General features: G+C 41.2%; 6 protein-coding genes across 9 annotated transcripts; 5 read left to right on the plus strand and 1 right to left on the minus strand.

Moving 5' to 3' along the window:
* The first annotated feature begins 52,117 nt into the window (after positions 1 to 52,117).
* Positions 52,118 to 91,098, plus strand: slc4a1b (solute carrier family 4 member 1b (Diego blood group)). 2 transcript variants are annotated; one of them, XM_042305218.1, is made up of 19 exons: positions 52,118 to 52,233; positions 59,171 to 59,217; positions 59,985 to 60,075; positions 61,619 to 61,799; positions 64,943 to 65,078; positions 68,062 to 68,131; positions 68,289 to 68,331; positions 68,700 to 68,884; positions 69,260 to 69,470; positions 71,458 to 71,661; positions 71,968 to 72,116; positions 73,204 to 73,398; positions 73,636 to 73,884; positions 74,225 to 74,314; positions 74,660 to 74,826; positions 75,249 to 75,490; positions 87,063 to 87,232; positions 87,801 to 87,974; positions 88,409 to 91,098. In XM_042305218.1, the coding sequence occupies exons 4-19, from the start codon at positions 61,643 to 61,645 to the stop codon at positions 88,487 to 88,489; spliced, it is 2,523 nt and encodes an 840-aa protein (XP_042161152.1). In that variant the 5' UTR covers positions 52,118 to 52,233; positions 59,171 to 59,217; positions 59,985 to 60,075; positions 61,619 to 61,642; the 3' UTR covers positions 88,490 to 91,098. The 2 variants fall into 2 exon arrangements, with proteins under 2 accessions (XP_042161152.1, XP_024242849.1); XM_024387081.2 differs by lacking the exon at positions 59,985 to 60,075.
* Positions 91,099 to 93,106: 2,008 nt separating this feature from the next.
* On the plus strand, positions 93,107 to 109,429 carry LOC112223830 (nucleolar transcription factor 1). The gene is made up of 16 exons (XM_024387080.2): positions 93,107 to 93,542; positions 93,986 to 94,158; positions 94,610 to 94,693; positions 97,628 to 97,783; positions 97,959 to 98,023; positions 98,127 to 98,250; positions 98,586 to 98,705; positions 100,059 to 100,180; positions 102,652 to 102,799; positions 102,965 to 103,006; positions 105,849 to 105,967; positions 106,216 to 106,411; positions 106,646 to 106,693; positions 107,520 to 107,579; positions 109,128 to 109,181; positions 109,269 to 109,429. The coding sequence occupies exons 1-16, from the start codon at positions 93,494 to 93,496 to the stop codon at positions 109,353 to 109,355; spliced, it is 1,647 nt and encodes a 548-aa protein (XP_024242848.1). The 5' UTR covers positions 93,107 to 93,493; the 3' UTR covers positions 109,356 to 109,429.
* A 6,256-nt stretch (positions 109,430 to 115,685) lies between these two features.
* On the plus strand, positions 115,686 to 126,909 carry LOC112223829 (ataxin-7-like protein 3). Of its 2 annotated transcripts, none has more exons than XM_024387079.2 (8): positions 115,686 to 115,806; positions 116,549 to 116,672; positions 116,953 to 117,085; positions 117,291 to 117,462; positions 119,707 to 119,807; positions 124,873 to 124,895; positions 125,367 to 125,412; positions 125,882 to 126,909. In XM_024387079.2, exons 2-8 carry the CDS (start codon positions 116,622 to 116,624, stop codon positions 125,959 to 125,961), a joined length of 606 nt encoding a protein of 201 aa, XP_024242847.1. In that variant the 5' UTR covers positions 115,686 to 115,806; positions 116,549 to 116,621; the 3' UTR covers positions 125,962 to 126,909. The 2 variants fall into 2 exon arrangements, with proteins under 2 accessions (XP_024242847.1, XP_042161155.1); XM_042305221.1 differs by lacking the exon at positions 115,686 to 115,806 and adding an exon at positions 115,842 to 116,201.
* A 734-nt stretch (positions 126,910 to 127,643) lies between these two features.
* On the plus strand, positions 127,644 to 146,445 carry smarcd2 (SWI/SNF related, matrix associated, actin dependent regulator of chromatin, subfamily d, member 2). The gene is made up of 13 exons (XM_024387075.2): positions 127,644 to 128,215; positions 129,443 to 129,621; positions 131,428 to 131,467; positions 131,613 to 131,735; positions 132,050 to 132,169; positions 136,658 to 136,753; positions 137,150 to 137,251; positions 141,501 to 141,662; positions 143,622 to 143,719; positions 144,105 to 144,240; positions 144,743 to 144,865; positions 145,189 to 145,290; positions 146,012 to 146,445. The coding sequence occupies exons 1-13, from the start codon at positions 128,066 to 128,068 to the stop codon at positions 146,063 to 146,065; spliced, it is 1,485 nt and encodes a 494-aa protein (XP_024242843.1). The 5' UTR covers positions 127,644 to 128,065; the 3' UTR covers positions 146,066 to 146,445.
* A 5,727-nt stretch (positions 146,446 to 152,172) lies between these two features.
* LOC112223827 (26S proteasome regulatory subunit 8) lies at positions 152,173 to 173,951 on the plus strand. Its single transcript, XM_024387074.2, has 12 exons — positions 152,173 to 152,267; positions 152,940 to 153,011; positions 153,131 to 153,200; positions 153,418 to 153,515; positions 153,636 to 153,692; positions 154,017 to 154,247; positions 154,642 to 154,768; positions 155,037 to 155,227; positions 162,880 to 162,978; positions 163,777 to 163,887; positions 168,420 to 168,506; positions 173,759 to 173,951. The coding sequence occupies exons 1-12, from the start codon at positions 152,241 to 152,243 to the stop codon at positions 173,810 to 173,812; spliced, it is 1,224 nt and encodes a 407-aa protein (XP_024242842.1). The 5' UTR covers positions 152,173 to 152,240; the 3' UTR covers positions 173,813 to 173,951.
* Positions 173,952 to 178,750: 4,799 nt separating this feature from the next.
* On the minus strand, positions 178,751 to 217,010 carry LOC112223826 (MAGUK p55 subfamily member 3-like). 2 transcript variants are annotated; one of them, XM_042305223.1, is made up of 20 exons: positions 216,771 to 217,010; positions 216,034 to 216,103; positions 194,189 to 194,349; positions 193,051 to 193,169; positions 192,641 to 192,718; positions 192,360 to 192,440; positions 191,557 to 191,694; positions 190,646 to 190,727; positions 188,634 to 188,719; positions 188,419 to 188,493; positions 187,612 to 187,808; positions 187,213 to 187,277; positions 186,761 to 186,778; positions 186,494 to 186,535; positions 184,828 to 184,989; positions 181,716 to 181,796; positions 181,291 to 181,384; positions 180,861 to 180,969; positions 180,389 to 180,508; positions 178,751 to 179,998 (listed from the first exon to the last, which is right to left on the minus strand). In XM_042305223.1, the coding sequence occupies exons 3-20, from the start codon at positions 194,223 to 194,225 to the stop codon at positions 179,816 to 179,818; spliced, it is 1,767 nt and encodes a 588-aa protein (XP_042161157.1). In that variant the 5' UTR covers positions 194,226 to 194,349; positions 216,034 to 216,103; positions 216,771 to 217,010; the 3' UTR covers positions 178,751 to 179,815. The 2 variants fall into 2 exon arrangements, with proteins under 2 accessions (XP_042161157.1, XP_024242841.1); XM_024387073.2 differs by lacking the exon at positions 186,761 to 186,778.
* Positions 217,011 to 221,358: the final 4,348 nt, after the last annotated feature.

Below are 221,358 nucleotides of genomic sequence, written 5' to 3' on the forward strand. Positions count from 1 at the left end.
GGGAAGTTATTTCTGATTTCGGGTTTCATTTAGAGTTTTAAATGTGGCAGAAGCAATCGGGTCTTGGTAGGTTAGGGCCTAAATGTCACAGGCAAGGGTAGGATTTGGGCTTAAAATTCCTGCCCGTGCAGGCCTCTGCAATACAACTAATGTACAATGCATTTGACACAATGGATATTTTTGTGATACATCTGAGTTTGTCTGGATAAAGAATTTGACACAACCACCACTACGGAAAAACTTTGTTGTATAACAACAGTTGCATCAAATGGGTTGTGTAACCCAAGTGTGTACAGGGCCGTTGTTACACTATTGGCCATTCATGTAATTTTAGCCATGTTCTGCATTAAAAGGATAGAAGGCTTTTTAACTTCTCAGCTGAAATGGGACATGTGGAATGGCGTGATCAACACATACTGTATATCACGTAGTCACATTTCCTAAGCATTAAGTTGCCTCGCTGTCTTTCCATCTTGCATACTCTGACTCATATGTGTGTATCATGTTATGCAGCTTCTGATCTTGTACTTCAATTCAATAATAGCCATACTCAGTTGTAGAATTGTGATGATACTGTAAGGTTGATCCGTAAGGAAGTACCATTTAGTATTAGTATAACCCCTAACTGCAGTGATGTGACCAAAACATATAAATGTGCTACAGGGTTACAGACTGTGCTATACTAGCCAACTATACAGGACATGTATTTTTACTTCACTCTTTTTGTCAATCCTTCATTTACATATTTTTTTTAACTTTATTTACAGATTTTCAGATATAACAACAAAAATAACACAACCCAAACCTCTCATTCTCCCCTCCCTCCCTTCACTCCCTCCAAGGCATCTATAAAAGTAAGTTAAAAGGAAAGAAAAACATAAACAAACAGTATTAGAAACAAAAACAATGGTTAAAAAAAGTTTTATATAGAAATTATTATCAGAATAAATGGCCACTAGAACAGACATCACTGCTTACCAAACTATGCAAGTTACACTAAGTAAAAGACAGGCTCTCCACTTATTGTATTAATGGGAGACCAGGTTAAGTTAAACCTTTGTCGGGACCCATGCAGTGTACCTAACCTTCTCCAGAGGCAGAGATGACATCACCTCCTTAACCCACTGCATAAAGGAGGGCGGCTTTGCAGACTTCCAGTGAAAGAGGACAAGGTGGCGAGCAAGCAGCGAGGTAGCATTCTGGTCTAGGGGATGTACCCCAAAAATGGCAGTGACCGCGTTGGGGCTAACAGTTGTATTACACATATGTGAGAGTGCCTCAAAAATGGGGTCCCAGAGGCCACTCAAAGATTGGCATGACCAAAACATGTGTCCCACAGTCACTGAACTCTGGTGGCATCTCAAACACTTGACATCAACATTTAGGTATATTTTTACCAATCCGTCATTTGAGTAATGGAGTCGGTGCAAAATTATAATGTGTGGATATGCTCAATACTTTGTTGCCATATATCATCGGGTAGCTCGCCACCTATGTCTTGCTTACCTTCAATGAATGACAGCTCTTCCTCTGGCCCTATGTTTCTGTGTGTGTGCGTGCGTCCGTGTGTGTGTGTCCAGGCTGCATGGTAGGTGTCAGGTTACGAGCTGTTGTAAAGTAAATAAATAAAACATAATAAAAAGTACATTTGAATGACACTAAGTGGCAGTGTTTTTACAACTAATGCCGGTTTGCCTGAGGCTGATGCCGTGCATGTGTTTGTACACATGCATACACTGCCTTGCGAAAGTATTCTGGTCAGGTCAGATGAAACCAAAATTGAACTTTTTGGCAACAATGCAAAACGTTATGTTTGGCGTAAAAGCAACACAGCTCATCACCCTGAACACACCATCCCCACTGTCAAACATGGTGGTGGCAGCATCATGGTTTGGGCCTGCTTTTCTTCAGCAGGGACAGGGAAGATGGTTAAAATTGATGGGAAGATGGATGGAGCCAAATACAGGACCATTCTGGAAGAAAACCTGATAGAGTCTGCAAAAGACCTGAGACTGGGACGGAGATTTGTCTTCCAACAAGACAATAATCCAAAACATAAAGCAAAATCTACAATGGAATGGTTCAAAAATAAACATATCCAGGTGTTAGAATGGCCAAGTCAAAGTCCAGACCTGAATCCAATCAAGAATCTGTGGCAAGAACTGAAAACTGCTGTTCACAAATGCTCTCCATCCAACCTCACTGAGCTCGAGCTGTTTTGCAAGGAGGAATGGGGAAAAAATGTCAGTCTCTCGATGTGCAAAACTGATTGAGACATACCCCAAGCGACTTACAGCTGTAATCGCAGCAAAAGGTGGCGCTACAAAGTATTAACTTAAGGGGGCTGAATAATTTTGCACGCCCAATTTTTCAGTTTTTGATTTGTTAAAAAAGTTTGAAATATCCAATAAAGGTCGTTCCACTTCATGATTGTGTCCCACTTGTTGTTGATTCTTCACAAAAAAATACAGTTTTATATCTTTATGTTTGAAGCCTGAAATGTGGCAAAAGGTCGCAAAGTTCAAGGGGGCCGAATACTTTCGCAAGGCACTGTATACACACACTCTCATTCAAATAAACACATACAAGAACACACACATACATGTAATAGTGCCTGATATGCACACAAACATATACAGTTGTGTGCATGTCTGGCATTGCCGTTATGATTTTAGTTGTCCTTGATGTCCTTTGTTTTAAATGTATTCATATTATTTTTTTATTTTTTTTTACTTGCATTGTTGTTTGCTGTTTTCTTCTGTCTTTTCCTTTTTTCTCTTTAGTTCATTATTTTGGTTGTTGGTGCATTGGGGTGTTCTTGGTGGTGGGGAATGGAATAAAAAAAAAATCTTCCTGGGGGGACTGTGGGAGGGGTCTCGAATGGTTGAGGGACAAGTATTGGGGAACTGTGGGGGGATCTTGGGTTCATGTTTTTTGGCCTGGTGGTAGATCGGTCAACATGCCCTTGAGCAGGGCATTGACCCTGGATGCTTCTATGTGTCGCTCTGAATGGGAGTCTGTTGGATGACTGGTATGATGTAGTTGTTGAGCGGCTTCCCTGTAAGTATATTGTATGTTTCGAATATTCAATAAAAATTAAAAATAAAGAAAAGGTTACGAGCTGTGGGTTGACACACAGAGAGAATCCTGATCAAGGAGCAAAATGCCTCATTTTATATGAATACAGTAAAAAATATATATATATACAATATACAGTGGGGCAAAAAAGTCAGCCACCAATTGTGCAAGTTACCCCACTTAAAAAGATGAGGCCTGTAATTTTCATCATAGGTACACTTCAACTATGACAGACAAAATAAGGGGGAAAATCACATTGTAGGATTTTTTATGAATTTACTTGCAAATTATGGAAAATAAGTTCACTCATGACTGCACGGCCAGGCATGACTCCAACACCAAATTTGCCAATGACACAACAGTGGTAGGCCTGATCACTGAAAACGATGAGCTATAGGGAGCAGGTCAGAGACCTGACCGTGTGGTGCAAGGGCAACAACATCTCCCTCAACGTGATCAAAACAAAAGAGATGATTGTGGACTACAGGAAAAAGAGGACAGAGCATTCTCATCAATGGGGCTGCAGTGGAGCAGGTTGAGAGCTTCAAGTTCCTTGGTGTCCACATCACCAACAAACTAACATGGTCCAAGCACACCAAGACAGTCGTGAAGAGGGCACAACAAAACCTATTCCCCCTCAGGAGACTGAAAGGATTTGACATGGGTCCTCAGATTCTCAACAGGTTCTACAGGCACCATCGAGAGCATCCTGACTTGTTGCATCACTGCCTGGTAATGGCAACTGCTTGGCCTCAAGGCACTACAGAGAGTATTGTGAATGGCCCAGTACATCACTGGACCAAGCTTCCTGCCATCCAGGACCTCTATACCAGGCGGTGTCAGAAGAAGGCCCTAAAAATTGTCAAAGATTCCAGCCACCCTAGTCATAGACTGTCCTCTCTGCTACCGCATGGCAAGCGGTAACAGAGTGCCAAGTCTAGGTCCAAGAGGCTTCTAAACACCCAATCTGTAAGACTCCTGAACATTTAATCAAATGGCTACCCAGAAGATTTGCATTGAGTACTGTAATTGCAGTTGTCGTAGTGACATCATGCACATTCTATTGTCGTTATGAAAAAGTATAAACACAAAAATGACAGGGTGCATAACATCAGCAGCCTGGTGGTCCAAAATAGCATGAGTGCTGTGTTTTTAAACCAATAATCCCATCAGTTAAACATTTTTGGGGGGCCTAACGTATCCTAATTTGAATTTGATGCAGGTCATGTTGTTCTTCAAATTACCGTCTCTGGTACACTATATCAAATAAAATCAACATTTATTTGTCACATGCACAGGATCTAGAAATTGTAAATTGTACAGTGAAATGGTTACTTGCATCGTGGAGTCTTTTGTTTAGACAAGTAGCTAGCTAGCTACAGTGTCATTCATATTCCATTCACACAGTGAAGTTTAAGATGAATAGGTTTAGGCTACTTAATACACATTTTTACTACAAATTTTCCATATTTCCATATCCATATTTTCCATAAAATCTTGAGGTTTTCTACCACCTAGCCTATGAATAAAAATGTATGACGTAGGTGCACAGGTCGAGAGAAAATTGAGTAATCTAGGTGACAGACATTGACACATTCAATACCACCTTGCACATTCTTTCCTGCGTCTAGCTGATCTAGGTGTAATCATGAGTCAAACACTCGCAAACGAGAGTTTCTATTGGACAAATTCAGGTATGCTTATCCCCGTTTCGTTCTGTTTAAGAAACGTTTTTTCAAGAGAATCGGCATAATGACTACACATGAAGCACAAACACAGTTCACTTTCATAGCAGCCAGATCATTGTATAATTCCTTTTTGCATCTACTCACTCTCTTCCGCTCACCTTTTCCCTTTAAGTGTAATTACTATTGTCATGACTGTCCTGTGAGGATCCAGATGGGTCGAATCAACTTTGCAGTGGATGATTTCGGCCAGACCCCCTCTCAACCACAGAAGGGAGGAGAAGGGAGCTGCTGGGGGATTGAGTGCTCACACCCTGTTGTAAATCAAGATCATCTCCCTCTCCAAATTCACACAGGAATGTGTCTTTGTTTCACAGACATTTTCCCACCGGACACGTCGCGTGCGCGAGCGTTGCAAAATAAATTTAGAAGTCCATGTTATTCAATTATTGCACCCACACTGCTCGCGCGCGCAAGGGCTAAAATAGAACTCATTCCTATTTCTGACGCAGATCCCGCTGCAAGTCCTGCCTCTCCCATCTCCTCATTGGTTATACCCACGTGGGTGATTGAAAGATTAAATGTTTTGCCGGTAGTCGTGGTAATACAATGAAAGTTTAGATACGATCACCATATAAATTAAACGATGAAAAAGCCTGGAAGGAGGAGAGATGACTAGAAACGATTTGGGTGGCCGTTTTATGTGTGGACTAATTGTCGGAGTAGAGGACCTTGTGCATTTCAGGTAAAATAACAACTCGATGTTTATATCCCAGGACAAATTAGCTAGCAACAGCAAGCTAGCTAAATAGGACAAATTAACGTTAGCTAGCAAGTGCAAGCTAAATTGCCATACATGTATAATGCTTTTCGACCTTGTCCCCAAATTAATGTCATTTGGTTCAGAGTTTGTTTTGATATTTTAACCTGCGTGTTGTGTTTAATTGAATTAATTTATGCATGATAGCACATGATGGCGCACGCGCGCAGCCGGTTTGGGTTCCGTGTAAAGCAAATACTGGAACAATATTTCTAACATAGAATGTGGGGAACGGTCTGAGGTGACCCAATGACCACTAATGTCATTTGGTTGTTATTTTGTGATGTCATTTTGAAGGAAATACTGTAACTTGTAAAGTATACCAACTATATGTACAAAGTTTCCATCCTCTATGTTGTGTATGAAATATGAAAAATTATTAAACTGTTTTTGTTGAGAGTGATGTGATCATAGAAACTATAATAGGAAATTGTTTCCATAACTTTGTACAAGTAAGTAGTCACCGCCCCTTTGAGTGAGGTTAGAGAGTGTGTCAGCCTCATGAACCGGCCCTTTTGAAGAACTGCATAAAATGGTTTAAGAATTAACATATCAGACAAGAAATGTGTCGACCTGCAGCTCATGTCCAAAGTGGTTTGAATTCTGAAATCTCAATGAGGTAGAGACTATAGTCACCTCCCGGACAATCACTGATGAGCTCCGTAGTTCTGTTCAGGACTACAGAACGGGTAGCAGGATTACTATTGCAACAACTCATCATCAGTAGGGTAAAACTAACCTGTCTCACGACGGTCTAAACCCAGCTCACGTTCCCTATTAGTGGGTGAACAATCCAACGCTTGGTGAATTCTGCTTCACAATGATTAGGAAGAAGCCGGATGCCGGGCGACGGCAGAGGAGAGCAAAAAGGCCCAACACCCTTTCCAAGAAGGACTGGTTCTGACAGAAATACACACGAAGAACCAAGACATTTACACAAAAACATTAATGATTTCGTACTCCAAACGGGCAGCAGTTTGTGTGCAAAGTATCTGATTACTGTGAGAGTAGTTTCTAAATGTACCAAAGTATTATTCTCTGTCCCTCTCTCTTTTGCCCTCTCCATGTCTTTTGTAACAAGCCGCCATATTGTGTCAGTCCTCTAGAGACCTGTTTCTAATTTGTTAAGTGATTGTCGTATTTTACCATTTAGTTAGCTAGTAAGTAAATAATTAAACCAATTTGTGTAGTAATGAATCATAGGTTGTTGTTTTTTTGCAGATTTATTTATTTTATTTTTATTTATTTTACCAGGTAAGTTGACTGAGAACACATTTTCATTTGCAGCAACGACCTGGGGAATAGTTACAGGGAAGAATGAGCCAATTGTAAACTGGGGATTATTAGGTGACCGTGATGGTTTGAGGGGCAGATTGGGAATTTAGCCAGGACACCAGAATTAACATCCCTACTCTTACGATAGTGCCATGGGATCTTTAATGACCTCAGAGAGTCAGGACACCCGTTTAACGTCACATCCGAAAGGCGGCACCCTACACAGGGCAGTGTCCCCAATCACTGCCCTGGGGCATTGGGATATTGTTTTAGACCAGAGGAAAGAGTGCCTCCTACTGGCCCTCCAACACCACTTCCAGCAGCATCTGGTCTCCAATCCAGGGACTGACCAGGACCATCCCTGCTTAGCTTCAGAAGCAAGTCAGCAGTGAGATGCAAAGTGGTATGTTGCTGGCTTTTTGTTAGTGTACAATGAATATACATGCCAAATGACAGCTTGACTGTGCTATAGATTGCCTTCAAAACATTTAAAAGCGTCTTCAATGAAATCATTATTTAAAATGTATGCAGTGTTGTGACACATACAGTTGAAGACGGAAGTTTAAATACAACTAAGCCAAATACATTTAAACTCAGTATTTCACAATTCCTAGTAAAATTTCCCTGTCTTAGTTAAGTTAGGATCACCACTTTATTTTAAGAATACGAAATGTCAGACTAGTAGTAGAGAGTGATTTATTTCAGCTTTTATTTATTTCATCACATTGCCAGTGGGTCAGAAGTTAAACTCAATTAGTATTTGGTAGCATTGCCTTTAAATTGTTTAACTTGGGTCAAACGGTTATCCTTCCACAAGCTTCCCACAATAATTTGGGTGAATTTTGGCCCATTCCTCCTGACAGAGCTGGAGAAACTGAGTCAGGTTTGTAGGCCTCCTTGTTCGCACACGCTTTTTCAGTTCTGTCCACAAATTTTCTATAGGATTGAGGTCAGGGGTTTGTGATGGCCACTCCCAATACCTTGATTTTGTTGTCCTTAAGCCATTTTGCCACAACTTTGGAAGTGTGCTTGGGGTCATTTGGAAGACCCATTTGCGACCAAGCTTTAACTTCCTGACTGATGTCTAGAGATGTTGCTTCAATATATCCACATGATTTTCCTTTTCTCATGATGCCATCTATTTTGTGAAGTGCACCAGTCCTTCCTGCAGCAAAAAGCACCCCCACAACATGATGCTGCCACCCCCATGCTTCACGGTTGGGATGGTGTTCTTCGGCTTGCAAGCCTCCCCTTTTTCCACCAAACATAACGATGGTTATTATGGCCAAACAATTCTATTTTTGTTTAATCAGACCAGAGGACATTTCTCCAAAAAGTATGATATTTTTCCTCATGTACAGTTGCAAACCGTAGTCTGGCTGTTTTGGCGGTTTTGGAGCAGTGGCTTCTTCCTTGCTGAGCGGCCTTTCAGGTTATGTCGATATAGGACTTGTTTAACTGTGGATATAGAAACTGTTGTAACTGTTTCCTCCAGCATCTTCACAGGGTCCTTTGCTGTTGTTCTGGGATTGATTTGCACTTTTCGCACCAAAGTACGTTCATCTCTGGGAGACAGAGTGTGTCTCCTTCCTGAGCGGTATGATGGCTGCGTGTTCCCATGGTGTTTATATTTGCGTACTATTGTTTGTGCAGATGAACGTGGTACCTTCAGGCATTTGGAAATTGCTCCCAAGGATGAACCAGACTTGTGGAGGGACTACAATTTTTTTTCTGAGGTCTAGGCTGATTTCTTTCGATTCTTTCGATATCAAGCAAAGAGGCACCGAGTTTGAACGTAGGCCTTGAAATACATCCACAGGTACACCTCCAATTGACTCAAATGATGTCAATGAGCCTATTTTAAGCTTCTAAAGCCATGACATAATTTTCTGGAATTTTGCAAGCCTTTTAAAGGCACAGTCAACTTAGTGTATGTAAACTTCTGACCCACTGGAATTGTGATACAGTGAATTATAAGTGAAATAATCTGTCTATAAACAATTGTTGGAAAAATTACTTGTGTCATGCACAAAGTAGATGTCCTAACCAATTTGCCAAAACTGTAGTTTGTTAACAAGAAATTTGTGGATTGGTTGAAAAAGAGTTGGGTTGGAGTTTTAATAACTTCCGACTTCAACCATACATGTGATCTTTGATCAGCTTCATTATTGGAATAATTAAATCGATATTTAAGTATGACTGTTTGAAGAAATAATAGTCTCTCTCACTGGGTTTGAATTTCCACCCACATTAGAGACAAAGCTCTTAGAGTCGAACTTGTAGCTATCATTACTTTCATCATCCTAATTACTATCGGGGACGGCAGGTAGCCTAGTGTTTTACGCGTTAGGCCAGTATTTCAAAAGGTTGCTGGATCGAATCCCCTGGCTGATAAGGTAAAAATGTGATGTTCTGCCCCTGAACAAGGCAGTTAACCCATTGTTCCCCGGTATGGTGTCATTGTAAATAAGAATTTATTCTTAACTGACTTTCCTAGTTAAATAGAGGTTACATTTAAATCCCTCTGATTGTGTGTGAAATTTCTCGGCCCCTTACTTTAAAACAAAACTTTAAAGATGCCAATAAAGAATGCAAATAAACTTACCGATAGAAAAGAGCAGGACTTGGTAATAGGGAGAGAGTCTGACCCCCATGTCCTACAGTAAAGGGAGAAATAAAGAGAACATTCAGCCTAATGTCAGCCAACAGATGATTCGTTAAAGTCATTATCAGTGACAGTCTGTGATATAAGCCTCTTTTTAACATTATTTAAAAAATATATATTTTTATTTTTTGAATGATGTATTACAAAAAAGACAGGAAAAGGGTAACATTAAAGTATTAGAACATGAACAACAAACAATACAGCATCAAGACACTTAAACATGTATCAGTTTTTCCGCAACAGAGCCATCCGTATGTGTGAGGGTGCGTGTGCATGATAGTGATATAAAGTATGTCACAGTTTCCTTTTTTAAAACAAAGGAAATCAAGGACAACTGAAATCATAACAGCAATGCCTACTTTATATGTTTGTGTGCATGTCTGGCACTATTACATGTATGTGTGTGTTCTTGTATTCGTTTATTTGAATGAGAGTATGTACAAACGGCATCAGCCTCAGGCAAACCAGCATTAGTTGTAGTTGTAGTGTCATTCAAATGTACTTTTATTATGTTTTATTTTGACTTTTTTTTCCTTTATCTTTTGACCATCATTCTCTCTCTCAACACAGCAACTCCACTCCAACTTGTCTCCAATTCCACATACTAACCCTCAGCCCATACCATCTATCTCTGCTGGCCATCCACTTCGTGTTTCTACGCAACACTTATCTTTCAACTACGCTATGATGTCTAACGTACAATTTCAATCTATATAATCGAATAGAATCTATAGATTGCATGTTGAAGATAAATACTCTCACTAAGAGTATTAGCATATTATTAATTGACTGACCCATCTCTCCAGATCTCCTAACAATACTATTTCTAGGGTACATTTTTAGATCAATGCTATGCATTTTCAGCCATACCTGAACCTGAGACCAGAAACGGGCTACCTGAGGGCAATACCAAAATAAATGGCCTATTGATTCTGTATCCTCACAACAAAATCTGCAGAGATTCGATGACTTCATTCCCCAAATATTCAACATTTTGTTGGTTGCAAGAATTCTATATAATAATTTTAGCTGAAAAGCACAAAGTCTTGAATCTTGCGTTGTATAATATATCAACTCATACACCCTGTACCATTGAATCGGTACATCAAACATCTCTTCCCAACCATTTTTCAATCTGTATGGCACAGTTGTCAACATCCTGGTCCTCAAATGAAACTAGTATACTTTCCTATTTATGCTATTTTTATTCCTCTGCCAGTTTTGATCCCATATTGGGCAGACAGACCAGTTCCCTACCTCCGCCCACTGCCACCCGCCTTCTCCATTTTTGGGGCAATGCTGTAATATCAATTGGTTGTACTCTTGGATTGAACAGATCTTCCCGTACAGTTCTGATAACACCATGAAAGGACATAAACTCTACCATTACAATGAACAATGTAATTTAAAAACAAAATACCCTTTTCAAACATCTTTCCCATAAAAACAGGTATTTTATCAACCAGCACATTTGAGTTCAGCCATAATATTTATTGAAAATGTATTCTATCTTTTCAGGAGGAAGAAATTGAAATTGTAGCCAGCTCTGCAATGCTTGTTTGATAAAGACAGATACTTTGAAAAAAGTATCATTTTGAGACATGGCAATCTGCACAGAGGCAAAAAGGCCATTTTTAAACAATGGATGAGCTTTTCTTATTAATCTACTTGAAACATTTAGGGTTCAATTAAAACTTTTGAATGAGTGAATCTTTTAGAGAGAGGTTTAGTTCTTTTATATTTAATAATCTCAACCCACCCAACTCCTATTCATTATATAGATAGGCTTGTTTTATTGTGCCTGGTTTTAGCTGTGACAATACAGAGGCGGATGCAAGATGCAAGCAACGATGGTTTAATGAATACAGTTTACAGCAGCAACAGGACAGACAGACTGTACTCAGACGGAATCCGACCCAGGGACTAGGGCGCATCTTCCTATGATAGCGTGCTGAGAAATCCAGGGGAGTGTGTCCGGATGGGTAGGAGGAAGCACAGCAGATAATCCACACAAGGGCGGTGAGAGATGAGCACAGACACACGACACAACCTCAGAGAAGTAACAACGATCTGACAACAAGAAACACTGGTTACAGAACATATAAAGGGAAGATAAGTGATTCCAGCTGGCACAGACAATCAGGCGGAGATTGGGAACCACGCCCACACAAACACGGGAGAGAGAGAGAGAGAGAGAGAGAGAGAGAGAGAGAGAGAAAAAAGAGAGAGAGAGAGGGAGGCAGTGGATTCATGAACCGTGACAATACCCCCCTAGGAACGCCTCTTGGCGTTCCCAGGCGAATTTACCTGTCGATTGAAATCATCGATAAGGGAGTGATCCAGAATGTCCCTAGCAGGTACCCAACTTCTCTCCTCCGGGCCGTAACCCTCCCAGTCCACCAGGTACTGGAATCCGCGTCCCCTCCTTCTAGAGTCCAAAATACGATTGACAGAAAAGGTGGGTTCCCCATCAACAAGTCGTGGCGGCGGGGGAACCGGGACCGGCGGGTTAATACGTGCCTGAAACACAGGTTTTATTTTAGACACATGAAAGGTAGGATGAATTCTCCTATACGCCGGAGGAAGCTTGAGCCGGACCGCCACCGGACTAATGATCCTGGTGACTTTGAACGGGCCGATAAATTTGGGGGCAAGCTTGTTCGAAACGGATCGGAGTGGAATGTTCTTAGTACTTAGCCACACTCTTTGGCCAACGACGTATACCGGAGGCTTCGACCGGTGGCGATCGGCCTTAGCCTTGGTGCGCGCCCCCACCCGGAGAAGAGTCTCACGGGCTCTGCTCCATGCGTGACAGCACCTCTGGATGAAAGCGTGAGCGGAGGGAACAGTGACCTCGGACTCCGTACTGGGAAAGATAGGTGGCTGGTAACCTAAACTACACTCAAACGGAGAGAGACCCGTGGCTGCCACTGGCAACGAATTGTGAGCGTACTCAACCATAGAGAGTTGTTGACTCCAGGAAGAGGGATTCTTAGAAACCAAACATCGCAACACTCTCTCCAAATCTTGGTTGGCCCTCTCCGTTTGACCGTTGCTCTGGGGATGAAACCCTGAAGACAGGCTGACACTCGCTCCCAGTAACCTACAAAACTCTTGCCAAAACTTGGACACAAATTGGGGCCCCCTGTCAGAAACTACGTCCATCGGCAGGCCATGTAAGCGAAAGACGTGATCCACGACAGTTACCGCTGTCTCCTTGGCAGATGGTAATTTAGGCAAGGGAATAAAATGAGCCGCCTTCGAGAACCGGTCCACCACGGTCAAAACAACCGTCTTGCCCTGGGAGGGCGGGAGGGCGGTAACAAAATCTAGCGCGATGTGGGACCAGGGTCTCGAAGGGACCGACAGCGGTTGGAGTAACCCATCTGGGGGTCGATTAGAAGTCTTCCCAGTGGCACAAACCGAGCAAGCCAAGACAAAACTGTGAATGTCACGAGCCATCAGTGGCCACCAAAAGCGTTGCTTAACCAAAAGCTAGTGCGGCTGACTCCTGGATGACACGCTACGTTGGAGCAATGCCCCCACCGAATAACATCGGACCGACACCCCTCCGGCACAAACAACCTATTAGGCGGGCAACCGGGCGGAGGCGTTACCCCTTCTAAGGCCGTTTTGACCCTCGATTCAACCTCCCATGTGAGTGTGGAGACCACTAGGGTCCCGGGTAGGATGCACTCGGGAGTGGATGGGCGTTCGGAATGGTCAAAAATGCGAGAAAGGGAATCGGGTTTGACATTCTTGGAACCCGGGCGATACGAGAGAGAGAAGTCAAAACGTCCGAAAAAGAGTGCCCACCGCGCCTGCCTGGAGTTGAGTCGCTTGGCGGTTCTGATATATTCTAAATTTTTGTGATCGGTCCAAACTATAAAAGGTACCCCGAACCCTCTAACCAATGGCGCCACTCCTCCAGTGCTAACTTCACTGCCAACAACTCTCTGTTGCCAATGTCGTAGTTGCGTTCCGCAGGTGATAACCGATGGGAAAGGAACGCGCAAGGGTGCATCTTGTCGTCAGAAGAGGAACGTTGGGAAAGTACCGCACCTACCCCCACCTCTGAAGCGTCCACCTCCACCACGAACTGACGCGAGGGATCGGGAGCTATGAGGATGGGAGCCGAAACAAAGCGGCTCTTGAGTTTGGCGAATGCAGCCTCGGCTGTATCGGACCACCTGAACGTCACTCTGGGGAGGTTAAGGCGGTAAGAGGAGCGACTATCTGGCTAAAGTTGCGAACGAAACGCCGGTAGAAATTGGCGAATCCCAGAAACCTCTGTAGGGCCTTACGGGAATCTGGGCTTGGCCAATCCACCACAGCCTTAACCTTGTCAGGATCCATGCGAATACCTTCAGTCGAGACGATGTAACCTAGGAATGGAACGGATTGTGCATGAAAATGCATTTCTCCGCCTTGACAAAAAGTCCATTCTCCAACAACCTCTGAAGTACTCGTCTGACGTGCTGAACGTGTTCCTGGAGAGAAGAAGAAAAATCAGTATGTCATCCAGGTAAACATATATGAACTGATCAATCAGCTCTCAGCACGTCATTGACGAGTGCCTGGAAAACCGCTGGGGAGTTGGATAGCCCAAAAGGCATGACCAAATATTCGAAGTGCCCTCTGGGGGTGTTAAACGCGGTCTTCCATTCGTCCCCCCCCCTTATGCGAACCAAATGATATGCATTCCGTAAATCCAACTTAGTGAACACGGATGCTCCCTGTAACCTTTCAAAGGCTGAGGACATCAACGGTAAGGGATAGGTATTCTTCACTGTGATGTTATTCAACCCACGGTAATCAATGCAAGGACGCAGAGAACCGTCCTTCTTCCCCACAAAGAAGAACCCCGCCCCCGCTGGAGAAGAGGAAGGATGAATGAATCCAGATGCCAGAGAACCAGAGATGTATCTCTCCATAGCCTCCCTCTCAGGAACAGAGAGTGATTATAACTTGCCTTTAGGCGGAGACTCACCTGGCAATAATTCTATTGCACAGTCATAGGGACGATACGGAGGAAGAGAAGCAGCACGGGACTTACTGAACACCTCCTTCAGGTCGAGGTATTCAACGGGCACGTTAGACAAATCCACTGCCTCCTCTAGAAACACAGAATCAGACACAGACGAACAAGCAGACACCAAACAGGACTCAAGGCACTTGTTACTCCACATGGATATAGAGTTATGACCCCAGTCAACTCTGGGGTTGTGTTGGGTGAGCCAAGGGTGGCCGAGAACTAATGGTGCAAGGGGTGAGTCCATGAGTAGAAATGATAGTGTCTCAGTGTGATTGCCAGAAGTGATGAGTGTGATAGGTTCAGTGGTGTGAGAAATGTTGGGGAGTTCTTGACCATTGAGAGCGTTGACGGATATCTTGTGCGAGAGTGAGGTGATAGGAATCTGGAGTTTGTGAGCGAGCTTGAAGTCCATGAAATTACCCTCTGCTCCTGAGTCCAGTAAGGCTTGGGTGTCGTGCGTGTGGGTGGCCCATCTTAGTCTTACCGGGAGGAGAGTAGATGATGAGGTCTTCTCTGTGGTGACACCACCCGATAGTAGCCTCATGCTTACTACCGGGCCTGATCTTTTACCGGGCAGGAGTGGATAAAGTGGCCCGCTCTACCACAGTAGAGACAGAGTCCTTGGGATCTCCGCCTCTCCCTCTCTTCCCGGGAGAGGCGAGCTCTCCCAGCTGCATGGGTTCGTGAGCGGAGGCTGAACTGGCCGTGTTCCCGCCGTTGGCATGCCAGCCCTCCGTGTCGTTATACGGTCTGTTAGGGCATGCTCGGCGGCCAATACAACTCAGACGAGCGTCGACCCTCAAGGCTAGTTCCACTAGTCCATTTAAATTCCTGGGAAGGTCCAGAACATAAATCTCCTTCTGGATCCGGTCCTCCAGCCCATGCAGGAACATGTCCCACTGCGCCTCCTCGTTCCACTGACACTCTGCGGCCAGAGTGCGGAATTGGATGGAGTATTCCGATACTGAACGGTCTCCTTGGCGAAGGTCAGCGAGTAGTCTGGCCGCCTCCCTACCCGCCACGGCCCGATCGAAGACCCTTCTCATCTCCTCGGAGAGTGTCTGGAAAGAGGTGCAGCATGGGTCCTGGTTCGCCCACACCGCCGTTCCCCAAAGAGCCGCTTTGCCTGATAGCAGTGTGAGTACGAATGCCACCTTAGACTGTTCACGGTTGAAGGTCCGTGGCTGCAACGTGAATTGCATGGAACATCTCGTAAGAAAAGCTCTGCAATAGTCAGGATCACCTGAATAACCCTCTGGTGTCGGTAGCCGTGGCTCTAGCTGGGAATCCGGCTCTGGCGGGGCGGGTTGAACTGCCGGTGTAGGTGGCGCAGCGAGACCCCTCAGATGTCGTAATTGTTGGGTCAGCTGGGATACCTGCGTCACAAGGGCTTGTACTGCCCGACCTGTGCTGGAGATGTTCTCCTCTTGTTGATCCATTCTCGTGATACTGCGGGAAATGAATTCGGTCAGACTCGTTGAACTCGCTGCATCCATGGTCTGGTCAGATCGTTCTGTGACAATACAGAGGCGGATGCAAGATGCAAGCAACGATGGTTTAATGAATACAGTTTACAGCAGCAACAGGACAGACAGACTGTACTCAGACGGAATCCGACCCAGGGACTAGGGCGCATCTTCCTATGATAGCGTGCTGAGAAATCCAGGGAGTGTGTCCGGATGGGTAGGAGGAAGCACAGCAGATAATCCACACAAGGGCGGTGAGAGATGAGCACAGACACACGACACAACCTCAGAGAAGTAACAACGATCTGACAACAAGAAACACTGGTTACAGAACATATAAAGGGAAGATAAGTGATTCCAGCTGGCACAGACAATCAGGCCGAGATTGGGAACCACGCCCACACAAACACGAGAGAGAGAGAGAGAGAGAGAAAAGAGAGAGAGATTTACATTACCTTAAGTTGTTTATTTTTCAACTGGATTTTATAAAGGTGCATGACATGCAGGCGCTAAAAAGTTGTCAGGAGTGGGTTTCAAACCATGCCTATAGGGGAGTCTGCGACCTGAATGACTTAATGGTTATTTTCAATGCAATCGTGTTTTTTTCTATTTCTTTTAGGGTTTAACAAGGTTTCTCACCTATTACCTGTGGCTTGACGTTAGATGTGGCCAGTTCGATTACCCTGCAGACTTTAAGAGTGTCTTCAGAATATGGCCATTTTGACATGAATTTAAATATGCCTCAGATAGGACCAAAAAAGTGTCTGGAGCTATCCGTCAGGGTAAGAGTGACAACAGGTTTCCACATGTCAAAACGGGGGAAATCTTAGCAAATGGCTTAATGGTTATGGATTTCTAGTCCATCACCTTAACCACTCGGCCACGACAACGTTGGCAAAAGAAAACAGGCTTTAGGAGTTAAATGGGCCACCAGGCATAGCCTACAGAAAGTGATAATTTTGCAACTGAAAGATAATGCAGTAACTCATTATAATGCAATAACATGAAATGTTCCCCTCATCCATTTGTTAAGTACAGCTGTTTTCTTATTTTCCTTGATCTTTGCTCAGCTCCAGAAGGTTTGCATTTGAGAGTGCAATTGGCATGCTGACTGCAGGAATGTCCACCAGAGCTGTGGCCAGAGAATTTAATGTTTATTTTTTTTACCATAAAGCCGCCTTCAAATGTCGTTTTAGAGAATTTGGCAGTATGTCCAACCGGCCTCACAACCACAGACCACGTATGGCATCGTGTTGGCTGTAGGGTTATGGTGTGGGCAGGCATAAGCTATGGACAACGAACACAATTGCATTTTATCAATGGCAATTTGAATGCACAGAAGATATACCGTCACGAGAGCCTTAGCCCATTGTCGTGCCATTCATTCGCCGCCCTCACCTCATGTTTCAGCATGATAATGCATGGCCCCATGTCGAAAGGCCTGCATACTCACCAGACATGTCAACCATTTAGCATGTTCGTGTACAACAGCGTGTTCCAGTTCCCACCAATATTCAACAACTTCGCACAGCTATTGAAGAGGAGTGGGACAACATTCCATAATCAACAGCCTGATCAACTCTATGCGAAGGAGAAGTATCACGCATGAGGCAAATGGTGATCACACCAGATGCTGACTGGTTTTCTGATCCACGCCCCTACCTTTTTTTAAGGTATCTGTGACGAACAGATGCATATCTGTACTCGCAGAGTCATTGTGAAATCCATAGATAAGGGCCTAATGAACGTATTTAAATTGACCGATTTCCATATATGAACTCAATAAAATCTTTGAAATTGTTGCATGTTGCGTTTATATTTTTGTTTGAACACATTTGAGTGTATTGACTTACCTGTTTCACTGTCTGGTTCTGGGAAGGTGTTGGAGTGCAGTGGTTTTTCTTGTTGACCTTCTTTGTACTCTGGGTAACAAACAGTCATTTATACAGTAGGGTAAATTGCACACAAAAGGTATCAGTGTTTACCATCATACTTTACGTAAATGAATAAAAACAATCTTTATCATTTGTATTTTGATGACATAATGTACCTTTGGGTTGAGTCCACAGAGAGCGCTCCTCTCTGCTTTTCCTTTCTACCAGTTGTTGGAAGCTCAGAATTACCTACCTCGTCACTGCCAAGTGCATTGTGTGATGACAACTGGGTCATGGAGGGAGGTGAAGAGCTAGCCTCATTGCATTTAGTTAGTAGTTCCCTCGTTAATGATTTGACCAGGGCATCGTCAAATGCATAATCCGTTGACTTCATTGCAGCCTGGAGCATCTCTTCTCTGACCCAAATTCTTGAAGAAGCCCCTTGCAGACATCTTTGAAAATCTTTTTGATTTTCAGATTCTGGGGGTAGGCTTCAGTTGGTTCAAGGCCCGAGGTGCCACAGAACTCAGACAGAATCCTCATTGTGAGAACTCTTGATGTTTCACCAATGTCAGAGGATTCCAGTAATGTGATAGGGGTGATCGGGGTGATAGGGGTGATACACCATGAAGAAAACAAACTTTTGCGACTGCTCGACTTAAGAAATCCCAGTCAACCAACAGCCTATCGACCAAACTGTCGACCAAATGGGGTCAGCCCTAGACTTACTATTACCTTCCTCGGAACAACATGCTGTTGGGCAGGTTATAGATATGAAAGATATCACAAATATCCACATCTCTGCTCAATCTATTCCTTTACCTTGACTTTATTTCTCTTCACAGCATCCTGCTCCATCTGAGGTCAGGGGATCCTTCTTCACCTCTTCCTCATCTTCATCATTCATATCACATCATATCAACAAAATCTCTCTCAGCTGCATCAATATCAGTGCTCTGTTCAACTGTGGACCTGTTGGCACGGGTCCTCCTCTTGGTCTAAAAAGACAATACAGTCAATGTCATACTGTATATGTTGCCGTTGCTATACAAGCCTTTGAGAAGAGCTATAGTAAACAATTGGTGATTGAATATTAAGAGATGGAAGTCTATTGTAAGGACAATTCACCCTCCAACCTCACAACAACATGTTATATGGCATAATTGGACAGGTTTAAAGTGTGGACAGGTAAGACCCCAGATTTCCCTTTCTCTCCTCGGTCTATTCTCTCACCTTAACTTTTCTCCTTGTCCACAGCCTTCAGCTCGATCAGAGGCAAGGGATCCTTCACTTCACTATCTTCTGGATAGTTTAAACCCAGGATATCATTCTTCATTTTCTGGACTTGACCTTCCAAACTTTGATAATCATGTGGATTATCTTCATTTAAACTCTGATTGGAAGAAATTAGACCATTCTTTAAATGCTTGTGGATATGGACAATAGCTAAGCTATTGTTTATGGAAAAAAAGATGTTTCTGTATTTCAATGTTGCAACTTGCTGAAAACTGTCCACAATGTTCATTTCATCTCAAATAGACAGCACAGCAAAAATTGGACATCCAGAGTGCATCAAACATGATTTAGAACTTGTTTATGGAAAAAAAGATGTTTCTGTATTTCAATGTTGCAACTTGCTGAAAACTGTCCACAATGTTCATTTCATCTCAAATAGACAGCACAGCAAAAATTGGACATTCAGAGTGCATCAAACATGATTAAGAGCTTGTTTATGGAAAAAAAGTGATTTCTGTTTTTCAATGTACCAACTTGCTGAAAACTGTCCACAATGTTCATTTCATCTCTCTCAAATAGACAGCACAGCAAAAACTGGACATCCCGGAGTGCGTCAAACATGATTTTAAGAGCTTGTTCATGGAACAAAAAGTGTTTTCTGTATTTCAATGTTGCAACTTGCTGAAATCTGTCCACAATGTCATTTCATCTCAAATAGACAGCACAAGCAAAAATTGGACATCCGGAGTGCATCAAACATGATTTAGAACTTGTTTATGGAAAAAAAGATGTTTCTGTATTTCAATGTTGCAACTTGCTGAAAACTGTCCACAATGTTCATTTCATCTCAAATAGACAGCACAGCAAAAATTGGACATCAGAGTGCATCAAACATGATTTAGAGCTTGTTTATGGAAAAAAAGGTTTCTGTATTTCAATATTGCAACTTGCTGAAAACTGTCCACAATGTTCATTTCATCTCAAATAGACAGCACAGCAAAAACTGGACATCCGGAGTGCATCAAACATGATTTAGAGCTTGTTTATGGAAAAAAAGTGTTTTCTGTATTTCAATGTTGCAACTTGCTGAAAACTGTCCACAATGTTCATTTCATCTCAAATAGACAGCACAGCAAAAACTGGACATCCCGGAGTGCGTCAAACATGATTTTAAGAGCTTGTTTATGGAACAAAAAGTGTTTTCTGTATTTCAATGTTGCAACTTGCTGAAAACTGTCCACAATGTTCATTTCATCTCAAATAGACAGCACAGCAAAAATTGGACATCCAGAGTGCATCAAACATGATTTAGAGCTTGTTTATGGAAAAAAAGTGTTTTCTGTATTTTTCAATGTTGCAACTTGCTGAAAACTGTCCACAATGTTCATTTCATCTCAAATAGACAGCACAGCAAAAATTGGACATTCAGAGTGCATCAAACATGATTTAGAGCTTGTTTATGGAAAAAAAGTTGTTTCTGTATTTCAATGTTGCAACTTGCTGAAAACTGTCCACAATGTTCATTTCATCTCAAATAGACAGCACAGCAAAAATTGGACATCCAGAGTGCATCAAACATGATTTAGAACTTGTTTATGGAAAAAAAGTGATTTCTGTTTTTCAATGTACCAACTTGCTGAAAACTGTCCACAATGTTCATTTCATCTCAAATAGACAGCACAGCAAAAATTGGACATCCAGAGTGCATCAAACATGATTTAGAACTTGTTTATGGAAAAAAAGATGTTTCTGTATTTCAATATTGCAACTTGCTGAAAACTGTCCACAATGTTCATTTCATCTCAAATAGACAGCACAGCAAAAACTGGACATCCAGAGTGCATCAAACATGATTAAGAGCTTGTTCATGGAAAAAAAGTGTTTTCTGTATTTCAATGTTGCAACTTGCTGAAAACTGTCCACAATGTCATTTCATCTCAAATAGACAGCACAGCAAAAACTGGACATCCAGAGTGCATCAAACATGATTTAGAGCTTGTTTATGGAAAAAAAGTGTGTTTTTCTGTATTTCAATGTTGCAACTTGCTGAAAACTGTCCACAATGTTAATTTCATCTCAAATAGACAGCACAGCAAAAACTGGACATCCAGAGTGCATCAAACATGATTTAGAGCTTGTTTATGGAAAAAACGTTTTTTCTGTATTTCAATGTTGCAACTTGCTGAAAACGGTCCACAGTGTTCATTTCATCTCAAATAGACAGCACAGCATAAATTGGACATCCAGAGTGCATCAAACATGATTTAGAGCTTGTTTATGGAAAAAAAGTGTTTTATGTATTTCAATGTTGCAACTTGCTGAAAACTGTCCACAATGTTCATTTCATCTCAAATAGCCAGCACAGCAAAAACTGGACATCCACAGTGCATCAAAACATGATTTTAGAGCTTGTTTATGGAAAAAACGTTTTTATTCTGTATTTCAATGTTGCAACTTGCTGAAAACTGTCCACAATGTTCATTTCATCTCAAATAGACAGCACAGCAAAAAATTGGACATCCAGAGTGCATCAAACATGATTTAGAGCTTGTTTATGGAAAAAAAGTGTTTTATGTATTTCAATGTTGCAACTTGCTGAAAACTGTCCACAATGTTCATTTCATCTCAAATAGCCAGCACAGCAAAAACTGGACATCCACAGTGCATCAAAACATGATTTTAGAGCTTGTTTATGGAAAAAACGTTTTTATTCTGTATTTCAATGTTGCAACTTGCTGAAAACTGTCCACAATGTTCATTTCATCTCACATAGACAGCACAGCAAAAGGTGGACATCCACAAGTGCATCAAAACATGATTTTAGAGCTTGTTTATGGAAAAAACGTTTTTATTCTGTATTTCAATGTTGCAACTTGCTGAAAACTGTCCACAATGTTCATTTCATCTCACATAGACAGCACAGCAAAAATTGGACATCCACAGTGCATCAAACATGATTTAGAGCTTGTTTATGGAAAAAAAGTGTTTTATGTATTTCAATGTTGCAACTTGCTGAAAACTGTCCACAATGTTCATTTCATCTCAAATAGACAGCACAGCAAAAATTGGACATCCAGAGTGCATCAAACATGATTTAGAGCTTGTTTATGGAAAAAAATTTCTGTTTTTCAATGTGATTTCTGTTTTTCAATGTTGCAACTTGCTGAAAACTGTCCACAATGTTCATTTCATTTCATCTCAAATCAGCACAGCAAATAGACAGCACAGCAAAAACTGGACATCCAGACAGAGTGCATCAAAACATGATTTAGAGCTTGTTTATGGAAAAAAAAGTGTTTTCTGTATTTCAATGTTGCAACTTGCTGAAAACTGTCCACAATGTTCATTTCATCTCAAATAGACAGCACAGCAAAAATTGACATCCAGAGTGCATCAAACATGATTTAGAGCTTGTTTATGGAAAAAAAGTGTTTTATGTTTTTTCAATGTTGCAACTTGCTGAAAACTGTCCACAATGTTCATTTCATCTCAAAATAGACAGCACAGCAAAAACTGGACATCCAGAGTGCATCAAACATGATTTAGAGCTTGTTTATGGAAAAAAAGTGTTTTCTGTATTTCAATGTTGCAACTTGCTGAAAACTGTCCACAATGTTCATTTCATCTCAAATAGACAGCACAGCAAAAAAAATTGGACATCCAGAGTGCATCAAACATGATTTAGAGCTTGTTTATGGAAAAAAAGTGTTTTCTGTATTTCAATGTTGCAACTTGCTGAAAACTGTCCACAATGTTCATTTCATCTCAAATAGACAGCACAGCAAAAACATTGGACATCCAGAGTGCATCAAACATGATTTAGAGCTTGTTTATGGAAAAAAACATTTTTATTCTGTATTTCAATGTTGCAACTTGCTGAAAACTGTCCACAATGTTCATTTCATCTCAAATAGACAGCACAGCAAAAATTGGACATCCAGAGTGCATCAAACATGATTTAGAGCTTGTTTATGGAAAAAAAGTGTTTTATGTATTTCAATGTTGCAACTTGCTGAAAACTGTCCACAATGTTCATTTCATCTCAAATAGACAGCACAGCAAAAATTGGACATACAGAGTGCATCAAACATGATTTAGAGCTTGTTTATGGAAAAAAAGTGTTTTATGTATTTCAATGTTGCAACTTGCTGAAAACTGTCCACAATGTTCATTTCATCTCACATAGACAGCACAGCAAAAAGTGGACATCCACAGTGCATCAAACATGATTTAGAGCTTGTTTATGGAAAAAAAGTGTTTTCTGTATTTCAATGTTGCAACTTGCTGAAAACTGTCCACAATGTTCATTTCATCTCAAATAGACAGCACAGCAAAAAAAAAACTGGACATCCAGAGTGCATCAAACATGATTTAGAGCTTGTTTATGGAAAAAAAGTGTTTTCTGTATTTCAATGTTGCAACTTGCTGAAAACTGTCCACAATGTTCATTTCATCTCAAATAGACAGCACAGCAAAAACTGGACATCCAGAGTGCATCAAACATGATTTAGAGCTTGTTTATGGAAAAAAAGTGTTTTCTGTATTTCAATGTTGCAACTTGCTGAAAACTGTCCACAATGTTCATTTCATCTCAAATAGACAGCACAGCAAAAAAAAATTGGACATCCAGAGTGCATCAAACATGATTTAGAGCTTGTTTATGGAAAAAAAAGTGTTTCTGTATTTCAATGTTGCAACTTGCTGAAAACTGTCCACAATGTTCATTTCATCTCAAATAGACAGCACAGCAAAAATTGGACATCCAGAGTGCATCAAACATGATTTAGAGCTTGTTTATGGAAAAAAAGTGTTTTATGTATTTCAATGTTGCAACTTGCTGAAAACTGTCCACAATGTTCATTTCATCTCAAATAGACAGCACAGCAAAAATTGGACATCCAGAGTGCATCAAAATTTAGAGCTTGTTTATGGAAAAAAAGTGATTTCTGTTTTCAATGTTGCAACTTGCTGAAAACTGTCCACAATGTTCATTTCATCTCAAATAGACAGCACAGCAAAAACTGGACATCCACAGTGCATCAAACATGATTTAGAGCTTGTTTATGGAAAAAAAGTGTTTATTCTGTATTTCAATGTTGCAACTTGCTGAAAACTGTCCACAATGTTCATTTCATCTCAAATAGACAGCACAGCAAAAATTGGACATCCAGAGTGCATCAAACATGATTTAGAGCTTGTTTATGGAAAAAAAGTGTTTTATGTATTTCAATGTTGCAACTTGCTGAAAACTGTCCACAATGTTCATTTCAAAATAGACAGCACAGCAAAAACTGGACATCCAGAGTGCATCAAACATGATTTAGAGCTTGTTTATGGAAAAAAAGTGTTTTCTGTATTTCAATGTTGCAACTTGCTGAAAACTGTCCACAATGTTCATCATCTCAAATAGACAGCACAGCAAAAATTGGACATCCAGAGTGCATCAAACATGATTTAGAGCTTGTTTATGGAAAAAAAGTGTTTTATGTATTTCAATGTTGCAACTTGCTGAAAACTGTCCACAATGTTCATTTCATCTCAAATAGACAGCACAGCAAAAAAAAAGTGGACATCCAGAGTGCATCAAACATGATTTAGAGCTTGTTTATGGAAAAAAAGTGTTTTCTGTATTTCAATGTTGCAACTTGCTGAAAACTGTCCACAATGTTCATTTCATCTCAAATAGACAGCACAGCAAAAAAAACTGGACATCCAGAGTGCATCAAACATGATTTTAGAGCTTGTTTATGGAAAAAAAGTGTTTTCTGTATTTCAATGTTGCAACTTGCTGAAAACTGTCCACAATGTTCATTTCATCTCAAATAGACAGCACAGCAAAAATTGGACATCCAGAGTGCATCAAACATGATTTAGAACTTGTTTATGGAAAAAATGTTTCTGTATTTCAATTGTTGCAACTTGCTGAAAACTGTCCACAATGTTCATTTCATCTCAAATAGACAGCACAGCAAAAAATGGACATCCAGAGTGCATCAAACATGATTTAGAGCTTGTTTATGGAAAAAAAGTGTTTCTGTATTTCAATGTTGCAACTTGCTGAAAACTGTCCACAATGTTCATTTCATCTCAAAATAGACAGCACAGCAAAAACTGGACATCCAGAGTGCATCAAACATGATTTAGAGCTTGTTCATGGAAAAAAAGTGTTTTCTGTATTTCAATGTTGCAACTTGCTGAAAACTGTCCACAATGTTCATTTCATCTCAAATAGACAGCACAGCAAAAATTGGACATCCAGAGTGCATCAAACATGATTTAGAGCTTGTTTATGGAAAAAAAGTGTTTTATGTTTTTCAATGTTGCAACTTGCTGAAAACTGTCCACAATGTTCATTTCATCTCAAATAGACAGCACAGCAAAAACTGGACATCCACAGTGCATCAAACATGATTTAGAGCTTGTTTATGGAAAAAAAGTGTTTTATGTATTTCAATGTTGCAACTTGCTGAAAACTGTCCACGATGTTCATTTCATGTCATATAGACAGCACAGCAAAAATTGGACATCCAGAGTGCATCAAACATGATTTTAGAGCTTGTTCATGGAAAAAAAAGTGTTTTATGTATTTCAATGTTGCAACTTGCTGACAAACTGTCCACAAATGTTCATTTCATCTCACATAGACAGCACAGCAAAAAGTGGACATCCACAGTGCATCAAAACATGATTTAGAGCTTGTTTATGGAAAAAAAGTGTTTTATGTTTTTCAATGTTGCAACTTGCTGAAAACTGTCCACAATGTTCATTTCATCTCAAATAGACAGCACAGCAAAAACTGGACATCCACAGTGCATCAAACATGATTTAGAGCTTGTTTATGGAAAAAACGTTTTTATTCTGTATTTCAATGTTGCAACTTGCTGAAAACTGTCCACAATGTTCATTTCATCTCAAATAGACAGCACAGCAAAAAGTGGACATCCACAGTGCATCAAACATGATTTAGAGCTTGTTTATGGAAAAAAAGAACCTTTTTCTGTATTTCAATGTTGCAACTTGCTGAAAACTGTCCACAATGTTCATTTCATCTCAAATAGACAGCACAGCAAAAATTGGACATCCAGAGTGCATCAAACATGATTTAGAGCTTGTTTTATGGAAAAAAAAGTTTTTTCAGCATTTCAATGTTGTAACTTGCTGAAAACCGTCCACAATGTTCATTTCATCTCAAATAGACAGCACAGCAAAAACTGGACATCCAGAGTGCAACAAACATGATTTAGAGCTTGTTTATGGAAAAGTGCTTAATTCTGTATTTTCATGTTGCAACTTGCTGAAAACTGTCCACAATGTCCATTTAATCTCAAATAGACAGCACAGCAAAAACTGGACATCCAGAGTGCCTCCAAACATGATTAAGAGCTTGTTCATGGAAAAAAAAGTGTTTTCTGTATTTCAATATTGCAACTTGCTGAAATCTGCCCACAATATCATTTCATCTCAAATAGACAGCACAGCAAAAATTGGACATTCAGAGTGCATCAAACATGATTAAGAGCTTGTTTATGGAAAAAAAGTGTTTTCTGTATTTCAATGTTGCAACTTGCTGAAAACTGTCCACAATGTTCATTTCATCTCAAATAGACAGCACAGCAAAAACTGGACATCCAGAGTGCATCAAACATGATTAAGAGCTTGTTTATGGAAAAAAAGCGTTTTCTGTATTTCAATGTTGCAACTTGCTGAAAACTGTCCACAATGTTCATTTAATCTCAAATAGACAGCACAGCAAAAATTGGACATTCAGAGTGCATCAAACATGATTAAGAGCTTGTTTAAGGAAAAAAAGTGTTTTCTGTATTTCAATGTTGCAACTTGCTGAAAACTGTCCACAATGTTCATTTCATCTCAAATAGACAGCACAGCAAAAATTGGACATTCAGAGTGCATCAAACATGATTAAGAGCTTGTTTATGGAAAAAAAGTGATTTCTGTTTTTCAATGTACCAACTTGCTGAAAACTGTCCACAATGTTCATTTCATCTCAAATAGACAGCACAGCAAAAACTGGACATCCAGAGTGCATCCAAACATGATTAAGAGCTTGTTCATGGAAAAAAAAGTGTTTTCTGTATTTCAATATTGCAACTTGCTGAAAACTGTCCACAATGTTCATTTAATCTCAAATAGACAGCACAGCAAAAATTGGACATCCGGAGTGCATCAAACATGATTTAGAACTTGTTTATGGAAAAAAAGTGTTTTTAGATGTATTTCAATGTTGCAACTTGCTGAAAACTGTCCACAATGTTCATTTCATCTCAAATAGACAGCACAGCAAAAATTGGACATCCAGAGTGCATCAAACATGATTTAGAGCTTGTTTATGGAAAAAAAGTGTTTCTGTATTTCAATGTTGCAACTTGCTGAAAACTGTCCACAATGTTCATTTCATCTCAAATAGACAGCACAGCAAAAACTGGACATCCAGAGTGCATCAAACATGATTTAGAGCTTGTTTGGAAAAAAAGTGTTTTCTGTATTTCAATGTTGCAACTTGCTGAAAACTGTCCACAATGTTCATTTCATCTCAAATAGACAGCACAGCAAAAAAAACTGGACATCCAGAGTGCATCAAACATGATTTAGAGCTTGTTTATGGAAAAAAAGTGTTTTCTGTATTTCAATGTTGCAACTTGCTGAAAACTGTCCACAATGTTCATCATCTCAAATAGACAGCACAGCAAAAATTGGACATCCAGAGTGCATCAAACATGATTTAGAGCTTGTTTATGGAAAAAAAGTGTTTTTCTGTATTTCAATGTTGCAACTTGCTGAAAACTGTCCACAATGTTCATTTCATCTCAAATAGATAGCACAGCAAAAATTGGACATCCAGAGTGCATCAAACATGATTTAGAGCTTGTTTATGGAAAAAAAGTTTTTTCTGCATTTCAATGTTGCAACTTGCTGAAAACTGTCCACAATGTTCATTTCATCTCAAATAGATAGCACAGCACAAATTGGACATCCAGAGTGCATCAAACATGATTTAGAGCTTGTTTATGGAAAAAAGTTCTGTATTTCAATGTTGCAACTTGCTGAAAACTGTCCACAATGTTCATTTCATCTCAAATAGATAGCACAGCACAAATTGGACATCCAGAGTGCATCAAACATGATTTAGAGCTTGTTTATGGAAAAAAAGTTTTTTCCTGCATTTCAATGTTGCAACTTGCTGAAAACTGTCCACAATGTTCATTTCATCTCAAATAGATAGCACAGCACAAATTGGACATCCAGAGTGCATCAAACATGATTTAGAGCTTGTTTATGGAAAAAAAAAGTGTTTTCTGTATTTCAATGTTGCAACTTGCTGAAAACTGTCCACAATGTTCATTTCATCTCAAATAGACAGCACAGCAAAAAAAAGTGTTTTCTGGACATCCAGAGTGCATCAAACATGATTTAGAGCTTGTTTATGGAAAAAAAGTGTTTTTGGAAAAAAGTATTTCAATGTTGCAACTTGCTGAAAACTGTCCACAATGTTCATTTCATCTCAAATAGACAGCACAGCAAAAACTGGACATCCAGAGTGCATCAAACATGATTTAGAACTTGTTTATGGAAAAAAAGATGTTTCTGTATTTCAATATTGCAACTTGCTGAAAACTGTCCACAATGTCCATTTCATCTCAAATAGACAGCACAGCAAAAATTGGACATCCAGAGTGCATCAAACATGATTTAGAACTTGTTTATGGAAAAAAAGATGTTTCTGTATTTCAATATTGCAACTTGCTGAAAACTGTCCACAATGTCCATTTAATCTCAAATAGACAGCACAGCAAAAACTGGACATCCAGAGTGCATCCAAACATGATTAAGAGCTTGTTCATGGAAAAAAAGTGATTTCTGTTTTTCAATGTACCAACTTGCTGAAAACTGTCCACAATGTTCATTTCATCTCAAATAGACAGCACAGCAAAAACTGGACATCCAGAGTGCATCCAAACATGATTAAGAGCTTGTTCATGGAAAAAAGAGTGTTTTCTGTATTTCAATGTTGCAACTTGCTGAAAACTGTCCACAATGTTCATTTCATCTCAAATAGACAGCACAGCAAAAATTGGACATCCAGAGTGCATCAAACATGATTTAGAACTTGTTTATGGAAAAAAAGATGTTTCTGTATTTCAATATTGCAACTTGCTGAAAACTGTCCACAATGTTCATTTCATCTCAAATAGACAGCACAGCAAAAATTGGACATCCAGAGTGCATCAAACATGATTTAGAACTTGTTTATGGAAAAAAAGATGTTTCTGTATTTCAATATTGCAACTTGCTGAAAACTGTCCACAATGTCCATTTAATCTCAAATAGACAGCACAGCAAAAACTGGACATCCAGAGTGCATCCAAACATGATTAAGAGCTTGTTCATGGAAAAAAAAGTGTTTTCTGTATTTCAATATTGCAACTTGCTGAAAACTGTCCACAATGTTCATTTCATCTCAAATAGACAGCACAGCAAAAACTGGACATCCTGGAGTGCATCAAACATGATTTAGAACTTGTTTATGGAATAAAAGGATGTTTCTGTATTTCAATATTGCAACTTGCTGAAAACTGTCCACAATGTCCATTTAATCTCAAATAGACAGCACAGCAAAAACTGGACATCCAGAGTGCGTCAAACATGATTTTAAGAGCTTGTTCATGGAAAAAAAAGTGTTTTCTGTATTTCAATATTGCAACTTGCTGAAAACTGTCCACAATGTTAATTTCATCTCAAATAGGCAGCACAGCAAAAATTGGACATCCAGAGTGCATCAAACATGATTTAGAACTTGTTTATGGAAAAAAATATGTTTCTGTATTTCAATATTGCAACTTGCTGAAAACTGTCCACAATGTCCATTTAATCTCAAATAGACAGCACAGCAAAAACTGGACATCCAGAGTGCATCCAAACATGATTAAGAGCTTGTTCATGGAAAAAAAGTGATTTCTGTTTTTCAATGTACCAACTTGCTGAAAACTGTCCACAATGTTCATTTCATCTCTCTCAAATAGACAGCACAGCAAAAAAAAGACATCCAGAGTGCATCAAACATGATTTAGAGCTTGTTTATGGAAAAAAAGTGTTTTCTGTATTTCAATGTTGCAACTTGCTGAAAACTGTCCACAATGTTCATTTCATCTCAAATAGACAGCACAGCAAAAACTGGACATCCAGAGTGCATCAAATGATTTAGAGCTTGTTTATGGAAAAAAAGTGTTTTCTGTATTTCAATGTTGCAACTTGCTGAAAACTGTCCACAATGTTCATTTAATCTCAAATAGACAGCACAGCAAAAAAAAAAAGTGGACATCCAGAGTGCAAACATGATTTTAAGAGCTTGTTTAGAACTTGTTTATGGAAAAAAAGGATGTTTTCTGTATTTCAATATTGCAACTTGCTGAAATCTGCCCACAATATCATTTCATCTCAAGTAGACAGCACAGCAAAAATTGGACATTCAGAGTGCATCAAACATGATTAAGAGCTTGTTCATGGAAAAAAAAGTGTTTTCTGTATTTCAATATTGCAACTTGCTGAAAACTGTCCACAATGTTAATTTCATCTCAAATAGGCAGCACAGCAAAAATTGGACATTCAGAGTGCATCAAACATGATTAAGAGCTTGTTTATGGAAAAAAAGTGATTTCTGTTTTTCAATGTACCAACTTGCTGAAAACTGTCTGTCCACAATGTCATTTCATCTCAAATAGACAACACAAGCAAAAACTGGACATCCTGGAGTGCATCAAACATGATTTAGAACTTGTTTATGGAAAAAAAAGATGTTTCTGTATTTCAATATTGCAACTTGCTGAAATCTGCCCACAATATCATTTCATCTCAAGTAGACAGCACAGCAAAAATTGGACATTCAGAGTGCATCAAACATGATTAAGAGCTTGTTCATGGAAAAAAAAGTGTTTTCTGTATTTCAATATTGCAACTTGCTGAAAACTGTCCACAATGTTAATTTCATCTCAAATAGGCAGCACAGCAAAAATTGGACATCCAGAGTGCATCAAACATGATTTAGAACTTGTTTATGGAAAAAAAGAGCTTGTTTTCATGGAAAAAAAATGTGTTTTCTGTATTTCAATGTTGCAACTTGCTGAAAACTGTCCACAATGTTCATTTCATCTCAAATAGACAGCACAGCAAAAATTGGACATCCAGAGTGCATCAAACATGATTTAGAGCTTGTTTATGGAAAAAAAGTGTTTTCTGTATTTCAATGTTGCAACTTGCTGAAAACTGTCCACAATGTTCATTTCATCTCAAAATAATAGCAAAAATGGACATCCAGAGTGCATCAGCACAGCAAAAATGGACATCCAGAGTGCATCAAACATGATTTTAGAGCTTGTTTATGGAAAAAAAAGTTTTCTGTATTTCAATGTTGCAACTTGATGAAAACTGTCCACAATGTTCATTTCATCTCAAATAGACAGCACAGCAAAAAATTGGACATCCAGAGTGCATCAAACATGATTTAGAGCTTGTTTATGGAAAAAAACGTTTTCTGTATTTCAATGTTGCAACTTGATGAAAACTGTCCACAATGTTCATTTCATCTCAAATAGACAGCACAGCAAAAATTGGACATCCAGAGTGCATCAAACATGATTTAGAGCTTGTTTATGGAAAAAAAGTGTTTCTGTATTTCAATGTTGCAACTTGATGAAAACTGTCCACAATGTTCATTTCATCTCAAATAGACAGCACAGCAAAAAAATTGGACATCCAGAGTGCATCAAACATGATTTAGAGCTTGTTTATGGAAAAAAAGTGTTTCTGTATTTCAATGTTGCAACTTGCTGAAAACTGTCCACAATGTTCATTTCATCTCAAATAGACAGCACAGCAAAAAAACTGGACATCCAGAGTGCATCAAACATGATTTAGAGCTTGTTTATGGAAAAAAAGTGTTTTCTGTATTTCAATGTTGCAACTTGCTGAAAACTGTCCACAATGTTCATTTCATCTCAAATAGACAGCACAGCAAAAACTGGACATCCAGAGTGCATCAAACATGATTTAGAGCTTGTTTATGGAAAAAAAGTGTTTTCTGTATTTCAATGTTGCAACTTGCTGAAAACTGTCCACAATGTTCATTTCATCTCAAATAGACAGCACAGCAAAAAAATTGGACATCCAGAGTGCATCAAACATGATTTAGAGCTTGTTTATGGAAAAAAGTTGTTTCTGTATTTCAATGTTGCAACTTGCTGAAAACTGTCCACAATGTTCATTTCATCTCAAATAGACAGCACAGCAAAAATTGGACATAGAGTGCATCAAACATGATTTAGAGCTTGTTTATGGAAAAAAAGTGATTTCTGTTTTTCAATGTTGCAACTTGCTGAAAACTGTCCACAATGTTCATTTCATCTCAAATAGACAGCACAGCAAAAAAAACTGACATCCAGAGTGCATCAAACATGATTTAGAGCTTGTTTATGGAAAAAAAGTGTTTTCTGTATTTCAATGTTGCAACTTGCTGAAAACTGTCCACAATGTTCATTTCATCTCAAATAGACAGCACAGCAAAAATTGGACATCCTGGAGTGCATCAAACATGATTTAGAACTTGTTTATGGAAAAAAAAGATGTTTCTGTATTTCAATGTTGCAACTTGCTGAAAACTGTCCACAATGTTCATTTCATCTCAAATAGACAGCACAGCAAAAATTGGACATCCAGAGTGCATCAAACATGATTTAGAGCTTGTTTATGGAAAAAAAGTGATTTCTGTATTTCAATGTTGCAACTTGCTGAAAACTGTCCACAATGTCCATTTCATCTCAAAAGACAGCACAGCAAAAACTGGACATCCTGGAGTGCATCAAACATGATTTAGAACTTGTTTATGGAAAAAAAGTGATTTCTGTATTTCAATGTTGCAACTTGCTGAAAACTGTCCACAATGTTCATTTCATCTCAAATAGACAGCACAGCAAAAACTGGACATCCAGAGTGCATCAAACATGATTTAGAGCTTGTTTATGGAAAAAAAGTGTTTTCTGTATTTCAATGTTGCAACTTGCTGAAAACTGTCCACAATGTTCATTTCATCTCAAATAGACAGCACAGCAAAAATTGGACATCCAGAGTGCATCAAACATGATTTAGAGCTTGTTTAAGGAAAAAGTTCTGTATTTCAATGTTGCAACTTGCTGAAAACTTTCCACTATGTTCATTTCATCTCAAATAGACAGCACAGCAAAAATTGGACATCAGAGTGCATCAAACATGATTTAGAGCTTGTTTATGGAAAAAAGTGTTTTCTGTTTTCAATGTTGCAACTTGCTGAAAACTGTCCACAATGTTCATTTCATCTCAAATAGACAGCACAGCAAAAACTGGACATCCAGAGTGCATCAAACATGATTTAGAGAGCTTGTTTATGGAAAAAAAGTGTTTTCTGTATTTCAATGTTGCAACTTGCTGAAAACTGTCCACAATGTTCATTTCATCTCAAATAGACAGCACAGCAAAAATTGGACATCCAGAGTGCATCAAACATGATTTAGAGCTTGTTTATGGAAAAAAGTGTTTTCTGTATTTCAATGTTGCAACTTGCTGAAAACTGTCCACAATGTTCATTTCATCTCAAATAGACAGCACAGCAAAAAAATTGGACATCCAGAGTGCATCAAACATGATTTAGAGCTTGTTTATGGAAAAAAAGTTTTTCTGTATTTCAATGTTGCAACTTGCTGAAAACTGTCCACAATGTTCATTTCATCTCAAATAGACACAGCAAAAGCACATCCAGAGTGCATCAAACATGATTTAGAGCTTGTTTATGGAAAAAAAGTGTTTTCTGTATTTCAATGTTGCAACTTGCTGAAAACTGTCCACAATGTTCATTTCATCTCAAATAGACAGCACAGCAAAAACTGGACATCCAGAGTGCATCAAACATGATTTAGAGCTTGTTTATGGAAAAAAAGTGTTTTCTGTTTTTCTGTAAATGTTGCAACTTGCTGAAAACTGTCCAAAACTGTCAAATGTTCATTTAATCTCAAATAGACAGCACAGCAAAAACTGGACATCCAGAGTGCATCAAACATGATTTAGAGCTTGTTTATGGAAAAAAAGTGTTTTCTGTATTTCAATGTTGCAACTTGCTGAAAACTGTCCACAATGTCATTTCATCTCAAATAGACAACACAAGCAAAAATTGGACATCCTGGAGTGCATCAAACATGATTTAGAACTTGTTTATGGAAAAAAAAGATGTTTCTGTATTTCAATGTTGCAACTTGCTGAAATCTGCCCACAATGTCATTTCATCTCAAATAGACAGCACAGGAAAAAATTGGACATCCAGAGTGCATCAAACATGATTTAGAGCTTGTTTATGGAAAAAAAGTGATTTCTGTTTTTCAATGTACCAACTTGCTGAAAACTGTCCACAATGTTCATTTCATCTCAAATAGACAGCACAGCAAAAATTGGACATCCGGAGTGCATCAAACATGATTTAGAACTTGTTTATGGAAAAAAAGATGTTTCTGTATTTCAATGTTGCAACTTGCTGAAAACTGTCCACAATGTTAATTTCATCTCAAATAGACAGCACAGCAAAAACTGGACATCCAGAGTGCATCAAACATGATTAAGAACTTGTTCATGGAAAAAAAAGTGTTTTCTGTATTTCAATATTGCAACTTGCTGAAAACTGTCCACAATGTTCATTTAATCTCAAATAGACAGCACAGCAAAAACTGGAATTGGACGAGTGCATCAAACATGATTTAAGAGCTTGTTTATGGAAAAAAAGTGTTTTCTGTATTTCAATGTTGCAACTTGCTGAAAACTGTCCACAATGTTAATTTCATCTCAAATAGACAGCACAGCAAAAATTGGACATCCAGAGTGCATCAAACATGATTTAGAGCTTGTTTATGGAAAAAAAGTGTTTCCTGCATTGCATTTCAATGTTGCACTTGCTGAAAACTGTCCACAATGTTCATTTCATCTCAAATTAGATAGCACAGCACAAATTGGACATCCAGAGTGCATCAAACATGATTTAGAGCTTGTTTATGGAAAAAAAGTGTTTTTCTGTATTTCAATGTTGCAACTTGATGAAAACTGTCCACAATGTTCATTTCATCTCAAATAGACAGCACAGCAAAAATTGGACATCCAGAGTGCATCAAACATGATTTAGAGCTTGTTTATGGAAAAAAAAGTTGTTTCTGTATTTCAATGTTGCAACTTGATGAAAACTGTCCACAATGTTCATTTCATCTCAAATAGACAGCACAGCAAAAAAATTGGACATCCAGAGTGCATCAAACATGATTTAGAGCTTGTTTATGGAAAAAAACGTTTTCTGTATTTCAATGTTGCAACTTGATGAAAACTGTCCACAATGTTCATTTCATCTCAAATAGACAGCACAGCAAAAATTGGACATCCAGTGCATCAAACATGATTTAGAGCTTGTTTATGGAAAAAAAGTGTGTTTCTGTATTTCAATGTTGCAACTTGCTGAAAACTGTCCACAATGTTCATTTCATCTCATCTCAATAGACAGCACAGCAAAAATTGGACATCCAGAGTGCATCAAACATGATTTAGAGCTTGTTTATGGAAAAAAAGTTTTTCTGTATTTCAATGTTGCAACTTGCTGAAAACTGTCCACAATGTTCATTTCATCTCAAATCAAATAGACAGCACAGCAAAAACTGGACATCCCGGAGTGCGTCAAAACATGATTTAAGAGCTTGTTCATGGAACAAAAAGTGTTTTCTGTATTTCAATGTTGCAACTTGCTGAAAACTGTCCACAATGTCCATTTAATCTCAAATAGACAGCACAGCAAAAACTGGACATCCATAGTGCATCCAAACATGATTAAGAGCTTGTTCATGGAAAAAAAAGTGTTTTCTGTATTTCAATATTGCAACTTGCTGAAAACTGTCCACAATGTTCATTTAATCTCAAATAGACAGCACAGCAAAAACTGGACATCCAGAGTGCATCAAACATGATTTAGAGCTTGTTTATGGAAAAAAAGTGTTTTCTGTATTTCAATGTTGCAACTTGCTGAAATCTGCCCACAATGTCATTTCATCTCAAATAGACAGCACAAGCAAAAATTGGACATCCTGGAGTGCGTCAAACATGATTTTAAGAGCTTGTTCATGGAAAAAAAAGTGTTTCTGTATTTCAATGTTGCAACTTGCTGAAAACTGTCCACAATATCATTTCATCTCAAATAGACAGCACAGCAAAAATTGGACATTCAGAGTGCATCAAACATGATTAAGAGCTTGTTTATGGAAAAAAAAGTGATTTCTGTATTTCAATATTGCAACTTGCTGAAAACTGTCAACAATGTTCATTTAATCTCAAATAGACAGCACAGCAAATACTGGACATCCCCGAGTGCGTCAAACATGATTTTAAGAGCTTGTTCATGGAAAAAAAAGTGTTTTCTGTATTTCAATATTGCAACTTGCTGAAAACTGTCCACAATGTTAATTTCATCTCAAATAGGCAGCACAGCAAAAATTGGACATCCAGAGTGCATCAAACATGATTTAGAACTTGTTTATGGAAAAAAAGTGTTTTATGTATTTCAATGTTGCAACTTGCTGAAAACTGTCCACAATGTTCATTTCATCTCAAATAGACAGCACAGCAAAAAAAATGGACATCCAGAGTGCATCAAACATGATTTAGAGCTTGTTTATGGAAAAAGTGATTTCTGTTTTTCAATGTTGCAACTTGCTGAAAACTGTCCACAATGTTCATTTCATCTCAAATAGACAGCACAGCAAAAACTGGACATCCAGAGTGCAAAACATGATTTAGAGCTTGTTTATGGAAAAAAAGTGTTTTCTGTATTTCAATGTTGCAACTTGCTGAAAACTGTCCACAATGTTCATTTCATCTCAAATAGACAGCACAGCAAAAATTGGACATCCAGAGTGCATCAAACATGATTTAGAGCTTGTTTATGGAAAAAAAGTGTTTCTGTTTTTCAATGTTTTCAATGTTGCAACTTGCTGAAAACTGTCCACAATGTTCATTTCATCTCAAATAGACAGCACAGACAAAAAAACTGGACATCCAGAGTGCATCAAACATGATTTTAAGAGCTTGTTTATGGAAAAAAAGTGTTTTCTGTATTTCAATGTTGCAACTTGCTGAAAACTGTCCACAATGTTCATTTCATCTCAAATAGACAGCACAGCAAAAATTGGACATCCAGAGTGCATCAAACATGATTTAGAACTTGTTTATGGAAAAAAAGATGTTTCTGTATTTCAATATTGCAACTTGCTGAAAACTGTCCACAATGTTCATTTCATCTCAAATAGACAGCACAGCAAAAATTGGACATCCAGAGTGCATCAAACATGATTAAGAGCTTGTTTATGGAAAAAAAGTGATTTCTGTATTTCAATGTACCAACTTGCTGAAAACTGTCCACAATGTTCATTTCATCTCAAATAGACAGCACAGCAAAAACTGGACATCCAGAGTGCATCAAACATGATTAAGAGCTTGTTTATGGAAAAAAAGTGATTTCTGTATTTCAATGTTGCAACTTGCTGAAAACTGTCCACAATGTTCATTTAATCTCAAATAGACAGCACAGCAAAAAAAAGTGGACATCCAGAGTGCATCAAACATGATTTTTAGAGCTTGTTTATGGAAAAAAAGTGTTTTGTGTATTTCAATGTTGCAACTTGCTGAAAACTGTCCACAATGTTCATTTCATCTCAAATAGACAGCACAGCAAAAATTGGACATCCAGAGTGCATCAAACATGATTTAGAGCTTGTTTATGGAAAAAAAGTGTTTTTCTGTATTTCAATGTTGCAACTTGCTGAAAACTGTCCACAATGTTCATTTCATCTCAAATAGACAGCACAGCAAAAAAAATGGACATCCAGAGTGCATCAAACATGATTTAGAGCTTGTTTATGGAAAAAAAGTGTTTTCTGTATTTCAATGTTGCAACTTGCTGAAAACTGTCCACAATGTTCATTTCATCTCAAATAGACAGCACAGCAAAAACTGGACATCCAGAGTGCATCAAACATGATTTAGAGCTTGTTTATGGAAAAAAAGTGTTTTCTGTATTTCAATGTTGCAACTTGCTGAAATCTGTCCACAATGTCATTTCATCTCAAATAGACAACACAAGCAAAAATTGGACATCCAGGAGTGCATCAAACATGATTTAGAACTTGTTTATGGAAAAAAAAGATGTTTCTGTATTTCAATATTGCAACTTGCTGAAATCTGCCCACAATATCATTTCATCTCAAATAGACAGCACAGCAAAAATTGGACATTCAGAGTGCATCAAACATGATTAAGAGCTTGTTTATGGAAAAAAAGTGTTTTCTGTATTTCAATGTTGCAACTTGCTGAAAACTGTCCACAATGTTCATTTCATCTCAAATAGACAGCACAGCAAAAATTGGACATCCAGAGTGCATCAAACATGATTAAGAGCTTGTTTATGGAAAAAAAGTGATTTCTGTTTTTCAATGTACCAACTTGCTGAAAACTGTCCACAATGTTCATTTCATCTCTCTCAAATAGACAGCACAGCAAAAACTGGACATCCTGGAGTGCATCAAACATGATTTAGAACTTGTTTATGGAAAAAAAGTGTTTTCTGTATTTCAATGTTGCAACTTGCTGAAAACTGTCCACAATGTTCATTTCATCTCAAATAGACAGCACAGCAAAAATTGGACATCCAGAGTGCATCAAACATGATTTAGAACTTGTTTATGGAAAAAAAGTGATTTCTGTTTTTCAATGTACCAACTTGCTGAAAACTGTCCACAATGTTCATTTCATCTCAAATAGACAGCACAGCAAAAATTGGACATTCAGAGTGCATCAAACATGATTAAGAGCTTGTTTATGGAAAAAAAGTGATTTCTGTTTTTCAATGTACCAACTTGCTGAAAACTGTCCACAATGTTCATTTCATCTCAAATAGACAGCACAGCAAAAACTGGACATCCAGAGTGCGTCAAACATGATTTTAAGAGCTTGTTCATGGAACAAAAAGTGTTTTCTGTATTTCAATGTTGCAACTTGCTGAAAACTGTCCACAATGTTAATTTCATCTCAAATAGACAGCACAGCAAAAATTGGACATCCAGAGTGCATCAAACATGATTTAGAACTTGTTTATGGAAAAAAAGATGTTTCTGTATTTCAATATTGCAACTTGCTGAAAACTGTCCACAATGTCCATTTAATCTCAAATAGACAGCACAGCAAAAATAGGACATCCAGAGTGCATCAAACATGATTAAGAGCTTGTTTATGGAAAAAAAGTGATTTATGTTTTTCAATGTACCAACTTGCTGAAAACTGTCCACAATGTTCATTTCATCTCTCTCAAATAGACAGCACAGCAAAAACTGGACATCCTGGAGTGCATCAAACATGATTTAGAACTTGTTTATGGAATAAAAAGATGTTTCTGTATTTCAATGTTGCAACTTGCTGAAATCTGCCCACAATGTCATTTCATCTCAAATAGACAGCACAGCAAAAACTGGACATCCAGAGTGCATCAAACATGATTTAGAACTTGTTTATGGAAAAAAAGTGTTTTCTGTATTTCAATATTGCAACTTGCTGAAAACTGTCCACAATGTTCATTTCATCTCAAATAGACAGCACAGCAAAAACTGGACATCCAGAGTGCATCAAACATGATTAAGAGCTTGTTTATGGAAAAAAAGTGTTTTCTGTATTTCAATGTACCAAACTTGCTGAAATCTGTCCACAATGTTCATTTCATCTCAAATAGACAGCACAGCAAAAATTGGACATCCAGAGTGCATCAAACATGATTTAGAGCTTGTTTATGGAAAAAAAGTGTTTCTGTATTTCAATGTTGCAACTTGCTGAAAACTGTCCACAATGTTAATTTCATCTCAAATAGACAGCACAGCAAAAATTGGACATCCAGAGTGCATCAAACATGATTTAGAACTTGTTTATGGAAAAAAAGATGTTTCTGTATTTCAATGTTGCAACTTGCTGAAAACTGTCCACAATGTTCATTTCATCTCAAATAGACAGCACAGCAAAAACTGGACATCCTGGAGTGCATCAAACATGATTTAGAACTTGTTTATGGAAAAAAAAGATGTTTCTGTATTTCAATATTGCAACTTGCTGAAATCTGCCCACAATATCATTTCATCTCAAGTAGACAGCACAGCAAAAATTGGACATTCAGAGTGCATCAAACATGATTAAGAGCTTGTTTATGGAAAAAAAGTGTTTTCTGTATTTCAATGTTGCAACTTGCTGAAATCTGTCCACAATGTCATTTCATCTCAAATAGACAGCACAAGCAAAAATTGGACATTCAGAGTGCATCAAACACGATTTAGAACTTGTTATGGAAAAAAATATGTTTCTGTATTTCAATGTTGCAACTTGCTGAAAACTGTCCACAATGTTCATTTAATCTCAAATAGACAGCACAGCAAAAACTGGACATCCAGAGTGCATCAAACATGATTTAGAGCTTGTTTATGGAAAAAAAGTGTTTTCTGTATTTCAATGTTGCAACTTGCTGAAAACTGTCCACAATGTTCATTTCATCTCAAATAGACAGCACAGCAAAAAAATTGGACATCCAGAGTGCATCAAACATGATTTAGAGCTTGTTTATGGAAAAAAAGTGTTTCTGTATTTCAATGTTGCAACTTGCTGAAAACTGTCCACAATGTTCATTTCATCTCAAATAGACAGCACAGCAAATAGACAGCACAGCAAAAAAAAGTGGACATCCACAGTGCATCAAACATGATTTTGAGCTTGTTTATGGAAAAAAAAGTTTTTTCTGTATTTCAATGTTGCAACTTGCTGAAAACCCTCCACAATGTTCATTTCATCTCAAATAGATAGCACAACAAAAATTGGACATCCAGAGTGCATCAAACATGATTTTGAGCTTGTTTATGGAAAAATATTTTTTTCTGTATTTCAACTTGGCAACTTGCTGAAAACTGTCCACAATGTTCAGTTAATCTCAAATAGATAGCACCGCAAATATTGACATCCAGAGTGCATCAAACATGATTTAGAGCTTGTTAATGGAAAAAAACGTTTTTTCTGCATTTCAATGTTGCAACTTGAAAACTGTCCACAATGTTCATTTCATCTCTCTCAAATAGACAGCACAGCAAAAACTGGACATCCTGGAGTGCATCAAACATGATTTAGAACTTGTTTATGGAATAAAAAGTGGTTTCTGTATTTCAATGTTGCAACTTGCTGAAAACTGTCCACAATGTCCATTTAATCTCAAATAGACAGCACAGCAAAAACTGGACATCCTGGAGTGCATCAAACATGATTTAGAACTTGTTTATGGAAAAAAAGATGTTTCTGTATTTCAATATTGCAACTTGCTGAAAACTGTCCACAATGTCCATTTAATCTCAAATAGACAGCACAGCAAAAACTGGACATCCAGAGTGCCTCCAAACATGATTAAGAGCTTGTTCATGGAAAAAAAAGTGTTTCTGTATTTCAATGTTGCAACTTGCTGAAAACTGTCCACAATGTTCATTTCATCTCAAATAGACAGCACAGCAAAAAGTGGACATCCAGAGTGCATCAAACATGATTTAGAGCTTGTTTATGGAAAAAAAGTGTTTTATGTATTTCAATGTTGCAACTTGCTGAAAACTGTCCACAATGTTCATTTCATCTCAAATAGACAGCACAGCAAAAAGTGGACATCCACAGTGCATCAAACATGATTTAGAGCTTGTTTATGGAAAAAACGTTTTTATTCTGTATTTCAATGTTGCAACTTGCTGAAAACTGTCCACAATGTTCATTTCATCTCAAATAGACAGCACAGCAAAAATTGGACATCCAGAGTGCATCAAACATGATTTAGAGCTTGTTTATGGAAAAAAAGTGTTTTTTCTGTATTTCAATGTTGCAACTTGCTGAAAACTGTCCACAATGTTCATTTCATCTCAAATAGACAGCACAGCAAAAAAAAATGGACATCCAGAGTGCATCAAACATGATTTAGAGCTTGTTTATGGAAAAAAAGTTGTTTTATGTATTTCAATGTTGCAACTTGCTGAAAACTGTCCACAATGTTCATATCTCAAATAGACAGCACAGCAAAAATTGGACATCCAGAGTGCATCAAACATGATTTAGAGCTTGTTTATGGAAAAAAAGTTTTTTTGTATTTCAATGTTGCAACTTGCTGAAAACTGTCCACAATGTTCATTTCATCTCAAAATAGACAGCACAGCAAAAACTGGACATCCACAGTGCATCAAACATGATTTAGAGCTTGTTTATGGAAAAAACGTTTTTATTCTGTATTTCAATGTTGCAACTTGCTGAAAACTGTCCACAATGTTCATTTCATCTCACATAGACAGCACAGCAAAACGTGGACATCCACAGTGCATCAAACATGATTTAGAGCTTGTTTATGGAAAAAAAGTGTTTTATGTATTTCAATGTTGCAACTTGCTGAAAACTGTCCACAATGTTCATTTCATCTCATATAGACAGCACAGCAAAAAGTGGACATACAGAGTGCATCAAACATGATTTAGAGCTTGTTCATGGAAAAAACGTTTTTATTCTGTATTTCAATGTTGCAACTTGCTGAAAACTGTCCACAAATGTTCATTTCATCTCACATAGACAGCACAGCAAAAAGTGGACATCCAGAGTGCATCAAACATGATTTAGAGCTTGTTTATGGAAAAAAAGTGTTTTATGTATTTCAATGTTGCAACTTGCTGAAAACTGTCCACAATGTTCATTTCATCTCACATAGACAGCACAGCAAAAAGTGGACATCCACAGTGCATCAAACATGATTTAGAGCTTGTTTATGGAAAAAACGTTTTTATTCTGTATTTCAATGTTGCAACTTGCTGAAAACTGTCCACAATGTTCATTTCATCTCAAATAGACAGCACAGCAAAAATTGGACATCCAGAGTGCATCAAACATGATTTAGAGCTTGTTTATGGAAAAAAAGTGTTTCTGTATTTCAATGTTGCAACTTGCTGAAAACTGTCCACAATGTTCATTTCATCTCAAATAGACAGCAAAAAAAAACTGGACATCCACAGTGCATCAAACATGATTTAGAGCTTGTTTATGGAAAAAAAAGTGTTTTCTGTATTTCAATGTTGCAACTTGCTGAAAACTGTCCACAATGTTCATTTCATCTCAAATAGACAGCACAGCAAAAACATCCAGAGTGCATCAAACATGGACATCCAGAGTGCATCAAACATGATTTAGAACTTGTTTATGGAAAAAAATGAGATTGTTTCTGTATTTCAATATTGCAACTTGCTGAAAACTGTCCACAATGTTCATTTCATCTCAAATAGACAGCACAGCAAAAATTGGACATCCAGAGTGCATCAAACATGATTTAGAGCTTGTTCATGGAAAAAAAGTGTTTTCTGTATTTCAATGTTGCAACTTGCTGAAAACTGTCCACAATGTTAATTTCATCTCAAATAGGCAGCACAGCAAAAATTGGACATCCAGAGTGCATCAAACATGATTTAGAGCTTGTTTATGGAAAAAAAGTGTTTTCTGTATTCAATGTTGCAATGTTGCAACTTGCTGAAAACTGTCCACAATGTTCATTTCATCTCAAATAGACAGCACAGCAAAAATTGGACATCCAGAGTGCATCAAACATGATTTAGAGCTTGTTTATGGAAAAAAAGTTTTTCTGTATTTCAATGTTGCAACTTGCTGAAAACTGTCCACAATGTTCATTTCATCTCAAATAGACAGCACAGCAAAAATTGGACATTCAGAGTGCATCAAACATGATTTAGAGTTTGTTTATGGAAAAGTGCTTTCTGCATTTCAATGTTTCAAATTGCTGAAAACTGTCCACAGTGTTCATTTCATCTCAAATAGACAGCACAGCAAAAAATGGACATCCCAGAGTGCATCAAACATGATTTAGAGCTTGTTTATTGAAAAAAAGTAATTTCTGTGTGTTGCAACTTGCTGAAAACTGTGCAAAATGTTCATTTCATCTCAAATAGACAGCACAGCAAAAATTGGACATCCAGAGTGCATCAAACATGATTTAGAGCTTGTTTATGGAAAAAAAGTTGTTTCTGTATTTCAATGTTGCAACTTGCTGAAAACTGTCCACAATGTTCATTTCATCTCAAATAGACAGCACAGCAAAAACTGGACATACAGAGTGCATCAAACATGATTTAGAGCTTGTTCATGGAAAAAACGTTTTTATTCTGTATTTCAATGTTGCAACTTGCTGAAAACTGTCCACAAATGTTCATTTCATCTCACATAGACAGCACAGCAAAAAGTGGACATCCAGAGTGCATCAAACATGATTTAGAGCTTGTTTATGGAAAAAAAAGTGTTTTATGTATTTCAATGTTGCAACTTGCTGAAAACTGTCCACAATGTTCATTTCATCTCACATAGACAGCACAGCAAAAAGTGGACATCCACAGTGCATCAAACATGATTTAGAGCTTGTTTATGGAAAAAAAAGTGTTTTATGTATTTCAATGTTGCAACTTGCTGAAAACTGTCCACAGTTCATTTCATCTCAAATAGACAGCACAGCAAAAACTGGACATCCAGAGTGCATCAAACATGATTTAGAGCTTGTTTATGGAAAAAAAAGTGTTTTATGTATTTCAATGTTGCAACTTGCTGAAAACTGTCCACAATGTTCATTTCATCTCAAATAGACAGCACAGCAAAAAATTGGACATACAGAGTGCATCAAACATGATTTAGAGCTTGTTTATGGAAAAAAAGTGTTTTATGTATTTCAATGTTGCAACTTGCTGAAAACTGTCCACAAATGTTCATTTCATCTCAAATAGACAGCACAGCAAAAAATTGGACATACAGAGTGCATCAAACATGATTTAGAGCTTGTTTATGGAAAAAAAGTGTTTTATGTATTTCAATGTTGCAACTTGCTGAAAACTGTCCACAAATGTTCATTTCATCTCAACAGCACAGCAAAAATGATGGACATCCAGAGTGCATCAAACATGATTTTAAGAGCTTGTTCCAGAGTGCATCAAACATGATTTAGAGCTTGTTTATGGAAAAAAAGTGTTTTCTGTATTTCAATGTTGCAACTTGCTGAAAACTGTCCACAATGTCATTTCATCTCAAATAGACAGCACAGCAAAAATGGACATCCAGAGTGCATCAAACATGATTTAGAGCTTGTTTATGGAAAAAAAGTGTTTTATGTATTTCAATGTTGCAACTTGCTGAAAACTGTCCACAATGTTCATTTCATCTCAAATAGACAGCACAGCAAAAACTGGACATCCAGAGTGCATCAAACATGATTTAGAGCTTGTTTATGGAAAAAAAGTGTTTTCTGTATTTCAATGTTGCAACTTGCTGAAAACTGTCCACAATGTTCATTTCATCTCAAATAGACAGCACAGCAAAAAAAACTGGACATCCAGAGTGCATCAAACATGATTTAGAGCTTGTTTATGGAAAAAAAGTGTTTTTTGTATTTCAATGTTGCAACTTGCTGAAAACTGTCCACAATGTTCATTTCATCTCAAATAGACAGCACAGCAAAAATTGGACATCCAGAGTGCATCAAACATGATTTAGAGCTTGTTTATGGAAAAAAATTTCAATGTTGTTTTTTTCTGTATTTCAATGTTGCAACTTGCTGAAAACTGTCCACAAATGTTCATTTCATCTCAAATAGACAGCACAGCAAAAAGTGAACATGCACAGTGCATTAAACATGATTTAAAGCTTGTTTATGGAAAAAAAGAGTTTTATGTATTTCAATGTTGCAACTTGCTGAAAACTGTCCACAATGTTCATTTCATCTCAAATAGACAGCACAGCAAAAACTGGACATCCACAGTGCATCAAACATGATTTAGAGCTTGTTTATGGAAAAAACGTTTTTATTCTGTATTTCAATGTTGCAACTTGCTGAAAACTGTCCACAATGTTCATTTCATCTCAAATAGACAGCACAGCAAAAATTGGACATCCAGAGTGCATCAAACATGATTTAGAGCTTGTTTATGGAAAAAAGTGTTTCTGTATTTCAATGTTGCAACTTGCTGAAAACTGTCCACAATGTTCATTTCATCTCAAATAGACAGCACAGCAAAAATTGGACATCCAGAGTGCATCAAACATGATTTAGAGCTTGTTTATGGAAAAAAAGTGTTTTCTGTATTTCAATGTTGCAACTTGCTGAAAACTGTCCACAATGTTCATTTCATCTCAAATAGACAGCACAGCAAAAACTGGACATCCACAGTGCATCAAACATGATTTAGAGCTTGTTTATGGAAAAAAAGTGTTTATTCTGTATTTCAATGTTGCAACTTGCTGAAAACTGTCCACAATGTTCATTTCATCTCAAATAGACAGCACAGCAAAAATTGGACATCCAGAGTGCATCAAACATGATTTAGAGCTTGTTTATGGAAAAAAAGTGTTTCCTGCATTGCATTTCAATGTTGCTCTTGCTGAAAACTGTCCACAATGTTAATTTCATCTCAAATTAGATAGCACAGCACAAATTGGACATCCAGAGTGCATCAAACATGATTTAGAGCTTGTTTATGGAAAAAAAGTGTTTTGTGTTTTCAATGTTGCAACTTGCTGAAAACTGTCCACAATGTTCATTTCATCTCTCTCAAATAGACAGCACAGCAAAAACTGGACATCCTGGAGTGCATCAAACATGATTTAGAACTTGTTTATGGAAAAAAAGATGTTTCTGTATTTCAATGTTGCAACTTGCTGAAAACTGTCCACAATGTTCATTTCATCTCAAATAGACAGCACAGCAAAAACTGGACATCCAGAGTGCCTCCAAACATGATTAAGAGCTTGTTCATGGAAAAAAAAAGTGTTTTCTGTATTTCAATATTGCAACTTGCTGAAAACTGTCCACAATGTTCATTTCATCTCAAATAGACAGCACAGCAAAAATTGGACATCCAGAGTGCATCAAACATGATTTAGAGCTTGTTTATGGAAAAAAAGTGTTTTATGTATTTCAATGTTGCAACTTGCTGAAAACTGTCCACAATGTTCATTTCATCTCACATAGACAGCACAGCAAAAAGTGGACATCCACAGTGCATCAAACATGATTTAGAGCTTGTTTATGGAAAAAAAGTGTTTTATGTATTTCAATGTTGCAACTTGCTGAAAACTGTCCACAATGTTCATTTCATCTCAAATAGACAGCACAGCAAAAACTGGACATCCACAGTGCATCAAACATGATTTAGAGCTTGTTTATGGAAAAAAAAGTGTTTTCTGTATTTCAATGTTGCAACTTGCTGAAAACTGTCCACAATGTTCATTTCATCTCAAATAGACAGCACAGCAAAAATGGACATCCAGAGTGCATCAAACATGATTAAGAGCTTGTTTATGGAAAAAAAGTTTTTATGTATTTCAATGTTGCAACTTGCTGAAAACTGTCCACAATGTTCATTTCATCTCAAATAGACAGCACAGCAAAAAAATGGACATCCAGTGTAAAACATGATTTAGAGCTTGTTTATGGAAAAAAAGTGTTTTATGTATTTCAATGTTGCAACTTGCTGAAAACTGTCCACAATGTTCATTTCATCTCAAATAGACAGCACAGCAAAAACTGGACATCCAGAGTGCATCAAACATGATTTAGAGCTTGTTTATGGAAAAAAAGTTTTTCTTATTTCAGAGCTTGTTCATGGAAATAAAAGTGTTTTCTGTATTTCAATATTGCAATTTGCTGAAAACTGTCCACAATGTTCATTTAATCTCAAATAGACAGCACAGCAAAAACTGGACATCCTGGAGTGCGTCAAACATGATTTTAAGAGCTTGTTCATGGAAAAAAAGATGTTTCTGTATTTCAATATTGCAACTTGCTGAAAACTGTCCACAATGTCCATTTAATCTCAAATAGACAGCACAGCAAAAACTGGACATCCAGAGTGCCTCCAAACATGATTAAGAGCTTGTTCATGGAAAAAAAAGTGTTTCTGTATTTCAATGTTGCAACTTGCTGAAAACTGTCCACAATGTTCATTTCATCTCAAATAGACAGCACAGCAAAAATTGGACATCCAGAGTGCATCAAACATGATTTAGAACTTGTTTATGGAAAAAAAAAGTGTTTTCTGTATTTCAATGTTGCAACTTGCTGAAAACTGTCCACAATGTTCATTTCATCTCAAATAGACAGCACAGCAAAAATGGACATCCAGAGTGCATCAAACATGATTTAGAGCTTGTTTATGGAAAAAAAGTGTTTTCTGTATTTCAATGTTGCAACTTGCTGAAAACTGTCCACAATGTTCATTTCATCTCAAATAGACAGCACAGCAAAAACTGGACATCCAGAGTGCATCAAACATGATTTAGAGCTTGTTTGGAAAAAAAGTGTTTTATGTATTTCAATGTTGCAACTTGCTGAAAACTGTCCACAATGTTCATTTCATCTCAAATAGACAGCACAGCAAAAAAGTGGACATCCAGAGTGCATCAAACATTTAGAGCTTGTTTATGGAAAAAAAGTGTTTTTCTGTATTTCAATGTTGCAACTTGCTGAAAACTGTCCACAATGTTCATTTCATCTCAAATAGACAGCACAGCAAAAATGGACATCCAGAGTGCATCAAACATGATTTAGAGCTTGTTTATGGAAAAAAAGTGTTTTATGTATTTCAATGCAACTTGCTGAAAACTGTCCACAATGTTCATTTCATCTCAAATAGACAGCACAGCAAAAAAACTGGACATCCAGTGCATCAAACATGATTTAGAGCTTGTTTATGGAAAAAAAGTGTTTTCTGTATTTCAATGTTGCAACTTGCTGAAAACTGTCCACAATGTTCATTTCATCTCAAATAGACAGCACAGCAAAAATGGACATCCACAGTGCATCAAACATGATTTAGAGCTTGTTTATGGAAAAAACGTTTTTATTCTGTATTTCAATGTTGCAACTTGCTGAAAACTGTCCACAAATATTCATTTCATCTCACATAGACAGCACAGCAAAAAGTGGACATCCACAGTGCATCAAACATGATTTAGAGCTTGTTTATGGAAAAAAAGTGTTTTATGTATTTCAATGTTGCAACTTGCTGAAAACTGTCCACAATGTTCATTTCATCTCAAATAGACAGCACAGCAAAAACTGGACATCCACAGTGCATCAAACATGATTTAGAGCTTGTTTATGGAAAAAACGTTTTTATTCTGTATTTCAATGTTGCAACTTGCTGAAAACTGTCCACGATGTTCATTTCATGTCATATAGACAGCACAGCAAAAATTGGACATACAGAGTGCATCAAACATGATTTAGAGCTTGTTCATGGAAAATATATTTTTATTCTGTTAATTTCAATGTTGCAACTTGCTGAAAACTGTCCACGATGTTCATTTCATGTCATATAGACAGCACAGCAAAAATTGGACATACAGAGTGCATCAAACATGATTTAGAGCTTGTTCATGGAAAATATATTTTTATTCTGTATTTCAATGTTGCAACTTGCTGAAAACTGTCCACAATGTTCATTTCATCTCACATAGACAGCACAGCAAAAAGTGGACATCCAGAGTGCATCAAACATGATTTAGAGCTTGTTCATGGAAAAAACGTTTTTATTCTGTATTTCAATGTTGCAACTTGCTGAAAACTGTCCACAATGTTCATTTCATCTCACATAGACAGCACAGCAAAAAGTGGACATCCACAGTGCATCAAAACATGATTTAGAGCTTGTTTATGGAAAAAAAGTGTTTTATGTATTTCAATGTTGCAACTTGCTGAAAACTGTCCACAATGTTCATTTCATCTCAAATAGACAGCACAGCAAAAACTGGACATCCACAGTGCATCAAACATGATTTAGAGCTTGTTTATGGAAAAAACGTTTTTATTCTGTATTTCAATGTTGCAACTTGCTGAAAACTGTCCACAATGTTCATTTCATCTCACATAGACAGCACAGCAAAAAGTGGACATCCACAGTGCATCAAACATGATTTAGAGCTTGTTTATGGAAAAAAAGTGTTTTATGTATTTCAATGTTGCAACTTGCTGAAAACTGTCCACAATGTTCATTTCATCTCACATAGACAGCACAGCAAAAACATCCAGGTGCATCAAACATGATTTAGTTGCAAACATGATTTAGAGCTTGTTCATGGAAAAAAAAAGTGTTTTCTGTATTTCAATGTTGCAACTTGCTGAAAACTGTCCACAATGTTCATTTCATCTCAAATAGACAGCACAGCAAAAACTGGACATCCAGAGTGCATCAAACATGATTTAGAGCTTGTTTATGGAAAAAAAAGTGTTTCCTGCATTGTATTTCAATGTTGCACTTGCTGAAAACTGTCCACAATGTTAATTTCATCTCAAATAGACAGCACAGCAAAAATTGGACATCCAGAGTGCATCAAACATGATTTTAGAGCTTGTTTATGGAAAAAAAGTTTTTATTCTGTATTTCAATGTTGCAACTTGCTGAAAACTGTCCACAATGTTCATTTCATCTCACATAGACAGCACAGCAAAAAGTGGACATCCAGAGTGCATCAAACATGATTTAGAGCTTGTTTATGGAAAAAAAGTGTTTTATGTATTTCAATGTTGCAACTTGCTGAAAACTGTCCACAATGTTCATTTCATCTCACATAGACAGCACAGCAAAAAGTGGACATCCACAGTGCATCAAACATGATTTAGAGCTTGTTTATGGAAAAAAAGTGTTTTATGTATTTCAATGTTGCAACTTGCTGAAAACTGTCCACAATGTTCATTTCATCTCAAATAGACAGCACAGCAAAAAGTGGACATCCAGAGTGCATCAAACATGATTTAGAGCTTGTTTATGGAAAAAAAGTGTTTTATGTATTTCAATGTTGCAACTTGCTGAAAACTGTCCACAAATGTTCATTTCATCTCACATAGACAGCACAGCAAAAAGTGGACATCCACAGTGCATCAAACATGATTTAGAGCTTGTTTATGGAAAAAAAGTGTTTTATGTATTTCAATGTTGCAACTTGCTGAAAACTGTCCACAATGTTCATTTCATCTCAAATAGACAGCACAGCAAAAAATTGGACATACAGAGTGCATCAAACATGATTTAGAGCTTGTTTATGGAAAAAAAGTGTTTTATGTATTTCAATGTTGCAACTTGCTGAACACTGTCCACAAATGTTCATTTCATCTCACATAGACAGCACAGCAAAAAGTGGACATCCAGAGTGCATCAAACATGATTTAGAGCTTGTTTATGGAAAAACAATTCGCTACCTTGCCAGCTACATCAGACAAATAAAGAGTAGCCAATTTCTGCTCTGCTTGCTTTTTCAACTCTGAGAAAAAGCACAACACACACAGACAACAGCTGCCTCCGTTCGCCTCGCTCTGTGGTGGTCATGTGGTCCTAAATCCAGCCGTCTGAAACTTCCAAACAGCCTATCTGACCGCTCTGAAGCGTGTGCATGGTCATAAAGCACACCGATAACACTTTTTGCATGACATTGCAATGATAAAACTGGGGGGGGAGGGTTAAATGCAATTTAAGAGTGTGTGTGGGGGGGTCAGGTCTCCCCCTCCCCAGTGAAAGTTGCGCCCCTGGCCCAGCGTAATCCGGTGGTTATTCCAAACATAGCCAATAAATATGTGTAATCCTATCCTTTGTTTATTCCAAACATAGCCAATAAATATGATGATAAGATGACGGTCGGGATAGTGAGACAGTCAGACTGGTCCGAGGTTATCAAGTGACAGTATTTACTATCAATATTATGGGTGACATTGGGAACACACTGGCTCAGAGTCTGAGTGGAGTGTGTGTGTGTGTGTGTGTGTGTATGTGTGTGTGTGTGTCCCATTCTAAGGCCACAGTCACAGACATTATAAAGAGGTGGTGTTTATAAAGTCACACTTTTTTTGCATTGAGGGGGCCAGTCGCTAGTCAAAGTGGTCGGGTTGGCTGGTTTGTGGTGCAGGTACGTTTAAGCTTTTCCATCAACGTTACTCTTATAAATACTATTTTAAGTTATTGTGATAATATTGTGCAAGATGAAAAATTATTATTCTGCATGTTGGCCGGAAATGATCAACAATGCAAATGTTTTAACTCAATTGAAAATATTTGGTTCATAATATGGATAATTAACGGTTCATTTTTGTATTATAACTCTGGTTGTTATCTTATTTATCATTGCCATCCTGCAACATTTTTACCGCCACATACAATTTCACAGAGTTATATGAATGAACCCACAGGAAAGCTCTCAGGGTGTAACAGAGGGATAGGAACAATGCATTTACTATTTACATTATATAAATTGAATTGTCACTTTGTTAGTTATAAAAACTGTCCAAAATAAGTTTGATAGTTGTGCAAATATCAATTTCAGTGGCAATCATTGTATTTGTACTGTGTTTGGAAGTTGAGATCTGAGATGCTAGTCGTTTTCCACCTCATTTGCACTGTGTATATTTTCATTGGTTATCCATACAAAACTCATGCTGGATCAATTTGTATACATCTACACAGACACCCACCCACCCACCCACACCCACACCCACACACACACACACACACACACACACACACACACACACACACCAAGGTTATTATAGTTTAGTGTTTTAATATTCATTATAATTTCTATTCGTTTTGAGAATGTTATTTGACATTTGGTTTATTTTCAGTTCGTTTTCAGGTCCACTTTAATAGTTTTTATTTATTTACAGTTTTTTAAAACTTTTATGTGTTTTTGGGGATGTCAGTTCTTGCCACTGTGTAATGCATAAGATGATCGGTCAGGTCAAAGGTTAGGTTAGGTTTAAAGGTAGACTCAGCGAGATGACGTAGATGCACGAAGTAAACAGTAGTGGTACTGCAAAAACCAGGAGCGTTTTGGTCCCGTATCTACCACATTGTAGCAGTGTGAAGCACACCCATGTACATTCGTAGATACTCCGTATGACTGTATGAGAGCAAAGTTTTACATCGTGCTCATGTCATTGCGCTCGTTCAAGCAGATACATTTTGTCAAGTCATTCAAAGTGTGTTGTTCTAGGGCAAAAAATTGTCAAAAACCATGTGATCAATGGTCATGAAGTTTTGACTGCAGTCGACCGCAAGTTTCTGTAGTTGCTCTTCATCAACTTCATCCTGCAGTTGTCACTTGCATATTGGGAGCCTCCATTGTCAACAATCATAAGGGGGGGGTTGGCTGCTGTTTTATGGGCTCTTAACCAACCATGCTTCTTTTTTTTTGCTAAGTTCATAACTTGTTTTGTACATAATGTTACTGCTACCGTCTCTTATGACCGAAAAGAACTTCTGGACATCAGAACTGCGATTACTCACTTCAGATTAGACAAAGAGTTTTTCTTCAATGAGTCGGACGGGAGGGATATACTACAGACAACTGACCAGGTCCAGATCCCCATCATTCGGTGGAGAAGGAAACTGAGATTTGGAGGAAAACGTTCAGGGTGCCTTGTTAGGATCAGGTGACGAGTGGCTAATTTGCCTTTGCCTTCAGTCCTGATAGCTAACGTTCAATTGCTGGAAAATAAATCGGACAAACTGAAAGCATGTAAATCCTACCAACGGTACATTAAAAACTGTAATATCTTGTTGTGGCTGAACGACGACATTAAGAACATATAGCTGACAGGTTATACTCTCTATCCGCAGGATAGAACAGCAGCCTCTGGTAAGACAAGGGGCGGAGGTCTATACATATATGTAAACAACAGCTGGTGCACGATATATAAGGTAGTCTCAAAGTTTTGCTTGCCTGAGGTAGAGTATCTCATGATAAGCTGTAGACCACACTATCTACCTAGAGAGTTTTCATCTGTATTTTTCGTAGCTGTCTACATACCACCACAGACCGATGCTGGCACTAAAACTGCACTCAATGAGCTGTATACAGGAAAACACTCATCCAGAGGCGGCGCTCCTAGTGGGAAAACAATTCAGAGGGAAAACAATTCAGGACCACCTTTACTCCACACACAGAGACGCCTACAAAGCTCTCCCTCGCCCTCTACTTGGCAAATCTGACCATAATTCTATCCTCCTGATTCCCGTTTACAAGCAAAAATTAAAGCAGGAAGTACCAGTGATTCGGTCTGTAAAAAAAAGTGATCAAATGAAGCAGATGCTAAACTACAGGACTGTTTTGCTAGCACAGACTGAAATATGTTCCGGGATTCTTCCGATGGCATTGAGGAGTACACCACATCAGTCACTGGCTTCATCAATAAGTGCATCGATGACGTTGTCCCCACAGTGACTGTACGTACATACCCCAACCAGAAGCTCACTCATTGCAACATCCCCACTGAACTAAAAGGTAGAGCTGCCTCTTTCAAGGAGCGTGACTCTAACCCGGAAGCTTATAAGAAATCCCGCTATGCCCTCCGACGAACCATCAAACAGGCAAAGCGTCAATACAGGACTAAGATCACATTGTCCTACACCTGTTCCGATGCTCGTGGGATGTTGCAGGGCTTGCAAACTATCACAGACTACAAAGGGAAGCACAGCTGAGAGCTGCCCAGTGACATTAGCCTACCAGACAAGCAAAATAACTTTTATGCTAGCTTCGAGGTAAGTAACATTGAAACATGCATGAGAGCATCAGCTGTTCCAGACAACTGTGTGATCACGCTCTCTGCAGCCAATGTGAGTTAAACCTTTAAACAGCTCAACATTCACAAGGCCAGACGGATTACCAAGATGTGTACTCCGAGGGTGCGCTGACCAACTGGCAAGTATCGTCACTGACATTTTCAACTTCTCCCTGTCTGAGTCTGTCATACCAACATGTTTCAAGCAGACCACCATAGTCCCTGTGCCCAAGAACACTAAGGTAACATGCATAAAATTACTATTGACCCGTAGTAGCACTCACATCTGTAGCCCTGAAATGCTTTGAAAGGTGGGTCATGGCTCACATCAACACCATTATCCCAGAAACCCTAGACCCACTCCAATTTGCATACCACCCCAACAGATCCATAGATGATGCAATTTCTATTGCACTCCACACTACCCTTTCACACCTGGACAAAAGGAACACCTATGTGAGAATGCTATTCATTGACTACAGCTCAGTGTTCAACACCATAGTGCCCTCAAAGCTCATCACTAAGAAAAAGCCCCCGGGACTAAACACCTCCCTCTGCAACTGGATCCTGGCCTTCATGATGGGCCGCCCCCAGGTGGTAAGGATAGGTAACAACACACCCGCCACTGTGATCCTCAACACAGGGGCCCCTCAGGGGTACGTGCTCAGACCCCTCCCGTACTCCCTGTTCACTCATGTCTGCACGACCAGGCATGACTCTAACACCATCATTAAGTTTGCTTATGACACAACAGTGGTAGGCCTGATCACCGACAATGATGAGACAGCCTTTAGGGAGGAGGTCAGAGACCTGGCCGTGTGGTGCAAGGACAACAACCTCTTCCATAACGTGATCAAGACAAAGGAGATGATTGTGGACTACAGGAAAAGGAGGACAGAGCACACCCCCATTCTCAGCGACAGGTTGGAGCAGGTTGAGAGCTTCAAGTTCCTTGGTGTGCACATCACCAACAAACTAACATGGTCCAAGCATGCCAAGACAGTTGTGAAGAGTGCACGACAAAACCTATTCCCCCTCAGGAGACTGAAAAGATTTGGCATGGGTCCTCAGATCCTCAAAAGTTTTACAGCTGCACCATCGAGAACACTGGTTGCATCACTACCTGGTAATGGCAACTGCAAATAGCCCCACTATTGTTATTTACTGCTAATCTGTAATTATTTGTTTTTTTATCTCTGACTTTTTAAAAACGTATTTTCATAAAACAGCGTTGTTGGTTCAGGGCTTGTAAGTAAGCATTTCACTGTAAGGTCTACATCTGTTGTATTCGGTGCATGTGGCAAATAACATTTGATTTGATTTGATTTGACCCATGCGAACTCGACCAAAGATATGACTGAAATGGGAACCAATTTGCTACGATTTATGGGTACAGTGGATATAGACAAATTAATGTGATATTTGAGGCTCTATCTCACTAAGAGATTGTACAATGTACACACAAAATATTGTATTATGAGTTTTTGAGTGTGTGATATGGGAGTAAGATACATGATTATTTCAACATTATAAAGAAAACCTTTTATAAACAATGGCAACACTGCCATGTTGATCTGAGCCTTGCTGTTGGAAATCCACATTAGTGTGCGACTTTCAGCTGTCTCAGATGCACCTCCCGCGACTTCACTCCTCCACTTTCGTCTACAGTCGTTTGCTTTAGCCTTACCACTCAAACGAGCCCAATATCTGCGGTGCTGCTCATGGCAACGTCCTCTCACTGAGTCTACCTTTAAATGATGCTTTAAAACCCCATTGGAAAATAAAAAAGAATGGGCATAGATGTCAATTCAATGTCCATTCCACATTGGTTCAACATAATTTCATTGAAATGATGTAGAAACAACGTTGATTCAACCAGTGATTTTTGCCCCCCCCCCCCATAATTCATATGGTTTTTATTTTATTTTAGTTCGTTTTGGAGTCAAAGATAATAGTTTCAGTGTAATTTAGTTTTTTTCAATCGGGTTTATTAATTATTTACTGAATCGTTTTTTCATGATTCGTTTTCATTTTAGTTTCAGTTTTAGTGTACGATAATAACCTTGACACACACACCTGTCTAGTCTGCCTAATCTGACTCTCTACTACCCTTTACTACCTCTGTTTTGGAAATAATCCATGCTGTTATCACAGACAACTTCTATCCTCAGCTCCCGTCAGAGATTTGTGGATGCTGTGACAGGCCACAACAGACTTTATGTAACAAGGAAGACAGGACCACAGGAACACATGTAGACATGCACTCATACGTTCATGAGCAGGAATAAAGAGCTCCTTGACCACGCACACCAGTGGTAACATGAACTTTACCCAGTACCAGGACATTTCTGCTCAAAACCTGTTTACTTGACCACAAGTGGTTCTTCCAGCAAGCCATCAAAATCTATAAAGAAATGTTTAATTGTTTAATTGGCCACAAAATCAACATTTTGCAATAGCCATCTCGGTCTCCGGACTTGAAAACCTGTGGTTTGAATTGAAGAGGGCAGTCCCCTCCATAAGCGCAGACGAAGGATATCAAGGATCTGGAAGGATTCTGTATGGAGGAATGGTCTCGATCCCTCCCAATGTGTTCTACAACTCATAAAACATTTTAGAGGAAGACTCAGGGCCATTTTCCTCACAAGGTGAGGTATTGAAAGGTATTGAAAAAGGGGTGTCAATCATTTTTACCCTTAGCTTTTTGAGAACAAATGATATTACTTGGTAAACAAAATATTTTTATCTGAGAAATTGTATTAGTACTACAGAAAATAATTTCCAAAGTGTTTAAGAGCATACAATATAGCTCAGTACTTGATTTTTTTTATTTTTACAGTTATTTTTGCTCATCTTTATCAAGGGTGTAAATAATTTCGGACTCCACTGTGTACCCACTCATTCAATCAATAAGGGCAGAATCCTAACATTAATTCACATTTTTGTGCAAATCTGTTAAATACACTGAACAAAAATATAGAAGCAACGTGTAGTGTTGGTCCCATGTTTCATGAGCTGAAATAAAAGATCCCAGAAATGTTCCATACATACAAAAAGCTTATTTCTCTCAAATGTTGTGAACAATTTTTTTTTACATCCCTGTTAGTGAGCATTTCTCCTTTGCCAAGGTAATCCACCCACCTGACAGATGTGGCATATCAAGAAGCAGATTAAACAGCATGATCATTACACAGGTGCACCTTGTGCTGGGGACAGTAAAAGGACACTCTAAATGCATAGTTTTGTTACACAACACAATGCCACAGATGTCTCAAGTTTTGAGGGAACACACAATTGTAGTACTGACTGCAGGAATGTCCATCAGAGCTGTGTCCAGAGAATTTAATGTTCATTTCTCTACCATAAGCCGCCTCCAAAGTAATTTTAGAGAATTTGGCATTACCTCCAACCAGCCTCACAACCGCAGATGCTGATGCTCCAGATACTCAACTCGTCTAAAGAAGGTTTATTGCTTCTTTAATCAGAACAACAGTTTTCAGCTGTGCTAACATAATTGCAAAAGGGTTTTCTAATGATCAATTAGCCTTTTAAAATTATAAACTTGGATTAGCTAACATAACGTGCCATTGGATCACGGGAGTGATGGTTGCTAATAATGGGCCTCTGTACGCCTATGTAGATATTCCATAAAAAATCTGCCGTTTCCAGCTACAATAGTCATTTACAACATTAACAATGTCTACACTGTATTTCTGATCAATTTTATATTATTTTAATGGACAAAAAAATTGCTTTTCTTTCAAAAACAAGGACATTTCTAAATGTATGTTAATAGATTATTTAATTTATTAGAGGTGCAAATAATTCAACAAACCTGTTTTCACTTTGTCTATGATGTATTGTGTATATATTGATGAGAGATTTATATATTTTAGAATAGGGCTGTAATGTAACAAAATGTGGAAAAAAAACGTATTTCTGAATTCTCTGTAGATTCACTTTCATTCAGTTGCACAGTACAGAATAAACTGTATAGCAGGGGTGGCAAATTTACAGCCCACAATCCAAATCTGGCCAGCAAGCCTGCAGTGGATTTGGGGAAATTATAATTATGGTTGAAAAACAACTTCTGCCAATGTCTTCAACCAAAATGCATTTAGGCATTTAGGCAGGGATCTAGTCGTTAGAGGATACTGTTGAGAATGTTCATATTCATGTGTAAAGTGTATCAATCAGACAACGATGATCGGACAACGATGTATTGTATAGACAGAAATAGGAACGGTTATGTACAATGCTTATCAGAGCCTCCTTTCTATGTTCCAGCTGCATTGAACGTTAACACCAACGCCAACCCCAGGGGAGACTGCCAGGTAAGTGGTCCCGCCAACACGTTTCTACAGTATATACTTTATTCTGTATATATATACTGATATATACTTTATACTGATTTCGAAGTGTGTTAATACTGTGTTTTGTGCTGCCCGTGCTGTCCACCCCTGGGAAAATAGAGTTCTCCATTCAATCTACTATGTCCCCCTTTTTGCTACAATACATTTCAGAAATGGTTTCCCGGAAACAGAAGCCTGGCCTTGGACTAAGAACCACTTTTAAATGGAGAATCTCCATTGAACATTTATTTTAGTCTTGGACTAGGCTGAATCAGTGTCTGGAAACTGTCTCTCTGTGTTTTAAGGCTAGGACCTTGTGCCGCAGCATTAAGACACCTGCAACATGCTGAGCAATCTGATGGAGATATTCTGTTTCCGATACAGTTGATGTGATAGACTCAGCCGTCGGTGGGAAGAGTTAAAAGCCATTGAAGTGCAGCTTATCAACAGTGCAGTTCATACATGCATTCAGACCCTCAATTAGAGGCAGAACAGCACACACACATACACCAGTGGGGATTTACACATACATAACCTTTCCTATAGCCAATACTAAGCCACATGCTTTGACATTGAGGTTAAAGAAAGTGTGATTTCTCAATTTACCTCGTTTAGCTTACCGTTACATTAGACAAATCAGGACGACAATATTATTGTAATGGTTTTTTGTATAAAAAATCTTACATTACAGCTCACTTTGAGCAAATTTGGAATTTATGTATGTTCACAATTAAACGTCTCCGTTTCAGCTACACCATGGTATCCGCTCCTGTCCTTCCATGGCCTACCAGCCTGTACAACCATTAGTGGATACCCTGAAATGCACTTAATTAAATTGAGGTACACCTGTGACTGGCAGGGGTAGGAGGGTTCATTCAAGAACCAAAACAAACTTCAACCCCGTTGCACACACACCCTCCCCCCTCACACATACATTATATCATAGCTGCCACCACTATGTCATAGCTGCCACCGTTGTCACCAAACTGATTGTCACCATTGATAATGTATTCATACATAGGAAAGACATACACACAAACAAACACACACTACTGTCCTTTGAAACTCTTGTACCCACACACACTCTGCCACACGCCATTTATTGACACTCCAAACACAGCCAGCAGTTAATCTGTCACCTCCACACTGACACCGAAAACAACCAGTGGACACAAACACTGCAGACGGGGGCTACCGCCACCATGTTTACGCTGTAGACACCAGCTTCACCCGGCCTCCCTCGTTGTGGCAACCAGCCGAGCATGTCGGTGCCTTGGCGACCAATATCACCCCACCCTCACTACATGCCTTGTAGATCTGTATGTGTGCAGTGTGCAGGAGTGACAATGCAAAAGTTGATAAAGAGGTCATTGCTTCTAATGTCAATCATGAACACACCTGAATCAGCCTTTTGGTGAAACTGCTAAATCATGTTCAAGTGCACCTGCTTGCTTGAATAAGGTGAAAGCACAATGATCAAATCAAAATCAAATCAAATGTATTTATATAGCCCTTTGTACATCAGCTGATATCTCAAAGTGCTGTACAGAAACCCAGCCTAAAACCCAAAACAGCAAGCATGGTCAAATAATAATAATCACAGGCAGAACAGTTGAAACTGGAGCAGCAGCACGGCCAGGTGGACTGGGGACAGCAAGGAGTCATAATGTCAGGTAGTCCTGAGGCATGGTCCTAGGGCTCAGGTCCTCCGAGAGAGAGAAAGGAAGAGAGAAAGAGAGAATTAGAGAGAGCATACTTACATTCACACAGGACACCAGATAGGACAGGAGAAGTACTCCAGATATAACAAACTGACCCTAGCCCCCCGACACATAAACTACTGCAGCATAAATACTGGAGGCTGAGACAGGAGGGGTCAGGAGATCCGATGGCACCCCCGGACAGGGCCAAACAGGAAGGATATAACCCACCCACTTTGCCAAAGCACAGCCCCCACACCACTAGAGGGATATCTTCAACCACCAACTTACCATCCTGAGACAAGGCCGAGTATAGCCCACAAAGATCTCCGCCACGGCACAACCCAAGGGGGGGCGCCAACCCAACCCAATGATGAATGGCTGTGGGTGTTTGAACCACCTGCATTAGTGTAGCCACATTTTTTCAGATGCACCGGTATTGCCACAAGGGTTACAACGATATCGGGCATTATGGATTATTTCAAATGAGTTTGGCTGCATCAGGGTCCTGTGTCTTACTGATATATTACTTCATCTATCCATATATATTTACATTGATACATGCTGGAGAATTAAGCAAAAAAAATTGGGAGACAAAATGTGTGTTACTTTGGGAACTAATTTAGTCCCCATGCGATCCCTCTCAATTCCACACTGCCAGTATCTTGTGTCTCCCCATGCAGGCCTACGTGGAGCTGACCGAGCTGATGAATGACCAGCAGAACCAGCAGGGCTGGCAGGAGACGGGCCGATGGGTGGGCTATGAGGAGAGCTACGACCCCGAGGCCGGGGGTTGGGGACCCTCACATATCTCCTACCTCACCTTCAAGAGCCTCATCCAGCTGCGCCGCACCATGAACACAGGTCAGAACAGGGCCGTGTTTATTAGGGTACACAGTGGGAAATGTTTTGAAACGCTTTGCAATGGAAATCGAAAATGAACATTTCTTAGTCCAGGTAGAACCTCGTGTTTTGTCCCATGGTTGTGTTCATTAAGGCACCAAACTGAAGAAAATGTACTGAAACAGGGAGGAACTACTTGGGCTTGTCCAATGAGAAATGCTAATTGTCATTTTAAGTTCTGAAATGTTTTAAGACGTTTTCCGTTGCATGCCCTAATGCAGTGTTTACAAACTAGGGGTTTGCAACCCTATGTAGGTTGCTTGATTTGAAAATAGGGTCACAAGACAAACTCTGGAGAAAAATTGCTGCTTGGTTCATAGAACCATTGTGATTGAGTAACGTTCGATATCCGCTGAACAGGTCGTGACAAACAAAGTGGTTTCCGTTTACTTCCTACAAATGTCGCTCTAACTTGTGAACGGTTAAAGCTATAAGCTATTACAATGCTCACAAGCCACACAGACTCGGGGGGGAAAAGAACATCATAATTGAAAGCGATGATGGTGTTCTTTTCTACACAGAATGTCATGCACAATTATTGCCTGATAATCTTCTGAACTTCCTAATACCTTTCTGATGCATTTCAGTCACTTCAAACCATACTTCCATCAGATTGAAGTACTGTCAGACTGATTTGTAACAGCTGTCATAGCGGCCAAATAAAACATGAAACATTAGCTATTGATTACATCACTTTCTTTACATGGTGAGGTTGTAAAAAATACATATATATTTATACATATCAAAATGGGGTCACTGGCCAAAAACATTTGGGAACACGACCGAGTATAGAGTTGAATGGAGGAAATGGTCCAATTCCAATAGTTTTCAAATGCGTTCTTCCTCCTTCTCTCATAGAAGTATTACTTATCTGAATGGAATTTATTTGAATTTGAATGGAATAGAATAGAATAGAATAGAATGGACTGAAAAGCCTGCCAACTGGGCACGCCCCGTCATTTCAAAGTGGACGTTTGGGTAATATTTGGCTGAGATGTTGATCACTGAGATTTCAACCATTATTCACCGACTCAAAAAGACAGCCAGAAGTTTTGTAAATTCCCAATATGTTATCAATATGCTTTCAAACATCTAAAAGCACAACTAAATTCCAATGGAAAAACAATATCTGCTTTTTAGTTTAGGTGTCATCTAAATGTCTTATCTGCGCTTTCAACCATTTAAAAGCACAACAAAGTTCAAATGGCAATACAATGTCAGATATGTTATATTTATACAACAACTTAATGAGTTATCACTCTGTTTCATCAAATAGCACAGCCAAATAACCTGGATTGCAGTTGAAATTACATTAAAAGTACATATTGCAGCGTCTCCCGAGTGGCGCAGCGGTCTAAGGCATCACTACAGACCCGGGTTTGATCCCAGGCTGTTTCGCAGACGGTCGCGACCGGGAGACCCGCCTCTCCCGAGTCCGTACGTGAGTTGCAGCAATGGGACAAAACTTGAATATTAATGCTTTCTATGATTAATTAGGAAGAGATTTATACTAGTTACAGTAAACTAAACTCAAAATGTAGCCATGGATGTGTTACACATTTTAAGGTTGAAAAAATACAGTTACATTCATTTGTAAGATAGCCTTAACTTTATGCTGTTTACTGTAATACAAAAATACAGTGTCAAGAAAAAGTATGTGAACCTTTTGGAATTACCTGGATTTCTGGGTCATACAATTTGATCTGATCTTCATCTAAGTCACAACAATAAATATTGAATATTGCTGAACTGAAACAGTTATGCAAAAGAGGAATGGTCCAAAATTCCTCCTGACAGTTGTGCAGGTCTGATCCGCAACTGCAGAAAACGTTTGGTTGAGGTTGTTGCTGTCAAATGATGGTCAACCAATTATTAAATTTGGTTCACAATGTGAATGTTTACACGGTGTGTTCAATAAAGACATGAAAACATGTAATTGTTTGTGTGTTAGTTTAATCAGAGTGTGTTTGTCTACTGTTGTGACCTAGATGAAGATAAGTACAAATTTGATGACCAATTTATGCAGAAATCGAGGTAAATCCAAAGGGTTCCCATACTTTTTCTTGCCACTGCATTGTTGAATTGTGTTTGGTTGACAACGCAGGAGAGTTTCATCTGAGCCACTGGCTTTATCCTATTCTTTAACTTTTATTTTTTGTTGAGATGAAGATGTGAATACAACATACTAATTATTCATTTGTAGACAAACTGGAATGAAATCCAGACTAAGTCAGTGGCACAGATGGATCTATGCAAACAGAAGACACATCTCCTTCAAATGTTGATGCTTGGTTTCGTTGACAACCAAGCACAATTCAATATCCAGTTTGTCTCAAAATGAATAATTCGATACTGTATGTTCGATTCACATCTCCAACTCAACCAAAAATCTAAGTCAAAGAATAGGGCAAAATCTTATCAAACTTGTAATTCACTTTAAATCAAGTTGGATTTCATTTACCCTTTTCTTTAACTTAGATGTTTGGTTGAGATGGTGACATCCAACGTATTAATGAAGCAATGTTAAATCCATTAGTTTGTGCCCAGTGGGTAGTTCCTTCTTCTTTTAGTGAGGTAATCAGTGATCTGGCATGACTGGATTAGCAAAAGCTATGTTGTAACTCTGTCTTTGTTGCAGTAGCTACCTTGTAAAGGGAAAGGAAGCATTTATTGAAAAGTGTTTGAACAGGTTTGAAGATGAGTGAATATCATCAAGATAAGATCTTGAGAGAAATTATCAGATTTTGACCTTGAAGCTCGAGTGAGCTCCGTCAACTGCCCTCTAACTATAGAACCCGTCCGAACCTGTATTTCTAGATTGTGTTGCAATATAAGAGGAAATTACCTATAGGGGTACTGCACCTGCATATTCCTTCCCATACAACCAGTCTACATCAATGTCCTGATTCAGAGGGGTTGGGTTAAATGCGGAAGACACATTTCAGTTTAATGTATTCAGTTGTGCAACTGACTCGGTATCCCCTTTCCGTTTCCCTTCCTTCGCAGTTACTCTCTCTCTTCCACCCCTCTACATCCTTCATTCTTATTTTAACCCTGGCCCTGTTCAACCTCTCAACCTGTGATGTTTCCTGTGGATTGTTCAGGTGTGGTGATGCTAGACCGGGTGGAGCGCAGTCTCTCTGGCATCGCTGAGAAGATAGTGGATGACTTGATCAGCAAGAAAGAGATCAGGCCCAGCGATCGGGATGGAGTGCTCCGTTCCCTGCTCCAAAACCGCAGGTGAAGTTCACTAAGTGTTCACTAAGCTACGCTTGTATGATTAGTCAGCTTGCCTAAGACCTGAAGACTTGTGTTTGCTGTCTATGTAAAAGTCTAGGCTTTAGCGCAATGGGTTCAGATGGTCTGTCACAGTAAAGTCCTACTCAGGTCTTTGTATCGGAGGTGGTTCAAAGCCAAGCCATACCACTGTCCATAAAAATACTAACTAAGGGACCAGTGAGGAGGAAGGGGAGGAGCATCCCACTCAGAGGAGGAAGGGGAGGAGCATACCACTCAGTGATTTTTTATTTATTTTAATTTTATTATTTTTAGATAAAATTATACTAAATACAATCACAACATCAAATAACTGATTAAAACACACGGTTTTGCAGTGAAGATCTACAGTAGCCTCAAAAGCACCCTCTAGGGTAGCACCATGGTGTAGCCTGAGAACAGGCTTTCTGTCCTCCTCTGGGTACATTGACTTCAATACAAAACCTAGGAGGCTCATGGTTCTCACCCCCTTTATAGACTTACACAGTAATCATGGCGACTTCTGAAGGACATCCTCCAACCTATCAGAGCTCTTGCAGCATGAACTGACATGTTGCCCATCCAATCACAGAATCAGAGAATCTACTGAAAGCTACAGCTACCTAGTACTACAGTGCATAAAGTGTGGTGAGTAGTTGTGTCAAAGAGAGAGAAAAACAATAGTTGAACAGTTTTGGGAAAATACATTTCTTCACAAATGAAGGAGAAGCAGCAGAGAGAGAGAGAGAGAAAGCTAGCTATATTTTGTTGTACTCATTTCTTCCTTGTTAACCTATCACTTACTTAGCTAATGCAGCTAATTTAGCCTACTCAATAAGCTGACTCAGAGAGAAATGCTATGTATGTTAGCTAGCAGACTAAGGCTTTCCAACACTGCAACTCTTCCAAGTCAAGGTAAACTTGAGGTTTTATTCATTTATTTCCACCGGGGCCCGCCGGTGTAAATGCTAAACTGCTTGCTGTACGCTGTACTGCATGATTGTACACGTGGATTGGATTGTGAGTTTACGAACATGTTAATTTGAGTTTGTTGACAATAATATTAATATGGTGAAAATTATGTAGGCTGTGTAGCAGCTAACAGTTATGATATGAAGGTTTGGCTTGGAGAGGGTTTTGCGCCTGGTCACAGACAGCTGTTTTGTTGTGCACTGAAGTCCACAAGCGAAGGGAAAAGGTGAGAGGAGGAGTGCGTGTAGATTCGAAAAGGAATTATACAACGTGCAAAGTAATGATGCTATATATGGCTGCTATGAAAGTGAACTCTATACGCAGGTGATTAGGGTGTATTCATTCTGCCAATTCTGTTGCAAAATGTTCCTTAAATGGAAGCAAACGGAATGAAATGGGGAGGGACATACCTGAATTTGTTCAATAGAAACTCTCGTTTTAGTTTTTTGCAACAGTTTGGACTAATGATTACTCCCCAGATCAGCTAGATGCAGGCAAGAATGTGCAAGGTGGTATTGAATGTGTCACTGTCTGTCACCTTGATTACTCCAATTTGTCTCTCGACCGATGTACCCATATTATAAACTTTAATTTGAAGGCTAGGTTGTAGCAACCTCATGATGGTTATAGGGAAAATTTGAGTATCATGTAGTAGCCTAAACCTGTTGATGTTACATTGAGTTAAGTGAACAGAATATGAATGACAGTCATCCAATATGCAGGAGTAGAAATAAGGCCATGCTGTAAGGATCGGCGCTGGAGACGAGAAGCAGGTACAGGGAGTGAACCATGGACAGGAACAGAATACAGACAGCGTCTGGACAGGGGAAACAGAAATGACAATAATGCTGACACGGGGATGAAACAGACAGATTTAGAGAAGGCAATCAAAATGTGAAGGAGTCCAGGTGAGTCCAATGAGTGCTGATGCACATAACGAGGGTGACAGGTGTGCGTAATGAAAGGCTGCCTGGCACCCTCGAGCGCCAGAGAGGGAGAGTGGAAGCAGGCATGACAGCACCCCACCCTCTAGGGACGCCACCCGGCGTCCCACCTGGGCAAGCCTGATGGGCCGGCCGAGGCATGGGCGCTGGACAAGCTGGCTGGGGGCGTAGACGCCCGACGAGCCAGCAGAGGCATGGGAGCCTTGTGAGCCGGCTGAGGCGTGAAAGCCTGATAATCCTGCTGAGGCATGGGGGCCCAACGAGATGGCTGAGGCTCTAGGAGCCTGACAATCCGGCTAAAGAGTGAAAGCCTGACGATCCCGCTGAGGTGTGAAAGCCTGACAATCCCGCTGCGGCGGGGGAGCCCGACGATCCGACTGAGGCGTGGGAGCCTGATGAGCCGGCTGAGGCATGATGTGGGGTGGGAGCCTGCCGACCCAGCCGGGGCAAGGAAACCTCTCAAGCTAGCTAAGGCATGGAAGCCCGAAAAGCCAGCTTAGTCACCCCTGGTTCCATTGGCAGCGGCACCCAGACCCGATGTCACCAGCAAAACAAAAAACAAAAACCTCCCTGAGGCTTTATATAGGGGTGTCAGCATTCTGTAAGGATCGACGTTGGAGACGAGAAGCAGGTACATGGAGTGAACATTTAAGAACCACGGACAGGAACAGAAAACGGACAGCATCTGGACAGGGGAAACGGAAACGACAATAATGCTGACACTGGGATGAAACAGACAGAAGGCAATCAAAATGTGAAGGAGTCCAGGTGGATCCAATGAGCGCTGATGTGCGTAATGATGGTGACAGGTGCCTGGCGCCCTCCAGCGCCAGAGAGGGATAGTGGGAGCAGGCGTGACACATACTCATAAAGAAAATGCCACCGATCACCGCTGTTAGGGGCAGACCAGGGGCCAGTTAAACCAGTTGAGTGTATGTCTGGTCGTAACTCTACAACTTACATAGAATGGGGACCTGTTAAATTACCTAGGCATAAGCCTTTCTATGAGCTTACGTACAGTACATGAATATAAGGTGTGATTCTCTCCCCAGCCAAATTGCAGTAGAGGGCCAACCCTTGGTCGGGGGGGCGGAGATGCAGACCTTTTCTGTCAAAGAGAGGGTACGTGTAATGTGTCATTCAGTCAGCAGTCACCCTAAACAGTAATAGATCAACAATACCAACATTTAAAAACACACAAATCCAATGTCCAATGTCAACAGCCATTTTAGATAATTGATTTGACTAAATACTATACACATTACTTTTCTTTCCTCAGAGAGATGCAACTGACACTGTAGAGGCCTCTATGGTGCTTGTTGGTAAGTGCAAATCTGAATTTGAGTCAGTACAGTGTGTGTGCGTGTGTGTGTGTGTGTGTGTGTGTGTATGTGTGTGTGTGTGCACGCATATTCATGCCTGTCTATGTGTATGTATACTCATACCTCACAGGAAGTTGGTGGCACCTTAATTGGGGAGGATGGCTCATAATAATGGCTGGAATGGAGGGAATGGAATGGTATAAAACACATGGAAACCATACTGTATGTTTGATGAGTTCGATACCATTCCATTGATTCCATTCCAGCCATTACTATGAGCCAGTCCTCCCCAATTACGGTGCCACCAACATCCTGTGTCATACCTATGTATGCTTATGTATGCTTGTTTGTATGTGTATGTGTACCAGGAGCTCTGGACTTCCTGGAGAGGCCCACGGTGGCATTTGTGCGTCTGAAGGAGGCTCTGGTTCTGGATTCGGCCCTGGAGGCCCCAGTGCCAGTCCGCTTCGTCTTTATCCTGGTGGGCCCCACCAAGAGTGACATGGACTACCACGAAACCGGCCGCGCAATGGCAGCACTCATGGCCGACAAAGTGAGTTAGCAAATTAAAAGGTCCAATGAAAGAGCAGGAAGTGGAGATGAGCGAAACTGTACAGGAAATGAGAGCAGGTTAACAGGAAATGGTCATCATCAAAAACGGGATTCATGACACATTGTTTAACCAACATCAGTACATGTCTGTAAAATATGGGGGTTTCTAGGACTACAACCATGATACACTCTGCATTTAGGAGAAATGCAAAACAATTTCTCCATTGACTATGTTAATTATTCCAGGACTGGGCTGTGTCTGGGAAACCGGCCCAAATATATAACTTCACAACAATAAAAAAAGACACTAGACATCATCCTCATACTTTCTCACATCATCATTTCGTTCCCCTCTCTTCTTTTCCCTCTATCCCAGGTGTTCAACCAGGCAGCGTTCCAAGCGCAGGGCGAAAGGGAGCTGATGGACGCCGTGGCTGACTTCATGGACTGCAGCATCGTGATCCCTCCCACGGAGATCCAGGACGGGGCGATGCTCCAGTCCATCATCGGCTTCCAGAAGAAACTGTTGCAGGAAAGGCTCCGTCCCTCCGACCCCGTGTTGCGTCTGGACTTGAAGCCCCGCAAATGTGGGTGGAGGCTTATTAACATATTCTACAATAATACAATAGATTAGAATGAATTAAAATAGCATCAATACATGAGCATACACATACATAAGTGTTGCAAAAACCCACTTGCATCCATAGAACCTGTTTTGTAGTTGGTTAATGGAGGTCTCCCTCTGTTAAAAAAAATAAATAAATACTTGTTTTTCAACCACTCCACAAATTTCTTGTTAACAAACTATAGTTTTAGCAAGTCGGTTAGGACATCTACTTTGTGCATGACACAAGTAATTTTTACAACAATTGTTTACAGACAGATTATTTCACTTATAATTCACTCTCTATCACAATTCCAGTGGGTCAGAAGTTTACATACACTAAGTTGACTGTGCCTTTAAACAGCTTGGAAATTTCCAGAAAATAATGTCATGGCTTTAGAAGCTTCTGATAAGCTAATTGACATCATTTGAGTTATTTGGAGGTGTTCCTGTGGATGTATTTCAAGGCCTACCTTCAAACTCAGTGCCTAAGCTTGGACACACCAACTCATTCCAGGGTTTTTCTTTATTTTTACTATTTTCTATATTGTAGAATAATGACATCAAAACTATGAAATAACATATATGGAATCATGTGGTAACCAACAATGTGCTGAACAAATCAAAATATATTTTATATTTCAAAGTAGCCACCCTTTTCCTTGATGACAGCATTCCACACTCTTGGCATTCTCTCAACCAGCTTCATGAGGTAGTCACCTGGAATGCATTTCAATTAACAGGTGTGCCTTGTTAATTTGTGGAATTTCTTTCCTTCTTAATGTGTTTGAGCCAATCAGTTGTCCTGTGACAAGGTAGGGGTGGTATACAGAAGATTGCCCTATTTGGTAAAAGACCAAATTCATATTATGGCAAGAACAGCTCAAATAAGCAAAGAGAAATGACAGTCCATCATTTCTTTAATACACAATGGTCAGTCAATGTTTCCTTAAGTGCAGTCGTGAAAACCATCAAGCGCTATGATTAAACTGGCTCTCATGACCACCATAGGAAAGGAACACCCAAAGTTACCTCTGCTGCAGAGGACAAGTTCATTAGAGTTCACTGCACCTCAGATTGCAACCAAAATAAATGCTTCACAGAGTTCAAGTAACAGACACTTCTCAACATCAACTTTTCATGAGAGACTGCATAAATCAGGCCTTCATGGTCGAATTGCTGAAAAGAAATCACGACTAAAGGACACCAATAAGACGAAGAGACTTGCTTGGTCCAAGAAACACGAGCAATGGACATTAGAGTGGTGGAAATGTGTCCTTTGGTCTGATGAGTCTAAATTTGAGATTTTTGGTTCCAACTGCCATGTCTTTGTGAGACGCAGAGTAGGTGAACGGATGATCTCCGCATGTGTGGTTCCCACTGTGAAGCATGAAAGAGCAGGTGTGGGGTGCTTTGCGGGTGTCACTGTCTGTGATTTTATGTAGTATTCAAGGCACACTTAACCAGCATGGTTACCATAGCATTCTGCAGCAATACGCCATCCCATCTGGTTTGTGCTTAGTGGGACTATCATTTGTTTTTCAACAGGACAATGACCCAAAGCACACCTCCAGACTGTGCAAGGGCTAATTGACCTCAACCAATTGAGAGGGTTTGGGATGAGTTGGACCACAAAGTGTAGGAAAAGCAGCCAACAAGTGCTCAGCATATGTGGGAACTCCTTCAAGACTGTTGGAAAAGCATTCCTCGTGAAGCTGGTTGAGAGAATGCCAAGAGTGTGCAATGCTGTTATCAACGCAAATGGTGGCTACTTTGAAGAATCTAAAATCTAAAATATATTTGATTACATATTTGTTATCCCATAGTTTTTGATGTCTCACTATTATTCTATAGTGTAGAAAATAGTACAGATGTAGAGAAACCCTTGAATGAGTAGGTGTGTCCAAACCTTTGACTGGTACTGTATATTCCAAACCTTCCCAGCTTAGCTATACCTAATATTTTCCTAGCTTCCAAACCATCTGGGCATGCTCCTGAGGATCCTCTGGTTCGTACGGGTCGGCCATTCGGCGGGATGATACGAGATGCGAAGAGACGCTACCAGCACTATGTGAGTGACTTCACCGATGCCCTCAACGCTCAAGTTCTTGCCGCTATCATCTTCATCTACTTCGCTGCCCTGTCCCCTGCCGTCACCTTCGGAGGATTGCTAGGTAAATATTGTCTGTGTGTGTTTGTGTCGTAAGTGCTTGATTATGTGTTCGAATGTATGTGTGTGTGTGTGTGTGTGTCTGTATATACATGTGTGTTCATGTTTGTCTGTATATACATGTGTGTTCGTGTTATCTATGTGTCAGAGTGAGCCTGTCAGGTGTGCCAGATGGGTGTGATTTGAACTTTGGGGACTATTCCATTGGGTTAGGCAAGCTCAATCAAATGCAACTAAAATATTTGAAAGAAAACAATTACTTTTCACACCCATCTCTGTAACGTCATCCTTTCCCACTTCCCTACTTCAGCTGATAAGGTGGACAACATGATGGGTGTGTCTGAGCTCCTGATCTCCACCTGTGTCCAGGGAGTCATTTTCTGCTGCATCGCAGCCCAGCCCGTCCTGGTCATCGGCTTCTCAGGCCCACTTCTGGTGTTTGAGGAGGCCTTCTTTGCCGTGAGTGACTCCTCTTTTAACGCAACACCTGCAAAATGACTAAAGAGCTATGGCTCTCTACATCTGATCGACATAACACTGATATTCCATCGTGCATGCAACGATGCATCTTATTCAAGTGTTTTTGTTTGTGTGTTTTTTTCTTTCTGTTATGTTTGTGGTGTCATATCTGTTTCATCATATTTAATTAAATATATGATGAATAGTAAATGGTCATATGAGAATGCTAAAGATGTGTATATGGCATATCCTATTAGTCCAGGCAATATGTGCCAAATTTTAGGTGATATATTCACTTTTTAATCAAAGTATGATACTTGGTACACGTGTACAGTTTGGGGCCCTGATTATTTTCAAATATGGAGCCAGGGCCTCCCGGGTGGCGCAGTGGTCTAGGGCACTGCTTCGCAGTGCTAGCTGTGCCACCAGATACTCTGGGTTAGCGCCCAGGCTCTGTCGCAGCTGGCTGCGACCGGGAGGTCCGTGGGGCGACGCACAATTGACTTGGGGCGTCCAGGTTAGGGAGGGTTTGGCCGGTAGGGATATCCTTGTCTCATCGCGCACTAGCGACTCCTGTGTTAACTTGGTTGGGGTGTGTTTCGGAGGACGCATGGCTTTCGACCTTCGTCTCTCCCGAGCCCGTATGGGAGTTGTAGCGATGAGACAAGATAGTAACTACTAACACTTGGATACAACGAAGTTGGGGAGAATTTAAAAAATTAAAAATAAATATGGAGCCAGGTGGTTGTGGCGGAATAGCAAAATGGCCACCATGGCCACCTGGAGTGATTTTTGAAGTTGTAGACAGAACACGTCATTATGTTTGGTTTTGGAGATATGAGGTAAAATACATTATTTGGTTATGTAGGAATGGAAAATGGCCACCACAGCCGTCATGAGTTGTTTTTGCAATGGATCCATATCTGAAAATGTTCAGGGCTCCAAACTGTACAAGTGTACCAAGTTTCATGTTTTTATGAAAAATTTCACAGCATTTTCACATATCGCTTTGTCTACAGTATATGTAGAATACCACTAAATATCACTGACAACTGCCAATAACCTGGAGTTTTTCCATTCCATTCAGTTCTGTAAGTCTCAGGACATTGAGTACATTGTGGGGCGTGTGTGGGTGGGCGTGTGGCTGGTGGTCATCGTGGTGCTCATCGTGGCGTTCGAGGGCAGTTTCTTGGTCCGCTTCATCTCCCGCTTCACCCAGGAGATCTTCTCCATCCTTATCTCCCTCATCTTCATCTACGAGACCTTCGCCAAGCTGGGCAGGGTATACATCACCATCCCACCTCTGTCCATCCTGTTACATGACACTACTCAACTGTCATTAATGTTACATTAAGTCAGTCTACTGTCATTATTTGTCCATTACATTTCTCCACTGTCATTACTGTTACATTACGTTAATCCCCTGTCATTACATTACATTTCTCCACTATCAACACTGTTACATAAATACAGCTTTTTCAAAAAGCACAGTCAACTTTCATCCAATCGCTGTCTGTAGATTTTCAAGGCCCACCCATTGATCCTGAACTACGACCACCTCAACAACACGGTGGAGGACCCATGGCACCCAGTGGTGATCCACAACCACCTGTATGACAACAGCACGGGCAACACCACCACCACAGTCAACATCCTGGACCGGGCCTACCCCAACACGGCCCTGCTCTCCATGTGCCTCATGTTTGGATGCTTCTTCGTTGCCTTCTTCCTGCGCCAGTTCAAGAACGGGACCTTCCTACCTGGAAAGGTAATGATATTAATGAAAACATTTTTATTCAACAATTTAATGTACATTTAAAGTGGCCTCAGCTATGTGAATACAACAATGCACACATTGAGGATAATGTCAACAGACTAATTTCAATTGTAGCATGATTTCCTTTCAACAGGGCTCGTATCTTTAGTTTTAACAACTTTTTTTACATACCCACCCCCTCCCGGATTGAGGATCAATAAAGTTCAACTCAATTAAATTATTCAAGTGCTATAAGCACTTTAAATTATAAGACAGGGGACTGGGCACTAGCCTTGGAACCAGTCAGATACACTTGTCAAGCTTTGTTGTTATGTGTTTGTCTGCCTTTCAGATCCGGCGCTTGATTGGGGACTTTGGGGTGCCCATTGCTATTTTCTTAATGTGTGTTGTGGACATCAACATAGAGGATGCGTACACCCAGGTTAGTCCTTGCTAGCCTGGTCTCAGATATGTTTGTGCTCTTTCCAACTCCATTGCTCTGTCATTGTCGGACCAAACATGTTGGCATGGTGGCACAAACAGACTGGCACTCAAGTCCTTATTTCTATGACTGCAGGTTTTCTGGAAATTTTCAGACTACACAAAATTATAAACCATTTTGTTATAAAGCATTTTCAACCCTACTTTCAACTAAAGTATAAATTAACTTTGTTATAGAATAAACTTGTAGCATGAGTTGAGCATAATAAGCGCATCTTACCTGATGTAGGAATAGAACAAATTAATTAAAAGTTCGCCACCCTAACTGGTGTCTTTCCCTGGTTAGAAACTGGTTGTACCTAAGGGTCTGACGGTGTCAAACCCTGCTGCCAGAGGTTGGCTCATCAACCCGTTTGGCGAACATAAGACTTTCCCTGTGTGGGTCATGTTTGCTTGCTGTGTGCCCGCTTGTCTCGCCTTCATCCTCATCTTCCTAGAGTCCCAGATCACCACGTGAGTGACAGCTGTCAATCAGTAATCAGGCGATTTACAACGTTTACCGTTTAAATTCAGGCTTTTTCACTTGTAATTCAGGCCATTTACAAGTGAAATTGTGTGATTGTGAAATAAGTCATTGGATAGAAATTTCAGTTACAAAAGTAACTGAGATATGGAATAATAATTTATTGTGGAAAACATACTCAGAGAGTAATATGCTTGTATCTCCACCTTGCCCTCAGAAAGGCTACTGTAGGTTGTAGGGGCTAGGTTTTTTTTCTGGACAGGGTTACATTATGATGGCCCTGTCCAAAACCCCTATTCCCCATCTCCTACACATTTGTTTCTAAGGGTTGTTTCTAGACAAGGCCATAGATACACAATCCTTACCCTTAACCTTTACCCCATAACCTAACCTTTATTTTCTTCCTTGTCAGTCTGATTGTAAGTAAGCCGGAGAGGAAGATGGTCAAGGGATCCGGCTTCCATCTGGACCTTCTCATCCTGGTGGGCATGGGCGGGTTTGGTGCCATTTTTGGCGTGCCGTGGCTGAGTGCCACCACCGTGCGTTCGGTTACCCACGCCAACGCCCTCACCGTCATGAGCAAGGGGCCGAAGCCGGAGATCGAGAAGGTTGTGGAGCAGAGGGTCAGTGGGATTCTGGTGGCTCTGCTCGTCGGTGAGTGACCTCACTACTTGATCACAGCGGTGGAAAAAGTACCCAATTGTCATACTTGAGTAAAAGTAAAGATACTGTACCTTAATAGAAAATGACTCAAGTAAAAGTGTAAGTCACCCAGTAAAATACTACTTGAGTAAAAGTCTAAAAATATATGGTTTTAAATATATTTAAGTATCAAAAGTGAATGTAATTGCAAAAATATACTTTAGTATCGAAAGTAAAAGTATAAATCATTTCTAATTCCTTATATTAAGCAAACCAGATGGCACCATTTTCTTTTTTTTATGGATAGCCGGGGGCACACTCTAACACTCAGACTTCACTTACAAACTAAGCATGTGTGTTTAGTGAGTCCGTCAAATCAGAGGCAGTACAGATGACCAGGGATGTTCTCTTGATAAGAACATGAATTGAACAATTTTCCTGTCCTACTAAGCATCCAAAATGTAACGAGCACTTTTGGGTGTCAGGGAAAATGTATGAGGTAAAAAGTACATTATTTTCTTTAGAAATGTAGTGGAAAAAAAGTCAAAGTTGTCAATAATATAAATAGTCAGGTAAAGTACAGAGACTCCTTGTGGTAGTGTTTTAAAGTATTTTGACTTAAGTACTTTATACCACTGCTTGATCGGTCAATTCTTATTCGTACCATATGGTAAAAAAATATTTTCAGATACATGTGAAATATTTAAAATTGTCCAAATAATTAATTTTTTATTATTTAAAAAAAATGTATTAACCTTTTTCTCTCCAATTTCGTGATATCCAATTGCGGTCCAATTACGATCTTGTCTCATCGCTGCAACTCCCTAACGGGCTCGTGAGAGGAGAAGGTCGAGTCATGCGTCCTCCAAAATATGAGCCGCCAAGCTGCGCTTCTTAACACACGCTCGCTTAACATGGAAGCAAGCTGCACCATTGTGTCGGAGGAAACACCGTTCAACTGACGACCATAGGCTGGGCCAATTGTGCGCTGCCCTATGGGACTCCCGGTCACGGCCGTTTGTGACACAGCCTGGGATCAAACCCCTTGCGATGCAGTGCCTTAGACCGCTGCGGCACTTGAGAAGCCTTATTTAATACATTTTAAATACATTCCAACAAATACTGCAGAGATTATATGAAATGTATACATAGATGTATGCAAAATGTATATTAGAATATACAGTGCCTTTTGAAAGTATTCAGACCCCATTACTTTTTCCACATTTTGTGACGTTACAGGCTTATTCTAAAATTGATTAAATTATTTTTATTTGCCTCATCAATCTACACACAATAACCAATAATGACAAAGGACAAACAGTTTTTTGACATTTTTGCTAATTTATAAAATAAAAAAATGGAAATATGACATTTACACAAGTATTCAGACCCTTTACTCAGTAAAAAGCACCTTTCGCAGCAATTACAGCCTCAAGTTTTTGGGTATGACGCTACAAGCTTGGCACACCTGTATTTGGGGAGTTTGTCCCATTCTTCTCTGCAGATCCTTTCAAGCTCTGTCAGGTTGGATGGGGAGTGTTGCTGCAAAGCTATTTTCAGGTCTCTCCAGAGATGTTCGATCGGGTTCAAGTCCGGGCTCTGGCTGGACCACTCAAGGACATTCAGAGACTTGTCCCGAAGCCACTCCTGCGTTGTCTTGTCTGTGTGTTTAGGGTCATTGTCCTGTTAGAAGGTGAACCTTCGCCCCAGTCTGAGGTCCTGAGCACTCTGGAGCAGGATTTCATCAAGGATCTCTCTGTACTTTGCTCCGATCTTGTTTCTCATGGTCTGAGAGTCTTTAGGTGCCTTTTGACAAACTCCAAGTGGGCTGTCATGTGCCTTTTACTGAGGAGTGGCTTCTGTCTGGTCACTCTACCATAAAAGCCTGATTGGTGGAGTGCTGCAGAGATGGTTCTTCTGGAAGGTTCTCCCATCTCCATAGACGAACACTGGAGCTCTGTCAGATTGACCATCAGGTCACCTCCCTAACCAAGGCCCTTCTCCCATAATTCGCATTGCTTCCTTTTTGCTCTGACATGACTGTCAACTGTGGGACCTTATATAGACAGGTGTGTGCCTTTCCAAACCATGTCCAATCAATTGAATTTACACCAGGTGGACTCCAAGTTGTAGAAACATCTCAAGGATGATCAATGGAAACAGGATGAACCTGAGCTCAATTTTGAGTCTCATAGCAAAGGTGCTGAATATTTACATAAATAATATAAATATAAATATTTATGTTATTAATGTTTAATAAATATGCTAAAATTTCTATAACCTGTTTTTGCTTTGTCATTATGGGGTATTTTGTGTAGATTGCTGAGTTTTATATACACTGCTCAAAAAAATAAAGGGAACACTAAAATAACACACCCTAGATCTGAATGAATGAAATATTCTTATTAAATACTTTTTTCTTTACATAGTTGAATGTGCTGACAACAAAATCACACAAAAATTATCAATGGAAATCAAATTTATCAACCCATGGAGGTCTGGATTTGGAGTCACACTCAAAATTAAAGTGGAAAACCACATTACAGGCTGATCCAACTTTGATGTAATGTCCTTAAAACAAGTCAAAATGAGGCTCAGTAGTGTGTGTGGCCTCCACGTGCCAGTATGACCTCCCTACAACGCCTGGGCATGCTCCTGATGAGGTGGCGGATGGTCTCCTGAGGGATCTCCTCACAGACCTGGACTAAAGCATCCGCCAACTCCTGGACAGTCTGTGGTGCAACGTGGCGTTGGTGGATGGAGTGAGATATGATGTCCCAGATGTGCTCAATTGGATTTAGGTCTGGGGAACAGGCGGGCCAGTCCATAGCATCAATGCCTTCCTCTTGCAGGAACTGCTGACACACTCCAGCCACATGAGGTCTAGCATTGTCTTGCATTAGGAGGAACCCAGGGCCAACCGCACCGGCATATGGTCTCACAAGGGGTCTGAGGATCTCATCTCGGTACCTATTGGCAGTCAGGCTACCTCTGTCGAGCACATGGAGGGCTGTGCGGCCCCCCAAAGAAATGCCACCCCACACCATGACTGACCCACCGCCAAACCAGTCATGCTGGAGGATGTTGCAGGCACCAGAACGTTCTCCACAGCTTCTCTAGAATCTGCCATGTCTGTCACATGTGCTCAGTGTGAACCTGCTTTCATCTGTGAAGAGCACAGGGCACAGTGGCGAATTTGCCAATCTTGGTGTTCTCTGGCAAATGCCAAACGTCCTGCACAGTGTTCGGCTGTAAGCACAACCCCCACCTGTGGACGTCGGGCCCTCACACCAGCCTCATGGAGTCTGTTTCTGACCGTTTGAGCAGACACATGCACATTTGTGGTCTGCTGGAGGTCATTTTGCAGGGCTCTGGCAGTGCTCCTCCTGCTCCTCCTTGCACAAAGGCAGAGGTAGCGGTCCTGCTGCTGGGTTGTTGCCCTCCTGCGGCCTCCTCCACGTCTCCGGATGTACTGGCCTGTCTCCTGGTAGCGCCTCCATGCTCTGGACACTACGCTGACAGACACAGCAAACCTTCTTGCCACAGCTCGCATAGATGTGCCATCCTGGATGAGCTGCACTACCTGAGCCACTTGCGTGGGTTGTAGACTCCGTCTCATGCTACCACTAGAGTGAAAGCACCGCCAGCATTCAAAAGTGACCAAAACATCAGCCAGGATGCATAGGAACTGAGAAGTGGTCTGTGGTTATCACCTGCAGAACCACTCCTTTATTGGGGGTGTCTTGCTAATTGCCTATAATTTGCACCTGTTGTCTATTCCATTTGCACAACAGCATGTGAAATTTATTGTCAATCGGTGTTGCTTCCTGAGTGGACAGTTTGATTTCACAGAAGTGTGATTGACTTGGAGTTACATTGTGTTGTTTAAGTGTTCCCTTTATTTTTTTGAGCAGTGTATATACATTTCAGAATAAAGCTATAATGTAACAAAATGTGGAAAAAGACAAGGCACTGTATGTGAAATGCATCGGAAAACGTATTGAATGTAGTTCAAAATACATTCTGAAATACATGAAATGTATTTTAGAATATATTTTTAACGTATTTATCGATCTATTTGGTAAATACAAAAAAATGCATTTAAATGTATTTCTAAGAAATATATTTTGGGATTAAAATGTATGGAAAATATAAAAAATGTGCCAAATCATATTGTAACGAAATGGTGACTGTCCTAACAATGTAACAAGTGACAAAAAGCTCTTATCGGACCAGAGCACAAATAATAATATAATAACAATCAATAATTGTGCTTTTTATTTAGCATAGAAAAACAAAAATTGTGAATAACTTACCACAGGTTAATGAGAAGGGTGTGTTTGAAAGGATGTACATAACTCTGCAATGTTGGGTTGTATTGGGGAGTCTCAGTTTTAAATCATTTTCCACACACAGTTTGTGCCTGTATTTAGTTTTCATGCTAGTGAGGGCCGAGAATCCACTCTAACATAGGTACGTGGTTGCAAAGGGCATCAGTGTCTTAACACCACGATTTGCCAAGGCAAGAAACTCTGAGCGCAGCCCTACCAACATGTTTCAAGCAGACCACCATAGTCCCTGTGCCCAAGAACACTAAGGTAACCTGCCTAAATGACTACCGACCCGTAGCACTCACGTCTGTAGCAATGAAGTGCTTTGAAAGGCTAGTCATGGCTCACACCAACACCATTATCCCAGAAACCCTAGATGCAATCTCTATTGCACTCCACACTGCCCTTTCACACCTGGACAAATGGAACACCTATGTGAGAATGCTATTAATTGACTACAGCTCAGCGTTCAACACCGCAGTGCCCTCAAAGCTCATCAATAAGCTAAGGACCCTGGGACTAAACATCTCCCTCTGCAACTGGATCCTGGACTTCCTGACAGGCCGCCCCCAGATGGTAAGGCTAGGTAACAACACATCCGCCATGCTGAAGGTCAACACAGGGGCCCCTCAGGGTTGAGTGCTCAGTCCCCTCCTGTACTCCCTGTTCACTCATGATTGCACGGCCAGGCACGACTCCAACACCCTCATTAAGTTTGCCAATGACACAACAGTGGTAGGCCTGATCACCAACAATGACGAGACAGCCTTTAGGAAGTTGTCCTGGCACCACATGGCCAGGTCTCTGACCTCCTGGTCAGAGACCTGGCCATGTGGTGCCAGGACAACAACCTCTCCCTCAACGTGATAAAGACAAAGGAGATGATTGTGGACTACAGGAAAAACTGGACCGAGCACGCCTCCATTCTCAGCGACCGGGCTGCAGTGGAGCAGGTTGAGAGCTTCAAGTTCCTTGGTGTCCACATCACCAACAAGCAGACATGGTCCAAGCACACCAAGACAGTCATTAAGAGGGCACGACAAAACCTATTCTCCCTCAGGAGACTGAAAAGATTTTACATGGGTCCTCATATCCTCAAAAGGTTCTACAGCTGCACCATCGAGAGCAACCTCGATACCAGGCGGTGTCAGAGGAAGACCATAAGACTCCAGCCACCCTAGTCATAGACTGTTCTCTCTGCTACCGCATGGCAAACGGTACCAGAGCACCAAGTCTAGGTCCAAGAGGTTTCTAAACAGCTTCTGCCCCCAAGCCATAAGACTCCTGAACACCTAATCAAATGGCTACCCAGACTATTTGTATTTTGCACACAAAAAAATCATACAATGAGGAAAGACCTGTGTGTTGTCCTTGTTAATGCAGACAGAAAAGAGCTCCAACTTCTTAATCATAGCCTCAATTTTGTCCCGCACGATGAATATAGTTGTGGAGAGTTCCTGTAATCCTAGATTCAGATCATTCAGGCAAGAAAAACATCATCCAGATTGGCCAGTCATGTGAGAAACTTGTCATCATGCAAGCGGTCAGACAAGTGAAAATTATGGTCAATAAAGAAAACTTTAAGCTTGTCTATCAATTCAAAAATACGTGTCAATACTTTGCCCCTTGATAACCAGAACACTTCTGTATGTTGTAAAACTGTTACATGGTTGCTGCCCATATCATTGCATAATGCAGAAAATACACGAGAGTTCAGAGGCCTTGCTTTAACAAAGTTAACCATTTTCACTGTAGTGTCCAAAATGCCTTTCAAGCTGTCAGGCATTCCCTTGGCAGCAAGAGCCTCTCGGTGGATGCTGCAGTGTACCCAAGTAGTGTCGGGAGCAAACTGCTTGCACGCGCGTTACCACTCCACTATGTCACCCCTGTCATGGCTTTTGCGCCATCTGCACAGAAAACAACACATCTTGACCACCAAAGTCCATTTGATGTCACAAAACTCTCTAGTACTTTAAACATATCCTCTCATGTTGTCCTGGTTTCCAGTGGTTTGCAGATGAGGATGTCTTCCTTAACTTCTTGCGTCGAGCCATCCCGGATCCGGGATCGTGAATACAGCCTCAAGCTCATTACCATAACGCAACGTTAACTATTCATGAAAATCACAAATGAAATGAAATTAATATGCTAGCTCTCAAGCTTAGCCTTTTGTTAACAACACTGTCATCTCAGATTTTCAAAATATGCTTCTCAACCATAGCAAAACAAGCATTTATGTAACAGTTAGCGCAGCTAGCATAGCATTTAGCGTCACATTTGGCGTTAGCATCAGCAGGCACCATTTTCACAAAAACCAGAAAATCATTCAAATAAAATAATTTACCTTTGAAGAACTTCAGATGTTTTCAATGAGGAGACTCTCAGTTAGATAGCAAATGCTCAGTTTTTCCTGAAAGATTATTTGTTTAGGAGAAATTGCTCCGTTTGGTGCGTCACGTTTGGCTACCAAAAAAAAAAAAAAATTCAGTCTTCAAAACGCCGAACTTTTTTCCAAATTAACTCCATAATATCGACTGAAACATGGTAAATGTTGTTTAGAATCAATCCTCAAGGTGTTTTTCACATATCTCTTCATGATATATCGTTCGTTGAAAGCCTCCTCTCTCCTCTCAATCACTGGATGACTGCGTGCAGCTTGTAGATTTACGCACCAATTTAGACAAAGGACACCAGGCGGACCCCTGGTAAATGTAGTCTCTTATGGCCAATCTTCCAATGATATGCCTACAAATACGTCACAATGCTGCAGACACCTTGGAGTAACGACAGAAAGGGCAGACTCATTCCCGGCGCATTCACAGCCATATAAGGAGACAATGGGAAACAGAGCTTCAAAAATTCTGCCCATTTCCTGGTTGTAGTTTCATCTTGGTTTTGCGCGTAGCATGAGTTCTGTGGCACTCACAGATAATATCTTTGCAGTTTTGGAAACCTTAGAGTGTTTTCTTTCCAAAGCTGCCAATTATATGCATAGTCGAGCATCTTTTCGTGACAAAATATTGCGCTTAAAACGGGCACGTTTTTTTATCCATAAATTAAAAGAGCGCCCCCTATATCCAAGAAGTTAAATGACCCCCAAAATTTTTACAGACATATACGAGGAGCTGTGCCAGGTCTGCCACATCTGTTGACTCATCCAGCTGTAACGCATAGAATTCACTGGCTTGTATGCGAAGCAGTAATTGTTTCTAAACATCTCCTGCTGTGTCACTGATGCATCGTGAAACAGTGTTGTTTGATGGAGGCATTGTCTGTAGAGTTTTTTGGGCCTTTTCCCCCAGCATTGTCCCAGCCAAAGCCGCAGCAGCAGGAAGAATTAATTCCTCCACAATAGTATGGGGCTTGCCTGTCCTAGTCACACGGTAGCTCAACATATAAGACACTTCTAGCCCCTTCTTATTAATGGTATCTGTTGATTTTATACGTCTTACTACTCAAAAGTCGTCTTTATTCTCACTCAAAAAACGCCCATGGCTTATTTTTCAAATTGTAATGTTTTGTTTCTAAATGTCTGCGTAAGAGTGACGGTTTTCCGCAAAAGAGTAATGGTTAATGTGATTGGATGTTAATTGTTTGACTAGGCTAGCTGTATTTGACATTGTGTTGTTATTGGTTTGATTAGATTTTTTCTAGTGAAACGAGAGGCGGGAAAAAGACTCACAAAAATGTATAGCCCTGTTGTAAAATATAAATGTACTGTTTGAAAATCAAATCAAATCAGATGTATTTATATAGCCCTTCTTACATCAGCTGATATATCCAAGTGCTGTACAGAAACTCAGCCTAAAACCCAAAACAGCAAGCAATGCAGGTGTAGAGGTACGGTGGCTAGGGAAAACTCCCTAGAAAGGCCAAAAATTAAGAAGACACCTGGAGAGTAACCAGGCTATGAGGGGTGGCCAGTCCTCTTCTGGCTATGCCAGGTGGAGATTATAAGAGAACATGGCCAAGATGTTCAAATTTTCATAAATGATCAGCATGGTCAAATAATAGTAATCACAGTTAACAGGTCAGGGTTCCATAGCTGCAGGCAGAACAGTTGAAACTGGAGCAGCATCACGGCCAGGTGGACTGGGGACAACAAGGAGTGTTCATGCCAGGTAGTCCTGAGGCATGGTCCTAGGGCTCAGGTCCTCCGAGAGAGAGAGAGAAAGAAAGAAAGAAAGAAAGAAAGAAAGAAAGAAAGAAAGAAAGAAAGAAAGAAAGAAAGAAAGAAAGAAAGAAAGAAAGAAAGAGAAAGAAAGAGAGAATTAGAGAGAACATACTTAAATTCACACAGGACACTGGATAAGACAGGATAAATACTCCAGCTATAACAGACTGACCCTAGCCCCCCGACACATAAACTACTGCAGCATAAATACTGGAGGCTGAGACAGGAGGGGTCAGGTGATACCCCCGGACAGGGCCAAACAGGCAGGATATAACCTCACTTACTTTGCCAAAGCACAGCCCCCACACCACTAGAGGGATATCTTCAACCACCAACTTACCATCCTGAGACAAGGCCGAGTATAGCCCACAAAGATCTCCAACACGGCACAACCCAAGGGGGGGAGCCTACCCAGACAGGAAGACCACGTCACTGACTCAACCCACTCAAGTGACGCACCCCTCCAAGGGACGGCATGAAAGAGCACCAGTAAGCCAGTGACTCAGCCCCTGTAATAGGGTTAGAGGCAGAGAATCCCAGTGGAGAGAGGGGAACCGACCAGGCAGAGACAGCAAGGGCGGGTCGTTGCTCCAGTGCCTTTCCATTCACCTTCACACTCCTGGGCCAGACTATACTCAGTCATAGGACCTACTGAAGAGATGAGTCTTCAATAAAGACTTAAAGGTTGAGACCGAGTCTGCGTCTCTCACATGGGTAGGCAGACCATTCCATAAAAATGGAGCTCTATAGGAGAAAGCCCTGCCTCCAGCTGTTCGCTTAGAAATTCTAGGGACAATTAGGAGGCCTGCGTCTAGTGACCGTAGCGTACGTGTAGGTATGTACGGCAGGACCAAATCGGAGAGATAGGTAGGAGCAAGCCCATGTATTGCTTTGTAGGTTAGCAGTAAAACCTTGAAATCAGTCCTTGCCTTAATAGGAAGCCAGTGTAGGGAGGCTAGCAGGAGTAATATGATAATTTTTTTTGGTTCTAATCAGGATTCTAGCAGCCGTATTTAGCACTAACTGAAGTTTATTTAGCGCTTTGTCTGGGTCGCCGGAAAGTAGAGCATTGCAGTAGTCTAACCTAGAAGTAACAAAAGCATGGATTAATTTTTCGGCATCATTTTTGGAGAGAAAATTTCTGATTTTTGCAATGTTACGTAAATGGAAAAAAGCTGTCCTTGAAACAGTCTTGATATGTTCGTCAAAAGAAAGATCATGGTTGAGAGTAACACCGAGGTCTTTCACCGTTTTATTTGAGACAACTGTACAACCATCAAGATTAATTGTCAGATTCAACAGGGAATCTCTTTGTTTCTTGGGACCTAGAACAAGCATCTCTGTTTTGTCCGAGTTTAAAAGTAGAAAGTTTGCAGCCATCCACTTCCTTTTGTCTGAAACACATGCTTCCAGCGAGAGCAATTTTGGTGCTTCACCATGTTTCATTGAAATCTACAGCTGTGTGTCATCTGCATAGCAGTGAAAGTTAACATTATGTTTTCGAATGACATCCCCAAGAGGTAAAATATATAGTGACGGAACCTTGAGGAACACCGAAATTTACAGTTGATTTGTCAGAGGGCAAACCATTCACAGAGACAAACATTTTTTCTAAATATGAATCACATTTTTATTTGGCGTTACCTCCGACGTCATTGCGCGTACCCCTGTGAATTATAATATTGTCCACAAGCAAAAATATTGTATTTTTAAATGTTTGAAGCTGGTTTACAAAACCCAAAAGTAAAATGTACAAAAACAAAACTTAAGAATGGGAAGCATAGAAATAGAGCTCATGGAAGAGATCTACCGCTTCTTAGACTTCCTTTCAATGAGAATGACAGATCTACACTCAACAAAAAGATAAACACAACGTGCAACAATTCCAACGATTTTACTGAGATACAGTTCATATAAGGAAATCAGTCAATTGAAATAAATTCATTAGGCCCTAATCTATGGATTTCACATGACTGGCAATAAAGATGTGCATCTGTTTGTCACAGATTCCTTTAAAGAAAGGTAGGGGCACAAAGCGAGGTCCATACAGAAATGGTTTGTCGAGATCGGTGTGGATCCCATCAAACAGCTTTGGGATAAATTGGAATGCCAACTGCAAGCCAGGCCTAATCACCCAACATGTGCCCAACCTCACTGATGCTCTTGTGGCTGAATGGAAATAAGTCCCCGCAGCAATATTCCAACATCTAGTGGAAAACCTTCCCATAAGAGCGGAGGCTGTTTTAGCAGCAAAGGGGGGACCAACACCTTGGGAAATACGTAGAAAGCGTAAGCTCGTTGATGGCACATTCACAGCTCAATAGGGACTCATTGGAACACAGCGCTTTCAAAACCTGGGGCACTTCCAGATTGGATTTTTCTCAGGCTTTCGCCTGCAACATCAGTTCTGTTATACTCACAGACAATATCTTTACAGTTTTGGAAAGATTAGAGTGTTTTCTATCCAAAGCTGTAAATTATATGCATTATTATTATAGGACATTATTTTCTTTAGTAATATAGTGGAGTAAAAGTAAAATGTGTCAAAAATATAAATAGTAAAGATACCAAGAAAAAAACTGCTTAAGTAGTGCTTTAAAATATCTTTACTTAAATAGTTTACACCACTGACTAAATACAAAAACCTTGAGAAACATACACATTGGATATTGCCATACACCAGGGGAGGCTGGTGGGGGGAGTTATAGGAGGACGGGCTCATTGTAATGGTATAAATGGAACAGAGTTAAACGCATTGTTTCCATGGGTTTGATGTGTTTAGTACCATTCTATTGATTCCTTTCCAGACATTACAATGAGCCATTCCTCCCTATAACTCCTCCAACCAGTCTCCACTGCCACGCACAATACAGCAACTGTTCACTGTGTCCTTTTTGCAGTATTATTGATAGATAGTGGCCCATTTTATACTGTAGTATAGGTAAAAACAGATCTAGGATCATTTTCACCCCCCCCCAATCCCACCATTAGTGGGGAAATGCTAAACTGACCCCATCAGTGTCTAGGGGAATCTTCATCCTTCACCTGTATTGACGAAGCTAAACCTGTTTGTATCCAGGTCTGTCCATTCTCATGGAGCCCATCCTGAAGATGATTCCGATGACGGCTCTGTTCGGGATCTTCCTCTACATGGGAATCACCTCGCTCAACGGGATCCAGTTGTGGGATCGCATTCTGCTCCTGCTCGTCCCCAAGAAATACCACCCAAACGAGCCCTACGCCACCAGGGTATATTAACAGACAGCAGATCCCTGACACAGTATGCCCACTGTGTCGGGGATCTGGGCAAAATGTGGCATATGATGTGACGTCTTTTTTAAATTTAAATTTTACCTTTATTTAACCAGGCAAGTCAGTTAATAACACATTCTTATTTTCAATGACAGCCTGGGAACAGTGGGTTAACTGCCTGTTCACAGGCAGAACGACTGATTTGTACCTTGTCAGCTCGGGGGGTTTGAACTCACAACCTTCTGGTTACTAGTCCAACACTCTAACCACTAGGCTACCCTGACACCACTTTCTAGTTATAAACTGTTTTTTGGTTGAGAAGATGTAATATAACCAGATTACAACCAACTGGACTAAGTTAAAGACTGTATCAAGACACCATGGGAAAGATGTCATATTTTGGTTATTATGTGTTTGTTTTTGTATGTCAGATTACCAGATTACGACATCACTCTGTATGCCTCCTTATTCTTGTGTATTGGCTAGGACTCCCTCAAAAAGGAGATAGTATTAGTAAATAAATAAGAATCAGAATTCCTTTTCTCCCTATTCACACTTGCACTAGGTGTCAACGGGCAGGATGCACCTATACACAGCCATCCAGGTAGTGTGTCTGGCAGTGCTGTGGATCGTCAAGTCCAGCCCGGCCTCCCTGGCCCTGCCCTTCGTTCTCATCCTCACTATCCCCCTCCGCATGGCCATGACCGGACGCTTCTTCACCGAACTGGAGATGAAATGTGTAAGTAGGCATCAGGGTGTTGTGTGTGTGTGTGTGTGGTCCTATTATTAAAGCTTGGTGCTGGTAATGGTAAAGCTGTGGGTTCAATTCCCAAAGGGGATCAGATACACATACGAAAAAAGGAATGCACCCACTGTACTGCAAGTTGCTTTGAATAAAATGATCTACTAAGTGGCATATTGTTATTATTTGTACAATACAGAACAATACAGTACAATGAAGCATACCTACAGACAACCTCACTCCCTCCCTCATCTATACCATGCTGTTCATCATTGTGGGTTGAATCTTCATTTGAAATCAGTCAATGGAAGGCCTTTGTTTGGTTTGGTCTCATACATAAAAGCAACCAATGAGCACAACGTTTGTTGAGGTTGACGTCGAATGAGATTGTTCCTTACTGTTATGTATTTCTTTGTTCTGTTGTGTTTCAGTTGGACGCCGACGACGCTAAGGTGACATTTGAGGAGGAACCTGGACAGGATGTCTACAATGAAACTCAGATGCCATTGTAGACATCTGGACCTGCCATTTTTATCCAAAAGGCCTTTATTTTATTTATCTGACATCACAAAGTATTTTAGTAGGATTCTTGTTTTTGTCTACTACCGTATGAACTGACATATATATCTTTTGGAGTGTTTTTAAACCAACATGAAGCCCAAATAGTGACCCTTAGATTTCAAATATAAGAAATTGTCAGTTAAGGAAAATGATTTTTTAAAGAGTTGAATATATCTTCTGTATATTTGCCTACTTCTTTCCAGTCAAACATTCCTGCAGCCATATATGTGTGTATTTATGCAGCAAACAGCTCTTGCCGCCATGATAATACTTTGGCCTATGATAGTGTGTTAATTACATATTGCCCTATTGACTTTCCACCTTTGTAAAGCCTTTAAAAAGGTTTTGACTTAGAACTATTATCTTGCAAAGAATTGTACAAGAAGACTTTATTCCATATAAGAATTATGTTTTGCACATCTGTCCGCCATTATGGTAATTTTTTAACAGTTGAGCTGAAAAGCGAGGCCATATCAGTGTCAATATTGTTCACATTTTTAAGGAGTTTTATCCATGAATTACAAACCTACCATACGACTGAAGAAGCAAAATCACTCAAACATGCCTTTCGAATAACTTTAAGGTATTGTTTTACGTATTGATATGAAATACCATGGAGATAAATTCTTAAAATGCTTTTATTTTAATTTAAGCCCCTGGGGATTGTGGAATGTTATGGATTTAAATATTGTATAAGAGAGATTTGAACAATAGAGTTAGCAAGCTTGTAGTCCTAAAAACGGAAACGATTAACCTCTGGTTTGTTAAGCCATTCCAATGGGGAAAATTAATGGGGAAAGAATGGGGTTTTGGGATAAATGTTTTAAAAAAGTCTGAGGAGATCTAATAAGTTTTGTTCTATGAGATAGTATCAGTCAGTTAGCATGACGTTTATGAATTATGAAGCCTTTATGTGCTGTATGTGGTGGTTTTGATTACATAAATGCTTCAACATTCACAAAAAAATACGTTAGCAGATGAAGATTATCTCATAGAACAAAACGTTAAGATCTCCTAAACCTGTGTTTACCACAGACCTTATTTTCAGCGTTTATCCAAAAACTCTTTAAAATAACCATTCATTTTCACATAGACTTTGGCAAACCAAATGTGGTGGTTAGTGCCTACAGAAAGACACCATTACTACTATCTATATGTACATACATCAAGGCTAAAATCATAAATTAAAAGTATATTTGAAGAGAGGATGGAGGGATGCATAGGGTGTGTTTAATTGAACTTTTTATTGATAGGTCTGACAGTGTTTCTTTGTTGTTGTGATCTCTTCTCAACATCAATTAAATGCTTAAAAAAAAAAATATATATATAGTGATTTCACTTTCTTTGTATTCGTCACTAATCGGTTGCCGTCGGTAAACGCACCCTTTCGTCCACCTGATTGGTTACTTTGCACTGACCCGCTCATGCTTTTTACATTTTTTAAACACGGACATATGAGAGAAGGCAACTTACATTGGCGGGGGTACGTTAGATATGGCGTCCCTTAATGAAGCAAGAAAGAGATTTCACAGCGGAAAATTTGAATATTTTCACAAGGATTCGTTTAATTGGATTTCGGAGGAGGAATGGAGGGAAAATTAGAGGTTGAACAGAAAGAGGGAGGCAGAGGTAGAATCTGTTGAAGATGGCAGAAAAGAGGGAGGAGGTGTGTCGTAGAAGATTGGTGTCAAGTGCAAACAGTGAGCCCTACACCAGACCGAGTTCTGGGGGTGAAATGGAAGTGAATGAGGGCGAGTTAAGTGAGGTGGAAAGTGTGGTGAAGACGGAGCCTAATCCATTTGTGGTTTCAGGGAGGATGGGGAAGGAGTTGGTTTGAGTTGAATGAGCGTGGAATTATGATAAACTCGAATTTTTCTTTAAAACAGGTTGTAAAAGCATGCTAGACATTTATAGAATAAATCATACCTAGTTTGATTTTGTGACAAACGGTGAATTAGTTATTGATTTATACAGCTTTAAATGGAATTTTAAAGATTGTGTGTATTTCCATCAACTGGATTTTTTTATTTTTAAATTCAAAACAAAGGTCTAGCATACTTTTACAACACTTATAGAATAAACCATATCAATTTTTATGTTTCTGTGACGATCAATTAAATAGTTATTGATTTTTACCATTTTAAATGGCTTTTGAATGTGTGAATATAAAACCAACTTTCCCTCTTTCTCACTTTTACAATACAGTGGCTAAAAAGGAGTATGCCAGGTGTACTCTCTGCCTGAAAGAGATCAATTATGCCAACAAAGGGTATAATGCTCTGGTGGCACAGATGTCCACTGGCAGAAAGTGTACAATGTAATAATGTTCAGTGTAGCCCAAAGATATTGCTTTTGTTTTGTTGAACTTGACAGTAACACTTGTGAGTGAGGGGGGATTCTTAAATTGTTTTTTAAAACTCAGTGAATGTTATTTCTAAGTGCAATATTTAGGTGTGTGTGTGTGTGGTCACAAGCTTTCTATTATAAAGTCTGTCATGGCTTACTGCAATATTAGGTTATTGTTCTTTCTCGTTTGCAGTAAAGTCTAGGCAACAAATAACATTGGATTGCTTTCTTCACATTTTTTAACTGTGAGTTAGGTTCACATTAACCACTTATTTTACACACAGAGACTGATCATGTAAATCATATTCTTTGTTGTTTAGCATCAGTTAAAACCTGCATTTCCCCCTAGCAGGATTTGTTTGCATGTTTCAGTTAAAAACAAAAAGTGTCACCCATCCCTGCTTTTGTCAGAACTTACTTTTTGTAGCACGTTAGAAACATTTTTGCAGTAGATTAGGATAATTAACATAGCAGGTTAGGGAAAGGGTAGGGGTGGCAGGGTAGCCTAGTGGTTAGAGCGTTAAGACTAGTAACCGAAAGGTTGCAAGTTTGAATCCCAGAGATGACAAGGTACAAATCTGTTGTTCTGCCACTGAACAGGCAGTTAACCCACTGTTCCTTGGCTGTCATTGAAAATAAGAATTTGTTCTTAACTGACTTGACTAGTAAAATAAAGTTTAAAAAAAAAAGGGTTAACTAAAATGCTGAAAAAAATCTACATTGGACAAAAGCTGTATTCCAGGTTTTATGGACACGCCTGGTACCTGAAATTGATGACGGATGTCACGCACCGAGAGTTGAGTGTGGATTCTGGGGACGAACCGTTTTTATTATAGTGTTTCAGACAACTGGAAACACAAAAAAATTAACTAATTAGAATAATGACATGGCACTGAAGTTGGAAGTCAGAGACTTTTCGTGGGAAACGACCAATCGGAGGAGAGAGTGTGACTATGCGCCTGACCAGCGTGCAGGGGCAGACAATTTATTTATTTATATATACACTAGATGACTAATAGAGGGCGCTGTGTTGAAGCCTCCGTGCCTCCCATCTTGACAATCGCACTTCACAATAAATGTGTTTTTGTCACATTTATTCTATTACAGACACCTAAATGCATAGTTTTACAACAAAATACTTAAACATGTAATTTTGTCCTTGAAATATTTTTTATTGAAATAACTGTAGAATTCAATTAATTCCTATGAAGAACTGCTTCTACTGGGGAGTGCCAATATGGCCAACCTGTGACTTCAAATGGTCGTCACTAGTTACGAAAGCCACAAAGTCATAAACCCCACCTATTTCAAAAATTGATATTTTTTATTTTAACTAGGCAATTCAGTTAAGAACAATTTCTCATTTGACACAGACGGCCTACCCCGGCTAAACCCTCCCCCAACCCAGAAGACGCTGGGCCAATTTGGTGCTGCCCTTATGGGACCCCCGATAACGCCCGGTTGTGATAGACCGCTCCGACACTCGGGAGCTCTATCTTCTTAAAATCTTATTTCAAACCTAACTTTAACCACTCTGCTAACCTTATGCATAACCCTAACCTTTAAATTAAGAAAACATCACATTTTTGTATTGATACATTTTTACAATATAGCCTATTTTTATATATACATCTAGTGCTTCTACACCTGCATTGCTTGCTGTTTGGGGGTTTAGGCTGCGTTTCTGTACATCACTTTGTGACATCAGCTGGTGTAAAGAGGGGCTTATTAAAATTATAAATAATTTTGATTGTATTGATATAAATAATTGGGACGAACGGATTCAGTTCTCAGCTGAGTTTTGTCAGTTGTCATAATGAACCCTCTCCAGCTAACCTGTGGCTAGAAACTTCAGCAATAATTTTAAACTTGTCTGCCGAAGTTGGGACTTGGGAGTGTTCAGACTGTGAACTTCAGAGTCATTCCGTTTTTATCGGACTACAAAAACAATACATGTACATTAGCATTATCAACAATACATTAGCTGTCATTTTGGCCAGATTAGCAACACTATCTAGCTACTTCTCGCTTACTTATTACTGAATCTAATTGACTAACGTTAACCTATCTGACAAGACGGCAACTCCGTATGCAACCTGTTTTCAGAAATACATTGGCATGTCAAGGTGACATCCATATTCCAGATGGTTATTTCTCAATTGTTCCCACTTTTATAAGCGTTAACTAGCGCCATGCTGCTGCTGTTAGCATAATAGACCTAGCTGGGGAAAGCTCATCAGGACGACTCGACTGTGAACCGAATTACAATCGTCTCCACTCGACTCCCAGTTTCAACTGCGCAACCTACGTCATCAATTTCGGCACCAGGCGTTTCCGTATAGCCTATCCCAATGAACATTCTCAACTTTAGCTAGCCATATATATAATTTGTTTATGCATTTGAGTATTTAATTTAGCTAAACATTATTGCTTGCACCAGGACCATGAAAGGGGAACGTCTCACGTGCTTACAATGACCACAAGAAAGAATTGTAAATAGCCATGTGGTTCTTTAGCAACTGAGCTAGCAAACGTTACTCACATAGCCGCTAGTTGTGTTTCAGCATTCAAAGGGCTATTAGTCGTGCAAACGTCGCCACTAGTTTGTGATGGACTTTACAGAGGAAGAAGAAATGGAGACAAGTGATAAAGAACAAGGTAAGTAAATGTATGAAGGTTTTTTTCAAGACTTGACTAACTGTCCCCGGGGTGCGAAGTGACTTGACCAGGTGGCTGGGATCATTGAGCTGTGCATTTTGGATAAGAGTTCAAGCAACCATTTTGTATGTAGCTCAATTAGGCATGTTTATCTTTGTTCACTGTAAATTAGCTAGAAATGCAGTAAGGTTTTGCCTGTCACTCTGTCATTGCCCCTTGTCTGTCTCTTCTGTGGACTGTTTGTCTGACTAGTTGGTTCTGTCTGACTGGTCATTGTCTAGTTGTGGTTGTCAGTCTGTCTGTCTATATGGCTGTCTATCACTGTTGTCGATACATGTGTCTCTCTGGTTGGTCGTATGTTTGATTTCTTAGACATCTGTCTGACTGGTTTGCTGTCTGACTGACTGGTTTGTCATCTGTCTATGTCTGTCCTTTGGTTACAGCCTGGGGTAGGGAGGACCTGATAACGCTCCTGCATGGTATCAAAGAAAACATTCCCAAAGGTGACATGAGTATTTACACTAAAGGGGAGAGGACACTGGAGTGGGACAAGGTGGCTTTTGGTCCCTACTCTCCACAGATGTGTCATCAGAAGTGGAAGGAACTATCAAAAAAGGTGGGAGACTTCTGGCCTAGAAACCCTAGCCTGGTCCCAGATCTGTTTGCACTCTATAGCTGAGTTGGCTATACAGCACTAACATATCTGGGACCAGGATAGGCAATTTCTCCTGAGACAGACAGCGTTTCATAAGAGTTGGCCACCTTGCTATACGTTAAGTAAATTAGTTAGACTACTCTTGTACGTTTGTTCTTGGTTGTCATGGGATATGAAATGCCAGTCAAAATATTCATACATTGGTTCACATGAACTTAGTACAGAGATATACAAAGTAATGTCTATCATTTACATTTTAGTCATTTAGCAGACACCTATCCAGAGCGGACATTTTCGTACTGGTCCCTCGTGGAAATCGAACCCACAATCCCGATGTTGCAAGCACCATGCTCTACCAACTGAGCCACACGGGATACTATCAAAACATACTATCCCTGTGTTTCTCTCTAAGATGCGCAAGGTTCGTTCTCTAGCAGAGCTGGTCACTGAAGCTGAGGTTGCCTTTGAAAACCCTTTCCAGGGCCAGAACTGGAAGGTAAGTGAGAACTCTGTCTAACTCCTGTAAATGTCCCTTTTCAACCTATAGAATGCCGCTTAAAGTAATAGAGTAGAACAGGGATCTCCAACCTTTCCTAACATGAGAGCTACTTAAAAAAAATGAAACATAGCAAGCTACTAATTATTCTCTAGCTTTCAAATAGGGACATTGTTCTCTTCCCCCCTGCAACTCTTCCCCGTCCTTAGTGTTCCAAGAGTGCACTAAAGTAGTGCACTATGTTTTCTGTTAATATACAGTACCAGTCAAAAGTTTGGACACCTAATTCAACAGATTTTCTTTATTTTTACTATTTTCTGCATTGTACAATACGTGAATACATCAACACTTTGAAATAACTCATATGGTATCATGTAGTAAGCAAAAAAGTGTTAAACAAATAAAAATGTATTTATATTTTAGATTCTTCAAAGTAGCCACTCTTTGCCTTGATGACAGCTTTGCACAAGCTTGGCATTCTCTCAACCAGCTTCACCTGGAATGCTTTTCCAACAGTCTTGAAGGAGTAACCAAATGCTGAGCACTTTTGGCTGATTTTCCTTCAAATCATCCCAAACCATCTCAATTGGGTTGAGGTCGGGTGATTGTGGAGACCAGGTCATCTGATGCAGCACTCCATTCCTCCCCTTTGTCAAATAGCCCTTAGGGGTGTTGGGTCATTGTCCTGTTGAAAACAAATGATAGTCCCACTAAGCCCAAACCAGATGGGATGATGCATCCCTGCAGAATGCTGTGGTAGCCATGCTGGTTAAGTGTGCCTTGAATTCTAAAAAAATCACAACAGTATCACCAGGAAAGCACCATCATACCTTCTCCATGCTTCTCAGTGGGAACCACACATGCTGAGATCACCCACACCGAGATGGCGGTTCGAACCAAAAATCTCAAATTTGGACTCATCAGACCAGAGGACAGATTTCCACCAGTCTAATGTCCATTGCTCGTGTTTCTTGGCCTAAGCAAGTCTCTTCTTCTTATTGGTATCCTTTAGTAGTGGTTTCTTTGTAGCAATTCGACCATGAAGGCCTGACTCACACAGTCTCCTCTGAACAGTTGATGTTGAGATGACTGTTGAACTCTGAAGGATTTATTTGGGCTGCATTTTCTAAGGCTGGTAACTCTAATGAACTTAACCTCTGCAGCAGAGGTAACTCTGGGTCTTCCTTTCTTGTGGCGGTCCTCATGAGAGACAGTTTCATCATAGAAGTTGTTTTTTTTTGCGACTGCACTTGAAGAACATTTTAAAAGTTCTTGGAATGCTCCACATTGACGGACCTTCATATGCCTTGAAGTAATGGACTGTCATTTTTCTTTGCTTATTTTGAGGTGTTCTTGCTGTAATATGGGCTTTGTCTTTTAGGGCTAGCTTCTGTATACCTTGTCACAACACAACTGATTGGCTCAAACGCATTAAGTAGGAAAGAAATTCCACAAATTAACATTTAACAAGGCATACCTGTTAATTGAAATGCATTCCAGGTGACTACTATTCTGGTTGAGAGAAGCATGTGCAAAGCTGTCACCAACACTTTTTTTGGTTACTACATGATTCCATATGTGTTATTACATAGTTTTGATGTCTTCACTATTTTTCTACAATGTAGAAAATAGTAAAAAAATGAACAAAAACCCTTGAATGAGTAGGTGTGTCCAAACGTTTGACTGGTACTGTACCTGGTAAAATAATGGTTAATAAACAATTAAGGGGGGTCTAGAAGAAAACAAACATTTAGATTTTCTTTAATTGTGCATCTAGTGAGTGAGGAATGTGCATCTAATGTGCTGGACTAGCAATGGTCCTGTGCTGCTGCTCATTTCAATGCAAAATTTGCAAGTAACAGAGAAATTATATACTTTCTCATGATATACTTCTGCCAGGTAAGCCTACTTTGCAGTTAACATTTAATTTAGACGGTTTTGGGGAAAGTATTTCTGTCAACCGATGACGGTTATCACTGGCTACACTGAGAGTGATAGACAAACGCGCGCAATTCACAGACGGGCAATAGTGCTAGAAATTAATTGGCAGATGTTGTGTTTGGCTTTTTAAGCCTTTAGTGGCTAACCAGGGGCGGGATTTTTTTTTTTAAGCCTTTATTTTTTAAGCCTTTATTTAACTAGGAGAGGGGGTGACCTCGACAATTTATTGTTATAACGAGAGGCTGCCTGGATCTTTAATTTAAAGACTCTTGCTCCGTTCGGTCTCAACGTAGACTTTGATCTGAAGCCATTATTGTGATTTTGCTATTCATTGTTAATGTTTGTAGGCCTATGTATCCAAATTGTATCTATGTATGCTATCCATTCATGTTTTTGTATGTTCTTATATCTGAGAATTAACAAATGATATCAGGCCACACCCGGCCATGATTAGACACTGTATAAACTAGTGACCCGCAGTGTTTGTCATTATACCCTGATGAAGACAGCTTGTCTGTCGAAACGTTGGTTATTAGGTTATTCAATTATTGCATCTGAGCTCCTAGAGTGTGCGGCTCTCTTTTTCTTTTCTATAGTCAAGTGGCAAACTGGTATTTTTTTAAAGTTATTTTCAATCGCTAGGATTTGAACTGTTCCTGTTGGAAAAACAATATCTTATGTATAAATACAGTAATGTACAAGGGTGGGAAAAAAAGTGTTTTTTTAGACACAAGCGCAAATTTCATGGAGTAGGCCATTCAAGGAGTTGGTCTAATGGCGCCATCTGGTTTTCATCGACCTCCCCCATGCTTGAAGAACAATAGAGGAGCAATTGAGAGAAAAGAGGAAAGGCCCACCCCCTACACTTGTGCCATGTCAGAGATGTGCCTTTTGTAAAGTGAATTGGGTGGTAAATTAGCTGAAAAGGAGACTGGAGTAGGACTTCAAGAGGATGTTTAACATATTTGAGAAATCTTCTCTGTTCTTTTGCAGATACACCCTGACTTCCCAAAGAGACCTACCCCGTCAAACAGCATCTTCTCCAAAGAGAACTTTAAAAAGTTTGAGAAGCAGTTTCCTGAAATGACACCTCCTGAACTCTTTAAGTTAATGAATGAGAAGTATAGTGAGCTCCCAGAGCACAAGAAGGTGTGTCAGTGTGTGAACTGCTTTTTATAGTCATAATGGCAATGATCTCCCATTTTCAAGTTGCTATAGCACAATTTATTTATCCTCGAATTCTTTGGTTTGAGGTAGACTAAGAAACCTTTGTGACCTATATACGTGACTGACTGGTTGATTACTTCCTATTTCTGGTTTATAGGCAAAATATATTGCGAAGTTCCAGAAAGAGAAGGAAATGTATGAGAAACGCATGAGGAAGTTGAGGTAAAAATGTATTGAGCTGTCTGTTGCTCTCTTGATGTCATAGATGCATGTTTGTTTGTTGTTTTGACTTTCTAAAGTCTCAACTGAACCAATGCTCCTCCAGGAAAGAGTACTCTGGGGGGAAGAAGGTACAGAGAGACTGTTTAAAGAACATAAAAGGGCCCCTCACACCCCACGGGCTCTGGTACCGCCACGAGAGGAGGGAATTCCTTCTAGCCAACCCAGGTGTGAGTGTCATAGCTGTCAACCAATCTAATGTAATCTGTTCAAGGCTTGTTATTTTTTTTTGTTGAAATATTTTACAAGGCTAGCTAGTGGAGGGGTCGGAGATGTTAATCAGCAAAGGCCGATGTGTCTTCAGAGTTCAGCAATCTGATTCTACTAAACAACTTATAATATGTTTTGGCATGACTGATTGACTGATTATCCTGACCTCCCACTGACTGTTCCAATACACAATTAATTTAATTTAACTGCTATTTATACAGGTTAGTCTTGCTGATGAAACATTGCATAAGAAACACATGCACTGCAGGTGATATAGCATCATGTCTCTCCACAGGCCAGAAGAGACTGCATCAGGCAGAGTATTGTGCAGAAGATGCGCTGGTCCAAGCTACCTGACGAGGAGAAACTCAAGTGGATCAATCGCTCTCTGGAGCAGCCGACACCGTATGAGGAGGTGGGTGTTTTGCTGATGTGTTTATGGCCTAGAATACAATATTTTACTGAGTTATAGTTCATATAAGGAAATCAGTCTATTGAAATCAATTCATTAGGCCCTAATCTATAGATTTCACAACTGGACAGGGGTGCATCCATAGGTGGGCCTGGGAGGGCATAGGCCCACCAATTTGGGAGCCAGGCCTACCCAATCAGAATGAGTTTCTCCCCACAAAAGGACTTTATTACAGACAGAAATACTCCTCAGTTTCATTAGCTGTCCGGGTGACTGGTCATACACGATCCCACAGGTAAAGAAGCCAGAAGTGGAGATCCTGGGCTGGCCTGGTTACATGTGGTCTGTGGTTCTGAGGCTGGTTGGACATATTGCCAAAATCTCTAAAACAAAGTTGGTGGTGCCTTATAGTAAAGAAATTAACATTCAATGCTCTGGCAACAGCTCTAGTGGAAATTCCTGCAGTCGGCATGCCAATTGCATGCTCCCTCAACTTGAGACATCTGTGGCGTTGTGTGACAACTGCACAAGTGGCCTTTCATTGTTCCCAGCACAAGGTGCACCTGTGTAATGATCATGCTGTTTAATCTGCTTCTTGATGTGGATTTACTTGGCAAAGGAGAAATGCTCACTAACTGGGATGTAAACAAATTTGTGCACAATTTGAGAAAAAATAAGCTTTTTGTACAAACAGAACATTTCTGGGGTCTTTTTAATTCTGCTCATGATACATGATGGGACCAACACTTTACATGTTGCGTTTATATTTTTGTTCAGTATATTGTTAGACTCGGGGTCAAACTTGGAACATTGTTATACCAGAGACACGATACATCAGGAGTAATACTATAGTATGTGAGGAGTGATGGATACTGGTTTTGACATCAGAAGTTAATGGTTATCTGTAGGAGCCCAGATGGCTTTGGAATGTGTTGGGTAGAGGGGAGGCAGTCACGGGAGTGCTATAGGTGATATGGGTGGAGAGCTATGGATTAAGCATCAAGGGGGTTGAGGTCAGGTCATAAGGGAGGAGGAGCTGTTTATTACCCAGTCACTTCGTCTTCCTGTCGAACCATAAAAGATGTAAGGATTGGAGAGAAGGAGGAGTGCATTTCAATTGGAGTATATATACGAAACCATGTTTTGTCTAATGCAGCTGTATTGATCCTCTGGGAAGAGTAAACTTGGTTAAAGCTTTCATGGTGTCTGTTGAGGTTTTTACTCTGAGAATTAGAAGCTAACAATATGTTCACTATCACAATGTTCCACAATGCAACGTTCCAGGACACATTGATGGTTTGGGTTGTTGATTTTGCATCACATGAATCACTCAACCATGAACAACTCATGTTGCAGGAGGACATGGAGGAGCACCCAGAGAATAAAGGGAGTCGGAAGGCCAAGCATAAGCCACTTCTACGCAAGAGTGAGAGGCTGTTGAAGGACTTGGCAGACGGCAAACCTGACAAACCCCCATCGTAAGTCACTGGGCCTACCTTTTACCATAAGGGCTACCTTTGCCAAAATATTCTATATTTGCCAAAACATTCTCTAAATATGCTCCCAATAATTTAGTGTGTGAACAACGTTTCGGCACATAGTGCCTTCTTCAGGCTAGAGCATTGGTGTTAACCCATACAATTATTATGAGCATATTTACAGTATTTTTAATTTTACAAGTATACTGTTCCGTAAGTCAGCAGCTCTCCAACATTGAGTCCACTCATGCCTTTTACAGAGTTTTTGCATGAGTGCCAATTCATTTTCCAAATATAGATACATTTCAATATGCAGTGCATTCAGAAAGTATTCAGACCCCTTGACTTTTTCCACCTTTTGTTACGTTACTGCCTTCTTATAAAATGTCTACATTTTTTCCCCCCCTTATCAATCTACACAATATCTCATAATGACAAAGTGAAAACGGGCAAATTTATAAATAATAAACAAATACCTTTATTTACATAAGTATTTAGACCATTTTGATATTAGACTCTACATTAAGCTCAGGTGCATCTTGTTTCCATTGATCCTCCTTGAGATGTTTCTACAACTTGATTGGAGTCCACCTGTGGTAAATTCAATTGATTGGACATGATTTGGGAAGGCACATGCCTGTCTATATAAGGTCCCACAATTGACAGTGTATGTCAGAGCTAAAACCAAGCCATGGAGGTCGAAGGAATTGTCCATAGAGCTCCGAGACAGGATTGTTTCGACGCTCAGATCTTGGTACGGTAACCATAACATTTTTGCAGCATTGACGGTCCCCAAGAACACAGTGGCCTCCATCATTTTGAAATGGATGAAGTTTGGAACCACCAAGACTCTTCCTTGAGCTGGCTGAATAATCGGGGGAGAACTGAGAAATCGGGAGAGAAGGGCCTTGGTCAGGGAGGTGACCAAGAACCCGATGGTCACTCTTAGAGAGCTCCAGAGTACATCTATGGAGATGGGAGAACCTTTCAGAAGGACAACCATCTCTGCAGCACTCTGCTCTCAGGTTTTTATGGCAGAGTGGCCAGACGGAAGACACATGACGGCCTGCTTGGAATTTGCCAAACAACACCTTAAGGACTCTGACCATGAGAAACAAGATTCTTTGGTCTGATGAAACCAAGATTGAACTCTTTGGCCTGAATGCCAAGTGTCACATCTGGAGGATACCTGGCACCATCCCTACGGTGAAGCATGGTGGTGGCAGCATCATGCTGGCACCATCCCTACGGTGAAGCATGGTGGTGGCAGCATTGTGCAGATGTTTTTCAGCTGTAGGGACTGGGAGACTAGTCAGGATTGAGGGAAAGATGAACAGAGAGAACATCAGTCTCAAGGTCAACAGGGAAGAGGCGACTCTGCCCAGAAGGCCAGCTTCCCGGAGTCGCCTCATCACTGTTGACGTTGAGAGTGGTGTTTTGCGGGTACAATTTAATGAAGTTGCCAGTTGAAGACTTGCGAGGCGCCTATTTCTCAAACTAGACACTCTAGTGTACTTGTCCTCTTGCTCAGTTGTGCACCGGGGCCTCCCACTCCTCTTACTATTCTGGTTAGTGCAAGTTTGCACTGTTCTATGAAGGGAGTAGTACACAGCATTGTACGAGTTTTTTCTTGGCAATTTCTTGCATGGAATAGCCTTCATTGCTTCTACACCTGCATTGCTTGCTGTTTGGGGTTTTAGGCTGGGTTTCTGTACAGCACTTTGAGATATCAGCTGATGTAAGAATGGCTATATAAATCAATTTGATTTGATTTCTCAGAACAAGAATAGACTGACGAGTTTCAGAAGAATGTTCTTTGTTTCCGGCCATTTTGAGCCTGTAGTGCTTCAGATACTCAACTAGTCTAAAGAAGCCCAGTTTTATTGCTTCTTTAATTAGACCAACAGTTTTCAGCTGTGCTTACATAATTGCAAAAAGGTTTTCTAATGATCAATTAGCCTTTTAAAATCAGAAACTTGGATTAGCTAACACAATGTGCCATTGGAACACAGGAGTGATGGTGGCTAATAATGGGTGCCTGTACGCCTATGTAGATATTCCATTCAAAATCTGCCGTTTCCAGCTACAATAGTCATTTACAACATTAACAATGTCTACAATGTATTTCTGATCAATTTGATGTTATTCTAATGGACCAAAAAATTAGCTTTTCTATCAAAATCAAGGAAATTTCTAAATGACCCCTAACTTTTGAACGGTAGTGTATGTATATGTGATATTTCAGATTTGTATTTTTTTTTTAATGAAGTTGCCAAAATGTCAAACAGTTTGGGGTATTGTTTGTAGATTGTGGGGGGTTTAATACATTTTAGAATAAGGCTGTAATGTAACAAAATCAGGACAAGGTCAAGGGGTCTGAATACTTTCTCAATGCACTGTAAATGTCCATCCGGAGTTTGTGGTCATACCTGCCTTTTTAAGGTTGAGTTAACCATGTGTTTGTTGTTTAGGAAGGGTTACAACCTTTTCTGTAAGGAACAGAAAGCCAACATACAGGGAGAGGGACTCCCTAACACCCAGTATTTGGTGATTTGCTCCCAGCGCTGGAAAAAAATGACAAAGAGTCAAAAGGAAGCCTACCAGAGACGCTGTGACGAGGTTAATTGGAGAAAATGCATGCTCCGTTCAACTCTTTTTGGTATTTCGTATGTATTTTGATGTTTGGGGGCAAGTCTGTTGAGAAGCTGCTCTTTTAATCTCTTATTGTGAAGACTGACATGAAATGTCTGACCTCCAATTCAACTTTCTGTGTTCATTTTTCAGTTAAAGAAAGAATACGAGGTCAACATGAACCAATTTTTGTGTGTAAGTTTTCTCTTAATTTCAAACTGTCTACGTTTGTAATGACTGATTAGCATGTTAGGTGAACACTTAAACTGATACACTAGCAATTTTGAGGCAATATTTCTGAGAAATGTTGCTGGTAACAGAGTGGGGTATGAGATACTGGCACAATAATGAGCCATATGGACATGGAATAATATATATACACTACCGGTCAAAGGTTTTAGAGCACCTACTCATTCAAGGGTTTTCTCTTCTTTTTACTATTTAATACATTGTAGAATAATAGTGACGACATTTAACTATGAAAATAACACATGGAATCATGTACCGTCGTGGCAAAATGTTTTGAGAATGACACAAATATTAATTTCCACAAAGTTTGCTGCTTCAGTGTCTTTAGATATTTTTGTCAGATGTTACTATGGAATACTGAAGTTTAATTACAATTGACAATTACATGAAGTTGATGCAAAGAGTCAATATTTTCAGTTTTGATACTTCTTTTTCAAGACCTCTGCAATCTACCCTGGCATGCTGTCAATTAACTTCTGGGCCACATCCTGACTGATGGCAGCCCATTCTTGCATAATCAATGCTTGGAGTTTGTCAGAATTTGTGGGTTTTTGTTTGTCCACCCGCCTCTTGAGGATTGACCACAAGTTGTCAATGGGATTAAGGTCTGGGAGTTTCCTGGCCATGGACCCAAAATATTGATGTTTTGTTCCCCGGGGCACTTAGTTATCACTTTTTCCTTATGGCAAGGTGCTCCATCATGCTGGAAAAGGCATTGTTCGTCACCAAACTGTTCCTGGATGGTTGGGAGAAGTCGCTTTTGGAGGATGTGTTGGTACAATTCTTTATTCATGGCTGTGTTCTTATGCAAAATTGTGAGTGAACCCACTTCCTTGGCTGAGAAGCAACCCCACACATGAATGGTCTCAGGATGCTTTACTGTTGGCATGACACAGGACTGATGATAGCACTCACCGTGTCTTCTCCGAACAAGCATTTTTCCGGATGCCCCAAACAATTGGAAAGGGGATTCATCAGAGAAAATGACTTTACCCCAGTCCTCAAGCAGTCCAATCCTGATGTTTTTCCTGTGGAGAAGTGGCTTCTTTGCTGCCCTTCTTTTTAAATTTTTTATACATTTTATTTTTGCATTTTCCAATTAAGAACATTCAAAACAAAAGTGAAAAGATATTAGACAACGATAGGACAAAGTGACAGAAACAGAAACAGACGAGCGTTTTGCTGCCCTTCTTGACACCAGGCCATCCTCCAAAAGTCTTCACCTCACTGTGCATGCAGATGCACTCACACCTGACATTCCTGACATTCCTGAGCAAGCTCTACTGGTGGTGCCCTGATCCCGCAACTGAATCAACTTTAGGAGACGGTCCTGGCGCTTGCTGGACTTTCTTGGGCTCCCTGAAGCCTTCACAACAGCTCTCCTTGAAGTTCTTGATGATCCGATAAATGGTTGATTAACGTGCAATCTTACTGGCAGCAATATCCTTGCCTGTGAAGCCCTTGTTGTGCAAAGCAATGATGACAGCACGTGTTTCCTTGCAGGTAACCATATTTGACAGAGGAAGAACAATGAGTCCAAGCACCACCCTCCTTTTGAAGCTTCCAGTCTGTAATTTGAACTCAATCAGCATGACAGAGTGATCTCCAGCCTTGTCCTCGTCAACACTCACACCTGTGTTAACGAGAGAATCACTGACATGTCAGCTGGTCCTTTTTTTGGCAGGGCTGAAATGCAGTGGAAATGTTTTTTGGGGATTCAGGGATGGCAAAGAGGGATTTTGCAATTAATTGCAATTCATCTGATCACTCTTCATAACATTCTGGAGTATATGCAAATTGCCATCATAGAAACTGAGGCAGCAGACTTTGAAAATTATTTTTTTGTGTCATTCTCAAAACTTTTGGCCAAGATTGTATGTAAGGTCCCACAGTTGACAGTGCATGTCAGAGCAAAAACCAAGCAATGGGGCTGAAGGAATTGTTCATAGAGCGCCGAGACAGGATTGTGTCGAGGTACCGATCTGTGGAAGGGTACCAAAACATTTCTGCAGCATTGAAGGTCCCCAAGAACACAGTGGCCTCCATCGTTCTTAAATGGAAGAAGTTTGGAACCACCAAGACTCTTCCTGGGAAGGTTCACCTCCCAACAGGACAATAACCCTAAGCACACAGCCAAGACAACACAGGAGTGACTTCGGGACAAGATAGCTGTGCACCGACTCTTCCCATCCAACCTGACAGAGCTTGAGAGGATCTGCAGAGAAGAATGGGAGAAACTCCCCAAATAGATGCGTGCCAAGCTTGTAGCGTAATACCCAAGAAGACTTGCGGCTGTAATTTCTGCCAAAGGTGCTTCAGCAAAGTACTGAGTAAAGGGTCTGAATACTTATGTAAATGTGATATTTAAGTTTTATTTTTTATTATACATTTGCACAAAAAAAGGTGAATGTTTTGTCATTATGGGTTATCGTGTTTAGATTTGAGGGGGGGATACTTTTTTTCATACATTTTAGAATAATGCTGTAACGTAACAACATTTTGAAAAAGTTAAGGGCTCTAAATACTTTCTGAAATGCACTGTGTGTATTAACGTAAAGATGTGAATGGCCAACATTTCACTTGAGCTCAAACATCTGCTATGTTTTCCAAAACATTTTAATGGGAGATTGAGCACATTGCCAATTTCTACGCTCTGGTTTAAGGATTCCTTAACATTGCGCAGCAATATTGGCCCCCAAAAATGATCATTTGTATCATGACCTTTAGTCATAATGTGGTCATAATGCTGTCAGAAACATGACGTGTGTGTGTGTTTTTGTCCATTCAGACTGTGACAGATAAGGAGCGCATTCTATTGGAGAACAGGAAAAGCATGCAGACCTCAACGTTGGCTGCACAAAAAGGGACGAAAAATAAGTTTCAAGGCGAGCCTAAGAAACCACCTGAGTGAGTATCCCTGGTTGTGGCACAACTGTTCGCTTTATAAGTTATCTGAGTTTGTGGAAATACTTCTGAAAGACTTACTTCTTATAGTGTTGTGCTGTGCAGATGTATCAGAATAAGAGGAAATGATATGCCTTTCAAAAATATTCAGTCATTTTCCCTCCAATTCCCCAGTGATAGCATTGAGTGTGACCCCAACTTCTAGCTTTTGAAAACCTTTCTCCACTTCACTGACCCCCCCCCTCGAACAGGCGGGGTCACGCAGTATTTTACAGCGAGAAGATGGCGGAGCTGAGAGCCAAGTCGAGCCACCTCAGCTTCAGGACGTGCATGACCATGGTCAGCCCACTGTGGAAGAAGCTGGCCCAGAAGGAAAAGGAGCACTACCAGAGAATAGCCCAGGAGAGGGCTAGGGAATACCAAGTAGAGCTACGCAGCTGGTTTAATGTAAAGTCCAGTCACTCTGGTTGTTTCCCACTTGGCACCCTAATCCTTATACAGTGTACTACTTCTGATCAGGGCCCATAGAGCTCTGGTCAGAAGTAGTGCACTTAGGAATAGGATGCCATTTGGGACCAACCCTCTTTCTTTTAGATTTAAATATGACCACTGTTGTGAGTTGTGGTCTATCTGTAAAGTTTCTACTGTTAACTGGTGGTCTTACTATTTAACATTTTTCAGACCTTGTCCACAAAGGAACAGGCAAAGTACTCTGATCAAAACCCAAATGTAAGTAGAGATAAAACCGAGAGGAAATTGAGGTGTGGGTGTGTGGGTGTGTGGATAAGGCCCTATAAAATGTTCGATTTTTTTCTTTTCTTTTTTTTTCTCTCGATTCTGTTTATTTTTCCCCAAATTCCCTTTTCTCCATTTTAGTTTTTTCAGGTTTCCATTTACCCCAGTTGTTCTGGTTTTCCCTCTCAAAAGCACACTTTTTAATTTAAAAGATGAAATTGGATGTTGTAAGTCCACAACAATTCTTAAACCACATCAGGTTACCACTTTTTAGGCCTAGAAGGAATTTAGATTTTTGGGTGTAGTTAGTGAACCTTTCATTCCAGTGCGGACCTAGCAAGAGGCTGTTGTTTAGCTGTGTTTTTGTAGCACATGTGATGGTAGAGTTTGCGAAACAAATACCCTCTTGATTGATGCAAATAATCATGGTATCATTCTGTCTGGTAAGCATAGGCTACTTTGTGGTTTAACATTTTAATTGAGTTTTTTCATTAGCTTCATCACTAACGTCTACACAAAGTGGTAGACGAGCGCACCGGTCATACACAGACGTGGAGTTCTCTTTGCCACTTCAGAAAGTTGCAGGAAATACGAATCACGGAAACATTCTGTTCATGTCTTATAATAAACTTGGGGAAGTTTTAATTTTCAATACATTTAGTTGATTCCCTAGTTCAATAAATTTTAGATTATTCTTGAATTCTGTTTTACTGTCTGGATTCCGCGATTTCCCGGCACCACAGATTTTGTGTGTGTCTCTGGCTGTCTGTCTCGATTGGCGTGAGTTCTCTTTAGGGTTGATGTTGTATCTGTTCTTCAGAAATTGAAAATCCTCGACAACCCAGAGCAGAGATGGATGGCAAAGAAGGGCAGAACATCAGTAAGTTAACACACCACACGTTATCAACACCACAACGTGACAGCAAAAGACATGTTCTGATACAGTGCCTTCAGAAAGTATTCACTCCCCTTGACTTTTTCCACATTTTGTTGTGTTACAGCCCAAATTTAAAACATTAACATTAAATGTACTTTTTGTCACTGGCTATACCCTATACCCCTTAATGTCAAAGTGGAATCACGTTTTTCAAAATTCATAAAAAATGAAAAGCTGAAATGTATGGTATTCAACTCCTTTTGTTATGGCAAGCCTAAATAAGTTTAGTAGTAAAAATGCAAAAAGGTGGGGGGTACCTAGTCAGTTGTACAACTGAATTCATTCAACTGAAATGTGTCTTCCGCATTTAACCCAACCCCTTTGAATCGGAAAGGTGCGGGGGGGGGGGCTGCCTTAATCGACATCCACGTCATACACGCCCGGGGAACATTGGGTTAACTGCCCAGGGGCAGAAGGATAGGTTTTTACCTTGTCAGTTTGGGGATTCGATCCAGCAACCTTTTCGGTTACTGGCACATACATACAGTGCCTTCGGAAAGTATTTAGACCTCTTGACTTTATCTATATTTTATCACGTTACAGCCTTATTCTAAAATGTATTAAAACATTTTTTTTGTCATCAATCTACTCACAATACCCCATAATGTCAAAGCGAAAACAGGTTTTTAGAAATGTTTGCAAAAAAAAACCTTATTTACATACACTACTGTTCAAAAGTTTGTGGTCATTTAGAAAAGAAAAGCTATTTTTTTTGTCTATTAAAATAACATCAAATTGATCAGAAGCACAGTGTAGACATTGTTAATGTTGTAAATGACTATTGTAGCTGGAAACGTCTCGTAGCTGGAAACGTCTCGCTGTAATCCCCGAAGGTGCTTTAACAAAGTACGGAGAAAGGTCTGAATACTTATGTAAATGTAATATTTCAGTAAAAAAAAAAAATATTATACATTTGCAACAAAAATTAACCTGTTTTTGCTTTGTCATTATGGGTTATCGTGTGTAGATTTATGAGGGGGAAAAAACGATTTAATACATTTTAGAGTAAGGCTGTAAGTAAGACAATTTGGAAAAAGTCAAGGGGTCTGAATACTTTCCGAATGCACTGTGTGTGTATATAGTTTCAAACAGTGTATGCACATCAAATTACTTACAGGTGCTGGGTTCAAAAAGTAAAAAGGTTGTAAAGATTGGATACCTGCACGCTGACAAATGCTCTAGTTTCTTTGTACAACATCAGCCTGATGAAGACCTTCGGGTTGACGCATTGCACAATAAAACTCCTGGAGCATTCATTGGGTATTGTTTATTTAATATTTCTGATACATACCAACAGTACTGCAACAAGTGCTCCTATGGGGTGGAATCCTAACTTGACATGGGTTGTGTCCCAAATGGCATCCTGTTCCCTTTAAAGTGCACTACTGTTGACCAGGGCTTATAGGGTTAGGCATAATTTCAATGTAAGGGTTAAATCCCTCACTGATGTCCAATGAGGATTTCAGCCAGTATCCGCATGTTTCTCTCTAGGACTCGGAGGATGACAACATTGACACATCCAGTGATGAAGATGACTCTGATGAGGTTAGATTAGACACCTTTTAAAAAATTTTATTAAGCCTTTATTTTGGGACAATTCGCCATGATAAGTGATCTTATGTACCTTTTCAGGATGCCGAACATATGATGGAAAAGGAGAATTGGTCAGGGTGCTCCAGTATTAGCTCCAGTTCTGAAGAGGACTCCGATACGGAATGATACACTGTCCATAACCTAATGACTGAATTAATGTCATTGACACTTGTCCCAATAAACTCAGGTGTTTATTTTGATCCTTGGCCTTTTTTTTTTTTCCTTTTTATTTATCAAGGCAAGTCAGTTAAGAAAAAAATCTTATTTTCAATGATGGCCTAGGAACAGTGGGTTTAACTGCCTTGTTCAAGGCAGAATGACCTTGTCAGCTCAGAGATTCAATCTTGCAACCTTTCGGTTACTAGTCCAACGCTCTAACCACTAGGCTACCTGCCACCCTGCTCAGATGGCATGAGGAAATGCATCCTTCATTCCTCCCTTCCTTGAAGAAATCATAGATCTCAAATGAGCTCCATTTTTTTTTTTAAAGAGGACTCTGATTCAGAATGATGCACACTGCCTGCCCATAGCCTAATGTCACTGTGCTTGTTGGAGATACCATTGGAATTCAGTGATCGAAGACTAATGGGACTACCTCAATCTCCCTTTCTTCGGGAGGTCTTCATGTCAATATTCTAGTTATTCTAGTTTTTGATATTCAATATATATCACAAGATTCTTAACACAGTTCAATTATGATTTTATTGACTTGTTGCCATTTGTTGACTGTTCAGGATAAAATGCTAATGAGTTGAAATGTTTCCACTGTTTTATGATTTTGATTAGGGGACTATCAATCTGCCTAGACAGTTTTATTGCTTGGACATTGTGTAACAGTGACATAACATTCAGTATCTTGTATCAACAGGCTCCAACTATGTTCACTGTTATTGATAGTTAAATATGAAATGACCATTTATTCATTGATTTATTCATCAGTTTCCATCAAAACAGATCTCTCGTACTCATGATGTAATTTAGTGCTGCAGATTATGACGTTTCATGTAAAGTTTGAGAATCATATTGCTGTTCTATCAGATTCATAAATCACGGGACGAGATGTTAAAAACGGTCCATTGTGCCAATAGATGGTATGCACTCACATGAGATTTGCCGTGATGTTGACAGAGTGGCATGGGAGGTTTATTTATTAGACTGGGTTAAGATTGGGTTAATTTTGGGACACATGGAGTGTGCCTTCGAATCAGTGGGTGTTTCGGCCTGTAATCACTAAACACCCTCATCAAAGGTGGCCAGCTAAAGGGTGATCAAGCCTTAGCTTGTGTCCCATGCCCAATTAAGATGTCCCACGGGACTATGCAAGGCAGGGGTGTCCTCTTCCCTGAGCCAGCCCTACAGCTGATCTCATCTGCCCTCAAGTTCTGGGATCTGAAGGGGATCTGAATTGGGTTCTCAGGTGGGGGGTGGTGGGTCATGAAGTTATAGCCCAGCAAGGGTCCTTCCGTTTGATCCAGATCCACTGGCTGCCTCTTTCAGCTGCTTGAGAAACTGCTCTGACGGTCTGCCGCAGAGCCTGTCCATGGATTCCAAGTTCTTTCAGCAACCTGATGGTGGAAGAAGCCACGAATCCTCTGCATCCCACTTCAACTGGCCAGACTTTTGCATTCCAGCCACGCTGAGTTGTCTGCTGCCAACTCTGTGTAATGTAGTTTCTTATGCTCGTAGGCCTCTTCAACAGAGTTTTCCCATGGGACTGTGAGCTCTATGATGTACGCAGCCTTTTGTGAAGGGGAACAGAGTAACATGTCTGGCCTAAGGTTGGTAGAAGCAATCTCAGGTGGAAAAATGAGTTGCTGGCCAATATCGACAAGCATCTTCCAGTCCCGGGCCATGGCTAGGTGTCTAGTTTCTGGCTTCGTAGGAGGATGCTTGGGCCTTTTCTGTCCCTCCCGGATGAATGTTGTTGTTTTGACGGGATTGCTTGTTTTTGGAGGTAATGAATTGGTTGCACTCCTCTTGGTCTCATATGCTGCAGCCAGGCTCTTGAGGACCCGATTGTACCTCCAGGTGTAGCGGCCTTGTGAGAGGCTGGTCTTGCAACCTGTCATTATATGCCTGAGAGTCGCTGGAGCTGGGCAGAGGGGGCAGGTCGAGTCCTCGCCATACCATTGATGTAGGTTTTTTTGGTGATGGAAGCACATCATAAACAGCTCTTATGATGAAGCTGATGTTGCTTGCCTCCATTTGCTCACTCCAGTTGATCTTTCTCCTCCAGGCCTTCCCATCGCATCCATTGCCCTGGTTTAGCAAGAGAGACAGTCTTTGCACTTCTTGCCTTCTGCTGTCTGCGCACCTCCTCGACCACCAGCTTCCTGCTTTCAGATGTTGTTGCCTTATTGGGAGGTTTATTTGCTTTGGTTTGCTTGCTGCCAGGCCAAAGCCTCCTCTTCCATGCTGGATATTCCCCACAATGTCTTTGTGTCTCAGGGATGATGTTGCACAGATGTTGCTTGCTGCACAGCCTTGGGTGATGTCCAGTTTGTAGGGGAGGTGCAGCCTTGGTCTGGTCTTTGGAGTTTTCAGTATCCTCTATGAACTTGAAGTAGACGAGGTAAGATACATTCATTTGCCAGTCGATATTATTTGATGTAGTCTGACATCCGTTCACAAATTCAAAGGTTTTACCTGCGCCAGGTGAGCCATTTCTTTTATTATTTTAGATTATCTTTGAAGTACCTTTTTGTTTATTCACTATTACACAGAGCTGGGTTATTGTAAGGGCTTACCTGGGCTGAAGCCCCTGGGCCCAGGCCTGTTAGGGGCCCAAGAGGCAGGAAGAAAATTGTACAAATAAAGGAAATCCATACAGTATATATTATATATGTAATATACAGTACCAGTCAAATTTGGACACACCTACAAATTCAAGGAATTTTCTTTATTTGTATTTTCTACATTGTAGAATAATAGTGAAGACATCAAAAACTATGAAATGACACATGTTTGAGATTCTTCAAAGTAGCCACCATTTGCCTTGACAGCTTTGCACACTCTTGGCATTCTGTCACGCAGTCGCCTTGGCATAGATGGTAGATGGGCCTAAACCATGGAAAATGCACCCCACCATAACGTTACTTGTATCCCCCATTTATTCAAGTCTTTCCTTTATTTTGTCAGTAATCGGTTGCCTATAGTCGAAGTCTGCAATTTGGCCAACATGATTGGGGCGGCAGGGTAGCATAGTGGTTAGCGCATTGGGCTAGTAACCGAAAGTTAGCAAGTTCAAATCCCCGAGCTGACAAGGTACAAATCTGTCATTCTGCCTCTGAACAAGGCAACCCAGGCTGTCATTGAAAATAAGAATTTGTTCTTAACTGACTTGCCTGGTAAAATAAATAAATGATTGCCATGTACAGTGCATTTGGAAAGTATTCTGACCCATTGACTTTTTCCACATTTTGTTAGCCTTATTCTAAAATGGATTACATAAATAATCCTCATCGATACCACAATGACAAAGTGAAAGCAGGTTTTTAGAATTTTTTGCACATTAAAATATAAAAACAAATACCTTATTTACATAAGTATTCAGTTCCCATTGATCAACCTTGAGATGTTTCTACAACTTGATTGGAGTCTACCTGTGGTAAATTCTATATAAGGTCCCACAGTTAACAGTGCATATCAGAGCAAAAACCAAGCCATATGAGGTCAAAGGAATTATTTGTAGCGCTCTGAGACAGGATTGTTTCGGGGCACAGATCTGGGGAAGGGTAACAAAACATTTCTGCAGCATTGAAGGTCCCCAAGAATGCAGTGGCCTCCATTCTTAAATGGAAGAAGTTTGGAACCACCTAGACTCTTCCTAGAGCTGTAGTACCCTCCAACACCATAGTACCCTCCACACTCATCATTAAGCTCGAGACCCTGAGTCTCGGCCCCACCCTGTGCAACTGGGTCCTGGACTTTGTGATGGGCCCTCCCCAGGTGGTGGAGGAAACATCTCCACTCCACTGATCCTCAACACTGGGGCCCCACAGGTTTGCTTTCTCAGCCCTCTCCTGTACTCCCTGTTCACCCACGACTGCGTGTCCATGCACGCCTCCAACTCTACGTTCCTCAAGTTCTTGGCTCTTTCCAGAACCGCTACCTTGACCTTGAACCTCAGGAACTTGACCAATGTTGGCCTGGGCCTGTCACCTGGGCCAGTGGTGGGTTTTCCAGTCCTGTGGGCGAACTCCACCTCAATCTTCCTGTGGCCCATCTTCAGTTTCTCCAAGATAATTTCCCTCACTTTGTCCTCAGACTCTGTCCAGGTCTCATGTGGATATTCTGCAATTTCCTCTACAACCATGTTGTTCCGCCTTGATTGTCCCTCGATCTGATTTACCTCTCGTTGTTATCATGGATTCACATACAGAACTTATGTCCTCTCTCAATGACTTACAGATTGCTGCATCTTGCCTGTCTCCAGTTTAAACTCATCGAACTGACCCTGGGAGAACTGACCCTGCAAACTGTTCTTTAGGTCCTGGACCTCTGGTCAGGTCGTCCATTCTTTTATTAGTTGACTCCACCAATATTTGGACAAAACACTTGAATCTATTTTCTTGTTGTTTTAACAACTGCTTGTAGAAATATTGTTGTTTGTTTAAAAGATCCTTCAGCGTAGGTTGCGCTGTTACTCCTAGCAGTTCCAGACAGGGCAGGTCGCAGGGAAAATTGAAAACAACAAGTATCTAGACAGCCACAAGCCCGGGACAATCCGTGGTCCCAGCCACAATGTCTAACCGCGTTGCCGGCTGCGTTCAAGCCCTCAAGAAATCCCTGCTAGCTTGATAGGCAGCTATGCCAAACAGCTCCTCAGACCCCACTAGTTCTTCCAATCTTGTAGCTGGGAAAATATGGGCATTTTATACTTTCAAATGATGAATGATATACTGGTGGCACACGTGAAAAAATGTTTACCATCCATTTTTACTGTGTTCAAATTAAATTCTAACCCCCAAAAATCACTGTAATATACAGTAAACTAGTTTTTTCCAATGTTGTAGCTGGCATATAATGGGCATGTAATGCTTTGCAATGTTAACTCCAATACTGTATCAACCATTGTGTTACATGGCTTTTGTAGCTGGTTATGAATGTCTCAATGACCGATATTAACCTGTGTTATTTATCTGAATTTCCTGACTTTGAGACAATTACATTTCTATTTGAATTTGTTATGAACAAGGTAATGGTATGTTTTTCTTATGTAGTCATTTACTTTTTATTTTTCAGTCAGTCTCGAGGCATGATCATGAACAGCATCTTAAAATCCATCTTTGAAACTTTGAAAATATATTTTATGAAACAGCATTTCATAAATTAATGAACACAAGATTTCTTCAGAATAGATAAACTTTTAAGTCCATTTTTTTTAAGCTTTTACATTGACTTTTCGATGGGCCATGGCTTATAAAATTGAAATTTGTATGCTTTTTCACACACACATTTATTTACAGTATTTATTCTGTTCCTCCTTTCCCTTTACAATTAGAAATGGTAGACTTTTGTGCAGTGATGTACTCTGATTTATTGAGCTGTGATGTCCTCTGGCTGATATAACACTGACTAACTACACTAAGGTGAAACATTTTGGCCATAAAGTCTATCTTGTTCAATATCTTTGTTTCAAAACCTAGGTGGAAAATCTGTGGATGTGACCTTGAGCAAGGCATTTAACCCTAATTGCTCTGGATAAGAATGACTAAAATCTCAAATGTTATTAGTGATACCAGGACCTAGACAATTACGTGGTGCGAACAGGAGGCTGGAGGTAGCCCAAGTTTTTTGTTTTATGACAACACAAAAGCAATTGGGTTGTCAAGCAGGTTCACATATTCTGGATCTGGCTCTACTGAGTATCTGCACATTATTGGATTCGAGGCTGAAGATGAGGCAGTCTATAGCTGCTCTTGTCATACACCTAGTGCTTGGCATACACCTAGTGCCATAATTGCATGAGCAGCCTCTACAAAAACCTAACTCCCTTCAAAGCTGTTGCCCATCACTACTGTCATTTCCACCATTTTCATCAAACTGACCAGACATTTATAATTTGAAATCCACATACAACAATGTGTCATTATGTACATTTATCTAAAATATAATATCGATATGCATCTATATTATAATTCTCAACACCTGCATGCTAAAACAAGGGCCGGGATGATACCAATATTGAGATACTCGGTAGGGAAGTGTTATTTCCTTCATGATGTCTTTTAATTGTATGTGAGGGGACCTCTAATGAGGAATGCTGTGTTGCAATCAGCCTCTATTTGATATTTCAACAACTAAAGCCAATTCTGCCAAGTTTTTAAAGCAGACATTTACCATCAAATCACAAATCATGTTGTATGTAAATCCCGGAGAGAAAGAGAGAGTGTTAAAGACTGGAGTGGGAGAATATGGGTCACTATTACTGTACGTGGACATGCTTAAATCCACTGACAATAGCCGGCTGGGTTCACTGAAGACCGCAATGCTGCTCGTGTTTTGCGTTCTTGTGTAGCGATCGATTGCTACTGCCTGAGTCGTCTGATGTAAAGATGGATGCCTTCCGATATAGGTAAATAAAAAAAAACATTTATGGACTGGCATGTATCTAATTGTTGTGATCGTCAAGGCTAAAGGGAGCTACACCGTGAAGTGATATTTTTCTTGTGACACAATGTATCGAGTTTTTAAAACTAACAGCAGCAGTGCACTAAGCAAACCATAGCGTGCTTCGCAGTAATCTGTTTCTTGAAGTAACATTCAATGTCTTACAATTGCTTCCGATTGCACCATATGTTAGGTTGATGATACATTTATTTCCAGTATTTTTTTTGTTATTTTCTGCTAATCTGAAATCGACACGAATACAATGGTGTCTATCTGCGTTATTTTCAATTGTGCATACTGGACAATGTTATGCCCCATAGTAGGGGCCGAGGACTTTAGTGTGATTTTTTTAAAAAGAATGTAAGGAAAACATTTATTCAATGCTGTTCTGTGAACGATATATGATGCAAAGCAGGACACGTAACATGTCGTTATCTGATTTGTACGACAAACAACGAATAATCAAATTATTTTTTTGTCATAAATGACAGGTTATAAACGTGAATAGCCTAGATTCCACTTTTTTAATATAATTCATTGTGCATTTAGTTGTGTCACCCTTTGTTACAATGTTTCATTGCTTGTTGTTGCTCCTGCTCCCCACACTCCTTACCATGACTCATTGAAATATATTTTACATTGTAAATGTCATGTATGAAGATTAAATTATGTGTTATGATATGTGTCTTCTCTCCTGTCTGGTCTAGCCCCGTCTTGGCCAATGCATGCTGCTTTACAGCATGAACACAGAAGTGTGGGCTCATCTTCTAATTCTGGCAAATGAAAATGGATGAGATTTCGATGTCCAGCCTGGACAACAGCAAGCTGGAGGTAAATATAGTAGTAGGTTTGGTTTAGTCCTGTGTGGACTACACATAAGGGTATAGTTTTTCACCCACACTTTTCATTTTAGTCTTAGACAAAGGCTTAAACATTTGGACTGTGTGTCATTTGGACTGCAGCTATGGCTGATGCGTAAGCTGGCCGGCGCAATTCAGCTTGACTGTTTGGCCCTAGTGTGAATCAGTTCTGTAGCCAACTCTTCTAACAGTATCATTCCATAGAAAGGCTATATCCTGGTTCTATATAATAATGCTGGGGTGGTTGGCAGGGCGTAGCTCAGGACATCCTTTCTGACCTGGTGGAGGATGCTTGTCTGGGCCTGTGCTTTGAGGTCCACCGGGCCGTCAAGCAGGGCTACTTTTTCCTGGAAGACACGGACCAAGAAACCATGAGGGACTTTGGTATGTATTTCTACTTTCTACTCACCTATGTTTTAAATTATTGTTTAACAATGGTTAAGATAAAGACGTGTACAGACGATATCATTCCACAAGTTTTAGCTAACTACACCACCATACAATGATTGCAATATATAATATATACCTTTACTATGTAAAGTGCTTTGAACTACAATTTTTCTTTCTCTTTATTTTTTTGCATGAGTAGAAATTGTGGACCAGCCAGGAGTGGATGTGTTCGGGCAGGTGTACAACCAGTGGAAGAACAAGGAGTGTGTCTGTCCCAACTGCAGCCGGAGCATCGCTGCGTCGCGCTTTGCCCCGCACTTGGAGAAATGCCTGGGCATGGGGCGCAACAGCAGCCGCATAGCCAACCGCAGGTTAGCCCCCCCGCACAACTGAAACAATTGGCATGTTCCAGACTGTCCACAAAGAAGTCAAACTATGCAAATGATCCAATTATTGAATGCTATGTCATCTACATTGCAGTTAGGCAATGCATGTACAGTTGAAGTCGGAAGTTTACATACACTTAGGTTGGAGTCATCAAAACTCGTTTTTCAACCACTCCACAAATGTCTTGTTAGCAAACAATAGTTTTGGCAAGTCGGTTAGGACATCTACTTTGTGCATGACACAAGTCATTTTTCTAACAATGCACTTCACAAAATAGATGGCATCATGAGGAGGAAAATGATGTGGATATATTGAAGCAACATCTCAAGACATCAGTCAGGAAGTTAAAACTTGGTCGCAAATGGGTCTTCCAAATGGACAATGACCCTAAGCATACTTCCAAAGTTGTGGCAAAATGGCTTAAGGACAACAAAGTCAAGGTATTGGAGTGGCCATCACAAAGCCATGACCTCAATCCTATAAACAAATGTGTGGGCAGCACTGAAAAAACATGTGTGAGCAAGGAGGCCTACAATAAACCTGACTCAGTTACACCAGCTCTGTCAGGAGGAATGGGCCAAAATTCACCCAACTTATTGTGGGAAGCTTGTGGAAGGCTACCCAAAACGTTTGACCCAAGTTAAACAATTTTAAAGACCATGCTACCAAATACTAATTGAGTGTATGTAAACTTCTGACCCACTTGGAATGTGATGAAAGAAGTAAAAGCTGAAATAAATAATTCTCTCAACTATTGTTCTACTATTTCACATTCTTAAAATAAAGTGCTGATTCTAACTGACCTAAGACAGGGAATTTTACGAGGATTAAATGTCAGGAATTGTGAAAAACTTAAATGTATTTGGCTAAGGTGTATGTAAACTTCCAACTTCAACTGTATGTCATATTGATGCGGTTACTGACATCTTTAAAGGGGTGGCTAAACTCACTAAATTTGCCTCCCTTTTCCAAATCCTTGTTATGAAATGCTAGAAGCCATGACTGAAGCAACGAGGGTTTGAATGGGGAGTGTTATGTTCGCTAATAGCTGGCGTTGTGTGTTCCTCTTTACTGATCCTAAACAGCAACCATACTTTACGAGATGAATGGCTTAGCAACCACTTGACGCAGCATGACAACGTGAACGTGATTGGTCAAGAATCCTAAACCCTGAGCATTTCCTCCTTTTTAGAATACCTATGATACTTGTGTTTATGATGCTAATGTTATCTCACGAATGTGAGGATGTTTGAGTTGGGGGGAGGGAAAACAAGCCCTTTATAAAGACCAAGTCTCGTTCTTTCAACATAACATTGGCAACTATGTAATGTTTCATGTATACAAGACTGAGGCGCTGTGTGCTAATGGGTATTTCTGTGGTCTGTAAAGAAATGGGCAGGCTGTAGGTTGATTCTGCTGCACTCAGCTCAGCTGCTTCTCCGTGCAGCGTTTACCATCCCCTTTTAGTGGGCAAGACTGGGCATGATTGAAATCAAGAAGAAAATCACAAATATCCAAGGATTTAGGAATTTATGTCATAGTTTTGGAAGATATTGACTTAATGACCAAAATGATCCTATTTGCGCTTTGTATTACATTTTGGCACTAGAATAAATGTTTCTGACTAATGTCGATGCCTCAGGCCATTTTCAACCAGACATGTATTTTTGTTTTGGTTCAGCTAACCTTTAAACACAGCTACCCTAATACCAGTTGACATTGCAGTGCAGACAGCAATGTAATGCCGTTAAGACTGGAGTTGTTGCTTCGAATACCCAAGCCGACAAGGTGAAACATCTGTTGATGTGCCGTTGAATAAGGCACTTAACCCTCATTTGCTTCAGGGGCTATACTATTATGGCCGACCCTGTAAAATAACACACAACTGCATCTCTCTGGTGTATGTGACACTAAAACATTTTCTCACACCACAACAGGGTAGTATTATTTTCTAATCAAATGTAGTTTGCACACTTTTCATTCAACTGTAGCCTTACTTTCTCTAGCAATCCTGAAGGAAGGATTTCAAGTACTTTGCTTTAGCCTGCCCGGAGTAACAGACGGGCGGGGTTTGCCGTTTTTGAGACTATTCTATTGGTCCATTAAACCACACAAGCTCAATTAAGCGCAGATTAAATATTGGAAATGATTTCAAATAGTATTTTGAACCCAGGTCTGGCCATAAATCAATGGATGATGTCACTGACTGTCCTTTCTTCCCCACACAGAATAGTCACCGGCAACAACACTAACAATAAATCAGAGAGCGACCAGGAGGATAATGATGACGTCAATGATAACGACTGGTCCTACGGGGCGGAAAAGAAAGGTAAAGGACTGGCTTTCACCCTCCTTTTCATGGTGATCTGGGTCCTGTTTAGTAGGCAGAAAACGAGCGCAAACGTTGTGAAACAGAAAGGTACCACATGACCTTATCCAATAAGAACAGAGGTTAAATCAAATCCCATTTTTATTTGTCACGTGCTGAATACAATGTCATTGTTAACCAACTATGCAATTTTAAGAAAAAACAAGTGTTAAAGTATTTACTAAATAAACTGAAGTAAACAAAAAATACATTAAAATGATAATGAAAAAAATAAGAAAATATAAAAAATAAATAAAGAGAGACAATAAAATAACAGTAACGAGGCTATATACAGGGGGTACCGGCAGGGTTGGGTAGGTTACATTCTAAATGTAATCCGTTAGTTACTAGTTACCTGTTCAAAATTGTAATCAGTAACATAACTTTTGGATTACCCAAACTCAGTAATGTAATCTGATTATATTCCATTACTATTAGATTACTTTCCCCTTAAAAGGCATTAGAAGGCAAAAATTATTGTTAGCAATTGAACAACTACTATTGCAGGATAAATCAATGTTAAAGTTTACATAGCTGGCCATATATGGATGTAAAATTTTACTTTATGGGTTGGTTATGTAGGCTTCTTCTAACCCATCGCTTTCTACTACATATAATAATACGATTCAATTATATCTTTACATTAAAAACCAAAGTCTATCAGAATTCCAGTCATTCCAATAAGTGTTTTACCCTTTGATCTTCAAGAATAGGATTTGGAAGTATAGATTAGCCAAATTGTTTTACCTGAGCATAACCCCAAAATTAAGGACTTATTAGCCAGCCCTACTCTGTTTCTGATTTTGTTGTCATTGATTGGGCTCAGTGATTGGAGTTGAAAAATAAATGCTGCGCCCATGGAATGGCATGCTTTGAGTGCTGCTGAAAAGTGCTATTTACATGTGAAAAAGGAATGCCATATGCTGCATTTTCTATAGGCCGATTGTTTACCTTTTTGTTGGTGACACTTTGATATCTTGATAATCTAACTATTTAAAAGGTAAATCCACAGATGAAACAATAGCAAAAAGGCTTCCCCACCTCGGTTTTGGTAAAAAGCTGAGGGATGGGCCTGGAGAAATGTAACCACACCCAGATTAATAGAGAGAGCTATGGATGTATGGACTGACCATCCATGTTATCAAAATTATTGTTTTTGAGAATTTTTTTTTAGCAATAAAAACCCCATTTTTACTCCATAGGCTGGGATGCGCACTATGCAGCTGTTGCAAGAGCATTTTTCACTGGCTGTGTGATTCACGTCAATGCGCTATGTAGATGTCAATAATAGGTGATATCCGTGTCACCGTAGACTACACCACTGCTGTCATCTTTACCTCCAAGCGTTTATTCAAGTTGGATAATCTTTCGATGCCGACAGCAGTCGTACCATTGGAAGACATAGTTTGGACTGTAGCCTACAAAAGCCTATTCATGCTCTTGTCCCGAGATCCATCAAACACATTTGGTGTGTCATCATAGTGGTCTCTGACTTGTGGTCAGACTTGCTCATGTGGAACAAATTTAAACTTGCACCTTTTTTCAATACTGATTTGAATGTCATTGAGAAAACAGAAGTGTCAAGGATTTCTTTTCGCAAACATACTTTCTGAATTTAAAAGTAATCCTCGACGTAATCATCTAGTTTTTCAAAAGTAGCTGTAATCTGATTACAATATTTTTTCTGGTATAGTAACAGATTACAGTTAGGTTTTTTGTAATCTGTTACTCCCCAACCCTGGCTACCGGTACAGAGTTGATGTGCGGGGACACAGGTAGCCATTTGATTAGCTGTTCAGGACACTTATGGCTTGGGGGTAGAAGCTGTTAAGAAGCCTTTTGGACCTGGACTTGGCTCTACGGTACCGCTTGCCGTGCGGTAGCAGAGAGAACAGTCTATGACTAGGGTGGCCGGAGTCTTTTGGAAATTTTTAGGGCCTTCTGACACCACCTGGCATAGAGGTCCTGGATGGCAGGAAGCTTTGCCCCAGTGATTTACTGGGCCGTACGCACTACCCTCTAGTGCCAGTTGCCATACCAGGCAGTGATGCTCTTGATGGTGCAGCTGTATAACTTTTTGAGGAATTGAGGACCCATGCCAAATCTTTTCAGTCTCCTGAGTGGGAATAGGTTTTGTTGTGCCCTCTGCCCTCGGTGTGTTTGGACCATGACAGTTGGTTAGTGATGTGGACACCAAGGAACTTGAAACTCCCAACCTGTTCCACTACAGCCCCGTCAATAAGAATGGGGGCATGCTCGGCTCTCCTTTTCCTGTCAATAATAGGTGATATACGTGTCACCGTAGACGACACCACTGCTGTCATCCATCCCATTGTTAATCTCTTTTGTTTTGTATCACGTTGAGGGAGAGGTTGATATTAGAGGTCGACCGATTATGATTTTTCAATGCCGATACCGATTATTGGGGGACCAAAAAAAGCCGATAGTGATTAATCAGAGGATTTTTATACATATATATATGTGTGTGTGTGTGTGTGTGTGTGTGTGTGTGTGTGTGTTTATGTGATAATGATAATTACAAAAATACTGAATGAACAAAGAACACTTATTTTAACTAAATATAATACATAAATAAAATCAATTTAGTCTCAAATAAATAATGAAACATGTTCAATTTGGTTTAAATAATGCAAAAATACAGTGTTGGAGAAGAAAGTAAAATTGCAATCTGTGCCATGTAAAACTAACGTTTAAGTTCCTTGCTCAGAACATGAACATATGAAAGCTGGTGGTTCCTGTTAACATGAGTCTTTAATATTCCCATTTAAGAAGATTTAGGTTGTCATTATTATAGGCATTATGACGCGTCGACTATTTCTTTCTATACCATTTGTATTTCATATACCTTTGACTATTGGATGTTCTTATAGGCACTTTAGTATTGCCAGCCTAATCTCGGGAGTTGATAGGCTTGAAGTCATAAACAGCGCAGTGCCTCAAGTATTGCTAAGAGCTGCTGGCAAATGCAGTAAAGTGCTGTTTGAATAAATGCTTACGAGCCTGCTGCTGACTGAGCGGTGGTAGGTAAACTGCTATATCAAATCATAGACTTAATTATAATATAATAAACACACCGCAATACGAGCCTTTGGTCATTTATATGGTCAAATCCAGAAACTATAATTTCGAAAACAAAGCGTTTATCCTTTCGGTGAAATACAGAACTGTTCCGTATTTTATCGAACGGGTGGCAATCCTAAGTCTAAATATTGCTGTTACATTGCACAACCTTCAATGTTACGTCATAATTATGTAAAATTCTGGCAAATGAATTACGGTCTTTGTTAGGAAGAAATGGTCTTCACACAGCAACGAGCCAGGTGGCCCAAACTGCTGCATATACCCTGACTCTGCTTGCACAGAATGCAAGAGAAGTGACAATTTCTCTAGTTAATATTGCCTGCTAACAGACATTTATTTTAACTAAATATGCAGGTTTTAATTGATTTTAAGAAAGGCATTGATGTTTATGGCTGGGTAATTTTGTGCAACGATTGCGCTTTTGTTAAATCATCACCCGTTTGGCCAAATTGAAGTAGGCTGTGATTCGATGATAAATTAACAGTCACCGCATTCATTATATGCAACACATGACAAGCTAGTTAACCTTGTAAAATCATCAACCATGTGTAGTTCACTAGTGATTATGTTAAGATTGATTGTTTTTTAGAAGATAAGTTTAATGCTAGCTAGCAACTTATCTTGGCCCCTTGCAGCCACAGGCCCTTTTGACGCTGCACTCGTGTAACAGGTGGTCAGCCTGCCACACAGTCTCCTTGTGGATTGCAATGTAATCGTCGTCCAAAAAGGCAGATTCTTCCGAAAACTTGAAATCGGCCCTAATTAATCGGCCATGCCGATTAATCGGTCGACCTCTAGTTGTTATGCTGGAACCACAAGGCCAGGTCTCTGACCTCCTCCCTATAGTCTCATCGTTGTCGGTGAAGTTAATGATGGTGTTGGAGTCGTGCTTGGCCATGCAGTCATGGGTGAACAGGGAGTAAAGGAGGGGACTGAGCATACACCCCTGTGGGGTCCCCGTGTTGAGGATCAGCGTGGCATATGTGTTAATACCTACCCTTACCACCTGAGGACGGCCTGTCCGGAAGTCCAGGATCCAGTTGCAGGATCCAGGTGGTCTGTTTGAAACATGTTGGTATTACAGACTCGGTCAGGGACAGTTTGAAAATGTCAGTGAAGAGACTTGCCAGTTGGTCAGTGCATGCTCGGAGTACACACCCTGGTAATCCGTCTGGCCCTGCAGCCTTGTGAATGTTGACCAGTTTATGGTCTTACTCACATCGGCTATGGAAAGCGTGATCACAGTCGTCCGGAACAGCTGGTGCTCTCCTGCGTGCTTCAGTGTTGCTTGCCCAGATGCGCACATATAATAATTTAGCTCGTCTGGTAGGCTCATATCACTGGGCAGCTCACGGCTGTGCTTCCCTTTTGTAGTCCGTAATAGTTTGCAATCCCTGCCACTTCCGACGAGCATCGGAGCCAGTGTAGTAGGATTCAATGTTAGTCCTGTATTGATGCTTTGCCTGTTTGATGGTTCATAGTTGGGCATCTGCGTCATCTGACAACTTCCGTATTGAGCGAGTCACTGGTACTTCCTTCTTTAGTTTTTGCTTGCTTGTTGTTTTCCATTGCAAAATGTTTTCCTACAGTGTGCCCTACGAAACACAACCCTGGTGACTGACAGTTATATAAAATGTATCTACTCACAAGAGTAGACAAATGGAAATTAGAATCCTATAATGGTGACTACTGGTATTCAATCTCTACATTAATTTGAACTGAAACAGAGTTGACTTCAACTGTGCACATGCATCCAAAATGTAGTTGTATATGTTTGATCTTCACTTGATATCTAGTCGTAAAACAAGTATGCTTTGAAGTGTTATCAATGTGCTTGGTTCTCTTGTGTATTTGTACATTATGATATCTTATAAATCATTGAAATTATGTCCACGTGTCTTATAAAATGCTCTCGTTTTTGCAGCGAAGAAGAGAAAATCAGATAAGGTATTTGCACTTTCTTTGAAACAACAATTAAATATTTTCTGTAATAACATAGTTTTGCCACTAGTTGATCATTCTGCTTTTCTTGATGCTTTATCTGAATAGAATTCAGTGCCACAGCTGAATTTCAAGTGAGAAATCGAAGGGAGAATGTTGATTGGCACTTGGGGTTTGTGTAGTTGTAACCAATCTAATAAAATTACTACAGGAAAGCACAGCCAAAACAAACCATAAAAATAAAGTTATCTTAATATGTTAGTAAAGTTTTCAACAGTATGCAGCATGATCCTGAAAGGCAACGAGACCAAATTTCGATTTCTTCAATTTTAATATTTGTTGTGATTGTCAAGCTTTCTGTTTAACAGAACATATTGTTTTTATTGAATAAGACAATTAAATTACACATTTCTTATAGTTTTGTGTAAACTATTTTGTTTTATATGTACATATATATATATTCCTTTTTTATTGTAGAATCCAAACTCACCCAGGAGATCCAAATCATTTAAACATAAGAGTGGTAAGTTATCATTAGTCTGTAACTACAAAATGCATGGTAATTGTGACAAATGGAGCGATTGCTTTAGGCCTCATTCTTTGGATAGGCCTAATACACACTCTGGCATTAATTCAATAGTATGACAGTGTTATGACAAAGGATATACTGTATGTAACTTGTCCCTGAGACGCTCTACCCTAGTTCTAGGTCATTGAGACTGAGAGATTAAGTAAGGTGTGGACTGTGGCTCATATGAAATATAAGCTATCCTACAGATAATGGGTGGAGTTTTGTTTTGCAGTTGCGCTGTGAATCTAAGAAGATATTGCTATTTTATATTAAGGTGGTTCCAGAGATCATCTGACGAGTGTAACTAAAATAAAAACCTCCTGGACCATCCCCATAATCAGATTTTCACAGCCACAGTATAATTTCCTTGGAGTGGAGAATGGAGGTGACTTTGATAAATAGAGTCAGTCTGTCTCCACAGGTATGATGGGCCCCAGACGGCGTATGGACAACCAGGAGAGCCCACGCATGCTGATGAAAGACGAGGCCTTCCCTCAGTGACAGACACACAGGAAGACCATTCAGAGTCCACCCTGGCTCCTTTTGTTTTTCAATGGACCATGACAGATGTGTAGTAGACTATTGCTAAATGGGTCGTGTTCATTAAGCACCACACTGAACAAAACTGACTGATACATGGAGGTAGTGACTGAACTTCTCCAATAAGAAATGCTTGTTTGTTTTTCCATTGTGAAACGTTTTAAAATGTTTTGTTACTGTGTGCCCTAATGAACACAACACTGCTGAAGCAGTCCAGAGACCCCTCTCTTCCGTTTTTCCCCACCACCCCTTGCACCAATAATCATTATTTTATATCATACATTATTTTATCGATAGGTAGCTCTTGGCTGGCCTCTTTACGAAATATTGTGTTAGAATCTGTCAATGCACAGATAAGGAGTGAGGTCGTACAGTGGCTAGGCAGAGGCAGTCGAGGTCAGAGCAATGGATACTAAGGACCATTTGATTATGCACTGACTTGTTGATGATATTATCAGTCAAGAAGTCTTTTCAACTATCATTTTTTTGACAAGAACATAATTATGGACAAATGGACAGTTAAAATCAGAAGTCGCACAACTTACAGGCAATAATAATTAATGGTTTGTCATTTTCTTACTCCATATTCACAGTGTCAACATCATGATTCTCCTACTGATGAGTATGCTGAAAGGACTCCTGTCACTTGTCATATACCTGTGGAAATAGGTTTTGAAATAAACTGCAAACTCCTTGCAGTAGAACATGGGTTAATCTGTTTCATTGTAGATGAGTAGTTAGTTAGGCTTGTTTTCTAGCATTCAAAACATTCTTTATTATTTGTTTACATTGTAAAGGGTTATATGTGTCCTCAGTGTTGTGATAGTGTAAATATTTAAATAGTTGAAATGCTGCTATCATGGCTTTGTATTTGTTCATCTGTCAAGTAATAAACGATTGTCATCTGTCGATGTGTGATATTTGAACTGCGAGTATAGGAATTAAAATGATGTTTGGCTTGACGTGGGCTGATGCATACATCTGGGGAGGGGGGTTGCAACAAAGCCAATATTTAGTAAACACTTTTCTGTTGAATGAACCTGAACATACCCTAAGCCTTCCCAGCCTGTACTGCACTCAGTCGTGAGCAGGGGAGGCTGTTGATTGCCTGTTGTGGAAATTCAACATTTTGCTGTTTTTTGGTGTGTGCCCAAAGTGATGTAGCTAGTAGGGCTTTTAGCTTGCTATGTGTTTTTGAAAATGTCTTGATTTTAAAGCCTATACACTCAGAATTTGTATTTGGCATGGGGGTTGACAGGGTAGCCTTCAGTCTGAGTAAAGTATCTTTGCTACAGTCAGAACCGTGACAAATAAAACTCATTCTTGCAGAAAGGGAGCTTTCCAAAGTTTCAGCTGTAGAGATAGGACTCATCTTTGTATATGTGCCATTATAGCATCTGTGCCATTGAGGCTATCTCCATTTTGAAGTAGTCCATTTTATTATTCACGATTGGCTGATCCCTTCTGATGACTGGGTTGGACATGACTCCAACAGGGTCATCAGGAGGGATCAACCAATGAAGTTGGAAGTCTCACCCAGTTGACTAAATTAAAATAGTGGAAGCCCTCAATGGCGCTGCCCATGCGAACATGGCCTTTTGACCACTAGAGGTCTCTGTCATTCTCTATGGTTTCAGCCAATCTGGCAACAACTAGCTTAGTAGGAGGCGGCACTGGCAGTTGACACGGCGCACACACTTCTATCTTCAGACATTGGACAGACTCTTCAACATACTCTTGTGACCATTAATATAAATTGGCCTGACAAATTCAACTATTTGGGGGAGGGGATGATACAAATATACCACTTTGTAGGAAGGAGTAAAGCGACCGTCGGTCACCACTTGCAAATAAACACCCCGGAACTGGTTAGCTAGCTAACGTTAGTAACGTTACGCTCAGTTGGCTAGCTTTTTATTGGCAATGTTTACTAGCGTTGGTTGCTAGCTACACAATTGTCAACACGCGTGGAGAATAAACGTTTGGCCTGTGTACTATCAGCAAGACAGCTTGTTCTCAACACCGAAAACTTCACGGCGACCTACCACCACTTCTAGCTCCGAAAATGGCTTCAAGAGGGGGCTTTACGGCTACTCAGATGAACCCCAGTGTTAACCCCATGAACGCTGGACATGCAGGCGGTGGAATGAGAATGCCAGGAATCCAACATAATTCGGGTTTCCGAGCCATGAATGCCACTCCTCAGTACCATCAGGTAACTTGTCGAGAGGTTTCCCCTCGGCTAACTTGTAACTAATTGTATATAATAGAATTTACCGTGATAACGTTGCTTTATTGGCTAAAATATGGCAAGTAATATTACTTAGTGACAAGTTAGGCAACGCTACTGTATAACGTTATCATGTTACAAAAACAGTGTTGGGTTAGGCTAACTACTAGCTAGTAAAATTAGCTAGACACTGCTGTGAATGTCAGACAAGTGGCAATGCAGCTACTGCAGTTAGAAAATTGACGTTTCCTCTTCATCTGTTGTATATTGATTTTTAATTTAATCTGTCAACTTCCGCATTTCAAGAAAGTGAAAAACTGACCGCAGCATGAGTAGTTGATCATACCTATGTGAAGCTAGCCACAATAGTGTCATTTGCTGCTCGCCTTCAAAATAAACGTCCCCCTTTGAAAGTGATTCAAACGGATACAAATAGTGGAATAATGCCGTTGGATGTTGTACCTATGAAATGGGGTGTCAGCCTACTCAGTCATACTCAAATATTAGCGTCTTATCTCTTATTGTGGGACTCTTAACTGCTGTACAGTGCCATATGGATGTCCAATAGACTGACTGGAAGGGTGATTTCCCACAGTTGAAACCCGACAGTAAGACCTAAGAAGCTTATATTTGTGTCAACTCTACAGTTGTGTTGCGTGAAAGTCCATTTAATGGGTCCATAGGTTAGGCTTTAAACTACATGTAAATATGCCCCAAATGCAATTCTAAAGTCTAATACATCCAATGTGATTTCATATTAACTAATTGTCTTTTGTTTAATTTATTTAAAGATATTCTAGCCTTATCTAGTCCAAATATGGCATGATATAAAAATTTTTTGATCCGTTTGAATTACTTTCCATTGGAAACTTATTTTAAAGACCAACTGCAAATTAAACTCTTGTGGCTAATCCTTATTATGGCTAGCTTCATACAGCTAATCATACATCACGTGGTTGCTTCCTGACTACTGTCAGTTGTTGGAAAACAATGTTTGCAAATTAACAGGCAGTCGAAATGCAAGCTTTTTCATCACCGCCATATGTAGCTAGTTCATGCATAATGTGTTAGGCTATGTAATATTGTGTTACTAATACATGGTTCCGCTTTGAAAGATATCAGAACAAACATTGATCACTTCAGCGAGGAAGAATGTTGTCAGTTTGCCATTAATGTAACCCCTTTCTGTCCCCCTGTGCTTTTAATTTCCAGCACCCTGGTATGCCTTCCAACAGAGGGATCCCGATGGGGCCAATTGGGGGCCCTGGACCCTCTTATGGGGGCGGGAACATGCCCTTACGCATAGGAATGGGGCAATCAGCCATGGATGCCTCTCGAAAGCGATTCCTTCAACAACAACCGCAGGGGGGGCTGGGAGGCCCAAGGCGTGGGTGAGTCAGGGGTTGGGTGGACTGTCTGGGGGGCACACAGTCGGTTTTTAAAAGGGGACATCGGGGTGGTGGTGGGGTTTGTGGGACACCATTGTACAGTATATTGATTAACCATGACTGAGGATTATGGCTGTACAAATATATATTTGGTCTTGCCAGACATGGGCCTTGTCTGAAATCTGTCATGCCTACTACTTACTTACTAAAACTACATACTATTTAGAACATACTGCTTAGTAAAAATGAATGCAGTAAGCAACAAATGTCAACATACTAGGCTCACCCATCCTGAATGCATCATCTAATGTGAAATTACGCTGATTCCCGCCATTCGTTCATTTGGGTACAACGTGTGCCCTTATCTCATTATCAACTGTTGTCACACACATGTGAGTCTGGAAATACTCTTTTCTTCCTCAAAAATGTGCAGCTAGATTAAAAGCCTAAAGGAAAAGAACATCCTGGAATTGAAAGCATACTCGCTTTTTGAAATTTCGCAAACCTAAATGGCCTACTATTTAGAAAGCTAGTATGATTATTTGGACACGGCTATTGTCTATACCAGGTTATCGTTCTTGGTGAATTCTCATGTAGTTATTTTTGAATTAATGATGCAGTTTGAATGCTGAATACTTCATGTCATGAAGACATGCAACCTAACTACACTACTGTCAATGATAATGCATCTGGTAACCCCAACCAATAGAGCACCATGTGATCCCCACAAACAAGTACAAGCCCTTTATGACCATTAAGTGTACACCACAGTACTAGAAGTCAGCCATGTGCTAGTACATTAATGACACATAAGACAGACGGTCACAGTCTTTAGTGACCTTCCAGGGTCTTTGATAGTGACGGTGGTATAGGGACACTACTGAAAGACTCTTTTGTACCCCTGTCCTCTCAGTCAGTGGTCAGTCTATTGCTCCACACAGTCTGCTGCACAGAGGAGTTAAAAACAAAGACGACGTCCCATGACCATGCCCCACTGCCAGACAGAGCCACGTGGACAAGGGCATCTTTAAAAAAATTTTTTTTTACCTCAAAATGGAATGAGGTCATCTGCTTGTAAATGTTCGGGAGGATGGATGTCTGGTGGTTATTTCTATCATTTTGATTTACTGCAAGGGTCTTGTGTTTTTGAATGTAGTTTTCAAAATATACTGGACAAAAATGTAAATGCAACATGCAACAATTTCAACGATTCAGAGGAAGAAGCCGGTGTGGAGGTCCTGGGCTGGCGTGGTTACACGTGGTCTGCAGTTGAGGTCGGTTTGGTTGTACTGCCAAATTCTCTAAAATGAAGTTGGAGGCAGCTTATGGTAAAGAAATGAACATTCAATTCTCTGGCAACAGCTCTAGTGTTTAATCAGCTTCTTGATATGCCACACTTGTCCCTGAATAATTGGATTTACTTGTTAAGCAAGGGTGAGCTAGTTTAATTCGATCAAAGAAAACAAAAGCTTTTGTTGATTAAATTGTTGTGTTAGCCTTTGGGTCCAAAGAGTTGTGAGCCTGAACAGGCATCAGGGTCATATTCAGTAGGCACGTAGCGGAAGAAAACATTGAAACGTGGCGGAACCATCTGAAGTCGTCCAATAAGAAACACTCTTTTTCTGTTGCAAAATTTTTGGTACGTTTTACCTGAATGAACACATCCCAATCCCTCTAGCTTTTCCCTGTGTGGAATAGTGTAGCTACCATCATAAAGGTGTTTCTGTTTAAATAGCCAACATTCTAATTGACTTACAATATGCCATTAAAGATTTGTGAAGATCTAACACTTTGTCTCGATTTTTGCAGCAAAAGGCGCAGGATGGCCGACAAGGTGCTACCACAGAGGGTGAGTATAAACGTTGCCCCCTTGAAAAATAATAGTTTGATCTTAAACCATAGATATGCATACATTATGGCTCTGGATCGATCCATTTATTCCCGAGGGGAGGAAGACGTCATATCCCCCACATATTGAATCCTCCTTGTTCCAGATACGAGACCTGGTTCCAGAGTCTGAGGCCTATATGGACCTGCTGGCCTTTGAGAGGAAGCTGGACCAGACCATCGCCCGCAAACGCATGGAGATCCAGGAAGCCATCAAAAAGCCCATTACGGTACAGCTCAAACTCATTTGTATGTATGGTATTGTAAGATAATAATCATACATTGATCAATTAACACAATTTGGTCTTCCAGTGTTTCCCCTTAGATTCCTCTTCAGTCAGTATACAAAGGCTCCCGAAGCAAAATCCAGGGCAACATCCATTTTTTGTCAAATTATTTTACTCTGTCTAGATCTGCAAAAATTATTTTAGGTCTCTCAGGCAAGAGAACTAGGAAGGGTGGCCTCCCCAACATTGGTATAGGTATGGGAAACACTTTCTTTGTAAGGTTGTGATGTGTGCTCTTGTTTACCTCTCCCTCTCAGCAAAAGCGCAAGTTGAGGATCTACATATCCAACACCTACACTCCCGGCAAGCCAGAAGGAGAAGAGGCAGAAAAAGTGTCATCCTGGGAACTAAGGGTGGAGGGAAAACTCCTTGAGGATGTAAGTGAGCCAACGGTGTCTGTTTATCTGACGCCAGTGGTAGCTAGCCTAAAACTTGTGACGTCACCCACCTAAAACCACACAAGACAAGTGAAATCGTATTTCTAGCCAAAGCTTAGTCGTAAGTCACAAGCCAGTAGGTATTGTTCATCATCCACCATATAGGGAAACTTTTTTTTTTAAAGCGGAGGAAATGATACCTGCATAAAACTGCATCCATAGTGCTTGTTTGTCATACTCTTATAACACCATGTTATTTTTGCGATGTACAATCAACACCGTATGTAGTTGGACAGAACCTAAAATTTGGCTCTATGCTCCAGCGTTTTGGGTTTTGAGATGTTTCAAGAGGCGACAGTACAAAATGTCACCTTTTCATTCGAGGGGATTTTCAAGCATACTGTTTTACCGTTTAGAAATTAAAGCAGTGCGTTCGGAAAATATTCAGACCCCTTGACTTTAAATTGTTTTTGTTACGTTACAGCCTTATTCTGAAATTGATTAAATAAAAAATCCTCTGCAATCTACACACAATACCCCAAAATGACAAAGGGATAACAGGCACTGATCTGTGGAAGGGTACCAAAACATTTGTGCAGCATTGAAGTTCCAAAGAACACTGTGCCCTCCATCATTCTTAAATGGAAGAAGTTTGGAACCACCAAGACTCTTCCTAGAGCTGGCTGCCTGGACAAACTGAGAAATCGGGGAGAAGGGCCTTGGTCAGGGAGGAGACCAAGAAACCAATGGTCAGTCTGACAGAGCTCCAGAGTTCCTCTGTGGAGATGGGAGAACTTTCCAGAAGGACAATCATTTCTGCAGCACTCCACCAATCAGGCCTTTATGGTAGAGGGGCCAGATGGAAGCCACTCCTCAGTAAAAGGCACATAACAGCCCACTTGGCGTTTCCTAAAAGGCACCTAAAGACTCTGACATTGAGAAACAAGTCTCTGGTCTGATGATAACAACATTGAACTCTTTGGCATGAATGCCAAGCGTCAAGTCTGGAGGAAACCTGGCACCATCCCTACGGTGAAGTGTGGTGGCAGCATCATGCTGAGGGTATGTTTTTCAGCGGCAGGGACTGGGAGACTTGTCTGGATCAAGGGAAAGCTGAACGGAGCAAAGTCCAGAGAGATTATTGATGAAAACCTCCTGAGGGCTCAGGCTGGGGCGAACGATCACCTTCCAACAGGACAACAACCTTAAGCACACAGCCAAGACAATGCAGGAGTGGCTTTGGGGCAAGTCTCTGAATTTCCTTGAGTGGTCCAGCCAGAGCCTGGACTTGATTTGAATATCTCTGGAAAGACCTGAAATTAGCTGTGCAGCAACGCTCCCCATCCAACCTGACAGAACTTGACAGGATCTGCAAAGAAGAATGGGAGAAACCCCAAATACAGGTGTGCCAAGCTTGTAGCTTCATACCGAAGAAGACTCAAGGCTGTAATGGCTGCCAAAGGTGCTTCGACAAAGTACTGTGTAAAGGGTCTTAATACTTATGCAAGTGTGGTATTGTACGTTTTTTTAAAGAATAAGTTAGCGAACATTTCTTGCCCTGTTTTTCCTTTGTCATTATGGGTTATCGTGTGTAGATACTGTGTAGAAAAACAATGTGATACATTTTAGAATAAGGCTGTAACATAACAAAATGTGCAAAAGGTCTTAATTCCTTCCCAAGTCACTCTATATCTAGTCCCCCCAATTTGACTAAGTCATAATTATTTGGACAAATTCATTTTGTTAGTAAAAATGGTAGTATTTGGACCCATGTTCCTAGCAGGCAAAGAGTACATCAAGCTTCTGACTCGACAAACTCGATTTAGGTTTGTGTTTTGAGTTATGTTTTGCCCAATAGGAGCAGAAAAGTGATTGATTGACCAGAGTGATTTTCTTTCTAAATGAGTAGATAAGATTTTTCTGGACACCTTTTTAAATAAACCTTGATAATTGATAATAATTAAGAAAAGTCATGATGAGTGAGGTTGGCCTACAACAAACCATGCTAACCTCTCACCCTTACCAATAACTGGGGAGGTAAGCATTTTTCAGTGGGTATGGTCTTTGTGCCTCTACATTTCTCACTCCTCATGATTCATGAATGACTTTCCACAATCATGGTAGAATCCACATTAATTTAGGAGTGTCCAGAAACATCTTCTATTCTTACTAACAATAAAAGTGACTCCAAAATGACACTATTTTTCACCATTCTGTTCCTACTGGGCAAAACATTATCCGAAACGCGACCAAAACAAACTATAAAAAAAGGAGTTATTTAACTAGGCAAGTCAGTTAAGAACAAATTATTATTTACAATGACGGCCTACCAAAAGACCTCCTGCGGGGACTGGGGCTGCGACACAACATGGTAGCGACACAACATGGTAGCGACACAACATGGTAGCGACACAACATGGTAGCGACACAACATGGTAGCGACACAACATGGTAGCGACACAAAACATTGTACAAACATTATTGGCCACAGACAACAGCGCAAATGGCAAGAAGGTAGAGACAACAAGACATCACGCGATGCAGTCACAACTGTCAGTTAGTGTCCACGCTTGAGTCTGAGTGAAGAGCTGGAGATAAAACTGTCCAGTTTGAGTGTTTGTTGCAGCTCGTTCCAGTCACTAGCTGCAGCAAACTGAAAAGATGAGCGACCCACGTACGTGTGCACTTTGGAAAACCTTTAGCAGAATGTGAATGGCAGAGCGGGTGTTGTATGTGGAGGATTAGTGCTGCAGTAGATATCTCAGTTTAGGGGTTAGTTGATAGTAATTTAACATTTTGTTGATGGTCTATAGACGCTCAATTAACTATCTACAGATGGACTATCCAAATAGTGTCAATGGAATTTTCTGTTGGAAACATTCCGTATAGGAGGCTGCAGCGATTAGACAGAAATGGAAAATTAGGGGCCACACATTAAAGCTGCAGCCATGATCAAAAACCATTAACTGTTATAACCGTTGTAATGCATACATTTCAGAAAATATGTTCAAGCTTTATTTTGGTGCATATGACCTCTCTCGCTTATATCCGTTACACTCCAAACATAGTGTATGTTGCAACTTTTTATTTGGAGCTGAGCTGAGCTCAAATCTCCACTACAAATGCATCCAACAAGTTTGTAGAGACACAAACCTTATGTAGTCATAACCACATTTCCATACAACCATTTCATGCAGATGATTTGCCTGATGCATAAAATAAAAAGTAGTGGCAGGTCTGGTGGAAATTTGGTAGATAATTGTTGTTGTTGGTGAAATGTATTATGCGACATTTGCGGTGGATATGCTTTTATGCGCAAATATTGATGGTAATTAAAACCATCTCGCTGGGAAGCTTGTAGTCATGAGATTTTAAAATGGGGAGTTGCAGAGTTTATAGGCTGAAATAAGTTTTAAAGTTCATACGTTTATGACTTATGGTGGATAAAGTGCACGATAATGAGCTTTATGCAAATGTACAATACATATCGATACTACGTCATCATGCACAGCTGTTTATCTGTAAAAAGTCAGTTTGATGGAAACCAATTTGCCTATTTTTCTTTACATACAGAATTTAGTGACTTTGACCTAATATTATTACTTATTTTGGGGGGAGACTAAGTACATAATGTGCCTTAATTTCTAAATGGTAATAGGAAACATTTGATCTCAAATCCACAATTCACATAGAGCCAAATTCACAACTGTCCAAATACGTATGGTGTTGAGTGTATGCTCACTGCTCAGAAATATTGTTTTCGCCGCTACCATTTCATCTGAATCTAATGCCCCCTTTTTTTAAAATTTTTTTTTTTACACAATTTACTACCTGAGCCTGTCTCAAAATATTTTAGGCACTTAACTTCAGCATTCTCCAATTCTGTTGGCCTGTGTCCTTGGCTTACACTACCCAGCCAGATGTTTTTTTTCAGTTTCTCTCATGTTCCTCTTTTCTCCGAAACAAGGAATTGAAACCATGGCTCGTTCTTTCTGCTACGTGCCATGAGTCGACATGCACCCTTCATACTTCTCATCTTCCAGCTGACAGTCATTGACTGCATCCCAAACGGCTCCCTATATAGTGAACTACTTTTAACCAGAGCCCTATGGAAGTAGTGCACTACATATGGAATATAGTACCATTTGGAACGCATGCAATGACTGGCTTGGCTGCAGCCACATTAAAAAGGGGGGGATTTATTTCTTGTTTTCCATTGCCTCAGTGGTTAGAGCGTGTGTAGGAAGGCGAGAGGGAAGGGGTGAGAGGGGACATGTTGCGCAAACCGTCATTGGCAGGGGTGAGTTTTGTTGGGGGGGTGTAAAACTTAGCCAACTTCTCCCAGAATGTTAGGTTTTCGCCAGCCACAGCCCCCTGATGTGGTAGGTACCAAACAATGCAGCTGTAGCAAAACACTGTAAAACCCAACAAAAATACCAGTGTGAATGATTTGTTTTCTTCTATTCTTTCCTCACATGCTTTTCTTAGCCTGGGAAACAGAAGAGGAAGTTTTCATCCTTCTTTAAGAGTCTGGTCATTGAGCTCGATAAGGAACTGTATGGACCTGATAACCACTTGGTAGAGGTATGAAGGACACCATTACATACTTTGTCAACGACATTGACACCGTTTTTAGAATAGTACTCCTGAACCAAGCGTTCAAATTGCCATTACTGTTCAATTGGTCAGACATGAACAAAAAAAGCCTGGGTAATGAAAGGCTTACCGTAATGAAACTCCAATGTACAAACGCATGTAGCACACAGCCATTTTGATCCTACGAATGGTGTTGGTCCTTCTGTAGAGAACGGATTGCATGAAGAAAATCTCAATAAAACCCACACTAAAGAAGAATAGGTGTTAGTGTGTGCTTCAATAGGCGCTAAACTTGTCCAATAAATTGTTTTTAATTTTGTTTGCAAAATGTTTTGCACTAATTAAAATGACCCACAGTTCTAAACTCTCTCTGTATTCTCTCAGTGGCACAGGATGCCCACCACCCAGGAGACAGACGGCTTCCAGGTGAAGAGACCAGGGGACGTGAGCGTGAAATGCACCCTGCTCCTAATGCTGGACCACCAGGTATACACACACGCAAGTGTATATTTTTAAATTTGATTTAGTCTAAGTCTTAGTCACATTTGTCATTTGAATAATGATTTAGTCTAGTTATTGTCAAAATGGCAGTTGGCCATTTTAGTCTACTATAAATGCCCTTTCATTTTAGTCACATCACATTTGTATTGCCTCATTAACCAATAGTAAACATAAAACACTGACTTCGATGTGCACAAACATCCATAGCCTTGTCCTACCAACATTTTTCTGCATAACATCCTATTCTCTTCCCAACAACATAAATATGACATATACAGTACCAGTCCAAAGTTTGGACACGCCTACTCATTCAAGGGTTTTTCTTTATTTTGACTATTTTCTACATTGTAGAATAATAGTGAAGACATCAAAACTGAAATTTACACATATGGAATCATGTAGTAACCAAGAAAGTGTTAATCAAATCAAAATATATTTTCGATTCTTCAAAGTAGCCACACTTTGCCTTGATGACAGCTTTGCACGCTCTTGGCATTCTCTCAACCAGCTTCACCTGGGATGCTTTTCCAACAGTCTTGAAGGAGTTACCACATATGCTGAGCACTTGTTGTCTGCTTTTCCTTCACTCTGCGGTCCAACTCATCCCAAACCATCTCAGTTGGGTTGAGGTCGGGTGATTGTGGTCATCTGAAGCAGCATTCCATCACTCTCCTTGGTCAAATAGCCCTTACATAGCCTAGATGTGTGTTGGGTCATTGTCTTATTTCTTTATTTTTTACCTATAGTCCAGGCAGAGGAGGGTCATGTAATTTGATGAAATTTCGATATTTCTCAGTGTTTCAGATTTAGTTGCTCATTAGGCTGTATATTGATGTGCGCTGATGTGCCCCTCATCTCTGATTCTCCACTGGGTGCTCAATATCAAGTGTTCCTATAGGCTAATTAGTGTGGTCTCAATCAACTGATCCGTAGCGTATAGGCTACAGAGTGCATGTTTAGAGGGACAGAGCAAAGTTATATTTCTAAGATTGCTGCTGGGATGGTGTAAATAAAACTAGGCTGCATAATACACGGCAATGGATATTCCAACCTTGAGCCCCAGCCTGCTCTGCTATTGCTGATCCAACACTTTATTTTGTGTGTGTGCTGCTTACCCAATGACTGTGCTGTGTAGGGCTACGGTGGCAGTTCAGGAGGAGAGTCAAAGGTTCCTTCCTAAAATAATTTTTGATTAGGCCAAGTCCAAAAAATTCACTAACAATCTGTTCAGTTTGAGAAGGAGAGCGCGAAGATAAGGGCCCGGAGGTCAACTTTGATAGCGTGCTACTGCTATAATAGATTTTTATTAAAAACAATATGTTATTGACCTCCCAATAAGCTAGTTTATTTGTCGTTCAGAGGCTGACTTTGCTTGGGAAGTAATCTAATTCTGTCACTATGGATTGATTTAAGCTATTCACCCAGACAGCTTTTTGGGAAACACTTGTGACCTCTGATTGGGTTAAGCCACAGAAGAAGAGTAGCCAGCAGTTAAAGCTTACATTTATCTGTGTAGGTAGGCCCACTTTCTGGGGTGGAAAGGTAAGCCTAACTTTTGAAAGTACCATGCTCAGATTCATAATGACGTCTCCGATTAAATTAACTGCGGACGAGACACACACTGATTTGGCATTGGAGAAATATGATAATATGAACACAGGCCTATATCTCTGTCCATTCTTAGCCTGTAATTTAAAAAGATATTCAACTAATATGTGAAGTTACATAGAATTGCATGAAATGTTTATAAAAAGACAAAAAAAATCTCGGGCCTGCAAATATGATGATTGATTCAGGCAATGCTTTTACTATAAAGGAGATCTTTCCTCCCCTACTCTTGTCCACGGTGGTATGTGAACCCACAACCTTTTGGCCCTCAGCCCTGTGCGCTATAAAAATGCTTACAGAACGAAGAACCGTTTGTAAAACGGCATATCCAATTCTCTGGTCTGTCTAAGAAGTGAGGGTATGTTCTCTGCTATCCACTTTGTTTTAATTATTATTTTGGGTATAGGGGAGGGTTTAGGCCAAATATATTTCACATTGTTCGATATAGCATAGTTCTATCTGAATGTTCCAAAACATTGTGTCCTGCTGAACAAGTCCTTGGCTGTTTACACTGCTGCTACTCGCTGTTTTATTATCTATGCGTAGTGACTTTACCCCTACCTACATGTACAAATTTCCTCAACTAACCTTTACCCCCACACATTGACTTGGGTTCCGGTTCCCCCTGTATATAGTCTCATTATTTTGTTACAAAATAAATTTTAAAAAATCTACTTTTAGTTTATATTTTTCATAACTGCATTGTTGGTTAAGGGCTTGTACGTAAGCATTTCACGGTAAGGTTGTATTCCGTGCATGTGACGAATAAAATTCTTTAGAATTATAGTTGGCTAATAAGAACATGACTGAACAAGATGTAGCCTAAACAAATGGTTAACGGTCCAGTCCGCAAGTAGCATAGTCTTTGAACTGTCCCGCGCTATGCTTTATGAATGTATATGCCCAAGCGCCAATGCGCAACCGTATTATTGGTCATACCTTTTTGAGCAGTAAGGGCTAGAATCAGGCGGTTTTCTGAGGAAAAGAGGGAGACTTGGCTACAGAACCTGGCTATGAAATGCAGTGGCGAATGTGGGAGGGTTGAGCGAGACTACACATTCAAAGCCAGCCTACTTTTCTATACTCAAGGGGGAGAAAAACACAGCTAGACTGTTAACTATTAAACTCAATGCTGCTATTGTTTTTATGTCGTAAAGCAGCTTGTTTTCTAACCAGTCAAAGGGTAGCTAAATAAAGGCTGTTGGTGACTGGTTAGCTATGGGGAAGCAAGGGTGTGATCAGAGGCGGCGCCAGAGCAGAGCCTGTCTGCCCACACTCATCTCTTGCTCCCCCGCAGCTCACCAGCTCCAGGCTGTGTGTAGAGTATCCTTCCCACTGTTGGAACAGAGCAGTGCATCTGTGCTGCTAATATTAATGGTGCTTATCACTGAAAAGATCTCAATCTCTCCAAAAACGAAGTTATTACTGACACACAGACGTGTAATACGGCATGGTAACACGTAGACATTACAGTACCAATAAACCAGAGTAGCTATGGTGAAATGTCACGTGTGATGGTAATTTTGTTCATAAAATTGTGATGTATGTTTTGACTGTTATTACTACGTAGTCACTCAGACGTTATCAGGGTCATGTTTGCCCGCAGCATACCACCCTGTATCCCATTACTGGTTCAACTCTGAACCTAAGCAGGGTCGGTCCCTGGATGGGAGACCAGATTCTGCTGGAAGTGGTGTTTTGAAGGGCTTCTGGTCTAAGGAGATCCAAATTGCCCAGGAGAGTGAAGGGGACATTGCCCTACGTAGGGTGCCATCTTTCGGATGGGTCTTTAAATGGGTGTCCTGTCATTAAAAATCCCATGGCACTTACCGTAAGAGTAGGGGTGTTAACCCCGTTGTCATGGCTAAATTCCCAACCTGGCCCCATTCCATCATGGCCACCTAATCATCCCCCCCATTCCTAATTGGCAGATCACTCCTCACCTCTCCAACTGAATGCTGATGTGTGGTGAGCGTTCTGGCACATAAATGGTCGCCGTGCATCACCCAGGTGGGTGCTACACATTGGTGGTGGATGAGGTGAGTTTCCCCCTACTACGTAAAGCACTGAGTACCGCAGTTGGTAGAAAAGTGCTATATAAATCCAATCAATTATTATTATTAATTAGGCACCAAACCAAAGAAAACTGACTGAAACGGGGAGGGACTAACTGTCTAGTAAGAAACGCACATTTTTGTTTTCCGTTGCAAAATGTTTTAAAAGATTTTCCGTTGCTTTCCGTAATGAACATGATCCTGAAAATAGATATGGGGGAAGGTCAACTGAAGGATGCATGGCAGATGTGACTGTCAGCCCTTTCGCAATATGTATTTCATTTTAGGGAAGTGGAGGCGTGCCAATTTTAAAAAGCCAAACTGGCATTACCACATTTTAAGTACTATACTTTCAAACACATGTTTAATATCTGCATGTTGATTTTGAGGGTTGAATAGTGATGTTTAAATTTCCAGTAACCAACAGAGACGATGTGATGGGAAGTGTGTTCATCTCCCTCATCCTTTTTCTCCTCTGCATTTTTCCTTCTCCCTCCTCCTTTTTCTCCTCTGCATTTTTCCTTCTCCCCTCCCTCCTTTACCTCTTCTTTCACCACCTCCTCTTCACACAGCCCCCACAGTACAAGCTGGACCCAAGACTGGCCCGGCTGCTAGGTGTACACACCCAGACACGGGCTAGCATCATGCAGGCGCTGTGGCTCTACATCAAGAACAACAAGCTGCAGGACAGCCACGAGAAGGAGTACATCAACTGCAACCGCTACTTCAGACAGGTGCAAGCCCTTAAATCTTAAAGGGGGGGGTGAACTGTAATTTAAACATTACTTGTCATGTAGCCTTAGAAAGCAATTGTGAAAGCTCTCAACCAATTGTCAACTTGACATAAATACAACACAAACATGCAGAAATACTAGCAAACAAAAGTAACTCCACAATGAATGAAACTCCTACGTAGAGCCAATTTAGGTTGGTAGAATGTGTGTGATAACAGTTGTCCTAAAGCAGGGATTTTCAAACATCTCCTCGGGGGCCTCCAGCCGTTAGCAAGTTGGTTCAACTTGTCATCAATCCCTTGACTCCTGGGAATACAGATATGCATCAGTTTCTCACAGATACCATAAAAATAAATAATAAAAGCGGCGGCCTAAGGCACTGCATCGCTGTGTATGAGGCATCACTACAGACCCAGGTTCGATCCCAGGCTGTGTCACAGACGAACGGGAGACCCATGAGGGACACAATTTGTCGAGCGTCGCCAAGTTAGGAGAGGGTTTTGACAACCGGCATGTCCTAGCGACTCCTTGTGGCGGGCTGGGCGCCTGCAAGTGGACTTTGGTCGCTAGTTGTTCAGTGTTTCCTCCGACACAATGGTGCGGCTGGCTTCCGGGTTAAGCGGGCAGTGTGTCAAAAAGCAGTGTTGCTTGGCAGGTTTGTGTTTCGAGGGACGCATAGCTCTCGACTTTCACCTCTCCCGAGTCCGTACGGGAGTTGCAGCGATGGGACAAGACTAAATACCAAGTGGATATCGTAAAAAATAAAACATTCCGTTACTGGTGTGACCACCATTTTCCTCATGCAGCTCAAGATCTCCTTTGCATTTGATTGTGGAATGTTGTCCCACTCCTATTCAATGGCTTTGCAAAGTTGCTTGATATTGGCGGTAGCTGGAACATGCTGTCTTACACGTCGATCCAGAGCATCACAAACATGCTCAATGGGTGACATGTCTGAGTATGCAGGCATTGGAAGAACTGGGACGTTTTCAGCTTACAGGAATTGTGTACAGATCCTTGCGACATGGGGTCATGCATTATCATGCTGAAACATAAGGTGATGGCTGCGGATGAATGGCATGATAATCTGTTTATTCAAATTAGTATTGATTCAATGCAGTATGTAGCATACTGTTAACAACGTTGACATCAGCAAACTGCTCGCCCACATGACGCCATAGATGTGGTCTGTGGTTGAGGCCAGTTGGACGTACTGCCAAATTCTCTAAAATGACTTTGGAGGTGGCTTATGGTAGAGAAATGTACATTTAATTCTCTGGCAATAGCTCTGGTGGACATTCCTGTAGTCAGCATGGCAATTGCATGCACGCTCAACACTTGAGACATCTGTGGCATTGTTGTATGAGAACTGCACATTTTAGTGGCCTTTATTTTTTAAGGTGCACCGGTGTATTGATCATGCTGTTTAATCAGCTTCTTGATATTCCGTTAACTTGGCAAAGGTGAAATGCTCACAAACAATGTAAACAAATTTGTGTGCAACATTTGAGAGAAATAAGCTTTTTGTTCATATGTACAATTTCTGGCATCTTTTTATTTCAGCTCATGAAACATGGGACCAACACTTTACATGTTGTGTTTATATTTTTGTTCAGTGTAGTTCAGGGCTACAACAAAATTGTGAAGCATCTGGGGGGTCCCAGGGGAGAGATTTTTTAAAAACCACTGTCCTAAAGCACAGGTATCAAACTCTTTCCATGGAGGGCCGAGTGTCTACGGGTTTTCACTCCTGCCTTGTACTTAAATGATCAATTAAGGTCCCTGATCAGTTCGGAACATATAATATAACGCACAAATTAAGAAAATCACAAAACATCAAACTCTGCCTTCCATGGAATGAGTTTGACACCCCTGTCCTAAAGGAATGTTTTTTTGTAAATCGAAAAAATAAGCTTTACTTAAACGGTTCACTACCCCTTTAACTTGTCTGAACTGCAGATTTTAGGCTGCACACGTATGCGGTTCTCTGAGATTCCCATGAAGCTGGCTGGCCTGCTGCAGCATCCTGACCCCATCATCATCAATCACATGATCAGGTGTGTATGAGTGGCTAATAACCAAACCCAAATCGACACCTACCCCTTGTGCTTCTGTAGATCTGAGCGGAATGGATGGGAATATGCCAAGAGATCTCAAACTTGCGGCCCACAATCTGCGTTTTTGTTGTGGCCCCCATACTGATATCTAATACCTATTGGAATCGGGCCCTATTGGAAGTGTTCCTAAAACCCATGTTCATTAGTTTATTACCATAGCTTAGTAATATCATAGTCAGGCTAAAGTCTGGGATATCATTTCTTACATCTGTATTTAATCATTTAATGTATGCAAAAAAAAAATTAAAGGGATTTTTCTGTGTTCGTCCCTTAAAACCGATTACGACTGTCTTAATACGTCTCTGTTCTATTCTCACCACTCTAGCGTGGACCCGAACGACCAGAAGAAGACGGCGTGCTACGACATTGACGTGGAGGTGGACGATCCTCTGAAGGCCCAGATGAATAGTTTCCTGTCCTCCACTACCAATCAACAGGAGATCGCCGCCCTGGAGATGAAGGTCGATTTGAATTGAATAAACTTTATTGATCCTTAAGATGTCTGGAACCCTGACCACTATAATGCCCGACTGTTTCAGACCCTTGCTTTAAGTCAGTGGAATCTTTTGGCAATAACCCTTTCTTTTGAGTGGCTGCAGCCAGCAGTGTCTGCATGTTTTCATTGAGTGACTAATAAAACTTCCATGACAGAACTAGTGAGTAGATATCTTCGTAAATTGGGAGCGCCTCTGTTGCTCAGGTCTTAGTTTGAAGTGCAATGTTTGAGCGTCTGCCCATTTCTCTTATTAGGTGATGGATGACAAAATCATTGAATCAACACGGCTAGTGCTTAGCCTGGTCCCAGATAAGATTGTGCTGTATAGCCAAGACAGTTGGCAAGACGGCATAAACAGATCTGGATACAGGCTTATTAGGGCTGGCCTTTCCAACTATTAAAAACATACAGGTCTTCATGTAATTTCTAGCATCTCATCAGGCATGTCCTCACTCGACTCTTCTCAGATCCACGAGACCATTGAGTCTATTAACCAACTGAAGACCCAGCGAGACTTCATGTTGAGCTTCAGCAACAACCCGCAGGACTTCATTCAGGACTGGCTCAAGTCCCAGAGTCGAGACCTCAAGGTACTGACCAACTGTAAATACCTTGGCATCAAGGGCTGCATTCCATTCCAAAATGATGCTCCTCTCTCTCTCGTTCTCTCTCTCGTTCTCTCTCTCTGGTTCTTTTCCGCACACTTCCATAGCCAAATATTTTCACAATGTAAATCCAAAGACTTGTGCATCTGTCCTACTTAATAGAATGTATGTATAGGAATCCATTGCCTTGAATGTAATGTACACGCATGCATATCCTCTTCTCCTTGTTGTGTAGAGGAGATTTGAGATGGTGGACCAAGTTATTGAAGTATTGTACACTTACCTGTAAATGTATTGTTGTTTCTCAGTTGATGACGGACGTGGCAGGTAACCCAGAGGAGGAGAGGAGGACTGAGTTTTACCAGGCCCCCTGGGTGCCAGAAGCTGTGGGCCGATACGTCTACTCTAAGGTAGGAATCCAGCACCATCGGATGGGTGATGGGTCGCAATATTTTTCATTAGGGCTATATTTGTTGTATCCGTGCAGTACACTCTGTATTGGTCTATTACTAAAAGGGAACAAGGTTGACACACCTGTACGAATACTTTTAGATGTTTTATGTAGGTTGCGCTGGTCGACGTTTATAAAGAAATGCTTACCATGCTGTTTCACTGTTAAAGGAATAGTTCACCCAAATTACACATTGATTTCCTTACCCTGTAAGCGGTCTATGGACAAGGTATGACCGCAGTCCATGGTTTGGTTTTATTTCTCTGGCACTGTTTCAAAAAATGCAAACGTTTCAGCATTTGTGGCACATCCCATTCAAGTCATGGTACCTATATTAGTGTTTTTCATATCCAAATCTTCCAAAAGTATCTAAAATGTAATTATGACTCAAAGTTGCTTAGATGATTTCAAAATGATGCTACCGATATTAGCGTTTTTCGCAATTTGAGACCCTTATGGGTGACTTGGATATTAAAAAAAATGCTAATATCGATACCATGACTTGAATGTGATTTGTGTCACGAATGCTAAAATGTTAGCATTTAGAAACCGTACCAAGGAAACCATGGATTTCTGTCATACCTTGTCCATAGACTGTGAACGGGGTAAGTAAACCAATGCCATTTTTTAAATTTGGGTGAACTATCCCTTTTAAAAATATACACATTTCTGTGTCTTAGGTGCAGCAGAGAAGACAGGAGTTGGAGCAGGTGCTGGGAATTCGACTCACCTGAGTCATTATGGAGCGTAGCTCCCCAATCCACTAAAACAAAACAAGACACATTTTAAGATTGTCTTAAACTCCCAGTTTTACATGAATCATATCCAAAACACAACCACAACTGGAATCCGCTTCTATCAATTCGCATTGCCTTTTTCAACCACTTTGTAATAGCATATGTTTATATATATATATATATATATATAAACATATCTATCTATATCTATTGCAGCTAATGTGTCTTTCAATCACAAAGCCTTGTGTCTTTCAATCACAAAGCCTTATGTCCTTATGGGAATAGTTTGGTGCAATGGTTTCAGCAGGGTAAAGGCTTTTGAGTACTTTGCTGGTATCTGTTAGTAGCATTTTTTTTTTTCAAAGTAATTACTTTGAGACCAAAGTAATGATTTTACATGGTCTTGCTTAGTCTCGTCTTTCTCCACATTACGAGGGATACTGTTTGACAGCCAGCTGATTCAAATATTTGCCTTCTATAATATTGCAAGATGTACAAATGAGTTTGTAGCTTTCTTCCCACATTTTGCTTATGATGTCTTAACTTGAGTCAAAACAACTTGACAGTACCAATGCTTATGTGCCATTTTGTTGTGTGTGTTTTTACCATAGTTTTTCAAAGCTATGGAGATGATTTAGTTCGGGGAAAGTACCTAAAGTCTTAGTAGCCTTTACACAAACAACGCTTGTTAGAAATACAGAATAATATCCTAGAATCCATGTTTGGACAGGACACTCAGGAAATCGTAGTGCTGGTAAAGGGGCTGTTCTATTCGCTAGGAAAGGAGCCCACTTTGTCCAGCTGTTTCAGTCCATTTGGATTTGTGTTTCTCTGTTCACATGCTGTTTTGATTGGTTGTTAGGGTATTTCACTGTCTGAATTCCAAGGGGGTGGAAGATTGGCAGTTTGGGTGGGTGCAAGGGGGTCTCCCTAAAAGGAATACTTTGGGATTTTGGCAATGAAGCCCTCTACTTCCCCAGAGTCAGATGAACTCATTGATTCCGTTTGTCTCTGCATCCAGTATAAGGAACTTAGAGGTAGTATCGTGAGCCACTGATAACTAGCGTTAGCGCAGTGACTGGAAGTCTATGGTATCTACTAGCATGCTAATAGTTTCCATATACTTCCAGAAATTACGCTAACGCTAGTTAGCAACTTCCAAACTGCACGCAGGAACATAACAGGGTATCCACAAGTTCATCTGACTCTGGGGAAGTAGATAAAGGGCTTCATTGCCAAAATCCTGAAGTATCCCTTTAACTTAATTTAGGAAGTCTGAAACTGTTATTTAAATGAATGAGAATCCAAACCATAGTAGTACTTCACAATGTGCATATGGTTGTCCACCATTGTATTTTCATGTAAGTCTTAAAGGGATAATCCAACACAAATTCCTATGATTAACAGTTAAATAACACTATGTAATGAAAAATAATGCCAGTCCATATCAGCATGTGAGGTAGCTTGCTACCTGTAAAATCACCTAGACGGACGTCTGCCAATTTAGGAGTCTTAAACAGAGCTAACATCCAGTTCGTCTCTGCCCAGAGCTTCATACAGTCATTGGCCCACAGCATTGGTACTTGAAGGAGAAACTGGGTTGAATAATTTGGTACATTGTTTAGATTGAGCACATCTAAGCAAAATATTTACTTTGTGATGCCGGTATAAATGGATGGATGTGTTCTAGAGAAGTATGCCCATACCATCTTGGCAGATTTGGCGATCTGGAGTGCAGGTAATTGTTTTAAAAGCGCTATTAAATGTAATGGGGGATAACACTATCTCCAGTGACAAGAACCATGTAGCTATGATATGTTCCTACATGAATTTCAGACTGACCACTTAGGCGTTAAATCATTTATTTTACCCAGTGATAGAACAGGCTTTCCCCAAATTGACAGGCTTTACATGACTTTAATTTCTGGGGTTGGATTATCCCTTTAATCAATTCTGAACAAAAATGTAAACAACGTAATAATAATTTAGTAATTTCAATGGTTTTATTGAGTTACAGTTCATATAAGGAAATTAGTCAATTGAAATAAATAAATGAGGACCTAATCTATGGATTTCACATGACTGGGCAGGGGTGCAGCCATGGGTGGGCCTGGGAAGGCATACTGGGGAGCCAGGGCCAGCCAATCAGAATGAGTTTTTTCCCCACTAAAGGGCTTTATTACAGATGGTCCTGCAGATGAAGAAGCTGGATGTGGTGTTCCTGGGCTGGCATGGTTACACGTGGTTGTGAGGCCGGTTGGATGTACTGCCAAATGATCTAAAAAACAACATTACATTCCTGCACTCAGCACGCTCCCTCAACTTGAGACATCTGTGGCGTTGTGTGACAACTGCACATTTTGGTGTTTTATTGTACCCTACACAAGGTGTACCTGTGTAATGATCATGCTGTTTAATCAGCTTCTTGATTTGCCACACCTGTCAGATGGCTGGATTATCTTGGCAAAGGAAAAATGCTCACCCACTTGGACATGCAGAAACTGAGAGAAATCAGCTTTTTGTTTGTACAGGACTTTTTGTTTCAAGCTCATGAAACACATTCTGTGTTTTTTTTGAGTGTAGCTTGAATGTTTTATATGCAGGTTTTTACTTTAGGAAAATGTCTAAATGCCTATGAACGTTCCAAGAATCTGATTTTTGTCAGTGCCAAAATTGTTCTTGTGAAAGAGAGCAGTTACGTTTCAAGGAATCTCACTGCTGTGCCTGTTCCGCTTGATTTTCTACGATATCTTTGTAGAAGTTTGCATGTTTTTGTATCCTCAATTGAAAGCTTTTATACAATTATACTCGGGTGCCTTTTGGAATATTTCATAAAATAAATATACTTGAAGAAACATTTCTACGTATTTATTTATTTGGACAGTAAACACATTTTTGGTCTCTATTTTCCAGCATTTTGGATTTGAGATGTTTTATGAGGCGATAGTACAGAATGTCACTTTTTTTTATTTGAGTGTGTATTCTTACATATGTTTTAGAAATGAAATAACTCTGTATATAGTCCCCATTTTGAAGGTGTCATAAGTATTTGGACAAATTCACTGAATATATTAAAGTAGTCAAGTGAAGTATTTGGTCCCATATTCCTAGCATGCAATGACATCAAGCTCGTCGAACATCTCATTCCAAAATAATGGGCATTGATATGGAGTTGGTCCTCCCTTTTGCTGCTATAACAGCCTCCACCTCTTCTGGGAAGGCTTTCCACTAGATGTTGGAACATTACAGCAGGGACTTGCTCCCATTCAGCCAGAAGCGCATTCGTGAGGTCATGCACTGATGTTGGGCAATTAGGCCTGGTACGCAGTCGGCGTTCCAATTCATCCCAAAGGTATTCGATGGGATTGAGGTCAGGACTCTGCAGGCCAATCAAGTTCTTCCACACCGATCTCGACAAATCATTTCTGTATGGACCTCGCTTTGTGCACAGGGGTATTGTCATGCTGAAACAGGAAAGGGCCTTGCCCAAACTGTTGCCACAAAGTTGGAAGCAAAGAATCTAGAATGTCATTGCATGCTATTTCATTAAGATCTCCCTTCACTGGAACTAAGGGGTCTAGCCTGAACCTTGAAAAACAGCCCCAGACCATTATTCCTCGTCCACCAAACTTTTGTTGACATTCTGCATTGGGGTAAGTAGTTTCTTTCCTTGCATCCTCCAAACTCCGATTCGTCTGTTAGACTGCCAGATGGTGAAGTGTCATTCATCACTCCAGAGAACGCGTTTCCACTGCTCTAGAGTCGAATGGCGGCAAGCTTTATACCACTCCAGCCGGCACTTCGGCATTGCACACGGTGATCTTAGGCTTGTGTGTGGCTGCTCGGCCATAGAAACCCATTTCATGAAGCTCCCGACAAACCGTTAGTGCTGATAATGCTTTGAGGCAGTTTGGAACTCAGGAGTAAGTGTTGCAACCGAGGACAAACTATTTTTACGCACTTCAGCACTCGGCAGTCCCTTTCTGTGAGCTTGTGTGAGTTACCACTTCATGGCTGAGCCATTGTTGCTCCTCAACATTGCTCTTCACAATAACAGTACTTACAGTTGACCGGGACAGCTCTAGCAGGGCAGACATGTTATGAACTGACTAGTTGGAAAGGTAGCATCCTATGACAGTGCCACGTTAAGTCACTGAGCTCTTCTGTAAAGGCCATTCTACTGTCAATGTTTGTCTATGGAGATTGCATGGCTGTGTGCTCAATTTTATACACCCATCAGCAACGGGTGTGGGCGAAATAGCCTAATCCACTAATTTGAAGACGTGTCCACATACTTTCGTGTGAATATATAGTGTATTTATGCCTCTAGCTTTCTCACTGGTCCTAGATCTGTTTGTACAGCAAACTCTCATATTGTCATTGCCAAACTTTAGCATGGCAATGAACTTTTAAAGAAGTTTACTTTTTTTTTACAACTAAATCTGAATTTTTGATGTGAATGGCATGTTGTAGAAGTACCCAAACATTTATTTTTTTGTTTGTTGCTAGTTCACTTGATTTTACTTAACTTCCCCCAACCAGCGATTTACTTTCTCATTCTGCCATATGAGTGCTCAAATAAAACATTAACGAAAGTAATTTTAGAAATGGAAAGTACAGTGATGCAGGTCTTTCAGATGTTGTACAAGTGAATTGGTCTCATTCCGAACTTTATCCGTAACGTTAAATTCCATTTTGTGCGATTTGCCGATAAAGTTCAGAATAACACAATTTCATGTGTTCCCGCTTCTAAAAGGATGTATTTGGGTGTTTTTAGTGCTTTTGTTTGTTTTATTCAAGCCCCCATACTGTTGAATGAGGATGAGGACGTATGTTGATGGTTGGTGTAAGTTTCTCAAAAACATGTGAAATTGCAAAAAAAAGTGTCTGGACACTTCCATAACATGCCATTTACATCCAAAATACAGATTTGTTTGTAAAAAAAAAAATATATATATATATTTTAAAGGTGTTGGTTATACATCACAAACCGATCTGGGACCAGGCTATATTTTAAGCTATACAGAGGAGGCTTAAGAGCTGGCCTCATGCATGCCCAATGTGTTCGTGTTCAGGCTGGTTAAGAAGCCTGTTGCCGTTTACAGAAAAGGACTGCTTAAACCGGTATGGCTGGTCTTTCCTGTTTATTACTCTCCAATAACGGCCAAACTAACTACACGTGTATGTCCTTGTGTGCTGCTAGGAGTTGGCTTGAATAAACTTGTCTATTCAAACACAAGGTAGTCTGTTTTAACTTATAAGTCCAAGAACATATACTCAATGCCAGTCTCTTTGAAATGCATTCAAAACTTAAATCATTATTTGTCATACACACCGAGTGTACAAAACATTAGGAAAACCTTCCTATTACTGAGTTGCACACCTTTTTGCTCTCAGAATTCAATTCGTCAGGGCATGGACTCTACAAGGTGTTAAAAGCATTCCACAGAGATATTGGCCCTTGACTTGAATGCTTCCCACAGTTGTTTCAAGTTGGCTGGGTGTCCTTTGGGTGGTGGACCATTCTTGATACACGCGGGGAACTGTTGAGTGTGAAAAACCCAGCAGTGTTGCAGTTCTTGACACACTCAAACCGGCCTGGCACCCACTCCATACGCCGTTCAATGGCACTGAAATATTTTTTTCTTGCCAATTCACCCTCTGAATGGTACACATACACAATATATGTCTAAAGGCTTGCAACTCCTTCTTTAACCTGTCTCTTCCCCTTCATCTACACTGATTGAAGTAAATTTTAACAGGTGACGTTAATAAGGGATCATAGCTTTCACCTGGATTGCCTGATCAGTCTGTCATGGAAAGAGCAGGTGTTCCTAATGTTTTGTTCACTCAGTGAATGTAAATTGCACCATATTGATATAGCTAATATGGTACATCAGGACCACTCCAAGGACTATGCAAATTGATTTTAGTCTTCAACATTTTGCCTGGCACAGCTTCTCAAAATAGCTATGGTATTTGCAAAAATGACACAAGATCATAAACTTGCTTTTAGTATTATTACCTTCATTTCAGTTTAGTGTTTGACTGTACTACACCCCCAGTACAGCAGGCGGCAGTAGGCTCCAATTTTAATTGTAAAACATTTACTGAAGAAGAGATTTGTATTTCGGAAGTACGCTTTCGTCCACCGGAAGTTTAGAGTTTTAAGATGGCGCTGGACGGAATGGACCATCATGTAAGTGATTTTTTTTGTCCTTAATTTATTATGATATGTTCACACTTGTGGGAATGTTGTAGATACGACATTGAATAGAGACACTTAATAATGTGTTCTGTGAAGTTGGTACTTGTCAGAAGTTAATGTAACCGTTTTGAAGAGACCAAAACAGTTGTCAAAATAGAGAATCCTGACGGTTTGCTGTCTCATTGTAAACTAGCTAGCTAACGTTAGTTATGTACTTTTAGCAAGCTAGAAAGCTAGCTAACGTTAGCTAAGCCAATTGATCGTTTGCTTCAGTAACATTACTTATATTTGTGGCTGTAAATAACTCAGCATAAGTTAAGTAAAATTAACAAAAGTATTGCTAACTAGCTATTACGCCTAACGTGTTAGCTTCTTTAGTAAAGATACTTTTAAATACTTTACGTTTTGTAGCTAGCTGACGTTAGCTGCGTGTATTAACCATGTCAGTTAACTGGAGTAAATATTTTGCTGGCTATATTTCCAAGAGGAGTATTTGGAAAATGTTAGGTTAGTTTCGGGTTTTGCTATATAATTAGGCCTGTACAGCTAGCTACAACGTTAGCCACCATGATGTTAGCTGATTAGCCAGCAAGCTAACGTTAGCTAGCTACGTTGTTTACTTGACAACAAAGATCTCACTGTTAATGCATGTCTGTTTTGCAGATGGAGATGGAGGACAGTAAAGGTGGTTCTGGTCTCCGGCAATACTACCTGTCTAAAATAGAAGAGTTACAGGTAAGCAAACACAGATTTTCATTAAATTGACTGTTAGCTACACGTTGTCTATTGACACCATTGTGACACTGCTAATATCCTTTGTCAAGATAAGAAGTATCTGGTCTTTCTGCTTCCAGTTGACAGTGAATGACAAAAGTCAGAATCTCAGACGTCTACAGGCTCAGAGGAATGAACTCAATGCAAAAGGTAGGAATGATTGTTAACTATCCAGCACTTTTTAATTGAAAAAAAGAACAGCTGAACTTCTTCAAACAATGTGACTACCTAGTAGTTAATTGTAGCAGTAATTGTGTGGCTTATAAAATAGAAATGTTCTCGGACTAAGTAAATTGATTGTACTCAAACAAAACATGCACTTTATGAATTGGCAGTCAATGTTCAAATCTATTTGCTTTGTCCCTAGTGCGTCTCCTTCGTGAGGAGCTGCAGTTGCTACAGGAGCAAGGTTCATATGTTGGAGAGGTGGTGAGGGCCATGGACAAAAAGAAAGTGCTGGTCAAGGTGTGTAGAGTAGCCTTGTTTTGCTGAAATCTAGACGTAACAAATTTTTACGGTGGTATGCTGTAGCTGCATCTAGATGACACTGACAGTCTACTACTGTACCTACTTAATTGTCTCCAGGTCCATCCAGAGGGGAAATTTGTGGTGGATGTGGATAAGAACATTGACATCAATGATGTAAGTATGGACACGTTGTTGATATTTGACCCCAATGTGATGAGAACTTAATGTTTATATGTATAAAGGTACATGTACATCTGTGTACGTACAGATTAGTAACACAGAACTAATAATTGAACTATAATATTTGTTTTTGTCAAATTGGTTTGACTGTTAAGGGAACAAAATTCAATTGAAAAACAAATATCCCCATCCAAATCAGGTGGCTGGACAGAAAGAAAAGACATGGAAACACAACTGAAATTAAGAATAAATGCAACAAACTTCCTCATGATTCAGGACTGTATCACACTGATTTACCCCGCTGACCATTCCTACCAGGTGACTCCAAATTGCCGTGTGGCGCTGCGCAATGACAGCTACACCCTGCACAAGATCCTGCCCAACAAGGTGGACCCGCTGGTCTCGCTCATGATGGTGGAGAAGGTACCTGACTCCACCTACGAGATGATTGGTGGCCTGGACAAGCAGATCAAGGAGATCAAGGAAGTGATCGAGCTGCCAGTCAAGCACCCAGAGCTCTTCGAGGCTCTCGGCATTGCACAGCCCAAGGTGGGTGGCCCAAAAGGGAAAAGCCCTTTATTGGTTAATTCACAGGTCATATCAACTGTTTGTTACCCAGTACGCACTCTGAGCTTTGAAGGTAAACTCAATTGCTTTTTGCATTTGAGTTGACCTTGTACTGTCTTAAAGGACAGACACAACACTCCCAAAATCCAATGTTTTTCAGACTTTCATATCGTGTTGGTTGTCCTAAGGTCTTGTTCTGTCAATGCCCCACAGCATTTATCACATACTAACCTCAGCAGTCTTGATTCCCAGAAGGAACAGAAAAAAGTGACACCAGCTAATTCTAGCACAATTATACTAAAATACATCATGATGTTTGAGATGCACTCTGTCATGTTTTGGGATGTCTAGCCTCCCTTGTGTTTCTCACCACCAGGGCGTGCTGCTGTACGGACCCCCAGGCACAGGGAAGACCCTGCTGGCCAGAGCCGTGGCCCACCACACCGACTGCACCTTTATCAGGGTTTCTGGCTCGGAGCTGGTGCAGAAGTTTATTGGGGAGGGTGAGTCATCAACGATCAGTCAGCCATTTTGGTAACCATTCGACGGGGTTCCCAAGTGTCTAGTAATTCCTTATGTCAGGGAGATTTTGCTGCTTCTGTTCTCCAAATAGCTGTTGTTTAGCCAGCTCCAGCACGATTAAGCCCATTTCAGTCCATTTTCATGGAGCACTGAGTGAAGCATGGAGCATTGGTGAAATGGATGCTGTTATTTGTTTTTCACTTACATCACACTGCTGGCTATAACGCTGCTTTGTCTTCCCCATCCCAGGTGCCCGCATGGTGCGTGAGCTGTTCGTCATGGCCCGTGAGCATGCGCCCTCTATCATCTTCATGGACGAGATTGACTCGATCGGCTCCTCACGTCTGGAGGGGGGCAGCGGGGGCGACAGCGAGGTGCAGAGGACCATGCTGGAGCTGCTGAACCAGCTGGATGGCTTCGAGGCCACCAAGAACATCAAAGTGGGTGACACGTACATACACACAGATACATCACTGTTGTCTAATGCTTTATAATGTGGCCTAATCTACAATAACACTATCACTCTATACAACACCACACCCTCTCTGCACCTTTACTTAATGTGTATGCTATTCCTCTGCTCTAACACTTGACACCGCTTCTTTCCGCTGATTGATTTCTGTCACTCTCCTGTTGGTACTGTCTGACAACACTTTCTTTCTAATCACACTATAGCTACTCTATTGTCCTCTACTCACTGTCCTCCCACCCACTAACCCTCTGCAACCTATCAATCTGTATTTGCATGTTCTCTGTGATGCTATAAACAGACAGAACCAGTATTTTTTTAAATGACGATTATATAGAAATGAGCAATAAATGCAGATAAAGAAAATATTTAATCTCTAAATAAGAAAGAAAATAGTAAGAGTAGTATACAGGGATGCAAACTCGTACTTTTTCGGCTATATTCGCCGTGTTGATTTCAGAATAGGGGTATAGCCATACCCCTATCAGCCAATGAGCTATATAAGAGGGGCACAAAAAATCTTCTCCCTGTGTGATCACTAACGTTACCTTCTCTGGCGGCTGTGTCATCACACACTCCACGTAACAATATTTGTTCCTGACATGGCAATTTGAGATAAGCAACCTGTGTTCGAAGTAATGCTTCGGTTATAGTTGATCAGAGCACATTATAGTTGCATCTATGTTTCAGTAGCGCAAATTATTACACACCCCGTTATTAACGTTAGCTAAGTTGGCAAGCTAACATTACCACCCGCCGATGAATAATGGTGTATGTTTCTCATATCAAATTTGCGTCCTACAAATAGAATATCAGTTCAGAGCGTGATGTCACATACTGTATGTTGTGGACATGTTATAGTCACGGTAGTGCCACTTACTACTTATTGCATGGCGCCCTCACCTAACATGGACAGACTAAAACAAGTCTTCACTCAACATCCATGACAGTTATGTCAATCTTAACATCAACACTGAAGGTGCTAGTCAATATACTCTGGGGAAGGGGAGAGAACACGTAACGTGACCTTTCAAAAGAAACGGGTCAGGGATGTCTGGTCACACCATCACTTGTCCTGTTGAGCAATTTATTTTCGTTTTGTGTTTTTCCTGTTCAAATGAATACAACTTGAATAACCGAAATGCACAGGCAGTCAGATGCTGCGTTTTTCTTCATTGTCAGCCTGAATAAGACCTTCGGACAGTGCTGAGCGACTAACTGAAATGTTGTGTAAAAATAACCATCTAATTGACCGATGTCAGTTCAATTATTTGAATTCCATTTCGTAGAAAGAAAAATCTGTGAGCTCAATGCGCAGTTCTTTCTAGGAATAAATTCGATCAGGCCCGAACTGTGCGACGTAAACTGAACAAAAATATACTGAGGGACAGTTAGCATAAGGAAATCAGTCAATTGAAATAAATAAATTAGGCCCTAATCTATGGATTTACAGATATGCGTCTGGTCACAGATACCTGAAGGTAGAGGCGTAGATCAGAAAACCAGTCGGTATCTGGTGTGACCATTTGCCTCATGCAGTGTGACACATCTCCTTCACATGAAGTTGATTGTGGAATGTTGTCCCACTCCTCTTCAATGGCTGTGCGAAGTTGCTGTATATTGGTGTGAACTGGACCACGCTGTTGTATATGTCAATCCAGAGCATCCCAAACAGGCTCAATGGGTAACATGTCTGCTGAGTATGCAGGCCATGGAAGAACTGGGACATTTTAAGCTTCCAGGAATTGTGTACAGCCATAGGGCCATGCATTATCACACTGAAACGTGAGGTGATGGTGGCAGATGAATGGCACGACAATTGGCCTTAGGATCTCGTCATGGTAACTGTGCATCCCGCAGGTGAAGAAGCTGGATGTGGAGGTCCTGGCTTGTTTGCGCGTGGTTGTGATTCTCTAAAACAACATTAGTGGTGGCTTATGGTAGAGAAATGAACATACAATTCTCTGGCAACAGCTTTGGTGGACATTGCTGCAGTCAGCATGCCAATTGTTGTGCATTTCGTTTGCTAATTTTGTAGCTGTTCGCTATCTAGCTACGTGGTTAGCTCTTCCAAAATCAAGCATTTGTTTGTTAACAGCAGAGAATCCCCTCCTGGATCAAGAGTCCTGCTGACTAATATTAGTTTTGTGCGTGCAGCAAACTGTGAAGACTATTTTTATTTTTTATTTTTTTTACTGTACTTTTATACTTTTATACTACGCTTGTTAGAGTTTAGTTATTATTCTGGTTATTATTCTGGTTTAGGTATTATTCAAGTTATGTTTTTGTGGGCTTTGATTATTAGTACTTTTTTAAATAATAAACTTGTGCACTAGGTAATAAAAGCAGATCGCGTTCATCATTTCTCCCGCTAGATAATTTTTCATGATGAAGCTTACCGGTACTATATATTTTCTTCAGAGGTTTGAGCCAGCCATGTGTGTTTGTTTACAAAGAAGCACAAAAAGCAAAATAGGAGCTTTGTGAGGTGAGTTCGCTCGGCAGTGCAACTTAAGTGAGGTGATCAAGGTGATATATTGCTGACAAACAGTGTATCTTAGAACTATTAATTTAACCATCTAAGATGTGCCAAATCAATTCTCTCCAGTTTGGTTTTGCTAATATTAGCTAAGTGGCTTGCAAGATCAAGCATCTTCGTAACAGCAGCAGAGACAAACCCCTCCTGAATTGTGTGCTGCAAACTGCATTTTGAGATACTTGCATAACTTTATGAGCTGGGTTGTCTGTCATAGTAGTAAATGTTTGCATGCGCTCATTAGCGTTTACCTGGCATCTGCTATGAGAATTCCTTAGTACGCTATATATACACAGAAGTATGTGGCCATACCTTCAAATTAGTGGATTCGGCTATTTCGGCCACACCCGTTGTTGACAGGTGTATAAAATCGAGCACGCCGCCATGGAATCTCCGTAGGCAAACATTGGCATTAGAATGGCCTTACTGAAGATCCCAGTGACTTTCAATGTGGCACCGTCATAGGATGCCACCTTTCCAACTAGTCAGTTCATAAAATTTCTGCCCTGCTAGACCTACAACGTCAGCACAAGAACTGTTCGTCGTGAGCTTCATGAAATGGGTTTCCATGGCCGAGCAGCCGCACCTAAGCCTAAGATCATCACGCGCAATGCCAAGCATCGGCTGGAGTGGTGTAAAGCTCGCCGCCATTGGACTCTGGAGCAGTGGAAAAGCATTCTCTGGGGTGATTAATCACATTTCACCATTTGGCATTCCGATGGATAAATATGGGTTTGTCGGATGCCAGGAGAACATTATCTGCCCCAATGCATAGTGCCAACTGTAAATTTGGAGGAAGGACAATGGTCTGGGGCTTTTTCATCACTGGAAATCTTAATGGGGCGGCAGCGTAGCCTAGTGGTTAGAGCGTTGGACTAGTAACCGGAAGGTTGCAAGTTCAAACCCCCGAGCTGACAAGGTACAAATCTGTCGTTCTGCCCCTGAACAGGCAGTTAACCCACTGTTCCTAGGCCGTCATTGAAAATAAGAATTTGTTCTTAACTGACTTGCCTAGTTAAATAAGTTTTTTTTTTTAAACGATTCTGTGCTTTCAACTTTGTGGCAACAGTTTGTGGAAGGCCCCTACCTGTTTCCCCATCGAACACCTTGGGATGAATTGGACCGCCGACTGCAAGCCAAGCCTAATCTCCCAACATCAGTGCCCGACCTCACAAATGCTCTTGTGGCCGAATGGAAGCAAGTCCCTGCAGCAATGTTCCAACATCTAGTGGAAAGACTTCCCAGAAGAGTGGAGGCTGTTGAAGCAGCAAAGCTGGACCAACTCCATATTAATGCCCATGATTTTGGAATGAGATGTTTGACCAGCGGGTGTCCACATACTTTTGGTCATGTTGTGTACTTGTTAGAGTTTTGTCATTCTGGTAAGTTACTTTTTTGTCTTTTAAAAATAGCGCCCCTTGTGCACTACCGGTAATACCTGTATATCCTGGGATGGCCCATGCATGGTATGAAGGTATTGAAATCTGGATACCGCCCAACCATACTTTTTAAGAGGTTGGAGCAATAAATAACATGTTCAGCTACTTAAGACGTTGGCTCGAATCTAGGTTGTGCCTTTAGAAATCAAGAAATTTAACAACTAAGGAATTAATAATCTTGTTGATTTCCCAAACCCAGGTCTGGTCTGTCATGTCTGCTTTGCGAAGTGTTCCCGGAAGTTTTGTGATGTTGGACCTCTGGGTTTAGAAACTCTTTGGTATAGTTTTAAACAAAAGTACTGTTCTTAACGTTTTCAAAATGAATATTTTAATGACTGAAAGCAATTGTCCATGTTGAGCACTGTGTTTTTACCTCTTCTGAGGCTGCTGACACACATCTATCTGGGGCAGATAGACGGGGGAGACCTTGAGCGTGAGACACTGTCAGCCAGCTGGTTGCTGGTAAAGGCAGGGCACCATAGCGCCTCCCACAGGCGCTACTTGATCCTGCGCCTCGGACCCGTCTGCGGTGTCCCTCTCTAGGGCGCTGGAGGGTGGGGGTGGACCATATGTACAGTACCAGTCAAAAGTTTGGACACCCACTCATTCAAGGGTCTATTTGTACTATTTTCTATATTGTAGAACTATGAAATGAAACATGGAATCATGTAGTAACCAAAAAAGTCCAAATATATTTGATTCTTTAAATGGCCAGCCTTTGCCTTGATGACAGCTTTGCACCACAATTCAATGCAAAGGGTGGCTACTTAGAATAATCTAAAGTATATTTAGATTCAACACTTCATTTTTTTTGTTACAGGATTCAATATGTTTTAGTTTCGTCACTGATCTACAATGTAGAAAATAGTAATATAAAGAAAAACCCTAGAATGAGTAGGTGTCCAAACTTTTGACTGGTACTGTATGTATGGAGAGTTGTCCAACACCACACGCTATGACAGTCAAGACCCTTAACTCTAGCAAATTGAAAATAGTTTGAGGGGCTCTCTAACAGTACATTTGTTAAGTACATGATGTGACATGACTCTACCTCGGCCATGAGAGGAGTCGTCCAGTTTGGTGAAGAACATGTTTGGAGCTGGCCCTGAAGACGCTCCAACTAGAGGAGCACTCGCCCCTTCCCCCCCCTCACCTTGTCGTCTCCCTGATCAAGAGCAGGTGCCCTCGGCCTGGTGACCATGGGCAATGTGGGACGCCTGGTCTCCACGCTGGGCCTCACAGTGGCAGCGGGGCCGAACTTGTTTGTCACTGTTGTATTTTGACCTGGCAGACCAGTGGCGCAACAGTGGGGTTGACTTCACCCTCTCCATGCTGCTGCGTGGCAATAGGCTGGAGGACCCAGTGGTGCTTTTGTTAACAGGAGCAAGTGAAGAGGGAAGAGACTCCTGGGAGGAAGTGGAGCAAAGCTCTACCTTCTTTCACACTGTTGCTTGGTCAGCTAGCAATGTTTCCCAAGGGAGAGGCGTGCGCCCTTCACACCTCATGCCTGGAGGAGCTACACTACTGAGGCAGTACTTCTCGTTGGTTCCTGAATAATTTAAATGAAGCTGCTCTTAGATTTTAGGATAAATATTTAACTAATTTATATATATTTTTTAATTGAAATTCCATACATTTTGAAGGATACAAATTCAAATGTTACAAATCTATACAGACACCTAAACTTTTTCTACGTTTTGTTACAGCCTTAATCTAACATTGATTAAATGTTTTTATTTAATGAATTTACACAATACCCATAATGAGAGAGTGAAAACAGGGTTTTTAGAAATGTTTCTAATGTATTCAAAATAAAAACAGCTGCCTTGATTATTCAAGTATTCAGACCCTTTACTATTAGACTTGAAATTGAGCTCAGATGCGTCCTGTTTCCATTGATCATCCTTGATGTTTCTACTACTTCATTGGAGTCCAACTGTGGTCAATTCAATTGATTGGACATGATTTGGAAATGCACACACCGGTCTATAAAAGGTCCTGCAGTTGCATGTCAGAGCAAAAACCAAGTCATGATGTTGAAGGAATTGTCAGTCGAGACACAGACCTGGGAATGGGTAACAAAACATTTCTGTAGAATTGAAGGTCCCCAAGAACACAGTGGCCTCCATTCTTAAATGGAAGAAGTTCGGAACCACCAAGACTCTTTCTAGAGCTTTCCACCCAGCCAAACTGCTTAATTGGGGGACAATTGCCTTGGTTAGGGACGTGACCAAGAACCTGTTGGTCACTGACAGGGCTCCAGAGTTTCTCTGCGGAGGTGGGAGAACCTCCCAGAAGGACAACCATCTCTGCAGCACTCAATCAGGCCTTTATGGTAGAGTGGCCAGACGGGAGGCACATGACAGCCTGCTTGGAGTTTACCAAACGACACCTAAAGGACTCCGACCATGAAACAAGATTCTTTGTTCTGATTAAATCAAGATTGAACTCTTTGCCCTGAATGCCAAGCCTCACGTCTGAAGGAAATCTGGCACCATCCCTATGGTGAAGCGTGGTGGTGGCAGCATTATGCCGTGGGGATTTTCTTTTAGTCAGGATCGAGGCAAAGATGAATGGAGATCCTTGATTGAAAACCTGCTCAAGGCCTCTGACTGGTGCGACGGTTCACTCTCCATCAGGATAACAACCCTAAGCACAGAGCCAAGACATCGCAGGAGTGGCTTCGGGACAAGTCTCTGAATGTCCTTGAGTGGCCAGAGCCAGGACTTGAACCCGATCGAGCATCTCTGGAGAGCTGAAAATAGCTGTGCAGCGACGCTCCCTATCCAACCTGACAGAGCTTGAGAGGATCTGCAGAGAAGAATGGAAGAAACTCCGCAAATACAGGTGTGCTAATCTTGTAGCCTCATACCCAAGAAGACTCTAGGCTGCAATCGCTGCCAAAAGTGTTTCAACGAAGTAAACCATGTCTCTAAACCCTTATCAGTGCCTGCCACATGATTGCCTTTCCTTTACACAATACATTCCACCTACAGATAACCATTAACTTCTGGTGTAGAAACTAGACAGGTAATCAATATTCCAATAGGATACCTGATAATTAACAATATTTCAAGTTTAGAACTCATCACTCTGGTACAATACTCATCACATCTCATACTTGTCTCTATTTTTCTGCTGCTTTGAATGATGCCCAAGTCCATTGACTGCTAGCCAGTTACATTGCTAACTATTCTTTTCACTATGCACCTGGATTTCAAAGGTTTCCATTTCTCTAGAAAACCTCTAAACAAAATGCACAAACTTGCACAATTGTAAATGCATGGCTACTCGACTATAGTAATCAGTCATTTTGATTTGAATTTACTAGCCTTTTTTTGTTGTCTGTTAGATTTATAGAACACATTTTTGGTCTAGAGTAGCTGGGAATCATTTCATCACCCAGCCATGTTAATTCCCTAAACCCTTTCTGTCCAATGTTCTTGCAATTTACAACCTACTTTTCTAACACTGCAATATATTTTCTCCCCTTTATGCGAAGTAATGCATTGAACATGTTTTTAAAGGTGATCACATAGGGTTAGCCTAACAGGCTAACATATAGAAAAGTGCAAACCAAAGAAGCCTATATGGAAAAGGCTGAATTATGACCAAAAGGACTAATACTGTGTGTTTGTGCTTTCTCAGGTCATCATGGCCACTAACCGTATTGACATCCTGGACTCTGCCCTGCTCCGGCCCGGCCGCATCGACAGGAAAATAGAGTTCCCTCCTCCCAATGAAGAGGTCGGTACTGTTCCAACATATTTTTTTTTGCCTCTCGAATATTATGATAAATCAAATATGAATAATATACAACTAGTAAAAGCCTGCCTTTGGGCTGGGATTCTATCCGATCATGCTTGTCAGCTATGCACCTTTTTTAAAGGAAATGTTTGTGAACCTCGAAGGTAAATGCTGCATATGTCGTGTCAATCAGAAATTAAATGGCGTGTGATATAACGCAGATTCTTTGCTCATCGGTAAAAAATCGATAGTTACATATCAGGATATAATTTAAGATATCTTATGGTTTTGAAAATAGTGCACTATTTTTACTCTAGTTGGCTGTACCTGCACCGAAACGCCAGTATTTGTCCTTCATGGTTGTTCTCCATCTTCATTTAAATCAGGAGGCAATTTGTTTTCAGCTATTTTACTTCCATTACTGTTCAAAACTCGTTTCTTCATAGCTCTTGTACCTCTGCAGTAGACATTGTGAGCAATATGTTTGGTACATTGAATCGCAAAATCCGTATCTAATCACAATACATAACATATCTTATAGTGAGATCCCTTGTATTTTCCGGCCCCATTAGTTTCATCAGAAATACAAAGTGCTGTATTCTGGCACCATTTTCTATTTATTATTTTTAAATATTTTAAAATAAAGGATTTATACCATTGAGTCTAGTCCAGCATCCTCACTCTCTCCTCACGCTCTGAAATGTGTGTTTGCGTTGACACTCGTTCCGTTTCATGTGAGCAGCTTGCTGCTACAGTGTCGTAATTCTGGCGTTGTCCAATTTTATTTCTGCTCCTCAGGCTCGTTTGGACATCCTGAAGATCCACTCAAGGAAGATGAACCTGACGCGTGGTATTAACCTAAGGAAGATTGCAGAGCTGATGCCAGGAGCCTCCGGGGCTGAGGTTAAGGTGAGACACAGTTTGGCATGTGCCAACCATATGTGAGAAGCACAGCTCTAAGGGGTAGAGGCTAAAAGACTTCCCTACTGGCCCTCATACTCTGAACCCCATTCCAAAGTGTCTCAGACCTGTGGTAGGGTTAGAGCTGTGCTTCTCACTTTTTAGCCTGCTACCCCCCAAAAGGGAGTGATTCGAAGCTCGAGACCCTTCACGCAATCCCTGCCACAATGAAGCCTGTCATTACATGCATAAACGGTGCCGCATTTACAGAAATAAACTGCATTTTACACCTGCATTTTGTGCTCAAGGCCATTCATGTTACAGTGCATGAATGGCTTTGAAAAGTATTCAGACCCTTTGACTTTTTCCACTATTTGTTTAAGTTCCAGCCTTATTCTAAAATGGATGAAAGTAAATTTTCCTCATCAATCTACACACAATACCTCATAAAAACAAAGCAAACATTTAAAAAAAAATTTTTTTTAAATTAGCTCATTTATTGAAAATAGATACCTTAATTACATAAGTATTCAGCCCCTTTGCTATAATATTCTAAATTGAGCTCAGGTGCATCCTGTTTCCATTGATCATCCTTGATGTTTCTACAACTTGATTTGGAAAGGCACACACCTGTCTATGTAAGGTCCCACAGTTGACAGTGCAGGCCAGAGCAAAAACCAAGCCATGAGGTCGAAGGAATTGACCGTAGCGCTCAGACTGGATTGTGTCGAGTACCAAAACATTTCTGCAGCTTTAAAGGTCCCCAAGAACACAATGGCCTCCGTCATTCTTAAATGGAAGAAGTTTGGAACCAAAATTCAAAAGGCACTCGCACATCCGAGCAAACTTTTTGCAGGTGCACTTGATTTAAAAAAATCGGCGTTATGTTCAGTAGTTCTAAAACATGGGATTGTGCAGAGCACCACATCAATTTACAGAAATACTCCTAATAAACATTGAAGATATGACTATTATACATGGAACTTTAGATACACTTCTCCTTAATGCAACTGCTGTGTCAGATTTCAGAAAGCAAACCATGCAATAATCTGAGAATAGCCTTTAGACAACAAAGCAGCCAAAAAGTTACCCGTCATATTGGGTAGTCAACATTACTCAGAAATAGCATTTTAAATATTCACTTACCTTTGATTATCTTCATCAGAATGCACTCCCAGGAATCCCAGTTCCACCATAAATGTTTGAGAATGTCCATCAGTTATGTCCAAATATTTTCTTTTGTTAGGGCGTTTGGTAAACATATCCAAAAGCGCGTTCAGGTCGCGCTGAACGTCGGATGAAAAGTTCAAAACGTTCCGTTACAGCCCGTAGAAATATGCCAAACTAAGTATGGAGTCAATCTTTAGGATGTTTTTAACATAACTTCATTAATGTTCCAACCGGACAATTCCTTTGTCTGTACAAATGAAGTGGAACGTATCTACCTTTCACGTGAGCGCGCCAGACCGAGGCTGTGGCACTCTGCCAGACCACTCACTCAAAGAGCCCTTATGACCCCCTCCTTTAGAGAAGAAACCTCAAAACAGGTTCTAAATACTGTTGACATCTAGTGGAATCCTTGAAGTGCAACATAACTAATATCACCCTGTATCTTCAATGGGGGCTGAGTTGGAAAAACTACTTTTCCACTTCCTGGTTGGATTTTTTTCTCGGGTATTTGCCTGCCATATGAGTTCTATTATACTCAGACATCATTCAAACAGTTTTAGAAACTTCAGTGTTTTCTATCCAATAATAATATGCATATATTAGCATCTGGGACAGCGTTCACTCTGGGCACGCTATTCATCCAAAAGTGAAAATGCTGCCCCCTATCCCAAAAAGGTTAAGCTAACAATGGGTAGACCTATGCTTTTTGCAATTATCTTTAATTAAAGTTAGGCCTAGGCATACCCTCTCATAAACCTCCATTTGAGTCTTGGTTTTAGCTTAATAACCTAATAGCCCGGTTACTGAGGATGCATCAACATTGCCATTTGTTACTATTGTGGAGTAATTACAGAGTGAAAATATGTAAACTTGTACAGAATAAAAATATTCCAGAACATGCATCGTGTTTGCACTAAGGCTTTAAAGTAATGCTGCAAAAATTGTGGCAAAGAAACTGACTTTTTCTCCCGAATACAATGTTTTGTTTTGGGCAAATCAAACACGACAGAGTACAATTCATATATTCAAGATTGATGGTGGCTGCATCATGTTAGGGGTATACTTATCATCGGCAAGGACTAGGGAGTCTATTTAGGATAAAAAATAAATGGAATAGAGCTAAGCACAGGCAATATCCCAGAGGAAAACCTGTCCACTCTCCACCAGACACTAGGAGACAAATTCACCTTTCAGCAGGACAATAACCTAAAAGGCCAAATATACATTAGAGTTGCTTACCAAGACAACATAGAATGTTCCTGAGTGGCCGCGTTAGTTTTAACTCGTCGGATGGAAATCTATTGCAAGCAGTGGTGATTTAGCATGTAAGTCTTGGTGGGGCAAAAGAAAAGTAATGCCAGCTAGCAAAGCCACGACACACAATACTAAACAATACATTAGTTGCACTATAAGAGTGACAAACGGTGCCCATAAACTGTTAGGGCCTACATAAAACTGTCCCAACGTCTTACCACTGCTTCGCCTAGCTATCAGTGGCGCCTTGTCTGGCAGCCCTCATTTACTGCCTTTAAAAAAATAACATGGCTGACTTGCAGCAACAAATGTGGTTTCTAATGACAATTGAGATGTACAAGCTAAGGCATATGGGGACAAAAGGAGGCAATCGGTAATTTCAGTTAAGACCATGATCGAGCTAGGACGGAAGTAACGTTAGTCAATAACTTTGTTTAGCACCCTTTGAAATGTACAGCGACCGAAATCAGAAAAACGTTCTTGGTGTTCTCCCTGTACACCAAGTCAGAACCCTAGGATAATTAAAGGGGGCATATCAGCAGACACTGAAAGCTCTTAGAAAAGTCGATTACATTTCCTTAAAATGGGTTATAGGCTACAGTAGAACAGTAGGTGAAATTAAGAGGGGTAAGTAGACCAAATTATTACGGTGAGGGAAATGGACTATTAACATCTTACTACACTTGGTATTACTTTCTTAGCTACAGTAAACATATCTCCCTGGCATATTACATTTATGAAGCAGCATACAATACATTTTGGACTCACATTATTCATCCTGTGCTCACTTGAACAGGAAGGTGGCGTGGCGGTCCTCTGAGTTAAGTTTTTTTGACCGTGGCACAAATCATGCTTCATGGACAGCATGGCTAAAGTTTAATATTTTTTACTTGGAAAAGAGACCCTTAATCCCAGATTTGGGACCAGACAGCCACTGTCTGATTCCTTCTAAGCCATTCGTTGACCTTGTGATTTCCAACTTGTTGTGAAAAGTTTATGGCCAATGAGCACCGATATGTTTTATCTATCATTTCTCCATTATTTCTCTTAATTTGACAATAATTAAAAAGGATTTGCCAGTAGATTGTAAACTTGATTCATGACTGTTAGCTAAGATTGTGAAAGTATGATGTTGACATGATCAGTCCATTCAAAGCTGCTGTACATATAACGTGATTTTCCGTCATTGTCTGACCAATGACATTGAGCCTTCTTGGATGGGCACTTCTATGGCAGCACCCGAAGGGATAAAATGTTTCTCTTACACTTGGCAGTGGTGCAAAGTCCTCATGAGTGAAAGAACACTGAGCCAATCACGGCGCAACGCTCTGTATTTTCTGCTGGCTAGCCCCACCACCCCAGAAAGCACCGAGCTATGCTGAAACACCTGCATTTTGAAACACCCTTACTCAATAAAACAAAAAAGAGACCACATGTGACTTTATTAACTCAATTATATATATTATTATTTACACATTAATGCTAAAATAACATTAACAGGCAGGCCTTTTTTTGTTCTGCCCTGAATGACGTGTCGCCACTGATTGCAAGACTTAAATGGCTGTCTACCAAAGATCAACAATCAACTTCACAGAGCTTAGCAAATATAAAATCAATATTTTTTTAAATGCATATTTTTATATATATATACACACACACACACACACACACACTGGGGAGAACAAGTATTTGATACACTGCCGATTTTGCAGGTTTTCCTACTTTCAAAGCATGTAGAGGTCTGTAATTTTTATCATAGGTACACTTCAACTGTGAGAGACGGAATCTAAAACAAAAATCCATTTTACATTTTGTAGTGGACACGTCCCACAGGGTTTTACATTTACACGGTATGACTGTAGAATATTATAATAGAACACCCACTTGATACTCCCCAAGTTATAGAATGGGGCCCACCACATTAGGGCTTGCATATGCACAAGGGCAGAATATGTCAAGTTAACCATCTTGAAACCACCTCTAGCCTAGGAATTTGTGACCCTGTTTCTGGAGTGCCTTAGTGTTCGACCACTGTGGGTCTTAATGACTTTTTACCATGGTGTTATTTCACCGTGGTAAAACCTGTATGTGTGTTTCTGTTCCCTCTTACGTCTCAGGGTGTGTGCACAGAGTCCGGGATGTACGCCCTCAGGGAGAGGAGAGTGCACGTCAACCAGGAGGACTTTGAGATGGCTGTTGCCAAGGTTAGTCTTCTGTCCTGTTTGTCTCTCTCTCTGTCCATCACTCTCCAAGAGACCGTTTGTCTGATGTTCCTAGAATCTCTGTTAACCAAGAGTTTTGCAAATGTAACATCAGTAGGGTAGAGGGAGGAAAAAGGGGGGAAGAGGCATTTATGACTGTCATAAACCTACCCCCAGGCCAACGTCATGACACTGTTCTCAGATCTGTGTCTTTCCAACTACTGTGGTCATTGTCATGCCAAAACTGACATGACAACTATATAGGAGTTGACTATATACAGCTCAAACAGATTTGGGTCAGACAAACTTACATCTATCTTGCCATTAAAATGGACAGTCAAATCCTTTTCCCCTTGATTTGTTTAGTTTTGCTTATCACTGATAATAAAATGAAATGTTATTTGTCACATGCTTAATTATGGGCCCTTCCCAACAATGCAAAGAGAAAGAAAATTGAGAAATAATAGTAAATTAAAACGTAATAGATACAGAGTAACGATGACTTTGCTATGTACAAGGGTTAATAGTACCGAGTCGATGTGCAGGGGTAAGAGGTAATTGAGTTAGGCACACAATATATACAAAAGTATGTGCGAAGAGGTAGGCCACACACGTGCACAGAACGGGACCGCCTAGTGCTGAAGTACGTAAAAATCGTCTGTCCTCAATTTGCACTACTGAGTTACAAACGGCCTCTGGAAGCAAGGTTAGCACAAGAACTATTCGTCAGGAGTTTCATGTAATTGGTTTCCATGGCCGAGCAGCCGCACAACAGCTTAAGATCACCATGTGCAATGCCAAGTGTCAGCTGGAGTGATGTAAAGCTCACCGCCATTTCGCTTTGGAGCAGTGGAAACGCGTTCTCTGGTGTGATGTATCACGCTTAACTATCAGGCAGTCCGACTGACGAATATGTGTTTGGCGGATGTCAGAAGAACGCTACCTGCCCCCAATGCATAGTGCCAACATTTGGTGGAGGAGGAATGATGTTCTGGGACTGTCATGGTTCAGGCTAGACCCCTTAGTTCCAGTGAAGGGAGATCTAGATCTACATTCTAGATGATTCTGCGCTTCCAACTTTGGCAACTGTTTGGGCAAGGCCCTTTCCTCTTCCAGCATCACAATGCCCCCGTGTCCAAAGCGAGGTCCATACAGAAAAGGTTTGTCGAAATTGGTGTGGAAGAACTTGACTAGCCTGCACAGAGCCCTGACCTCAACTCCATCAAACACCTTTGGGATAAATTGGAATGACAACTGCGAGCCTAATCGCCCAACATCTGTGCCCGACCTCACTACTGCTCTTGTGGCTGAATCGAAGCAAGTCCCCGCAGCAATTTTCCAACTACTAGTGTGAAGCCTTCCCAGTAGAGTGGAGGCTGTTATAGCAGCAAAGGGGGACCCGCCCCCTATTAATGCCCATTATTTTGGCATGAGATGTTCGGCGAGCAGGTGTCCACATTATTTTGGTTATAGTGTATGTACAGTGCATTCGGGGAAAGTATTCCGAACCTTGACTTTTACCTCATTCTGTTACGTTACAACCTTATTCTACCCCATAATGACAAAGCAAAAACAGGTTTTTAGAGTTATTAAAAATAATAAGCTAAAATATCATTTACTTACAGTTGAAGTCGGAAGTTTACATACACTTAGGCTGGAGTCATTAAAACTCCTTTTTCAACCACTCCACAAACTGTCGGTTAGGACATCTACTTTGTGCATGACACAAGTAATTTTTCCAACAATTGTTTACAGACAGATTATTTCACTTATCATTCACTGTATTACAATTCCAGTGGGTCAGAAGTTAATTTAGTGTATGTAGACTGTGCCTTCAAACAGCTTGGAAAATGCCAGAAAATGTCATGGCTTTAGAAGCTTCTGATAGGCTAATTGACATAATTTGAGTCAATTGGAGGTGTACCTGTGGATGTATTTCAAGGCCTACCGTCAAACTCTGTGCCTCTGCTTTGACATCATGGGAAAATCAAAAGAAATCAGCCAAGACCTCATAAAAAACATGTGTGAACCTCAAAGTCTGGTTCATCCTTGGGAGCAAGTACCACATTCATATGTACAATAGTACACAAGCATACACACCATGGGACCACGCATCCGTCATTCCGCTCAGGAAGGAGATGCGTTCTGTCTCCTACAGATGGTGCGAAAAGTGCAAATCAATTCCAGAACAATAGCAAGATGCTGGAGGAAACGGGTACAGAAGTATCTATATCCACAGTAAAACAAGTCCTATATCGACAACCTGAAAGGCCGCTCGGCAGGGAAGAAGCCACTGCTCCAAAACCGCCATTAAAAAAGCCACACTACGGTTTGCAACTGCACATGGGGACAAAGATCATACTTTTTGGATAAATGTCCTCTGGTCAGAGGAAACCCAAATAGAACTGTTTCGGCATAATGACCATCGTTATGTTTGGAAGAAAAAGGGGGAGGCTTGCAAGCCGTAGAACACCATCCCAACCGTGAAGCACGGGGTTGGCAGCATGTGTAACGGATGTGAAATGGCTAGCTTAGTTAGCGGTGCACGCTAAATAGCGTTTCAATCGGTGACGTCACTTGCTCTGAGACCTTGAAGTAGTAGTTCCCCTTTGCGCTGTAATGGCCGCAGCTTTTGTGGAGCGATGGGTAACAACGCTTCGTTGGTGACTGTTGTTGATGTGTGCAGAGGGTCCCTGGTTCACGCCCGGGTATGGGCGAGGGGACGGTCTAAAGTTATACGGTTTCAGATGTTGTGAGGGTGCTTTGCTGCAGGAGGGATTGGTGCACTTCACAAAATAGATGGCATCATGAGGTAGGAAAATTGTGGATATATTGAAGCAACATCTCAAGTCATCAGTCAGGAAGTTAAAGCTTGGTTGCAAATAGGTCTTCCAAATGGACAATGACCCCAAGCATACTTCCAAAGTTGTGGCAAAATGGCTTAAGGACAACAAAGTCAAGCTATTGGAGTGGCCATCACAAAGCCCTGACCTCAATCCTAATAGAAAAGTTGTGGGCAGAACTGAAAAAGCGTGTGCGAGCAAGGAGGCCTACAAACCTCAGTTACACCAGCTTTGTTAGGAGGAATGGGCCAAAAATCACCCAACTTATTGTGGGAAGCTTGTGGAAGGCTACCTGAAACGCTTGACCCAAGTTAAATCATTTTAGAGGCTATGCTACCAAGTATTAATTGAGTACGTAATCTTCCGACTTCAACTGTAAGTATTCATACCCTTTTTTGAGGCACCTTTGGCAGCGATTACAGCCTTGAGTCGTCTTGGGGAGACGCTGTAAGCTTAGGTAGTTGGGTGGGCTATGTACAGCTTCAGCTGGTCTGATAATCTTGGTTTCATCAGACCAGAGAATCTTGTTTCTCATTGTCTGAATCTTTAGGTGCCTTTTGACAAACTATAAGCGGGCTGTCATATACCTTTTACTGAGGGGCTTCCGTTTGACCACTTGACCATAAAGGCCTGATTTGGTGGAGTGCTACAGAGATGGTTGTCCTTCTGGAGGTTTCTCTACACAGATGAACTTTGGGTGACCTTTGGGTTCTTGGTCACCTCCCTGACCAAGGCCCTTCTCCCCCGATTGCTCAGTTTTGCCAGGCGGCCAGCTATAGGAAGAGCCTTAGTGGTTCCAAACATCTCAAGGATGATCAATGGAAACAGGACGCACCTGAGCTCAATTTCGAGTCTTATAACAAAGGCTCTGAATACTTATGCAAATAATTTATTTGATCATTTTTGCAAAAAAAATATATAAAACCAGTTTTCACTTATTATTGGCTGTTGTGTGTAGATTCAGGAAAAATATTAAATTCATTTTAGAATAAGGCTGTAACGTAACAAAATGTGGGAAAAGTAAAGCGGGCTGAATACATTACGAATATATTACCAGTCAAAAGTTTGAACACCTACTCATTCAAGGATATTCTTTATTTTTACTATTTTCTTTTTGTGGAGTTATAGTGAAGACAAACTATGAAATGTCACATGGAATCATGCAGTAACCAAAAAAGTGTTGAACAAATTTAAATATATTTGAGATTCTTCGTAGTAGCCACCCTTTGCCTTGATGACAGCTTTGCAAACTCAACCAGCTTCATGAGGTAGCCACCTGGATTTTGTTTCAGTTAACAGTTGTGCCTTAAGTTAATTTGGGATTTATTTTGTTGCGTTTGAGCCAATCAGTTTTGTTGTGACAAGGTAGGGGCGGTATACAGAAGATAGCCCTATTTGATAAAATACCAAGTCCATATTAGAACAGCTCAAATAAGCAAAGCGGAACAACAGTCCATCATTACTTTAAGACATGGTCAGTCAATACGGAACATTTAAAGAACTTTGAAAGTTTCTTCAACTGCAGTCGCATAAACCATCAAGCGCTATGATGAAACTGGCTCTCATGAGGACCGCCACAGGAATGGAAGACCCAAAGTTACCTCTGCTGCAGAGGATAAGTTCATTAGTTACCTGCCTCAGAAATTGCAGCCGAAATAAATGCTTCAGAGTTCAAGTAACGGACACATCTCAACATCAACTGTTCAGAGGAGACTGCGTGACTCAGACCTTCATGGTCGAAATGCTGCAAAGAAACCACTACTAAAGGACACCAATAAGAAGAAACTTGCTTTGCCCAAGAAACATGTGCAATTGACATTAGACCAGTAGAAATCTGTCCTTTTTGTTCTGAGTCCAAATGTGAGATTTTTAGTTCCAACTGCTGTGTCTTTCTGAGAGACGTTGTCGTGCCCTCTTCATGACTGTGTTGGGATGTTTGGACCATGATAGATCATTAGTGATGTGGAAATGAGGAACTTGAAGCTCTCGACCTGCTCCATTACAGCCTTGTCGACGTGAATGGGGGCCTGCTTAACGATCCGTTTCCTGTAGTCTACGATCAGTCCCGTTGTCTTGCCAATGTTGAGGGAGAGGTTGTTGTCCTGGCACCGCACTGCCTACCCTCACCACCTGGGGGAGTCCCATCAGGTCCCAGAGTTCTTAGCTTAGTGATGAGCTTGCAGGGCATCATGGTGTTGAACACTGAGCTGTAGTCAATGAACAGCATTCTCATGTAGTGTTCCTTTTGTCCAAGTAGGAAAGGGAAGTGTGGAGTGCTATAGGGATTGTGTTATTTGTGGATCTGTTGGGGGCAGTATGTGAATTGGAGTGTGTCTGGGATGATGGGGTGAGTGTCTCCCTATAAGGTAAATGATCACTGGCTAATGACCCCTGTCCTTTGTGTCTTTCCAGGTTATGCAGAAGGACAGCGAGAAGAACATGTCCATTAAGAAACTCTGGAAGTAGAACTTGGATTTTTTTGGGACCCCAACGCAGATATTTACCCGCAAAGTCACATATGTATATTTTTCTTCTTTTGTTTAGGGTTGGTTTATAATTGTTACCTAGTTCATTCTAAAAAATAAATTGTCTCCCCACTGAGAAACAAGTCCCCCATTTTTTTCTTCTGCTGTAGCCTGGTTCCAGATCTGTTGTGCTGTATACCTAACAAGACCATAGGGGGTTGGCTAAACAGCACAAACTGATCTGGGATTAGGCTACCTCTCCTGAGTCTTGAATATGATAAGCATTGCGTAAGTCAAGACCAGAGGGGTATACTACAAACAGGATCAATGAGTTGGCCAGATGACTTTGATAAAGAACCAGTAACAGTACGTGGGTAAAATAACTGAGGAAGCCAAGCCAGTGAAAAAAGCCATATTATAACCTATGTTCTGATAATTGTGTTGTTTGCTCTATAACCCATTCGTTCATACGCCACCGTGATGTTCAATAAGGCAAAGCCATCAAAAAAGACAAGTCACACATTTGCGGGATAAATTAAACTACACGTTTGTTTCCTCACAAAACCGGAGAACAACACCTGTCCGTTGAAGTCCACAAAGCAAATATTGCATTCAACAATTTATATGACCTGCAACATGGTCAAGCAAGTTAATGTTTTCGACTGTTTACTCCATAAACTGATTTAGAAACACTGAGTTACTTCAAATCAGCACAAAGACGACAAGAGCTCTGCCTCTGCGATTCCAGCACCATTTTAACTTAATGTAAAAATCACATCAAGGCTATATATGCTTAGTTTAATAAACTGAAAAAATTAAGATATCAAAAACAATTTAGTTCAATCAATGTTGCTATGTATTATGTGACTGTCCATGGTATGTTTGTAAGTTAAAAAAGTAGACTAGTTGAACGTCAATGCTATCCTCATGTTGGCAAAACGTGCTGACTTTGTCATACAGTACACTTTTAGTTTTTGTTGTCATAGGTTATCTAACTAAAGTGTTTGCTAGCCTAAATTCCTGGCAACAATGAACCAGCGAAGTTAACATGAGCCTACTTAGCTACATCTAGGCTACTTATTGAATTTCAATCATCTCAGGCCAGTGGCACAACATTAATTTATTGTTAAATCAGAATCGCTGTCATTATCATTGGCCTGTACAGAGAATTAAGTCAACCACACGTCCAAATTGTCCGAAAATGTGTTTTTCTTAGGAAGTGATTTGTTTGGTCTGAAGCCAAATCCAAACTGGCCTCCCTTGGTGTTTTTCTGCACCAGATCAGCTCAATGCTGATTGGCTAATTATTACTTTTTTTAATCAAGGGAGGTCAAATGCTTACAGCGGCAACATCTTATACTCTTTTTGTCCAGACAGCATCAGATACATGGGCTACACATACTGAGACAGAGGCAGTGTCTCCCTTGCTCAGATGATTTCTCCGGTGAGATTCAGCAATGTGCTAATTTAATTGTAGTATACCTTTTAAGGAAGGCCAAGTAAGCCCTGTTTATACCTGGTGCTAACATGTGTCTTGATTTTGCCCACATTTTTAGATGGGTATAGACAAGCTTTTCCTGACCACCAACCGGGGGTGTCAGATCAGGTCTCTGCCAATAAACCTCAGAATTGGGCTGCCTGTGTATACACAGCCATCCTGAGAACCCAATTCTCATTTATTTTCATATCCACATTTCTTTTTCTAACTTTTGTGACCCATATCAGATTTAAGCTTTAACACTCATGGTAGCCTCCAAAGTAACACAGATGCAATGCTCATTTCCTGTCACCGTTTCTTGAAATTTGGCGGTATTTATGCTAATGGCAGGTCATGTAAAAATGAAAACACGTGAGAGCAAGAAAAATGAGTGTCCAGACTGAGGTCCCATATCCAATATCAGAATGGTATCAGGATTAAGATCCACGTATGGATATGGTAATAAATCTGAACTCAAAAGACCAGATTCCATGTGGTGTTTTGCTGTTTAGCCATTAGGTAAAAGCTCAGATTGGCAAAACATCTAATTTGGGAGACATTTTAATACCATGTGTAGACGTGGGAAACCTTGAACAGAAACCCTATTAAAACCATGCACACTTTGTCCTGATCTTATCTATGTTCTGATTCTGACCATATTTTGTCAGATGCTAACATGGAATTGTTGTAAGATGGACATACCAAGGATCATTTAGCTATTTGATTTGGAATTGTAAGACCCCTTAAAGGTTTCTCCCTTCACGGCCAGTGTGGGAGGAACTGGTGCAGCCGGCAAATTAAATACCACAGCAGAGGACTGCTGTGACTGCAGATCCGACAATCCTACAACTAAACAGAATGGGTATAAGGCCTAGATTCAATCAAATCAACCGTTAACCGCCGACACCCGCATAGCTGATGTTTTGCCTGTGACTCTGTTGGATCTGTCAAATCATCGGGTAGCAGCCGCTTTTGATCCTTGTCACGAAGCCACAACCATCCTACTCGTGCTACAAGTACACAACGAGGAAGTGTGGGCTACACAGAAGTAATGACTCAAATTCAAAATCATTAAATGAAATGAGGATTTCTATCAGCCCAATCAAAGTGTAGATTACATCTCACATTCCCTTGTTTAAACTTGTAAACAGGGCTGTGTTAGATTTCTGTTAATGCAACTTTAAGTATAATGCCAGGAGCCGCTTTTGGATTTGACAGCTCTAACACAGTTCCATTTCAGAAGCCACCAAAACGACCGCTATGCTGATGTCGGCTAAAGCGGATGTGATTAAATAGAGGGAGCGTGTGCATGTGTTTAATTGTCAATCACCTTTTGCGGCCAGTGTAGCATAGGCAGACGACTGCAGCTGTGAAGGCTGTGGTTGAGCAAATAGGGGTTTCAGATCTAACATAGAAAGGCACAATTTTCTTACGTTAACATTATTATACAACAAAACAGAGTGAGTGTGTGACAATTACCTGGACCACATCACACTGCGTCAGGTGTACAAGCCTCTGGAAGTTCCAGCGTGCCTCTTCAACAACCACTCCCTCAATGTGAGCAAGACAACGGAGCTGATCGTGGACTACAGAGGGTAATGCGAACGGCCCAGGACATCAATGGGGCCAAGCTTCCTGCCATCAAGGACCTCTATACTAGACGTTCAGAGGAAGGTCCAAAAAATTGTCAAAGACTCCAGTCACCCAAGTCATGGACTGGTCTCTCTGCTACCGCACGGCAAGCAGTACTGGAACTCCAAGTCTTGGTCCAAAAGGCTCCTTAACATCTTCTACCCCCCCGAGCCATAAGAATTCTGAACAATTAATCAAATGGCCACCCAGACTATTTGCATTGACACCCTAGAAACTCCCTAGAAAGACAGGAGCCTAGTAAGAAACCTAGAGAGGAGCCAGGCTCTGAGGGGTGGCCAGTCTACTGGCTGTGCTGGTGGAGATTATAAAATAGTACAGCCATTTACACCAGATTGTTCTTCAAGACATTTCAACATTCATAGATGACCAGCAGGGTCAAATAATAATCACAGTTGTCTCTTCATAGTTGAGCATTTCGAAGTTGAGACAGCAGGTCTGGTAGAGAGAGACAGGATCAAACAGCAGGTCTGGGACAAGGTAGCACTTCCAGGGAGTCTTGAAGCGAGCATAAAAAGGCATTTAGCCCGTCTGGTAGGCTCGCGTCACTGGGCAGCTCACAGCTGGGTTTCGCTTTGTAGTCCGTAATAGTTTGCCCTGCTTACATCAGACGAGCGTCAGAGCCGGTGTAGTAGGATTCATTCTTAGTCCTGTATTGACGCTTTGCCTGTGGGACGACATCATTGATGCACTTATTGATAAAGCCTGAGACTGAGGTGGCATACTCCTCAATGCCATTGGATGAATCCCGGAACATATTCCAGTCTGTGCTAGCAAAACAGTCCTGTAGCGTAGCATCCGCGTCATCTGACCACTTGAGCGAATAGATGGCGAGGGAGATCTTTGTTCGCGTCTCTGTGGGTAGAGTAAAGATGGTCTAGAGGTTTGTTTTCTGGTTACACATGTGACATGCTGGTAGAAATGAGGTAAAACTGATTTAAATTTGCCTGCATTAAAGTCCCCGGACACTAGGAGTGCCGCTTCTGGATGAACATTTACTTGTTTGCTTATGGCCTTATACAGCTCATTGAGTGCGGTCTTAGTGCCAGCATCGGTTTGTCGTAGTTAATACAGCTACGAAAAATATAGATCTCTCTTGGTAGGTAGTGTGGTCTACAGCTTTTCATGAGGTACTCTACCTCAGGCCAACAATACCTCCAGACTTCCTTAAAATTAGACATTGCGCACCAGCTGTTATTGCCAAATAGGCACACACCAACACTCCTCATCTTACCATTTCTGTGACTCTTGCTGGGTGAAGAAATATGCACCTCTTCCAGTTTACAGTGTTCCCTATGTGAATTCAGACTGACTAGCGCCACAAAACCAACCAGTGGCAATAATTATATTACACCCGGTTTTGTTAAGAAACCCCATAGACAATGCATGGGAAATGGCTTAGGGGCCTACCTCCCTGCCAGCCTTGTCTTTGTTTTACGCTCACCTGTAAACTCCACTCACTGACTTGTCACTCTTAGCTCTGCCCACTGAGCTTTCATCAAACCAATACATTTGATCTGCTAGTGCCCTGGGTGCCGATTTGCCCTCAGAACATAACTGAACCAGTTAAATCCCTCTGGGAAGAATTCCAGGGCTCTTTCTCAATTATTCTTTCCTCAATTTCTTGTCCTCTCCTGGCACCATTGAAATGGTGGAAATCTGGTCACATTGGGGACACAGTGGATGCATAAAAGACACATTTTAATACCACGAGGCGACGCAGTAAACTGTGATCAGATCCTCTTTATCAAATCAGAAAAAAAGGGCTAGAAGGACAATGAAGAGGGTGGCCAAATCAACAGGGTCATCTTGTATCTTTAAGGAAGAGATTTTATTGAATTACTTCATCACAAAGCACACAGACCTCAGTATTATTTTGCGTTCAATGAGTAATCATCATTGATCATTCATAATGAAATCACATCTCCATCTTGCCCACATCTGTTATGTATCATTGAAAACCAATATTTGTACTGCATTCTGTTTGATGTTCAGTACTTACTAGACTAATCTACTGTACACATTCTAGATTATTATAGAATGCGTGGCTCTGATAAATAGTATACATTTTCAAGACCATTACTCTCACATGCAAGTATTATATGCTTTTTCATGGTTGTTGCCAATTAGGATTATTATGCTCTACTACAGATCAAGATGGCATAGCCCTACTCACAATACAGGTGAACGCTCAATAGGAGTGTGTGGATGCATTAAGTTATTGAGCTTTATTTTGGCAGATTTCTGTGGAGTCTCTGAGGCTACAATCTGTTACCCTTCCATTTGGGACTTAGTGTCTTAGCTGCCTGATCAACAACATTTTATTACCATGCTTTAGTTCAGCCAGTATCCACAATTCCCCATTGCACATAGCCTCTATTAAAAATGAAGTAAACAGGACACGCTCATGCAATGAGGATGAAGGAATAATACACATGTTTAAACTGTCCACAATTCAGCAATGCAAATTAGACTTGATCTTGAGGTGACGGCAGCCAATACTTCTGATCCAACATGTAAAGGCAACGACAAGTCTCTTATTAAGAGTCTGTCAACCCAAACTGCTCCAAATGATTCCACCGTATTCACTTGAGTCACCACCGATAGCCGTTTCCTTCTCCCCTCATCTCAATGTCAGTTTGCCACCACCAACACCATCACTCTGGCAGTGGTAGTCTCTTGTGACTGTTAGCGTAAGTGCATCTGAGATTTGGTTCTGGCTTGTGAGATTACGGGAGTGGTTGAACACAATGGCAGTAAAACGCGTCAAAGTTCAAATCCATTCCCATTATCTCAATGTCACCCGTTAGTTTCTAATGGCCTGGTTTTTAATTGTATTATATGCAATGGCCCCTCTGTAGCGCCAGGGAGTGTATGCTAGGTGGTTCGGGCCCAGCCAATAGGCACCCAGTGAACCTCTGTCTCAACCCTCTGCAAGATGTCCCGGAGTTCAACGCATGCACTGGCCAAGTCCTCCTTCACTAGTACCCGGTCCACCAGGTGGCCGTAGCGCTCGCCCATCAGCACGGCCGACTGCCTCATTTCCTGAAGGTCCTCCTCCTAACCATGGGGAAGAGAGAGATTCAGGATGATCAGATGTTTTCAAAAGCATTGGTTTTTACTGTTGCTACACACCTATGTATTATCAATAGGATGCGACTGCTATCCATATGAGGTTGTGTGTGTCCATAGGGTGAGTTTGACTTAAAGGTGTGGGTGTCTATAGGATAGGTGGGTTTTCCATAGCATTGCTGTATTGATAGGGTGAATGTGTTTGTTTTTAAATGGATATTATGTCTTCAGTCTGCAGTGTGTCTGGGGAAAAGGTTATGCCTATGTGTATGGCTATGTGTTTGGTTTTTCCTGGTTATGCAACCTGATCAGGAAAAAACTCCTGTCCCTACTGTGTGTGTGTGTGTGTGTGTGTGTGTGTGTGTGTGTGAGACTCACAGTGATGCCTACACTGAGTGACGAAGAGGAGCCGTGACGTTTGCAGTGGCTCTCATGGATACGAGGCTTCACAAATATAACATAAGGCTTAAACTCAGCTGTCCATAGGATCTTCAGTGCCTGATGGAGAGCAGAACACATTACTCGTCATGATCGTCATCCTGGACGGCACAATACACATGGTTCGGGTTAACCTCAAATGGTTTACATAGAAATAGCCTGAGACACATGCACGTTGTGCCATAGTCGCAAACTTTTGTTGCATACGTATAAACACTGCAAGTAGTAGTTTTGTTTTTTATTCAGTCGATTGTGTACACGTCACTGTACTTACAATATTTATGTGAATCTGTTGGTTGAGGTCAGTAGAGGAGGGTGGAGTAAGGAAAAGGGGAGGACCGTTCCATTCCAGCCGTTACAATGTGCCCATCGTCCCCAATTTCTCCCTCCACTGGCTGAGATACATACATACCTCTGGTTGTACATCCACCAAGCAAATCTTATTTCGATCCAGCACACTGCGGATGGCCTCCAGACTGGTGCCATAGAAATGATCCTTGTACTCCCCATACTCTATAAAACTGAACAAACAAAACGTAGCCTAACACAACGCAGTAGAAACAACATTTCTTTATTATTGATAGATACTAAGGGCTCTATTCAATCTGTACCACTGAAGCGTCGCAGATTCCGCAATAGAAATGTTCAGGTCATTTCCGATTGAGGCGGCATATGCAGCGCTTACCGTGAATGCAGTCTCAGCTATTGCGGGAACGTTGCCTTTAAATTTCAATCAGGATTTAACGCTGAACTTCCGCAGATTGAATTGAGCCCACAACCTTCCTTTATTTCTTATTTTTTTAAATGAGCTAATCTATATAATGTTAGAAGCATGAACTAACATGTTGCTCTGAATGTCAGCCTCAAAGGCCTGTTTAGTGATGAAGTTGTACTCCACTCCCTCCCTCTCGTGACTCTTCTTGGCTCTAGTGGTGTCTAGGGTGGAAAGGAAATTCACAGATACAATACCAAGAATAACATGGATACAATGCCACTTACTCTGTGTGTCTGTGTGTGAAATAAAGTCACGTGTGTGTGTGTGTGTGTGTGTGTGTGTGTGTGTGTGTGTGTGTGTGTGTGTGTGTGTGTGTGTGTGTGTGTGTGTGTGTGTGTGTGTGTGTGTGTGTGTGTGTGTGTGTGTGTGTGTGTGTGTGTGTGTGAATGAAATGTAGTCACTTGGGTGTGTGTGAGTGAAATGTAGTCACTTGGGTGTGTGTGAGTGAAATGTAGTCACGTGTGTGCGTGCGTGCGTGCGTGCGTGACTCACGCGGCACAGCCACACCAAAGTGGCAGGGATTCTCAGCGATCACCTTCTGTTTGAGCTCATTAATTCTGGCCCCAAGGGAACCTGTGGCCAGACAGACAATGATAGAACACCTTGTTTACCAACCGTCTGAACACTTGTCGTCAATTCTACATTACATAAACAGACATGTTTACAGTGCAGATCAGTAGAGGCAAGTCCAGGTAGGAAGGACCTCCCTTGTAAATGAGACTCTCATGAAACAGGACTACCTTTCTAAATGTCTCTATAAGGGAGTGTGATAATGTCAGTAGCGGTCGGTGCCGTTGAAGATGAGGTAGGACGATTATTGTTTTATGAGCATGGCTTTATTTCTATTTCAGCATATTGGATAACTGTCATTTATATTCCATTCACCCAGTTCAAAGTAACATCGATAGGTTTAGGCTACTACATGATACTCTAATTTTCCCTATACCCATCCTGAGGTTGCTAAAAACTAGCCTATGAATGAACGTTTACAACGTAGGTGCACAGGTCGAGAGAAAAATGTGAGTAATCAAGGTGACAGAGACACATTCAATACCGCTTTGCACACTCTTGCCTGTATCTAGCTGATCTAGGATGTAAAAATTTGTCCAACAGTTGCAAACGAGAGTTTCTATTGGACCAATTCAGGTATGTTTATCCCTGTTTGATTCTGTTTAAAGAAAGTTTTTCAACAGAATCAGCTGAAGGAATAGACCCCTGATTACACACAAACACCGTTCACTTTCATAGCAGCCACATACAAACAGCATAATCACATAATTCCTTCTCGCATCTATGTGCTCTCCTCCTTTCACCTTTTCCCTTCGCTTGTGGACTTCAGTGCACAACAAATCAGCTGTCTGTGACCAGGCGAAAACACTGTTCCAAGCCAAACCTTCATATCATAACCGCTACACACAGCCTACATCATTGTCACCATATTCACTAACGCCATAGTCAACATAGCTACGAGAACTATCGCGTTAGTAAACCCGCTACCATCATGCAGTACAGTGTACAGTCAAATGCTTACCTTGACTTGGAAAAGTTCCAGTGTTGGATAGCCATAACCAGCTAGCTAACATAGCATCTTTTTCTTCGAGCCGGGTGTTTGAGTAAGCTAAACTAGCTAGCTGCATTCGCAAGCTAAGTGAAAGTGAAAAAACTGTGTGTTTTAATAAATTATTTGTTGACATTTGAACATTTTTAGTATAGTTTTATCTAAAAAGGATAACTTGTGTAATGTAATTGTTTTATTTATATTTATGAAATTCACTGAGGAGGATGGTCCTCCCCTTCTTACTCTGAGGAGCCTCCACTGGGTAATGTACATTTTTGATCAATTGTTGTAGGTATTAATAATGCTTTCAACGACAAGCACACGCAAATCAACCGATCAGCTAAGGTTCCTCAATAAAACAATGGCAGTATATATACAGTACCAGTCAAAAGTTTGGACCCACCTACTCATTCCACGGTTTTTCTTTGTTTTTACTTTTTTTACATTGTAGAATAATAGTGAAGACATCAAAACTATGAAATAACACATGGAATCATGTAGTAACCAAAAAAAGTGTTAAACAAATCAAAATATATTTTATTTTTGAGATTCTTCAAAGTAGCCACTCTTTGCCTTGATGACAGCTTTGGCATTCTCTCAAACAGCTTCATGAGGTAGTCACCTGGAATGCATTTCAATTAACAAGTGTGCTTTGTTAAAAGTTAATTTGTGGAATTTCTTTCCTTAATGTGTTTGAGCCAATCAGTTGTGTTGTGACAAGTTAGCGGGGTATACAGAAGATAGCCCTTTTTGGTTAAAAAAAACATGTTTATATTATGGCAAGAACAGCTCAAATAAGCAAAAAGAATGACAGTCCATCATTACTTTAAGACATGAAGGTCAGTCAATCTTCAAGTGCAGTGGCAAATACCATCAAGTGCTATGATGAAATTGGTTATCATGAGAACCGCCACAGGAAAGGAAGCTCCGAGTTACTTTTGCTGCAAAGGATAAGTTCATTAGAGTTAACTTCACCTTAGATTGCAGGCCAAATAAATGCTTCACAGAGTTCAAGTAACAGACACATATCAACATCAACTGTTCAGAGGAGACTGCGTGAATCAGGCCTTCATGGTCGAATTGCTGCAAAGACACCAATAAGAAGAAAATACTTGCTTGGGCCAAGAAACACGAGCAATTAGACCGGTGGAAATCTGTCCTTTGGTCTGATGAGTCCAAATTTGAGATTTTTTGTTCCAACCGCCATGTCTATGTGAGACGCAGAGTAGGAAAACAGATGATCTCCACATGTGTGGTTCCCACCGTGAAGCACAGAGGAGGAGGTGTGATGCTGCTTTGCTGGTGACACTGTCATGATTTATTTAGAATTCAAGTGTTAACCAGCTTACCACACTTAACCAGCATGGCTACCACAACATTCTGCAGTGATACGCCATCCCATCTGTTTTGCACTTAGTGGGACTATAATTAGTTTTTCAACAGGACAGTGACCCAAAACACACCTTCAGGCTGTGTAAGGGCTACTTGACCAAGAAGGAGAGTGATGGAGTGCTGCATCAGATGACCTGGCCTCCCCAATCACCTGACCTCAACCCAATTGAGATGGTTTGGGATGAGTTGGAGCGCAGAGTGAAGGAAAAGCAGCCAACAAGTGCTCAGCATATGTGGGAACTCCTTCAAGATAGTTGGAAAAGCATTCCTTATGAAGCTGAGAGAATGCCAGGAGTGTGCAAAGCTGTCATCAAGGCAAAGCGTGGCTACTTTGAAGAATATAAAATATATTTTGATTTGTTTAACACTTTTTGATTACTACATGATTCCATTTGTGCTACTTCATAGTTTTGATGTCTTCACTATTATTCTACAAAGTAGAAAACAGTAAAAATAAAGAAAACCCCTTGAATGAGTAGTGTGTCCAAACTTTTGACTGGTACTGTATATATAGAGAGTATATTTTTAACACAACTAGCTAACATTATTGATTGGTAAGTTCAGAAATGCTAAATCTTATACCTGTAGTTCAATATATCCCAAGACCATAGTCCACTTGACACTAATAAACTACAGAGCCCTCATGTCCTTTACCTATCAGCACCACTAGGCGAGGCCTCTCGCTGGGGTGGGGCTGGTAGCGTGTCACTTCCTCATAGATTAGGAAGTCCAGCAGGGCCGAGTCTGGAATGCGAGGCTCTCCTGGGGACCCCTGTCGATCTTTTCTACTCAGACAGAAACTTCTGCGTAGACCAGCTGAGGTAACAAGTCACACGAAAAGACAGACAAATATGAGGGACAGACAGATACAAAACGCAAGAAAGAGCACTTAACACTTTAGTCTGGGTGCCTAAAATGAACACTTCAACCTTTTTGCTGGGTGCCTGACTGTTTTTTAATTAAATAACACAACATTGATGATTCATAACTTGCAAAAGCAGAGACAAACTAACACTCAGGCTAAATTCACAGTATAATTTAGAGAGAAGCTTTTTTCAGAAAAGGCTTCGAATCACAAAACGTTAGTTGTCTGATCAAAGGGCTCCAGATAAAATGATCAAGTCCACTCTCCCCCAAAAAATGTATGGAAGGAAAAAGCAACATAACACAACACTACGACGTGAATAAAAGTCTGTAATGGTACCTGAGTACAAATCCCAGGAAAAAGCATGGCCACAGGAAGCAGGGGTCGCTTTACTCTTATTGGGAAAAACTACAACTAGCGTTAGACCACCACTCAACCAGCCCCCGTGTCTGATATGGTGCAGCAAAAGAGCAGATCAGCTTGGTCGAGTTTGCCATGAGTCCAACGCAAGGCCTCTTTTAAAGACAAGCACCAACAGACAAAAACACAAGAAGGACCTATAGCTTAAAGTATAAAATAACGGAAGCACTCTCTGTACACAATATAGTTTAAAGAAAGCTGCTCCTCTGCACAGTGAGGCGCAAACGCCAAGCACCACAAAAGTTCACAGCAATGGCGCTCAACAAAAGGCCACAGAGCATACTGAAAGTAGACAAGAAGCACACAATGCTAATAGCACTAACACATTGCTAACAGTTTGTTGAATTGGATGTGGATTATTTTCCCCATAGGAGCACAACTTTAATTCAACCAACCACAATTGAAATGGAATTGACCCAACTCTGTTCAAGAAACCAAAAAGGAGGTGGCAAAAGTGTTCAGCAGCATTAAGCCATAGTAAGACCCTTCTAACATAGTATGAAAGGTGGATCCTGTATTAGCAATTAGCAGTAGAGATACTAGCTAGAAAGGTAGATGTGGGTTTGAGGACCGGGGGAGTGCAGCAGAGTTGTCATATAGGCCACGTTTGAGGCCACCCACATTGCAGGTAACCACTTCAATATGATCATGTAATCTGATGCACGACTGCAATGGATATGATGTATTCAATAATCGGTTAATGTGTGCAGTGCGACTGCTTTGCAGGCGGTCTGCAACATGGCCATAGTCACAAGGAAGGGAAAGGTCAAGGTAAAGGAGATGTGGTGTGATGGAGATCTTGTAAACCTTCACTTAAACTCTCAAAAGGGGACTAGAGCTACATAGTAAAGACCTCAGAAGGGTAAATAATGTTGTCATAATGCATTCATTTTAACAAAATTTGTTTCAACAGCCCACATCGACCTTTCAGTGAATGGATTAGTTTAGCCGCGAGGCTAGGTAAAGCTTAGCTTTAGCGTCGGGGATAAAAATGAAGCGTGTTGGCGAGTGGAGCTTAGTCCGTGATGCCCTCACCTATGTCTTGTCCACTCTGAGAGCCCTCACTGTCACAGTCTGCTGTAGGGAGGCAAGCAGGGAGAGAAGACAGGGTGAGAGTGGGAGGGTAAGGAGGGAAGGGGTGTGTGGACTGTGGAGGTTTCTGAAGAGTCCAGGAGGGGGGTTAGGGTGGTAAAGCAAAGCAGGCAGGTGTGTTACAGGTATTGGGTCAAGGAAGGTAGGCAAAGAAAATAACATTCGACAAGTGTCTGTATGTGTGTGTGTGTGTGTGCTCTCTCCACCTACCTCTTTCAGCCGGATCATCTGAGGTGAGCAGTAAGGGGGGTGGGGGTGGGGGGGGAATTAACACAACTCAAACAGGCAGTGCCCACATGATAAGTCATGCATTTTTGTCAAGGTACAGCTAACATTAGTGCATATCAAAATGTAAGACCTCCCAGTCAATACTCAGACAGATAAAGATATGAGAGGACAGTTATATTACCCTTTGTTTGCCCACCTACAGATTTGTTGTCATATTTGCTTCCGAATTGGATAAAAGGATTAACCCTTGGAGGATCATTTTAAAATCCCTCCTCTCTTTTGATATCCTAAACCTTTTTTTTATTTATCTTTCTCTACAAAAAGAATAAGAATTTCTAGAATGCAAATAATACAATGCAGACAAAACTGTTTTTTATTACTAACGGTGTAAAATATAAGTGATCATTGGGAATCAGTGTATTGAGAGAGCTTACATGTGGGTGTTTTCGGTGACACAGGCGCCTGGTAAGTGCCCATCTTTATTCTGTATTTAAGACGCCTGGGAGAGGTGTAGATGGGATAAAAATCCCTCAAAGTTAAAGTAGACTCGGAAATTTGACATAATCATACACAGCGAGGTGACTTCCAGTTTATAGAAAATCAACAATAACAACATTCTAATCTGCCAAGACTAACACGACGGGCTCTTCCCAATATCATTGGCAATTATATCCCAACAGTGTTTGGAAAATGCAGAATACAAATCTATTCCTCAAATTAAAGGTAAATACAGCAATAGGACATCATATACAGCAGGGCCCCTTAAGTAAGTTGTCCATTATTTTGTACTCTTTAAAGTTTAAACCATTCTAAAAAAAATCAGTCTTGCCTACCTCTCCTGAAACTGTGTAGAGGGGATTAGGGCGGCCCTCAGGTTGCTGTCGCCCACTCTCTTGGCCTGCCACCAGGTGGCATCGTCCTGGCTTACCACCTGCAGGATATCCCCCCGCTTGAAAGGAAGTCCCGCCTCCTGGCAGGGCGTGGCCTTGTCCTCAAAGGGGGTGTAGTCAAACAGGGCCCTCAGGTAGACCTAGTACAGGAAGAACAGGGTTCAAATCATGACAGGGGTCATTCTAAAGAGAAGAAGAGGTGCATCTCTCACCACAATTAAAATATGTCTTATTTGAACTTAAATTTAAGGAGGAGATGGGTTTTTTAACCCCTTTTTCGTTTGCCTTTTAAACTCTCATCATATTGTTTTGTATTTTCTTGTGTACCAATAAATAAATAGCATGAGCTGGCACACACCCACAGAAAATGATTTTGTGTAGAGGTGCTGACCATAAACTCCCAGTCATTTATTTATTGGGAAAAGCACCAACGTTTCGGCATCACTGTGCCTTCAAGTTGGTGTTTTACCCAATAAATTACTGGGAGTTTATATATCTTTATTTTTTTATAATTGCCAATAAATAAATAAAAGCGTAGCATTCTGGCCATCAATGGCCTTCATAACTTTTTGAATGTCAACGGACTACAAACATCCCTCAGAATGTTCGTATTACATAGAAGTATGCCTTGTAATTCCGTGGCTGGATACTCTCATAACAAATCCAGGTTGTGTTCAGCAGGGAGAAAACGTTTTCACACTACCTGAACTGGGGGCACTAAGAATGTAAAGTTTTGGTGTCCCTCCTCACTTTGCTCTCCTTCAGCCTATATTCCTCTGCAACGGCAGGGATGATCTTCAAAGTGATGGAGCCTTGTGACTGGGACTGGTTAAATAGAAGTCAGAAGGATAAAAGCATGAGGCTAAAATGACCTTGATAATCAATTACTGCAGTCGTCAATGAAAACAATGATAGCCTGTATAGTAGCTAGATTAGCGAGCATTCGAGCAAAGCTTTACACCTACCAGAATCTGACTGATCTCATCTGGTCTTTTGTGAATGATCAGGTTTCCGTTGACCTCTCGAAGTTCGTCTCCAACATGCACCAGACCTTGAGGCAAGCAGACAGATAGACAGACAGACATGAAACAACACAAGCAGTCAGTCAAACACCAACATGTGTATTTACTTTCTAAAATATATGAGCTAAACAAAACACAGACACAGTCGATAACGTTTCCATGGCAATGGCAGTGACCAGCTTTGACTGCAACCCCTCTCAGTAATAATCTGCAAAATGCAATCTTGAGGCACATGCCTAATCTGAAGGATTTTGATGTCTAGTCCATATAGAGTAGTGACTCGTTTGATTTCTGTGAGGCCATGACATATAATCCCTTCTCCTATCAGCATTTCAATATTTGTTCAACTTCAAATTTGGGTGTAAATCTGAAGGTCTTCCTTCTCTGTCTTCAGAATGTCGTGGTTGAGAGAGATGGACTTGCTGCGTTGAGTCATCCAGTTGACTTAAACCAAGAAGTTTGACTTTTGAGGTGAGGACTTTTTTACCATGAATAACCTTCATTATGTTGTAATAGGTTGAGATGCTGTAGGGTTGAGTTGAGTAAAGTGGAACTGTAGTTCCAGCCAGGCCTCATAGAATAGACCTAAAATAGTCAATTTAAATCCGGCACACTCAAATTAGTATGATATGATGCGTTTGGTATTGTTAGGTTCTAAATGAACCGTGTAAAAACTCACGGACGAGTATTAAAGCTCAAACCAAGTTTATACACCCAAAGGGTCAGACAGCTGACCAGACAAAGACATGTTCCCACCAGTATATAAACCCTAATTTGGGTGAAATCTCCTCCTTCCCTCTAAACATTACATATTTATTTCTAGTCAGGAAGTTAAGTGATGGGGGTAATAAGCTCCCTTAATCTGACCTGACCTCGGCCCCCCAGTAACCGCAACCATTTGATTGCCTTTCCTTAACTCAGAACATTCCAAGCCCATGGCTCATATCCGACCTTAATTGACTCCACCGTACACATTCCTGGGGGTACTAAGAATCGTTTTCTTTTGGTGTCGAAACCAGACTGTGGCCCTTCTCATTTCCATAGGATATCTGATGGTTAACAGTATTTCAAGTTTAGAAGTCAGAACCCATCAGTATGGTTACATAAGACAGAAGGTTGCTTAAGGCTGGTTGGTCAGGATGGGTGGGTGTGTAACGCGAATGTCTAGCAACCCAAAGGTTCCGTGTTTGAATCTCAACACAGACAACTTAAGCATTTTAGCAACTTTGGAACTACTTGCTACTCTTTAGCTACTTTGCAACTACTTAGCATGTTAGCTAACCCTTTAGCCTAACTCCTAATCCTTTAACCTAACTCCTAACCCTAAACTTAACCCTAGCTAACGTTAGCCACCTAGCTAATGTTAGCCACAACAAAATGGAATTAGTAATTTTTTTTTTACAAATTCGTTACAAATTGTACGAATTGCAATTCGTAACATATTGTACGAATTGTAATTCATAACTCATCATAAGATAGACATCCACACATTAATACATACGATACGAAATACTAATACGTATCATGGGGCGGCAGGGTAGCCTGGTGGTTAGAGCGTTGGACTAGTAACCGGAAGGTGACAAGGTACAAATCTGTCGTTCTGCCCCTGACCAGGCAGTTAACCCACTGTTCCTAGGCCGACATTGAAAATAAGAATTTGTTCTTAACTGACTTGCCTAGTTAAATAAAGGTAAAATAAATAAAAATACTAATTGGCGTGTCTCGGATTTATATTTACTATGTTACGTCTACCCCTGAGTCCAGGTTGGTAGTTTATGAGGGTGGGTATGAATGTGGATGAAAAATGGAGGAGGCAGGGTACTTTGGTGGTGTCGGTATGGGGAAGGATCTAAGATATGGTTGGTGCAGTACCATATGAGGGGTAGGGCATTGTTGTGGGAGTGAGGGTTTGTGCTGTGTGTGTGTACACGTGCTTACACATGCTGCTCTCTTACCACTGCGGTCCGCAGCCCCTCCCCTCATGATCCTGGCCACTAATACAGCCCCCGTCACTTCATCCCTGCGGATGGTCGCCCCCTGGAAAATTTCACCAGGTGATGCGCTTAATTATTGCTCCCACTTAACTAGGTCACAGACACTTAACTAGCTCGCAGACACTTAACTAGCTCACAGACACTTAACTAGCTCGCAGACACTTAACTAGCTCACAGACACTTAACTAGGTCACAGACACTTAACTAGCTCGCAGACACTTAACTAGCTCACAGACACTTAACTAGCTCGCAGACACTTAACTAGCTCACAGACACTTAACTAGCTCGCAGACACTTAACTAGCTCACAGACACTTAACTAGCTCACAGACACTTAACTAGCTCACAGACACTTAACTAGCTCACAGACACTTAACTAGCTCAACACTAACTAGCTCACAGACACTTAACTAGCTCACAGACACTTAACTAGCTCAATACACTAACTAGCTCACAGACACTTAACTAGCTCACAGACACTTAACTAGCTCGCAGACACTTAACTAGCTCACAGACACTTAACTAGCTCGCAGACACTTAACTAGCTCGCAGACACTTAACTAGCTCACAGACACTTAACTAGCTCACAGACACTTAACTAGCTCACAGACACTTAACTAGCTCGCAGACACTTAACTAGCTCACAGAAGACAATCGCAAAGCATGACACCTTCCTACTTATAGCCTTTCAAATTCTAAATGGTTGTGCATATTATATTTTAAAATGTACCACTGGCCTCTCAAAATTAATTTCCATGAAATGAGGGTCAGAATCTCATGCTCCCACAATAAAGTATTGTAACGTATATTGTAAGCTAACGTAAATTGTACTGTATATTGTATCATATCACATCATATCCTATCAAGACTCACCAGGGGCTCCTTGTTCTTCACCAACCGGACGATCTTCACAGACTCTTCCTCCAGCTCGTCGTCCACTTCGTCTGGCAGCGGTGGCAGCACGGGGTCAAAGTTCTTCTGGGCCACCGTGTCATGGGCTGCCAGGATAGCCTATAGGTCAAAGAGAGACAGACCATAGTGAGATGGGACACATCCTAAACAATGACGATGATAATAGATATTTTGTTTCCACTAAAACTGAGTGGGACAGACCATCCATCAATTCAATGAGCAAGGCACGGAAAGAGAGAAAGGATGAAAGAGAGGCACAAAGAAATTGAGACTGAAGAACCTTGAGAAGAGATTGAAAGAGAGAGACAAAATCCCCCCATGCTATTGTGCAAACGAGCGGGTATAATGAAGATATTACTATGCTAATGTTAGCTGCTAGCTGTGATTTCTTCCCTTAGCTGTTTGAAATAAAAAGCCATTAAATTGAGCATAATGACCATGATTAATGTGACTGAAGAGGACTGTCTGTGGCTGCGTCTGAAATGGCACCCTAATTCCCTACGTAGTGCACTACCTTTTCACAATATGTAAGGAATAGGGTGCCATTTGGGACTCAGCCTGTGTCGTGGCTGTAAAAAGGCTTAGTGCTTGCTTTTGATGATGTTGAAGAGATAAAAAACATGAGAGGGAGAGAGACGTGTGTGTGTGTGTGTGTGTGTGTGTGTGTGTGTGTGTGTGTGTGTGTGTGTGTGTGTGTGTGTGTGTGTGTGTGTGTGTGTGTGTGTGTGTGTGTGTGTGTGTGTGTGTGTGTGAGACATGTGTACCTTGAGATGAGGAGCACTTAGAAGCAGAAGCAGTTCCCTCTCATCACCTTCCATCGGTCCATTCTGAATCTCCTCGGCCAACTGTCAACCACAGCATTAGGATGTCATCATAAGAAGGCCGAAGACATATTGCTGGTGACTCAACGCAACTGAATCTATCTTCCTCCATCTTCACTGACAATTATTAACTGGGTAAGTGACAGCAAAGTTCCAGGAGGCATCCACCATTTCTTCTTCACCTGCCCTGTGTTTTCAACTCAGTGGGTTGTGGATGTACTTACATCCTCTGCCAGACAGGAGGCGCTGTGGAGAACTGGAGTAGGGCTCTGTCGCTCATACTGCCGCAACTTCTCATGGATCTGTGGTACAACACATCAGAGGCTGGTGGGAGGAGCTATAGGAGGACGGGCTCATAGTAATGGCTGAAATGGTATCAAACACATCAAGCATATGGAAACCACGTTTGACTCTGTTCCGTTAATTCAATTCCAGACATTACAACGAGCCCGTCCTCCTATACCTCCTCCCACCAGCCTTCTCTGCAACATATATAGTATGAAGATCAAATTCAGCCGGACTTGCCTATAAGACCTGAAGACTTAAGTTAGCTCCCAGAGCCTAGGCTACACAGCATTAACACAACTTTGAACCCAGTGGGTTACATAAGGGGGACAAATCTTTAGGGTTGTACCTTCATCAGATACGCCAGGCTCTTCTCGCTGAAGACATCCTTGAGGAACACCAGGTCTTCTTTGTGTTTGGCATCAGGGTGGAGCTGAGAGGTGAGAAGGGCCAGAGTCTCATGCAACCCTACAGTGAGAAAAGCATGATGCCATTACAGGGCAACAGTGGTGGAAAAAGTACCCAATTGTCATGCTTGAGTAAAAGTAAAGATACCTTTAATAGAAAATGACTCAAGTAAAAGTAAAAGTCACCCAGTAAAATACTACTTGAGTTAAAAGTCTAGAAGTATTTGGTTAAAAATATACTTAAGTATCAAAAGTAAAAGTATTAATTTATTCAAATGTCTTATATTATTAAGCAAACCAGACCGTGAAATGTTCTTGTTTTTTAAAAATGTGGTACAACACATCAGCCAGGGCCACACTCCAACATTCAGACATAATTTACAATTGAAGCATGTGTGTTTAGTGAGTCTGCCGGATCAGAGGCATTAGAGGGATGGCCAGGGATGTTCTCTTGATATGTGTGTGAAGTAGACCATTTTTCGTGTCCTGCTAAGCATTCAAAATGTAACGAGTACTTTTGGATGTCAAGGAAAATGTATGGAGTAAAATATAATAATATTTTCTTAAGGAATGTAGTGAAGAAAAGTAGTCAAATGTATAAATAGTAAAGTAAAGTACAGATACCCCCAAAAAACTACTTAAGTCAAAATACTTTAAAGTACTACTTAAGTACTTTACACCACTGCAGGGCAAGCACACTACCTCATCAAGGTGAAAACCTCTTGGCAGAGGCTGTACTACCTTATAGGCCTTTTCATATTGCATGCTGTAGCCCAGTGCTACCCACAATTAATATTCAAATTAGGGGACAACAGAACTCTGTGATTGGCTGGCCCCAAAAAAGCTGGTACTAAGAAGAGCACTCCCAAGTGGCAGGGGGCTCCCGAGTGGTGCAGCGGTCGGTCTAAGGCACTGCATCTCAGTGCAAGAGGCGACACTACAGTCACTGGTTTAAATCCAGGCTGAATCACATCCAGCCGGGGTTTGTTCTTAACTGACTTGCCAAGTTAAATAAAAAATAAAAAATAATGTAGTAACATGAACCATATACATGAGTCTTAGCCATATGTCTGCCCTTACCTGTGCTTCCAGAGAGTTGAGGCATGGCTTCAATCATTTAGAAGCTGGAAGGGCCAGCTAGTGTAGACTCAGGATGGACAGAAAAGGAAGATAGAGTTGCTGGAGCTTCTTTCTCTGCCTCCTTTTTCTTATTATCCAGATTTATACCCCAGCTGTCAATCCTATAGGGAAAAAAACAACAACAAAACAAACTGCTAGCTCTTCTTAAATGTAACTAAATGTAATCGAAAATGTAATCTACGTAAACCCCAAAAGTAATTATTGAGCCATTAACAATAGTTATGTTGCATACTCCAAGAAAGGATAAAATCTCACCTTTCTGGTAAAAAAAAATGTAAAGGAATTGCTGAGGTGTAGTCATTTTTAGGACCCAAGCTCAAGTACAAAGTGCAAATATGAAATATTTTATATGATGTATTTCCTATTCAACAAAACTGTATGAATTATGCTTGAAAATACATTTTTTTTCTAAATATAGTATAATTCATTTCTAAAACGACTAACTATAATATTTCACCTACCTGTAAAATACATAATTTGTATATTTAGTGTTAGAGGAAAATGTGCATACTTTCTAAAGGTCTCTTGATCAAAAAGTCTGCCCCCATCGCTGTGAACTTCTCACAGAACTCAAGCTTGGCATCCTGGCATTCATTTCATATTAATCTTCTCCGTCTATGACAAATGACTGAAACTTATGTAGTTCTGTCCTTGAGCTGTTCTTGTCTATTAATGATCTGTATTATGTCATGTTTTATATGGACCCCAGGAAGAGTAGCTGCTGCTTTCGCAACAGCTAATGGGGATCCTAATAAAATACCTAAAATAACAAATACTAAACAACGTGTTTGTTTAAAATAATTTAATTACTTTAGATTACTGGCTATAAATCGATCCACAGTGCTACAGTGATGAAACCACTCTCTCCTGATGTGTTACGATGTAAGGATTCCAGGCATAAGTGGCGGCAGGTAGCTTAGTGGTTAGAGCGTTGGACCAGTAACCGAAGGTTTGCTAGATCAAATCCCGAAACTGACAAGGTAAAAACCTGTGGTTCTGCTCCTGAACAAGGCAGTTAACCCACTGTTCCTAGGCTGTCATTGTAAATAAGAAATTGTTGTTAGTGGCAATAACGTAGGTTTCAGCTAGGAGTTGATGGACAGTCGGAAGAGCAAATGAAATGGTAGGAGGGACATCCCAGCTTCAAGTGGTGTCAGATTTCACATTCTGCTCCACACAGGCAGAAGATAAATTCTCTTGTGTCCATGAGAATCAGGGCTACTGCTCAACGCACATATCGATTTATAAGCGAAAATGTTGATGAGAACCGGTACTCGACCACGCAGGTTCCCAAAATAGGGGACTTTACTTTGTAAGCAGTTTCTTTTATCTTAATACTAAGAGTTAAAGGTCCAATGCAGTTTTTATTTATTTAAAAAAATCTCAATATCAAAATCATTTCTGGGTAACATATTCTTAAACAAGAATATTCTAGGACTTTCTGGGAGTGGTCTGAGTGGGGAGGGGGAAACTGAAAATTAGATGTTATTGGCAGAGAGGTTTGGAACTCTCTTATTGGTCTAATTTACTGCATGGGGATGTCACCCTTGGAAGGCCAAAATTCCCTCCCACCAAAGCAGGCTGAAATGTCAGGTGGTCTTTGTTAAACAGCTCTTACACTAAAAAGGCATTATCATTATTTTGACCATTTCACAGTGTTATTTCACACCATAAAATCACATTTTTGACTTCACTGGGCCTTTAATGTGCTGTGTTCAGTTTCTTGATGAAGTGGGGCCAGCAGAGCTGATCGGGAATGGGAAATCTTTTACACCTGTGCATCAATATGGCTGACTGTGGAGTCATGGGAAGTGTAGTGTGGGTTTTCTAACAATGAGAGGACATCATTTCCCTAAGGCTGCACCTGTTGACATAGTTATGGACTTATGATTGAAATGGACAACCCAATTAAAATACTGTACAGTACTCACTTCTCATCCCTCACAGGCATAGGCGCACAATAGCTCTGTTTCGATATCCACACTAGCATACTACTTAGAATTAAATAATGTAATGTGCATGGATCCAAAGTAGTATGCTAATATAGACATTGGAGCGTAGTCATTTCCTCACGCGCGATAATGTATTCAACCTGAGAAATATGTGTGGGAGGTCAGGAAACTCCTTACCACCTTCTTTCATGGAAACGTCAGTCCATTCTCCATCATACAGCCTGCAGTGATTGACACTACCTGTGTGTGTGTGTGTGAGAGAGAGACACCACCCCGTGCTGAACCAAAAAAAGCAGTTGGAAACGAGACTAAAAACTGTTACTATTCCCTGTTACGTATATGGTTGACCTTTCTTATCTGTTAATAATATTTTATTTATTTATTTGAACATTAAAAGTACTTTAAGGCTCTGGTTTACTACGGTGTATCTAAAAAAATACATTATTGAGGACAATATACAATAAAGCCCAAAGGCTTATTTCCATAGTGGTCCTCTAAATACCCAATTGCCCCATTAACGTTTTCGGCTGATTTGTATGTGTTATCTATCCTTGGTAATCATGTGTGTAATCCTATAGATGGTGCTGAAAAAATCTGTAGAAAACGACACCATGACATCTTCTCCCACCATGGAAAATGACTCACAGATAACAGAAGGGCGCTCTGTGTGTGTGTGTGTGTGTGTGTGTGTGTGTGTGTGTGTGTGTGTGTGTGTGTGTGTGTGTGTGTGTGTGTGTGTGTGTGTGTGTGTGTGTGTGTGTGTGTGTGTGTGTGTGTGTGTGTGTGTGTGTGTGTGTGTGTGTGTGTGTGTGTGTGTGTGTGTGTGTGTGTGTGTGTGTGTGTGTGTGTGTGTGTGAAGAGGGAGAGAGATTGTGTTTGTGTGTGTGCATGTGTGTGACTGAAGGTGTGTGTGTGTAACCTGCATTACATGATTATCCTGTACTATAACAAAAGCACGCATCAATCTTATCCATTAACTTACAAACCCAAACAACGTAATCATACAAATGAAAAGTTTAATCCAAAGAACATGATGATTGCATGCCTGCACCATACATGTCACGATCCTCTTCCCGTAAATGACTGGACCAAAGCTCAGCGTGATACATGTTCATGATATTTTATTAAATCAGAACACTTGAACAAAAAAAAAACAAATAGGAAAACGAACAGTTCTGTAAGGAAACTAAACTATACAGAAAACAACTAACCACAAAAACCCTGTGGGGAAAAGCTACCTAAGTATGGTTCCCAATCAGAGACAACGATAGACAGCTGTCCCTGATTGAGAACCATACCCGGCCAAAACAAAGAAATACAAAAACATAGAAAAAGGAACATAGAATGCCCACCCAAATCACACCCTGACCAAACCAAAGTAGAGATATAAAAAGCTCTAAGGTCAGGGCATGACAGTACCCCCCCCAAAGGAGCGGACTCCGGCCGCAAAACCTGAACCTATAGGGGAGGGTCTGGGTGGGCATTTCTCCGCGGTGGCGGCTCTGGTGAGGGACATAGACCCCGCTCCACCTCTGGCTTGGCCCACTTAGGTGGCACCTCTAGAGCGAGAACCCTCGCCGCCAACCCCGGACTGGGGACCCTCGTAGCGGGCCCCGGACTGAAGGGCGCCTCTGGAAGCTCCGGACTGAAGGGCGCCTCTGGAAGCTCCGGACTGAAGGGCGCCTCTGGAAGCTCCGGACTGAAGGGCGCCCCTGGAAGCTCCGGACTGAAGGGCGCCTCTGGAAGCTCCGGACTGAAGGGCGCCTCTTAGGAGGCTCCGGACTGAAGGGCGCCTCTGGAAGCTCCGGACTGAAGGGCGCCTCTGGAGGCTCCGGACTGAAGGGCGCCTCTGGAGGCTCCGGACTGAAGGGCGCCTCTGGAGGCTCCGGACTGAAGGGCGCCTCTGGCGGCTCCGGACTGAAGGGCGCCTCTGGAGGCTCCGGACTGAAGGGCGCCTCTGGAAGCTCCGGACTGAAGGGCGCCTCTGGAAGCTCCGGACTGAAGGGCGCCTCTGGACGCTCCGGACTGAAGGGCGCCTCTGGAGGCTCCGGACTGAAGGGCGCCTCTGGAGGCTCCGGACTGAAGGGCGCCTCTGGAGGCTCCGGACTGAAGGGCGCCTCGAAGCTCCGGACTGAAGGGCGCCTCTGGAAGCTCCGGACTGAAGGGCGCCTCTGGAAGCTCCGGACTGGAGGGCGCCTCTGGAAGCTCCGGACTGAAGGGCGCCTCTGGAAGCTCCGGACTGAAGGGCGCCTCTGGAAGCTCCGGACTGAAAGGCGCCTCTGGAGGCTCCGGACTGAAAGGCACCTCTGGAGGGAGGAGACGCAGAGACAGCCTGGTGGGCCCTGTGGCAGCCCCACGCACCAGGCTGTCTCTGCGTCTCCTCCCTCCAGAGGTGCCTTTCAGTCCGGAGCCTCCAGAGACCTGCAAGAGGCCTGGTGCGTAGAGGAGGGACCGGATGAACCGGGCTGTTGGGGAGCACTGGAGCCCTGGTGTGCAGCCTTGGCACCACTAATCCAGGCTGAATGCCCACTTTAGCCCCTCCAGAGTGCAGGCACAGGTCGAACCGGGCTGTGGGGGAGCACTGGAGATCTGGTGCTTAACGCTCGCACCTCTCCATTAGGCTCAATGCCCACATTCGAGCGCGCACTGGAGACACCGTGCGCTTCACTGCATAACACAGTGCCTGACCAGTACCACGCTGCTCCCGGTAAGCACGGGGAGTTGGCTCAGGTCTATCGCCTGACTCCGCCAATCTCCCCGTGTGCCACCCCCCCAAAAATGGGGGGCTGCCTCTCGTGCCTGCTGCACTACCTTGCCTCATATCGCCGCCTCTCATTTTTAGCTGCCTCCATTTCTTCTTGCGGGAGGCGATATTCCCCAGCCTTTCTCCAGGGTCCCTGTCCGTCCAATATCTCCTCCCATGTCCAGGAGTCCTGAACCCTCTGCTCCCTGTTACCACGCTGCTTGGTCCGTTTGTGGTGGGTAGTTCTGTCACGATCCTCTTCCCGTAAATGACTGGACCAAAGCACAGTGATACATGTTCATGATATTTTATTAAATTAGAGCACTTGAACAAAAAAATAACAAATAGGAAAACAAACAGTTCTGTAAGGAAACTAAACTATACAGAAAACAACTAACCACAAAAACCCTGTGGGGAAAAGCTACCTATGTATGGTTCCCAATCAGAGACAACGATAGACAGCTGTCCCTGATTGAGAACCATACCCGGCCAAAACAAAGAAATACAAAAACATAGAAAAAGGAACATAGAATGCCCACCCAAATCACACCCTGACCAAACCAAAATAGAGACATAAAAAACTCTATGGTCAGAGCGTGACAATACACTGCATCTTACTTTATCTTCCCTGGAAAAACTAACTGTGTGTGTGTTACCCATACGTTAGGTAACATGGATTGCATGCGAACATGAAATAAAATAATGAAAGTTTAGAGAATGTTATGGCTAGTGGCTACCAGTTGGGATCAGATTCCTTTTAAATTCAGAAGGTAAACTGGCATTTCTCAATGCTTCTCATTGAGAACATTTGGAATTTGAGTTGAATTCCTGAAATGACTGAATTGAAATGGCATTGACCCTAACCATGTTACCTAATTGTTCACACCGCTCCCACCAAGGAGGAGGATACAGTACAGGTGCATCAAAACTGGGACAGAGAATTTGATAAGCAGCTTATAACTTCAGGCCATCATACTCCGGCCTCTGCCCAGTTCCCTGCCCTGAACCTTAGTAACTTTAACTAGCCGGCTACCACCTTGTAATCTACCCTGCACTTTAGAGACTGCTTTGCGCTGAGTTACAGTTCATAAAAATCAGTCAGTCAATTTAAATCAATAAATGAGATCCTAATCTAAGGATTTCACATGATTTGGCAGGGGTGCAGCCATGGGTGGGCCTGGGAAGTCATAGGCCCCACCCCCCCCTTAGACAATCCCACAGGTGACAAAGCCGGATGTGGTGCTGGCGTGGTTACATGTTGTCTGCGTTTGCGAGGCCAGTTGGATGTACTGCCAAATTCTCTAAAACGACGTTGGAGGTGGCTTATGGTAGAAAAATGTACATAAATTCTCTGGTAACAGCTCTGGTGGGCATTCTATAGTCAACATGCCAATTGCATGTTCCTTTAAAACTTGAGACATCTGTGGCATTGTGTTGTGTGACAAAACTGCACATTTTAAAGTGGCCTTTTATTGTCCCCAGCACGATGTGCACCTGTGTAATGATCATGCTGTTTAATCAGATTCTTGATATGCCACACCTGCCAGGTGGATTATCTTGGCAAATGATAAATGCTCACTAACAGGGATATAAATACATTGATGTACAACATTTGAGAGAAATAAGGTTTCTGTGCGTATGGAACATTTTGGGGATTTTATATTTCAGCTCATGAAACTTGGGACCAACCCTCTACGTGTTGCGTTTATATTTTGTTTTCAGTGTACACTGTATATACACAGATATAAAGTGAATTCAGAAAGTATTCAGACACCTTTACTTTTTCCACATTTTTTTACGTTACAGCCTTATTCTAAAATGAATTACATTGAGGGGGAAAACAATCTGCACACAATACACCATAATGACAAAGCAAAACAATTTTTTTCCAAAATGTTTGCATATTTATACAAATAAATAAACGGAAATATCACATTTGCAAAGTATTCCGACCCTTTACTCAGTACGTTATTTAAGCACCTTTGGCAGCGATTACAGCCCTGAGTCTTCTTGGGTATCATGATAAAAGCTTGGCACACCTGTATTTGTTTCTCCCATTCTTCTCTGAAGATCTTCTCAAGCTCTGTCAGGTTGGATTGGGAGCGTCGCTGTACAACTATTTTCAGGTCTCTCCAGAGATGTTCGATCGGGCTCAAGTCCGGGCTCTGGCTGGGCCACTCAAGGACATTCAGAGACTTGTCCCGAAACCACTCCTGCTTTGTTTTGCATTGGTGCTTATGGTCCTTGTCCTGTTGACAGGTGAACCTTTGACCCAGTTTGAGGTCCTGAGCACGCTTGAGCAGGTTTTCATCAAGGATCTCTTTGTACTTTGCTCCATTCATCTTCCCCTCAATCCTTACTAGTCTCCCAGTCCCTGCCACTGAAAAACATCCCCACAGAATGATGCTGCCACCACCATGCTTCACCTTAGGGACGGTGCCAGGTTTCCTCCAGACGTGATGCTTGGCATTAATGCCAAAGTGTTCAATCTTGGTTTCATCAGACCAGAGAATCTTGTTTCTCCTTTACGTGCCTTTTGGCAAACTGTGTTCTTGGGGACCTTCAATGCTGCAGACAATTTTGGGTACCTTCCCCAGATCTGTGTCAAGACACAATCCTGTCTCGGAACTCTACGGACAATTTATTCGAAATTGTAGAAACATCTCAAATATGGCCGATGGAAACAGGATGCATTTGAGCTATATTTCAAGTCTCATAACAAAGGGTCTGATTACTTACGTAATTTACCTCAGTACTTCCGCCGCTGACAGAGATGGCCGCCTCGCTTCGCGTTCCTAGGAAACTATACAGTATTTAGTTTTTTTATGTGTTATTTCTTACATTGATACCCCAGGAAATCTTAGGTTTTAGTACATACAGTCGGGAGAAACTATTGGATATAAGAGCAACGTCAACTCACCAACATTACGACCAGGAATACGACTTTCCCAAAGCGGTTCCTCTGTTTGGCCCACCACCCAGGACAATGGATTGGATCCCAGCCAGCGACCCAAAACAACGGCGCCGCAGAAGGGGCGGGCACATCGCGCACCGCTCCCGAGCATACTACTTGCCAATGTCCAGTCTCTTGACAACAAGGTAGGTGAAATCCGAGCAAAAGTTGCCTTCCAGAGAGACATCAGAGACTGTAACATTCTTTGTTTCATGGAAACATGGCTCACTCGAGACACGCTATCAGAGTCGGTACAGCCACCTGGTTTCTTCACGCATCAACGCCGACAGAAACAAGCATCTCTCTGGTAAGAAGAACGACGGGGGTGTATGCCTTATGATTAATGAGATGTGGTGTGATCATAACAACATACAGGAACTCAAGTCCTTTTGTTCACCTGACTTAGAATTCCTCACAATCAAATGCCGACCGCATTATCTACCAAGAGAATTCTCTTCGATCACAATCACAGTCGTGTATATTCCCCCCAAGCAGACACATCGACGGCCCTGAAAGTACTTAATTCGACTCTATGTAAATTGGAAACCACATATCCTGAGGCTGCATTTATTGTAGCTCGAGATTTTAACAAGGCTAATCTGAAAACAAGGCTCCCTAAATTCTATCAGCATATCGATTGCGTGACCCGGGCTGGCAAAACCCTAGATCGTTGTTATTCTAACTTCCACAACGCATATAAGGCCCTCCCCCGCCATCCTTTCAGAAAAGCTGACCACGATTCCATTTTGTTGCTCCCAGCCTATAGACAGAAACTAAAACACGAAGAACTTGCGCTCAGGTCTGTTCAACGCTGGTCTGACCAATCGGATTCCACGCTTCAAGATTGCTTCGATCACGTGGACTGGGAATATGTTCCACATAGCGTCGAACAACAACATTGATGAATATGCTGATTCGGTGAGCGAGTTTATTAGCAAGTGCATCAGTGATGTTGTACCCACAGCATCTATTAAAACATTCCCCAACCAGAAACCGTGGATTGATGGCAGCATTCGTGCAAAACTGAAAGTTCGAACCACTGCTTTTAATCAGGGTAAGGTGACCAGAAACATGACTGAATACAAACAGTGTAGCTATTCCCTCTGCAAGGCAATCAAACAAGCTAAGCGTCAGTATAGAGACAAAGTAGAGTCACAATTCAATGGCTCAGACACAAGAGGTATGTGGCAGGGTCTACAGTCAATTACGGACTACAAAAGAAAAACCAGCCCCATTGCGGACCACGATGTCTTCCTCCCAGACAGACTAAAGAACTTCTTTGCTCGCTTTGAGGACAATACAGTGCCACTGACACAGCCCGCTACCAAAACCTGTGGGCTCTCCTTCACTGCAGCCAACGTGAGTAAAACATGTAAACGTGTTAACCCTCGCAAGGCTGCAGGCCCAGACGGCATCCCCAGCTGCGTCCTCAGAGTGTGCGCAGACCAGCTGGCTGGTGTTTTTACGGACATATTCAATCAATCCTTATCCCAGTCTGCTGTTCCCACATGCTTCAAGAGGGCCACCATTGTTCCTCTTCCCAAGAAAGCTAAAGTAACTGAGCTAAATGACTACCGCCCCGTAGCACTCACTTACATCATCATGAAGTGCTTTGAGAGACTAGTCAAGGACCATATCACCTCCACCCTACCTGACACCCTAGACCCACTCCAATTTGCTTATCGCCCCAATAGGTCCACAGACGACACAATCGCCATCACACTGCACACGGGCTGCACCCAGGTGGTGAGGGTAGGAAACAACATCTCCACCCCGCTGATCCTCAACACTGGGGCCCCACAAGGGTGCATTTTCAGCCCTCTCCGGAACTCCCTGTTCACCTACGACTGCGTGGCCATGCACGCCTCCAACTCAATCATCAAGTTTGCAGACGACACTACAGTGGTAGGCTTGATTACCAACAACAACGAGACGGCCTACAGGGAGGAGTTGAGGGCCCTCAGAGTGTGGTGTCAGGAAAATAACCTCACACTCAATGTCAACAAAACAAAGGAGATGATCGTGAACTTCAGGAAACAGCAGAGGGAGCAGCCCCTTAACCATCAACGGGACAGTAGTGGAGAGGGTGGAAAGTTTTGAATTCCTCGGCGTACACATCACTGCCAAACTGAAATGGTCCACCCACACAGACAGCGTGGTTAAAAGAAGGCACATCAGGGCTAATTCTACCTCAGGAGGCTGAAGAAATTTAGCTTGTCACCAAAAACACTCAAACTTTTACAGATGCACAATTGAGAGCATCCTGTCGGGCTGTATCACCGCCTGGTAAGGCATCTGCTCTACCCACAACCGTAAGGCTCTCCAGAGGGTATTGAGGTCTGCACACTGCATCACCGGGGGCAAACTACCTGCCCTCCAGGACACCTACACCACCCGATGTCACAGGAAGGCCAAAAAGATCATCAAGGACAACAACGACCCGAGCCACTTGCCTGTTCACCCCGCGATCATCCAGAAGGCGAGGTCAGTACAGGTGCATCAAATCGGGGACCGAGAGACTGAAAAACAGCTTCTATCTCAAGGCCATCAGACTGTTAAACAGCCATCTGAGTGGCTGAGCCACTGAGTGGCTGCTGCCAACACACTGACTCAACTCTAGCCACTTTAATAGTGGAAAAATTGATGTAATAAATGTATCACTAGCCACTTTAAACAATGCCACTTTATATAATGTTTACATACCCTACATTACTCATCTCATATGTATATACTGTACAATATACCATCTATTGCATCTTGCCTATGCCGTTCGAACATCACTTATTCATATATTTTTATGTACATATTCTTATTCATTCCTTCATTCCATTCCTGTATAAGGTAGTTGTGTGAAATTGTTAGGTTAGATTACTTGTTAGATATTACTGCATGGTCGGAACTAGAAGCACAAGCATCTGCTAACCATGTGTATGTGACAAATAAAATTGGATTTGATTTGAAAATGTACTTTATTTTTAATACATTTGCAAAATTTTGTAAAAACCTGTTTTCGCTTTGTCATTTTGGAGTATTATGTATATATATATGTATATATATATATATGAACGAAATTGCTTTCTTCATTAGAACCTGTTTGGTTATTTGTGTATTGTTTAGTAATTGAACTGTTGGAAGTAGAAGCACAAGCATTTTGCTGCACCTGAATAACATCTGCAAATCTGTGTATGCCACTGGAGGCTCCACAGAGGAGGAAGGGGAGGACCATCTTCCTCAGTGAATTTCATGAAAATCAATAATATTAACATTGAAAAAGGAATCCTTTTTAGATAATACTATACAAAATATGTTCACATCACCAAATAATTCATTAAAACACACTGTTTTGCAATGAAGGTCTACAGTAGCCTCAACGTCACTCTGTAGGGTAGCACCATAGTGTAGCCAGAGGACAGCTAGCTTCTGTCCTCCTCTTGGCACATTGACTTCAATACATAACCTAGGAGGCTCATGGTTCTCACCCCCTTCCATAGACTTACACAGTAATTAGGACAACTTCTGGAGGATGTCCTCCAACCTATCAGAGCTCTTGCAGCATGAACTGACATGTTGTCCACCCAATCACAGGATCAGAGAATAAATCTAGTACTGAATGTATAAGCTACAGCTAGCTAGCACTGCAGTGCATAAATTGTGGTGAGTAGTTGACTCAAAGAAAGAGAGACAGTTGAACAGTTTTCAACAAATTCATTTCTTCAAAAATGAAGGAGAAGCAAGAGTGAGAGAGAATCATTTATTTCCACTTTCAGTTTCACTCACTTAGCTAGTAAATGCAGCTGGCTTGTTTAGTTACTCAGCATCCCTTTGTCTTTGCTGGGTGTTTATGTTAGTTAGCTGGCTATGACTATCTTCTTTTTTTAAAAACGTTTTTAAAAAATATTTATTTTAAATTTTTATTATGAACACAACAAATACAAAAAACTGATTTATACAAACAAGAGTACATAAACCTAACAGACAGGGTTATTACATATCAAGAAACATTTTCAATTTGTTAAATACTTTTATGGTGCGTATTGATTTTTTGTTTTTATATTTACTGAGAATTTAAATATTAGTTTGAAATGATATCTTAAATAATGTGAAGAGGGGTTTGTTCTCTGCCCACTTCATTTTATGGATACAGAATGAAAGATAAACAAATTAACAATGAAAGTTAAATCAGGGTCCATATCATTTGGATCAAAATAAAACATAACACCAGAGTCTCTCAAATTAACATTAATAGTTGTTTCTTTTAAAATAAAATCTTCTAACTCACTCCAAAATCGTCTGACATAATAAGAGCAGTCCCAAAATAAATGGTCAAGAGTTTCTGGGTCACAACCACAAAATACACATTTGTTATCAATAACTATTTTAAGTCTGTGTATATTAAAGCTCTTTACAGGGTCGATTCTATGAATGAGTTTGTATGATACTTGTAACGGCTCTCTTCTATCTCCTCCTCTGACGAAGAGGTAGAACAAGGATCGGACCAAAATGCAGCGTGGTGGTTACTCATGTTCTTTAATGAAAAAAATAGCGATACATGAAATAACAAAATAAATACAAAAACAACAAACGAAAAAACCTAATTACAGCCTATCTGGTGAACACTACACAGAGACAGGAACAATCACCCACAAACACACAGTGAAACCCAGGCAACCTAAATATGGTTCCCAATCAGAGACAACGAGAATCACCTGACTCTGATTGAGAACCTCAGGCAGCCATAGACTATGCTAGACACCCCTACTCAGCCACAATCCTAATACCTACTAAAACCCCCAATACCACAACACAACACAAAATAACCCCATGTCACACCCTGGCCTGACCAAATAAATATATAAACACAAAATACTAAGACCAGGGCGTGACAGAACCCCCCCCCAAGGTGCGGACTCCCGGCCGCACACTAAAACCCATAGGGGAGGGTCCGGGTGGGCGTCTGTCCACGGTGGCGGCTCCGGCTCGGGATGTGGACCCCACTCCAACCAAGTCTTAGTCCCCCTGTAACGCGTCCTTTGATTGGCGACCCTCACCGCCGACCTAGGCCTAATAACCCTCACCAAGGACCCCACTGGACTGAGGGGCAGCTCGGGACTGAGGGGCAGCTCGGGACTGAGGTAGAAGCTCGGGACTGAGGGGAAGCTCGGGACTGAGGGGAAGCTCGGGACTGAGGGGAAGCTCGGGACTGAGGGGAAGGGGAAGCTCTGGACTGAGGGGCTCGGGAAGGGGAAGCCCAGCACTGAGGGGAAGCCCAGCACTGAGGGGAAGCCCAGCACTGAGGGAAGCTCAGCACTGAGAGGAAGCTCAGGCAGGTAGTTTGCTCAGCACTGGCTGGCTGGCGGATCTGGAAGAGTCTGTTGACTGGCAGATCTGGAAGAGTCTGGCTGGCAGATCTGGAAGAGTCTGGTTGACTGGCAGATCTGGAAGAGTCTGGCTGACTGGCAGATCTGGAAGAGTCTGGCTGCTCCATGCAGACTGGCAGCTCTGGAAGAGTCTATGCAGACTGACAGCTCTGGCTGCTCTATGCAGACTGGCAGCTCCATGCAGACTGGCAGCTCCATGCAGACTGGCAGCTCTGGCTGCTCTATGCAGACTGGCAGCTCCATGGCTGGCAGCTCTGGCTGCTCCATGCACCTGGCAGCTCTGGCTGCTCCATGCAGACCTGGCAGCTCTGGCTGCTCCATGCACCTGGCAGCTCTGGCTGCTCCATGCAGACCTGGCAGCTCTGGCTGCTCCATGCAGACTGGCAGCTCTGGCTGCTCCATGCAGACTGGCAGCTCTGGCTGCTCCATGCAGACTGGCAGCTCTGGCTGCTCCATGCAGACTGACAGCTCTGGCTGCTCCATGCAGACTGACAGCTCTGGCTGCTCCATGCAGACTGGCAGCTCTGGCTGCTCCATGCAGACTGGCAGCTCAGGCTGCGCTGAACAGGCAGGAGACTCCGGCAGCGCTGGAGAGAAGGAAGGCTCTGGCTGCGCTAAACAGGCGGGAGACTCCGGCAGCGCAGGAGAGGAGAAAGGCTCCGACAGTGCTGAACAGGCGGGAGACTCCGGCAGCGCTGGAAAGGCGAGGCGCACTGTAGGCCTGATGCGTGGTGCTGGCACTGGTGGAACTGGATAGAGAACACGCACAGGAAGCCTGGTGCGGGGAGCTGCCACCGGAGGACTGGTGTGTAGAGGTGGCTCTGGATAGACCGGACCGTGCAGGCGCACTGGAGCTCTTGAGCACCGAGCCTGCCCAACCTTACTTGGCTCGATGCCCACTCTAGCCCGGCTAATACTAAGAGCTGGTATGTACCGTAACGGGCTATGCACCCGCACTGGAGACACCGTGCGCTCATTAGCATAACACGGTGCCTGCCCGGTCGCTTTAGCCCCCCGGTAAGCACAGGGAGTTTGCGCAGGTCTCCTACCTGGCATCGCCATACTCCCTGTGAGCCCCCCCCCCCAATACATTTTTGGGGGTGACTCTCAGGCTTCCATCCGCGTCGCCGTGCTGCCTCTTCATACCAGCGCCTCTCCGCTCTCGCCGCCTCCAGTTCTTCTTTGGGGCGTCGATATTCACCAGGCTGTGCCCAGGGTCCTTTTCCGTCCAATATCTCTTCCCAAGTCCAGAAGTCGTTTGATCGCTGCTCCTCACGATTAACAGGGAGAGTTGGCTCAGGTCTGACTCCTGACTCTGCCACTCTCTCCCTGAGCCCCCCCCCAGTACATTTTTTCTCTTCGACTCCATTCTCCTATAGCCCTCTTCGCACTGCTCCAGCGAATCCCAAGCGGGCTCCGGCACTCTCTCTGGGTCGACCGCCCACCTGTCTATTTCCTCCCAAGTCGTATACTCCATACTCCTGCTGTCCATAACGTCCTCCCATGTCCATTCCTCCTTTCGCTGCTCCTGCTGTCGCTGCCTGTTACCACGCCGCTCGGTCCGGGTGTGGTGGGTGATTCTGTAACGGCTCTCTTCTATCTCCTCCTCTGACGAAGAGGTAGACCAAAATGCAGCGTGGTGGTTACTCATGTTCTTTAATGAAAAAATAGCGATACATGAAATAATAAAATAAATACAAAAACAACAACCGAAACGAGATAGGCTGTAATTAGGTTATCTGGTGAACACTACACAGAGACAGGAACAATCACCCACAAACACACAGTGAAACCCAGGCTACCTAAATATGGTTCCCAATCAGAGACAACGAGAATCACCTGACTCTGATTGAGAACCTCAGGCAGCCATAGACTATGCTAGACACCCCTACTCAGCCACAATCCCAATACCTACTAAAACCCCCAATACCACAACACAACACAAAATAACCCCATGTCACACCCTGGCCTGACCAAATAAATATATAAACACAAAATACTAAGACCAGGGCGTGACAATACTTCTTTCAGCTTATTAGATATACATTATTTACCAGACAACAAAACTTTGTTCCAGTTCACTTGTCCTGGGGCTGCATTCCAGTACATTATTAGCAGAGGGAATATTGACATAGTTTATTGACATAGTTTCCTTATATACATGTTATTACATTTATAGTTTAAAATGTAATTTCCTTCTAATTGTATTGAGGCTACAAATTCCTCAATAGTTGCACTTGGAGTAGTGTTATATTCTCCTAAAAGAAGAATAGCACCTTTAGGGACAGTTCTAACAACAGTTTGATACTCCTCAGGAGTGAATGTAACATTGTGTGTTCTCATAAATGCATAAGGTTTTTTCGCCTGGTCACATATAGCTGATGTGTTGTTCATTAAAGTCCACAATTGAAGGAAAAAGGTGAGCGGTGGAGAGTGCATAGAGACTAGAATGATTACAACGTGGCTGCTATGAAAGTGAACTGTGTTTATGCGTGATCAAGGGTGTATACATTCCACTGATTCTGTTGAAAAACGTTTCTTAAACGGAAGATAACTAAACAGAGACAAAAATACCAGAAATTGTCCAATAGAAACACTTGTTTGCAACTGATGGACTAATCCTTACACCCTAGCTAAGCTAGATGCTGGCAAGAGTGTGCAAGGTGGTATTGAATGTGTCACTGTCTGTCCATGTGTCACGGTCATCTCAAATGTTTCTCTCGACTTGTGTGCACCTACATTGTAAACCTTCATTCATAGGCTAGGTTGTACCATCCTCATGATGTGTATAGGGAAATTAGAGTATCATGTAGTAGCCTAAACCTAGCTATGTTACTTTGAATTGGGTGAATGGAATATGAATGACAGTCATCCAACATGCTGTAGTAGAAATAAGGTCATGCTCATGAAAGAAAATATCATAAACGGAACATACCGCCACTGGTGTACACGACCAATAAACTTTGATTTGATACTTCTATTCCTAGAAGAGGTAACAAATCACTCTGCGCCTACCAATGACAAGCTAGAGAGTATAATAAAAACGGTCACGGTTGCCTTAGGAAGAGGTCTTCAGGGATTTTTAAATTTTTAATTGATTTCACCTTTATTTAACCAGGTAAGCAAGTTGAGAACAAGTTCTCATTTGCAACTGCGACCTGGCCAAGATAAAGCAAAGCAGTTTGACACATACAACAACAACAGAGTTACACATGGAATAAACAAACAAACAATCAATAATACAGTAGAAAAATCAATATACTGCATGTGCAAATGAGGTAGGATAAGAGAGGTAAGGCAATAAATAGGTCATGGTGGCGAAGTAATTACAATATAGGAATAAAACACTGGAATGGTAGGATGTGAAGCAGATAAATGTGCAAGTAGAGATACTGGGGTGAAAAGGAGCAAGATAAATAAATAAATAAATAAATACAGTATGGGATGAGGTAGATTGGATGGGCTATTTACAGATGACCCAGAGATAAAATGTAGCATAAATAAAATGTATGTAGCATGATAAAATCAATTTTATATTCAAATGTGCAATGTACAGGTGCAGTGATCTGTGAGCTGCTCTGACAGCTGGTGCTAAAGCTAGTGAGGGAGGTAGTAAGAGTCTCCAGCTTCAGAGATTTTTGCAGTTCATTAATATGGTTATATACACTTCAACAAAAAGCCATGTCTGTTCCAATCTAGACCGTCCATTTCTATCTGAATAAACCAGGCCATGACGCCCTGACCTCTCTGCTCAGAAAATCAGTAATTTCTACAGATTGCCTCCCTCTCAGGCCCCCTCTTGCTCGGTCATGGCTAGAAGGGATCCAGATTTTGTTAAAATAACATCAGATTTGACTTTTCGTAGCAGGTTAGAATTTATGCAGCAGGTTAGGAAAATGAATGTAGCATTTTATGAGAATTAGGTTAAGGTTAGGAAAGGGGTAGGGTTAGCTAAAAGGCTAAAAATTATACTTTTGATATTAATTTGACAAAAGCTGTATCCCTTCTCTCTCCTCAATTCACCCTCTCCATTCCTCTTCATTACCTCCCAACCCATCTTTCTATCCCTCTCTCCCTCCTTCATCCTCCCCATCCCTCTTCTCTCTTTCTCCCTACACGTCCACTCTACCCCTATCCCTCTTACCCTTCTTTCATGCCCACATCTTTCCCTCTCTCTTACTCCCTACCATCCTCTCTGCCCTTCCCCCCTACTTTCCTTCTCTCCCTCGCCATCTTCTCTGTCCATCCCCTATATTCCTCCATCCCTCCCCTCTCCAGGACTCTGATAACAAGCAGTAGAGGAGAGCTTAGAGTGGACAGCCTCCTCCCACTGACATTTGTCTGCCTGCCACTGAACAACATGACATTTCTTACTGGCTTATATGGTCCGGGACAAGAGGAATGCCTTTGGTAGTACTTTCTAATACAGAGTGGTCTATTGAATAGTAGTGGGACTACAATCTGTTAGTACCATCAAATCAAATCAAATCAAATTTTATTTGTCACACACACATGGTTAGCAGATGTTAATGCGAGTGTAGCGAAATGCTTGTGCTTCTAGTTCCGACAATGCAGTAATAACGAGCAAGTAATCTAACTAACAATTCCAAAAAAAACTACTGTCATACACAGTGTAAGGGGATAAAGAATATGTACATAAGGATATATGAATGAGTGATGGTACAGAGCAGCATAGGCAAGATACAGTAGATGATATCGAGTACAGTATATACATATGAGATAAGTATGTAAACCAAGTGGCATAGTTAAAGTGGCTAGTGATACATGTATTACATAAGGATGCAGTCGATGATATAGAGTACAGTATCAACGTATGCATATGAGATGAACAATGTAGGGTAAGTAACATTATATAAGGTAGCATTGTTTAAAGTGGCTAGTGATATATTTACATCATTTCCCATCGATTCCCATGATTAAAGTGGCTGGAGTAGAGTCAGTGTCATTGACAGTGTGTTGGCAGTAGCCACTCAATGTTAGTGGTGGCTGTTTAACAGTCTGATGGCCTTGAGATAGAAGCTGTTTTTCAGTCTCTCGGTCCCAGCTTTGATGCACCTGTACTGACCTCGCCTTCTGGATGGCAGCGGGGTGAACAGGCAGTGGCTCGGGTGGTTGATGTCCTTGATGATCTTTATGGCCTTCCTGTAGCATCGGGTGGTGTAGGTGTCCTGGAGGGCAGGTAGTTTGCCCCCGGTGATGCGTTGTGCAGACCTCACTACCCTCTGGAGAGCCTTACGGTTGAGGGCGGTGCAGTTGCCATACCAGGCGGTGATACAGCCCGCCAGGATGCTCTCGATTGTGCATCTGTAGAAGTTTGAGTGCTTTTGGTGACAAGCCGAATTTCTTCAGCCTCCTGAGGTTGAAGAGGCGCTGCTGCGCCTTCCTCACGATGCTTCTGTGTGAGTGGACCAATTCAGTTTGTCTGTGATGTGTATGCCGAGGAACTTAAAACTTGCTACCCTCTCCACTACTGTTCCATCGATGTGGATGGGGGTGTTCCCTCTGCTGTTTCCTGAAGTCCACAATCATCTCCTTAGTTTTGTTGACGTTGAGTGAGGTTATTTTCCTGACACCACACTCCGAGGGCCCTCACCTCCTCCCTGTAGGCCGTCTCGTCGTTGTTGGTAATCAAGCCTACCACTGTTGTGTCGTCCGCAAACTTGATGATTGAGTTGGAGGCGTGCATGGCCACGCAGTCGTGGGTGAACAGGGAGTACAGGAGAGGGCTCAGAACGCACCCTTGTGGGGCCCCAGTGTTGAGGATCAGCGGGGAGGAGATGTTGTTGCCTACCCTCACCACCTGGGGCGGCCCGTCAGGAAGTCCAGTACCCAGTTGCATTAGGTCGAGACCCAGGGTCTCGAGCTCAAAGCTTGGAGGGTACTATGGTGTTGAATGCCGAGCTGTAGTCGATGAACAGCATTCTCACATAGGTATTCCTCTTGTCCAGATGGGTTAGGGCAGTGTGCAGTGTGGTTGAGATTGCATCGTCTGTGGACCTATTTGGGCGGTAAGCAAATTGGAGTGGGTCAAGGGTGTCAGGTAGGGTGGAGGTGATATGGTCCTTGACTAGTCTCTCAAAGCACTTCATGATGACGGATGTGAGTGCTACTTAGTCGTTTAGTTCAGTTACCTTAGCTTTCTTGGGAACAGGAACAATGGTGGCCCTCTTGAAGCATGTGGGAACAGCAGACTGGTATAGGGATTGATTGAATATGTCCGTAAACACACCGGCCAGCTGGTCTGCGCATGCTCTGAGGGCGCGGCTGGGGATGCCGTCAGCCTTGCGAGGGTTAACACGTTTAAATGTCTTACTCACTTCGGCTGCAGTGAAGGAGAGACCGCATGTTTCCGTTGCAGGCCGTGTCAGTGGCACTGTATTGTCCTCAAAGCGGGCAAAAGTTATTTAGTCTGCCTGGGAGCAAGACATCCTGGTCCGTGACTGGGCTGGGTTTCTTCCTGTAGTCCGTGATTGACTGTAGACCCTGCCACATACCTCTTGTGTCTGAGCCGTTGAATTGAGATTCTACTTTGTCTCTGTACTGGCGCTTAGCTTGTTTGATAGCCTTGCGGAGGGAATAGCTGCACTGTTTGTATTCAGCCATGTTACCAGACACCTTGCCCTGATTAAAAGCAGTGGTTCTGCCTTCAGTTTCACACGAATGCTGCCATCAATCCACGGTTTCTGGTTAGGGAATGTTTTAATCGTTGCTATGGGAACGACATCTTCAACGCACGTTCTAATGAACTCGCACACCGTATCAGCGTATTCGTCAATGTTGTTGTCTGACGCAATATCATCTCCCAGTCCACGTGATGGAAGCAGTCTTGGAGTGTGGAGTCAGCTTGGTCGGACCAGCGTTGGACAGACCTCAGCGTGGGAGCTTCTTGTTTTAGTTTCTGTCTGTAGGCAGGGATCAACAAAATGGAGTCGTGGTCAGCTTTTCCGAAAGGGGGCGGGGCAGGGCCTTATATGCGTCGCGGAAGTTAGAGTAACAATGATCCAGGGTCTTTCCACCCCTGCTGATAAAATTTAGGGAGTCTTGTTTTCAGATTAGCCTTGTTAAAATCCCCAGCTACAATGAATGCAGCCTCCGGATAAATCGTTTCCAGTTTGCAGAGAGTTAAATAAAGTTCGTTCAGAGCCATCGATGTGTCTGCTTGGGGGGGGATATATACGGCTGTGATTATAATCGAAGAGAATTCTCTTGGCAGATAATGCGGTCTACATTTGATTGTGAGGAATTCTAAATCAGGTGAACAGAAGGATTTGAGTTCCTGTATGTTTCTTTCATCACACCATGTCACGTTGGCCATAAGACATACGCCCCCCCCCTCTTCTTACCAGAAAGATGTTCGTTTCTGTCGGCGCGATGCGTGGAGAAACCCGCTGGCTGCACCGCTTCGGATTGCGTCTCTCCAGTTAGCCATGCTTCCGTGAAGCAGAGAACGTTACAGTCTCTGATGTCCCTCTGGAATGCTACCCTTGCTCGGATTTCATCAACCTTGTTGTCAAGAGACTGGACATTGGCAAGAAGAATGCTAGGGAGTGGTGCACGATGTGCCCGTCTCCGGAGTCTGACCAGAAGACCGCTTCGTTTCAGTTGTTTTTTTTTTTGGTCGCTGCATGTGATCCACTCGACACTGGTTGTAAGGCAGAACACAGGATCCGCGTCGCGAAAAACATATTCTTGGTCGTACTGATGGTGAGTTGACGCTGATCTTATATTCAGTAGTTCTTGTCGGCTGTATGTAAAGAAACCTAAGATGACCTGGGGTACTAGTGTAAGAAATAACACGTAAAAAAACAAAAAACTGCATAGTTTCCTAGGAACGCGAAGCGAGGCGGCCATCTCTGTCTGTGGCATGGCACTCTGTTACATGCACACTATACTATATTGCTGCATGCAGTAGTTTTGTAGTGAGGGTGGTGAGAGGATTATCATCTGGTCCAGAAGACTAAGCATTAGACAAAGAGGTCTGTACTTTTAGCCAAGTCCCTAAGCATCGGGCTAATGGACATGGTTGCGACAGTGTTAAAAGCCAAAATCGTTGTCTGTTTAAACTTCAGAGGCCTAAATGATAAGCAGTGTGAACAGATTTTTAAAGAGATCATTAAGATATTTTCTTCAAATCTGTTATAGCTCACTCCTGTAGTTACGGTCTTGTGTCTCAGGACCACATCGGCCTATTGAGACAAAGCCTATAAGCATTAGCTCTGACACAAGTCTTCAGGTCTCAGGCAAGGTTACTCATCATTACGTTGCGTAGGCATACAATAGCCTTTCATAGTGCCTGTCTCTATGACAGATGGTGAACCCTCAGCTAAGGTCACAGTATTATATGATAGCACGGTCTTCATTCAGCAGATTTTGACCCCTTGTTGTTGACCTCTCCCTCTCTCTTCCTCCCTCTCCCTCCCTCCCTCACTCTCTCTCTCCTCCATCTCTCTCCATTCCCCATCTCTCTGTCAATGCCAAGGGTAGTGTCACGCACAAACACACATGCACGCTCCTCTCTTTCCTCTCACTCGCCATCCCTTTCTCTCCCCCTCACCACCTGTTTGACTGCCTGTAGAGTCAGATGAAGAGTGGATGATTTATCTGTTGTTGTGGGTGATGCCAGAGAGGGGGAAGGCAAGGTCACTCAAAACACAGACCTGGCACCATCTGCCCTTCTACCCAATGTGTGTGTGTGTGTGTGTGTGTGTGTTGGTGCGTGACAAAGTCCCCGGCCTCACCTGTTATCCTTAAGTAATGGTTGACTGCTCGGTCTGCAAACAAACCTCTTTCCTCTGTCCCTTAAAGTGTCTGAAAAGCAACGAGTTGGTGTAAGCAATGTGATGGCTTATGGCAAGTGGTTTCAAAATATGCTGTAGTATTTAAAAAATAAATATCGTGAGATGACCAGATCACTCTAAGGTCATGTATTGAATCATTCCAGGCCAAAGAGAGCATGGGCGGTCATGCAAGTTAAGAATGCAATGTGTGTCCTTGCCATTCCATTACTGATGTTTCATAATACATCTTTGCAATTCAAATGCAATTTGTATCAATGGATATAATTAGTCTGAGAAGTTGACTTTGCATTAACACAGCACACGCTTATCAACATGGACCCCCCCCCACACAGAACACAAAGACATACTAAATGTATCATTCAACCTACAGTTCCATGGCATTCAATGCTACCTCTAATATCAAATCTAACATAAAGCAGCTATAGCAAACTAAATAGATTTGATTTAAAGATTACATATGGCATTCTATAAACCCACTACACTTGTTTTTGTACAATCTAGCATTTGGAGAATCCTAGCAGGTTTCACAAGAACACACACAAGGCTGAGCATCCCTGCAGCTTTCACATAAAGGTGGACACACGTTGTATCCCTCAATCTCTTTAATTGCTGAATCCTTCCCTCCTGCTGAGACGTCTGCCAGAATAATTATAAATTAAACAGAATAAGATCCTTACCTTATTCATGCTCTGCTCTGTCTGTGGTGTGTATCTGTGTGGGCGTGTGTGCATTGGCAATCCCTCCTTTTTCTTCTTTGGGTTGGTGCCTAGCGCTGTGTCTTGATTCCTGTGTAAACCTGCCATTAGCTTCCTTGCTATCTGTATCACTCTCTCCTCCTCCTCACACAGACACGCGTGCAGCACTGCACTTCGCTGGTCCTCCCTTTCTATCTCTCGCTCATGCTCCTCCCTCCCCCTATCTGTCTATCTTCATTATATCACTCAGGCCGTTCCTCTCGCTCTCCCTCTCCCTCTCTCACACATACAGACGCATGGATGCAGGATCTGTGGTCCACCCCTTTCCTCCCTCTCTTTCTCTAGCTGCTTCACCAATGCTGCTGATTGTGACATGCTTGAGCTGATAAGCAGATTTGACATGTAGGGGTAGTAAGAACTAAAACATGCCTATGAGTCATTATGGGGTGGCAGGTTGCCTAGCGGTTAAGAGCGTTGGGCCAGTAGCTGAAACGCCGCTGGTTTGAATCCCAAGCAGACTAGGTGAAAAATCTGTCGATGTGCCGTTGAGCAAGGCACTTAATCCTAATTGCTCCTGTAAATCGATCTGGATAAGAGTGTCTGCTAAATGACACACTGAGAAAAATGGGTTCCAAAAGGGTTCTTCGGCTGTCCCTATAGGGAGAACCTTTTTGGTTCTAGGTAGAACCCCAAAGGGTTCTACCTGGAACCAAAAGGGTTCTACCTGGAAATAAAAAGGGTTCTTCAAAGGGGACAGCCTAAAAACACTTTTAGGTTCTAGATAGCACCTTTATGGTTCTAAATTTACCAGTCCCCCTACTTCACTCCTTTTCTGCCCCCCATCCCTCCACTCTTCCATCACCACACCATCACTCCACTTATCCCTTAACCAACCACTCTGTCCTCCATCTACTCCCTCTCTCTATTTTAGTGCCCTACACTCATAGGATAACCCTTTGAAGAACCCTTTGTGGTTCCAGGTAGAACCCTTTTGGTTCCAGGTATAATTTTTGGGGATTCCAGGTAGAACCCTTTCCACAGAGGGTTCTACATGGAACCAAAAAGGGTTCTACTTGGAACCAAAAAGGGTTCTACCTGGAACCAAAAAGGGTTCTCCTATGGGGACAGTCAAAGAACCCTGTAGACTGTAGTTACAGTCCACTCAGTCAAAGGGGAAGCCTTGATGTGATGAGACATTTATGATGGCAGGATGAGAGGAGGGAAAGGCAAAGGAGGACAGGGGAGGAGAGGTGAGAAGATGAAGGGAAGGGAGTTGCAAAGTGCTGTAGTCATTGCTTTTGTTGCCCCATCAGTAATCATTAAGGCGTGGCTATGTGGTTAGTGTAGGGCTGTAGGCTTTTATGGCTGAGCAGGGAGCACAGCAGCCAAGTTCAGTGGGTCACAGCAAACACTACATGGGTATCAGGGTCATCCTACTCAGATGACACCAGTGTGAGTCTCTGAGTCTCGCTGATTGCTTGGCAAATGTGTGGAGTGGACAGACACAAACACAAAAAGGGATACAGAGAATGAGAGAGGGGAAGGAGAGAGAGGGAGCGAGTATATGTGTATATGTAGTCTACTGTATTGTGGTGTGGTGGCCAATGTCTTGTTGCTAATACTAACATAATTACCATCCATATTGTCCTTCATCCAAACAATTCATAATTCATAATTATGGCCCTGTGTTTTGGTTAATCATGTCATTTTTGAAGCCTTTTCTATTATTATATTATACAAAAAATGAAAGAAACTTGTGGCGAAATCTGCACGGAGCCTTCACCGTGCACTGCCACTTTAAGAGCGCATGAGCAGTAAGGAAGGAGAAAATAAAGAGGGCTCATTCAGCTCTTTGTGGAGGGCTCTTGGGTGGTGCGACAGTTTGATTGTGTGTGCTGTGCTGCAGAAGTTTTGTTTGTTTTCAGCGTGTGTAGTTTATTGAGTATTTAACTCAATCATCGGTGTAATCGCTCTAGGTCGTGGTTGTTTTCGTTTGGGACCGCGCCCGTTATGGATCGCATGGATTAGAGCAACATTGTTGCGAAGCTTTAACATACAAACCAACAAACCATCGGACAGTCAGACAGTACACCTGCACGCCTGAAGACCACAGCTAAGATCTCTCTTGTTATCTTTTTTTCTCTCTTTCTCTTCCCTCTCATTCCAGTGCTTTACCCTGCAACAGACTCTCTATTTTGCAAATGCACTTCCCATTGAAGTTCATTAGAGCTGGACTATTATTTCCCTGCCAGAAGTGTTTGGATGGACATTTTAGTAGGTTGCTTGCAAGTTGTATATTATGTGAACTGTATTGAGGTGGGGTGTACTAATGACATGTAGCCGAGAAGACTGTGGACATTTTTAAGGCCTTTGTTGTGTCGATGAACACCCCCCACATTCATACCCTCTGCACTCATCCACTAGAAAATAATACAGATTATTGCAAATCCTATGTTGATGACTGGGTTCGTTCTTGTATGAAGTTGCTGTTCAATTGCTCTGCCAGTATTAGTATTATTGTATGAGGTATTCTTGTTTGGGTTACCCCTGTGCTGTGATGTGGGTTTTATATGGTGTGTATTCTTTTTTTCTCTCCACTGGCTATCTGGTAAACAGGCTACCCTCTAGGCAGTCTCTTCTGCTGATGTGTGTGGGTCTGGTAGTGGTACTCTCTCTATTCTACTCTTTTCCTTTTGGCATGGTTAATACCTGCCTGGCGGCCGAAAAAAAAACTTTCTTTACTCTCTCTAATAAATACCGCTACAAACTGTCCGAGGATGGTGCTGGACCATCTGACATAAAAAAAAAAGGGGACAGATTGATGAAAAAGCTTTAAATAAAGCAAAATATTCAGGTCATGTGACATTAAGCAATACACAGGGCCCTTCTCATAATTGATGGGATGAAGAAATCGAAGGCCTGGTTGCCAAGGTTCATCTCCAAGAACACTTATGAAACTCAACAACAAACTGTTTAATCATACAGTATCAAACAAGATAATTTACAACATCATATACATCAACAGTTTGTTTCGCTTTATGACGAGAGTCAATCAAATATCATTAATCACAGATTGTAATCATAAAAATATAGCATTAGTTATAAACTAAGGCACATCATTCTAGAAACATCCGTTCTACCGTTCACCCACTATCGCATCATTTCCTTTAACTGCTCTGGGCCCCAGTTTCCCGATAGCAATGGAACTTATGAGTGTTTTAACGATGCATTGTTCTCACAACGGCTGAAGATGTAACATGCGTTTCCAGAACAACATGTAGAGTTAATGTTCACTCAGTGTTAAGTTGGAGAATGTGTCCATACTGATTTGATCAAAAGAAAGGCAGCACTGCTCTCGGATCAGCTTTCTCCATTCAAATCTTACCTTTAAATTATAAGTATTCCACAATATAGGAGCTGATCCATCGTCAGTAGAGACATTATTCTAATGCTTACCCGATAATAATACACTAAATCACATATTTGGCACATCATTGCATCATGAAATATATTTAGGAAAAAATGACAGTAGGTTAGCTTTAATAACCCATTTTACAACCAGGGAAAGGTGGGAGAGGTATGATTTAGTCCTAGTGTTCAGTTTAGTCCTGTTTTGTCCACTGATTTGCCTGGTGTGGAGGTCAAATGAAGGAGTCTGCTGGGGTGGATGGGTAAGTGGGATCCTGTCGAAAGAGCAGTAGAATGAAGACAGACAGTATTTGATCTTGTGCGTTTAAAGATTTGAAAGTGTTTGACGTGTGCTTGATGTAGCTTGGAGTTTATTTGAAACTAGAAAGTATTAAGTATTCTACCTAGGTCTACAACTTATATTACACTGCCATTATGCATAAAGATGACATCAATACACCAAAGCGCATACGAAAACAATAAAACACATATTCTACTGTAGAATGCAGAGATGGAATGCACTCGTATTTCTTGAACACTCACCGAGAACATTGGGTTTATGAAACTGTCGTCGGCATTGTCATCAGGAATGGGTTCGAACTGAAGAGGGTGGTGTGAAAGAAACAATTATTGGCATTCAGGTAAATTAACATGAACTTATATCTCAAACATAGACATCATATGACCATATTCAAGTACGCATGATATTTATAGTATTTTCATAGTAATGGTATACTCAGAGAGCTGTACACTACAATTAAAACATGACAGTACTCATCATCATATATAATTTTCACAAAGTGCAGAGTAGTATCCATGTCTAATTGTCCTTTATCATCTCCATGGATACCTTTAGTGACTCGTCGGCGACTGGTTCCTCGGGAGTCAGTTCCTCACCTGGATTCTCAAAGGCCCCCTAAAATGTCAGCCAGAAGAAAATGGTATAAAAGCCTGAACTGTAAAGATTTTACTCTATTGTCTGATATTTTAAAGGGATAGTTCACCCCAAAATCAAAACTCGTCAGTCTGTTTGAGTTACATTTAAAGGGATAATTCGCCCTATGTCAAAAGTCAGCTAAAACTTTAAAAAGCTAACTATCCCATGAAAATGAAAACAAGCTGACCAGCTGTTATTTTAGATGTGAACTATAACTAGCCCCTA

This window comes from Oncorhynchus tshawytscha, linkage group LG24 (genome assembly GCF_018296145.1).
Source record: "Oncorhynchus tshawytscha isolate Ot180627B linkage group LG24, Otsh_v2.0, whole genome shotgun sequence".
Lineage (NCBI taxonomy): Eukaryota > Metazoa > Chordata > Actinopteri > Salmoniformes > Salmonidae > Oncorhynchus > Oncorhynchus tshawytscha.

What these genes read in the sequence shown, in the direction of transcription:
- LOC112223826 (XM_042305223.1), bottom strand. Translation starts at nt 194,225, where the DNA reads ATGATTGAAGCCATGCCTCAACTCTCTGGAAGCACAG. An exon ending in AGGGGCTGCGGACCGCAGTG is followed by an intron (nt 188,720 to 190,645) that starts GTAAGAGAGCAG and finishes GCTTGCCTCAAG; the next exon opens with GTCTGGTGCATGTTGGAGAC. An exon ending in TCTACACAGTTTCAGGAGAG is followed by an intron (nt 187,278 to 187,611) that starts GTAGGCAAGACT and finishes CACCTCTCCCAG; the next exon opens with GCGTCTTAAATACAGAATAA.
- LOC112223827 (XM_024387074.2), top strand. Translation starts at nt 152,241, where the DNA reads ATGGCGCTGGACGGAATGGACCATCAT. An exon ending in GAATGAACTCAATGCAAAAG is followed by an intron (nt 153,201 to 153,417) that starts GTAGGAATGATT and finishes CTTTGTCCCTAG; the next exon opens with TGCGTCTCCTTCGTGAGGAG. An exon ending in GCAGAAGTTTATTGGGGAGG is followed by an intron (nt 154,769 to 155,036) that starts GTGAGTCATCAA and finishes TCCCCATCCCAG; the next exon opens with GTGCCCGCATGGTGCGTGAG.
- smarcd2 (XM_024387075.2), top strand. Translation starts at nt 128,066, where the DNA reads ATGGCTTCAAGAGGGGGCTTTACGGCTACTCAGATGAACCCCAGTGTT. An exon ending in CCATCAAAAAGCCCATTACG is followed by an intron (nt 131,736 to 132,049) that starts GTACAGCTCAAA and finishes TCTCCCTCTCAG; the next exon opens with CAAAAGCGCAAGTTGAGGAT. An exon ending in CTGATAACCACTTGGTAGAG is followed by an intron (nt 136,754 to 137,149) that starts GTATGAAGGACA and finishes GTATTCTCTCAG; the next exon opens with TGGCACAGGATGCCCACCAC.
- LOC112223830 (XM_024387080.2), top strand. Translation starts at nt 93,494, where the DNA reads ATGGACTTTACAGAGGAAGAAGAAATGGAGACAAGTGATAAAGAACAA. An exon ending in GACAAGTGATAAAGAACAAG is followed by an intron (nt 93,543 to 93,985) that starts GTAAGTAAATGT and finishes CTTTGGTTACAG; the next exon opens with CCTGGGGTAGGGAGGACCTG. An exon ending in TCCTTCTAGCCAACCCAGGT is followed by an intron (nt 98,251 to 98,585) that starts GTGAGTGTCATA and finishes GTCTCTCCACAG; the next exon opens with GCCAGAAGAGACTGCATCAG.
- slc4a1b (XM_042305218.1), top strand. Translation starts at nt 61,643, where the DNA reads ATGAATGACCAGCAGAACCAGCAGGGCTGGCAGGAGACGGGCCGATGG. An exon ending in GGACCTTCCTACCTGGAAAG is followed by an intron (nt 73,885 to 74,224) that starts GTAATGATATTA and finishes TCTGCCTTTCAG; the next exon opens with ATCCGGCGCTTGATTGGGGA. An exon ending in CCGAACTGGAGATGAAATGT is followed by an intron (nt 87,975 to 88,408) that starts GTAAGTAGGCAT and finishes GTTGTGTTTCAG; the next exon opens with TTGGACGCCGACGACGCTAA.
- LOC112223829 (XM_024387079.2), top strand. Translation starts at nt 116,622, where the DNA reads ATGAAAATGGATGAGATTTCGATGTCCAGCCTGGACAACAGCAAGCTG. An exon ending in CTACGGGGCGGAAAAGAAAG is followed by an intron (nt 119,808 to 124,872) that starts GTAAAGGACTGG and finishes TCGTTTTTGCAG; the next exon opens with CGAAGAAGAGAAAATCAGAT. An exon ending in ATCATTTAAACATAAGAGTG is followed by an intron (nt 125,413 to 125,881) that starts GTAAGTTATCAT and finishes CTGTCTCCACAG; the next exon opens with GTATGATGGGCCCCAGACGG.